General features: G+C 41.1%; 5 protein-coding genes, 1 long non-coding RNA gene and 3 other non-coding genes across 34 annotated transcripts; 7 read left to right on the forward strand and 2 right to left on the reverse strand.

Moving 5' to 3' along the window:
- Positions 1–1,785: 1,785 nt before the first annotated feature.
- Positions 1,786–22,955, reverse strand: ACER2 (alkaline ceramidase 2). 6 transcript variants are annotated; one of them, XM_056325122.1, is made up of 7 exons: positions 22,232–22,351; positions 21,480–21,604; positions 15,867–15,981; positions 14,867–15,008; positions 12,153–12,290; positions 5,682–5,819; positions 1,786–5,017 (listed from the first exon to the last, which is right to left on the reverse strand). In XM_056325122.1, the coding sequence occupies exons 2-7, from the start codon at positions 21,492–21,494 to the stop codon at positions 4,831–4,833; spliced, it is 735 nt and encodes a 244-aa protein (XP_056181097.1). In that variant the 5' UTR covers positions 21,495–21,604; positions 22,232–22,351; the 3' UTR covers positions 1,786–4,830. The 6 variants fall into 6 exon arrangements, with proteins under 6 accessions (XP_056181097.1, XP_056181095.1, XP_056181100.1 ...); XM_056325120.1 differs by lacking the exon at positions 21,480–21,604 and having other exon boundaries at positions 22,232–22,955; XM_056325125.1 differs by lacking the exons at positions 21,480–21,604; positions 22,232–22,351 and adding an exon at positions 22,045–22,116.
- A 1,147-nt stretch (positions 22,956–24,102) lies between these two features.
- Positions 24,103–28,997, forward strand: RPS6 (ribosomal protein S6). The gene is made up of 6 exons (XM_056325374.1): positions 24,103–24,220; positions 25,018–25,149; positions 26,250–26,460; positions 26,832–26,978; positions 28,162–28,319; positions 28,863–28,997. Exons 1-6 carry the CDS (start codon positions 24,215–24,217, stop codon positions 28,956–28,958), a joined length of 750 nt encoding a protein of 249 aa, XP_056181349.1. The 5' UTR covers positions 24,103–24,214; the 3' UTR covers positions 28,959–28,997.
- An 8,639-nt stretch (positions 28,998–37,636) lies between these two features.
- DENND4C (DENN domain containing 4C) lies at positions 37,637–117,719 on the reverse strand. Of its 6 annotated transcripts, none has more exons than XM_056325377.1 (33): positions 117,537–117,719; positions 90,040–90,367; positions 83,716–83,968; positions 82,740–82,809; positions 81,329–81,498; positions 79,483–79,724; positions 78,581–78,647; positions 77,854–77,912; positions 76,396–76,540; positions 75,876–76,051; positions 72,513–72,613; positions 70,859–71,077; positions 69,719–69,864; positions 68,579–68,614; positions 68,216–68,346; positions 67,243–67,375; positions 66,564–66,770; positions 65,750–65,878; positions 64,839–64,983; positions 64,360–64,506; positions 62,046–62,171; positions 60,540–60,680; positions 58,119–59,264; positions 56,532–56,708; positions 55,919–56,028; positions 52,467–52,642; positions 51,245–51,424; positions 49,523–49,712; positions 48,402–48,647; positions 46,283–46,400; positions 44,545–44,698; positions 43,394–43,458; positions 37,637–42,698 (listed from the first exon to the last, which is right to left on the reverse strand). In XM_056325377.1, the coding sequence occupies exons 2-33, from the start codon at positions 90,348–90,350 to the stop codon at positions 42,562–42,564; spliced, it is 5,853 nt and encodes a 1,950-aa protein (XP_056181352.1). In that variant the 5' UTR covers positions 90,351–90,367; positions 117,537–117,719; the 3' UTR covers positions 37,637–42,561. The 6 variants fall into 6 exon arrangements, with proteins under 6 accessions (XP_056181352.1, XP_056181354.1, XP_056181350.1 ...); XM_056325379.1 differs by having other exon boundaries at positions 56,532–56,712; positions 58,123–59,264; positions 64,459–64,506; positions 117,537–117,718; XM_056325375.1 differs by having other exon boundaries at positions 56,532–56,712; positions 58,123–59,264; positions 117,537–117,718.
- LOC130142909 (uncharacterized) lies at positions 71,084–98,677 on the forward strand. 2 transcript variants are annotated; one of them, XR_008819569.1, is made up of 3 exons: positions 71,084–71,225; positions 81,281–81,347; positions 98,266–98,677. It is a non-coding gene; the product is annotated as an uncharacterized LOC130142909 (long non-coding RNA). The 2 variants fall into 2 exon arrangements; XR_008819570.1 differs by lacking the exon at positions 98,266–98,677 and adding an exon at positions 95,026–95,177.
- A 41,060-nt stretch (positions 117,720–158,779) lies between the features above and the next one.
- On the forward strand, positions 158,780–172,849 carry PLIN2 (perilipin 2). 4 transcript variants are annotated; one of them, XM_056325726.1, is made up of 10 exons: positions 158,780–158,934; positions 161,194–161,250; positions 161,332–161,470; positions 161,501–161,527; positions 162,191–162,273; positions 162,788–163,073; positions 163,387–163,571; positions 164,303–164,437; positions 165,146–165,436; positions 171,904–172,849. In XM_056325726.1, exons 2-10 carry the CDS (start codon positions 161,221–161,223, stop codon positions 172,036–172,038), a joined length of 1,311 nt encoding a protein of 436 aa, XP_056181701.1. In that variant the 5' UTR covers positions 158,780–158,934; positions 161,194–161,220; the 3' UTR covers positions 172,039–172,849. The 4 variants fall into 4 exon arrangements, with proteins under 4 accessions (XP_056181701.1, XP_056181702.1, XP_056181703.1 ...); XM_056325725.1 differs by having other exon boundaries at positions 158,781–158,934; positions 161,332–161,527; XM_056325727.1 differs by lacking the exon at positions 164,303–164,437 and having other exon boundaries at positions 161,332–161,527.
- Positions 172,850–173,345: 496 nt separating this feature from the next.
- On the forward strand, positions 173,346–213,446 carry HAUS6 (HAUS augmin like complex subunit 6). 12 transcript variants are annotated; one of them, XM_056325716.1, is made up of 25 exons: positions 173,346–173,761; positions 174,247–174,339; positions 176,190–176,265; positions 177,243–177,375; positions 177,915–178,056; positions 189,724–189,789; positions 189,913–189,964; positions 190,167–190,346; positions 190,971–191,155; positions 191,752–191,881; positions 195,006–195,102; positions 197,570–197,660; positions 199,048–199,120; positions 199,774–199,959; positions 200,808–200,970; positions 201,355–202,335; positions 203,473–203,563; positions 204,950–205,022; positions 205,683–205,868; positions 206,717–206,879; positions 207,264–208,244; positions 209,374–209,464; positions 210,851–210,923; positions 212,430–212,479; positions 212,824–213,446. In XM_056325716.1, the coding sequence occupies exons 1-24, from the start codon at positions 173,667–173,669 to the stop codon at positions 212,475–212,477; spliced, it is 4,449 nt and encodes a 1,482-aa protein (XP_056181691.1). In that variant the 5' UTR covers positions 173,346–173,666; the 3' UTR covers positions 212,478–212,479; positions 212,824–213,446. The 12 variants fall into 12 exon arrangements, with proteins under 12 accessions (XP_056181691.1, XP_056181694.1, XP_056181696.1 ...); XM_056325713.1 differs by lacking the exon at positions 212,430–212,479 and adding an exon at positions 211,584–211,769 and having other exon boundaries at positions 173,347–173,761; XM_056325714.1 differs by lacking the exon at positions 212,430–212,479 and adding an exon at positions 211,584–211,769 and having other exon boundaries at positions 173,347–173,761; positions 206,744–206,879.
- On the forward strand, positions 198,845–198,974 carry LOC130143183 (small Cajal body-specific RNA 8). Its single transcript, XR_008819677.1, has one exon. It is a non-coding gene; the product is annotated as a small Cajal body-specific RNA 8 (non-coding RNA).
- Positions 204,747–204,876, forward strand: LOC130143185 (small Cajal body-specific RNA 8). Its single transcript, XR_008819678.1, has one exon. It is a non-coding gene; the product is annotated as a small Cajal body-specific RNA 8 (non-coding RNA).
- On the forward strand, positions 210,648–210,777 carry LOC130143186 (small Cajal body-specific RNA 8). Its single transcript, XR_008819679.1, has one exon. It is a non-coding gene; the product is annotated as a small Cajal body-specific RNA 8 (non-coding RNA).
- Positions 213,447–222,447: the final 9,001 nt, after the last annotated feature.

The following is a 222,447-nucleotide window of genomic DNA, read 5'->3' on the forward strand; positions in this document are numbered from 1 at the left end:
TACACTAACCCTTCTGTTCCTTGTACAATAAACTGCTCCTTTCTTTGTTATTCTGCATTTAGCACTGTCAATGTTGACTATAAATGCGTAATAACCTTGCTGTTACTCAATTTTGTTCCATTTTCTACAATTCAGCAAGCTACTTTGGGATTTTAGTTATTTAGTTATTTTTTCAAGGTACTTGTGAACCTGCCCAGACTTCAGCTCATTAATACCTTCCATGTGGACACTGCTGAGCAGCTAAATAGAAGGTGACCCAGCAGAGAGTCCCTGCCGAACTCCACCTGACACCTTCTGGTTTTACAGTGGACCACCTAGAACCGCTCAGGAGCAGCTATCCAATTTCACACTAATCCACAGAATCTTTACCAAACCCAGGTCTTCTAGCACTTTTCTAATAATTCCTGTCAGACAGCGCTAGATATCTTATCAGTGTCAAAATCTAACTATGCTGTTTCTTCCATAGCCATAGGGATAGAAAATACCCTATTGTACAAGAAAACTGAACTAGGTAGACACAGCTTGCTCTCAACAAACTCCTACTTGCCTCCTCATTATATGCTGGGAGTTTACAAACAGGTTTATATGGTTCGAGTTTGTGGGCACATAAGTCGCCTCCTTAAAACATCAGTCTTTCTCAGCTCGCACTGTGTTTAACTGACAGCCAGGTGTATGGCGATACCAGATTTCCAGCTGCCCCTCCAGGACAAGTTTCTGCCTCATAAGTTTGGAGAGAAAGGCAGGTTTGTGTGTGTTACAGCAAAGTAATTCCACCACCTCTGGAACACAAGCCAGTGGAACTCCTTCCACATGTAACTGGCTCCTCATGCTGCAGCTGGGGCAAGCTGCAATCAAAGCCCACCCAGAACATAAGCACTGCTTGGGTTTCCTTCCTGGGTAAATCCTCTGTTATTGTAACAACATGGTTCTTGAGACAGCTTATCTCTGAGGCCTGGCTGCTCTACCTGACCTTCTGTCTTGCACTTGTAGGAAATTATCTCTAAGGTTCTTGCCTCTGTCAGATTCTGTCAAAGTAAGTCAGGAGTTCTGAAGTTCCCACAGAAATGTAGTGGCACGATGATATTTCCCTTGTTTCCATGGGAAACCTTGTCAATAATCTCCAAATAGACCTGGCTGAGTGACAGGATGATATATGAGCCAACCCACCAGCTGTTTTTGACATCTCGCCAACTACAGACATTAACTCTGAGTGAGTAACACTCTTGAATTACAGCTACACTTTCACACAACAGTTATTTCAAGCCTGATCACACTGGCTTATGGGAACCCACAAATGTCTCAAAAAAGGTCTTTTATGTGGAGCAAGAGGACTGTAGCAAAAGGGAAGCAGGAGGGGAGGGGCAGGTGCAAGGCTACTACACCACCATCATCTCCCTCCCTAAGTTAGGAGCACAGTCTTGGGTAAGGAATGCTGAAGATTCATACTATGTTCTCTCAGATGTACTCACTCTGACTCAGTTTCCTGCATTTGTGGGAACACAGGCCACTCATTTTTGGCCATTTCTTGCTACTTGTCCTTGTAGGTTCAGGGGCTGTAGTTTTCCAAGTATTTGCTCTACTTGCAAAAAGATCAGTTTTTTCAGAAAAGTAATCTCTATTTCATTAATTAGTGTTCTTCTATATAATGCGGTCTCCCTCCTTCTCTAAGAGTCAGAACTGCTGTTAACCTGCATGAAAGAGAAGTTCCTCTTACTGTACTTCAAGGCATTACACTGATAGCTGCATCCTTCTCCACAAACACAAAGTATGAAAAGGCAAACAATATTTATTTTGAATGCAATTTAATGTTGCAAAGTATTACACACTTTCCACAAACATTCAGTACACAATCTCCAATAGAGATAGGAAAAAACCCCCAACCCAACATCACTCCTTAGCTACTACTTACTGAGTTCTTAGTGACTGTGAATTGGGCAAGTGTTTGCCATCACTGAGAGTTAAACATCCTCTCTTAAACAACCTAAGGATTAACACTCAAGGAATGATGGATATCACCTACCAACACACAGAATCTACATTATGCTCAACATATTATTGCATCCCACTAACTAAACTAAAATACCAATTGAACTTAAAAGACTAGGAACCCACTCACTTTCTGCCAGCAAGGGAAAAAAGCATTCTGGGGCTTTAAAACCTGAGGGCACATATACATCACTTTATACTCCAACAAAATCTAGCTACTTGTGCACATGTCTATTCATCAGCATGATCAGGGCAATGTACAGACCCTCAGTGTGTCAATCATACTTCTTTGGATACTAATGTTATCATGAACTGGAGCTTAGCCCAAAGTGCAATCTGTAAAGCTCTGAATCTGGTAAAAACTGTGTATTTTTTTTTCTTTTGAAATAACTGTAGTTTGTGTCAGAATATGCAAGTTAATTTAACATAAAGTGCAGTAGCTACACCTAAAAGTGATGGGCTGCTGTTATGGTGGAACACTCTTGACCAGTTCTACACTGGAGCTTTGTATATCAGGTAGTGATCTTTGTTCACAGAATTTCACGCAAAGAGTATGAAGGCTAGAGGTTAGGAAAAATACAGGATCTGATTCTTGCCCTGTACCTGCATCCATTCACCTCTGCAATAGCTGAATGTACTACTGCCATTTTTTAATTTATAACATTACTTCTCTGTGAGCAATCAAACTCTGAAGAGTGTAAGAAAGCAGTTGACAGCAGGTTGATTAGAGCCCTTTGAGTCAGAGGTTGCTTTTAAACAAAATATTAAGTAGGAAGGCTCAGTCATTTTGAATAGTACATTATGTCTGCAGTTACTAATTCCCCAAGCAATGCTGATAATAACTTATTTACCATAAAATAATAATTCAGCAAGCAATATCAAAAATTCTTACTCAAAGTAGGGCCACATCAGGCATCAGCAACCTTAGCTGATATTCTTAATACCCAATAAGTGTTTGAAACTGAGCATTTCATAACTGGGGAGAGAGGAAGGAAAAGGAAAAAGCAGCTGTGTTTCAAGGAGTAACAAACATGACTGTATGAATTTTTACAAAGAAGTTTCATACAAAAATTATAGGACCGTGTGCCCAAAAAGCACATTCCTCTCAGACAAATCTACTAGCAAGTACTATAAATCTTCATTGTTCCACTGGACAGATGTTGCTGCTTTTATGATCTGTCAGTTAATCTGACAGTAGGCTACTTACCACCCACTTTGAAGTTCTCAAGATGACAGTTACATCTAGCACCAACAACTTTAAGTGTAACAGCATACACCTTATCTCTTGTTTTACAATGCCTGAGAGATAAATAACCCCAAAGTTCTTGTTAAAATCCACTGTCTTAAAGATGATACTGTATACAGTACATTTTCAAATTGATAAAAAAATAGTACAACATGAGACATCTTAGCAAAGCACAGAGGAAATGGTATTTCCTGGTCTAGTATTAAAAAAGGAAATATCACATATTAATAAAAGTGCACATCCAAAGCCTTAACACACTTAGTTCTGATATTAGGTGGAACGCAGACAGACCCTATTTTCTCCAAGACTGCGGGTATTAGAAGCTACAGTTGCTAATACATGACAAACATGCCTGTACTTTGCATCATTTTTTAAACAGACCTAGCATGAATTGCTTGCAAGAACCATAGCCATTTCTGAACCTCAGCCCCGAATTATAACCTTAAAACTAAATGGATCTAGACATCCCTTATCTTTACAAAACAGGCTGTAAACAAACACGAAATTTGAATCTACTATTCTTTTGTAAGAATGCAAGACTCATTGTCACATCTCATTGCTCACTGAAATTTAAGTCTTCAGCTTGGTTTTTAAGCAGTTGATTTACTTTTTTCCTAAGTACTAGAGGAGCACTGGACTATTGTTCATGTCACTTTGCAATGCACTGGTGAGAAGTTACCCCTCAAATCAGACGTACAGCTAGGTACCTACGAGTTTTTATAGTTTGATCCCACTATTAATCCACGCTGACCTGAGCTCTTACTGAAGTGAAATATTCACACTTATGTGTGAAATTCAACGCCAAATTCAAGACCAAACGTGCCTGCAGAGGTAGAGAAGGATTTCTGTGACCTTTCTGTAAAAGGGACATATGCAGCATACAAATGTCCACAGGTCACTGGGGGGGCAATACAGAAACATTAAAAACCCTTGAACTCCTATTTAGTTTTAGGGACTGAATCTTCTGTCAGCTATTCCTGCATTTACACTGCCTAACTGCACTGGTCCAGTTACCCAGCTGCAATCACTTTGCACTGGTCTCCTGCTGCACTTGGTAAGCAGCCACATACTGTGATCCAGCGTGATGCCCAGCGCGACTGCCTGTGCTACACGCCAGGCTGGGAGGAGCACGTGCTTCGAGCACACTCTTGTGGCCAATGAACCACATCAAAATCAGAGACGGGCACAGGATGCATGTAGGCATCTTGGACTGGCTTCTTTTGCATGAAAGGCCTTAAGCCAGAAGTTACAAAAGAAGCACCAGAATCAAGCACCAGTGGTGACCTACTGCAGGAACATAATTCCTTGACCCTGGTATTTGGAAAGAGCTTTTACCGAGAGAAATGCTACATTGAAAACAGTGCAAAACAGAGCCAACCAGAAAAGTTAGTGGTTAAGAGTTTCAAGATCCTCCACCTTGCTGCTTCTTCTGTCCTCTCCAGAAAGAGGAAAGAACATACTTGCCTTCTCTTTCTGTGACACCTGAAGTTCTACATGTCTTAGAAAGAAGATAAAATACAACCCTATCCATTTATCATTATTAAATACTGTCTGTGCAGGAATGCAAGTTGAAACTCCATCCTGTTCCATGGCCAACTTCATGTGATCTTCACAGGTGATTTCTTGTGTGCGCAGAGGAGGGTGACATAGGGAACACCAATGAACGCCCATCTTTCACTGGGCCAGAACTTTATGACAGGGCCCTGCTCAGGGATCTCAGAGGCAGCATCGAAGTAAGCAAAGCAGACACAGCCCAGGTATGCCGCAAGGCAAATCAAAATGTGCCTGAGAACAGACAGCCCCCACCAAAAAAAAAAGAAAAAGATCAGTAACATGACTTCAGTAAAGCAATCAAATATATCACCATGCTTTAAAATCAGCCTATCCTTCACCTTCTTCCAAGCCCCCCACTGGGCTGCTGTCTGCCCTTTGCATGCAGGCAAAGAACACAGAGAATAAGGAAAACTACAAAACTGTAGCTTATCCTTGGTCTAAACTGGTTGCAGCTTTTTGGCCTCTCTGCACCTGATTTGTGTAGAAATGCTGAGATAATGGCATCTTGAATAAGAGAGCACAATTTGCTGGGTGGTAAAAGAAAAAAGGCATCAAAAGCCCTTCCCTGCTCCCCCACTTCACCCTCAGCTGTAACAGTGGAAGTTTAAGCTTTCACAGTCTGCTTCAGTGGAGAAGCGCTGTGGGATTTTTAGTAACCAGTAGGGCAAGGAATTCTATTACAATTAATGAACTTAGTGTCTGAAGAATCTGGTCAGGCCAAAGAGACTCTTAAATCCGCCACCTTCAATAGTGTGAAGCTTGCTCTGGGCTTATAATCTTACCAGCAATTCTATCTAGCACTAACCAGAAACAGCCACCAGGCAGCACAGAAAGGTGATGTGGTGAAGATGTATTACATTTGAATCAAACTGTACAGTTTATGCACAACACTTACCACACACAGTGCAAATAGGGGAAGTTAAATGAAGACCAGATCTCACAAAATGCTTTGTCACTGATCCAGCAGAAAAGTGCTAGCATCCACCAAAGTCCTGAAAAAAGACCCAGTTTGTACACACGCAGGTTTTCACACCTGAGGAGAGAAACACAAAGAAGTTGTTATAAAATAAGACAAAATTTGCTTTGTTATGGGAGCCTGATGCTTTTTGCCTCTATGTGTTTTAGGGTAGAATTCATAGTGCCAGGCCTGCATCTTTAAAATGTCTCCACCATAAATATCCTTGACAGAGGAATTTTAGTTACTTGCAAGGCAGTAGAGAAGTAACAAAACAAACCTTTTAATCAGTAAGCTGTGTTTTGGGTATTGTCTTAAACACCAATGTGCAAATGAGGGCAAACATCAAAGCATTCCCATATCTAGGGAAGGATATCTAGGACAACTTATACATGCTGTCTGGTAACAACCAGCCACACAGCAAGTGCTCAGATTTGTTCATATCTGTCACTATATAAAAACTGGTTTAAAAAAGGAACTGGGTAAGGGTTTTTTTTAATTGGTTAGTTAACTCTTCCCCCCTACAGGTTAGTGTTGTACAATGTAACAGTTACAGAGAACTTCTAAGGTAGTAAAGCCTCTGCCCAGTGGGCCCCAAGAAGCATGCTTTAGTAGACAGCACAGGCATCTACATCTCAGACAGAATTCCTCCTCCTGACTAAGCTACAGTTCTCTTCCTCCACAAGAAACCTGACTTGTTCGTATAAAGGTACACCAGAGAGAAAGAAAGCACAGAACATCTGCTGTGCTCACACGTGGTGTGGTCCACAGCTAACCATCACTGAATACAACTGCAGATGCCAGGACACTGGCATAGCATTACCCATGTTGCAGGTCTACTCAAAAGCTCACAATTTTATTTCCCTATATGATGCTTTGTTCAGAAGAGTAAAATCAGGAAAAGGGAAGCACTGATATAATCTTCAGGTCCCAAAATGCTATTAAAGTCAGTAATTTGCTGTCTACCTACACTTGCTATTTTGGGTTTAGGCCTCTTGGTGCCAGTAGATACAGCTCTGCTGTTACTGGTATCTATAAACTAAAGCTAGACCAGGACTTGACCAGCCCTGTGTGGCCAAGGGAAGGCACGGCTCAGCTTCCCTGCCTTCTGCAAGAACAAAGCTATGATTAGGGATTTTCCTTGCTGCCTTTTTTTATTCTTGCTGTTGTTAACTCTGTGAAACTCCCAGGGATCCAAGAACCGTTCAGTGCTCTTGCACAACTCTTGCTTCAATGAACTGCTCTTCTCAGGTTACTGATATAACCTCCCAAAGCACTCCCAAACCTACTAATAAGGTGAGAGAATCACCTCTTTAAAGTGCCTTGTTTGAGCTACATCTCAAAAGTAAGCTGATTAGGCACATCTCTAGCCAGTATAACAAGGAATACTCAGCTTTCATCAGGTTTAAAAGCCCCTGTCTTCTCCCTCCACATCCTAGGAAGAGAACAAGTCAATGCCAAGTGCCCCACAATCCCTTCCTCTATCTCAAAGTCTACAAGAGGAGCTCCTCTAATCCACACACATCTTCTGTGCCTTACATCTACGCCAAAAAGTTGTTGGGAATGTCTCCATGCCCCTTCTTCTCCAGTAGACTTGACGCTGAATCACCAGTCTTCCACACAATTCCTGAGCTCATTCACTGCATCTGGAAAGTAAGCAATGCCTAGCAAACAGGTCCTTTAAAGGGACACTTCACCTTGTGACACTCAGAAGCAATTAAAAATGTGTGTCCTTGGAGGAGGGAGCTAGAATAGGCAAACATGTATTTTACTATGTGCACTGCAGTAGTATTTATGGTCCTGATCCTCTTTATAAAAGACAGCCCTTGACAACTAACACAAAAAAAGTTAAAACCATATACATGGTGCTCTGCCAGGAACACTTATATGAATACATCCCAGAAGCAGCAGTATACCTGGCTCTGGTGTACTGCAAGCTGAAGAATTAATAACAGTTTTCCCTGCAGGATATTTTTTCACTCAAATGCTATTTCAGTTGACATTTTAACAGGCATCTGGGATTAAGAAACTCCTAAAGTGGAGCAGAAGGCACCTTTATAGCTACTGGATTAATGACAGGAAAGCTACCAACTGCCTAATCATGGTGACAGGATTTTCTTCAGTGTCCTTTGCATAAGTTGGTTTTAGAATCTGGCATTTCTTTTTTAAGCCATCTATAAATAATGTTGCATTCAAAATCATCACACCTATCTTTATGATTCAAAAAAGTGCTTCAGCTACTGGCTAAACTATAATCTCCTCCACAATTAAAATACAATAAAAATAGTTGTTTTTCAAAACAAACACACCTACATGACTGCCACAAAAATTAATACTCCACATAACATACAAACCAAAATGGCTCTTAGGTCTGAATCCTCCAATCCATTTAGCAAATCACCAAGACATAGAGGAGACAGGGCTTGCTCAAGATAGTTTCAATCTTTAGTGATTTAAATACTTTTTAAAAGGCTTGTTTCTCTGAAATTGCATCTTTACATTTAAAAAAGCTACAAGGGTCATGAAGAAAAGAAAGGGTAAGATTTCTGAGTTACCTATCAAGCTGCAGCGTGCAGCTACACAAATTCTTCTTTACACTCTTCTATGAGACACCCCATTAAGAAATACATCCCATGTTTGGCCCAGTTTTATCAGTACAATTAATACTGGTGAATCCTCCTAATTCTGGAGGATTCATGCCTCTATCAAATGGCTAGACAGCATGGACACCTTCATAAAGAAGAAGGAAAATTGGTACTGGTCAAAAAACACTGTTGTATTAAGCATACCATGCTTGAGTCTCCTATTAATGCCAAGGCAGATTTACAGTCTTCAGTGAGATGCATAACTGTTTGGAAGAGCAAGATGCTAAACCATGTACCTAAGTAGATACATGCCTGGATCAACCTTGTACATTTGACAGGTAAAACTGGACTGCTGCATGGGTACTTGTGCACCATGACAGAGGAAAGAGGGTGTGTACTGAGAACATGGAGGCTTTCCTGGACTTGTCTAAAGGACCTAAACATGCAACTGCATCCTATTTAAGGTGAGAGGCTTGGCCTCAAACATCCAGCTCCTTTCATTAGTGGCCATGCCTACCAGTATCTGACTGGTTTGAATACCAAGGAGAGAGGACAATTAACTCGCATGGTTCAAAGACTTCAAGACTGCAAAGCAAAACTGAAAACTTACTTGAAGAAATTTTTCCAGTTCAAGATCAGCCATAGAAATGGTACACATTATAATGACAGGTTTGCTCATCACCACCATTAGGTACTGCAACTTATTTTAGAAACTTACAACTAGACGCTGCAGGATGTACTGCAAAAGACTACTCTAAGCAGTCAAGCACAGTAAGAGCACAGCTTGCTGATCTGTGTAATACTCCCAAGTTTTCTGTGGTCACCCACCACAGCATCTTCAGTTCCTGCAGTGACTGTGCTTTGGATGGGCTGAGCACATGCTTGCTGAGGAGGCAGGGGACTGCAAAGCTTCCTACCTACCACTGCTTTTACCACAATGAGAAGATGTAACGGAAATAACACCTGGACACTGGCAAGAGACATGGACACAACCCGTTTCTTTTATTTCTCAATAGACGCAGGCAATGGTCATTCAAAGTACCACTGAAACAGAACCTGTTAGCTGAGGGTCTGAAAGAGCTGTTTGTGCTGTTGTGTGCAGACCTGTGACATGCTCCTTACCCTACTCTCGTCTGAAAGAAACTGGACCCCACAAAGCTCACATTTCCATTTGCACCTTTTGCCTACACAACACACAGTGTTCTGGGTTTAACACAAACAGCAGTTACCTGAACACCAGAGTTTCTGCAAACACTGATGTGCCCTAGCCATTTTGCTGTCTGAGGGACTGAGCTGGTACACACTTCCAGCAACTTTATCTTCCAGTGTCACGGCACCCCCAACAAAACATACCAGTTTTTCTTCAAACCAGTGCAAGTTGCTAGATGTTGATTAACTGCTTAATTTGTTTTGACACAGGTATAACCTTTTATACCCTAAGGAGTATTTTAAATTTTTAACTAGCTTAAACTTTTAGTCAAGGGAATAACGGAGCTGTGAGCAACCTGCAACAATGAAGCAGGGCTCCCTCACAGCCCAGTTTCTAGTCTGTTCATACTTGATTCCCCTACAGGCATGAAGCTAGGGTAAACCCTCACTGCTCAAGGCTCAGATATCAGCTAAGCAAGAACATTCTAGTATCTATCTGCACATGGAGATAGTAACATGCCTGATGATGACTCACTAAATCATACTAACTCAATGGTGTTGCAATTTCAATGATTATTTGGCTTGGACCAGCAAACCAAAGGACCCTCATCCATTTTATCCCTGATACCATCCCCTAGGAGTTTTGTTTTGGGTTTGGGTTTTTTTTCATAATGAACACATGAAGTGATTTCTTTGAACAGAATGAGAATAAAGTTTTAAATTTCTCTGTCTTTCAAGGACAAGTATGCATTTAACTACTCTTTGCTCTTTTGATCATCTCCCACCCACAATACAGTCCACCCTACCAGCTCCACATTTCAGAACATAATGCTTTTTTTGTGACATCATCTCCTCATCAAGGACAAACAAGAGACAGAAAATTCTCGTTTCAAAACACAGTGGCTCTGATTCACCAGCATTCTGTACAAAATTGACGGCAGCCTAGAACAGGAGCAACAATGGCGTTTTGGTCTAACAGGCCACAAACTTCAGCACAGAACAGAAGAAACTACTCTGAAGGCTCTTCTCCTTACTTCCCCAAATACCTGTTTCACGGATGAATTTCTGCTGCAGACTGCCAGGACTCAGATGTGTAGCCCTCTACTGACTGTGGTAGTAGAGAATGGGAAAATCGCAGACATTTTAAATAATGCTTAGATTATTTTTTATCCTGCAAAAAGGGATGAGATTACTCATCTCCTCTAGGTTTACAAGAATATATCTCATTTAAATCTCCTAGATATCAGCATAGCTTAAAATAAAACCTTTAATTATTTGCCTTTTACACTTAAGAATTCATAAAAAAGTATCATAGGTATTACATCATCTCAAAGAACAATTAAGAGGGCTACATGTCACTTTATGTCTCTTTTTAATCACCTATCCAAAAGAAAGTTTACCTGTGTCCTTAATTCTCTCTGAAAAAACAGACAGGGAAACTCCACACATTTTAGTAAGATATGACCTTTCAGAAGGAGGTCTAGAAAGCAAAATCTGTACACCAATCCTAGATGTGACGCAATAGTATTCAAACTTATGTGACACAAACTATTCATCCTTTTAAGCTTCTCAGGAGCTCACGCCTGGAAAATGCCTATGTAGACAGCTCACATGAGATACCACCATTCTTCACTGACTGACCTTCTTGTCTGCAACTAACTTGTGTGCTGTTTCCCAAGTTTCTTTGACGACAGAAATAAACGCTGCTCAGCACAATGTCTAATGAGAAAAGACTCAAGAACACCTTTACAAAACATTGTTAGCAGAGGCTTCCACTGTATGGAGAAGCAGCAGCAGAACAGGGTAAGATAGCAGACAGGAGAATCCCTGCTCTCAGAGGAGCAGTCAGAATGCTGCCGTAGGACATTTGGTCCTATTCTTGTTCCTTTTGATGCACATATGCAATATGTGAGAGCCAATGTAAGTTGTAAAATCCTTCTCAGACACCAGAGAAAGTTTGTATGCTGGTACTTGTCTGGTCCTTTTTACAGCGGGTGAAGAGATTAAAAAAAAAAAAAAAGCATCTGGACAGCTTCTGGTATCACTATCGTGGTAGGACCCTTTAAAATATTAAGATCAGTCTCAGGTTCTTCTCTATTTGCATTCTGGTTTTAGCGTTTCTAAGGCTCTGGCCGATAGCTATCCTCTACAACCTAGTGATTAGCCTTACCTTTGTCAGTCTGACTCCATCATATTCTCCATGTCAGAAGACAAATTGGTGTAAGACTCACAGTACAACTTTCAGAGTTGGAACATCTTCCACACATGCTTGGGCCTCGCTCCACATTCCATCTAGTACCCAGACTGTGACCAGGCAACCACCTCACCCTTGCAAAGACTATACAGCAGAAACACTGTCAGTGGAGTGAAACCCTTGCCCTGATTCCACAACAAACACATTTGAGTTAACCAGGTTGCAGCAACAGACGTGTCGCAGGAAAACAGACAATATCTGATCCAGTGTAATGGCCTAGGGGAAAAAAAATCCTTGCCAAAAATGTCTGAACTGGCAGACATTTGTCTGGTATCAACTGAAGTTTATACCAGATCTGCACTTGCATGTGGGAGAAGAGTTTCTGATCTGCTACCACAATCACTGAACCTAGATCCAGCATCACACGGTAGCCTAAGGATCTCAGAAGGCGACGCTGCATTCAGGAGAAAGGTACTCACTCACCTCTTCAGTTCAGCAATGAGCAAAGCTGTGCAGGGAACACCCAGAGTCATTAGCGAGATGTTGTTGATGGCAGGCTTAATGAAGGCAAGGCAGGTAGTAACACCAGACAGGACACCCACAGCAGCTTTAAATCGGCTCCTGAATAGGGTTTTGGGGGGGAGAAAAACTGCTTTCAATTCAAAACTTTTAATTACTAAAACCAGAAATCTGAAAATGTTTTTAATAATGTAACAAAATTGAGGTTTCTCTGGATGTGTCCATGAGGTGCAATAACAATGTGCATAAAATGGATGTGGATCTTGCACAAATTTGCATGTGCATGCAGAATTAATCATATACACATGCCTTGGCTAGACTGTGGTCTTCTGAAGCAGCCACGTGTACGTATACTTATGTGTGCACACACATAATAACCACTGGTTTCAAAATCCAAAGGTACACTACAATCTTCCTCCTCCCACAGTAAATCAGGAACAAGACCACCTCTGCACACGGCTCTGTACTTCCTCAAAGCAGTGCTGCGTCATCATTCTTCATGCTTTTAACGTGGATTTTTAGGATATTTTGTTACAGTTAATGTCTAGCTTCTGGAGCCATGTTACAGTCTGTTTTATTTTCCTTTATCACGCCTAAGCCTTAAAGATACTGAAAACTACAAGGTAAGTAAAAGCATTTCTTTTAATAAAATTCAATAGTAGGTGAGAGATTCCCACACTTTTTAAAGACTACAATTTTGTATATTCTTAGCATAAATTAAATCACAATTGGGCTCTATACAGACAGCCTGACAACCTTCAAATTAAACATATGACAACTGGTTTTTAAACTTCAAGTCTGGACTTTAACAAACCCATTTCCAGTCTGTGGCAGGACTATGGCAGACAGAGGATGATCACACTGCCCTTCAACTACTGACCCATAGCTTTATAAAACTAGTTGCTGTCCAAGCATGGCTCTTCCATCCTTATTTCTGTGCTTGAAGTAAGGTCTCAGTATACCTGTGCAGCACCATTCCCTGGCCACAAGTATCATCACCTTACCTAGCTCATTCCATCTGCCATTTGCTTTGAAGTTTTCGTTGCACTGGAAGCAACAACTTAATTAAGTAGGAAGTTCCAATCAGATGGGAATGCTTTAATGACTGGAGACACCACAAATTGGTCATGGTAGATAATAACATTTGCAGCACTGAAAACCCAGAGCATGGTGAGGATGAAGAAAGTGAAGATCAAAGCAGTGAGCACAGGATAGATGTAATATTGGAGCATTAGCTAGGTAAAGAAAAAAAAATACATATATATAACCAAATCTGTTCTGGGTTAAGGTTTTTTGCCCAGTATACTTTCCTCTGCACACTTCAGAAAGGAATCAAGACCTTAACATTTAACTGCCTTGGCAGATTCTCAGGAATAAGTGTTCTAAGGCATTTAGGATAGGGGACATCCTTCAACTCATCTCAATATTTTTATGAATCAGTTATAACCTGGGAGATGATTATTTATAGTTTTAACACCAAGTTCAATCAAAACAGGATTTCACCCAGAAAGTGTTAGCATTCCTTTCAAGAAGGATACAGTTTAACCTCTTGGCCCATACTATCAATATCAGATGATAGTGATAGATTACATATAATGATCTCCTTAGGCTTCTGAGGAGACATTTACATTAACAGAAATTCTTCAAAGCTCTGAACTATTCTTCACTCAAACTAAATGTCTAAAAGCCATGTCATTGACCAAAACACCCCAGTAAAATCTGTTTGCTTCTTAAGTTGATGGTGTCCTGTAATAGCACTGTGCTGCAATATGCAGAAGTACTAAACTTACACCGACATGGCAAAGCCATTAGACTGTATACACTGTACACGGTAATTCAAGATACACTTTCCTCAGTGCAAGCTATTTTAAAGAATGGTTAATCTAGCACCAGCCTCCTCTCCCCTTCCCCCCACAGCAACTTCTCATCAGGCATATGTCAAGGAAAACAAACCACAAAAAAACCCAGACAGCAACAGTATAAGAAGGCAAGAGGTAGCAGCCTTAGCAATCTTCAGAGAGAAGCACATTGGTGCTGCAGTTCAAACCCCTCCATTACCTCAACTTATTTACTGCATGAAAGGGCAACATGTACAAAGATTATAGCACACTTTTTTTAGGGGGGGACAAACCACAACTGGATTCTTTAAACTGGCTACAACACACTTTTTTTAATCCTGCAACAAAAAAGAAAAAAATCCTTTTATACCAACAATAGGCCTCTAAACAAACACTCAGCCTTTCAATAATTAAACACCATCCTTAACCACTGCCTTAAATATTCAGGTGAAAATTCAGCTGACTTCCATAGGTCCACTTGTATGTACACTTTAGGATATACGAAAGGTTTCTCTTACTTTATTTTAGCCACAACTTAACATACGCTACTCAGGTAAAGGTCTCCCTAGAATCAACAAGAACAGCCACTTCCAGAGGCAAGTCACCTCATCCCAAAATCTTAAGTTACAGGGCATAAACCTCACCATTAGCAACTGCAGACCCAGGAATTCTCAACAAAATGGTCTGAGATACAAGCACAGGAAGAGAACGGAGTGAGAAAAGATAGCGGTGGCAGTGATAAGGTTGGATGATAATTCAGTGCCAGTATGTGCAAGTTTAGGTGTTAGCGTAAGAAATTTCAAGAAACATGAAAGTGTACATGTATGATTTTATGATTACCTGTCATTCCGAAAAACTCTGGGCAGGTATCTCCTAGGAAACCACATAGCGAGAGCACACATCAGGACCCAGAGAATGGCCAGCTCATCCAGCATCTGGCCCAGGAAACTGAGGGTGGCGTGAAAGTAAACAGATCCAATTCCTGGAAGAATCAATGAAAAGGCAATATGAATAGCTGCAGTACTGCATAGACTGAAACACATGCTCATGTTCAGAATGTCATTGTGAAAGATGGATATCATTTGCTCTAGAGAAGGTTAAAAATGCAAAACAAAACAGAAAACAGACACCAGCTTTCCTAAGAAGGCAATCCAAATCATCAGCAGCTCATCAATTATGAAGCAAACACACAAGCAGCAGCTAAAGATGCCAGTTCCTACCAGAAAAGTAGATTTACATTAAGAAACATCAGCTGTCAAAGTTAAATGCAAAGCCAATTAAGGAATAAAAGCCAAATGCTGCTTCCGAATTTTCTCAATAGGACAAGAATGGGTAAGACAAAGATGAAAAGCAGCATCTCATGACACAGGTTTACAGGTGGAAAGTATCACACCGTCCCACAGAGCTCTGATTATCCCACAGCCTCAAGGAATGAAGAAGCTTAAGAAATCTCACAGCTACAAAATAGCTAAGCCTTTGGGCCCTCCAGTGCAAAACCTGTTACCCTCTTCAGTTGTGCTGGGCACTTTGAGCTCTCGTTTAAGCAACAACAGAGGAAGAAGGGCCAGCACCACTGCAGAGAACACACAAATAAAAGAAGTTACACAAAGCAAGGATAGGAAGGGAACAGAACTAAGGACAAAGTTCCTACCAGCCTCAAATTGCAAAAGGCATTTTCCTTTCAGAAACTATGGCTGCTTTAGCTTCAAGCAAGTACAAGCAAACTCCTCCATAGATGTCAGGATTGCTTTGTTTTGCAAAACAATCAAGCACAAGCGGGAAAAACTGATTTCCTCTCTCATTCATGCATGAGCAGGCTAACAGAGACTAACCAACTTACCAACCACAACTAGCAGAGTCCATATTAAATATATTCCACTGTTGAAGCAGGTTGCGTATTGACGGAACAAGCACATACATATGGGTGGTAAAACAAAAAACAAGACGTTGCTTATCTAGAGGGGAAAAAAAAACAGTATCACAAGGACAAAAAATAAACAAACCTTAAATATTCACAGACTGCCTAAGACATCCATAAAAGCATTGTGTCATCCAGTGAAGCCCCAGCTCAACAAATTACAGCCCTCAGCTTTTGCCAAAGCTGAGCTGTTTTGCAAAGCATCAACCCGTTTTGCTTAACATCATTAAGCTAATAACAGCATAAAAACTTTAAGGAATGTAAAATGTGGCTAGTTGCATCTTTAAATTACCTTTCAAGTCTGTTCCCAAAGGCAACTTATTGAGAGTCTACAGGTAGTCAAGACTTGCAATTCAGGAAGCCTACGAGAGCAAGCAGCTGAGGAACAGAATGTCATGACAAGTGACCTGCCCCCTCAATGGCTGTCAAGCCTAGGATAGAAAAAGCACTAGAAGTACTGGCACTAGACAGGGCTAGTCAAGCTTTGTGGAAGCCAACTCACTGTGCAATAACTACTGCCTGGAAGGTCTGAAATACAAAGCTAAGCTAAAAGAGTTAGAACTGGTTTTGTGCAGGGTAAAGAAAGACTGAAGCTGTAAATTCTTTCACACTTCATTTTTGCTCTTGGTTCTCCATTACAGACAATTTATTCTTTTACGTACAACTTAATACGATTGAAAACTAGTTATAGGAAGGTAAAAAGGCTGATCATTCAGACGGTTGCTAGGTTTTTTTAATTTACTATGTAAGAGTTGAACAAAGACATATTTTCTCTTGCTTACCAACAATGTTAAGCATGATTCTCTACTTAAAGGCTGAAAACACTTCACTGGCAATTAGCAGGAGCTGTCACTGCAGCAATCACTTGGTTCTTCCTGAAAGCAGTGGCCAGTGCTGAAGGCCAGTCATGGCACTTTAACTGAGCAGCTATGGAAAGACTGCTGCTGCTTCACGACGGGACAGGGGACAGGATGAGTTCCCAGCCTCAGCTTCCTTGTGTTTCCCTGCCTAGCCCAAGCACAAGAGAAAATAATCCCCAGCAACATTCTCCTAAAGGAGACACAGAAAACAATTCTGGGAAAAGAGCGCTCCTTTGGGACAGATCCCCTCTTTGCAGAGATTTACAAACTTTTTACTGAAAATCTAGTGGAAAAAGGATTTCAGAATGACATATGAAGACAGCATTTGTTCGTTCAGCTGCCACTGTCCACCACTCAACACCATCTGAGAACAGAGGTTACAATGATTAAAATGGACACATCTAACATTTGCAAGGCTCATCAGGACATACTCCTCGGCTGGCATTCAAAATGACAATAACCACAAAAAGCAGTTTCTTGGCACCATCTACTTCACACCTGACACGTTCCCTCATGCTAAAGGTACATCCTCACAGACAAGCCGTGTTTCCTTCCAAAATCTTGGCTTTTAGATTTCATCAGAATACTTAGAAAGAGCCACCACACACACAGCTTACAGCTGCAAATACTATGCTAATCTCTGCCAACAGCACCCTGGTAACAGTACACAGCCTGGGGAAAGACTTGCTAATGCAGAGGGCAGCACCAACAGTCACACCAGGGACATGTGCCAGACAGCCACCTCCTGCTGCACTGCCCTTTCTGAACTGATGCAAGAGTTCAATTCTTCTGCCAATGACCAGCTCCTACCGGTGTGTTTTGTCAAGTAGGAAGCCATCTTCATAAACCAGATGTGAAAAACCTCTGGGGGCCCCAACTGATGAACAGTGCCATAGAACAAGCACCTCTTCAGCAGGAATAAAAGGACTCTTCTTACAGAAATCCTTCACCCTACCAAGGTGGCAAATTTTGCCTTCATCATTCACAACTTAAGATGGTGGAAGGTTAACAACCCGGGCACCTGACAATGTCAGAGCGCAGGACGCTGCACAACCTTTGGGAGGCAAGGTAAAGACCAGAGAGTTATTTATAAAGTAATACCCCATTTTAGCAGATTTTATGGGCCAAATCAGTTTGCTTAATCCACGTAAAACAGACCACACATTTAAATTAACAGGGTCACTCAAGCATCTTCCATTCATAAAAAGAACACTTGCTCTACACAGTAGAGATTGTTAGCAACACTGGGAATACAGCCATGGACCAGGATCCCAGTGCATGATGTGCTGATGCAAGCGCAGAGCAAGAGGGCTCCACTCGCCCCAGAACAGGTAGGAAGCATACACAGTGACTGGCAGCCCAGATGACAGAACACAAACAAGTCCTCTGGGGACCTGGGAGTGCTCTAAGCATTTCAGGCTTTTAAGCACAGTTAGGCCAAAGCCACGTGTCAAGAGTTAAAAATAGAGGGTTATAAACAAAGTGGCTGGAAGAAAACCTTTCCACCTCTACAGCTACAATGGATCAATGAAGAAAATCAGGCAATCACAGTCGACAAAAATCTGACTAGAAAGTCCTTATTCTACCTGGGAACAAGATGACAAAGAAAACACACCTATTTGCCAGATCTGTAGCAATGCAAGTTTATACTAGTGATTAGACAACAAAGGAGTGGTTCTGCCCTACCGAAGCACTCTTCTTGGCACTGAAGCCCCCTGTTCATGCTCATGTCCTGCCTGCAAATGCAAGAAAGCCCTTGCAGCCTGGACCTTGGCTATGACTTGTTACTCTTTGCAATGGCCACCAGGAGGACTTCCTAACATTGCAGAAGCTGAAATTCTTTTTTAAGTTTACAAAAAATGTGATAATCATATATCTCTTTTATGCAATAGTTTAGTCCTGTTTCTCATGTTCTACAAACAGTATTTTCCACAAGTTATATTCAAATCAAGACTGTAGAACATTTTCTGAAACATGTTGCTTAAGTTCTCTTAGTTCCAAGTTCGGTGTCAACAAGATCAATATTAGAAGTGCCCAGCTGGTTTCCACTCTGGTATCAGCCTGGCTCCCTGAGAGGACCCCACCCTTAGACAGACTGCAGCTACCAACACCACCCTCTCCAAGCGAGGCACCTATCCATTTGGCTCTGGCTTCAGAAAGTATGTTGCATATGCAATTTCTTTATGTAATACACAGCTGGCCTGCATGGTTTGATGATATACAAATCAAATCCTTATGATTAGTGCAAAAATTAGTAACAGGAGTACAGAAAATTTCCTTTTTTACCTGCAAAATTACATACAATTAAAAGTTACAATCTGGAAAAAAGGTAAACAGCCCAAGAATAACAGTCCATCCTCTGGCTTCATACAACTCTGGACATTTAGTTTCAATTTCCAACTACTTAATTGTATGAAAGGATTATAGGGCAAAGGCCACCTAAGGAATGTGAAGGGCTTCCTCTTAACTTCACTCACATCTGCCATAGTCCTCACTCAGGATATTTCCCACAGGCCTACCAAATCTCTAGTATTCTTTACCTGGTACATTTCCCAGACAGCAGACATAGCATTCTACAACCACAGGAACACTAATTCTTTGTGAGGAGAAAGCAGAAATGAACTAAGTAGCTCTTGGTGAGTTCAGAGGGTTTGTACAATCTATATCCTGATCCATAAGCATGCCACTCGAGTACACTAGAGGACTTTTGTAGTGAAAAAGATGATGTAGAAAGAGTATGAGCATTCTCACACACTCTTAAGACTACTTGATAGCTTTTTAAAACTCTTTTCTACATGCCACTAGGGAACAAAATAAAAGTAATAAAAACATTGGCAATTCCCCCTTGAAATGGAAATTTCGCAAGAAATATGTATTACATGCACAACAAAATGCAACATGTGGAACTGCAAAGTACTGACTTTGCTAGCAACAGGAAAAAAAGTTACTGTTTTCAGGTGTTTAAAACATGAACAGCAGCTTTTCTTGTAAATACCTCTGCACAGGGTAGTGTTTTTAACCATGTGGAGGCATTTGTTTATGTTCTGGAGTAGAGTTACACTGCATCAGGACACATTATTCATTTCAGGGGGAACAAAAACCCCCAAAACCAAAGGAAAAGCTAGTTTTCCTGTAACTCTTCTTTCAATTTGAGTTACAAAGTGTTTTGTGGCCTCTTTATTGAAGAAGTGTAAGAACTGAACACAAAATCACATTAGTCTAGTTCACACGTTTTCAAAAATTAGTCTGATCAATTTGTACAAAACCGATGAACAGATACTCTCCTACTGATTTAATCCTGTTGAGCACTTTAGTTTGCTTTTTAACTAATCAAGTTAAATTTAGGCATAACAGATGAAGATTTGAGTCCAGGCAGAATAAATAAATGGTATTTTTTAAAAAAAGTTCCAGGTAAGCTGTTCCAGCTTTGTGCTTACATGGCTATTGCGTGAGACATCAACTACAATGCTGTTTCCAGCCATGACAGTTTAAAACATGGATTAGCAAAGTCTTAATCTACAGCACAAAGACGCAGATGCCAGATTCAGGTATGCTGAAGAGTCCTTGCTGAAACTTCAAGAGGGTTTGAGTCATAGTAAAAATTGAACCACCTTAGCAGGAATAAAATTTAGACTCCACTTAAGGTGCCTCTTAAAAGAAGGGCCAAACCTTCTCAGGTGTCCTGTGAGCATCTGGCTTTTTGGGGGACACAGTTGCACAACCCCATCAATCCATTGCAAGTCACTGTCTTAATTTTCAGAAGTTGCTAACACAGAAGTCAAATCCTTACAATGACTTGTTACTACTGAAGAGAGGCTAAACATGGTTATCCTCAACGCAGTCTCTTTTTTCCTCTCCTTTCGGTGTACAGGTCACTGATTTGTACACAGCTGCCGCGACATAGTGGGTTTCAGGGCAAACTTTTTGCTGTGTCTCTTTGTTAACCTGCCTCGAACCCTAGTTATTCACCTGGACATACCTGCACCTCCTAGCATTTTGCAAGCTTCTATACCGCTGCTAATCAGTAAATCCAGAAGGATACCCATCCCCCTGCATAGCTGACTCCAAAACACACTTGCTGTCTTCAAGAAACTTGTTTATCCTGACCTTTTCCTCCCTTTGTTTTTGGTTCATGCACAGCAACATCAGACACAAAGAAAGCAGACAGTTTCCCCACACACCCTGAAAGTTCTCCAATGGCACAGACCAGCCACCACCCAGATGACTTTGGCAGCAAAACTACAAGAAAAAACAACAGGTTAGCAATGTACAGCATGTGCCTTGGAATTATTTGCTCTGTCATGTGCAGCACCCACCATGATACACTCCAGTGAGTGAAGCCAGACACCTACTTCTTTCTTCCACTGGTTGTTAACCATCAGAGAAACATAGCTTGAAAGGGAAAGAGCTCAGGCAAGCATGGAATTTGGGAAAAAAACCTGAAAGACCATTTTAATGTACATAAGAGGCAAAGCAGAACGCCCAGCTCCTCATTTGTGCACACATCACCTGCTACAAAACAGAAAACAGATGGGGCATTTCCGAGGTTCGCTCCTGGACATGTGTTTTTCATGGAAAGGCAAACTACCAGAAAGCCTGATTCGCTGTCTCACTCTCGTGGATCTACTTGTCATTGCAATTCTTTACATCAATAGGACGTAACAGGCATTGCTACCCTTCCAAGATGCATGGTACAGGGCAGTTTGGCTCTGTTGCTGGGGCTGTGTCTCTACAAGTTGTCCCCAGCAGCTGAGCCGTATTGGGATGGCGCCAGAGGACTCCGGGGTGAACCACAGCTTACTAGAAGGAAGGAATAATTGCATTAGTGCTCTTCCCTCTCCTGCCTTTCTTCAACTACTTTCTCGGACAGACCGCTCTTCTCCTAAAAGTATATCGCTGACTTAAACCTGCAACCTCAAGACAAACCCTCTTGAAAGCTTTGCCTTCTTGGTACCAAACGTACCTGGATGAAACCCAATTTTGCCTCCAAACGCCGAAGTGTGTTTTTGTATTGATGCACCACCACCCTGCACGCCGTCAGGCGGCTGGAACCGTGCACACGGCAGCGGGCGCAGGCAGCCCGGCACCTGGAGCTTTGCCCTCGGCCGTCGCAAGGCTCGGCGCGGCGGGGGGGCCCCGCTGCACACCGTGCACCAACAGCTTGCCACGACCCTCTCTAAACCTGCCCCCTTCATACCTGCAAAATCAAACCGCTCACGTTGCTTTAATTGTACACGTACCAGGGTCGGGAGCAGGAACAAGTAGGCAGCGACAGAAGGGCGTTCGACAGGCCCATGAACACCCCCCGTACGAGACGGCCCCAAGGGCACCAGCGGCAGCCCCCGCCCACCCGCCGCTCCGCGACCGCGGCAGCCGCCGAGCACGGCTGGTACCCCCGCACGGCGAGCGCCCCGCCGAGCCACGCACCGTGTTGTAGAACTCGGCGATGGCGGGCACGATGGTGTAGTTATCCTCGCACCAGTCCACCTCCGAGCTGCCAGCCCGCAGCGGGTCCCACCACAGCAGCGCGCCCATGGCGCCCGCCCGGCCGCCGCTCCGGCCCCTGCGCAGCGCTGCGAGTCCCTCCGCCCCGTCCTTCCTTCCACCACCACCCCCCCCCCCCCCGCCGCGCCTCGGGCCTGCGGGAGGGGCGGTGCGGCCTGCTCGCTCCTGGGGCAGCCCCTGGCCTGGCTGAGCCGCCCGGCGATCGGAGCAGCAAGGGTGTCCGCGGGGGCCGGCGGGACCCCGCAAGCCGGGCGGGCTGAAGCGCTTCTTCCCTGTTCCCCCGGCGGCTTTGAGGAGTCGCCTTCCTCACGCAGGTGGCCAGCTGGCCCGCCTCCCTCCCTCCTTCTTTGTACGCCTTAAAAAAATAGTTGATCAAACAGTTTGATGGAAACAGGTGGCAGCTTCTCGCATTCTCCCGTATGGCAGGCGACACGGGAGGGGGAGCGCCGCCATCACCGGCACTGCGCCTGTGCGCCGGGGATGTTTTTATGCAGGCTGGGAGCAGATGGGCCGGCGAAGGCGGCAGCTGGGTGCTCGTGTGGCGCTCTGTGACATGCGGGAGACTAATGCTGCATTTTCTCTTTGCCAAGTACCAGGGCCCTCCTCCCCGGAGAACGGGCGCTCTTCGGTGCCCCGCGCCCTGCACCGGCCGGCCCAGCGCCTGGCACAGGCAGCCGGCCCCGCCGGGGGTGCGCGCCCCGCCCCGCCGCCCCCCGGCAAGCACACCCCCGGGGAGCCGCTCAGGCTGCGGGAACACCGGGTCTTCCCCGCAAATCCAGGGCGGACACGACACGCGTTGATGGCGTTTCCCATTCCAACTGTTGATACTTTCAGTTCTGGAGCAGATCCATGTCGTGGTTTAACGCCAGCCGGCAACTGAGTACCGCGCAGGGTAGAACTGGAGGGTTGAGAGTAATTTAATAACAGAAATACAATGGTGATGATGATGATGATGATGATGATAAGCATTAGGGAGAAGGGAAGAAGAACGAAATCCAAAGGGAAAGGAAGAAAGAAGGTGATGCACAACACAACCGCTCACCACCCGTGGACCGATGCCCAGCCAGTCCTGCAGCAGCAACTGACAGGCTCCAGCAACACCCCCACCACCCCCGTCACCCCCACTTTATATACTGAGCATGACACCCGTGGTGTCGAATATCCCTTTGGCCAGTTGGGGCCAGCTGTCCTGGCTGTGCCCCCTCCCCATTCCCCGTGCCCCTCCAGCCCTCCAGCTGGCAGGGCCTGAGAAACTGCAAAGTCCTTGACTTGGTACAAACATCACCCAGCAACAACTAGAAACATCCGTGTGCCATCAAAATGGTTCTCACACCAAATCCAAAACACAGCACAGCACCAGCTACTGAGAAGAAAATTTAACTCCATCCCAGCTGAAACCAGGAGAATCCACCAGCCCAGCCAGCCTCTGACTGGACTGCCCGTCCCTAAACCCGGGGCACTTCCTCACTGCGAGGGAAACCGGCAGGAACAGGAACATTTTTTCCTGCCAGAGGCCGCGCCCCGGCCTGCTCCTCAGCGCGGCCGCCTGAGGTAAAGCCCGGCCAGAGGGGCTTGTACGAGCACGGCAGGTGCCCGGAGCTTATCGCGGCCGCCAGCCCTGGCAGCAGGTGCTGCGCTGCCTGGGAGCGCGCCCCTTGCACTGCACAGCGGGTGACACGGACACCTCACCACCAGCCCGCCCGGCCGCAGCGACCCGCCGCCAAGCGGCAGCGCCGGCCCCGCCCCGCCCCGCCCCGCCCCGCCGCTGGCGCCGCCTCGCTCGCCATTGGGTAGCCCCGACCACGCGGGACACGGGTGACACCGCTCTCGCGAGAGTTGGCGGGTGTATGTGGGGGCGACGAGCGGAAGTGCGGCCTTTTCCTGTGGCGGCGCGGTTCGGCGAGGATGAAGGTAACCCTGCGTCGGGGCGCGGGGCTTTGCCCTCGAGTGTGCGGGTTCCCCCGGCACAGATGGCCTTGGCGTTGCGTGCGGGGCCTCTGGCGGGGGGCGGTGTTCCCTGATGGCGGGGCTGGAGTGCCGTTGTGGGGCGGATGGCAGCGGATTGTTGGTGGCGCGACATGGAGGCCGGGCGGGCCCCGTTCTCTTAGGGGGGCCCCTGCCGCCGCTAGGACCCGGATTCCTTTAGTGGTCGTTAGTCCGTTGAGAAGGGCTTTTGGGGGCACGGGGCGTAGTAGGGATGCATCGCGTGTGATAGAGCGCTCGGCCTGTGCTGTTACCAAGCCATACTCGAGCGAGAATTGACGGGAGGCGTCTCCGAGGCTCTGGGCTTTGTACCAGCCCCCAAGAAGCACAGGTAATCACCAGCGGCAAGTGTTGCTCCCCTTAAGTTGCTTACACAGTTTTCTGGTACAGCAACATGTGTTGTGACGGGTTTGCAAAAGAAGAGGGAACAAGTTTCAGCTGCCTTGACTTTCTTGATTGCGGCCTGTTTGAAGGTGATCTAGCTCCAGCTATGATAAAGCCTGTTTGCTGTGTAACTGAACGAATAATAGTCCAATGTGGCCAAGGACAGACCTGACTGCCTGTAAGCGTGGTAGTGACAAGCTATAGCTAGTAAGCATTCGTGTAATCAGATGGGGAGATTTCAGCTTTGAAATGTTGAGATGAAGCAAGCAGATAAATACTAATTTTCTTTTACAGTGCTTCATGAGAAGTAAACCAAATGTAACTTTTTTCATTATTGTTAGCTGAACATATCTTTCCCAGCTACTGGCTGCCAGAAGCTCATTGAAGTGGATGATGAGCGCAAGCTGAGAACATTCTATGAGAAACGGATGGCCACGGAGGTCGCAGCCGATTCTCTTGGTGAGGAGTGGAAGGTAAGAAGTGTAGAAGTGTGTCAGAGCTGTATTCAAGGAGTTTAAATTACAGAATTTCTTCAGTATGCAGTTGTCACACTAGAATGCTGTATGGCAGGGATCCTCAAACTACAGCCCCCGTCCCCCAGGATCCTCAGTCTGGTCCCTGGTATTTACAGAACCCCCCGCCAGGGGTCGGGGGGGGGAGACCAAGTAGCTGCAGATGACTTCCTGCCACTTAATCTGTGCGCCAGCCCCCTGTTTAAAAAGTTTGAGGACCCCTGCTCTGTGGTGTATATTTGGCAGGTATGTTGGAAGCTTCTCTTGCTATATGTACTGAATTTGGTGATGAGGCTAGTCTGTTCTGCTTTGTTTTGTCTGAATGTTTTGGGGGGTTTTAAGCCTTGTGTTTTGAGTTTCATACTGTTTTTTGCAGTAGTTGTTGTTTGAGAGCTGTCTTGTTTTTCAGGACAAGTTAAATCTGTACCGTAAAACTGCTGATCCCTTCTTTACTGAACAAATTCAAAATGGCCTTCATTGTGTTTAAATTGCTGTTAGTGCATGGGGAAAAGCATGTTGGGCCTGGTGTATGGGCTTGGAATACTTGAGTGTTAATATGGACAGTCCAGCTGAATTTGGGTAAATTTATCTTTTGTACTGCAGCCTCCACAAAGAAGGCAATAAAAGCTTTACTTTTCCTTCTTTCCCATGTATCTCTGCTCCTTTTGCTCTTGTGCTGTGTGCAGATTTCCAGTTTTTGATGATAACAGGCTTTGGTTAACTTTAGCATTAAAGTAAAGCTAGACAATAATGGAAAAAAATCTAGTCAGGTGTAGCTTAATTGAAACTTTGAATGGATAGAAATTTGATAAATTTTTTTGTATATTGGAGGGTAAGTAAAATAAATGTAAATTCTGGTGGTATCTAGAGCTATTTCTGTTAAGTAAAATTCCTGAACCATTGCAAGTGGCGGGGTTTGCAGTGGCAGTAATGGTGACTTTTCCAAAATCACAGACACCATGTTCCTGTTACTTGAACAGTATATTGTAATATCCACCACTTCTCCTTAAAGTAGTAGAGACCTGTGAGCAACTAAGAAGTGTATTTTTGTGTTTTCATAGGGCTATGTTGTCCGGATCAGTGGTGGAAATGACAAGCAAGGCTTCCCCATGAAGCAGGGTGTCCTGACTCATGGACGTGTCCGCCTTCTGCTCAGCAAAGGCCACTCCTGCTATCGCCCCAGAAGAACTGGAGAAAGAAAGCGCAAATCTGTCCGTGGTTGCATTGTTGATGCCAACTTGAGTGTTCTGAACTTGGTCATAGTGAAAAAGGGTAAGAGTTTAGATGAACCAAGCAATAGGTAGAAGTAGGCATCTGGAAAGACACTGCTTGCTAGTGGCTGAGAAGTTGTGTGGAATGCCAATGTCGTCCCAACCTCAGAGTGTGAATGTATCTTGAAATGCCCTCTAAGCGTTAAGTTCTTGTAACCAGAAATGGTTACTGAAACGCTTTCCGTGTTGCCAGCAGTCTGATCACATTAAATTAGCAAAGTAGCTAGCAGTGGCAGTGTTGGCAGGTGGACCCCAAGGATTGTCTATCGTGCATTTTTATGCATTTTAAAAACTAAAATTGAGTATCACCAACAAAGCAGGCATTCAGTAGATGATGAATTAATTGGCATGTTTAAACTTATGTTCTTAAAGGTGAAAAGGATATTCCTGGGCTGACAGACACAACTGTGCCCCGTCGTCTTGGGCCCAAGAGAGCTAGCCGAATCCGTAAGCTGTTCAACCTGTCGAAGGAGGATGATGTTCGCCAGTATGTTGTGAGGAAGCCTCTGAACAAAGAGGGTAGGAACTGAAATTTTACAACTCTGCTGATAATTCCATGAAACCAAAGTGTCCAGCTTACTGCAGTAGACTAAGTACACTGTAGTAGTAGATCCAGGAGTTGACTGTCACATGGTATTTAAGCTTTGTCAGCTGTAACTTAGAGATAAGAAGTGGGGGTTTCTTGGTTGCCCCTTTCTGGTACCCACCTCTTCCCTTATGGTCTACTGTAGCACAGTTGGTTTTAAAATGTTTGATAGAATCTGGAACAATATTTACTAGTGGTTGTAAGGATAATACAAAAATAATTATTAATAAAGGAGAGTTAAATACGAGGTGGAACGTTTCTAAAACACTTTTGAGAGGTGGAGGTAAAAAGCAGTATGATAAAGACACTTAAGATTTTTCACCATTGCTTATGGCAGTCTCCAAAATGAGCTTTTATTGGGACCGTGCTATTTTTTTTACTGCCTGTCTCTTGAAGTGTAAGGTTTCAGTTGTGGGGTTTTTTGCATTTGATCAGGGAATGGAAAGGGTGAGGATTTTTAGCAGACAGCGCATGATAGAGCTTGGTTGGGTGAAAGACTGTTATTTTCTGCATCATAGGAACTGTTCTGTCCATTGAAGAATGTGATTGTGGTGGACCTCAGGCTGTTTCTTTTGACTTCTGAAGTCAGGCAGTAATGAAAAGCAAAATTGTACAGATGTCTGTGGTGTTGTGTTTTGTTTACTCATTATGGGCTATGTAGACCTGTTTTTTGGATACATATGACAAGCCTGTATAGACTTGTACAAGAGAGCTTTTTTAACACTGAAAACATAAATGATTTGTTCCTAAAGCTAGGTGATGAGTTTCCATATTCCGTAAGTGTTTAAATCTAGGGGAAATTTATTCTGCAAAGAAGCTAGAACTTTCCACAAAAAATGCAGGGAGTTGGAGGTGTATTACTTGCTCTTAATTGCCGATAACAGATCATGAGCATTAAGACTATATTTTGTTAATGCTACATCTGACAGTTGTTGATCACTTTTCCTGCAAAACCTGTCGAGGTTGAACTCTTGTTAAGTTGCTATAATGCGTAGTACACTAAATAATGTTACCATAACAGTGAATGGAACTTGCTTTTAAGTTTGTCACATGAGGCGTGAGGTCTCTTTGGAAGGTAATCTGCCACTTAATGCTAATTCATAATACCTTTTTTAGGCAAGAAACCCAGAACCAAGGCTCCCAAGATCCAGCGACTTGTGACCCCACGAGTTCTGCAACATAAGCGCAGACGTATTGCTCTGAAGAAGCAGCGCACTCAGAAGAATAAGGAGGAAGCAGCAGAATACGCTAAGCTCTTGGCCAAGAGAATGAAGGTGTGTTTGCCGCTGTAACTCAGACATATCAAATACCTCATACCCCAGAATCAAGGGAATTGGTAAACTTGGCTGTACACTTACAGCTGCTGTGTACTTGCCTCATTTTGAGTAGCAGTGCCTGAGTGTAAGTATAAACATTGCCAGTCAAATACATGAGTTTGGTCTTCCACCTAAAACCACAGTGACTACTAAAGGAATACTGTTGGAATATTTGGCATAGTACTTGAGTGTTCCGTGACTTCTAGATGGAAACTGAGAGCAGATAGACCTCTACTATGTTGTAAACTTTGCATTAGTATTTTTGGGGATACAGTCCATATTGTTTAAAGACATGGGTCTGTACAGGTTATGATCCTTGTAGAATTCCTTCTGATCTGTGAAGGAGGAAACTGTATTTTGCTTTATTGACTGAAGGAATCCGTTCTTTCTGGTAGCTTCCTTGAAGTTGTATTTTCTCTAGTTTTTTACTTTGTAGATGTTCCAAAGTGCTTGATTATGTACAATATCTCCATACTCATTTCGTGCTGCTTTGCTTTTCAGGAAGCCAAAGAGAAGCGCCAGGAGCAGATTGCAAAGAGACGCCGGCTTTCTTCATTGAGGGCTTCTACATCTAAGTCTGAGTCAAGTCAGAAGTAAAGATGTACATGATACTAAAAATAAACCCTTTTTGTGGTTAACTTTCTGTGTGAGACTTACCAGTGCATATTTTTACTGGCTGTCTCTTAAAATAAATAGTAGTCTAGACTAACTGCATCATGCAGGCCAAACTGCAATCACAGAGTTAAGTCTCGATTGAGTTCTGTTTTGAGAACATGTAATAAATACTCGTGTCTCCAGTGAGAAGTTCTGATTTATAATAGCCTTGTGCAAGCATGTTAAATTTTCTACAAGTAGTAGTTACTTGTAACAGCAAAATCCTGTGGGATGGTTCAACAGTGTCCCCAAGAACTGAATGTAAGCTAATCTTCAGGAGCTCTGGGTAGAACTCACTTACTAAGTACTGTTCCGTGGTTTGTTTGGGCTTTGTTTAATCTTGAGTACAGGATAGTGTTTCCAGATGAGGAATCATGTCACTTGCTTTCACTCTTGATTGTAAGATTTGTAAAACAAAGCCTTGAGCCGATTGTTGGCAGAATGAAGTGCAGTTAAGTCAGTCAGGCTCCCAGTGAAGTGGTCATAGCACCAAGTCTGTCAAGAATTTGAGAGTCTGCATAACTGTGTCATATCATTTAGTTTAAGTAGCCCTGCAAGGAACAGGGAGTTGAACTTAATGATTTTTATGGGCCCATTACAACTTTAGATAATCTGTGGTGCTGTATTTTGGCATTCTGCTCTTGAAATTGGTGCTGAATAGTGAGCATGGGTAAGTCAGCAATTAAAAGGTTTGACTTCACTTAAGGACAGAAACGTTACAGTACCCTTTATGTATTCAAACTACTTTGTGCAGATCTAGTACCAGGTAAGGGTGATGGGAGTTCTGCTCTGACTTGAGAATGCATGTTAAGTGTTTCATGTTAGAATGATCTGCAGCTAGTCTTAGTTGTTCTTAGAATAGTAATTGGGATCCACCTCAGTTTTTGTCAAGATAGGTGCTTCTATTTCCAGTATAAACGCTTCAATACATTCAGCTTTATCACAGCCTAAGAAGTAAGGAAGCTTTTATTTTTACCTTCCTGTGTGCATGGCAAGGCTCTTCACGTCAGGCCCCCACCTGACTGGCTAGAAGCAATTTTTTAACACACTGAATGGAATTTGTGTTGCAGAACCATGAGAATTGCTGACAGTAGATGCTGGGCACAGAATGACCAAATTGCCATCCTTGGATTTTTGGTTTGTTAGGGTGATGGTATACAGATCTCTGACAAGGGTAGAATTTGCTATGAAGCATCTATGTGCAGTAGAAGCCTCAGACCAAGAGAATTGGCTGAAGCAGTTACTCCAGGCTTCCATTTTAAGTGGCCTTTCACAACATAGCTGTTCAGGTGGAATAATAATAGATTATTTTTGAGTGACAAATCAACTACATAATGAGAAAAGGCAAAGAGAGTCAGCAACAGTTCAGCATGAGTTAAATAAGAATGCTGGCTAGTTTTGTAAAATTTTAAGAAGATACCATTTTACAGGAAATGAACAAAATTTACCTCCAAAAAACCACACCAATGTATGGAGGCCATGTTAAAGACATACAGTTTCACTTTAAACATGAGGTTCTTCACTTCTAGTAGTGAAGATAGCTATATAGGCCCTGTTAAGCCTGAGGTTCACTTAACACAGGAAGTGTATCTTTCACAGATCCACTTAAAATGTAGTGCTAGTCTTTCAGCTGCAAAAATTGATGTGGAAAACAGATTAAATCTGTATTTCATCTGGCAGATATGCTTCATATGACAATCTTAACCCGTTCACTGAATAACTTGCCTACATTGCAAATCTTTACAGTAAAGAAGTCTTATCACCAGGCTCTGTTAAGCAAAAGGGAGTCACATCTAAGCATGAGATTAGCACTCGCTAAATTCACAATGATGGAAATTTTACAGGAACATGCAGGAGAGAAATGCACAACTCATTCCTTAACACAGCAGCCTTCTGTTTTGCATCCTAGTAAAAGGTACTTGGAATTAAGAGGCAGTTGCATTGGTCAAGGTCACCAAGCACTGAGGTAAGTGTCTAAAGAGACCTGTGTCCTAAAAAAGATGTCCTACTCTATGGGCTACTAATGAGTCTTTTTTAAAAGCAGTGCAACTGATACCCAGTTGTATTAGTGGGTAAGAAGAGCGGGTGAGCTGCTGGTTATTTTTGTTAAGCTGTGGGTGAGAGTGTGTGGCCTTGTTAGAGCCAGGAAGTAATACAGCCTAACCCCCAATAACAAAAACCTTGCTGTACTGCTTCCCATCGGTTGTTCTCTTGAATCTTCCTTTGTGGTTCCTGTGCTGCTTTGTTCTCCAGTCCTCAGTTTGCAAGTGCAAATTGGGTATACCATGTCTTGGAATTGTAGAAGGGTTGGAAGGGACCTTGAAAGACATCTGGTCCAACTTTGATGAGAAGGAGAGCCTAGATGACATTATCTGGTACCCTCTACAGTCATGTCTTGAAAACCTCTGGTGATGTGGAATCACCTGTGTCCCTGGGGAGGTTGTTCAGGTGATTGATCATTCTCACTGTAAAATTTCTTCCATTGAAATGACACCTCTCCTGGTCAACTTGTACCTGTTGCCCCTTGTCTTCTTTCTGTGGTTCCTTTCAAAGAGAGGGCTTCTGTCTGCTTTGAATATGGGATAACGTCTCCCCTGAGCTTTCTCCAGGGTGAAAAGACCCAAGTCTTTCAGTCTTTCCTCATGGGGCATTTTATCCTGCCCTTTGATCATCTTCATGGCTTCCTTTGGACCCTCTCCAGTCTGCATCTTGAATTGCGGGGCCCAGAACGGGAGCCAGTACTCCACGTGCAGCCAGAAAAGTGTTGAGTGGGATGATCACATCTCTATCTCTGCTAGCAATGCCCTTGAGGATGCAGCTCGGGATCCTGTTTGCCTTGGTTGCCGCAATGGCACTCTGCTGACTCCTGTTCAGCTTGTTTCCTCCAGAACCCCCAGGTCCCCCTCGGCAGTGCTGCTGCCCAGCCACAGCTCATGGCCGGTGCTGGGCTCTGTTGTCCCAGGTGCAGGACTCTGCACTTGCCTTTGCCGAACTTCACACAGTTCCTGCGAGCCCACCCTCCCAGCCTCTCCAGGGCTCTCTGAAAGATGGTTCTGCTTTCTGACACCTCCACCTTGCCACCCCGTTCAGTGACACCAGCAAACCCAGCGAGGATGCTCTCCCTGCCATTGTCCGGATCGTTTATGTTTAACACAGGGCCCCGTACTGGTCCCTGGGGGACCCCACTTGTGACAGGCTGCCAGCCTGAGTAAAAGCCATTGACCAGCACCCTGAGTGTGGCCTGTGGGACACCTGCCTGCCCATCTCACAGATCACCCACCCAGGCTGTACCCTGACAGTGTGTCCAGGGGGAGGCTGTGGGAAATGTGTCAAAGGCTTTGCTGAAGTCCAACAACCCAAAGAAACAGAACACACATAAGACCAATACAATCAGTTTTAAACTGGCACAGTCTGAATTCAGACGGTATGACACTACAGGAAAAAAGGAGGAAAAAAATGACTGTAGAGGGATTTTTAAAGGACTGAGGACATATGTTACCATTGTCTGGGTTGGACAACCCAGGCCTGTTAGTTGAAGCTGCTGAGCAACTTTTGTAGGACAAGGCCTCAATGACAAGAGTCCAAGTACTGATAGCCTGATGAATAGAGACTTGTTAGAACTTGTAGGGCACTAGCCCTGGGAACAAAGGAACAAGCTAACTGCAGACCCCTGAGCCGCTACAGTTGAGGAGGCAACCAGAAGGACAGAGAAACAAGTAGCCAGGTAAGGGAACGGATGGCGCCGATATGTAACTTTGTTAATCAAGAAAGCCGCGTAGAAAGAAATTCCCTTACTTTGGAATAGAAGCTGTTGCTATGTCAAGGTAAACTAGTAAGTTCCTATTGTTCTAACGGTGTGCCTTAAATATCAACCAATCAGTGTTTTTTACGCTTAAGATTTAACCAATCAGTGTGTAATATGTAGATGGTAGAAACGTATATAATTGTAAGAAAATCACTAATAAATGGACAACTTGCTTGCTGTGTCCCGTCTCTTCATTCGCCGCAAACTTTAAATTGTCCTTGGAACAAGCAGTGTGAGATAGAAAACCAGCTATGCCCGAACAAGAAACCAGGTGCAGGGCAAGTCCTGGGAACCGCGGAATCAACACACTCTGACCAGCACACTCTGACCAGGCGCCTGCAGCATGCTCACCCGTCAGCGACACGGACTCCCTGACCAGAAACTTTTATCCAATCACCTCTGTGTAAAGTCGGGTGAGCGGTCGGTTTGTTATAAATTTGACCTGTTTGCTTAATAGAGGGAGCACGGCATGTAGCCATATTGGTGTGAGTGTTGTGACTTGGCCGACTCTCCACGGGGACCCTCTTCGTCTGGCGCCCAAACAGGGACCCATTTGGTCACTTAAATGCTGTTTGCTTTTAAATGCAGCAGTCTCTGTGCATTGGACCCGAAGGGAAGTTGTCCGATTAGGGAGCTGGAGGTCGGAGGTGGGTGGAACCTGGAAGGCGAAAAGCAGAGTCCAGAGTTTGGTGTAGAGCTGCAGATCGCACCCCCGCCGGTGGTAAGACCCTGACGAATAAGACACGGCAGGGCTCTCCGCTGATACAATTAAACTCTTAACTAGTATCCTCTTTAAGAGAGGCGAGAGCAATAAAGAAACAGAAGTGGAGGCTTTAGTTCGCTGGGCACGAAAAAAGGGTAAGATTCCCGAGCCTGCATTATTGTTTAGTATTACAGAATGGAGAGAAGTGGGAAATTGCCTCAGGGATACTACGATTGAGGGAGGTAAAGAAGGAGAAGAAGCTAAAGCATTAGGAGCTACGTGGTGGTCTATAATTAACACTCTGGAAACTATGAAGGCAGAAAAAAAAAGTAGCGGCGGCAGCCATAGAAGCGTTGGGGAGAGATGTGTAGAAAAGCCGGTGGAGCAGAAGGGTGATTCACCGAAGCCTTCTCTCTTGGCTACACTTTTCGGAGTTGGGCATACTCGTCCTATCAAGGGTATGTCCGCCGCTGCGTTCAACTGTGCCGGAGCTTTTAGATAAGACAGCGGCCAAACCGAAAGCTCCCCCCCGGCAGCCGGCGGTGACCGAGCCGAACCCGGAAGAGGCGGCCGGGCCGCCCCAGGCGGGCGGGGCAGCGGGTCACGCGGCACCAGTCACGTCAGGGCGGGCCGCAGCGCCGTGCGGTGACGCACCCTCCTCTTCCTGAGCGTCGTCGGACGGGTCTGAGGGGGAAGGCGGGGAGGAGCCTTGTGGTAACAGTACGGAGAAACCTTTACAGGAGGTAACGGATAAATTAAGAAAACTGGAAAAGCGGGTTGAAGTGAACCTGCCTACTACTTCAATACCTGCAATTCCTCCAGTTAGCCCAGCTACCCCGCCGATGCTGAACTCGAGCAAAGATCCAGTGCTACAGCATTGGTCCAGTATTGTTCGTGATGCTGTTTTGGAGGGTGACTGGCAGGTGACCAGCTCGTTAGCTTGTCCGGTACTTCCAGTTATGTGCATAATCTTGATGCACATAACTGGCACATGATTTATGGAAGGTTAATGATCAGATTTTAGCGATGGGAGTGTTGCAACCTGCTCTTCCACCTTTTATGACGGTCCCTCAGATTTGGCAAATTGTTGTGATAGACTTGAAAGACTGTTCTGTCTTTTTCACGATTCCCTTACACCCTGATGACACACAAAGAGACTCACTAACGATGATTTGCAACCGTTCCGATCCTGGTTGCATGGCACCGAAGCCAACAGTCCTCGAACAGTTCATCTATTGTGAAACAGACATGGGTTGTCCAAAAAGAAAAAGGGGGATATGTAGAGGGATTTTTGAAGGACCGAGGACATATGTTACCATTGTCTGGGTTGGACAACCCAGGCCTGTTAGTGGAAGCTGCTGAGCAACTTTAAATTGTCCTTGGAACAAGCAGTGTGAGATAGAAAACCAGCTATGCCCGAACAAGAAGCCAGGTGCAGGGCAAGTCCTGGGAACCGCGGAATCAACACACTCTGACCAGCACACTCTGACCAGGCGCCTGCAGCATGCTCACCCGTCAGCGACACGGACTCCCTGACCAGAACCTTTTATCCAATCACCTCTGTGTAAAGTCGGGTGAGCGGTCGGTTTGTTATAAATATGACCTGTTTGCTTAATAGAGGGAGCACGGCATGTAGCCATATTGGTGTGATTGTTGTGACTTGGCCGACTCTCCACGGGGGACCCTCTTTGAATGCCAAAGGAAAACACCTTGAAACCTAAAAAAAAATGGTAGAACATGTCCCTCTAAACTACTCTGGTAACCATGCAAATCCGGCCTCTGCTCCTCCCAGCGGTTTCTGGCTGCCACTTGTCCCCACAGAGCCACTGAGACTGGTAGGCAACTCTGGAAGCCTGTAGTGCAAACCTAAAAAAAAATTCAGGTCTGTTTTTTCTAAAGGATTGAGACTCCACAACCTTCCAGGCAACCTGTTCAGTGTCTCACTACCCTCACAGTTAAATATTTCAGTATATTTTCCTGTGGTTCAAGTTCATGTCCATTGCCTCTTCTGGCACAGGGCACCACTGAGAAGAGCCCAGCTCTGCCTCCTCTACTCCCCACCCACCCCATCAGGAATGTGGACACATGGATGACATTCTCCTGAGCCCCTGCCCCAAGCTTTCTCCAGGCTGAACGGTGCCAGCTCTGTCAGCCCATCCTTGCAAGACAGGTGCTCCAAGCTCTTCATCACCTTTGTGGCCCTTCCCTGGAGTCATCCCAGAATGTTCAGGAATGGATAACTGGCTAGCTGAAAAGGGTCACATAGACATAGTCCAGCTGGCTGGACAAAAATGCACATCGCTCTCAGCTTACCTGAAGTAAAGCAAAAATACACTATCCTTGGCTGTTCTTGTTACACAGTAAAAGGAATATCGCGGTGGGAAAAGAATGTTGCAGGTGGGAACAGATAACTACAGAAGAGAAACTAGGGGTGGGCTTGGTATTTAGGCAACTAACCAATAATGAGCTTAACTTTTGTAATATGTATGAGCTAATTATAACAAGGCATAAAAGGTGACTGTAAGGCACAATAAACGAAGTCTGCTGATCAGTCATATTGAGTGACTGTGTCCCCTCCGTCGCGACAGTTCAGCTCTCTTGTACTAGTCAGCCCAGACTTGGACATAGTGCCCAGATATGCCTCTCCAGCACTGAGGGGTGAGACAACCTCCCTCCACCGGCTGGCAATGCTCTGCCTAGTTCACCCCAGGACACTGCTGGCTTGCTTTGCTGTGAAGGCACCCTGCTCACTCACAGTCAGGTGCTTGCCCACCAGGAACACTTCTCCTGCCCAAGCAGTTTCCAGCTAGTCTGCCCGCAGCCTGCACTGGTGCATGAGGTTATTCCTACTGAGAGACAGGACCTTTGTGTTTTCTTTTAGATCCCATCAGATTTTCTCCAGCTTGTCAAGTTAATGAGTCTTCTTTCACTCCTCTTTGTAAACAGTGGAAGTTTGTCTCTACAGAGTTAATGGGTATTCCTGATAGTAGCTCTGAACAAATGGAAGACCAGAGCTTCTTCCTCAAGCCAGCTCCTTCTGCTCTTGCCTTCTACCATCACATTCCCTCAAGTTTCCCACCTGGTTTTGGCACAGAAGACAGCAGTTCCCTCCTCCCTATAGCTTCAAATGCAAATCCTGGGTTCATGCTTTGGGGATTCCCCAAATGCAAGATTTTGTTCCTGTCTGTTACATCCTCCCTCAGCAGGTCACCTTAAAGGCAGCATATTAGGAAGGCAGTGTAGTATTTTTAGCAGGTATTAAAAAGACAGCAGTGAAGTGACAAAAGCAATCTGAGCAAAACAAGGAAAGGCATTGTGATGCTGACAAGATTATAAAAATCCAGAAGACTAACTGTTCCTGAGCTCTCTAACTAAAAACAGGCCTGAAAAGATAATTTTATCATGCATCTTCTCCACAAGCTACCAGTTTGTGCTCCAAGTATCAGTTTTTTCAAAGAGAAAAGTCTTTAGGGTCTGGCATTCTTATTTTTACTAACAGACTAATAATAAAATAAAAATCAGGAAACTGCATGTAAACCTGGAAGTATGTTATAAGGCAGGAGGTCCACCAGTATCTCTTGCAACCTAGGACGCATCACTGAAAGTACTACTCTGTGCCCCCTTCACAAAGCCATCGAGAAACCAGAACTCTTGGGGAAGTGTCCTGCCAAGTACAGCCACCTACCGATCTGTTCCCACCCACTGATCAATGCTTTTCCCGGTCAGCAGGAAAATACAGCAGCAGCTCTATTGTCAGGAAGCCATGGTCCAAGACTTTCCTGCAGACAAGATCTTAATGGATTCTGCCTCCCTCAGCCTGTTTCTCAGTTCTTCTTACCTCTGCTCATCCTCATGGCTTGCTTAAGGTGCCACAGAGACATCCTCTCTCGTGATCAAAATCCCTACAAGTGGATCCCATCTTTTCCTCTCCCCCTGCCCCAACTGCTCCTGCTCTTTCTCACCATTCAGAAGTCCCTGAGGTACTATGAAACAATTCCCCAAAAAGGTAGATGAAAGTCTCTGCTTTTGCCCAACTATAGGCTGAATTTATACTTAAGATTAAATTCTGTCAAAGAGGTAAGTTACAGTGGCAAAAAAGCTGAACAATTTAAATTTTTTACACAGGATGCATACATACTTTATTCGGGAAATACATTAAAAATTGTTTCTTAGACTAGGATGTCTATATAGAATTCAGAATATGCAGAGTGCCCTTTTAAACTCAAGAAATATTTGTCAAATGTACAAAAGCGTTACAGAGAAACACTTGTTAATCAAAGCACAGTAAATGGATGCCATTCTTCAACAGTTCAAATCCGTCTCTAAGCCAGTGCAAATTTTATTGCATTAAAGAAAGCTTCCCAACTCACTTAATAAATTCATTATTTATTCACACTACATCCTTTCCATCCTCATTACAATAGTTTATTTTAAACTCCTAGAAGTTTAATGTGCTTCTAAAAAACAGCAAACAATCCCTTTTATTTGCACCACTGATTGATGCAGACTGAAAGAACAAATAAGAACCCCATCCATTTCTCTCCTTGTATGCATCACAATATACAGCACTGTAGGATACAGAACTAGAGTCCAATTCAACCATTCAGTTTCAAGACTTAAAAGTTACAAGGTTGTGTGTTTGTTTTTTAAAAAGTTCCATAATGAGAAGCTGATATACAGAAGGCATTTTAAGATTTTTATTAGTTAAAAGAAAAAAACCCCTTTGTTGGAAATGTACAGTTATATGAATGTAATGACCTGCTTACCATTTAAATGACCTGCTTACCATTTATATATTTAATGGAATATTGTTAACTGCGTTGAAATAATTGTTGAATAAAGAGTTTCAAAAAGAGAAAATGACTAAGTGGATTCTTCAGTTACTTACATTTTAACAATTTGTTTTAAAAATATAATTTCAATGATCTAATGTAATATACATTTTTAAAATATCCCCTATGTTGCAGTTATTCAAGGAAAGCAGTAAACTCAATGAATGGTATATTCTTCTAGCTGCAGCAATATAAAAAGCCATTAATTCACAGTTAAAATGGAATAAAATTACTCATTCACAAGTGCAATGTAGCTTGAGCTTAACCATTGTGAAATTCCACTAGGAACAAGACTAAGTTACTAGCAAAACAAATGAATGTAGTTTGGAACACATATACTAAATTATTTTCCATTAAAATTGTATTGTCTAAACTCGAGTTATACAAAATGTGAAGACACGACTATAAGTAACATAACGTATAGATGCTTCTAGTAACATGTAAAAGCTGGTACCTATTACTGTGCCGATACTGCAGTCTCTATACCTATGGGGCTTTGAAAGTTCTTACGTCTTGGTAATGTGACAGAATATATTTATAATTCACAAAGAAAAACTTTGTCACTTAAGAATCCTGATTCTAAACTTTTAAGACACTATTTGTTGTTTCAATTCTACAAAAAATAGCTATTTTGATATGAACACACAAGCTATATGTAACTGCTTTACAGCTGGGTGAAAGGTGCAGAATGGTATCTTCTCACCATAACTTACTGCAGTTCAACATCCTTGGGGCAACGGTGCAAGGAAGCTTCTCTGTGATAACTGTTCTTCCTGCACAAACTTTCTAAGTTCTTGGGCTTACCTGAAATTCATTAACGGTTTGCATCCACGTATACAATCAGTTTGCTTTACACCCTCACTTTGTGCATGCATTGCAGGTTTTGAAATTAACACTGATCTGCAAGCATTTTCTTCACGTTTATAGATGAGAATTCCAAACACACAGAGAAGAGCCATCTCCTCCTGAACACTGGCTGTTGAGTTACTAGACAGAGTATTTGGAGGCAAGAGTTTTGCAAGTGAGCAAAATGCTACTTTTTCTGCTTACATGGAGAGGAAAACAGAACCAAGATCAAGCTTATTGACACCCCTCCTTCGCAACACTTCATCAAGCTCATTCATGCATTATGGATTCAGATAAATTTGGATTACTAGGAGTGGGGTGTCAAACACACTAAGACACATTTGTAGGTGACTAACACACTCCTAAGTAGCCCAAGAAGTTCATGCTGTTACTGACCTGCAGAGAAGAACTATGCCTTTAGCACCCAATTTTCAGAAAGACAAAAGTGTTCACAATGCACTCACAAAAAACTTTTGAAGTCCTTTCGCTGTTTATTTTTGGCCAAATTTTCAACCATACAAATACCGAACCATGCTATGCTATTTTATGCCATGCCCTTTTCTTACGCATGCTCACAGTTCTTTCAGTGTTCAGATTAGGGAAGCCTGCATCTCAGAAAGTTTGTGTAGGAAGAACTGCAGTCTCTACCTTTTTGTAGGAGGAGACCTGAAAGTCAATGGAAGAACAGGCAGTGCCATCATGCATTTGAAAGGAGAGAAAGCAGCTAGGAAAAACCCACTCAGTTCTTAATTCCTTTCAAATTTTTGTGATCTTTTTTCCTACCAAAAAAAAAAAAAAAAAAAAAAAAGAAGCACCTCCTTAGATGAAAACTTAATAAACAAATTGCTTTCACAGATCTGACTTTTCATTTGAACTATGGACTTCACTCAAGAACCAGATGATAAGTTAACTATTAAAAACTAGGCATTAAAAAATCCAAATTAAAAAAAGCAAGTGCTTACTTTTGTCACTCTGCATTAAAGAATTAGTATCAATAGGCTGATTCAAGATTTCAAGTAGTCACATGCAGGACTTCTACCACAGGAAGGCAGGAACAGAAGTTGATTTGTAGTGTACAGAAATGCCAATATGCAGCAGCAAACCAAAGCAAGTTCAGTCCTGCAGCTGTGCTCTTCTCCTCAGGCTTTAGGTTTTCTTTTTTTTGTTTAGTGTATATATACCCAGGGAAAGTCTAACATTTAGCACTAGATGCTGTGACACAATCTGCTTTGCTGTTTCTACAGCAAATGAATCTGGATTTTCAACAACAGATGAGAAGTTTGTTTTGAAAGAAGGTAAACTGCTTACAGAATTTATTTTATAGTAGTATTATTTACAATGGTTTGTCATTTGGATGTCACCAATTTACAACTGGATGTCACCAATTACCTAAAACAGCACTCACCAAACAGATTTTCTTTGTAATTTAATGGGCTGGGAGAATTTAAGGGTAACGAAAACTTGATTCCTTGCAAGTTGCATCACATAATCATATGGTTTGTCCATTTAACACTCAAAAATTATCTTTGTATAGCTGTATGTTTAAGATCAGTATAAAATTATACAGGAAAATTTGCCATTTTGATTTGTAGAACTATCAATTTGTTTGGACGAATGCTTCAGGCAGATTTTTACTTTAAAAGGATGGAACCGCACATGTCAACTATGTAATAGAAGAAGAGAGGAAAATACAAAGAATCAGGCTCCACCCTTCATTGTGATGTAGGTTAGGTATCTGCAAGCAAACATGCATAAACCCAAATAATAAAGAATGAAAAAAAAAGACAGTGTGTGCTCTCCTGCTTTTAATTGTTGAGAAAGCACAGTATTTTCATCAGGAGAGAATCTGTCCAGACAATATCCCCATATTTACTTAGAATCAGCACTTTTAGACAAAATACAAGGAATCAGTCTAGGATGCAAATGTATTTTGTCACAAATAGTGCAAATCCTATGTTTTAGCCTCATGAAAAAACAAAACTTGGGTTTTCTTTTTTCATGTAAAAGCTGTTCCAGACAGATCTTCATCCCTCATCATTTTCAAGAATGAAAATTTTTAAGAAAGAGAGTAGCATGAAGTAAATACATTCATACTTAAGATGTGATTATAGTTTTAGCTATGCTCCTTTAACATGATATAGATCTTACAGGTGGTTTTTTTTCCTAGGAATAATTCCATCAGAAAAGCTACACCATTAAATTTCAGAAAAAAACCTGGAATAAATCTTACGATATTCCTCAAGTAACAGAAACATTTAAACTGTTGAACGGTATACAGGCTCTTCTGGTCAAGACTACAACTACTGTAGTCAATTACGTATGTGAGGTGACAAATTGTCTTACCTACTAGAAGCAATCAAAAAGTTAGATTCATTTTTTCATGCATACACTCAAGCACTTTGTTTGTGATAATATACACCTTGAAGACCACATTTTAAAATATATTTAAATTGAAATATTGAATTTGGACTATCAGTGCAAAATAACTAACCCACAGGCTAGCATGAAACCATGGACAGGATGATAAAGAATTCCAGGAAAAGACACTTTTTAAGCATACATGTATACAATATAAAGCATTTTTTTTCCCACACAGTATCTGTTTAACAAACCTTGTATGTATCCTAATGCCATATAAGTTTCCCATCTAATTTTTAGACCACCACCTATTTCTGAGCTCTTAGTGTAGAATGCTATCATTCTTCTGGAGAAACCAGCAGTATGTTCATAAGATCCTGAATTTGTGATATTGAGAATACAGGAAAACTGAGTGTAAGCTTCTGTTTTTTACAACTATAGACATACATTATGAAAAGATCAATCAAAGATAATTTAGAACACTGACTGGGCAAGGGTCAGGAGAAGGGTAGCAATTTTAGGTACTATAATCTGACAAAAGCAAATGCATTGCAACTTCCAATCCCAGGACTCAAATATTTACATACAAGACTTAAGTATTCTGCTGCAACAAAGGTGTTTCATTGGAATACACAAATATTGCTGGCCCTTAAGAAAGTCACCAACTATAGGCTGCTGGTTAATTATCACCCTTTTGAACAACTTGGTATCATGGGGGAAAAGATTTGAGGGAGGAAAAGGAGAAGTATATACAGGGGGAAAAAAAGCAGGTCAATCACTGAAACCAATTCACCCTATTAATGCAGTCTGTAATCACTTTAATGTATTTCACACTGTGTCTCATGAGATGAAAGACAAGAATGTATGTTGTAGCTTAATGAAATTGCTTTGTCAAATTGCTCAATTATCACCTTTTGGGATTCAAAGTGTATATCACCATGCTCCTGGTTTGTTCACCTCTACTTCTGTCTCACTGAAGTATAGCATGTGTCTTCCTCATTTTTATATCAAAGGTGCTCCAAAGCACTTCCTACAACACTCAACCCTGCTGCTTGGTGGAGCATCTATTTTCTGCATCTTTTCAAGAACATCCTTTGGTAGATTTTTATGTGCAAGTCTGTATTCACTATCAAAGACCTCTGAAATAGAAAAAGAATGGTAGAAGTTATTAAAGAAAGAAACCCTGTACAGTGCATGCTACTGTTAATATTAAATACTTCTGGTCATTTTTATATAACAACAAAATAATTAACTTAATTAGCCACTGATTTATTTTTTTCAGAATGCATCCTCTCAGAGAACCTGAAAAGCATCTTCATGCTGGAGCATCACAGAGCACCACAGTAGGTGCCCATTACCTCTATCACAGTTTAGCTTGCCTGTTCCCAGGGTATTTCCCCTGCCACACCCCATAAGGGAGTCCCTTCACTTGCATACTACCAAACAGAAGTCAGTTTAGAGGAGATGAGGAAAGGGTGAGCAATCAGGTGGCTAGATGTCATAGGTCTAATATTTGGGTCGGAGAAAGATGGACCAGACTGGGAACAAGTTTTCAGACACGAGGAGTTAAAGCTTCAAGCTAATACATTTTGTTTAGATTAACCGATTACTGGTTTCAAACAAAGTCAGAATTAATGGCCTCATCTGAATTACATTTTCATAAAAGCAACACCTAATTGAAGAGTGACAGCCCTGTACTTTTCACTATAACAGCTATTAAAAAGTTAGCTGGAAAGTCATAGATGAAAAGTCAATTTTATACACTAGTCTTCATATAAAGTACTTATATATTTCATACACAGACACTATGCACTTCACAGTATTTTTCGCTTACCAATGTCAATGTTCTCTCTTCCAAGAGACACCAGAGACAGGAAAAGAATTTCTCTGTAAAAACTCCTAGGAAATATTTTAAAGGGCAAGTCAATGAAAGCACCAGCTATCTGAAGTTTAGAAAGTCAATGTTGAAGACACTAATCTTCCATTATGTAGTTTCTGCAACTGTTCCGTTAATCTTGCTTGTGAAGAAAGTGATCTATCTACATGATTACTAGCTTAAGGTTTTCTCATGCCTGAGTATTTTTCCTTAATGCATGCAGTTATGTTATCGCCAAATCCCAGCAGTTACATTTTCTATGAAAAATCTCTTTGATAAACATGCCATAAAAACTCCAGAAACCCAAGACATATAAAATTAAGCACCATTTATTAACTCATTCCTGCCTCATGGTGAAGTACAGGGAGCAGTCTTATTTTAGATCTCCCACACTTTTTGTTTTAGGATGTCACCATCTGTCTCAGAACTAGGTGTCACTGAACAATTTTTTTCTTGTGGAACTCAAAAGATTCTCCTCTAGGCAGATTAATTCTTGCTTCTTTTTAATAACTACAAACCACAGAAGCAAAGGTAACTTAGCATGACAGACTCCAAACACATCTTGTATCTGCTGTAATTTATTTCAAAAGCTATGCTTTTGTGGGAAGCCCTCTTTGAATTGTAGTGTAGATGGAAAAATGTACCGTACAAGTGTTATTTACATGTCTCCCTTTGTTTGTGGATCATGCAGTATCCACTTTTCTTAGCCAATTCTCCAGGCTGGTAGAATTTCTATAGATATAACTAGGTAGTTTGGAGAATACTCCAGACACTGCAACAGGATGCCACATGCTTGTATTCATCAATTTGCTAGATATGGAACAACATGAAAATCTGCATAATTGACATCTGTGTTTTTCTTACTCATTTGTAAAACGTCAGTTTTGATAACAGAATTGCATTTAACTATTTGGATGAATTATGCATCTAGCTACAGAATGCACCTGTGTGTAAACATGGGCATAAACAAATTCACACAGTGTTTAGTGGACACAAACGAAACTGAATATTCCCAAGAGGTCTTTATGGAATAATCATTATGAAGTGTATATGGTCTGATCTTGTTTAAGTTTGAATGGAGTCAAAGTAAGAACAAATCACCCCTTTACCTCTGTCGTTTCACATCTGGCTTAACTTTCTGTAGGAGGAGGTTGATTGGTTTAACAATGTCATTGTGTTGAATACTTAGTTTGATGTTCTCCAACAAAGTGTTTGTTGCCAGCTGATCTTCTGCCATTGTGGAGGGTCTCTTTTCAGAAGAATCTGGGAAATGTAACCATATAGATTACTAGAACAGTGAAGATATTTTTTTCCACTTTAATAACCAGAAGGTATTTCAGAAATTGAGATACATATACAGAACCTCTAATCAAACTACAGAACCATATTCAAGAGCTCCCACATGACAGAGAAATACAAGAGATTGAAGAGTATCCAGCATCAGATGTTGCCTGTAATGTTTTTTTAGCTCAGATTTATCGTTGTACTTCAGTTTCAAAAACTATGTTCAATCCAATAAAGTTATTTTTTACACAAAAAGAAATAAACCAAAAGAAAACACTGTCACATTTCTTATCAACGAAACTTCTCTTATCAAAGACCTTCCTAAAAGCCACCTAGAATTTATTGATAACTTTGGGCTACATGGTAATGCACAGTTGCGTCAAACAGGAAAGAAAATTATCAGGACATAAACCATCATGATTTTTTGCTTATATTACCATTTCCAGAAAAACATTGAACTATTATTCTTTGGAAAACAATGACTTATGAGGGAATGAGTCCATTTACTGGCAAAAAAAATAAGGCTACAAATTAGGCAGCAAGAACATGGCACAAATGAAATGTAGACTTAGACTGAAGCCAGTAATCAAAATCACACCAGCCTAAAGTTTTCATATAACTGACATATATGATGGCTTACAAATATAATTTCCTGTTTTCCATATAGTTTCTGACACTGCTGTAGACCCTATCTACAATACTATCACTTTTCTTCAACATGTAAACCAGGCCTTTTGCTCCTTTATTTACATAAGAAAAATATATTTCTGCATCTTCATTCACATCTGAATGCTTTAGGGATGCTTTTCATGTATTGTGCTCAAATCAATATGCTTTTGTAGAAACTAAAGGAAACATCACATCTTACCCTGTGCTCTTGTCTGTAATTTTCTGATCAGCCTGTTTATTTTTAGGACTGACTTCAAATACACCCTTTTTTCTTCCTTAGACCCAGAATATCCATGCTACGTATTTTTTAGCATAGTTTTAAAAATTAAATACAGGCTGAGAAGTTTAGGTTGATGAAGGGGGTTTTGCTGATCAGAAGTAATGAAATTCCGAAGTTCTCATAACCAGTCTGTCTGTCTTTTGTTCATTATGGCAGACGATGGCTTTCTTGGACCTTATTTTTTGACAGTCAAGTAGGCTGCCAAATGTTATTAATGGGGCTTGTATCTTTCATTCATCTATAGAAACACAAGATACTTTTCTGTAATACAGTCTTCTTTTTCATGCCTGCATAGATATAACCAGATAATGCACTGAAACACTCAGATCAGGTGAAGCTTATTTAGCACCATATCTAGAAAAAATCCTCCCACTCTGTTTTTAAGTGTATGACATATAAAGGATGAGTGACATACCTTTTCACACAGATCAGGAAGATATTTCCACAAATAATTTGACACTGAGACTAATGTTTACTACCTAAAGGAATGTGGATGCTTCACACACTAAAAAAGCTTTCCAACTTGATAGGCTGTGTACACTCCAGACACTACAAAACTCTTTCTTTCCACAGCTTCTGCTCCCTCTGCTTTCTGTAACATTTGTTTTACTTACTGAGATTTCTCCAAGATATATACAGGGGCTCCCCTGGCTCTTGGTGGAGGTTGATATTGTCCCACAGAAGATGGATGTATACTAGCTTGCTATCTTGAGCAAGAGATGTCAAAGGAAGCTAAAAAACATGAGGAAAGGGAAGAAGTTTTAAAAACAACAGGACAGTCTTACTGTTTAAAAAACCTGGTTTTTGACTCATTTTGGAAACAAAGAAGGTTTACTTTCTTTATCTTGAATCCAACAAACAGAAAAGTTGATATCTTCTAGAGGAAACTGCACTCAACCAGAGCAAAGTCACAAGAATCGCAACATTTAGTTCCCTTTTTTTAGTTTACACTAGTGTATGAAGACCATTCAGTCTTCTTCTACATCTATCTGAAGAAAATATTTATGGGTATTGTCCTGGCTGTGGCTGAGGTAAGAGTTCATTTTCACCTCAGTAGCTGGTGCTGTGCTGTGTCTTGGATTTGGTGTGAGAGCCATGTTGATGGCACATGGATGTTTCTAGTTGTTGCTGGGTGATGTTTGTACCAAGTCAAGGACTTTTCAGTTTCTCAGGCCCTGCCAGCCAGAGGGCTGGAGGGGCACAGGGAATGGGGAGGGGGCACAGCCAGGACAGCTGGCCCCAACTGGCCAAGAGGTATTCCATACCATAGAATATCATGCTGAGTATATGAACAGGGGGGAGTTGACCGGGGCCTGTCAGTTGCTGCTGGGGGACTGGTTGGGCAGCAGGCAGCAGGTGGCAAGCAACTGTATTGTTCATCACTAGGGTTTTTTTCTCGCTTCCCTTTGGATTTTATTCCTCTCCTCTACTCCTTCCTTTTCATTATAATTGCTATTACTATAATTATTGTTTTGGGTGGTTTCCTCCTATTTTATTTTAATTATAAAATTGTTCTTAATCTCACACCTTGGCTTTACATTCTGTTCCATTTCTTCTCCCCATCCCCTCAGGGGGCAGGGGGAGTGAGTGAGCAGCTGCATGGTACTTAGTTTCAGGCTGGGGTTAAACCATTACAAGCATATATCCAAAAATGTTTTTTGTGCACCAAACACGTTACTTAATTTGTACTGCTTATCATGCCCTGCCTTAGTATTTTCTGACCTGATTAAGACCTGGTATGCACGTCTATGTGTTGGTCTTCCCATCAAGAAGAAACAATCTGTATTTGCATACAAATATGAACCATTTCTTCCCATGAAAAATATATATCACTCAAAACCATAGTTCTGTAATCATTTTGTAATTATAAGTGCCTCTGGAATCATTAATACAACAAGAATTAGTGGACATGAAAACTGACCAATAGTGTGCTGATTTAGAGTATTAATTACAAGGTATTTATTATGTCCCACCTTGTGGTTTTCCCTGATACTACATTGTATTTTGCCAGTATGCTTTAACTTTCATTATTATTGGTCTTCAACTACATTTCCTGGAAGACTGTTCTTGGTTCTGCGTGGGTTTGTTAGTTGTTGGGTTTTTTTCAAATTGAGGGAGAGAATTTTAAAAGCAAAGTTCATACATGTAGATAGGAAAATACTACTTTTTTGCATGAATCATATACTTATTAAATTTGGTACTTACATACACAAATTATATAGGTTTCAGAAAAACACCTGCTCCTTAAATGGGAAAAGCAAAATACTAAAACCACAGCATCCATTCTGCGTTTTTGTGTTCTATTCATATAATAATGAAACTTGGTGGAGTATGAATAGTAAAAAATATTAGTTTAAAAGAATAAAAAATATTGACCAATAACTTAAAAGGTTTGTATACTGAAGTATGTAACCCACACTATGTGGATTAAAACGTATTGCAGTTTCTGAGTTCTCCACAGACACGTCTTGTTTCCTTCTATATATCAGGCCTCTCTTTAATGAATTCTAATGCCTGGCTTTTTAAAAAGAGAACAGCCTGACTAGAATTTGAATGCTATCTTCATTCATCTTTCTTCAAGATTCCTTGCAGAAAACAAACCTATCTGTATTACAAAAAAAAAGGAACCCAGATCCAAGCTACTCAGAAATTACTTACCCACTTTTTTTGAAGCAAACTCTCACATTTAGCTTACTCTAATATCTGCAGCTCTAATTTGAGGAAGCCACTTACCTGCACTCCATCATTACAGTGTTCGGATGTTAGAATGAGTCCAGGTAAGTTGCTAGGTAGATCCAACCGCCGGAAATACCAAACTAGGTTCCAGAAAATTATGGGGTGTTGATTGATGAATTTGGATGTATGAATTACTTGCTCTCCCTCATTTTCCAACAGTGATTCAAGCTCTTTATGCAGTACCAAAGGACTCAAGTAGGGCACAGATACAGGGAGAGGGTTAGGTCTTTTTATTAAAGGATCCTAAAAACAAAACAATACACACAAAATAAAATCAGTAATTTTTTACAAAATAAAAAAAAAATTCTTCCAGAAATATGCTTCAGTATTACTTGCCTAGAAAATCCCTGATTGCACAGTTTCTTTTGATATTTGTACTGAACACACAACAACTTTAGTAGCATCAGCAGGTTTGACTGTTGAGGTGTTTCTTAAAGAAGAAGAACTTAAGCTCTATTATGTGAAAAAGAGAAAACAGTAATTTGTTCTAAGGTGTTCCTGACTGTGCAGTTTCAAGCTGTCTCAGCTGGTACTAAGCCAGTGGTGATGGAGATTGCAGAAATATGTCAGTAATTACATCAGCTATGGAACTGAATCATGAGTTCACGTTAAGACAGCTTCTTGCCAATAAAAAGCACCAAGAGAGAGGAGAAACACTGTTTCACATGTAAGAATAATGCAATAGTCTCAATCCTGCCTCTTACCTTCTCCCATACACTCAGTGGGTGAGCCTACCAGAATACAGAGGAGTGCAAGTAAATAACGTCAAAAAGGAACAAAAACTTTCACTCTTGCAACAGTGTGTTGGTTGTACTACCGTGTTTAGTCTGCTGTAGAAGTTGTGTTATTTTTTAAAAGAACTTCCAGTTTCAGAAAGACAAAGGGTAGCTTCATTCTGCTAGGGAGAACATTTCAAATCAAGCAGCACTGTTTGTATAATGTACGGAAAAAGCAATTTTAGATTAACTGAACCAAGATTTTTTTTTGTCATATGAAAATATGCTTGGCCATTCCCATTCCCCAGATGGACAAGAATGCTAGTAGTAGAACATTATTAATTGTAAGTTTATTGTATTCAGTATTTTGCTGTCAACTGAATGTGCAGGTTCTAGACGTACCACAACTTCTTGCAAACTATTTGGAAGGCTAACTGTTGAAATGCCATGAGACGGTCTCTGGGAAAGATCAATGTTTTGCAGTGGACCTCCAACACTGTGGCTCCGAGTCAAGGACACTCCCCTTTTTGGTGGATTATTGGCAGATGTCTTCAAGGTTGTGGGATCTTTACTCTGTTCTTCTGTCACATCACTGTTTGGATTTTAGAAGAGAATATGGTAATATGAAACTATTCAGCATTCCTATGGCAACAGGAAGGACACAGAGAAAGGCTGCCAGGTAAGTTATCCCAAACCAAGTTTCTCGATTAATAATATTTGCCCAGTTAGCTCTACCATTGAGGGAAAACAAAACCAAATGCCTTTAAAAACAGTACAGCCATCCCTCCAGAAAAGCAGCTAGGTATAACCTAAGACATGAATCTGAAAGCAATTAAGTTCTGTATGGGTACTATTGCTCTGGTACAGTTTCACCTTGCTTAGAAAAATGGCAATGTACAGTTTTGTCAACACACAAAGATTATCTTGTTCTGACTATGCTCCTTTTTCCTTTCCCTTAAGTTTACTTCCTCTAAACGCCATAAGCAGAGAGCAAAAATATTATAGAAAACAATTTATAAGTTGCATGCTAAAATAGCTGAAAAACTAAAATTGGAAGTGTCAATGTCATCCTACAGGATAATTTAGGCAAACTCCTACTACAGGCTTGTCAAACTTAACCCAAGCAATCAAGCTGCTTGCAGATCTGGGAATATTTAATTTGTGCCTGTTATAACAGAAACAATGGATAAAACCAATCCAACTACAATACAGAAGAAAAAACATCAAGTGAAACAGAAGTGCCTGCTTCCAAATCTGCAAAGAGAGGGAAGAGATTAATGTAGAGGTGATCTTCACTCCTAAGTTTGACTTGAGTTAAAAATATCCTACATCAGAGTTAAGAGATTAACATAAGCAATACTACTTTTCATTTTTAGAGTATTAAGACTAAGTACTATCACGTTGATTGAAGTTTTAATAGTCTGACACAGGCATTAGCTCATTAGCTTACAGGTACTGATAAGAATTCCCAACTGAACAATGATTTTAAAAAAAAACTTTACAACAAAACGTCAAGAAAACCCTGCAAAAAGGTCACAGTTCAGAACAGCACTGTTTCAGTTCTTCATTCTACCAACATGACACCTTCTCCTTAATGCTTTTTTCTATAAACTGTTTCACAAGTGGTATTGTTTTTCTGAGTTTCAGTTTTACATCAGTGTTAATTTGTCACAGAATGCATGCTCAGTACCAGCATCGAGTGCTCCAAGACCTTTCCCTCAAAAAAGAGCATTCCAGCAAGTGAACTTCTTTTTCCCCATAATGCTGTGTTGTCCTTCTTGTTAAATTCTAAACTCAAGCAAAGGAGAAAGTTCTGTGTGACTTTAAAAGGTGAGTGCGTTCTAACAGTACCGAGTAGAAGTTTTACTTACTACTCAGTAGTGGATGGACCTGAAGGTTTATTTCTATAGTTTTATCTCTAAAACCTGCTCATTTAGTGGAACCAGCATTGCTAAAAGCATGCTTCAAACATGCAAAAAAACCAAGAGGAAACAGATGAACAAGTCACAATTGTAATTCTCCACTGTATTTGGTACATAAGTCAACCTTCACTTTTTAAGTAGAGGAAAAATACTGGAAGCATTAATACATTTCTGACAGAAATAACAAACCTGTTTTGCCTACCTCTGCTCAGCTGCAGAGCTAGTTTCTTCAGCTATGGTGTGGCTGGATTGTGGGTGTTCTGAAAAACTGATCAAGTCAGCAACAGCTGGACTGGACAACTTCTGCTCCAGGGGATCAGTGGTTAATGGAAGGGTACCACTCTGTAAACTATCTCCTGAGGTACTTTGCTTCAGGAAAAAGCTAAGTTACAACATGAATGGCAGAGGAGAGAAATAAAAAAGTTAAGATGTAAGTATAAAGTAATTTTAAGAGTTACTATTTTCTACATTTACTTTCAAAAAGTAGCAAAAATAAGGAAACACAACATTAAAAAGCTTGACAATGGGACACAAGCTTCATCCTGCTCTTTCCACTGTAACTTATACAGGCAGAGTAAATGAACAACACAGAGATTTGAACTGCAAAAGCAGAAATCCTAAAGTGTACATAAATCATTACAAGTCACCTTAGTTTGTCACAGCTCCCAAGCGGCAACAGCATACCAATAGCTGACACATCACTGAAAATGGTTGTTATTGTAATCTGACATTGTAAGACTAGAAGACCATACACCATTCTAGGCACAAGACAACAAGAACATGTTTTGCTTTGCTAAGGTTTTCTAAGTACACACCCTACAGATGTTCAGTTTCAGCATCAGAGAACACTAGCAGAAGCTCTGTTTCACGGCAATGACTACAGTGAGAATCCATTTTAAATTAACTTAAAGTAAGTTTCAGCCTTCAAAGTGCAATTGAAATCAGTAAAAATAGTAAGCAGAGAACCTTAAACTGGAGAGCTACTGAAGAAACTATAAGCTGGAGCATCTGTAACTAAAAGCTGTTAGCACACTTGATTTGGGATAAATTCTTTGCTGACAGATTTGAAAACTGCTTCATATGCTTTTAAAAAGTACATGATCCATTAGCTTTGTTTTAAAAGCTAAGAAAATGAAAATAGATTTATGCCTTCTAAATAGTTATGCTTACAAAGAAGACACAAAAAGAAAAAGTGGTAAAAAGGCAACCAGTTTTTTCCTTTTTGGCCATTTTACAATGAAACTCAATAGTTTTTATGACTTGGAATTTCCTTCAGTATGATCATGACCATTAAACGAACAGTGATGTTCTTATTAGCATCTAGACAAAAACATTGGGAGGTATAACTAAGAACCTTTTGTGAAAAAAATATAACCATTTACAGGCGGAAAGACAGAACAAGAGTATCTATAAAACACACTAACCTTGCAGTGCCACGTAGGTCCTTAAATTCAACATTAAGTAAAGGTAGGAAGGTACTTTTACAGAAAGGACAAGTAGTGTTCAAGTTTGAATCATCTGCTGTCCATCCAGCCATGATTTCTTCATCGTAAACCAAAGCACCACAAGCTCTACATTGAGAGCAGCTTGACATCAATACCTAGAACAGCAAAGAATGAATACTATCAGTCTTGTTTCAGGGCTGTTTTATAATTGGGTTTATAGGCTTAGTAATCACAGGATTTTAAACGGGTATCAGAATGCCAACTGGGAGGCATGAGTTCATCACTTCTTACCATGCTCACAGTTATCTTGTCTACATAACTTTTACCTATGAAATGCGAATACTAATAATTTATTTTTCTTAAGTATTTTGAGACCTGGAAGAAGCACTACCCTGAAATCTGAAATGCTACTAATTTAACATTTGCAATTGCTTGCTCCTATGAAGCCTTCATCATATATGAATTGTTTTGAATTGTGTAAGTAAACGCATGTCTACTTTTCGAAAAAAGAAAAAAACCCTCTAAACAGCCAAACACAAAAGAAACTGTTATAGTGGTATGGTGGGTTGGCCTTAGCTGGATGCCAGGTGCCCACCAAGCTGCCCTATCACTCCCTTCTCCTCAACTGGATAGGGAGAAAAATATGACAGAAGGCTCGTGGATCACGATAAGGACAAGGAGATCCCTCGGCAATTACTGTCAAGGGCAGAACAGATTCAACTTGGGGAAATTAATTTATTGCCAGCCAAAAGGCAGAGTAGGGTAATGAGAAATTAAAACCAAATCTTAAAACACCTTCTCACCACCCCTCTCTTCTTCATCAGCTCAACCTCACTCCTGACTTCTCCAGCTCATCCCCCTGAGCAGTGCAGGGGAACAAGAAATGGAGGTTTTGGTCAGTTCATCACACATTGTCTCTGCTGCTCCTTCCTCCTCACTCTCTTCCCCTGCCTCAGTGTGTGGACCATCCCACAGGAGATGGTTCTCCACCAACTTGCAGAACATGGGTTCTTCCCATGGGCTGCAGTTCTTCATGAACTGCTCCAGCCAGGGTCCTTTCCATATGTCCTTTCCACAGGGTGCACAGTGCTCCAGCATGGGCCCCCCATGGGGTCACAAGCCTGGCCAGCAAACCTGCTCCAGTCCAGGCTCCTCTCCACAGGTTCACAGGCCCTGCCAGGAGCCTGCTCCAGTATGGACTCCTCTCCATGGGGTGCCAGCTTCCTTCAGGAGCACCCATCTGCTCCCCGGCAGACCTCCACGGGCTGCAGGTGGACAGCCTGCCTCACCATGGTCTTTACCATGGGCTGTGGGGGAATCTGCTCTGGCACCTAGAGCACCTCCTGCCCTCCTTCTTTAATGACCTTGACGTCTGCAGGGCTGTTTCTCTCACATACTCTCACTTCTTTTCCAGCTGTGTTGCACAGCAGTTTTTTCTCCTCTTCTTAAATATGTTATCACAGAGGTGCTACCACAGTTTCTGAAAGGTTCACCTTTGGCCAGCAGTGGGTCTATCCTAGAGATGGCTGGAACTGGCTCTAATGTGACATGGGAGAAGGTTCTGGTACATTCACAGAAGCCATCCCTGCAGCCTCCCTGATACCAAAACCTTGCCATGCAAGCCAAATAAAAGTGGAAAAACCCCAGATGTTGGTGAAGATGTGATGCCCTACCAACTGCTCTGTTTCCCCAGATAAAAAAGGTAGGATGCTGTCAGAGGATGATCCAGAGCATCAACAGGTTCAAAGGGAATGGGAAGCTGACAGCACGTCCCTGTGTTCTTTCCTCCACAGAGCCAGCACCCTGACCATGGTAATGAGCTCCCCCCTTGCTGGGACTCCTTTCCATGGCATCAGCAGGAGACTTGCCTATGCAGAAGGACAGCTATGCAGCAGTTTCAGCATCAGAGAACACAGCCCCATGACAGGGGCTGGCATGGCCTCGCTGTCCCTCGTGAGAGGGTTCCTGCTGTCACTGAGCAGTGACTATCTCAGGGCTGCACTCCGGTGTCACAGCAGAAACCCTCTCAAAAATGCGTTGCTCTTTACCTAATAAAATTTGGTTTTACCTAATAAAAGTCTCATCACTAAACTAGAATGAGAACTGGAGAAAAGATGATAAAAGTTATCTTGTACTAGCAGAGTAATGTTCTATAAACTGTAAATTTTAGGCCTCCTCCTCATTGTTTCACTCTCACAGGAAACAAAACCAAAAAACCACCACCAAACACATCATGTAATATATTTTAGATCTAATATATTTTAGATTTGCCCAATAGCAACATTTTTCTTTTATTATGCTATGCCCCTTATATAACAAAGTGCCAAAGTCTGACAAGATCTCCAGAAAGTCAAACATAAAAGAGAATTACATAGGACCTAGCAAAATAACACTACAGCTGAAAGAAATGTGACCAGTGCAAACACAGTGACCATTATCGTCATAGCTGAAGTCTGAAAACAACTATAAATGACAACTGAAACAGAAAGGCATATTAAAGCTTTATTGTTCTAGGCGTGGCTGGGATAGAGTTAATTTTCTTCACAGCAGTCTTTATGGTACTGTGTTTTAGAGTGGTGACCAACTCTGTGTTGATAACACACCAATGTTTTAGCTATTGATGAACAGCGCCTTACACACCATCATGGCCTTTTCTGTCTCATTGTCCCCAACCCAGCAAAGGCTGGGGGCGAACAAGAGGTTGGGAGGGGAAATGCCCAGGACAGCTGACCGAAGGGATACTGTATAACGTCACACTTGGTGATAAAACTGGGGATGTGTGTGTAATTCCAAGGTAGCAGTTTCCTGGGGTGTCATGGTGCTGACTGATCACCTTTGCATCACTTTCTTCTTGTCCCCCCTCCTGTGTTCTTTTTCCCCAGTTCACTTATTAAACTGTCTTTATCTTAACTTGCTTTTTTTCTCACTTCTGCCCTTCTGAGTCTCTTCCCCATCCTGATGGGATAGGAGTAAGCAAGTACTTGGGTAACGGCCGAGCTGCTGGGTGTGGTCAACCCACCACAATTATTTAGTAATAACACATCATTTTCTTGAAGGAAGAGGGGATGGAGGGGGTAAGCTTGAAAGGGAAAAAAAACCCCATCAACTTTCCTCTCTAATTTCTCATTTCAAGTTTTGACCCTTACCTCAGTTGTCTCTTCTTTATATATATTTATATATATATATCTATGTATCTATCTCTCTATATATATATCTGAGAGATACTTTGAGAGATACTTAAAAGCATTTAACACATTTTTCTTTTTTAAAGGTACTCTCATACCTTGGGCTAAAAGTATTAAGCATTTTTGAAATAGAAATGTGGAAAAAATTGTTTTGAAAAATCTAACTGCATTCAACTAAACAGGTAATTAATGTATACAGTAATACTGAATAATTATATCTTTCATCTATGAGTTTATTAATCTTACCTCCATTGCATAGTTCTGGAAAATGCTGGATAAACTAGTATTATGTGAAGAGCTGTGCTCTGACTTCTCAGAATCTAGAACTTTCATACTTCTTGGGAATGAAACTTCACCTGTGCAGAAAGAGTTGTTTGTGTCTTGTATTCAAGGAAAAAATAATTCACCTATTCCCAAAGAAAATAACTTCTATTCAACCAAGGCAGAAAATTGTACCAGAAGATCTCCAGATATGTGTAGCTCTGTAACTTCATTAATAATATAATTAAAACATAGATAGTTATAATTTTTGTGTTATCATTTTGTGATATTATTTTTGTGAATAAGCAGGTATTCCTGGCTATACCTAGTTAGGAAGTATTTTTGCAGTTAAATCCCTGTATTTTGTATCAACTTTTTAAACATTCAACAAAGAGAGAATCATTAGCTATTTGCTACTGCAAGGTAAGAATATAGAATGGAAATACAAATTTCCTTGTACTTCTCTTAACGGCTTGAAATAATTTCAGATTACCATAGCTTCCACTGTTATGAATGATTTCACCATAATAGTTTTCCCTGTTTGTTGTATTATAAACAAGTTAGGAGAGGGAAACAAAAAAAACCCCAACAATCTCACCTGCACTGTAATGCTGTCTTCCTGCATCTCCACTGCTACTGCTACTGCCAAGACTTGTAGTGCTTTGTGCAAGCTCATTCGTAATCAGCCCTGGGACTCCAGTTCTTGATGACAGATTATCACCTAAAATATTATCTTCAAAACCAGCAGGGAAATTAAAGTCTGGTTGATTGTTCTCTTCCTTTAATACAAGAAGAAGAAAATTAGCATTTCTGAGTACTTCCAGATCCATTATTTGAGTTCCATCTTTATCCTGATAAATAAAAATTGAAGTAGCAGATTAAGACAAAATCCTGATGTAGGAATGACCAGAAAAAAAGGTCCAAGTTAAAGTCATATTTTCAGAACTTAAGACAGGAATGAAACATACCAGCTGAAATGATGCAGCAATAACACAGTCACTAAGACACAGGACATGACAAAGTATAGTAATTGGGACATTAAAAATGAAAGTTACAGAAATAAAAGAGGGGAGAATTAAAAGATCCCTGAAAGAAATTAAAATAAGTCACATTAAGGGAATTATGATGTGCCATTAAACAAAATTCTGTGGACTATGTCAGTATAATAGAAAGACACACAGGAAAACCTAGGTCCCAGGAAAAAAAAATATCAGGGAAGGCAGCCAACCAGTAAGTTTTCACTGTCACAGGCAATATCTGGGAAGGAAAAAAAAAATTTTTATATATAAAGAAAAATGTTTTATGTCATAGAAGAAGAACCCTATTAGTAACACCAGTTAAATCTGTTTCACATAGAAATAAAGCCAGACAGCTATCTTCCTCTCTCCCACCTTTTATGGAGGCTGGGGAAAAGGAGGAAGAATTTGAAAAACGTATCAAGAAGGTATCTTAACAGCCTGAAGAGGGGAGACAAAAGATCCTTAAAGCAAAACACGACATTGAGGGGTAAACTGGATCAAGCAGAAGCCTTCCAAGACAGAAAACTATGTTTGGAAGCACAACAAGAAGACATACATAGGAAGGAGGAAGTTGTAATATTCACCCCTCCATCTCCTCTTTCATTTGTGTCATTAGACTCTTAAATGTTTTACTCTGAAAAAGACTGTTAATTAAGTGTGTTCACACAAGTACAAGAACACTGCTTCCAAATCTCTGATTAAATTTACTAAATCTCATGCTGTCCCTCACTATTTGCAACTTTAATCCTCACCAACCTGACTTCTCAGGTTTGTGATTTGTTTTCACAACCTTTTATTTATTAAAATAAGACAGACAGTATGATATCATTTAAGATGACATAATTTTGTTCTTACAAGCGTTTCTTGGTGCAGTTTCTTTAAACATAAATAAAAAGATAAATAAATAAATAAACAAATAAATAAATAAATAAATGGGGAGGGGAATGTTGAGAACAAGAAGTCAAAGTATACTGCATCAAGACCTTTTAATTTGCTTTTGTCTGAAAAGTGGTTTTTAATGACAGGAAAACTGCATTATACGTTAAGTGCAATTTTCATTAGCTAACTGAAGTTGACACTTAATACAAAACACCATCTCACAAAGCAATCTAGTGGACACAAAAGTTACTCCTCTAAATTCCCAAATTTTTCATATTGAAAAACACTTGCCTCATCATCTGAGTAACTATATGCTGAAGTAACAACTCCCCACATCTTACTGGCCACATTGGCGGCCTGCTTCATGCCTGATTTCAGAACATCCATTTTTGGTCCAGACAGTATATTGTCTAACTTCAGATTTGATAAAGTTGTTACGACAGATCCTAATGAGCCATGTGGAGAACGACCCAGTCCTGTCAAAGATGAAGACCGCTCCTTTTGAACTTGAGGATGGGTTTGTTGCTTTGGTCGTCCAGTGAATGTTTTGGATCTGGAGACAGGACTTCTCCGATTTTCGTAAGACTTGGGGGACGGCAGGCCAGGATCCAAAGGCAGGCTCGACCTCCTTTCTTGGGAGTGACCAAGTGTACCAGAGGCTTCTGCTTCCCTGTCTGGTTTGTGAAGTTCCATGCTGGGAAACTTACTGCCCAATGGGTTCTTCAGATTCATATAGCTCTCTATTTCATCTGCCAAATTACGTGCTGCAACTGGTGACACCAACTTTTCCTCAGGTTCTGGATGCCTTGGTTGTGTGTTGTCAGTAGCCAGCAAAGATAAAGGGTCCAAGCCTACTTCAACATCTTCCCTTTCAACAGGCTTAACCACTCCATAAAAGCTATTCCTTTTAGTAGTTGCATCTTTGGATTCTGCTTTCTCATTTTTGGACTCAGCTGACTGTTCCAGGTTCATGTCTTCCACTGTGGTCATGTTTTCATCTCTTCCATTCTCAAGATGCTCCTGCCCTTCCCCAGGTTCTTCCAGCACTGGTGAAGACCTATGCTCCATTTCCCAGTCACTCTCAGTCACACAACCCCAGGTGCCACTTATTCCAGAAATCTGCTGGTCAACAACACTTTCAAAGCTGTGGGATTTATTCATATGACAGGGTGAAGTTTTGGCCCCAGATAGAGCTGCTGTGAGGATCTTGGCATCTGCTCCCATCATTATTGCTATTTCTTTAGAATTCAAGTCCAAGCTGCCTTTTTTCAGCAGCATTCCAGCTCTGCTTTCACTGCTGAAACTGCAGCTTCTCTCTGAAAACAGTTTCTGCCTCTTCTGTCTTTTTTCACTCGATTTCTTAAAAGAAACATCACCAAAGACTACATCTTCAACTGAATCCTCAGTAACGAATAGTGGGCTAGAACCAGTTTCTAAAAGAGAAAAGGCATTAATATGGTATCCATAGCCACCAAACATGTTTATTTCCTGAAATTACATGAAAACTCTACATCTCCTTACCTGTGAGGAGACTGGGAGCAAGTTACCCATTAGGAAATTACACTAGTATTAACAAGGGATTTTTACTGGCTGTAAAGGCATCGTACAGATCAAAAGTCATCTACTCTGACTCCTTGAAGTCAAAGCTTTTTACAGCTTCTACTTCCTTTCCCTATGCCAACACCCAGCAGACAATAGGTACTACATCCATGAACTAAAGCAAAGTATAATTAAAGATCGCACGTTTTTTGTTTTCCAGAGCTGTATTCACAGATCTATACATCAAACCCCATAGTTCACTCTGGTTCTGAAAAAAAAACTACTGTGTGTGTCTGCACAACACAGAAGCATTACTTCATTTATGATACAGGCGTATTTAGAAAACACTAATTAAATGTAGCATGTGAAGATGTAAACTAATCTTATAATCTTATTTCCTTGGGGGAATTGGGAGTATTTATTGTCTAGAAAGCTGTCTTAGCTAGGCAAAAACCTCCAGAAGTAAGGGAAATCTACTGTGTTAGGGTCACCAACAGAGGACCCAATGTATCATATCCACTGCTGGAGGATGTTTGAGTCTCACACTGATGCTGCTTCTTGACAAGTCATCCACATTCATAATTGCCAGAAACATTCTGGGCAACTTTTTGCCTGAGACTAAGTTCTTTGCTATCAAGTTATACTGAAGCTGGACTACACTGCTTCAGTATAGACAAGGACAAGCACAAAGGCAGAAAAAAAAATGGGCTCTAAGATCTGGCTTTTATGTCCATAAGTCTTCCTCATCATAAAGCTCCAGATATGTAAATAAATTTTGTATGGCACAAAGACAACATGTATTGCTCCTAGATTATACACTGGCAAAGTAAGCCACAGGAATGAAGAGATTTGTCCAAGCTTAGTGAGTTTAGGTGACAAAAGTCAAGAGCAGAGACCCTAGTTCTCTTGGCTTTCTAGTACACCACTGAAACAACTCTCAGTGTGGAACAGAGACAATCTTGATTTCAATTACTCAACAGTGATTTTCAACCTTAGAATCCACAAGTTCCTTCTAAGTCACCTGCAAAGGATAATGACAGAAAGCAAATGCATGAAGTATATGCACCTCAAATAGCAGCTGTGTTTCTTTCCATAGCATGGAAAAGATTGTAAAACACTACAGCACAAGATTAAGACTTCAGCAAGTTCTATTTCACCCAGTGACTCACCACCACTGCTCTTCCTTCCACTGCTATCAAAAATGCCAGATGGAACTTTCACAATACTGTTACCTCCAGCAGGCACGTCTGTTGGATTACGGGTTTCTATATTCAGCTGTTGTTTTTCATCAGATTTCTCAGTACCAACCTCTACAAGAAAAAGAATGTGAATTTTAGTTAATTTAACTAAATAGTTGCATTTGCACTATCATGGAAAATATAAACTCAAACACTTAGAACCTAAAGGATCAGTCCTACTATGTACTGAGCATTTCCTGGAAATAATATCCAGATGGATGTCACTAGGCAGCATTATGCAGAGTGCTTAGCTGTTCAGAAGGTTAGAACACATGCAAATTTCTTCCCTTGGTATTTTTTCAAACAAGCAAAGTACAGCAGGAACCACAGTTCTCATTATTTTCATGCAGACCTATTTGTCTAATGACAACTTTAGAAGCCCTAATTCACATTAAGGATCTGGTAACACAGGTATGAAACAGATGCAATAACGAGAAAGACAAAATACAGAAAAATTAAGGGCAAAATCTGGATAGAAGACAGGAGATGACTGTATTTTCTACAGCTGGGAAGAGTCAGTAGCAAAAAGTAATGCCTTTTATTAGGTCAACTTGTACAGCTAAAAAAAAGGTCAAATTTTCAAATACACAAGTGAGAAGAACATAATACAAAATACTGTGTGCCCCAGCACTTGTCCAATTTTTCCATCTATATTAAACTAGTCTAATAAAAGGTTATTTCTACCTATATGTATTCCACTGCTATTAGCCAGGCTACAGAAGTAGTCCATTAGATTTCACATAGTCATATTTTGACCTTGACAACATCGTGAATTCAATGCATTAAGTATTTGTGGGAGTTTAATGCATAAAGCAGATTGTGCTGGTTTTGGCTGTATTAAGAGTTAATTTTCTTCACAGTAGGTAGTATGGGGCTATGCATTTGTGCTGAAAACAGCACTGATAATACAGGGATGTTTTAGTCATTGCTAAACAGTGCTGATATAGCATCAGGGCCTTTTCTGCTTCTCACACCACACCCCACCAGTGAGAAGGCTGGGGGTGCACAAGAGGCTGGGAGGGGACACAGTCAGCACAACTGGCCTCAACTGACCAAAGCAGTATTCCATGTCATGTGATGTCATGCCCAGCATATAAAGGGGGGAATGTTCAGAATTATGTTTTGGCTTCCCAAGTAATGACTATCCATGATGGAGCCCTGCTTTCCTGAGGATGGCTGAACATCTGCTGGCTGATGGAAAGTAGCAAATGAATTCTTTATTTTGCTTTGCTTGTGTGTGCAGCTTCTGCTTTACCTGTTGAACTGTCTTTATCTCAACATATGAGTTTTCTTACTTTTACTCTTCTGATTCTCCACCCCATTCCACCAAGGGGGAGCCAGCAAGTGACTGTGTGGTTCTTTATTGACAGCTGAGGCTAAACCACGAAACAGATTTATTACAAAATGCCTTCATCAGTGTAAACATGCATACTTAACCTCCTATTAGCTTTTCAGCTTTAGAAGAAATATTCTTCTCTACTTGTGTTTCAGTTGCATGAAGACTATCACCATCATCTCTTAGAAGTTCATCCTTGGATCCATAGCCCTGGTCTGACTGACCACCTGTTTGAAGGAATACAAAGACATGCCTCAGATTTGTTTTACTTTCCTAACTTTTTTTTCAGTAAGAAAATAAAAGAACTTAAATTAATTAATTTCACATTTTGTTTCACCAGTAAAGTTCATAGTAAGATCACAGAAATGTCTAATCTGTGCACAGATCTACAGATGGTGACAGTAACAGCAGAGATAGTTAGGCCTTACAATCCAAATGTACTTTTTTCATTATTATATTAAACACAAGTTACTCGCCCAGGAACACTACAGTGACTAACTGCCTTTAATGCTCTGTATCTCCTTTTCATTCCTTTCCCTTCTCATCAGCATGAAATACTTCATTGCTGGACAAGATAAATTCTCAAATGCATCTACAAAAGAAAGTTAGACAAGCACGACAATAATTAAGCAAGCTTCTAACAGTGACTACATCCCTGAAAAGAACTTTGCCATCAATGGCCTACATCTTTGTGCTACAGTAGAAAGTATAAAATGTAATAGGAAAAAAGTAAAAATCTAAACATTTTTTAAAAGTCTGCTCCTCCACAATACCAGTTAAACTTGACAGCTGTAACTCATTCTTAAAAAAAAAAAAAAAAAAAAAAGTCCAAAAAGTCTGCCATAGGAAGCAATCCAGAAAGACACTCTTTTCTTTGTTGTTTTTACCTAAAGTGCTATTGCATGTGCAAAAATACAAAAATACTACATGGGACATATCCCACATCAAAATGCTCAACAGGATTGTTGATATGCCTTAAGAATACCTATTAGAATACATGACAGTATTTTAAAAGATCAACATGTAAGTAAGTTACTAAGTGTGAAAGGTATTAGGAAGCTCCATAAAACTTGACTGACAGACATAATTCATCTATAATACATATAACTACTGTTTATTTTGCCAACAAAGAGTAAACGTGTAAAAAAGAATTAAATGTCAAAATGTTAAAAACCTTTTAGATAGAAAAATAAGTTCTGACATTCTTCAGCCCTTATTTTCTCTCTATCACCATTTCAATAATGTTAGTATCTCTGCTTTGCACAGAAGTGAAAACACCCTATCAATAAATGGGTGAATTACCTGCAGAAGTAACATTCAAGGGTAGAAATAATGCACACGTGCATCCAAGGCTTCACACCATATAAGTCTGCACCCCACACCGTGATAGCCAAGGACAAATGCGGCACCCAAGAGACAGCAAAGAGCAAAAAGCAGAGCAACAAAGAGCAGAGAGAAGGGAAGTTCAGTAATCTAGGTAGGCATATCAGATGAAGCACAGGAATCAGACTCAAAGTTCTCTTTACAGAAGGTCTCAAGATATTAAAAACATGAAGACCGTGCAAGAACCACTTGTACATTAAGTTTTGAAATACACACAGAAAGGAAGTTTAGTTGACACTGCACAAGTAGGATGTAATCAGTACTAAAGCAGATATGAAGAACCATGAACTTTATCTTGCTATCTCAAGTGATCAACCTTCCATGCACGCTTTTACTCCAGTTTGTCTGGGAGAGTGCACACCACGTTTAAGGCAGAGTTTTTCTCCAGCTTATCACCTGTCTTTCCACTTCCAGGGTGTCTCAAAAAGACTGTATGACAATGTTCTGATAATTTCTGTATTTATTTCCAAGTTTAGCAACTACTATTAAGAAGTTTGAATATGGCCTTTAAAAGCATAAGTTTACTATAACCAAACATAACATACTAATTCCAGGAATGCTACTTAGGCCTTTCTGGATTACCATCAACAAGCAACATTTTAAAGTGTTAGCTTCTAATCACCTCAGCAACTTTCACTCCTTTAATGCAGAGAAAGGTTTTACTCACACAGACTATCATTTCTATAAATAAATCACATTTGCAAAAATCGAACAGATTCATATATCAGAGGCTTCATGCCTCTTCAGAAGATTAACACAAAAAGCAAGGTTCATGAGACCACAGCAAGACATTTATTTTAATGTAATGGTACTTCTGCTACAGATCACTCTAACCTAAAGCAGCTTGATCTGCGTTAAAAAGTAATACTCAACAGCAGTGTATTTATTTTTCTTTACATAGTTTAACTTCAGCTTCATTCTCTACAGCCTCAAGAGGGGAAGGATGTGGTTGTGGAGGGGAAATCAACCAGAGACTAGAAAATTTAGCCTTTTGGGGGACTGTTAGTAGTGAAACCCAGCAGAATCTAGTACCTGTGCTAGAGTGATTATCAATGGAATCAAGCCTGACTAAGTCACTGACGAAGAGAGTGTGCTCCCCACTGTTAGCATCATTAGAACTATCCACGCTACCATGGCTCACCATGTCCCCATCACTTCCACCCGTGGTACTCCGCAGAGCTAAAGACATGAACAAGAGCCGGTTAGTAAGACAGGATTTAACCGTTCAGATTTTTAAATATATCTAACCTCTTCAGACAACAGTAAATACTTTTGCTTGCACAAATAAAATAAAAATACGAAAATGTAGCAACAGAATTCAGGCAATTAATTCTTCAGTGTGCCAAAGACATTCTAAGACTGTTCCAAGCACTGAGTTGGCAATTATCAATTTTTATATACTTAGGGAAAGATTTTCCACTTGTAAAAGCCACAATGTTAGCTGCAATCCCTCAGAAAGCACGTCATGCTCTTGTTCAGCAGAAATAAATCCATTTCAACTAACTTATTACCTGATGTCACAGGTACTCGTGGGCTCTGCGTTGATTTCTTTAAGCACTGCCTAAATTGTGCTGTGCCATGAATTACATTTCGTACCTTTGTCCACAGGAATACGCCACTGCGGTTACTGCTAGGCCAGGGAGACTCTAAAACTGCCTACAGTAAGAGACATTGCAATAACAAAAACAGTAAGAAACTTACACTGAGAAACATGGTACAGTGACAAGCTTTTCTTCCCATATTCAAAAAAGGCATTTCCTGTGAACCATGTGAAGAAAGACAAATATTTGAATTTTTATGAGCTGTACCCTCTTATGAACTGTTCCCTTTTATCCCCCAGGTCTGAATACAATACCTGAGTAACAAGAAACAATGGATCAAGATTTGTTTAAGTACCCAAGGCGGGTTTGTTCTTACTTATAAACTTCAGCAGCAACAAAAGACCACAGTAGAACCTTTTTTCCTATCACTTTACACAGTTTACTTTACTAAGAAGTTTCATCAGCATGTTACAGGAACTTGGAAGCAAGGAAATGAGGGGGAGGCTACTTCTACTAGCCTAATTCCAGCCTTCATCCACCATGGATCCTGCTACCTTAAAGGATACACATAGGAACAGATGGTTTTGACATGGAAGCATTAGATGGGTTCCAAAACTTGGAAACGGAAACACTATAAATGTATTTCAACAGAATTTTTGGTTAGCCAAACACAGCACAGGAATGTAAACTTAACAGGATAAAACCATACGGTGCAGATCCAGTGAACCATAAGCACGACCAAAATGATAGCTTGCCCAATAAAATCAGCTAATCTAAGTGAAGAGCTGTAAGAAACCACCTCTAAATGTGCTACAGGACAAGGGGAGTGACAACAGCAAGAGAGACACTGGTACAACATCCTTCGTCAAGACTTGTCTTACCTTATTGTAATAGCCGTAGGTGATGGCATTTGGCTGTATTCCAGCATTTTTCATTTCAAAGAGGACTCTCACAGCCTGAACAGGCTGACCCCACAGTCCACAGAGCTGCATTACAACTCTGTAGCAGACCTGAAAAGACACAGAAATGCATAAATGGACTGATGACAAGGATTCTGAAACAGCTTAAGCTCTTTCCCGATTTCCAGCTTTTTACACATGTAAAAGGAAACGCCATGTGAGAGTAGCTGCTCAGTACATAATACTCAACAGCCAGAAGAGGGAGCAAAAATTAAATAGGAAATCACAGGACCTGAGATAACATCAGCAGTCACATCTTTAGAATGCTGAATTTTTTTCCACTCGGCTCTTCTGTTTGCAAAACAAGGTAGAGAAGGAAACACCCATACAAAAAGCAGGATAACTTGCTTCTGTGAGCCTGTGGATACTACTGCAAGAATGGTATGCTGCACACAAACCCATTATCCCTTCAGTTTAGTAAGGCTGCAAAGCATTAAATCAAAGTCCATTTTAAAATTAGGGCTATTCAAGAACTTAATTCTTGAAGAAATCTGGGAGAAGACTAGCAACACTAAGTTTGAGTACTTGACCCAGCTGACACTAAGCTGGTGATAAAGGAGATGAATTTTCAGTTGCTTTAGTTAAGCAGACTTCTTTGAGATCATTTCAAGGTGGCTTTGTAACAGGTCAAACTGTAAGTATGCTTAACCTGGTGGTGGCAGTGAAACACACTATCTTTGCACCTTTTCTTCTGTTCCGTATATATATATACTAACATTTTTCTATTCGCACTTGCCTCATCCAGTGGTTCCACATCCGTTTTCCTCATTTTAATTAGAACATCATATGCCTGCTGCAGTGCTTTGACCTTGGGATGTGCAACTCTGATGTAGGCTGGCAGACAAATAAACCATAGGCTGTAACTGTGACTGAAGAGACACTTAGCCCACTGTGGAGGGCTTACGTAGTACTTCTTTGCTAATTTGTGAGCTGTTTTTATCTCCTGTAAGGGTGAAACAAAACAAAAAAGCAGACAAAAGATGTAACATCCCAAATTTAAAAGCCATTACTAACTCAGCAGGATTCTTAAAAGTAAGCACTTAATAATAATGGACAAACATTCACTGAAGCTCCCTCCTCACCACTCTCTCATTAAGGCTCTATGCAAGTACAAGCTAGCATGAGAATTAATCCTCTTTTTCCTTCCCCATTCAAGCCTTAATTTTACTTTCCTTTTGGTTTAAGTTACAGTCTAAAGCTTAGAAATGTGTTTGACAGTGAACTGTGATCTCAGATGCTAATTTGTTTACTTGTTGCCTTCTATTTCTTTCTTTTGCAGGTGTTGATTCTCAATAGTTACAAAGACCTAACCTTTAACAACATTAACTTATAGTATAAATAGCTAGTGGCAATTTTACAAAAAAACTTCACATGTTTCAGTGTTCACACAGTGATTACAGTAAGACTCATCTGACCTGTTTTGTCCTCTTTGCCATGAGTGCCGGACTATTTGAAATGCTGCTTCCAGCTGGGTGTCTGCTGAAGGAGAGCTTGAGCTCCTGTGGCCTGTCAAAGAGCTTGAAATCTAGTCGTGGAAAGTTTTTATAGCTACAAAGATGATTAAAAAACAAACAACAGAAAAGAAAAGCTTTTTATATACCTGCTGATAGCAGGAAAGCCATTCAAAGACACCTTGCTTGCTAAGAACTGACAAACAGGAGAATAAACAACTGAGGTGGGGTGGGGAAGGAAAGAAGATAGGCAAGATCATTTTAGTCTTCATAAAGATATCACAAGAAGATGCCTGGGACACTAAATCTCCACAGATAATGGAAACAAGACCCAGACTGCCATCCATATCATGGAAGTCAGGGAAGCACAGATGATGATTAACAAGGACAACAGCTGGAAACAGAACCTTCATGACCTCCAAGAGAGACAGGAAGGAAAAAATCATACCCAGAGTGTCCGAAATGCCACTTCCTGCACAAGGCTGAAAAACACTGAATGAAAGAAGTCTGAAAAGCGGAATGGGTGTTTTGTTCCTTTGGTTCGACAGCTGCAGATCAGTAATACTGGGCAGATCCATTACCCACCCTCTGTCATTCCCACTGTGAAACAAACTGCACTGCAGTTGCTACAAAATACAAGTAAATGGCTCAAAGAGAAAGACAGACACTGAATACATGTAGAAAAATATTACTATAAAGTTGGCAAAAAGTTACTGAAAAATTAAAATCAAGATCCACATGCCCTGAAACATACACACGCACACAAAACATTGACTTCTAGAGCTTCAGAAACTTACAAGAAGGCAGGCAGTTACTATCTTTTTGAAGATTCTTCTGAACATTGTATTAAGGCAAGTTGTGCACCAAGGCGGAACATCTGCCCCGCTTGATGTCACAAGCATTCTGGTTTCACTACATGTCGCTGTTTAACTTGTACCTGTATTTTGGCACTCGGTCCTGTCCATCATCAGCAGGAGGTTCTGGTGGCATTATGAACACTGTGTGTTCACTTTTTTGTGACTCGTCAAGCTCAATCAACCGTGTATCTTCCACAGAATCTACATCAACCTAAAAACAGAGTTTGTACTCTAAGTACAGAGTTTGGCTTCAGGAGAAAATGTCCTTTTTAACATTAGTTATGCTAGCATATGTAAAAATACATGTAATATATACAGTATTTAATTATATACATAAAATAAATTATATTTGTTCTAATTACTCAAATATCAAGTCCACAGCTTTGTCTCTCCATTTTTATTTCAGGATCAGATATCCCTAAACATTTTGAAGGACAAAGTACCTTCTCTCCTTTTTCTGTTCCTTTATCTGGAAAAAGCTGGGAAAAGAGGAAAAAAATAACTAAAATTAAAAATCCTAAATAATTCTATCAAAGCTCTGTCATTATTAAATAGGAAACATTTTCATATTACTGTGGAACCAATTAATCTCTTTTTCAAATACTTCCTTTGCTGAAAGTAAGAGAATGCAGTAATCAGTACGCTTTCAATTTGTTGACATTATCTACTAAATACAAAATCCTGAATCTATCAAAAGACAATGCTTTCATTCAGTTTAGAAAGAAACTGCTGGTTTTGCAGATACTTTCAATATGACAATTTAAATATGCAAGACATAAACAATCTGCAATCATATCAAATTATTAACAATATTAAAAAAGTATACTCTAGATGCATGCTATTGATGCTTACCCCACACTCAGAAGAAAGAAAAATAAGGGCAAGGAAACATTTAAACACTTATTTTGTGGTCTGTTTACAAATGTTAATTTGATCGGAATCAAAGACTCATTCTGTAAGAACTTGGTATGAAAATGAAGGTTCTGTCCAGAAAGAATCACATATATACCCCTTAAGAACTTATCATTCTCTAGTCCCCAATTTTTATATTGTGAACTTGGTATTTTACAGATGAAACTAGAAACTCAATAACACACCTAGACCAGAACCATGCTGAAGAGACTTAATTTCGAAAAACAAGACTGGGTTAAAATACAGGCAATGAAAGGGGATCTTATCCACATAAATAATTGTTGACATTAAATGGGTTTAAGTTTAAATTGTGTGAAAAAGAGCAACAATGCAGATGTCCACTGGTAGATAATTCCACATTAGAGGGAGGGTGATCAACATTTAAAGGGAAGACATGGCATTGTGCTAAAGTGTCAGCTACTGATATTTCTCACATTATCCTACAGCTTGACATCCTACAGGGCTGTAATGAAAGCTTTCTGCATCAACACATAAAATGATGACTGTGAAAGATAACGAAGGAAGAAACTGACTCTGAAAAAAACACCAAGAATTCCAGTCCTTCAAAACACTTGCTGCAGAGGCTATCTACCTTTACAAATAAAAACAGGGACAGTAACACAAAATTAATAGAAGCATACAATTTAATAGTATTGCTACATGTTTTTCACCTTTTCTATGCAGTCATCAAAAAACGCCAAGCCAGTATCCTTGTCACTCACAAAACTGCACTCTTCAATAAAGCGGCTGAATATCTGTGTTTTGGTGAGATGCGTGTAGAACTTTGTATAGGCACGGTCTCTGCTTTTTAAAAATCCTGGTTATAAAAAGGAACAAACTAAATACCAGTTATGAGTACCCTTAGAAATTAACATATGAAGGGTCAATATAAAATACTTAAAGTGCTAATACATAAAGTATTTGCTTTATCAATAAAAACAACTACTTATCACTATTTACATTTGGAAGATTAAAATAACACTTTGGGTTTTTAATAATGCTTTTTTACCACAGTTAACAATACGTGGCAAGCAATCACCCCCATGCAATCTGCTCAATGTGTTTGTTGACTTTTTGTGCAAGAAAAAGGAGATGATGGCCTTGTACAAAAGCAGAAGTATCTAACAGTTAAAACAATACTAAATAATACTAAAACAAAAATTATGTTATCCTAAGAGGTCATAGGTGTGAAAATATTTAAGACTTCCCAAACCTTTGACTAAAAATCTCGCTTCTAGTAACTAAAAAAATAGACCAACAACCCCAAACAAAAAAAACCAAACAAAACAGCCTAACACCTCCATCACATAAAACCAAAAACAACTGTGTCATCTTATCTAGCAGTCAACACTAGAACAGATCTAAAAAGCTAATGTGCTAAGATCAGGAATATAAAATGACTTTTGCTGATCTGATCTCTGCCCGATTCTCTATTATCTTCCCATTTATATCAAGAACATTACTTTGTTCTTCATTAGTGAGCTTCTGGCATTTTTGGTCTGTACAAATTGAGAAACATTCTTTCATTCCCAAGAGCTGTCCTTATGGAATATGCCATGGAGAGAAGGCATCATGCTACTAAAAGACAGCTTTTCTAATACCTGAACTATTGCAGAATTGCAGTTCTATGTGCGTATATCCATGTTCGAATCAACTTTGAATACTTTAACTTCATAGAATTGCAATTGTAAATACTGCCAAGAATTGTACAACCGAAAAGAACTTTGACCTTTTAAAGTTAAGCAGCTCCTGAATACAAAAGTTGTAACACTGCCAGTTCACAAACAGCAGCTGATTTGCCTCACCCTCACCTTGATGATCAAACAAAGAGTCAGCAGCAGTTGCTTTATTTGAAGGTGCCTGCGTGATTGGCTTGAGGAATGTTCTGTAACCCTTTAAAATAGATGCCATGAAACGGAGAAAAGCTTCCTGGATCTCCATCTCAAGTTCTATCATCTTTTTCTGCCATGAGAAATCTGCTTCAATAGGAGTCATCTCCACTGCAGAGCCTTCTTGAGTCTTCCTGTGAACTAGCAATACGCAACACATACAATCCTATATTAAAAATTTGCAAGATGCTGAAGATGGATTTTTCTTTTTCCTACTTGCCCATATTCGGAAGTGACAAACACTAGAAATCCTGCGACTATTTTCCAGTCGACCTGGCTCATATAAAAGGTAAGTTATCTCAGAAGTTAATTATGTGGTTTTGTAGCTCACACAGCCCTCTAGGATATAAAACAAGGAGAAGGCTCTCAGCTGGGCTGATGTTATCACATACCCAACTGAATGTAGTCTTCCAGGAACATTTCAACACAAACACAAAGGACCATGTTTTCCCTGTTCTGAAGACTGCACATCGAGAAAGAAAGGGCCTAAACTATTTTTCTCATCAAAATTCTAACATTTTAGTCTACCAAAGGGTAGAACAAGTAGATGACATGCAGAGACCACTCTTGCACTCTTAAAAAAAACCAGTATCACATACTGCTGAAAATTATAGTTCCCTGTTTTTTATTATAACAGAAATACCAATTATCATAATATGAATATTTATGTAAGAATATACATAAATATTTTAACATAAATATTAGATAATTCTTCTATTTTGGCAATATTATATCAAAAAAAGAACACTGGTTCTGATCAAGTTTATATTAGGTAGCTTGCATGACATGCTACTGATTAAACCAAAAGAAAAGCCGAGGTCTTTTGACAGATGAAATAAACGCTATCTTAACAAAAAAAAAAAAAAAAAAAAAAAAGAAACCAGAGGCAAGACCATTTGTCTCTTAATTAATGTACTTGTCTCTTTCCGTAATTTACGAGCTTTTTGTATCTTATATACCTATGAGGCTATCATTGTCTCCTCCATAATGATGCAACCTAACATACTCTGAACCAGCTTACCTTAAAGTCAGAAAGAAGCAATACCTGAAAACTCTTCGGTTAGTGATAACTTTGCTTTTACCTGTCCCAAGTCATTAGGCTGAAGATGGTAATTTTTTCTTTTTCTTTTGACAAAATATATCAAAAATTAGCTACTTGATTATTTTTGTAGAAAAGTTATTACCTGAAATACTCAGCAGTATTTGCACAACAGCTGCAACATTATTTTACTCATATCCCCATTTGCTCTCTAATTTTTGATCAGAGCTGCGAATATTGGTTTAGGTTGAGATCCAAACAATTTTAGCTGAATCTTTGTTTGAATATAATCTAATCATGAGTAAAGTCTAAAAAAGTAGCTTATATATTAAGAAATCACAGCAAAGAAAATAAAATATTGAAAAAATAATTCACACCACACGTGACAGAAGGAAGTCCTTTACATTTATACACCAATAATTTAAGACTTGCAGGTGTGTATCAGAAAATTTACTAGTTTTCTTTGAGTATTGACTTTTCCTGCTTTAGGCAGTTTCTGTTCTTTCCCCTTCCCATTTTATTTTACATATATTTCACCTGCCGCAAGCTGTGGGTGCAGTTTCTTTAAGGTGCTGAGCAGACTTTTACAGGGCTTCTTAGGAAACTGCTTCCAGTTAGTGCTCTTCTTATCGTCTGATCTAAAGCACAGAGGAGGGGAAAAGGGATATATAAAATACAAGCCATTTAAAAAATAATAGCTTCCACAGCCCTAAGTCGCTTTATTTTCAGAACATAGTAAATTAAAAAAAAAAAGAAATTATTTTGAAAAGAAGTCTTGTCACTGTCCCTATTTGTCAAAAATAAAAAAACCAGGAGTGACACAATTCAGGACTTATTTTCCTCAGACACAGAACAGTATAAATCGAGTTAGAAGTAAAGTCTTCTCCAGCCTGTAAGGAGAATCTGCATTAAGATTTGGTTAGACTCTTTAGCTTAAATTTTACTTAGCTGATTTCCCTTTCAGAATTTTTATCAGTCTTGCTAATATAATTTAAGCACACTAATCTGTATGTGATTACTATGCGAAGTCTATACTACCATAAACCTGCTATACTGCTACAAATAAAGCCAGTCTGGAATACATGAACTTGTTACTGTAAAATGCTGGAAGACCAGTCTGGTGGCTTTATAGTCATATAGTACACTGTGACACCTCTACGGCAACCCAGTTTTTTCAGCTTAAGCCACAGGCTAGCAGGAACTAGGAAGACTGGGAGTTCAGTTCACAGTCTGAAAATGATGTGGTTGATTAAGCAGTGGGATAAATTGGCCTCAAGGGATGCTCATCTTTGTTAGGTACAATGCCAGACCTTGTTTAAGCAGTTGACATAAAGAGAGAGAGAGAGAGTAGGGAGTCAATCCTGAGAACTCCTATGCCTTTTTCTGGAAGACAGAAGGTGGGGAAGAACTGTTGTAACAAGGAATAAAACGAACCTTGCGGCTGCAAAGCCTTATCAGTTATTACTATCCAAGCTGATGCTGTCACTGCTTGTTCTGCACTTTGCAATTGGCATTGACACAGAACTGTCTTAAGAAGCAAGCCAAAGAATCAGGAGTTAAAGAAAAAATGCAGACTTATGGATGCCTTTGCCCATTTTTTCTCTACCATAATGGCATGCCTATAAACAATATAAGTGGTACTGTTCCAAATACGTAAGGGAAAAAAACCCTGCTATAAAAATAAAACAAACTCTCAAATCTTTGCCCTAAAAAGGATACCTTCCTTAAGCAGCTTTCAATGTTACTTTCACAGAGATAGTTTAAAACCTCCAAAAAAAGGCATTAAGGAAGATGCTGAATGAGTAAAAGGCCTTCAGTATTTTTTGGCAGCAAATAAAGCTTCAGTCTATGATAAGGAAGATAGCAGCAAATTTGCTCTAAAAAGACATTAGGCAGACTGATGTACTAGAAAATACTGAATTTTTCAAACATTATTCTTCTATTATGTAGTCTTCCAAAGTTAGCAACAGTGCTGTTAAATGCTTTTACACCTTTAAAAAAAAAAAAAAAGCAGCAGGTTTGCCACAGAAACAAAGAGGGGCAGAAACAGGCATGGATAAAATGAAATGGAACATTAATTTTTACTCACTAATAACACAGCATTTTAGAATTCTGTATGAGCTTACCACAAGTGCTTTATGGAGATTTAGTTTTGCCTACACATCTCCAAAACTGAAAAACATTCTCATTTCCTGGTTAAAAAAGTTTTATAACACAGGTACTAACACCTCACATTTACCCAAGTCAAATGTTACAGATGTCAAATTCCTCTGGAAGTCAATAAGTGGTACAGGTGAGATATATGCATAACATGCAGCAAAAAAGAAAAATGCCAGTTGACTACTGAAGGAGAAATGGACTTATAAGACAGTAAAAGAAAAGATGAAAAATATTTCCAGTTGAGTGTCTCGTAAGAGCTCAGCCACTGGTAGATTTTTAGTTCAGTAACCAATCCAGGTAAGGCTGGTACTTGTTCTTTCGAGCAGTCATCCCAACAGAATCTTGACATCCTTATCTGCCTGCTAAATCCCCTGTTTCTCTTTCATTTTTCTGCAACCCACTCTTCAACTTCCATTCTATTTATGACCAGGTATTTTTCACTGCAATTATCTCCACACAAACAAATTATCTTCCTTGAATTTCTTCAATACATTCTTCTTTCACAACACCTATTATGATTATTCTTTCGGTGGCATAATACTTCAACACACAGTGATAAAAAAATGGGTATTTTGCAATGTTTTTAATGGGGACCTAGGGGAAGGAGAAAAAACCAAATAAAAATAAACTTAACCTGCTCCATTGTTCAGCATTTCCTTTGATGCTACTAATAAAACAAAACATTTCAGTAATGTAAAGGAAACATTTGTTTCAGCAGAGGAAGGGTCCTTTTGACACAATGAAAATCAAGGATGCGTTCAACTGACCCATATATCAATTTACTAATTCCAACTCAAGTTAGTAAAAAAAATAAAGTTCGCGAGTTAAGAAGTGACACAAGATGAAGTAAAACTATATTGTCACAAACAAAAAGATGTGCACTTTATTTAGGGATGTTCACCTTCGTCTTCAACTAGCTCAGATGCCTCTTTCCATTTATGATCTAATTAATTAAAAATGGAAAGGTAATTAATAAAGTTACTACGTTAAATACCTGAAGTTTGTTCTCTCATTGAGATACATTACAGAAAAACAGAAGAGTTACTCTGACTTAGCCCCTCCTCAAGAAGGTGAGAGGAAACTTCATGCAATGCCTTAAATTTAAGAAAAGCATTAAACCCATGATAATTAAGTGAAAATGTTTTAGATTGAATGTAGTCAAGACACCAAATTTAGCTTGACTGATTTCACAAAAAATCTGGCCCTTGTAACTTGAGAAATATTTCTTTATTAACACTAACATGAAGTGCTCTGAGTGTAAGACAGCATCAAAAACTGACACAAAGGGTCCTGAAACACGTTCATACTAATAGTCACTGAACACAGGCAAACCAAATTCAAAAGCGGTAGGTCAAGATGGAAATGTAAGAAACGGTGGGGCACGAAAAAAAAACCCAAATCCCAAACACAAACCAGGAACAACTTCTCTTCCTCTGTCCTAGCTTTTATCCCCTTACCTTAATGAGCTATACTGGAAGTGGCAAAACAAAACAGAACACATTACCATTGTTACTAACTTCATAGCAACATCTGCATCACATTTTTAATGTCAGCACCAAGTGTCACCCCTTAACTTAGTAAATCTTAATTTGCTATGAAGCATTAGAAATAAGAAAAAGAACAGAGGACAGTGAGAAATTGACGATATCAGATGAAAGGGTATTTAAAAAAGTTTTATCTCCTGAGCATTTCAGCAATCTCTCCCTCTACAGATAAATGTAAAAACTCCACAGAACTTACATGTACACCATGTTTGTGTCTAAATCAATGCACACAATATCCTGTGGTGGATCGTACAGATCAAAGTATCGTGAATCAACTCCAACAATAAATGGAACAGGTGCACTGAGTACGGTGGCCAGAGACAAAGGACAGAGAGGGATATATGGACATTGCCACTGAAATGGAAATATCATCTGAAGGAAAAATTAAATGAAATCAACGCATTAAAACAAGACAACAGATACAGTACAATAAAAACCAAGAAGTTACATGCCTCAAGTCGAAATGACAGTTACACTGTCAGAAAAAATTCTTCAAGTCTGACCACTAACTTACAGCGTATCTCTTAGTAATCTATGCAAAAAACGTTGATGATTCTAACAGTTATAATAATAAGATATGCTAGAGCACTTTAAATGCTGTTTCTGGGAAAAATGATCATTTAGTGCATCAATCATTTTAACTTTAAAAAGCCTTGTAATAACTGTGGAGTTTGAACTGATTTCTCTCACTGCTGTACAGAACTCTTTGTACTTACAGCTACCACAGCTTCAGCAACTCCTGTCAACACAGCTGGTCTAAGAGAATGGAGGAGGATCTTGCCTTCTAGTAATACAAAGAGTAACAGAGTGGCACAGTTTTCCGGTCCAAGATTCATGAGCAGAGTGCTAAAGTTTGCTCCACTAAAGGGTGGATGGGAAGGGAGAAGAGAATAAGAATGTTACAGGATTTAAAAAAAAATAAAATAAAAAAATCACTACTGTCAAACTTCTGACAACTGTTTGGAACCAACTAATGTATATTACCATACATTAAATGTCTATCTACTTATCTAATACCTATCACCTCAGTATGAGACTTACACTGCCACAAATAAACATTAATTCAAATTCTATCACTAAAGAAACATACGTTATACCATGCTACTGGTGAGTTTGTGTTGCTTATGGCACTCTCTCTCATATATGCGCAGGCATCTTGTCTTTGTAACAGTAAAAGATCTAACTGGTTAACAAGTAATCCAAGCACAAATAACACTAGCAGTTTCATATGATGGGTTACCTCAGGCAAAAATAATGAACTAATTTGATCTTAGAATCACAGTATCAAATTCTAATACTAGTCAAGTAAAATCAATCCATGATTCTGATAGCAACATGCACTTCTATAGTTTATATTCCATTTCATCTGTTTGGACTGTACACATTTACAAGTTGTAATGGCATATGTAAGAGCACAGGGATGTAAAATATGTCTTTAGAAAAGCACTTGCATGCTACTTCGTGGTTTGGTGGCAGGCTGCAATTTTTCACTTAAGAGGCTGTGTAAGTTGATTAAACATGGGACTCTTCTGCATATAGAATATTGTATGATAATTTTTAAGGGAAGAAAAAATAAAAAAGGGAGAATATTTTGATTTTTAACTTAAAAACTACTCAGGCAAAACCCCATGTCATCATACCGAACTACAGCCCAGAAGATGCAGGCAGTACCCACAGAGATTGCATCAACCTTCAAGCACAAATACAAATTTTTAGGTATAATTACAAATTTCCAAAGTATCTGCATACTTGTGCATTGACTGATTTTACACATCTGCTTGATATAAATGTCTCTCTTGGATCCAAAAAGGGAAAAAACCAAGATAATAGTCTATGTTATTAAAAAAAAAGTTGCTTACTACACAGGTTTTGAAAAGACAAGATATTTAAATACATACATATTTTTTCCTTACAGCCTGCTGCTTCTTTCTGCATAGTTTCTACAATAATCTGGCAATTCATCTTTTTTTCGGGATAATTAGTGATGCTATTCTTCCACAAGGGACAGGTCTATGTCAGAAAGACACACCGTATAATATTATGAATGCATATTGAGGTTTCTGTTTATAAAATCTACTAATATTGCAGTAATGTTTGGCTTCCTTCTATGACTTAATTCCTATTTACCTCTGAATTTTTCAAGTACCATACATTTAAAGCATTAATAATGATACCTTAATGGCAATGGTGTAGAAACTGGCTGAGACAGTATTAATGCATCATGGGCAGAAAGCTGAAACACAAAGTAGTATGATTGATATGGGCAACTCCAAGGTTAATACAGTTTAATATTCCAACATAAACTTATATCCACAGTCTCATAAACTGCCTGGCAGACAGAGTCACAATGCCATGCGAGGGAAGCAAATCAGTGACAATCTTTGGACTTGTGTTCACTAGGTCAACACAGCATGTATTAGTCACTGAAACAATTCTCAGAAGTTACAGGAAATTGCCTGTGACTCAGTGTTGAACATGTCACTGCTGCTAGGTGATTAAACAGAGAAGCATAAGAGACAGGGCCCCAGGGGACTAACCTATGACCCACAGTAGTGGGTGGACAAGTGAGAGAAAGACAGAAAACAAATGGCCCCCACGGAGGTAATGCAAATGGTGCCTATAAAATGAATAGGTAATACGTGGCAGAAATTTCAAAGTGCGAGTAGGATGCTGCTACCACCTGCATCACCTTAAGTCCAAAACAGTTTGCTTTGCTAAGTTACCCGAGGTTTACACAAATAAAAGAGAAGGCGAGCCCATTCATCTCTTCCCATTTCCCTTCCTATAGATGGGTATTTAAAACTCGGAAAAAAAGCCTAAAGGAAGAAACCAGGCTTTCAAAAGCAAGAAAGATCGTTTGCTGTTACTGTAACTAAAAATGGAAACGAATGTTTTGCTTACCTGCACAAGAATTCTTGGCCTTTGTGGTGAAGGAAAAGGTATATTGTGCATAAAATGGGATATGTGCCTGCAAAGAAGACATGATGTTACAAAATCAGCACCGGGGAGTAATTAGGGACTGAAAACAGTGTTACTCGCATTTTGGAATTACTATGGTACCATGTTTTAGAAAGGCTGTTAGGATTTATTTACTGGTTTGATAAGTTTCAGAGCCTACCTATGCAAACTGAAACAAAGAAGCTCCATTCACTCACATTTCATGCATGAAAATTAATACTGGCAGCTTCAGATATGTATACAAAAGATAAGAACACACTGGCACTTAGGCAAGCCATTTAGAATCCCAGGTAGCCTAACCCCATGCTACAGAGTTTCCAACGAGGCTTAGCAAAGAGAAACTATACGCTTTACTGCCAGATGTCTAATACAGTTTTGAAGGTAACATTGTATATCAGCACACTTTTAGGACCACTAAAAGCATCCTCTACAGAGTTTACACCGACAGACAAACAAAACATCAGCAGCAGTTGCTGTGCCTGGAAACAGACACCGGTGTTTCCTCAGCTTGTATTTATTAACCTAAAATGCGGGACTGCAAAGGTTGGCATGTATCTTAAAGCTCAGCCATCTTCTGTGTTTGACACAGTTAAGACAAAGGTAAACAGGCTTGACATTCTCTAACAGAAAAGCCACGGTAAAATTCAGTTCACTTTCCTGGCACTGCAAGAGCCACTACTATTAAACAGAAGCAGCAATAATTTCTATCAATACAACATAAGCTACACAGTGCAAGCAAGAGGATGGAGCAAATATACCAACTAAGTGTGACATGTATAAATCACATGATTTCTTGAGCTGATACAGCTACCTTCCCACATTAACTTGAGAAAGGTTTTACTTACTTTTCAATGGGAAGAGGATGAGGTCCAGAAACAGACAGTTTGTAGATGAACATAAGAAATTTTCGAAAGGCTTCAAAGAAAGGCCAGTGTGAGAGAAGGCAGATGCATTTGTTGGAATTGATGGACTTGGAAGTAACTGCTTTCCTCTCCACAGCTGTCAGGAGACCCAGCTGCAATTGTTGTTTTTCTGTTAGCAGCTCCCGCGGATAAGGCTCATAAAACTGAATTGCAGCACCATAAACCTAAAAGATGAAGAAAACCAGCTGAGCATACCCAGTATTTAACAGCAGATTGGGTCAGAAATTTCGAAGCATCCGTAAGTGCCTGGTGTTCACACACATGCTATACTGCTTTTGCTGGTAGCTTGTGAAATGACCTTTTACATATGCAACATACACAAAGTACACTTATAAACTAAATTCTTTGGACTCTTGTGCCTCTCCGTCTCTCTCCTTGCACTATTCCTCAACAAAGTATTCATATTCAGTAAATTGAAAGGGAAGGATAAAAAACGATTGCTGTGACAAAACCTTATCCATTAACCATTACGGTAAAAAAACCCCCAAAGACCCCACAACAACAACAAACCAGAAAAACGTGATCAAAAATCCAAACAAACACAAAAATACCTCATGAAATGCTAGCATTCAGTACATTACCCTATCATTACCACACTAAACAATAAAATTATTTTAGCTTTGACTTCACTCATTTTATTAAGCTAAACAGCTATTGACCTTTTCTAATACTTCTTCCCCATTTGTCAGTTTCATAACTGACTGAATTATTCTGGCAAGCTTAGCAAAAGCAGAACAGGGAAAGATGGATACTACAGCATATATTCTCTTGGAGAAAAATACTGGCTGCTATTGCATTCCTCCTTGCAAAATAACTATTAATATATTGGAGAAAGACTTTTTTTGTTGATTGGAAATGGAGGAATATAAAATTTCCCTGATAGGGGACTGAGGCAGAGTGGAAGCTGAGCTGTTAACACTAATCAAGCTAAGTTGCTGTTTATTAGTCACAGAGAGCTAATCACACATTACATTCACTTATTCCTTCATGCAGTTCACACACAAACAGACACAGCTGGCAAGCTGAAGTAACAGCTGCGAGACCAACCTCAACCAAGGTCTCCCTTGCTTCATCAAGGTGTACCTATAATCCTGTCGTTCTGTTTGTGTATAGCAGACACTGACTTCTCACATGTGGGCTGAGTCACGCAACACACTTTTGGTGCCCATGTGTGCTAGTGGTCTTGTACGGATTCAGCAGACTACTGGTGTCTTGCGTCTATCACTTCATGTGAATTCAACACGATCACTGGTCTCAGGAGCTCATCAGTTCTTCAGAGCCTTTCAGATGCTACCTTTCAGCACATACTTTTCCTCCCCCTACCCTGTTGTTTTTCTGGTAATTATTTTCCTATTCACACACACAGATACTTACAGAGCCCAATTACACAAACTCACAGAGTGGCTTTTAAGTCAACCATAGGAAAACTGTTACCAACTTAAACATTGCCAATACATGTGGTACGTGAACATCTCTGTACCATGTAGGCTATGTTTCCATTCCCAGAAACTTCTTTCTTGAAAGAACAGGAAAATACATGCACTGTTATTTTGGTTTTGTTAAGTGTATGGTTCAGCTTACATGGAACTGAACAGCACATAGTCTTGCAGCTATTTCCTGTTTTGGTTTACTTCTGCCTTACACACAGGCTCAAGATTTAACAATTCATTTTGTAGTATTTCTCAAATACAGAAGAAACAATGCCTATTTATCTCCACAGCAGCCATCTGAACTAAAAGAAAAAACTAGACACAGCGTGGAGCCATACCTTTTCTGCAGAAGAGCAGGTCAGTACAAATGTTGAGAACACTGGTAGTGGATATTTGGTTTGAGGGTCCCAGCACTCTATAGTAGCCCCCATTGGAAGGCAGAAGAGTGGTACAGATTCCGACAGCGGGAATGACTCATAGTCCTCTTGAGGATATCTGAAAATCAAGCCTTCAGAATAAGAGAAGGAAAAATTAAGTACATTTGCTCTGTAAGCCCAAAATAATGTAAGCAATATATTTTCCACAATATACACCAAAGTCTCTTGGTTATCTGGACTTTATAGCTGAAGATTACATCTGCAGAACAAGAAAGTCTTTTATTTGACAGTAAGACTAAGTCATCCAAGTAACAATCATTTAAAAGTTGTTTATGAATACTGAAGCACTCCCTCTTGGTAACTGCTCAGAAAAGAGTACACAGCAAAAACTCATTAAAGATTTTAATTTAAACCAGTTTATCTGTGCTATTTAAATGTGCTGTTGGAATAGATTTTATTACAAAGAAATTCCTCTGAAGAAAGTAATAATTTCTCTACCGTAAAACCAGCAGCAATACCTCCATTGAAAATAGGATGAACTAGCTGACTGTCCACATTTTTTGCTCATCAGTCAATATGTTCAATTAAAACAAATTGTTCATTCAGTTTTCAGAAACATATCTAATCTTGCTGGTAGACAACAGGCACACAAGCATTGGTTTATTAATGGTGTTTATCTAGCTTATTTTATGATGCACTGACTTCACTATCTATGCTTTCCACTTTTACTTGTTAGTTTACTCTTTTCAAAGAGACTTTGTGCACTTAGTGCTCCACAGAAACTCTTCAGGAAGTTAAAATTCTTTTAAAAAAAAAAAATCTGTAATCTGTAGCAATGCACTAAAAACCTTAATAAAAGCCAGACTTAAAAGACAAGACTTTTTGTCTCTCCTCAAATAAGAAACAATTGAATAGCTGTGGAACTGAAGGAACACATTTTAATTTTCAAATTAAATGAAAGATGTTGCATTAGCTGTGAAAGATAAAAAGAAATATGAGTATGGTTGAACAGAATTTTTAATTACTACTCCTCCATCATCACCAACACAAGCAATATGAAGACTTCTGTTACAGCTGAAATGCTTGCTAAGCCTTCTGCTAAAGCTCCTAAGCTACCAAAGCTGTCATCATAAGAACAAAATTAATACAGAACAATGCTATTCCTATTAAGGTGCCCTTCCCCTCCCCCCGCCCCTGGATAGAGTTAGGAGAGCAAAGACAACATTATAGGAGTTGATTTCCAATGACATGCTCTAGGAACAGAATTCTGACAGACAGCACTTAAAAGTCTTTAAAGTATTATTTGACTTCAACAAGGCATTCAAATCCTTCTGTTAGCATGTTTAGACGGTCTGCTTCTAAAATTACTTACCAGCTTTATATGCTAAAGAGTTAGAAGCTGGCACAGACTTCTTGTAACAAAGGTATACACTGGAACCCCACTAGAAGACACAAGTTTTATCTTAGAACCAGCAAAGACAACAGGCAACAGAGAAATCAAGCATAAGCATTTGTATATACTCCCACTCATAAACAAAGCAGACATTTAAATAAAAAGTGTTATAGAATAAAATGACTGGTTGGCTGCTGAGTGCCCGTAAATCATGAAAACAAGAATTGACCCTTCTCACATTTCTTACAGGTTACAAGATTTATGTTAAATAGTCACACCACCACATTACTCTTTGACTTACAGTATAATAGGAAAAAGTGAAGGTGATACTTTGCAGCTTCATGTTTTCTTGGTCATTTAAAAGGAGACTCTTATTGGAACCTCATCAGCAGAAGTGAAATTCTAAACATCATCACTTGAAGCTTTTCCCATGCTTCCATAAACTGATTATTTACATAGTGTTTTTGCAGTTTGTCTAAATACACTCTACCATTCAAAAAAACTCCACTTATTTCAGCCCAAGTGAGCTAAATGCAAAACAGGCTAAATAAAAGCACATGAAGAAACTATAAGCAGTGGTTATCGTTCTTATGCGTCTTAGTAACATAGGCATTATTGCTAACTAGCAAAAAAGCATTTGTGATTCATCCTGAGTCCAGCATCACCGAAGAGGAGGGGATAATTAAGAATAGATATATAAATAAAAAAATCCATCACACAACTCCTAAATAGCACCTAGACATGAATATGTAACAAAGTAGTGAGTAATCAGTACAAACAAGTAATTCCTAACATGAAAGGAAATCACAGCTATAAAACTTACAAAACTGAACTGTGATAGAACGCAATGATAACAGTGCTAAGAGTTTAAGAGGCACTCCTATGGGTTTGTTTGAGGGTTATGGAAAAAAAAAAAAACAAACCCAAAAAGCAGAACTCATTTTTAAATACTCACCATACCACAATTTAAATTCTTATCAACTTTGCAGAAAGTATGAGGAGGGGTTTCTCCTTTGCTGGTAACAATTACGCAGATATCCGTCACTGCCAATGAATTTTGAGGTCGTATTGGAGAAGCCCTTCGATATGTGATAAAGATTCGTTGAGAAGAAGCTGAACTGTTGTTAACATTAGCACAACGACCATAAGGAGTAGCTTGAATCACCTCGCAGCCTGAAATGATGCGCTCCTTCCCTTCATATAGAACTCTGCAGACAGGAAGGAAACAAAATATTCTGTGCATTCAAGTATATATGAAATTACTTGAACAAATTCACAGAAATTGTCCATTTGTTAGCACCCAATGTCATCCTTGCAACATTCTAATGTGCATTTTATATACTTTCATCATGCACAATGAGGCAAAGAAACTGTTCAGAAATATTTAAATATAAGAAATCTCTGTGGGCACAAATCATAGTCTTTGTAGTAAACACAGGAAAACAAAATCAAGCCATAATGAAAGGGATTTAGCTACAGAATTAGTAGGAATGCTGCACTATCAATGAAAATTAAACACAAAGGAAGCTTTACACTGCTTGCATACATTTCCATCACTAAAATGTCTGGAAAGTAATTTCAAGCTTGACTTTTTCTTTTCTTTTTTTTTTTTTTTAAGGCATGCTGTTGCAAAAGAACCACAGAAGACAGAAGTGTGCTCCCTAGATGAATTTTTACAGACAAAAACCCCAAGCTCAGTAATGATTTACATCCATAGTTTGAATAACATTTAGGGGGACGACAACAACAACCACCACCTAGTACTCCATTCCACAGTAAAGGAAGACATAACTACAGTTAACTGTACTACTAGAAAGCACAACATATGGCCTTACAGCAACATTCACATGGTACCTGGATTTTCTAGCCAGATCACTAGTTTAGAACACCATACTCTTAGCAGGAAAAGAAAAATCCTTCATGGCTTCACAGCAGCTAAATGAACTAAAAAGTTCACACACCGTCTTTCCCAAACATAAGCTCTTAGGAAGCAACCATAAGAAGAAATGTGGAAGTCAAACTACGCATCACTGCATATTTTTGATGCACAGCTGCAATCACAGGGCAATATCTCCCATTGCACACCCCAATAAGCAATGGTTACATTTGCTTGATTCTCTGCAGTATGTACAGAGTACTAGCCACCCACATAGGTCTTCATCTTTACAATACACGGCAAGATTTAGGTTAAAGGTAACATATTACAACTTGCTACTTTGTGACCTGCAGCTTTCCACATGTCATGTATTACAACTTCAGTTTAAAACAAAAAATAACCATACAATGTATCTTTTACTGTCCCCAAAATACCCTTGGTTAAATGCTTAACACGCTATTAGTAAGTGCAAATTTGAAAACTTCAAAAAGTCATGTGCATAAGCTAAAAAAATCCAAACCAAAGCAAGCAACCAACAAAAAACCACAGCTTTTTCCAGATCAAATAATTCTCAGCATTTTCACAAAAAAATATATATACTATTAAAATTTCCAAATTACTTAAACATTACTGTCCATCTTCAAACTGGAATATGCAAATATTACTGTTTAGTCTAATTCCACAGAACAAATGTGTATCTTGTTACAGTATTGAGGATATACATAAACTACAGTCCTAGAATATTTCAATAAACCAAAGAAATCACATAATTTGGGAGTACGTTGATGTAGCTACTAGGCTGCCACATAAATTTATTCAGCTAGTTCATGGAGGACAATATTCTTGCCTTCGATAATTGTTTCACTTGTAAGAAGTCTTGATACTCAAACTACTATTACTTTTTAAACAATGTGTAACCTCAGGTTCAAAACCAGCCTAACACCAGTGTTTCCAAGTTGAAACAAGTTTTAGTATACTTGCTACAGTTTCAAGATATGTACAGAGAAAGTACAGGCTTCACATTACTTCTAAATTAACTCATCTTCTCAAAGAACATGTATTTTGCTTTTTTAATTGGGTTACCTACTTCATAAGTTTAAAAAAGCCCCAAAACTAAACTAAACAAACACAAACCCAACAACTACAATGGCAGCAGCTCTCAGGCCACCTTCACTGTGCATGGAGTTTACATGAAATCTTCACATCACTGCCTTACATTATTCAGAAGATAATATTAACAGAGCAGCCTCCAATAGAAATTTCAGTTCAGTTTTATTTTGATGTCATGTATTTTAAATAAAATCCACAAATTTAAAGTTATTCCAGAATCATTTGTCAGCTGACAGCTTTTGAGAAGGAAAGCCTTATTAATCAGACAATTCCAGCAGTCCAATTTAATAGGTTTACAAGTATTCTCAGAAAAATACTTAAAGACTGAAGAATATCTCAGTTGTGCAAACACTTCTAAGGGGTAAGGGGCTGAGCAGTGTTCAAGAAAACTGTAACAGTGGGTTCACCTCCCATCAAAAGCAAAAAGAAAATGAAAGCAACTTTCACCCCTACTTCAATACCAGCAGAAGTAGTATTAAACCCACACCATTTCCTGACCTAACACTCAGTACTGAATTTCAGAAAACAAGCAAACAGAGGAAAATCACCCCCCATGGATCACTCAAATTAAACAATTATTTTAATGATTCAGACAAATACATTCAGAAGTCATGCACGAAATATTTAACACGATACCCTGTACACACAAAGTCCTCCCTGAGAAAGTAAGTAAAACTTACTTGTTTAAACTTCCCCTTGTCTGCCTTTGAATAGTACTGAACAGGGTAAGACTGGTTTCCTTTTCCTATGAGCTTATACCTTGGCCTTCACCCTAAGTATACCTTATTTGCTACATTATTCTATCAACTTCAATAAAGTTTAATTTCAAGCAAAACTTTACCTACCATTTCCTTTAGTAGGTCCTTTTTTTGTAAGAAAGGCCAAAAAAAATCTTTTATCTTCATAAGGCCATTTCATATTGTACATGGAAGTTCTCTCATGACCAGTTTTACTTATTTAAAGGTATACTTCAATACATCAGACAAGAGTTCAGAAAAGATAAATACTACCTTCTTGCAGCTCTTAAAAACCTTAATCCACAGAAAATAATTTCAGAATAGTTGGACTGTTGGAATTGTACTGTGTGGGACTGCTCTCTGGCCTTGACTTCTCTATGTCCAACCACATTCCTGCCTCTCACAGCCCTTATGCAAAGTAAGTATTTATAATAACCTTTCCTGTCTCATTTAGGAGAAGGCAGTAAAGGAAATAAAATAAATATACTAGGCAGTAGAAGGGTCAGAGAAGCATTGGGTCAAGTAGGGAAAAGATTGACTTATCTTTTATTTCTACTGCCACTACTATTATTATTTGTCTAAACATACAAGTGATTAGTTTCATCATTACTATCCTAGGCTGTTCCTAACACCAACTACAGCTGTCACACTGGTGGGATTTAAGGAACAATGGAAGATGTTGGCTGTTAAGAACATATTCCAGTTTCTATTATGCTTCTTGAAATCTCAGTTCGCTTTCATTTTTTAAATACATCTCTTGTAAAGCAAGATACTCCTGCAGGTATTTTCAGAAACCAGATGCAGTAGGTGTTAGAAATTGCAAAACCACTTCCACTTGGAAAGCATTTTTCTGTCAGATTTTCTTCTGTTTAAGAAACAAGTGCTGGAGCTCCCCCATATTCCTAACTAAAGTGTAAAACAAAGAGAGGTGAGATCTTGTCTCACTGCACAAAACAAATCTCAGATCTCAGTTCTTGTCCATTTCTGGAACATTAGCAAAAATATTGGTTAGGAAAGCAACAGAATGACAAATAGCTGAATTACCCAAATGCAACACCCAGAAGCACAGCACATGACCTAACTATGTGCAAGTGAGCACCTGCAGCAGGGAGTCACTAGCAGCTTACAGATGCTTCAACTCAAGAATCAGTGGAAGAATAGGAAGGAAAGAGGATGGAGGAGGGTACAGAAATTGAGAACACAAGGACAATGGCAGAGAATCAGCAGAGCACGCTCCCATCTCCCCCTTTCTCAAAACAGTATTTGTTTCATTAGTTTCCCTAAAAATAGCCCTGAAAGAAATACAGAGACACACATTTACCAAGAATCATCTGAATGCTGGGGCTACAAGATAACTCAATTTCATACACACACACACATATAAACAACCTTGACAGAAGACTATGGACTTGACTCTTTCAAGGGATACATTCTTTCTCGAGCTATTAAGTCCACTCAGCCTGTCAGCTGACTTAATGGATATGTAAGGCTGAAAGATAAAATGCTCTTTCACACTTGGTTCTTTTTAATTAAAAGAGTATAGAACAGCATAAATTAGTCTTCAGAATGTACATACATCTCTTGCCCAAACTCCACTTTTATTTGAACACACTGAAATTCGTAACAACACAAAAAAGTTTGCTCTAACAATTTCTTGCACGTAGTTGCAAAACAGCAGGAACAGCAGGGGGAAAACACTCATATGCATCATTGCACAGAGAGAAAAGCCTGCCATGATTTGTTAGGTGTGACACTCTAACTAGAGCTGTGTAAAACAAAATATAGAATAAATACCAGTTGCCAAATACCACAGTTTTCCACCAATAGTTTTAAAAAGTGTCTCTTTTCAGGAAACCCTTAGTCAGCCAACTATTTGCCTATTTTGCTTATCAAATATTCCTTATGAAAGCTACCCAAGCATTCAAGCTCCTAAAGTTGAGGGAGACGTGAAAAAAAACATGCACTAGCAGAGTTGCTTCCATAAAGGCACATGCTGAAGACTGATGGTTTAGGAATCCATGTGAGGAACTCCTCAAAATTCTTCCTTCTGCTAGAACTTACTGAAGTTTGACATACCATTCAAAAAACAACTTCATACTGCAATTCCACACAGTCAAATCCCATTGTAACAGTTATCTCATCTTGTAGTGTCAGTCACACACATGGGAACACACTATTTTAAAAATCCACAGTTTCACTGAAGATTATTATAACAAAATTTAGATTATCAAAATGAACTGAAATTAGAATGTACCATGTTAATTATACAACTTGAAGAGCAAAGATCTTGCCATGTAACTCACTTCATTACTAAAATTTCACTATCGGTTTCTTCCTGACTGGACTCTACTTGCCAGTTAGCACTCAAACTGCAGGTCAAAAGCAGGATATGTAGACATTGTGCCTAATGTGCTTAAACTTATACATTAAATCTACTAAACTTATTACAGCTTACATATAAATGCATAGGGGTTTTTCCTTTACTCTTTGCTATTTATTTAATAAATAAATAAATAAGGAAACACACATACACTCCTTATTCTGCCATCATTGTAACCGTTCCCCTCACTCATGTTCCATTTTCTTTCTCATTACATCCCCAGTAATTCTACAACATCATTATCCAAACCAGAAAAGTGCTATATAGAGCAATTTAGGCAATACTGTAGAGCTGCATGAGTTATTACAGATTGAGGACGGACTATAATATCCACCAGCTCAAGATCTTGGGGGATTTTGTGGGTTTGGTCCTGAATATTTACATTAAACTCAGGATCCTATAAGCAACAAAATTAGTTCAGAGTTTCCCTGCCAGGTTGCCCCCTGCATTTATTAAGCACTGAACTTAAAGCATTGACTATATCTAAAGCTCTCAAACACAGTACTAGTATCTCTTTAGGAACTTACACCTCAGACATAAAAAACCCCTGGGTTTGAAATACAAGAATGATTAGAGTTACCAAGAGACTACATAATCCAGTGTTTGCAGCCAACCATGTTGTGTAAGCAACCTCACAAATACTGTGATCTGACAGTAAGGCAGGCTACAAGATTCTAGGTAGGTGGCTAGGTAGGTGGATAATTTTAAGATCTGTGTTTCAGTGTCCTATGATTTTTAAGTGATATCTTTTAAGCATTAAAGTGAATCCCACTAAGTGGTAATTTTTGTCTCCTGAAGTCAGAGCTTTCAGATTAAACACGTTATATTTTTGGCTTTGCACTATACCATTTCAATTTTGTACTATTCTTTCACTTTTCATAAAACTGCAGCAGAGAACTTCTTTTCTCACATTTAATTTGCGCCATCTCTCTATATATCTCCTGTCTGTTTAAGTAAAATATTATCATTCACTCTAAAAAGACAAGTTCACTAGAAGACTGACACTTTCTTCAGCTTATTTCAGAAAGAAAATACAACACAGATACACACAATAAGCGATATAGATTCAAAGACAATCTGTTTTTAAGTTTTCTCACATCTGTTTTCATCATCATCTATGCGGAATAAGATTTTATTATTACTGAAGGAGGAATGGAATTCTTATAGAAATCTCACCCAATGTCAGTAAGAGGTGGTTTGTCCCGGCCTCTCTTGTAGCAAAGAAAAAGTTCAGGACTCTTTAGACTTCCATAGTTTAAGTTGGCTTGAAGGGCTGTAGGGGTGGCTTCAACACAGGTGTATCCCTCTGGGACAGTTTCACCAGCTGATTTAATTATCACAGCAATGTCAGTAATTGGAGCCTTTGGACCAGTTGACTTTGTTTCATGTCTGCTTATTTCTTGGTCCAGAAGAGTTGCAGTATCTGTATCAGTGAGCCCTGCCACTACAAAGTAGTCAGCCACCCGTGGACCTTTGTCTTCTATCATGGTTATGTCAGTACTTCCTGGGGAAAATAAAGAGAAAGAAGTCAAACACTCTGTTTTCAAGCTAAACCCCTTCCCTCAACAAGTAGGAGAATTTAAAATCTTTAAAGAAACTTTTGCAAATAAAAAATTTCCTACATAAAGATTTCATGAAAATTCTAGGGAAACTCCAAAGCAAACTTTGATTTCTGCTGTTCAAAGAAATAGTATTGTTGGTAACTGGATTTCAGTTCTAGCACTGAAACAGTCACGTTTTAGTACAAGAAAGTTTAAGTGAGATAAAAAACTCAAACCTCCTAACACAGCAGCTACACAGAAAATTGCCTGGCATTAGCTATTAGACCATTCAAGTTCTTCACAAGCTATAAATTAATGCAGCTATGCCTAACTTAAAGCATCTGTATTTTTCATCCATTGCTTAGTGAGTAACTTGACTACAGAATCATGCTGCTTTTTCTTTTTCTTTTCTTTTTTTTTTTAATTTCATTTTTGAGGCAACAATTCCAAGTATAGGCTCACTACCTTTGGCACATTTCCTCCATTTTGTTTCATAATCTAGACCTAACAGTGCAGTCTTGAGACATTCAGCTGGCAACTGCAACATCTGGAAGTCGTTTACAAAAAAATCACACATCCAAACCCACATTTCATCAGCTGATCAGGCTGTACACACAATTGCTTAGCTGCACATTACAGATCTAGAAAGAGTTGTTCTCACAATGCTGGTGATGTTCACTAAGCATATGATTTTAAACCTGTGAAATGCAAGTTTCTGTTAAGAGCAGACAGACTATGCTCAAATATCCCAAGTACAATTTCAAGTATCCAGTCTCATGAAATACCTAAAAGCTGAATGAGAAATACTTAAACAGTAGTGGCCAAGCAATAAAACTGAATACTATTACACCCCTTCAGGGAGCAAGGAACCACCTTCTTTTAGATCTCCATGTTTCTATCACATTTCTGGGGATCCCTTCTAGAAAACTAACCAAGAATGGAAGCTTGGTTCCCAACTTAGAAAACAAGACCACCACAGTTGCCAAGGTACCACACACCAAGAAGTGGCGGTCCATGGGTATTACCAGCTAACAAGTGCACCAAAATTGGAAGTCTTCTTGTATTTAGAATGTCCTAGTCTGATAATTGCAGGAACACCGGCCTCTGCCAACAGAAAGGTGGTGTGGTGGAGATAGCATAATCCTGTTCCCTGCAATGTGGTTTCTCCTCCTGTTCTTATCCTGCTCTTTCTTACCGAAATTACACTGAAAAGATATGTCACATCTTCACACTTTTATAAGACTACTAAAGATTGTTCCCAAAAGTGTTCTGTGTACTCAGCTAAAGGAAAAATCAGTTATGCATTCTGCATGCTTACTAAGAAAACTTAGCATAAGATGATGAAATTTACGCACCAACCACTATTTTGCAAGGTACTGTAGCATGAGATGGAAGTAGGGAGGGGAAGGAAAATAACTTCATGCAAATTTGTGATACTTCTGTACTCCAACTAACCCCACTTTTTATTTTCTAACACTGAAATGACAACTTTTCAAATCCTTTCAAACTTGAAAGAAGAGTACCGACACCCTTTAAAAGACTCTTCTCCTCTGCAATATTTTTCCACAATGCTTTTCATAACATCACTTCAGTGTTCTCTAAACACTTTGGCTAACAGCTTTTATAGGGCAATCCATAAACAGAGATCCTAGGAAGAGACACAGAACTGTTTGACTTCCCTGAAAAGGGGAAAGCCATTGCACAGTTCCTCACATGACTGCATTTTCAGACCTAAAAATATAGGGATGCTGTATCAACAGGAGATATGAAAGGCTCATTCGATTTGTCAGGTGTTCAGTGCCTAAGTCTCCAAAAAAACCAAGAAAATTACTCCAAATCCACAGCAACTTGTGGAAACTTCTGAATCACCTTCAGCTACAGAACTTGCAGAAGTTTACCCTTTTTACTGTCGTAAACAACATGAAATTAGTGATAAAGCCCTTTACAGGTAAGTGAGTCAGCATAAAATGCAGGGGTAATGGCTTCAACTTGATCTCATACAAATTGGTCCTTCCATTAAAAGGTCCCTCCCCATACTGCCACTGCTCATTCCCACCTTCCCTTTTGTCCAGAACTATAGTTTGTGCAATCACGTAACGCTCAGACTGAATGCTAACCTGCCAGAGACTGTTTAGTATTCAAGCAGAGCAGTTCTCCAATGATGCACTGTGTTAGCCCAAAAGCAGCAGCGGTATGCCCCTTTCAGTAGCAGCACTGACTTGCACTGGGTTAATCATTAAACAGTGGAGTCTAAGATGTTTCAGTCTGCCTCGTAAGATGCTTGGACTTGTTCACAGAATTACAAAAATAAATAAACTAACAAACCTCTCCCTGTTCCCCTTAAAAGAATAGAAAGTCATGAACCAGAATATCTTGTAATCTGGAAAGTACTGCTCACACTTGACATATGTGAAACCAAATTACTGGAACAAGCTGCTAAAAATAGCAATATAGTTGGCATCATATAAAGTTAAAAAAACCAAAACAAACAAAAAAACCCCTAAAACAAACAAACAAACCCCAAAACCCACCTTTGTTAAATAATCCAGACTTTTATTACCTGCTACACGTTCACACAGCTTGGTATCACGTTTTCTCAATGCAACATTAAAATTGTCACCCATGCTTAGGTTTACCACACAGCAGGAAATAAACCAGTAACACTAACAGTGTACGTCAAAAATCTCACAACAGTTTCTATTTTTAATCACAGCTATAGCCCCTGGACTTGCGTTAATATTATCCTTTAATGTGTTTTAAAGTGAAAATTTAGCTTTCCTAAATGGTAAATGGAGGGAGAAAAAATTTAAGGACCTGAAAAATTAAATACTAAGATTTGGAAATTTAGAACACAAATGAAGAGAATCCATTCCCACATTTTTACCAGTAAGGATCAATAGAACTGTAGTAACTCGTTGCTAAGGAGCATACCCTTACATCTATGATTTTATATTTTTCTCTTAGCCAAGTCTATGATTTACTTCACAGAAACTCTGTGTAATATATGGCATGCAGAAGTCAAAGTCACCAGACAATTCAGCTGAAAAACCTGGCACACAAGCACCATATGTCAGCACAACATTTAGCAAGTTTGTCAAAATGTTCCGAGTCTCTCAAAACAGCTCCCTTCCTTTTCCACGACAATAAGAGAAGCAAGGTTTCAAGTAAGCAGTGCAACTCAGCTCTTCATGAATTTATTCTCCAAATTCAGAAAGATTTAAAGTAACACAATCTCTCAAAAGAGAACTTAAAGTAATAGCTCTTATTAAGCCATGGATATCATCCTTAATGCAATAGCTTTACAAGTACAGATAGACACTAGCAGGTAGCCACCAAAACAAATAGAAACAGGAGAATTCAGTTAGTCTATAGGCATACTTTGCCTTCTGAACTGCAGGAAAAAATAAACATATAATCTGTGTGGGAACAAGATGAATCCACTGTCATTTTCCACTATTTTTTTTTCCTCACATAAGTACATACACTGCTCCTTTTAATAGACAAGTGAAAAAACGTTCTTTGTTTGGTTGGTCAAGAGACCTATCTTAAGTTTTATCATGGCAACTTTTCCCCAGCATAATTTCAAGGGATACTGGCCTCTGTTAGTTTTCAATGAGACATCACAAGACTAACAGGAAAACTCAACATTTAGAAAATAATATTGGGATTTTTATTCTAACACCCCATTCCCTTGTAGGGCAAAATTCAAATACAAAAAAAATCTAAAAATAAAAACTGTTACCTTGGTGTTGGATGATGAAAACACTAGCTATATTGAAAAAAAAGTCAACATAAAAGTCCCAAGTAGGAATTTATTTTTTTTTTAAGTCTACTTCAGTTCCTGTCAAACTCAAACAAAACCTGGGAATTCTGTTTTAAGAGTGTGAACAGTACTGTCTGAGGAATTACAAACTTCCAAGTCCACACAGATCCACAAGTGCTACGGAGAAATTATTGAAGTTAGTTTTCCAATTCACTCATAGGCCACCAATAGGGAAGTTTGCTACCAGCAGTTTACAAACAAAATTATTTTTTAATAAAAGGAGAAAAGATAGGAAGTCTTCAGATAAGAGATGTTCTTTTAAATTCCCCTTGCGCTTCTAAAGGGAATTCCTATTGGAAGTAATTAGTTTTGTAGATGAAAAACAAAACCAACCTGCACTGACTGCACTTAAAGGCGGTTAGTACAACTAGTCTAAGTCAAGAGATCCATTTAGCACAAATATATAGGAGTGAAAAAACCCCAACTTCTTTTCACTGTAAAACACCAGAATATGGCAAAATGTTCTCTCCTACAGTCCATTTAAGTTTGACCTCTCTAAAAAGACAGTCTTTCTTACAACAAAAATGGAATTTTAAAATTCTTCCACAATGTTCTATCAAAAATACAGTAACTCAACTATTAGTGTCATATGGACCATAGCCCTTTCGTGAGGAGACATTTTATCATGAAATTGCCTTGGGGAAAAGGTTTCCATTCTTAGGATCACTTTTATGAATTCTGGACACTTTTGAAAAAAAACACATTATAAGAAATTACTTGTTTATTGACTGCTGTCTAAAAACACCAGTTAGTTTTTTTCTTTCAATGCAGCTAGACTGCATTTTCCTCTATTTACAGTTAGCTGAAATACAACAAGGAGCTGTTCATGCAAAGATAAAAAAATTTGTGAGAGCATGAGAGAAAGTTACAAACAGCCACCATGAAGTAAAGATGACAATGTAAGTATTGTATCTGTATTTCAGTTCATAGCTATGTTGCTTTTATCACGTAGTAACAAGCTTTTCAATTCCAAAATGGAGATTACTGATTTAAAGCTGTTGGTCTTCATTTACAGATATTGCCATAACCGAGGACTCCTGTTCTTTAGACATAACAAAAAGTTTTCTTCTGCATTATCTGCAACACAGAAAAAAGAGACTTCTCTAACATACACATTTGTGGAAGTCTGTTTCAGCTACCTGTCATATTCTTGAGTGACAGTAAATAATCATCTTAACATTACTGTATCCACAACTATTGTCCCAGAACTCCTCCATTTAAATCCATTAATGAACATCATTTGCTTTACTACTGCACTGGCTATTTGCAGTGAAGTAACATTTGCTTAGAATTCTCCGTAAGCACAGTACTTCATTTCTCAAGTATGCAATTACAGGAAAGTGCTTGTCTGCTTATCTGAAGTACAGATAAAGTGCAGCAGAAGAGAGTACTAGCAAAATTAGTACACTAAAACTTTCATATCCTAAGAATTTTCATTTATTTTCTAATACTATTAAACGTTAGAAAGTTCCTAGAAAACATGCATGACATGCAATTTTTATCTTTTTAGAAAGTCTGAGAGTACGATTTCAGCCTTTCATTTCAGTTTTTTATTTTAAGATAGTATTCATTGGAATAAAAATCTGTTCTGAAAATAGCATGTGAGGTGCAAAACCCATTAACCTCATCAAATGTTTAGGCCACATTCTTCATTTTTGAAAAAGGCTCTTGGAAATGATGCTAGGAGGGTGATCTGGCAGGCAGCATGTATAGTCTTAGAAGCTTTCAAGTATTTCAGAAAGCGTTTTGAACAAACTTTGGACATCAGTGATAGCAAATGATTAGTAACATTGAATGTATTGTTAGTAGTTTGACTTTAAGAGAATTAGAACACATCAGTTGTTCAGGGCGAATTCATGTTCCAAGGGCTGTGCCTGTCCTGCTGAGCGCATCGTGAAGCACCGGCAAATCCTTCTGTTCAGGAACAGCAGCTCCCCAAGGGGAGCCCCTCCAGTGGGTGGATGGGCTGGCAGGGAGCTCACATGGGCAAGGAGCTCAGCAAAGCCAGGGGAAAGGTAACTCCGGCAGAGACAGATCGCAACCACCCACTCACTGACCACCGACTCGGGAAACCCCCCAGGCCCAAAAGAAGTTGAGACTGAGCATGTGAACAAACTGAGAAGTGAGAGGATTATTTGACAAATGGGAAATGGAGTAATGAAGGAGCTGGGTAACTGGTAACCAGCGAGGGGTGATGTCTTTGTATGCTTTTAAACTGTGCAAACAGTGTGGCGGTTTGACAGGCGGAGACCCGGACATTTGTGGGTTGGCACCCAGCTCCCCGCTTCGTGCAAACCAGAATAAGGACGTAAGGAATGTCGCACCTCAGTGTGCGACCTGGTGCTGCGCGCCCACGGGGCAACATCGGCATAACTACTATGCCAAATAATGTTGTGCAGAGCACCTACAGCACCAACTCAGACGCCACGAGCAATGTGGCCATATAAGTCTAACTATGGTACCCTTCCTGGCCTATCAACAGAACTTTTGCAGCTATTTTATTTTCAGGACCACACAGCAGTGTGGTCCCACCACCATGCGGGCCTCCCATGCTGAACCAAAGAAACTTGGGCACGTCTGAACCAACCTCTAACACAGTTTAGATTCAGTCAAAAAAACCCCAGGCTAATACAGAAAATAAAACATTGTCCTCCACTTCCCAGGAAGTTTCACGCCAGTAGAGACAAGAGGCCATTTCTGCAGAAAAGCTTTTCATTAATTAGAAGTCTTTCATTCCTAAAAATTCATGGCATAAGTTACACTATGTCCCTTTGAACCCATGATAAAACGATGGAAGTCTAGAATTCTAAGTACAGGTCTGTCCTAATCCTAAAAATGCATTGAACGTTGAGTTAGCCTTTAAAATTAGACTGGAAAGCCAGTGTAAGTCTAGAAACAAATGGTACAGGTAAATGTGGTTTTTGGCAAGTGGACTTAAAGAAATGGAAACAGAAGCTTTATAAAACTGCATGCCGCGGAAAAGGAAACGGTTTGCCATAAATTCTAATCTGATAATTTACATACAAATGCCTTATTTGTATCTGACACTACTAAGGAGAAGGTATTCCAGGAAACCTGTGTACACACTTAGTCCAGAGTAAGAATAACCACCCATAGCATGGGTTCAGAGGTCGTTTTTTTTAAAGCTTATGTGCAGGTAAATCCTTGAGTAATTACTTCTTCCTTTCAGCTACTGGAAAGAAGTGGCACAGACGCTGGTATCTCTGTGAATAAATAAAATAAATTTGTCAAGCATGTGTGTGGATACCAAAGGTTTTTTCAGTTCACTCCTAACTGGAGTACTGATCTTGCATTTTCTTAAAAACCCAAACAAACAACAAACAAACAACAAAAAAACCCAACAAACAGTTGCACAGGGTCCTGGAAAAATCAACTTGGTCTTAAAAGCCTCTTATTTCTTCATCTGTGACCACTCTACTACCTACAAAGAAAACTCACTGCATACTATACACAAATTGAATTTAAGAAGTTCTCTTTTTTACACAGCAAGTCTATGAAATAGAGTTGACTTCACTTATACAAATCTCAGTAGCTTCAAATTCTGCTTTAAGCAAATGTCCCCTAGAAATACATGAAACCAGATCAGTACAAGCCTAATATCAGAGAGATGGCAGCCAGTTTCATAGACAAAACACAATCTTCCTGCAACTGAAGACACTGCAGTAAGTAGCAGTAAAGTAACCATATTATCTTATACAATGCTCCCTTGAAGCAGATGCCTTTTTAATACTTTATGAGAAAGACCAACTCTTTCTTATAATCAGTGACCTTTCCCTTCACTACTCACGTGAAGACTCAGAACTGAGATATTCTTGACCCTAAATCACAAATAAAACTAAAGCCATGAAGACCTTTTTCAACCTATTTTCAATATAATCCAAGTCCATACACCTCTTTAACCGAAAATACAGGTGAACTGATGGTCAAAGAAGTGAAATTATAACGGCATTTTTGCAAGTGATTGATGGCTAACATACAATTTTGCAGTTTATTAAACTAATTTGTATCTTCTTTCAGATACTGACAGTGACCAAAAACTACAATGTGTGGAAACTACTGCTTAGGAAGAAGTGTTTGCTGTGTGAAAGCCTACAGTATGCATACATAGACGACCGAAGAACTTAGACAAGATGGGATACTTTCCTCATAACCAAATAACATTTTTAGAAGCAGACTGCATAGGAAATACATTTTAATCCAGACTGAAGAATAACTTCAGCAATTTGTGTGCAATGTGGCTGAAATATTTATTTTGTAAACAGCCTGGACAGTTCAGATTTTTAAGCAAGGTAGATGTTAAGCACAACTTGGAACTTCTACACAAATGCAAGCGAATTATACCCAGCTATTGGCAGTAAAGAAGTTGCAAGAAAAATGTATATGCATTCTGCTCTGAGATTTACTCTTAAATAAACTGGCCTAAAGATCATAGATCTGCTAAACTAAAAGACAAATACTCTACTGGATGGATACAAGACAGTGTGTCGGGAAGTCATTGTAACATTTGGAAAATCTATGGGCTACAATCTAAGTAAAAGGGAAGCACTACTATGTTTTCCAAACACTGTGCTAGGCAAATCTGCATAGACAACACAAGGACTACCACAGGCACCTCACTCCCCAATACAGAACTTAATAAGCTACATGAACCAAGTCTTTATACATGCAACTTCTCTATTATTTCCAGTGAACAAATCAGAAGAGAGAAGTGGCAGGCAAACTTTGTTTACCTTTCCAAAAACTCAGAAAGGAACTTCCTTTGCTGTGGTAGAGAAGGGAAAGATCTGTTTCTTTATTCACACAGACCATTCTTTTAACTTGTGTGAAGATTAAATAACATTATTGGTGAAGGGGTGGGAAAAATAATTTTTTCTCATTTGTAAAAAAGAATCTTCACTGAATCTTGTTAAATCTTAATTTTATACCACAGCAACCACTGCAGAATTTCTTTTAATCAGTGACTTCAGAAACGTTCCTTGTTCACATTAAAAGCATTACATAATATGCATAGACAGTTAAAATAAGCAACCAGCAAGACAGCATACTTCTTGAGGTAAAGCAGCATCAGCTCTTCATTAAAACTGAAAATGGAAAGAAATTAAAAGAAGATTTGTAAATTACTTTAAAAACATGTTTGAAGAAGCTAAATCACTGTCATACATGGCAAAGAGATACTGACAGATTACATCAACCCTTCAGCTTGCCCCCCACCCCACCCCCCTTTCTGCACACATTTCAAGTACCTTTATAGATTATCTAATCCAACCCCCCTGCCACGGGCAGGGACACCTTCCACTAGACCAGGTTGCTCAAAGCCCCATCCAACCTGGCATTGAATGTTGCAGGGATGGGGCAGCCACAGCTTCTCTGGGCAGCCTGTTCCAGTGTCTTACCACCTGCATCATCATAAATGTCTTATGTCCAACCTAAACCTACCCTCTTTCAGTTTAAAACTGTTGCCCCCCTTACCCTGTCACTGCAGGCCTTGTTTAAAAAAAAAAAAAAAAAAAAAAAAAAAAAAGCAGCAGTTATATCACAACAGTGGTAAAAATAAAGGCATGACAAAGTTGGTGTGAAAAACTGACAACACTGATTAAAAAAAGACTTTTGCAGAAAAAGTGATCTTAAATCACAGCAACAAAGTTTAGTCCCCTGGGACTGGAGAAAGTAGAACCTGAAGGCCTGAACTCAGCAAGTTTGACCAAAAGTGAGGACTTGATCACTTAAAGAGTTTTGTCTCTAGGACTGCTTCTAATAATCAAATCTTAAATACAAATGCTAAAGGACTGAAACTACAATTGGATATAATAATTAGTATTAATACTATGAATAATATTTTTCAAAACTGCCTATTGGTGGAAATGCATCAACAATAGCACTTTCTTCTGTTGGTTTTTTTCTTATTCCAACTATTTCCTACTTGTAATTCACAGCAACAGAAAGAATACAGTGAAGGTCAGAATGATTGCTTTTGTTCTAACTGCCTCAGAATTTGTCCTTGTTTCAAGACATGGAAGCTAATATTGAAGTTACTTTGAAAAGCACTAAGTAATGCAATCATGGACTATCCTTGGCTATTGAAACTTCAGACTTTTTTAAAAAACGTAAAATACAGGTATGATTCTAGCACATATGTATACTCACGCAGGCTTAAATGTTCTCAGCATATGCAAAGACAGTCACTAATATTACCACTTAACAACCAGAACATAACTGGAGTATACACGCAGCGTTCCTAAAAAGCTTGCACTCCATGGCTTGCCCATTCCAGCTTGTCTTCACACTGCTACCGCTCACATCAGTATGCTTGCCCATACTATAGTCACTTCTAAGCAAGCCCATTTCTACTCAGATAAGAGTGCAACTCCAGCTGATGGGTTTCAGTTTGGTGCATGTGGGACAGCAGAAATCAGACCTTGTGTATCCATCACAGATGACTGAAAATTATTACAGGATGGAACATTATAAACCAGACTACTCAACAATGCTAAAAGAATTCAGGTGAACTATGAGGGTTATCAAACATTATCATAATCATATCATTAGCAACACATAGGGAAGTTACATGGACATGTCTATATATGAGTTCTACGAAGCATATTTTATTATGTGTAAGAATATAGATTAATATATACAGACACATATATACATACACCACAACAAAAGACAAGACATTACTTCACAAGTACCGTTAGCACTGAACAGGATTAAAACAGAGGGAAAAAACAGTTGTCCACAGATTATTAGTTACAGACAGACGGTAACAAGAGTAAAAGAACTCCTGGACATGCATTTATAGTCTTTCTTTTTTGGAATGCATATCACATTGTTGTAAATTATGAAATAAAGTAACAGTTACAGTCACTTGACTGTAAATCAAACAGTATTAGAAAAACTAGAATTACAAAAATAACTTCACAGATGTGCAATGCCCACCTTCTACCTGTCTTACACACAGCCAGCTCTGGAACAACCCCAGTCACCCACGCTTGGGTCTGAACATGCACATATGCTAATACAGGACAATTCCTTCTAGCAGTTTACAAGTAAACATTTGAGAATGTAGTGGTTTCACAATGGAAATAAGTTACAAGCTACAAGCTCATTATCTTACAGAGGTCTGTAACATTGTGAAAAATAAACTTAACGACAAGGTGAAAGATAAAAAGCCTGCCAATTACATTTAATGAAGTATTTCTATAGGATTGCTTTTATCGGTTAATTGAAAACTTCATCCAGAAAAAAAGTTGTATCAAGGTCTGGTACTGCAAATAATCAAACTGGTTTTTTGTGTCAGATAGCTAAATTGTTGCAAATCTACACATATTCAAAGAAAAAAATGTTGACTCCTATACTACCTTTTTGCGTACCAGACCTTTTTCTGACAGCAGCCAAACAAAAATCAGGCATAAAATGAATGTAATCAGCTTTGTTGGTAAAAGTATTCTAAAACATTCCAAATAGATCAGGGCATGAGAGTTGGAAAGGAGCAGAAATAGAACATCAAATCACCTCAGGTAAGAAATCCCTACAGAACCAAAGGCACCACACCTAGAAACAGCTCAGTGAAACAGTTCCCTTTTTTTCTTTCTCCACCTGTACAAAAAGCAGTTCTTAGAGCACAAGGGTTCTGCAAACCGTGAATGAATGAGAACAAAATCACTTCTGTTTTAAGCTCCTAAAATGTCAAACACAGCTCTACAGTTATGCTGAAAAATAAAACCTCTATTTTATAAATTGATTAAATCAAAAATTCTTAACATCAAATTAGCAGACACACCAAAGACAAAAGGCTAAAACACCACAGGTGGTAAATGAAAATATCTTTTTCACACTTCAATTTCTACAATGGCTGAAGACATCCATAGTTCTTTATAGCCTAAGCAAGACATGTATTCGCTCTCTCTTTGGTTATTTGTTACTGACATTTTCGTAAGAGCCACTAGCAAGTACACCATTCATATAAAGGGAAACGGGTCTGTGTACTCTTCCAGTGTAGTTTTTCTTTTCTATTTCAAACCATAGCCTTTGAAATGATGCAATAGTGTGCTTCATATGAAGAAAGGCTGGTGAAGTGAACTGACTTTTGCAAATCCAGTATTGTAATAAGTGATAATCATATGGCGTACTTCTTTAGTTTTGTAAGGCATATACACCTTCATATAATCACAGCATCATTTAGATTGGAAAAGACCTTCGAGGTCATCAAATTCAACCATTAACTTAATACTGCCAAGTCCACCACTAAGCCATGCCCTAAGCATCGCATCTACATGGCTTTTAAACACTTGTAGGGATGGTGATTGCTCCAACTCCCGGGGCAGCCTGTTCAAACGTTTGATCACCCTTTTGGTGAAGAATTTTTTCCTTATTAACCAATCTAAATGTCCCCTGACACAACTTGAGGCTGTTTCCTCTTGTCCCATCACTTGTTATCTGGGAGAAGAGACCAACACCCACCTCACTACAGCCTCTTTTCAAGTAGTTGTAGAGGACAATAAGATCCTTCCTCAGCCTCCTCCTCCTCAGGCTAAACAGCCCCAGCTCCCTCAGCTGCTCCGCATAAGCCTTGTGCTCCAGACCCTTCACCAGCTCCATTGCCCTTCTCTGGCCACGCTCCAGCACCTCCATCTCCCTCTTGCAGTGAGGGGCCCAAACCTGAACACAGCGTTCGAGGTGCGGCCTCACCAGTGCCCAGGACAGGGGGACCATCGCTGCCCTGGTCCTGCTGGCCACACTGTGTCTGGTACCAGCCAGGATGCTGCTGGCCGCCTTGGCCACCTGGGCACGCTGCTGGCTCACGCTCAGCCAGCTGTGGACCAGCACCCCCAGGCCCTTTCCCACCAGGCCCTTTCCAGCCGCTCTGCCCCAGCCTGTAGCGCCGTGTGGGGCTGCTGTGACCCAAGGGCAGGACCCGGCACTGAGCCCTGTTGAACCTCACAGGAATGGCCTCGGCCCATCGCTCCAGCCTGCCCAGGTCCCTCTGCACAGCCTGCCTGCCCTAAGGACAGCAACACTCCCCCCAGCCTGGTGTCACCTGCAAACTTACTGAGGGTGCACTCAGTCCCCTCACCCAGACTGTTGATAAAGACATTAAAGGACTGGCTGTGTGGATACGCAAGCTCTGATTTCTGCTCTCCCACATGCAACAGGACTGGCCCCAATACTGAGCCCTGGGGAACACCACTTGTGACTGGTTACCAGCTGGATGTAACTGTTTACTACCACCCTTTGGGCTCAGCTATCCAGCTAGATTTTAATCCAGCACAGAGTATGCACACCCAAGCCATGAGCAGCCAGTTTCTCCAGGAGAATGCTGTGGGAGACGGCATCAAAGGTTTTACTAAGGTCCACGTAGACAACACGCACAGCCTTTCCCTAATAGGTGGGTTCACCTTGTCGTAGAAGGAAATCAAGTTCATCAGGCAGGACCTGCCTTTCATAAACCCATGCTGGCTCGGCCTCATCCCCTGATTGTCTTCGCACGTGCTCTAGGATGGTGCTCAGGTTTGTTGGCTCCATAACCTTACCCAACACTGAGGACAGCCTGAATGGCCTGTCGTTTCCCAGATCTGTCCTGCCCTTCTTGTAGATGGGTGTCACACTGGCTAACCTCCAGTCTTCTGGGACCTCCCCAGTTAGCCAGGACTGTTGATAACTGATGGACAGTGGCTGGGCCAGCTCCTCCACCGGCTCCCTCACTAACCCTCAGGTGGATCCCATCCAGCACCATAGACTTGTGTGTGTCCAAGTGGAGCCGCAGGTCGCTGACTGTTTCCTCCTGGACTATGGGAACTTCGTTCTGCTCCTCGTCCCCACCTTCCAGCTCAGGGGCTGAGTACGCTGAGGGTAACTGGCCTTACTATTAAAGGCTGAGGCAAAGAAAACATTAAGTACCTCAGCCTTTGTGGCAATGCTCCCTTCCCCACATCCAATAAAGGATGCAGATCACTTTTGACCGTCCTTTTGTTTCTAATGCATGTGTAAGAACATTTTTTGTTGTCTTTTACAGCAGTGGCCAGCCTGAGTTTTAGCTGGACTTTTGCCTCTTTAATAATCACCCTGCATAACCTCACAACATCCTTATAGTCCTCCAGAGTTGCCTGCCCCTTCTTCCCCAGGCAGTAACCTCTCCTTTTTTCCCTGAGTTTCAGGCAAAGCTCTCTGGTTCAGCCACGCCGGTCTTCTTCCCCACCAGCTTGTCTTTCAGGACATGGGGATGCCTTCCTGAAGAATTTCCAGCCTTCCAGGAACCCTTGGCCCTCCAGGACTGTCTCCCAAGGGACTCTATTGACTTTTAACAGGACAAAGTTTTCCTCTGGAAATCCAAGGAAATGGTTCTGCTGAGCCCCCGCTGCTTACTTCTTTGAGAATTGAAAACTATCATTTCATGATCGCTGTGCCCAAGATATCCTTCCCAGGATTCCCAGCAGTCCTTCCTGGTTTGTTAACAGCAGGTCCAGTGGAGCATTAGCCCTGGTTTGCTCGCTGACCAGCTGTGTCAGGAAGTTATCTTCCACACACTCCAGGAGCCTCCTAGACTGCTTCTTTTCTGCTGTGTTTGTCACTTAAGGATCAATTTTGTCGGTGCTAAGTCTTGCAGCTTTTCAGACCCATTTTAGAAGCAAATGGAGAACATTTTGCCCTTAAAGAAAATATATTATTGTTCTCCTTTACCCCGAATTTTCTTTGCAATTTCTATGTATTCCTGTTCTGTATATGAGTCCTTGGATTGCTAGAGCAAAAGTCAAAGGAAAGGAGGAAACTAGTCAAAAATTTTCAGCTTTATATTTAATACATCAGAATTATTCAGAAAAGACACAAAAGCATACTACTAACAATTTAAGATTTTGTCTTCAGAAGCAGAACTGAGCATTTTTCTGACTAAAATCAGACTAAAAGCAATGTGGAGGGGGAAAAAAAAAAAAGAAGAAAAAAAAATCATCAAACCACCCCAACTCCAGCTACTTCTACCTCACTCAAAAGCTGAAGTTTTCCTATTGTACAGTAATTTCAAGTTGTCCAATAGTATAAAAATTGGCATGGTTACAGACATGTGAGGCCAAAAAACAAACTCCAAAGCGACCTGCAGACTCTAGAGTAGAAACAGCTGGAATCAATGAAGGCAAATTTGGTACCAGTAAATGAAGTTCTTTTGCCAAGGACAGAAAACAGAAATGGAAAAGATGTGAGAAAGGAAGAATGACAATCATCAAGCAGTCCAGATACACTCATTTAATAAACCAGTTTAATCTTGTTCCATCATTGTTGTACCCAAACTGTCCTTTCACGTAACAGGAGATGGCAACTGCTCCAGAGGCTGCAAAGAAAATAAGTCCAAGAAAGAAATCAAATAATAATAGTTCTCAGAGCAAGGGAAGTACTTTATAAAATGCACTTACTGCCCCAGTTGCAAGCTTTAAAGGTTAGCCATGCTCAGTATTATGTAATGAGTGAAACATCTGCGGCCCTGGAAACATTCTTTGTTAGAGAACTCTTTCTGTAATTGGAAACTCCGTTGGAATAAAGCCAAATATAGTAGCCTGAAACAAAAATAAAACAGTGAAGAAAAAGTCAAGGCACAATAGTGCGGTGGTTAAGTGCCTTTGGGGAGCCCAAGTCTCCTAGATTGCTTGTTGTAGGTTTTTTGGTGCCCTTTTTTTGTTAGGGTGATGCTGGACTATGGTTTGGTTTTGGGAGGTCACAGGAGAGATGTTCTGTTTCAAATACACCTAAGATGTTACTTGAAGTACGCTACATACTCTCTTTCTAGTAAGAATTGAAATAATTAAGTATTAGCATTGAAATTATTTTGCCAGAATCTCCAGTGACAGAGATTGCCAGATCACTGAATCATGCTTTGATTTCATTTTTGTTAGCTGCCTACAATACAATCAGCCATATGCTTGTTGAAATTGTCTCCTAAGGGCTCCACAAATCCACAGTGGAAAACCCATTCAGTAGTTTTTGAGGAGTATGTTTTTCCTCATTATTATCTTTTGGGGAAAAAAAAAAAAATCAGACTGCAGGAAGATGTCATTCTTCTCTGTAGGTATTTCCATTGGCAGCTTTATCACATCAAACACAGGCTGGTTCACTGACATTTTGAGAGCTTCACAACCTGTGCCCACCCCACTGAACACCTTTCCTGGCAATCAAGATGACTACTCCCATTTTTGGTTGGCCTATGACACCAGCCTCAAATCACTTGGTTTCATGTCAGCATTTTCATTCTTTCTCAGCTGCTTTTCAAGCTTGGCAGGAGCTTATTAACACCCCACAAGCCTGTCTTTTAATCCTCTTGCCAACTCCTCATTAAGAAACTTGTCTTTTGCCAAGATGGCTTAAAAAAGTCCAAACCGCATGCTTGACAGCAGTTAGAATATTCATGGTTTTGGTCTTACGTTGCAGCAGCGAGAACCTTACAGGAGGAACTGTCTCTTTGCTCTTTATGCTGCACGGAGCATACCATGATCTTGATCTTTTTTGCACATTTTTGCAGTGAGGGTTTGCATTAGCACATCTGTAGCAAATGCAGAAAGAGTGCAAGTTAGGTCTCCAAGTGATCCCTCTACATCACTTACGTTGCAGGTCATCTTGCAATGAAGTTACCACAAACAAAAATCACACATAAAAAGCTTAGGCAGGAGTATGGTTCCTGAAAACTTAAGCCCTCAGTTTTCATAAGTATCTTCTGTATTGTCAGATGTTTTAGTGAAACTCTTTCAAAGACAAGATCTTTGTTTAGTATCTAAGCTACTCTTCCCATTCCTAGATAAAGGCTAATAGAGAAATGGATCAAGGCAATGTAAGAAAGTGCAGTAACTGTCATTGATTGCCTCTCATGTCTCTTCTGATTTATTTTAAAGAATGTCCATGAGAGGACCCATGCAACCACACTCCAGTCCAGTCACAACTCCAAAAGCCAGAATAAAATGGACCAAAGCCACCTAAAGGATAGTAAAGCCATCTTAAAATTATGGAAATGGAAAGGCATTCACAAATAAAAGTCATCAAGTGGATGGTGCATCTGTGAAACCACACATGTAAAATGAATCAAAAATTTTCATGATGACTACAACTTTTGCTCCAGAATAAACAAAAATATTGCTTAAGTTTGTACCGACAAAGTTAATTTCTATCCACAGAAAATAAAGTTTTGTCATTCTGTGGAAAATCTGACTTGTATTTTCCTTTTATGTTAAAATTTTCAGTCACTTTTGAGACAACCAGAACACCTGCTTTTTACACAAAAACTCATCACAAAATTTTTTTGCCTTTGAATTCTGCGGTATGTGTAACTTATGCTTCCACCTCTTAAAAGCCCTTGGTTATCAATCCTTGCTTCTCGCTGTGCTCACTTAATATTCCTGAATAAATATATTCAGAACTATCTGAATCTATTCAAGCCCACATTTCAGTCTTCTGAATAGTCTAATGATCTCAAATTAGATGTATATTAAAGATTTGTATTATATGAACTTCTGAAGAAAATAATCATGAAAGATAACACATTAGAAAGGTACTACTTAGACAAATATTTTCCTCAAACACTAAAAAAACCTGTCAAACAGAATAGCAAGCCCATGATTGTCATGAAACCTGACCACTCACCAGATGGCAAATAAATGTAAAGTTTGACATTACATCTATTTATATTGTTTGCATAATATTATCACCTAACACTAAAATATCTATACTGTATTAGTCAACACACTGGTGGAGACAAAACACTTACAGGAAACTTGATTTTCTGGAATGAGCTATATAGATTCTGAACACGAAAATAAGTACCTTAAGTCAGAACATTGCTAGGAGTATACCTGCTTAGTTACAATACAAACAGAGAGAAAGGAAGAAAAGGTTATATTTTTTTAAAATTTCCACCAACATTACTAGCAGCCTCCAACATACTTGCCTAACAATCTGGAGAACTATCCATTCAGAGAGCATAAAACTTACCTATGGGTAGGATTCTGAAAGCAAATTCAAAGATTAAGTCACATTCTCTCTTTTGCAAAGAGAAAAAAGGCAACATTGATTTACTGGTTTATATTGTTGTGCTGTTCATGTTTACCCTTTATTCTTTGCAACACCCATTTCTGTCATAATTTAACACATGCACTTGTCTTCCTATTTAAAACACTATTTATGCATGGTTTTATGCATTTTTTGTTATATATCAAAACATTATGTAATGCTTATATTGATATAGTAATACACTAGAAATGAAAAATCTGGTTTCCTAAAGCAGGCTATGACTACTGTGGGCATAACTCACAGTTGTTTAGCATTCCTACTTCCAATTTAACCATCTAGGAATGGATTAATCCAATTTACTTAGATCACTGATTTCAGCTTTTTCTAAATTGTCTGGAAATTCAAACAGACATCCTTCCCCAAGGTTTGTTCCCACACACCTTACATAACCGCACAGTCCCGTCAAGTCTACCCAGTGCTCAGTTGCTGCGGCATGCAAAAAAACATTTGAGACCCCTACATTCATTTTCCTGCACAGTGTGGAGTGGAATGCACAATTTCTCCTTTGGTGGGGGAATGGAGGTGGGGGAGGTGGCGGGGAAGTATGCCAGCCCTTACTATCTGCTCCAAGTATACAGTAGTGGAACACCCTCATTCTCCTCCACTGATACTGCTCCACTGCACACTTTACTGGCTCTAGGAAGAGGCAAGTGGGACAACAGTCACATGGTCAGAAGATTTACCTGAGAGGTAGGCTACGAGCATTTCAGTTTCTACTCAAAAAAAAAAAAAAAAGGGCATCACACAGCCCTCTATAACAACACAGTTTTAATCCTGTAAACTCTTCCCCTCCCCACCTTCATTCTTCCTCTGTCTTTTTTTAATAGGTCTAGGGCAGCATCAATACTCCATACAGACAAAAGGAGAAGGAATACAAATGGAGTGATACAAGATAATTTGCACATACCAATGTGGACAACTCAAATGCTTTCAACTCAAGATGTTCAATGCAGCAAGCATACCAATTAAGGATGAAATTTTTACAAAGGTACAAGAAGAGGCGTTTACACACTAGAGGCTCACAGCAGATTCCCTTCTCATACTTGTGCCTCATCTGGCTGTTAATATAGCTAGGAAACCAGCTTAAAGTTAGAGGAGTGACATATTTAATAAGATATATTTTTTTTCCCTACAGAATTAGTTAGATCAAAGACACTAAGAATAAGAGGTTTTGAGATGAACTGTGCATACACTGTACATCTGAATCACACAGAAGAAAAGCTGTAAATGTCTTTGTGCAGGATTTGTTCTGTTTTCTTTAAAATAAACTGAAATGTCACATTAGTCATTACATTCATGGTGAATGAGTCATCATAACCCAAAGGAACTTAAAACTTTCATATATAATTATCTTACAAGATGATGCCTACAAAAAAAAGTTCAAAGCACAAATGCAGCAAAGTATACACATCAGAGTTCAAAATGACACTCCCTTTTTAAGAAAGCGTGGGTCACATACTGTGCCTTTTTTCAAAGGTAAACTTTCTACTTGGTCTACCAAATCCTGAACAACATATTCCTTGTTTTATGCATAATGTAGATTTGGTTTATTCCTAGAACTGTACCTGCACAGCCAGGAGTGCACAGAAGAATCCTGCTCTTCAGAGACATACAGGTATTCTGGTATAAGCCCCTGTGTAAATACATCACTACCAGCAAAACCAACCTTTCATTTGAAGACTGTTCTGTTTATGACTTGTGATCTTCTTACACCAACACAACTGGTTTATTAGTACTGGAAAAATTCAGTGGTATGCTTATACTTTATTCAAGTAACAAAACACAAACAGTCTTACACAGGGAGAATTACTACTTAAAGCCTAAGGCATAACTGAAAGAAGAAAATAACAAGTAAGGATGCATCCCCAAGGTTATGCAAGAATTTAGTGTCAGAAAAAATTTAAGTCTTTCACTGGTGATTCTAACTGGTGATTTGAGTCAAGTAAGCAATTCATAGGAGATATAGACTTGCTTTTTCTGGTTTCATCACAACTTTGAGTAAACAGTAACATGTTCAGGCAGTGTGGAAGTTTTCTTTTCTGTCCTGCTTAGCCTTTAATACTCAGAACTGAAAACAAACCTGGATGTGACCAATAAAAGGCATACAACCCATTCATTAACAAACCAGATCTACACATCACAGTGGTTCATGACTTAGAAAGCTTACAAGAAAATTACTTGTACTCTTCCTCCTCCTGCCAATTCCAAATTTTATTTGTAGATATTTGTGGGACCTATTGGGAAAACTAAACTTAACTTCACATGGTTAGCTTTCCTAGGTTCCTTCTACAAGAAGTGTAAGTGGAGCTTCAAATGATAACTGAAGGCATCTGAAGTCAGGCTTTCATTGGGAATTACCCCCTAAAAAGTGGTGGTAACAGAGGAAGAAGGGAGCCAAGAAAGATGGGTCTCCCTAGGCTAAAACTAACTTGTCAATATCCCTCTTCAGTCACATCTTTGGTCATTTCAGAAGCTTAACAGGTATAAGACACGTATGTTTTATGTACATAAAACATTTCTCAGGCTCTCCAGATCCTTGAAATTATTTCCTCTGCAAAAACACATTTTTTGTGATTTAAGGAAACCTGCAAAATATATTGCTCATGCCTTAAAAAAACAAACAAACAAACCCCCCTCAGTGTACGTAAGTTCAGATTAACCTCAAACACAACAATTTTCTGCCACTTAAACCTAGATAACCAACAGTTTATATTCTCATTAGGATCACTCATTGCTTAAAAAGTTACTGGGAGAAATTAAGCATCAAGAAAACAATGAAGGCATAGGTATAAATGACTCCATAGACGAGGCTAGCGGTTGCTGTTACTCCCAAGGATGGATGGCTGATCAACTGTTGAGAACTGGCCACACTGGTTTTAATATTTTGCAATAGTCCCATTCAATGATTAGAGTAACTGACTGGATGATCTGTTGCTGTGACTCAGCAGTGTGTTTTTCCTTTAATTTTTTCTTAGACAAAGTATGGATATCCTATAGAAGTTTCAGGGCTTAACTATATAGCTATAGATGCCTTGATTTCTAACACTAGTTAAGCGCTTGAACTACTTTTTCTTCATACGTTGCTCCTAGGTAGCTGCTTTCTAGTTGTGGTTGTCTTTCTCCCAACTTCATCTGCACTTTTATCCTTTCTCAAAGAAGAAAGATATAGTTTACACATTATATAGATATAGATATGCCTGGCGGATATCTTACTTGCAAGACTTCTACCTATGTCAGGTTTCTTATCTCAGTGAGAGTATAGTTTCTTCCCCAGAGAATAACAAAGAAGGCTGGAGCCATGTTATGTGACACCAGGAATAGCAGCACTGGGTAGCCCAACAGGGGAAAGAAAGAAAGCAAAAAAAAAGTAAAAAAACCCCCACCAAACAACACTTGCTTTCACCAGTCACACAATGCCTCAACGTCAAAGATTTGGAGGGTATAACAGGGAAGAGGAGCACTGAAGAATGCACCAGTGACTAGACTTCAGCTCAAGCATTACTGATCAAAGGCTGTAATTAATTATAAAGGCAAAAGCTATTGCTGAAATGTGTAGGTTCAGAAAGAAAGCAAGAACATGGGGTTCCTTGCCTCTGATGAAAAATGGCTACATTTTGTAGTAGAGCTACAATTTGTTCACAACTGGAAAACACTTTCAAGAGGAAGAAAGCTTCTGCTACTTCGGAGACTGGTAATTGTAAACTCCGCTTTTGCTGCCAGAACTGAACAACTTAATTTGCAAGTCAATCCCCGATTTATTCTTAACATCTTTTAGACAGAAAAACACAGGCTCTTGGTTGATGCTTTAAAAACATCAAGTCTCTTTAGAAAGGTTTTGAGACTAAAGGAAAGGAACTCAAGTGTCACAAAATGTGAAGATGAAAGCAGAATAAGGCAAAACTGGCTCACTGCATTTAACTGAAACAAAGCAAATGGAATGTTTAATGACAGGCAAGCCAACCTTTAGGCAAGAAATCATGAGTACGTTTTTACTGTTCCCTGTATCAACAATCTCGAGTTCGCTGCTCTTAAAAAAAAAAAAAAGTCACATACATAAACTCAGAATTTCATTATAATCTTTGTTATTCTGAAAACTGTTTCCAAGTTTCCTATCTGCCAAAGCAAACAGTAAACATCAGGACCACATTTATATCCTCGAAGAGCCTGTAAGCAGAAACAAAGGACTAGAGTGAGATACTAACCAAGACAAAATTTTCTGCTCTGTTCCACCTCGGAATGCAGAGCAGTGTAACTGTATTCCTGGAACCTTAGAATAAATAAGTCTGTATGTGCACATTGTGTGACAGATGCAGTCATAAGAATAATTGAACGTGAAACAGTCACACTCCACCAGAACCCATGTTGTAGACCAGAAACAGTCTTGAACTAACTCACTTTCAACAACACAGAGGTCTGAATTGTGAGCCTTCAGCTCCACAAATCTGCAGAAAGCAGGCATTCTCATGATCATCGTTGGGGTGGAGTATTCCCAGCAACACCACCTTTTTATCCAACAAGAAAGAAGCAGCATCACATTTCTGCGTAACCGAGGGCTACGATTTTGAGAGAGGGATGATTTTTGTAGCAAGATGTAAGCTCAAAAGTACATCTAAAAATCCAAAGACTTCAGTTTACAGTTTGAAGCACTATAGGAGGAAAGCAGGCCTCGTACTGCACAGTGCAGCAAACTGATTCTCATTTTCAGATTGAAATAAGTAGTAATGGACAACTATCTGGCAACTCACATGGGGAGCAATTTAGTAACTATGACAATGATCCCTATGAACTATTTCAGAGGTCACCTACACCATGATCTTCAGCATCCTGAACATTATTCAAGAAAGTGGCGATATAAGAATTATTTAAAGAAGGAAAAGAGAGGGGGAAAAAAAAGTAAATATCTATATATACAAATATCTATAGTGAAAAACAAAAATGAATTTGAAAAACAGAGCACGTTAGTTAAATCCTTATGAACAGTTAACAAAACATGGCCTCGGGAGAAGGGATAGACATCATAAATACCTCAAGACCGGGTGCAACTGGATAAGCTCGAGGAGAACCAAATGGTTAATAAGACTAAGCAGATAATTACTGGAACTACTTGTAAACTATCCTAATTTGCATACTAAAAGATCCACCCTGGAGCAAAGAGAACCCCCTAATAACATAAGCCCCCTCCCCACAGAACATGCACGGTGAAAAAACGAACACTGTACCTTTAAATGGAGAGGAGACTTGTAAGAACCAGTGAGAAGCAAGTGTGGCTAAACGTATTTGTAAGCAATTGTTCAAAGCGTATAAAAAGTTTTGCTACGTGTTAAGGGGTGTGCTAGCTTTGTGGATTTAACACCCAGCACCTGCTGCTGTGCAGACAGGCAATGAACAAGTATCTCCACTCTGTGTGTGGACCGGCTCCTGCACACCGGGTGAAGAACCCAGATTTGGGTAACAGGAGGGAGTGATCCATGCCTTGGGATGACTAGCAAGCACGGGGAGGGGGGGGGGGGGGGAAAGTTCTACCAGAAAGATTCTTACAGTGCAAGGTACCTCTAAACAAAAAGATGCCAGATTTAGAGGTTACAGGTGCTTTTTGTTGTTATTTCAGTCAGAAGGCTATGCAAGCCAACAAAGGAAGCACTGCTACATGAAAACATTAAGATCACCAAACATTATCACTCTTTAGCATACTGCTCTGCGCCTATGGCTGCCATTGACATTTATCTGAAAGCTTAATAAGAGATCTGATCTTACATAACAGTTGAAAGACTACATTACCTTCCTCTTACAACTTTGGAAATATACCTTGCCTACCGCATTCTACTGAGACTTTTTTCCTGTTGTACTTTTAAGCAAACCCAGATGCATGCATCAAGGCTAACACAGGAACTTTTTTGTCCTTAAAGCAAACCAAGGTTGAATTTGAAATTCAATTTTCCACTGGTCAGAGACAGACCTAAGAAAGAACCAAGCTTAAAAAGATACCATTTCAAGCACTGTATTTCAACAATACATCGCACTGCTACTCCAAACGAGAATTCACACATTTTAAATCAGAGGGATGCTATCCGTATCACCATTTGGATATCCCAATTTTGCTCAAGTTTGATGGCTTTCATTCAAAAAAATAGAAAAGTTGATTGGAAAGTAATCACACACCATCTTCAAACAAGAAAACAAACAGTAAAACTTGGTCCAAAATCTCGTTAGGTTCACTCTGGGCTACACAGTGCCCAACCTTAACCTAAAAAGTAACAACCAAACGTAACATACTTATAAATTAAGATAGGGATTTTCTTAAATACTTAAATACTTAAATAATTTAAAAAAATAATACCCAATTTTTTAGATTTTAGCAGTACTAAGTGTCTATGTGTGCCACTAAGCGTTTTAACATAGAAGTCAGAAGTCATGTCCGCAAGCCAATATTTACATTTCTGGTTTCTGCTGAACTCTTTCATTGCGCTCCCCAAAACAGAACGCATAATTAGCATTTCATATCCACTGGAATGGCAAAAAGCAGCTTGTCAGCCAAGTATTAAAAAAAAATTGTTAAAAAATACTTACAGTCACATTGACACTAAAAGCATTCTCAAGCTATCTAACAGTTTTGACTATTTTTAGTTTGTATCCTTTGTTTCAAACATTTGAAATACAGATGCTAGTCTGGTTAGTAAGTCTGGTTAATCACTAGAGTTTGGTCATGACTGCTTTGCATAAAAAAATATAAATAAAACCCCTTTCATTTTCCAAACAGTTATGAAGTGATTTACATTCCATCATTATTTTTCTCCCCAAGAACGCAGAGAACATTCAGTGCTGTATTCTAACATGCTACCTTAAGAAGTGATGCAGTAACTTTTACTAACTTTGTGTTTAGTCTACACAAGAAAACAGCCAACAAAAGTAACTAAAAATAAATAATTTTATTTTTACTAATGTGTCCATGTACAGGCTCAATTTAGCTTGGTTAAAAACATCACAATAAGACAAGACATACTACAGAAGTCACACTAACAGAGCTTACAGAAAAAAAGATCAAATGTCTTGTTTGTTTACAAGCTAAAAGCTCAGGAGATCTAAAAGTTTAGCCACAGGCATTAAGTTTGAAATCAGCACAACAGTCCATGTTTGTAACATGCTCAACCGTAACAGCCAAAAGAGAAAATGGCATTAAAAAGACAGTTACAAAACAGGCATTTAATTTATATTTAATACAACTTCTTTCAGTTTTTGCACCCTTTCTAAGATTGTGGCATCACGATATATTAAGCTGTACTGGGGCGCTTTGGAAGATCATGTTTGGCATTAACAGCAGAGTTAATCAGCTTACATCACATTTAAAGCTTCTGACAGCTTCTGCAACTATTTTTCCCTATCTGACATACGAAGGCCCTAGCATATCACCAGATCCAGTTGCTACAGAGGTTATCTGGTCACGCAGCAAAGACACATCACATATCCTCGGATGATAGTAGAGGCTGATGAAGAGTTACGGCCCTAGCTTTTCCTTTTTTTCAATCGGCAGAACTAAACTAAGTTTTACAACATCTTACCAATACGATCAGCTTCCAAAACACAGCACGACTATTGGAAATGGTGCCTCTGCCACCGGCTAGCAGAGCGCGGAGGGAAGGGACGACCCCTGCTATTCAAACACCCTTCCAACAGCCCCGACGCCGCTACTTCGCCATCTCCGTGCGGGCGCGGACCAAGGCCCGAGCGCCCGCAAGGGCCAACGTTCCGCCGCGGGCCCCGCTGCCGCTCGCCTCGCCTCCGACCCCGCAAGGGTTAAAGCGGCTGACGCCGCAGCCTAGGGGAGGAGCCGAAGAGGGAAAGAGAGAGAAAAATGGAGAAATAAAGGAGGGAGCAGCCCGCGGACTCACCTGCAGCGCCTGCCACCTGCGCCGTGCCCCGCTGCCGCTCCTCCGCCGGCGGCCGCGGCGGGCCCACCGCTGCCCGAAGGGCCTGGCGCTCCCGAGGGACGGCCGCGGCGGACGGGGGCAGGGAACTCAACAATAATCATGATAATAAGATTAAAAAGCTCAGAAAGCGCCTTCGCCCTCCCGGCCCCGCGCTGTGCGGGGTAAGGGCTGGCCCCAGCGCAGAGGCTCTACCAGGGCAGGGCAGAAGCCCTTCCCAGGGACGGACTCAGCGTCAGGGAAACACCCCAAACTTCCCTCCCTCTCTGGCGAGGAAGGAAGTTTCCTCCGGAGGTGGGAGAGGGAATGGGCCAGCGAGCCGGGAGGCGCGGGGGGGCTCCCCACGCCCAAGTGCCGGCTTCCCGCCGCTCCCCGAGGAGGGGGCGGCCGAAAGTCGACAAGGCGCCAGGTCCAGCGCCCGCTCCCCGCCTGTCAGGCCCCCTGCCTCCCTGCCTGCCTGCCTCCCTGCCTGCCTGCCTCCCTGCCTGCCTGCCTCCCTGCCTGCCTGCCTCCCTGCCTGCCTGCCTCCCTGCCTGCCTGCCTCCCTGCCTGCCTGCCTCCCTGCCTGCCTGCCTCCCTGCCTGCCTGCCTCCCTGCCTGCCTGCCTCCCTGCCTGCCTCCCTCCCTGCCTGCCTCCCTCCCTGCCTGCCTCCCTCCCTGCCTGCCTCCCTCCCTGCCTGCCTCCCTCCCTGCCTGCCTCCCTCCCTGCCTGCCTCCCTCCCTGCCTGCCTCCCTGCCTGCCTGCCTCCCTGCCTGCCTGCCTCCCTGCCTGCCTGCCTCCCTGCCTGCCTGCCTCCCTGCCTGCCTGCCTCCCTGCCTGCCTGCCTCCCTGCCTGCCTGCCTCCCTGCCTGCCTCCCTGCCTGCCTCCCTGCCTGCCTCCCTGCCTGCCTGCCTGCCTCCCTGCCTGCCTCCCTGCCTGCCTCCCTGCCTGCCTCCCTGCCTGCCTCCCTGCCTGCCTCCCTGCCTCCCTGCCTGCCTCCCTGCCTCCCTGCCTGCCTCCCTGCCTGCCTCCCTGCCTGCCTCCCTGCCTGCCTGCCTGCCTCCCTGCCTGCCTCCCTGCCTGCCTGCCTCCCTGCCTGCCTCCCTGCCTGCCTGCCTCCCTGCCTGCCTGCCTCCCTCCCTGCCTGCCTCCCTCCCTGCCTGCCTCCCTCCCTGCCTGCCTGCCTCCCTCCCTGCCTGCCTCCCTCCCTGCCTGCCTCCCTCCCTCCCTGCCTGCCTCCCTCCCTGCCTGCCTCCCTCCCTCCCTGCCTGCCTCCCTCCCTGCCTCCCTGCCTCCCTGCCTCCCTGCCTCCCTGCCTCCCTGCCTGCCTCCCGCGGCCGCTCACCTGCCGCCGGCCGGCCCGCCGACAGCCGCCACCGGGCGCCCCTCGCACGCCCCAGCGGTCGCGGTGCTCCCGGCCCGGAGCTGCTCCGCGCGCCCGCCTCCTCCTCAGGAACCGCCGACCCCACCGCCGCTCCTGTTTGGGGAGGAAGCGGCCACCATGTTATTCTCTCCCCCTCAAACGCCTACAGGCGGGTCTAGGCCCGCCCCGAAAGGAGGCGGTGGCGGCGGGGCCGGGGAGCGGGCGCGCAGCGCGGCCGGGGTGGCTGTTGCGGGCAGGGGGCGCCCGCGGGCGGCAGCCGTCGGCCAGGCTGCGCCGGGGAGGCCCGGCAGCGCGCGGCAGCCTCGGCCGGCCGGGTCCCGCGGCCCGGGCACCTGCGTGGCGGTCTGCGCCCCGCGGCGGGGAGGCGGGGGGCGGGGTGGCCCGGGGGGCCTGCCGGGCAGGCAGCGAGGTGAAGGGTAGGCTTCTGTGAGGTGCCAGCCCCGGCTGGTGCTGGCCTGCGCCCCGGCTTCCGTAAGATATTTGTTTGTACGAGAAGACCTACCAGAAAGTTGACTCTTCAGGTCATTACAGCCATCTGCCCAGAAAAGGCCGCATGCTCCCTGTGTGATTCTCCTTACCCGCCTGGTACTCGGCGCTTTTTCTGAAAGGAGAAGCTTAGTGGGATAGACGAGCTGTGGCACATGCCTGGGCCCCCACAGGCAAGGGGTGCATGTCATTAAAGTCACAAGAGATCAGCTATATGTTTGCAAGTCCATGGGGCCTGGTGGGATTCATCCCAGAGTACTGAAGGTGCTAACAGGTGTTACAGCAAGAACCTTCTTGATCACCTGCCAAAGGTCTTGGGAGCCTGGGGAGGTCCCTGCTGACTGGGAGCTAGCCAACGTTATTCCAGTTTACCAGAAGAGCACCAGGGGAGAACTGGGAAACTACAGACCTGTTAGTCTAACCTCAGTTCCTGGAAAAATTACGGAGAAGATTGTACTGGGTGCCTCTGAAAGCCATTTAAGGGACAGTGCAGTCATCAGGCACAGTCAACACGGGTTCACAAAGTAAAAGTCCTGTTTAGCTAATTTCATATCCTTCGATGATAAGGTCACCCACCCAGTGGGTGAAGGGAAAGTGGTGGATGTAGTTTTTCTGGATTTTAGTGAGGCTTTTCATGCTGTCCCTCATAGCACCCTCTGGACAAGCTGTCCCACTGTGAGATGAGCAGGTTCACGGTGCACTGGTTGAGGAACTGGCTGAATGCCAGGGCTCAGAGGGCTGCAGTGGATGGGGCTCCGTCTGGCTGGTGACCGGTCACTGGTGCTGTTCCTCAGGGTTCCGTTCTAGGGATTGAACAGTTCTGTTCAATACATGTATCAACTGTCTGGATCCAGGAGTTGAACGCACCATTAGTAAATTTGTCAATGATAGTCAGCTGGGAAGTGCTGCTGACTCTCTTGAGGGACAAGAGACCTTGCAGAGGGATCTGAATAGACTGGAACATTGAGCAAGGATTAATGGCATGAAATTTCACAAATGCAAGTGCTGGATTCTGCATGTGGGATGGAGTAATGCCAGGCACAAGCACAGGCTGGGAGAGGAGTGGCTGGAGAGCAGCCCTGCAGCAAGGGGACCGGGGGTGCTGGTGGGCATTAAGCTCACTTGGGTCAGCAGCGTGCCCTGGCAGCCAGGAGGGCAAACCGCGTCCTGGGGGGCACCAAACACGCCGTAACCAGCCGGTCAGAAGGGGGGATTATCCCGCTGCATTCAGCGCTGGTGCAGCCTGACCTTGGGTACTGTGTGCAGTTCTGGGCCCCGCAATTTAGGAAGGATGTCAAGGTCCTTGAATGCACCCAGAGGAGGGCAACAGAGCTGGAGGGAAGGGCTGCAAGGAGTGTCCTATGAGGAGCGTCTGAGGACTTTGGGCTGGTCTGGTTTGGGGAGAAGGAGGCTGAGAGGTGACCTCATTGCTCCCTGAAACTTTCTGGGGAGGGTAAGTGCAGAGGGAGGTGCTGATCTCACTGGGATCTAGTGACAGGACATGTGGGAACGGCTCAAAGCTGTGACAGAGGAGGTTTAGACTGGAGATTAGGAACCATTTCGTTACTTGGTTGATGCTCCAAGTCTGTCAGTGTCTTTAGTGTGCCTAAAGAGGCATTTGGACAATCCTCTCAGTAATAGGCTTTAACTTTTGGTCAGCCCTGGAGTGGTCAGGCAGTCAGACTAGATAATTGTTGTAGGCCCCTTCCAACTGTAACTGTTCTGTTCTGTTCTATTCTATTTTGTTCTATTATTTTCTAAATAAGGACTGTGTCTTCCCTTCTGGCTGCAGATTTCCGTCACCTCGCAGCAGCTCTGACAATCATCAGAAGTTCCATTAAGCCAGTTCAATTCTCTAACCCACTAGGAAACTCAAGACGTGTTTTAAAGTGTTCATTTTTTTTCCCCGAATTTGTGAGTTGAACAAGACACCCCAAAAAGTCACTGCCATAAAATACGAGATGACCATCCTTTTGGTAGCACTTAGTCACTGTATTGCTCATGCTATCATTAAATTTCACCTATCCAAAGGAGAGAGAGAGGCCACATGAAAGGCAGCTAATTTATGTCTTTCTGTACCACTTTGGCCTAGACAGGTTAGCTCTGATCCTTGCACCTAAAATAATTTTTTGTTCTGGAATAACATGGGTCTCTTGATCTACCCTGCCCTTATTACCTTTTAACAGGAGCAGATAATGGAAGCATCAATGTGGGTTTTTTTGTTCAAAAATAATACTCAATAGCACACATGTGCCAGGCAGCTTGTGACTGATGCTAAAAACCTGTAATTTAAGAATTTTATGTTATAGCAAATAATTTCATTTAAGTTCGATCAGAGTAGCAAAAAAAAAAAAACCCTTCAAGGTAGGTTCAGGTAGTTTTCAGGAATTGCCTTGATTTTCATTTGTTGCCAATTGCCAAATCTACATTTCCAGGAAGACCTGATCCTTTAGCCTCATCGCAGTAAATAATTTATTAACTTTGGGTGCTTCTGACATGAATAGGTGTGGATTTATGTTGATTCAGTCTGTGATAAGCTTATTTTGAGCCCTTGGGAATAAAAATTCCTTCCCTTGACATATTCCTGACTGAGCACTTGATAATTTCTTCATAACCACTGTAAAATTTCATTCCTTAATCCTGTAGTTGCCTCCACAGTCATACAAACTATGGACATGACATCAGAGACCACTTTGGCTTCTCTGGCTTTTGGAATTGACATATGGAGTACAAGTTTTGTCCAGAAAGCAGATAATGAAAATTAACAAAGGGATGGTTGGTTGCCTACTGTCCCAAGGAGTTCTGCTAATTGTGATCTGTTAAAAATTGCTTGAAGCAATGCTGTCACTGTAGTATGTGAAAGATCCTGATCACTGCTTACTTTTGAATAGCTGTATAAGACAGAAACCTCTGAGCCTAAATACTTCATCTTGTACAGCTGGTATGATTTCACAGTTTATTCAGTCAGGCTGTATGATATAGGGTAGAAACTGAAGATGCACAAGCTCATTCTGGCTTTAATCATTTAATCAGTGACATACAGAGACAGGGTAAACATACAGATAAACGTAACTTCAGCTTAAAAGATGTATCTGGTTCACTTTAATTAAAAATGTACTTGTAATTGACAACTCTATTTCAGCAAACCCATGTATCTGAAAACCACCATTTTGTCTGAAAGTGTCAGAATTTCAATCCAATCTTGTAAGTTTTCTCTAGTTGTCACAGTCGTCTGTCAAGTCAGACAGGCTGTTCTTGCTGAAAAGGTCTTCATAAATACCAGCAGGGGAGCAGAAAGATTCTTTTCTTTATACAGACTTTTTAAAAAAATTAACATATGCTGCTTTAAATATTGGCCTAAATTCAGGAATACTTTGAAATTATTCATTTCAGAAATCAAGTTATCGTGACCCTCTCTCCTTAAAATGTGGTAGGATTTTTTTGAAACATTTATCTTCCTAAGGCTTTTTCTGTTTATTTTTCTGGAAACATTATGTTCCCTTTCCCTCTAAAAGCTTTCAGTTGCAGAAGATAATGGGTCTTAGAACTGTTTTCAAAATGTTTATGATTTCCGCAAGTATTGTTTCTTGTATGAGTCCCCAGCAGTTGAAAAAGAGATGTTACTCCTGCTAAAAATAATTAAGCATTGTACCTCTTGGTTTTGGCAGCCCATAGAATGGGGAGTTTTAAATAACACAAGTTTCTTCCAATGTCTGCTTCTGCTACAACTCTCGGTTGTCTGGTCTTCACTGTTAGCTTTTGCTCTGTTTTTTTTAGCAGGTTCCTGGGTTTGCTGTTACACAACAGCCACTTCTGTCTACTCAGCTGAATGTTCTGTTTGCTGTTGACCTGACTGGTCAGCCTGTGCGAGCAAAAATGTACAAAAGACAGTTATTTTGTAAGTATGCTCAGATTTGTGATTTATGTGTTTTTTGATCTACCTGTAATTGATGAGATAATTGACCCTAGCCCAATAGGAATATCTCTGAACATAAATTTTGTTTCAAAGTTCAGGTCAGTTTATGCTGACTCATTCTGTCCCTTGCCTATCAAACCCAACTTACAACCTGTAGGTACTTACTTAGGTATTATTGGCTGTGTTTAGTAACATAACATAATTTTTAATTTCCTTTCCAAGAAAACTGATTTCTTGTAGCCAGTTCAGTACCATAGACCCTGAAATTCTCAGTATCTTAAGTCTTCACTGTTTTTGTTATTAATAGTCATCATGGATAACTATTTTTGTTCCATTTTGACTTTTGCAATACAATGATGGCAAAGTGACTCTGAACTCGATCTGGTTTCTCTTCTCTTGTAATCTGTTTATGTTATCTGTTACACACATTATATAATGTGTGTAACAGATACATAAAGTAACAGTCAAGGTAAGGAGAATATCCTAGTGATTCATATTAAACAGAAGCTGTTGGTAGTCTGAGGCAGAAATGGTTATCAGTCCTTGGGGAATATTGTGTGGCCAAGGTACTTATTGGTATTTTGTACTGAAAAGGGCAGTCTTAGAGAAAACAGATATATAGTTTAGTTTAGAGATGCTATGATATCAGCTGAATATATTGAAAATGCCTGGAGGAGATGTTTTACAAAGAGACTAAAGGATTGTAACTTTCTCAGTTTATCAAAAGATAGGGGTTGACTTGATTAGCATAAATAATACCTTCACAAAGAGCAAACAGCAATTTTTAATTTAGACATTTAGCTCATTTATTTTAAAAAATAAAGCCTACCCCACTAGCCTTTGATTGGTCCTGTGAGGAGGACTGATTGGAAGTGTGTAACACTGAGCAAAATTAATTTATTTTATTTGCCCTTAACAGAAAGATAAAAGGTAGATGCGGAAAACTTTGTCAGTATTAATAGTAATTCCTTGAATTCCTTGTTAAGTCTGACAGATACAGTAGGAAATAGGCATGCTCCTAGAAAGCTGAACAAAACAGAAAAGGAAATGAAGGCAAGTAAACGTAGATCATTATATTGCCATTTCTATTCAAGAATTAAAGGAACAACAATCCTTACACTAGGGAAGTGCAAATGCTTCCTGAAAAGGGAGTGGTGATGTAGCTGGGGACTAGAGGTATTGTGAGGGTCTTTGAGTATGAACCCAGGTGTCTGGGAGCTGCATGGCATCAGTTACTCCTCACTAGGGGGGGTTCTCCCTGAGAGTTAGCCACAGGCTTCTGCTGCTTGACTGTAGCTTTCTCACTACTTTTCTGTCCTCTGACTCTACCGCTCCTCTTCTTCCCTGTTAACTCCCAGTTATCTAATCTCAGTGACAGCCATGTGTCCTCAGCCATCCCACTCTGTGAGGATATATATGAGGGGAAAAGCTTCCTGGTAAGCAGTTTTAGTGGTAGGATCTTTGGCTACATACTAATGAAGACTAGGTTTAGTATGTCTGCAGAGACAGATGTCTTAATGCAATCTGAGACCCTTTAACTTAGGTTATGATTACACAAACACTCAGGCCAATTGAGGAAGCCTCCATCACATCCCAGTGCCTAGTTCTTAGTTCTCTTCTTAACTCTTTTATGTCGGCAAGACAGTTCATGTTCTTGTGGAGTGAATAAGACAGACAGCTAACATATTTAAAAAAAAAAAAAACCCAAACAAAACCCCACAGGTTTAGTTTTCTTGTGGCTTCACAAATGCTTTTGCTAGTGAAAGAAAGGCAGCAAAGGCGTTCCTTTCCCAAGCTAGTCAGTCAGCTTAAGGAATCCTTCAGAAAGTACTTCTGAAAAGCAATTACATGCTCATAGCAGGTCGAGTTACTGTGGAAGCAGGTAAGTACTGCTGGAGGTGTGGGACAGCAGGTAGAGCTGCCGCATCCAGATACTCCAGGCTTCTACAAAAAAACTTCACAGTTTGAATTCGGGGTAAATGAAGTTAAGCAGACTTAGAAGCTAAATCCACTGTTATGCTTTTAATCCTGGAAGCACCTACCTGAGACCCTTCCCTCAAAGGGAAAAATAATCAATCAGTGCAAATAATGGAGTTTGGTCCTATGTTCCAGACCGTATGTAAATATAGCAAATGGGTGTGTATGTGTTTGGGTGTTTTTCCTTTCACAGTTCCTTTTTCATTTATTAAGTACTTTACAGGGAAAAGGGTGGGAAGTCAGGTGTGAGAACACACTGAGTACTGAGATTGGTGTGTATGTAGAAACAGAATATTTGATCCTGTTGGAGAGTACAGAAGTGATTCTTTTTCAGGGCGTCATAGGTGAACAGTTAACTAGATGAATGCCACTTAGCCCTTTTATTTTCTCAGCTAATGGTGTTTTCATTTGAACACAAAAAGACTGCAGCATTCCCAGAGGCCTCTCTGTTCAAGTTTTCTACCTCCTGCTTGAAAAAGCTGGGGGGAATGACCTTGTGACATATTTCTGGCATCAGATGAGTGAGGAATGAGGTAGGATATCTCCCTACCCAAGGTTTATGTCATTGGCTCAATGACTCAGCCTTTCATCTCTCTAAAGTAAATAGAGTTCTCTGCAGTTTACCATGGGTGGTGGTTTCAGTCATGACCTTAGAAGTTTGTGTTCTCTTTGCCCCATGTATTTCTCTGCTCTTTTCAGAAGAGTAACTGCTCACTGTGCTTTTCCGCTGAATCTTTGCTGCAGCTTTCCACTTCTTTCCCAGTTTTGTTACCTACCACATAACTAAGAGACAGCATTAGGTATATGATCTATTCAGTGCTCTTTGGCAGTGAAATGTGCAGGTATGTTCCAGATTCATGTTGTTCATTTATACGTTTTCAGGAAACAGCAAAATCTAGTAGGCAGAGCATATCATAAAGGCACAAGAAATACATACAGCTACTATATTTCTACTTCCTCCCCTGGGCTTTTAAACTAGCTTGAATAAATTCCTTAATCCCTCTATGCTAATCATGATATTGTATAAATAATATTTTCCATAACTTTGTGACATATCAGGATAAAAGCACACCAAAAGTGTGAAGTACTGTTGTAATTTTACATTACTATTGACTAACTAGAAAACTTAGGACTCAAATAGAAAAATACTTCTCTGCTAAAACTGGTTTCAGACTTCATGTAACTTATGTGGGTTTATACATGAAACATTGCAAACCCCTGTAAAGTCTTTGTTTTAATCTGAGACAATCCAAAAGCAAATGTTATTTTACAAATAAAGTAAGTAATAGCAAGAATAAATGTATGGTTGGCACTGGGTGAAACACAATGATATGCATTAGTTCAGAAATAGTTGCCTGGTAAGGTAGTCAGCCTTGCTTATGTGTTGCCCAAGCACAACAGACTTAGACTATCTAGATTTGACTGAGAGCATGGACTGATGTCACATGCTTTATGACATTCTGTGGATATACAACTTCTAAGGTACTTATTTGCAGTACAGTGATATTTGTGTATTCTTTTTAATGGAGGTACGATAAGAGCTCAAACTTTTCATAAATCTAGTGTTCTTTGGCACTTCCAAAACATGAAAGGTATAAACCATTAGTTTATATACATTTATTTTTTTTATTTTGAGTATATTTCAAATGGAGTGATTAATATTTGATAAAGAGCTTTATACATTCATAGTGGGATACTATTGTACACCAGCAGAAGTTGTTCCTTTAGCATTTTATATTATGAGCATACAGTTTAATACCTGTACAGTAATCTTAATCAAATTCAGAATAGCTTTGTACTGTAGCTTGAAGTCTATACTTACTTACTTGTACACTAAAATATGTACATTTCCAAAATAGTAAGTTTTCCTATTTGCAAAACTCTAGAAATAGAAAGGTTCCTTGCATTGTTAACAAGGACATTAAGGAGCTTTAGTGTGATTAGAATCTGGATCACTAAGTATCCTAATGAGAAACTGGTACTGTATATTTCATACTTTCATGTATTTCCATTAATAGTTAACTGGTTTTATTTTGAACACCTACAAAATTTTGCAGAACAGCCTATCTGTAAAGTGATGTTAATGACAGTGCAGTCTAACAAAAACTTAGTTGGAGTAGCTATGGTTTAGGTACAGCAAGCTTTCTTCTCAGTTCTAAACAAACTAAGACTGTTTAAAACATTATATATATTTTTGTGGCTTATTAAAAATATTTATGTTGGCACATGTTAATCTATTTCTAGGGTCTTCTTGTTGCTCTTTTCTATCTTCTTTAAAAGAAGGATAACAGAGCCCTGGGAGCAGCAGTAAGGAACACTGGAGCAGAGGTGATTTTTTCAACAATTCTCCGGGTTAAAGGGAAGGAGTTAAAAAGGGCTGGTCAAATCTGGTGAATCAACAAATGCTTACAGGAGTGGTGCCACAGCCAATGGTTCACCTACTTAGACCGTGGGACCCACTTTGAGAAATGTGGTCTACTAGGGGCTGATGGGATCCATCTGACAAGAATGGGAAGAGCATCTTTGGTCATAGGCTTGTGTGGGAAAATCGCCTTGAGGGGGGGAATTAGAGAAAATTGGGTCCTAATAGAAGAATAGTATTACAGAAAGCTTTTTAGGGTAAAAGACAGCTATTGCTTTCAGGATGGTTGGCATGCACGGAATCTACATCACCTCTGTTCCCTAAGCAACACATCCTGCCAGCTCAGCACATGCTGATAGGAGTGATGGAGGATGGACCAGATTAGAGACACCCAGGTCATGCTCTGTTAGGAATGGAACTTGATGGCATCACACAGCTGATAAGCTGCATACCAGTTGTTGCATGAAGAATCCATGAGATGTCCGTGGTTTAGTCAACCATTGTAGCAAAATGGCTCTCCACAAATGAAATAATCTCATTGTAATACTAACGCACACCTCCATCTCAAAGTTACCTGCCTCCAAAGTACTACTACACCTCACTGGGCACAATATACCAGTTAGTAACCACAGTCTGTATGACTGGAGTCACTCAAGCTTGACCTGAATGTGATGGAAATGGACTAATCCTGGACTTAAATAAGTGCAGAGTTGGGGGGAATTGTAAACTTCCAAATTACCCAACTCTAATTCAGTTTCACAAAGCTAGGTCAATCTGACTCACTCTAAAGTGAAGGGACTTCTGATCAGGGTAGTCAGCCTTGGGGAGGATGAGAAACAAAGAACAGATGGTGAAAAGAACGCTGTTATCTAAGTCATGCAGAAAGAACCCTTCAAATGAGGAAAGCTCTGGCTTTTTTGAAAAAAAAAAATCAAAAAAATTCAAAAATTCCCATATGAGTGGAAACAGGATGATAAGGTGTTGCAATTCACTGACATCAACAGAAAAGCAGTTGAAAGTAAGATAAAGATAATTGTGGTGGTGGGAGATCACAATCTCCAACTCAAATAGCCCCCTCCAAAAGAGGGCAAAACCCTGCCTGAGAAGTATGTGTAGCAAGTAAAAAACTTCAGCAGTGCTATCTGAAGATGTGTACTAATTTGCATTAAAAGCAAGAAACTTGCAACCAGTCCTGTGTATGATGAATGAATACGCAATGTACTATGAGGTATGAAAGGTGAACAGCTGAGGGGAGAAGCTGGGGAAGACTCCACTGTAACCTCTGGGATCAGTTGATGGGCTGAACCTGTCTTCTCCCCCACAGGGATGCCTGTTGGGTGAGAACCTTTTTCCTATGACTAACGTATGTTAGCTGTTATTACATATATTGTTTAAAGCTTGCTTTGCAGTCAGTGTATTTACCTCCAGCAATCTTTGAACCTTATTCTGTCACAATTTGATACTAATAAAGAGTGTTATTCCATAAACTGTTAGTGTTAGTCCTTTGTGGTGCTAGCAGTCTCTGATGTGGATAACGTATTTTAATAAAGTGGGAAGACCCACTGAGGGGTCCCCCTTATGCTGTTGGGTGTTTCCCTGAACAAGTCAGTTGAATTGCCCTCTGATCCAGCGGGAGTGTCCGGTGAAGGGTCCCTATAAGGGGAGCTGACAGACTGGTTGGGGACAAGAGTCTCAATTTCCCTGGGGTGCTGATAGAGATCAAACATTAGGGATCAAGAAACACTCTCACCCACAGCCCACATCCCCTTTTCACGTGACAGCTTGTCAAGCTGGTGAAGAGGAGAGGGCTTTAAAGTTGCTGGGGGAAGGGAACCTCAATCCATCCTGCTCCTACCAGTTTGATGCCAGTGCCAGCAAGAGATGCCATAGCTTGAAGTTCAGCAGGAGACTACCTGAAGAGCAGCACAAAGGAATTCCAGCCACTTCAGCCAGTAAGCCAGATTTACTGGGGGCCCAACTTAAATGCCTCTACACAAACCCACATAGCATGGGGAATAAACAAGAGGAGCTAGAGATGTGCACACACCTGCAGGGCTATGATCTTATTGGCATCTCAGAGATGTGGTGGGATGGCTCCTATGACTGGAGTGTTTGAATGGAAGGATACAGGGTCTTTAGGAAGGACAGGCAGGGGAGATAAGGAAGAGGTGTCATCCTTTTTTTTCAATAACCAGCTGGAGTGCACGGAGCTCCACCTGGGGATGGATGAGGAGATGACCAAGGGCTTATGGGTCAGGATTAAAGGGAGGGCAGGGACAGGTGATTTTACAGTGGGGATCTGCTACAGGCTGCATGCCAGGAAGATCAAGCAGATGAGGCCCTCTATAAACAGACAGGAGCAGCCTCACATTCACAAGCCCTAGTCCTCATGGGGGACTTCAGCCATCCCGGTATCTGTTGAAGGGACAACACAGCAGGGCACAGGCAATTGAGGAGGTTCCTGGAATGCATTAATGATTAACTTCATTCTCCAGGTGACAGAGGAGCCAACGAGGAGAGGTGGAGAGGTGTTATGCTGGACCTTGTTCTCACCAGCAAGGAGGGGCTGGTGAGCAATGTGAAACTCAAGTGCAGCCTTGGCTGCAGTGACCATGAAAGGATGGACTTCAAGATCCTTAGGGCAGCAAGAAGGGCGCACAGCAGGCTCACTACCCTGAACTTCAGGATTGCTGACTTCTGTTTCTTCAGGGATCTGCTTCGTAGAGTACCATGGGATAAAGCCCTGGAGGGGCCCAAGAAATCTGGTTGATGTTCAAGGATCGTCTCCTCCATGCTCACAAGTGGTGCATCCCAACAAAGAAGAAGTCGGGCAAAAGTACCAGGAAGCCTGCATGGATGAACAAGAAGCTCCTGGACAAACTCAAGCACAGAAAGGAAGCCTACAGAGGGTGGAAGCAAGGACAGGTAGCCTGGGATGAATACAGAGACATTGTCTGAGCCGCCAGGGACCAAGGTAGGAAAGCTAAAACCCTGATAGAATTAAATCTGGCCAGGGATGAAAGAGGCAAGAAGAAAAGCTTCTATAGGCTGATATGTCGGTGATAAAACAAAATTAAAAATGTGGGTTGTCTCTGGAAGGAAACAGGAGACCTGGTTGCCTGGGGTATGGAGAAGGCTCAGGTACTCAGTGACTTTTTTGCCTGTCTTCACCAGCAAGTGCTTCAGCCACACCATCTAGGTTGCAGAAAGCTAAGGCAGGGACTGGGAGAATGAAGAACTGCCCACTATAGAAGATCAGCCCTGAGAACATCTAAGGAACCTGAAGATGCACAGTCCATGGGACCTGGTGAGATGCATCTATGTGTCCTGAGGGAACTGGCGGATGAAGTGGCTAAGCCTCTATCCATTGTATTTGAGAAGTCATGGCAGACTGGTGAAGTTCCCATGGACTGGAAAAGGGGAAACATAACCCCATTTTTAAAAAGGGAAATAACAAAGACCCAGGAAACTCCAGGATGGTCAGTCTCACCTCTGTACCTAGCAAGATCATGGAGCAGATCCTCTCAGAAGCTATGCTAAGGCATTGGCAAGTGAATGGTGGCTTCCAACACGGCTTCACTAAGGGAAAATTGTGCCTGACAAATTAGGTGACCTTCTATGACGCAGTTACAGTATTGGTGGATGAAAAAAGAGAATCTGACATCATCTATCTGGACTTTTGAAAAGCACTGGACACTGTCCTGCAAGACATCCTTCTCTCTAAACTGCAGAGACACGGATTTGATGGAGGGACCACTTGGTGGATAAGGAATTGTCTGGATGGTCACACTCAAAGAGTTGTGGTCAACAGCTCAGTGTCCAAGTGGACACCAGTGATGGGTGGTGCTCCTCAGGGGTTGGTATCAGGATGAGGATTATTTAACATGTCTGTCAGAGACATGGGTAGTGGCATTGATTGCACCCTCAGCAAGTTTGCTGATGACACCAAGCTGTGTGGTGAGGTTGACACACTGGAGAGAAGGGATGCCATCCAGAGGGACCCTGACAGGCTGGAGCGGTGGGCCTGGGCAAACCTCATGAAGTTCAGCAAGGCCAAGGCCAAGGCCCTGCACCTGGGTTGGAGCAATCCCAAGCACAAATACCGGCTGGGCACTGAGTGGATTGAGAGCGGCCCTGCGGGGAAGGGCTTGGGGGCGTTGGTGGATGCGACACTCAGTATGAGTGGGCCACGTGCGCTTGCAGCCCTGAAAGACAACCGTATCCTGGGCTGCATCAAAAGAAGTGTGGCCCGCAGGCGGAGGGAACTCTCCCCCTCTACTCTGCTCTGATCAGACCCCACCTGGAGTGCTGCCTTCAGCTCTGGGGTCCCCAGCATAAGAAGCATGTGGACCTGTTGGAGCGAGTCCAGAGGAGGGTCACAAAGATGACCAGAGGGCTGGAGCACCTCTCCTGTGAAGACAGGCTGAGAGAGTTGGGGTTGTTCAGCCTGGAGAAGAGAAGGCTCCAGGGAGACCTTATAGCGGCCTTCCAGCACCTAAAGGGGGGCTACAAGAAAGCTGGAGAGGGACCTCTCACAAGGGCATGTAGTGACAGGACATGGGGTAATGGCTTTAAACTGAACAAGGGTAGATTTACATTAGATATGAGGAAGAAATTCTTTACTGTGAGGGTGGTGAGACACTGGAACAGGCTGCCCAGAGAAGCTGTGGCTGCCCCATCCCTGCAATATTCAATGCCAGGTTGGATGGGGCTTTGAGCAACCTGGTCTAGTGGAATGTGTCCCTGCCCGTGGCAGGGGGGTTGGAACTCGATGATGTTTAAAGGTCCCTTCCAACCCAAGCCATTCTATGATCCCATGATTCTATCTGATGATGGTTTTGTCCTCTTGGGTTTTTTTGTGTTTTTAAATAGAAAGTGCACATAAATTCCCAAGGAAGGATAGTGGTATTTGCAGAATGAACATTAAGCTACAATCCTATTTAACAGAACAGGGTATAAAATGCTTTTTGAAGTTTCTTGTGGTATGTTATTAGTTGTTCTTGGTATTTTCTTATTAGATAGCAGTGCAAGCGTCATCTTAGAAGTTGTCACCTGTGTATACCTCCCATCAAATTACTAAGCAGGGAAACACAGAGAGGTTACATGCTTCTGCATACAGTCTGGGACAGAATTACCCCTCCCTGAAGCTAATGACTACACAAGTCAGATCACATTTCAGCTGTATTTAGGTCCTTCATAAAAAATTTGTAACTAAGCCCAAATCTGCCCACTCTTGGTGACTTAGTGTCTAGAGCCAGAGGCACATTTCGAGATGGAAGCTACTGTGATACTGAAAGATTTTCCATGGAGATCTACCACTACTAAAAATACACTGCATACAAATTCAGATGTTATAGATGTGAGAACAGCATTAGTTTTTGGAAAACAACAAAGTGTTTAAAATCTTCCTTAGTAATTTATGGCACTTCGGGAGAATATTTTTAGTTTATATATTTCAGTGTTCACATGAATATTCAAACTGAATTACTTACTATAAGAATCTAGTTTATGCAACCCCAGGTACCTTCCCATTATTTTTCTCAAAACTTACAAGAAAGATGTTTTATGTGCATTAAGGTAAATACAGAATTTGTGCATATGAACATAAAAAAAATCCACAACATGTCACTGACTTGGCCTGATGGTCTATACTTCTAAGTTGATGCCTGGTGGGACAAAAAACTCCTGCAGGTTTCTAATAAATGAGTACATTCATCTTTGAGTGGCATGTGTGAAGGACTTTGTTTTTATCTAGAGAATGCACTTTACACAAGTAACTGGTACAATATGGAACAAAGCTTCAGCAAATAAAGCAGAACATAATGACCAGATCTCCACTGATATAAGTTCATGTAGTTCCCTCAAGCGCTATCAATCTTTGTGCACTAAGGATCTTTCCTATTATTTAATATACAAATGCAGTAAAAGTCAGCATGCCCTGTTCTTTGGAAACTGCTGTGCTAAATAAACATTGATCCAGCTCCAAGGACAGCATGTGTCCATTAGCTTTTAATTGTATGAGGTAAAGTTGTTGAGATAATGTTTTAATGTAACCAATAAAAGTTATTGTTGCTGTAAAGTCCTACTCATAATGTTATTTTGTTATAATGATATCTATTGCTTGGATGCACCCTATTCAATTGTGTCTTCAGATAATGATTACATAGCAAATAGGTGGACAGAAAAATCTTTTCCTTTCTGACCATTAGGTGGAGCTAAAAATCCTTTAAATGGAAGAGTTGATTTAATTTCCTACCATCAGGTTATCCCCAGTTCTATTTGATTTTGATGTGCTTTCAGTTTTCCCTGATACAATGTGGCCTTTTTATATAAACTGCTCTCAGAAAACTTCAGACACTGAAATTGGTTTCTGTGTTACCTAAAAAGCTGAAAATGTTTTCAGAAGTTCAGCAATAAAATCGTAAGAGTGAAGGCTTCTCTAATTATGGATGTTGTCAAGCTGTATTTTCCACAGAACATAAAATTGGGATCATAGTGTTTTAATACTTTGTGCTAATCCTTAGTAAATCCGTATGACCACAATGTTTTGTAAAAGGAGTCTAACACAGGAGCAGAGAGGATTTAAGTATGTCCGTATAGTAGTGAAATCCCCCAATCAATGTGTGTACCTATATTATTTAAATTAAATGAATGTTTAAGCACTTAACCGAATTGGATCTTATGAATTCCTCATATGACTGGATAAAATAAATATCTGTTGAGATAAACCTCATTATCACATGGACCTTAATACCTATCTACATACCTACCTTTCTGATGTAGATTTTTAAATTGTGAAAACAGGCTAAAATTGATGGTCTGGGAGGTCCTGACATTTCAGATGAATTCAAATGTATTGTGTCCCATTGATGCTGCATTGGCTTTGTGTAGCCAGAGTGTTACTGCACAGAGATGCAGTTACAATAGCAGGCTGTAATTTGAAATGCAAATGTTCTAGTTTTATTTGTAATTCACAGCACATACAACTGTACTGAAGCAGGGGAGGAAGGGGATGGTTTCTGGTTTATGATTTATTCCTTCATGTGGTGGTGGGAGGAAGCATAACAGGTTCTAAATGTCTTAGCAATAGTGTAATTTTTGTAGACAAAGGGAAAATATTTCAAATTATAGCTATTGCTTCCAAAACTCTGTAAATAGGTTTGTGGTTATTATACATAAACAAAGCTGCTGTTTAAGTTTCTATTTTGTTCATAATCCATGGAGATAGTTTGAAGAATTCTGGGCTGTTCCCTCCTACTGTCCTTCATACTATAGCCTTTTGTAAAGATTCTGCAATTTTTTTAGTGATGTGTGCGGCATTCATAGGAAGGTATTTAAAATTTTGTTTGTCTAAATTTTCCTTTCTACTGTGACACATGCTTCTTTCCATATGTAACATACAAATGTAGAAGCCAGCATTCTTTTAATATGTTTAATTCATGTCTTTTGTTTAAAAAAGCCTGTAAACTGGCACCCGTAAAATATTGTTGAATTGCCTAGTTGACACCTGCAAAGCAGAAGTAAATGTTCCAACTAGTTTTATTGAGAAGAAAACTGTACTTTAGGAAAAAATAGTATTTCTGTCAAACAACTTATTGTTCTGTGATATTTGAAGGACAGAAATTATAAACCATCATTTGCTCTAGTAGTGCCTAATACTTTTTCACTGAGATGATTATTACTACCTCTACTGGTTGTCACTGTTTTGGAGTCTGATTCAGAGATTACTTTCTCCTGAAGTGAAGCTGTCCTGGTTAGTTGTCTCAGTCCGTTGAAGGCTCTTGACCTCTAGAAAAGAGCCTCTTCCTGCCCCTTGGCACAGGGAAATCTAGTCTGTTTGAGGAGTCTTGGAAAGTCAGGCAGAATTTCATGCGGTTTGAGTTGACATTGCTTGCCCTGTAAGAATGGGGTGTCACTAACCATGTGAGTAGAGCTGGCCATCCCTCAGTATTTTGTAGGAGTAACAAAGATTCTAAGAAGAGAACAAGTAAATAGGCACCCAGGGAACAACAGAAGTTGTTTAGAATTAGTGTGGTTCTGCTCAGCATATTCATATCAGCATTAATGTAACAGGAATTGGCTTTTTCCTTCAATGATTATTTCTGTGCTGAACTGGCCAACACTTTTGTAATGCTAGTACAGTTACAGTTTTCATGTCTTATGCAACATGGTATGCTTACTGTGGTGAATTCTGAATAATTTCTTCTGAACCATTGTTTCACTCTTGCACAGATAATTTTTATGCTGATGTACGTCGAATTGCATAACAGAACTGTTACTACCGTACGAAACTTTGATCAGGCTTGTGATACTGTCAGGTTTTATGCTGTGTATGTTCTGTAGACTTTAATCAAAGCATAATGTACTAGAATTACTGGTTATGCCAGCTGTGTCACAGTGAAACACCAGGACAGGTCTAGGAAAGCATTATTCAATCAAAAATTCCCTTAGAATCACAATTACAGACAGACAGGAACACATACCTCTTATTAGAAAAATGTAAAGAATACCACCACAACCATGTGGATTCTGTATTATTTACTTAGTCTGCAAAGGAATTTTAAAGCACTGATGACTGCAACAGCATTCTTTCTAGGATTTTGAAGGCAAAACTGACTCTTCAGTTATAGTTTGTTTCATTAGTTTTCGATGGGACATTCAATAATTTTTGAATACAGTAGCTTAAATGAGCATAAACATAATAGCTACCCAAATACGATCCAGCAGTGTGCCCAGGTGACCAAGAAGGCCAACAGCATCCTGGCTTGTACCAGACACAGTGTGGCCAGCAGGACCAGGGCAGCGATGGTCCCCCTGTACCGGGCACTGGTGAGGCTGCACCTCGAACGCTGTGTTCAGGTTTGGGCCCCTCACTGCAAGAGGGAGATGGAGGTGCTGGAGCGTGGCCAGAGAAGGGCAATGGAGCTGGTGAAGGGTCTGGAGCACAAGTCTTATGCAGCAACTCAGCAGCAGCAACTGAGGAAACTGGGGCTGGTTAGCCTGGAGAAGGGGAGGCTGAGGGGGGGGACGTTACTGCTGTCTACAGCCACCTGAGGTGAGTGTTGAACTTTTCTCCCAGATAACAAGTGATAGGACAAGAGGAAACAGCTTCAGGTTGTGCCAGAGGACATTTAAATTGGTTAATAAGGAAAAAATTCTTCACCAAAAGGGTGGTCAAGCATTGGAACAGGTTTCCCAGGAAGGTGGTTGAGTGGTCGTCCCTGGAAAGTATTTAAAAGTTGTACAGACATGACACTTAGGGCCATGGTTTAGTGGTGGCCTTGGCATTGTTAAGTTAATGGTTGGACTCAATTGTAGAGGAATGAAGGCAGTGGATTGATTAGCATTGATAACATGCAGCTTGTGGCCTTGCCTCATAGGCAGTGTGTTGATTGACGTGGATGATGTGTGGCTGTAGCTTGTTCCTGCTAAGTAGTTAAATAGCCCTGAAGATTGGGGGAGAGGGTGTTGGATGGAGGAGGAGCAGTGTGGCCTGGCCCGGCCTGGCCTGGCCTGGCCTCGCCTCTGGAGTGGAGAAACGAGAAACAGCATGGACAGTAGAATCTGACTGATGGTAAAAGCCTTGTTGCAGCCTATTAGTTTGTTTGTGCTGCAACACTCAATGATCTTAGGAGTCTTTTCCAACCTCGGTGATTCTATGAATTTTATTTTGCAAGGAAGGTTCAGGATCAGCTAGGTACAAGACCAGGCAGAACACGCTTACATCATGCTTTGATTAGGTAAGGATCAAAAGCAAGAAACTGGGTTTAAATCCAGTTTTTTAGTGAATGGGCAGATGGTGAGCGGGTGCAGGCCTCAGACGATGCTTCTTAACAGCTCTTTCTTCCAATAGCTGTTCTCGCAATAGTCTCATCCAAGGTTGCACAGCTGCATTGATAGACCAGATTTTGGACAAAGGCAGCTGAACCCCTAGTTCACTGGGTAAAGAGTTTTTAGAAGAAAAACACAGAATGATTGTTACAGGGCTGGTAGTCTGATTAAAGCCTGCTATTGTGCTCAGGCTCCTCATGTATATTTCATACACATATATACCAGTCTTGCTGCTAATCAACAAATAATTGCAGTGTACTGAAATCATTGCCCCTGTTACATAACCCTGTGTACAGTACTGAGATTCTTCTTGTGTGTAATGTGTCTTTTTTTTTTTTTGTAGACCTAAATATTGCATTTGATTTGATGCAATTATGCTGCTGACTCCCTAGAAGCTAAGTTCATAAGACTTGTCTTTTGAAAGAGGGATGTGAAAGTGACAGTGAAATTTAAGATATTCTACAAAAGCAAATACAGTACTGTGAGGCTGTTTCACCTGGGGGAACAAAGCCTTTGCATAAAAAGTATTAAATCACATGTACTTTCATGGTTTAAAATGGTGTCTCAGCTTATGAATACCAGCCATTTTACAGCACAGTGCTTTATTTCTATGTTTTTATTCAGATCTAAATGAACCATTATCTGCCAATAACATAAAAAAATACATTTTTCCTTAGAATAACTGTCATAAAAGCATGGCCTCTAAATCCTGAGAGATTTATGCAATAGCCATTTGAATCTTTGCCTGCTCCTTGAGGGATGTTAAACAGATCACTTGGCGTGTAATCCAAAATTGAGTGAAGTTAAGAATTTTGTCAACAAGTTTTTAATATATTTTTTAAGTCTAAGAATTAGGACTGTCAGAAGTGGAGTGGCTGTTAAAGAAAAAATGTTCTTCCACTCCCAATTAGGTATTTATATCCTTTATCAATTATCAGTGCAAAATCATTGAGTATAGTTATTACTTAGTGTTACTAGCATAACGTCCATGAAGATGTTTGGTGCTCCAAATAGTGTATACTACATTTTGAGAAGATCCTTACAGTTTTGGAAAGTTAATATTTTTTCTTCAGTATGGCATTTAGAGATATCGCTGTTCATGGTTCCAAACTTTAAAATTTTTTATGAAACAATAGCACAGAGCTGGGTTTTTTTGCTTTGCTTTTCTTATTTGTAGCTGTTCTGAGAAACATTACATGCCTGTAAAGGAAGGAAGCCATGATGTTTGTTTCCTGGTAGAAGCTCCATGATCTTCCAGTTTTATCATAAAGAGAGCTTATAAGTAGGTCCCACTGAAGGGATTTAGCAAAAAATGAGGTGCTGACATTAATTATTTAGTGCATAAATTCTTGTATTTCTGCTACCTGAATAGTTCTGCACCTAGTATTTGTGTATAGTTATTGATCTATAAGGGCTGATCAAGTGTAAAAGGACACAGGAGCAGATACCCTAATTTGTGAATCTGTTTCCTTTCCTTATTTTTCAAATCAAGGGTGTTGACTTTGATACAAAAGACCAGGAAAGTACAAAAAGAAAGAAGAGAAATTAGGAGAAAGGTCAAAGATTAAGTATGAGGTAGTCCTGGTAAATATATATAGTAATCTGGCAACGTTTGTCTGACACATCCTACCCTGTTACAGAATAGGGGGGAAATAGGGTCTGCTGACTTCACTCAGGAAGCTTGCTGTCTGCTGACTCACTGACTCACTATTATATCACATCCAGAAAAAGTGGTTCCACAGAAGAAGACTTCAGAATTAGCTGAATAGTTCTGAAGAAAATTAAGGAAAAAAACCCTGGGTTTTTAAGTGTAAGCAGTAGTAAAGGAATGACTTTTAACTTTACATTATAGGCTTTCTGTTTTTTTAATGGCAGTTTAGCTAGAACAGGAAAATATTGACTGCAACAAAACCTGATTGTGACAAAAATAAGAATAGTTAGGGAAGCCCAGGCTTTCAATAGGGGTCAGGAAGAAAGACTAGTGATATTCTTATAAGTAATGGTTGCAGTAGGTTCTACCTGCTTAAGCTGCTAAGGGGAAGTGACTCCCAGATAATATTTTGCATATGTTCAGAAAATGGGTCTTCAGAAAGTAAGCCCTCTGGAATCCTCCCCTCACTGGGGTGGGAAGGACATGGATGTTCAAATGGGTCTGTGTGCACCTGTGGGCTCAGTGCTTGCTTGCTGGCATTTGGGTGAAAAGTCACTTGCAGAGGATTCTGAGTCTTTGTTCTTATGTGATTTTATCAGCAATTTCAATTAAATAACTGTTACTGGACATCTGTCTTAATTCTTCTTTGAAATACAGTCACAGCCTTAAAGCTATTTACTTTCCAAGCAGTTAAAACTGGGTTGAATTTCTGAATCTATTGGCCTAACTTCTTTAAGGAACAGACATACTGTTACCTCTTTTTAGCTAGCCTGTGGTAACTTAGGGCATTCCCTTCTGCTTCCCTTTTGTATCATCCTTCTGTTTTTAAGCTTAAGTGTAGAAACCTTAAGTATCTGGCAAATGAAAAAAGGAGCCAAAGAAGGCCGGATGGAGCAAGAAGTTGGTTTGACAGAGCATGAGAAGGGTTCTCAAGTCTTGAGTGAGTTTTTTTTCTCCACTCAGCAGCTGTTAATTAATGGAGCTATTAAATATACCTGCTTTAAGGGCTCCCTTCTCCTGGAGCTTTGGCTGACTGTGCTTAGGGCCAATTTAGTACAGTTGAGGACTGTCCCCTCCCTCTGGTGACCTTGGAGGGACCCCTCCTAGAGACATCCCTTCCAAACCACACTGCAAGAAGTCCTCAGGTTACTGTGGGAACTGATCTAAGGTTCTAGGCTCTAGTGCTTGGATCCCACCTGAACTATAGATGCCACTGCATTGCAAAAGCCTGCCTATTCCTGACCATTGGCCCACTGATCTGGGCCCAGATCGTGACCCACAGGATGATGTCCCAACCTGGCCTTGGACCTTCCTCATCACTATGGGTCTCTGAGTTGCTGACTTGCATTCCTGGCTTCCCCTTTACCCTGTCTCATCACCTTGAACTTGCCTGGTATTCTGGGCTCTGTGTTACTCGCAGCAGTTTTTGGTGTTGTGGTTAACCCTACCAAGAAGCTCAGCCCCACACTGCTGTTTGCTTATACCCCTCCAGTGACATGAGGGAGAGAATCAGAAGAGTAAAAGTGAGAAAACTCATGGCCTGAGATAAAGACAGCTTAAAGCAAAAGCTGCACATGAAAGCAAAGCAAAAATATGGAAGTAATTCATTACTTCCTATGGGCAGACAGCCATCTCCGAGAAAGGAGGGCTGCATCATATGTAATGGTTACTTGGGAAGACAAACACTGTAACTCCTAAAGTTCCCCCTTCCTCTTTCTTCCCCTAGCTTTTATTGCTGACCATGATGTCATATGGTCTGGGATATCCAGCTGGCCAGTTGGGGTCAGCTGTCCTGGCTGTGTCACCTCCCAGTTTCTTGCCCACCTCCAGACTCCTGGCTGGTGGGGTGATGTGAGAAGCAGAAAAGGCCTTGGTGCTGTATCATCACTGCTCAGCAATAACTAAAACCTTGGTGTGCCATCAATGCTGTTTTCATCAAAAATCCAAGACATAGCACCATAGAACTACTATGAAGAAAATTAACTCTATCCCAGCCAAAGCCAGTACACTTGAACAGGTCCTACTCATCTTGCCCAGAAGATGTGAGACAGGTTTGTGGGTGGCAAGCTCTTGGGGTCTCTCCCAGCTCCCCTCCTTTCAGGAGTAGCCAGCCTGTGTTTCACGGTGACAGTTTTGGCATTCTTGAGTCCTCGGCCCAGACAACCAAACTCTGGGAGGAGGGATGCACTCACAGTACTTACATTTACTAAAGTATAATACTTTTCTGCTATCTGGTTTTACAGGATAAAGAACTAAACAGAGTTCTTGCTGATTTTGTATATATTAAATGTACACATACATGCATAAAGGTTTGCCATTTATTTTAGTGTTTGAAGCAGTCATACTGCTAGATATCCTGGAAGAAAACTGTGCTTGTGAGCATGCCTAACAGAACAATGAACAGTGACTGTCAAGACACAGGAAATTAGGAACTTAGAAACCAGAATTAAGTCTGCTTATAGAAAACTGCTGAACAAAATGCAGCACTACACCAGTCTGTAACAGGTACACATGAAACGTATGCCTTCCAGGAGTATATCTGAAGGAAATCTAGAAACAAAATGCCATTGTAGCTTCAGCTGGTGTCGATGCACTCCCCAAAAGAGACTGATGGCCTTGACCATTCCATTAATCTTCCCCTTCTGTATTCAAGCTGCTGTGTTCCTTACATGATCCACTGTGTGGATGGAATATGCAGTTCCAAAAGATAAGCTTTGTTGTTGTTCTGCACATGTAATTAGAGTTGGTTTTACCTTTGACCTGAAACCTCTTACAAGCACAGTTTCACTGACTTCCTGTAGAGATTTTCATAGGCTCAACATCTATAGTTTTTTTGGGTACAGAGCAGGGCTTTACATATAGAATACCTGCGTACTACACCAAGCCCTCACTCAAACTGTTTCAAAGTGAAATCCTAGGAAAGACCACTGACATATGAAATTTTACTTTGGTGAGAATGTAATTCCACCAAGTTTTGTTCTGTGATGCTCTTACTGCATGATTATACAGTGTTATACAGGGAGACACAACTTCTTTTAATTTCACTAATGCTGATGGAACAGTCATTCTTTACTAAGGGTTACCAGAGTTTCTAGCAGTTGAGCTGCTTGTGTGAATATTCATTTATTAAACCACGTGAGGTAATGTGAGATGAGTTAACAGTGTTATCTAAACTATATGAAATAGCCAAGTTTACTTAGATGGACATGGGTTGGGGAGTATTATGGAGTTGACTCATTTGGTGGATCTGACAGTGTGCTGACATCTCACGTGACACAGATCAGTAGAGCGGGGAACAGGTTAGGGTAGTAATCTCTTCTATGTTTCTTTGTATCATTTTGTCTTTGCATTTATTCAGTTGCAGGGGTAGCAGCGAAATTTGCAGGGGTAGCAGCGAAATAGGAACTTGCTGATTTTGCTAAGTAAAACGTCTTTCCAGTCCTCTTCTGTGAACCTGTACAAACAGGTTTCAGAATACTGGGTCATAATATCCTGAAACAAATGTGGTTCCTCCTCTCTGTAACAAATAGGGGATTAATATAGTTAATGCATTAATTATGTGTGAATTTGAGACACATGGATACATTGAGAGGGTAATTACTGAGCTATCAAAACCAATTGTGAACCAGTTGGTTCATGACCAATGGAATCCTTCCCTGGTAATACAGACTGCTTAGATGGTGGAAGAACAGCGAGGTGTGTGAGAAAGGAGAGCAGTTTCTTTAAGCCTTCAGATCACACTTAAAATATAGCATAACAGCTGAACTCCTTCTGCTTTCAGAAATTCAACTAAGTTTGTGGAGATACTATCTTTTATTCTGTTGTAAATGCATTTTCTTCTTCTGGCTCCATTTCAGTTGCTGTTATAGGCTTGGACTGTCATGATCTTGATGATGTCTGTACTTCTGTTGCTTTTAGTGGAAACAGGACCTGGCAAGGAACAACCTTCAATGTCTGTCTCTTTTACTAGCTTTCCTTGAACTTCAGGGGGCAGAACATTGAGAAACATCCTCCCACAGCCTAAAGCAAGTTGCTTGTTGTCTGCCTTGAACCTGTCTGAACCAGCTTAAGCCAGCAAGCTTAGCTGATCTTGCCAGAAGTAAATTAAGAAACACTCCCAGGAAGTCCCTTGCCAATAAATCTAAGGAAAAAGTAACTTCATAAAGCAAAAGGAAGACAAGCAGCTTGGGAAAATAACCTCTTCCACTTGCAAAGCTGAACCTGGAAGAGAAGATGCTGGCTAAACTAACTTAGCCTTCTCTTAAAAAAAAAATCAGTTCTTCAGTTAGCCTACTGAATGTACAGTCAGTGAAGGTATAGGCTTCACAAACTAACAGATTAGGTACCAGGCTTCCCACACTCTTCCACTGATATGAAAACTTCAAATACATTTCCTTCATTAGGATTAATTTTTATTTAGCTAGTTCAGATGAAGAATACTTTCTTGATCAGATTAAGAAAAATTTTCCCCCTCTTGCAGCAAACACCAGGCTACAAGAATGTTAGATTATATACAGACACCTTTAAACTAGAAGCTTTTCCACTGATTTCAGTCGGCTTAGATTCAACTTCTAAGCATGGAGTTATTCAGATGCTTGCTGTGGATGAAATAAGGCCTCTTGTGAAGTGTTAAGAAACACAAATGTAAACTCAGGAATTACCAATATGTCAAAAATCAATTTTACGGGCAAAGCTCTGTAACTCACCACGCACCAAGATAGAAGTCCTTTATAACAGAAACAATATGGTTCTAACACATAGAATAGCAACACTTCAGAGCATATACAGGTACTGTTAAGCCTGCCTGAAGGCTACCCGTGGGTATCTTTGCACATGGAAGCTTTGTCTGTGATAGAATGACTGTGGCAGCATCATTCATGAGCATTTTGAAGTACTTAGAAGTTGAACAGTACATTATTCAAGCCCAGAGATGAAAGAGCCCCTCCAAAGCAGCTCTTCTGCAATTCACTGGCCCTTGTCAACCCCACAAGAGCACAGCAGATGTTTGGATTGTATTCTGTGGGCAAGACTTCAAACAAAGAGAAATTTAGGACTTGGGGACTATTAAATCCTGGATTAAAATATCGAAGTGGAATTTAAAATTATTGCCAAAACAGCTGTTGTTTGCTGTCCCTTAGCAAACCAGACGACCTGAGAAAACACATTTTTAATAAGCAGATTACAGGAAACCCAGTATTCCTACAACAGACATTTCAGGCAGCCCTAATTTTGTACTCCAGCTGCACTGTTACATCCCTTGGCAGCCTGTGTGCTCTGTCCTTTATGTAGACCTATTACTCCTAATGCACATAGCCAGGACATTCCATGCAAGAAAAGGGAATCAACATGGTTGAGCCTCATGGTGCTTAAACAGATCGGTTTACCATAAATGTGAGTCAGTCTTAGATGAATCCTTTTTCTCCAGTCAGGAGAACTGATTAACAAGTTGCCTGTGGTTGGTAAGTCTAAGGTTCAGTGAAGAGGGTTCCAAATTGGAGAGTCAGCCGAGTAATGACAATCACACCAATGTGTCTACATGTTGTCCTACTTTATTCAGCAACTTAGTCATATTTATACTCCTAATACACTGTTCACATGGTAAAAATCATTGGTTAGTTGATTGCAATTATGTCTTCAGGTTACTTGTTGATTGGACTACAATTACGTATTCAGGTTAGTTGTTGATTGGTTGTTAATTATGTATTCATGTTGCAAGTGCCTAATAAGGATGTGCTAGTTTAGCAGTTTTCATATCTTGCTTGGCATCCGTCTTTGCTCTTGTACAATGTTCATTATTCTTTATTCTGCCTATTCAAGGACAGTACAAGATCTTCAAAGTAACTTTGTAATCTGCAGGCCAGGGTTGTCCAACTCCTGCAGGGGTAGAGTATGCCCTTGTTTTGTCAGGAATTCCCCTACAGTTCAGCCCTGTTGCCTCTCAGTTGTCCAGTTGCCCCTTATTCCTCCTCCTCTTTTCCATCCATTCCTGTTCCATGTGATATGCTATCAAAGACAAGAATCTTTGACTTGATGTTCCCGAGCTTCCACTATGAATTTGTTGGACAGACTGTAGATGAAAACTTTCCCAGGCACTGAAGGTCACTGAGTGTATCTTATATTTATTTCTTTAACAACAACGTGAACTCAATATTTTTATTTTACAGTTCAGAAAAATAAAGCACTAAGAGCTAGAACTCAGCTTCTAAGGCAGCCTGATACTAGATGTCAGACTTCAAAACATGCTCTTGTGCAAAGTCATGTCAGCTACATGCCCAGGCTTGCCAATTTGAAGAATGACAACACTACGTTATAAAGCACAGTAGATACTCATCTAAAAACTGTGACATTAGCATTACATATAAATATATAAATTTGACTTTATTGCTGACTTTCAGCACTGTGGGTGAGGGGCTCTGTTTCTGGATATGAATCATAGAATCACAGAATTCATAGAATCACAGACTAATTTTGCTTGGAAAAGACCCTTAAGATCATCAAATCCAACCATTAGTCTAACACTGCCAAGTCCACCACTAAGCCATTTCCCTAAGCACTGCATCTACATGGTTTTCAAACACTTGCAGGGATGATGATTCTACCACCGCCTTGGGCAATCTGTTCCAGTGTTTGACCACCCTTTTGGTGAAGAATTTTTCCCTTATTAACCAATCTAAATGTCCCCTGACACAACTTGAGGCTGTTTCCTCTTGTCCCATCACTTGTTATCTGGGAGAAGAGACCAACACCCACCTCACTACAGCCTCTTTTCAAGTAGTTGTAGAGGACAATAAGATCCTTCCTCAGCCTCCTCCTCCTCAGGCTAAACAGCCCCAGCTCCCTCAGCTGCTCCGCATAAGCCTTGTGCTCCAGACCCTTCACCGGCTCCGTTGCCCTTCTCTGGCCACGCTCCAGCACCTCCATCTCCCTCTTGCAGTGAGGGGCCCAAACCTGAACACAGCGTTCGAGGTGCGGCCTCACCAGTGCCCAGGACAGGGGGACCATCGCTGCCCTGGTCCTGCTGGCCACACTGTGTCTGGTACCAGCCAGGGTGCTGCTGGCCGCCTTGGCCACCTGGGCACACTGCTGGCTCACGCTCAGCCGGCTGTGGACCAGCACCCCCAGGCCCTTTCCCACCAGGCCCTTTCCAGCCGCTCTGCCCCAGCCTGTAGCGCTGTGTGGGGCTGCTGTGACCCAAGGCAGGACCCGGCACTGAGCCCTGTTGAACCTCACAGGAATGGCCTCGGCCCATCGCTCCAGCCTGCCCAGGTCCCTCTGCACAGCCTGCCTGCCCTAAGGACAGCAACACTCCCCCCAGCCTGGTGTCACCTGCAAACTTACTGAGGGTGCACTCAGTCCCCTCACCCAGACTGTTGATAAAGACATTAAAGGACTGGCTGTGTGGATACGCAAGCTCTGATTTCTGCTCTCCCACATGCAACAGGACTGGCCCCAATACTGAGCCCTGGGGAACACCACTTGTGACTGGTTACCAGCTGGATGTAACTGTTTACTACCACCCTTTGGGCTCAGCTATCCAGCTAGATTTTAATCCAGCACAGAGTATGCACACCCAAGCCATGAGCAGCCAGTTTCTCCAGGAGAATGCTGTGGGAGACGGCATCAAAGGTTTTACTAAGGTCCACGTAGACAACACGCACAGCCTTTCCCTAATAGGTGGGTTCACCTTGTCGTAGAAGGAAATCAAGTTCATCAGGCAGGACCTGCCTTTCATAAACCCATGCTGGCTCGGCCTCATCCCCTGATTGTCTTCGCACGTGCTCTAGGATGGTGCTCAGGTTTGTTGGCTCCATAACCTTACCCAACACTGAGGACAGCCTGAATGGCCTGTCGTTTCCCAGATCTGTCCTGCCCTTCTTGTAGATGGGTGTCACACTGGCTAACCTCCAGTCTTCTGGGACCTCCCCAGTTAGCCAGGACTGTTGATAACTGATGGACAGTGGCTGGGCCAGCTCCTCCACCGGCTCCCTCACTAACCCTCAGGTGGATCCCATCCAGCACCATAGACTTGTGTGTGTCCAAGTGGAGCCGCAGGTCGCTGACTGTTTCCTCCTGGACTATGGGAACTTCGTTCTGCTCCTCGTCCCCACCTTCCAGCTCAGGGGCTGAGTACGCTGAGGGTAACTGGCCTTACTATTAAAGGCTGAGGCAAAGAAAACATTAAGTACCTCAGCCTTTGTGGCAATGCTCCCTTCCCCACATCCAATAAAGGATGCAGATCACTTTTGACCGTCCTTTTGTTTCTAATGCATGTGTAAGAACATTTTTTGTTGTCTTTTACAGCAGTGGCCAGCCTGAGTTTTAGCTGGACTTTTGCCTCTTTAATAATCACCCTGCATAACCTCACAACATCCTTATAGTCCTCCAGAGTTGCCTGCCCCTTCTTCCCCAGGCAGTAACTTCTCCTTTTTTCCCTGAGTTTCAGGCAAAGCTCTCTGGTTCAGCCACACCGGTCTTCTTCCCCACCAGCATGTCTTTCAGGACATGGGGATGCCTTCCTGAAGAATTTCCAGCCTTCCAGGAACCCTTGGCCCTCCAGGACTGTCTCCCAAGGGACTCTATTGACTTTTAACAGGACAAAGTTTTCCTCTGGAAATCCAAGGAAATGGTTCTGCTGAGCCCCCGCTGCTTACTTCTTTGAGAATTGAAAACTATCATTTCATGATCGCTGTGCCCAAGATATCCTTCCCAGGATTCCCAGCAGTCCTTCCTGGTTTGTTAACAGCAGGTCCAGTGGAGCATCAGCCCTGGTTTGCTCACTGACCAGCTGTGTCAGGAAGTTATCTTCCACACACTCCAGGAGCCTCCTAGACTGCTTCTTTTCTGCTGTGTTGCACTTCCATTGGACATCTGGTAGACTGAAGTCCCCCACAAGAAGTCAGGCTAGTGACCATGAGACTTCTCCCAGCTGCTTGTTGAATATTCCATATGCCTCTTTATCCAGGTTGTGTGGTCTGTAATAGACTCCAACCAGATATCTGCCTTGTTTGCCTTCCCCTGGTCCTTACCCACAAATATTTGACCTTGTTGGCATCATTAAGGCCTAGGTAGTCAAAACATTCCCTGACGAACAGAGCTACCTCACTGCCTCTCCTTCCTTGCGTATCCCTTCTGAAGAGTTTGTAGCCATCTACATGATAAAAGCATTCAGAGGTAAACAAAGAGTTAAACCCCGCAGCATCCCTGCAAAGCATTTTTAGAGAAGATAGGGAGAAATTAAGTAACTAGTTTGAAATTCTGTAAGTTAAGGTAGGTCAGCACAGATGGACTCCAGTTCCACAGCCTTACACTCCAGTCTGATGAGTAGACAGGCATCTGCACTCTGGAGGTCATGTAACATTGTCAGTGAAATGGGATGCCTAAGCTCTGCCTCTCAGTGCTCTGCCTCTCAATGAAGCTGATGACTTTGAGAGGAATGGCATGCTAACATAGTGATAAAAAACTTATGGATCATGTTTTGTGTTTAGCCAGTATGAAGTCTAAGGGAGGCCCTCTACATTACCACTGGATTTGAACCTTGATCTGCTGAATCTCACTTCCTTGCATCACTGACCAGAATACATCATCTTGTGTACACGTGGAATAATTCTGGCATCTTATGCAGCACAGTTCAGCAAGCATCTAATAGCCTGTTTTAATAGTAGTGTTTGATTTAGAAGGTTGGTGAACTCTGTACTACAGTAAAAGATGAGTCATTTTCATAGATTGTGGCAAAGCAGCCAAGTGGAATTTAACCAGGGTTTGTTAGCATGTCCATGCCCTAGTTGCACACCAGTAGATCATATGCAAAGCCAATGTCTTGTCAAAAGGACACTGGTTCAGTACTCCCCAGGGACACTAAAATGCTTTGAAGAGAAATCCATTTAGCCTTGTTTAAGAAAGAAACCACAAAGGTGGGGAGCTTGTGGAAACCTCAGACTAGCAAGGAAGGACATATATAAAGAAGTAAGAGCAAGGCTACAGTGGAAGACTCTTTGGATTCCAAAAGAATGTCTCCAACATTGTCAGACCTGAGACTTGATTCTGTCTCCAAAGGCTCTTGCAGCAAGACCTTCTGCAGCTAAGTCAGCACATAACCCCTGAAGTCAGTAATGCTAAAAGATTTACAGTATCTGTCTTGTCTGGCCTTGATTTTCTCTATCAAGTAAAAGGAAAAGTAAGTAGGGAAAGCATGAATGTTTTGTAGTGCACACCTCTTAGATTTCTATGTAATGTATAAGCCTAAATACCCTTCCAGTAAGGACCCTCTTTGAGCTTAACAAAGGAAATTCTCAGACCCAGATGGAAAATCAGTAGTTAGTTTCTTATAAGCAGCTGGTTTCTAAAAGGAAAATAAATAATAATGTTGTTTAGGTGGAGAATTACAGGAGGTGTCTCAGCTTTTGTGGTGGAAAAGTCTTATATAATAGCCTGTGGGAGAAGAGGGAAAAGTACTGCTCTAAATGGGAATGCTCTGGTAAAGGAGTTACCTTTATCTTTGAGGAAGAATGGCTGATTTGGTTTCAGTGGAACACCTTTCTCCTAGGATCCTGAGATATTGTTTAAGCTCTTCCTTAAAATTACCATCTTTGGCCAGTTAATGTTTTATTTAGGATTTAATCCTTTATGTATTAGAGACCTCTGGCAATTTTCTTCTGTCATAAGGAAAACAGGATATAATTATTCTTCATTATTGAGAGAAAACAAAAAACTGTGAAAAGAAAATACTGTTCACATATGGTAATGGTATCAGCCATAAATTAATCCATCTTTCCTTATAGGTCTTCCTTTTGCAAGTGCATAGGGCTTGCAAGTTCATTGTGACTGAATCCCGTCTATGGCAATATCAAGACAGACTACCTAATCTTGCTTCATTGTTTGCTTTGGAATCCACAGTCAGGATGCAGTATAGCAATAATGGGACCTGGATCTGACTATAACAAAAGGTTTTCATCATAACTTAAAAACCAGACTGTACAATGGTGATAAGTAAGGAAAAAAACAAATTAAAAGGACAGGGTCTCCTATGCTACAGCCAAAGAGATTGACTTAACTTTTTTAGAATTGCCTGTGATAACCTTATTTATGCTGTATTCTTATGGGCTGCATGGTGTAGATGCATTCTAGAAAGCTAAGTAAATACGCTGCACTTATATAGACTATACTTTTTGTGGTCAAATTTAGTATTTCCCTAAAAAAAAGTGAACAGAAATGCTCTCTGAAAAATGAAAACTTCTAATAACAGGTAATATCAACTCCGAAGTGCAGTAGAGAGGGCTAAATTGATGAAGAGATTCTCCTTAAATGTGTTCAGTCCTTTATTGAACTTGAGGAGATTGTAAATAAGGCACAGAAGGCACAGAGACAAAGACCTTCCTATTATTTTTCATTTTCAAGATAGCTGACTCTTTGGTATGATTTTGATATCCATTAGTTAATGAAATTGAATGTTGGTGGTGGTTTGACTTTGAGACAGTTGCAGCGAACGAGTTGTTCAGGGCGAATTCATGTTCCAAGGGCTGTGCCTGTCCTGCTGAGTGCATCGTGAAGCACCGGCAAATCCTTCTGTTCAGGAACAGCAGCTCCCCAAGGGGAGCCCCTCCAGTGGGTGGATGGGCTGGCAGGGAGCTCACATGGGCAAGGAGCTCAGCAAAGCCAGGGGAAAGGTAACTCCGGCAGAGACAGATCGCAACCACCCACTCACTGACCACCGACTCGGGAAACACCCCAGGCCCAAAAGAAGTTGAGACTGAGCATGTGAACTAACTGAGAAGTGAGAGGATTATTTGACAAATGGGAAATGGAGTAATGAAGGAGCTGGGTAACTGGTAACCAGCGAGGGGTGATGTCTTTGTATGCTTTTAAACTGTGCAAACAGTGTGGCGGTTTGACAGGCGGAGACCCGGGCATTTGTGGGTTGGCACCCAGCTCCCCGCTTCGTGCAACCTGGTGCTGCGTGTTGGGTAATGAACCGGCCTATGGGGCAACATTTCAAACTATGGAAGTGCTTGTCAGGAGGACACCAGTAGATGTTTTACTGCTCAGTGAAGCAATGGGGGTTTTGGTGGAGTTCAGTTCTCATTTCAGTATTGCCAGTCATCTGCTATATGACTTCAAATAAGTCATTCTACTTTTGTATTGCTTGTAAATGGTAACAGCAACCTCCTTCATTCTTGCATTCTGCTAACTGTCTGTGGATTGCAGAGATTTGCACCTTGTTAAGCACTGTGGTCCTAGAGAACAGTTAGGTACCTGCAGTGCTACTGAACAACAAAAGAGGTTTATTTTCTTTTAAGAAATAGAGTAGATAATGTACTGAGTCATCTCAGTCACACCTTATCATATTGCAAAGGTCAGGAGTTATATGATTAATAGTAACAGGTCTTACGGAAAACCCCAGTAACTCATTGCACACTTATGAAGGGCATCTGAATGTTACTCTGAAGCATTATGTTACATTAACAGTTGTCCTCTTGAAACGTACTCCACTATAAATAACTTGAAATATGAAGGAAAGCATCAGATTTCAAAATTAACTTGGCTTATTTGAGATACTGAAGATGTGGTCTAAATAAAAAGATGGGGTGAAATTTACTAAAGTTTAATGCAGGATGTTGTCTAATACTGAAATAATCTCCATAGGCACTGGACAATTAACAATTTGTCAGGCAGGTGTTCTTCAGGGGAGACTGAGAATTATAACAGATTGCAGGCTATCTCAATGTGGTCAACATTGCTTTATTACTAGGACAGAGATCAATATCGTACTGAGATTTTGGTGATATGAATTGACTAGGAGGGTTTCAGTTTGAGCACAGTGCTTCCTTCTGCCTGAGAATGAGCTGAGACAATTGGGAAGAATAAGTATCATCAGGCTAACAAATGAAACCAAAGAAGGAGGACTGGATGAACTAAGTTCTTTAACCCAAAGAGGAATACTTGGTCTCTATCTTTGCAGAGGACAGAAGGCCCCCCAGTGTGCTTGAAAGGCACTGGTAAAGTCTCAGTATAAACATTAAGGATACCTTATAAATGCTAAGACACAGTTTGCCTGTGTGTGATGTGAAACTTTAATTGTCAGAGGGTCTTAAAAATAAGTTGAACAGATTTCTGTCAGAAATGACAGATACTATTGCTTTTCCTTTCAGGGAAGTGAAATAATGATCTATTAATGTGTCTTCTAGCCCTTTCTTTCTGTGATAACTGCCATCCCATCAGATGATCTAGAGTCATTATCATCTAGAAAGTGTGTGGAGGAAAATATACACATCACTGCATCCACAGGAGTTCTTAAGGGTGCAAATTGTGACTTTTTGTCATGGCCATGAGTGCATTTACAAGCCTTAATTGCCTTAACTGGTCTCATTGGGAACCATCACCCATGCACCCTCTGTCGTGGCCCAGGAGTCCCATTTAAGTCCAGGCCTAAGCATCCATCCCATCCTGTCCTGAGCTGTGTTATACATGTACCTTTCTCCATTCCTGTTTTCTATCATTCTTGAATTGTTTGGGTTTCCTGACTTCACCCAGAACCTGATTCATTACTTTGCCTTAGCTGATGATTACTACACTGTTGATGGGACCTGTTATTATCACCAACCCGAACTTGACCCTGCTTGGTTCAGACAGACTCTGTGGGACCGTACTGTGTCATCACTGAGGGCACTGCCTGTGCTGGGGTCACCCTTGACCCTTGGGTGTCTTTTTTTTTCCTTAAAGAGCAGTCTGACTCTTTTTCATCCCTGACACTTAAAGCCATTGCCTTCAGAGATATCCTAGTTCTCCATCAAAGTAGTTTCTACCAATACCAAAATGAAATTGGATAGACCACCAACCTCAGTTAAAAACTATTGCTCTGATTTATTAAAATTTCTCAGTGTTACTTTGTAGATAATACAGGCTTCACCAACAAGAGAGGCTTTGTGCAACTTTTTGAGTGAACATGAAGGTTGTTGAAAGCTACTTGTGTTCCAGCATTACACCATTTTTTTGTCAGACCACCAGTTCAAAAGTAAACCACTGTACAGAAATAGATTTTTCATATCTGTCTGTTGTCTAGAATGTACTAAACTTTAATATGAGAACACATGTCTAGCAGAGCAATTGCCAATATTAAAAGATTCTTCAACTCCTTATCCTTCCCAAACTCACAGAAATGTCTACTGAAATGGCAGCACACTCTTAAAAATAATGATAGAATAAAAAAATAAAAATAGAATGCCTTGAAAACAACCAATAGAGTGTTCTCTGGTTATGTTATAAATTCTGAATAAGATCACCTTACATATATGCCGTGATGGTATTCATGGGCATAGCATGCTGTGTAAAACGAAGGCATTATGGTAAAGTGGAAATGAGTGAAGGTATTGGAGTAGCTTAATAGGCCGATAACGTTGTCATAGCACAATCCATTTAATGTGTTGTACCCAGTGTTCTCATTGCACCAGTCAAACGCAAATGATAACTATTGTTCTATGCAGCTTAATAAATATACCACAATTTTATTGTGTAGGAAGGAGTCTGTGGTTTAGGTCTACTGTTATAATTTAAAAATCCCTGACTAAATTATCTGAAAATCAAATCGTACGAAAGTCACTAAGCTAATACTGAAAGGAATGTCTCCAAGGGACTCTTTGTAAGCATAACATTGAGAATTCTTGAATGTCAGTGTAACCACTGATGATAACTATGAACTGCTAAAGCACCAACTAACACTGATTGAACAGCATTGCATTCTCAAACAGAAATAAGCCGTAACTTCATATAAAAACACAGAAACATTTTTTGAGTGCTGATTTCTTAAGAAAAGTGCAAAGCAGCCTGAAAACTGACAGCTGGGATTTTTTCAGTAGCACAGTACTAACAATAATTCTTTTGCTCTATGCCCTACTCTTAGCACTTGTGCTACATGTGAAGAAGACGTGTCCTTGTCAAAAGTGCTTAAGAACAAAATTCTCTGCCCTCTGCTTAGTAGAATGGTTTCTGCTGCAGCTTTTAGGCAACTGTAAGTTATTACTTCAGATATATCTCCTCGACACCTCAGCTGGTGGCTTACAGTTACATGTCCACTCTCAGTTGCACTGAGTATGATATTGCCATAGTTTAAATCCTTGTAATTTGCTGTCCTTTATCCAACTAGCAATAATAGATCTATTCCTTAGTTCTAGAACAGGCCCTGGATATTTTTGTCCTGTGTATGTGTGGTATCTATCATAACAAAATCCTCATCTATAACTGCGTCTTCTGGATGTTAATGCAATGCAATTAAACAATTAAGAAATTGATATAAGAATTATTTGCTTTGAAAAGAACAACAGAGGGAAAAGCAAAAAAGTAAATATCTATAGTGAAAAAGAAGAATTTGAAAAATAGAGCATGTTCGTTAAATCCTTATGAACAGTTAACAAAACATGGCCTCGGGAGAAGGGATAGACATCATAAATACCTCAAGATGGAGCACAACCAGATAAACTCAAGAAGAACCAAATGGTTAATGAGACTAAACAGAAAATTACTGGAACTACTTGTAAACTATCCTAATTCGCATACTAAAAGATCCACCCTGGAGCAAAGAGAACCCCCTAATAACATAAGCCCCCTCCCCACAGAACATGCACGGTGAAAAAACGAACACTGTACCTTTAAATGGAGAGGAGACCTGTAAGAACCAGTGAGAAGCAAGTGTGGCTAAACGTATTTGTAAGCAATTGTTCAAAGCGTATAAAAAGTTTTGCTATGTGTTAAGGGGTGTGCTAGCTTTGTGGATTTAACACCCAGCACCTGCTGCTGTGCAGACAGGCAATGAACAAGTATCTCCACTCTGTGTGTGGACCGGCTCCTGCACACCGGGTGAAGAACCCAGATTTGGGTAACAGGATTATGTTAACATCAATACAAACCCTCCTGTATTGTTTAACTGATGATACCTAGATAAATCCATGCTACATGGGTAATAGTACCTGTCTGCCTGCAACATAGCACCGTTGCTTGCCTTTGCCTTTCTTCAAGTGTTCGGAGAGCTACTTTTTACCCAGTTCCTCTCTTTTGAGTCAAATGTCAGGTTAACTCAGTTACAACTGAAGAAGTAAACAGTAATGAACCTCAGAGAGCTAACAAAAGAAAAGACACGTTAAGTACATTCCAGAGGAGATGGAGTATGCCTTAGAGAAAATGTGCAGATCTTGCTGCTCAGAAACAAAAGGTGGGAGTGCTTCATTTTTGGGCAGGGCAGCATACGGATGCTACTTTTTGTAAAGACAATTAGTGTGGACTCACAAAAGGAGGACCATGTCTCCCAAATCTGATATCCTCTCCTGGAGAGGGAAAATCCAAGTGAGTCACAGGAGGGGAACTGCTGGTGTGATTAACCAAGAGGAGGGGAACGCTTTTCGTACAGGAACATACAAAATGCTTAACGCATAACCAAAGAGTAAGGTAGATAGGCAGCTTAGTGGGTAAGGAGTTAATTGCAAGTCCAAAGACAGAATGGTGCAAGGCAGTAATACAAAGCCTGGAAATGGATTCTCGTGGGATTACAAAGAAAGAGGAAAACTGAGAGAGCTGAGGGAAGACAGTCTTGACAGTTGTGTTATTTCACAGGTAACAAGTGTCCAGGTAACACGTTGATTCCCAGTTCATTAGAATCACTTGCATCTCACATGACAAAGCAAGATTTATAAACATGGAAAAGAAAAATGTGCTCTGAATATTAGAAACCCTTAAGGCCAGAGGTACCATTATAATCAATTGACTTGATTATTTATATTATGGACCCTGAATTATGTATCTTTCACAGCTCTGAACACCTCCTTTCTCTTTGTGTCCCTACGGCAATCCTGACTGTAGTGCTGGTGCTACCGGTAAGACCCCGGGGCCGCCAGCTCCTGCTCCCGCGACCTGCGGCAGGGCCGGGCTCAGCTCCCCTCAGCCCTGCCGGGCGCTGGGCCGAGGTCCCAGCCCGGGTCCCCAATCCCCGCGGCGGGGCTGGCCCCCCCCGGCTGCCCACCCCGTCCCAGCAGCCCGGCGGCCAGCTAGGGGTGCTGCCTCGCCGGCGGGGTTCGGTGCCTCCCCCGGGGGCGCGGGGCCGGGCGCCGCTGGCGCACCTCTGCGCGGAGGCGGCTGCTGGTGGCAAACCCACAGCTCTAGCGCGGCGCTTGACACATGGTAAAACACTTGTTAACGTTTTGAACACTTGTTTACTGTTACGTTTAGCCACACTTGTTTCTCACTGAGTCCTACAAGTCTCGTCTCCATTTAAAGGTACAGTGTTCGTTTTTTCACCGTGCATGTTCTGTGGGGAGGGGGCTTTGTTATTAGGGGGTTCTCTTTGCTCCAGGGTGGATCTTTTAGTATGCGAATTAGGATAGTTTACAAGTAGTTCCAGTAATTATCTGTTTAGTGTCATTACCTACTTGGTTCTTCTTGAGTGTATCTAGGTGTGCCCCACCTTGAGGTATTTATGGAGCTTATCGCTTCTCCCGAGGACATGTCCCACCAGCTGTCTGTAACATCCGCTGTCTTTCAGACTCTCTCCTGTTCTTCACTATAGATATTCACATATTTTGGCAAAATTTCAAGTTGAATAACACACTCGCCTTCTATTTATCTTGTATCTGCAAGCCAGTCAGCGGCCGGGCGACTGGACAAAGGCTCAGCCCTGCTGCCCCACCGGGAGCTGCCCAGGCTGGGCCCTCACGTCGACACTACAGCAGGAGCTCCTATCGCTGTGCTAGGGTTGTGAGGAAAGCTGGAGGACCTGAATTCTGTCTGTTGCCGCTGTCTCTGGCAGAGAGGTGTTACAAAGCTAGTGAGGCTGAAACCTGAGGTAGTCCCTGTCAGAGAGGATGTTATCATGAGTTTAAAATAGATGCACCAGAGGACAGACATTTTTATTGTCTGATCCATCATTTTGTACCGATTTTTTCTGAAGTTGAGGATAGGTAGGTTGACTTCTGCTCTAAAGTGTTAATTAAATGGACTTGAATGGGTGAACGTGCAATGTGTTACTCAGATTGAAAGAATGAAAACGCTTTCATTAGATGCATTACATGACTTTAAACATCTGCCTTTGCCCCGTGGAAGAGAAGGCTGGGTTGTACTATTACTGCCTTCCTCTTTGAGCTCACTTTTGTGTTACTTGTTACTACTTCTTCACTTGATGCTGTCCTTCCTTCCTCTTCTTCAGTCTTAACTGGGACCACACCTATCTCTCATTTAAGACATTTGAGGAATTTGGTCCATCCAAGTGCTAACACCCTTCCCCTCTTCCACCCCCCCCCCCCACTTTGTTACCAAGACAAGGTTCTCAGGGGCATGTTCCTAGTTTTTCAGATTTTTGGGCAAGCCCCTCTGAGTTCATAGAACTCAGTTCATAGTTGCAAGGAAAACCATTTCCAGAACCTGAATTCTTAGCCTGCCAAGGACTGTTGAGGGGTTGATACTATCTCCAATTACTGCATTCTGGCAGAGTGTGTCACTGGGCTGCATGAGTCACAGGTGTTCTGTAGGACAAATAATGGTGATATATGTTAGTAACTAGAATCCTTGGAATAGTCTAGAATTCCCAGTACAGACGTCCCTGACAAAAGGGGTTAATTAATTTTGTGGTTGTCATGGGTGCATTGAATGTTTCAGACCTGAGAAGCCAGGTGAGACTGTGGACAAGAAAGAACTGGAGGTTTCAGATGACAGCCATGTAAGGAAAAAGTGGAGTGTCTGTAAAGTGTTTGGTATGTCCTAACAGAGGCCTAATAAAACAGTTCAGAGAAGTGAAAATTTCTGGTTTATTCCAGATTAGTATTCTATCTGTTCTGCTGTGGAACATGAAGACAAAAGTGATATCTTTGCAGACACAAACTAAGCGACCATTGTGGGAAGGTATTCTTGAAATAGGCTGGAAAAAAAAGATGCCTCTTCTCCACCCCAGGAGTGTTCTGAGGGAGCAAAGGTCAGAATGTCTCAAGCAGTAAGCAAAGGACATTTTATAATACCATAACATGTAAGTATACGTAATAAATAATAAGAATAGATGGCTTGTATATTTTGCTACCAAGGCTTTGCAAGAAGTCTTCTCTTCTTTATAGGCAGACCTCAGACTCTTTTGGTGGTAAGTCCAACGAGGAAGAGGAAGGTGCTTTCTTCCCCTGTCCTGGTCAGATAATGATATTCTTACGGTACTGCTCTGTATTGGTATCATTCTGTCACATTATTGAGCATGATACTGTAAAGTTGTTCACAAAGAAAAACCCTCTAAGACTTGATTTGAGGGCAGGCATTCTTTATTACAGCACTGGGAGCACTGGGGAATGTCTCCACTGAGTATGCTCAGCGATTACTTGAGGGTACACATTATATAGAGTACTGACCCATTCATAGTAGATTACATATTCATTTTCATTCATGTACAGAATTGGTTAGAAGTTTCTCTTTTCTAATGCAAACTAGTAAGCATGCTCCCCAAGCCCTCTCTCAACAGGGCTGTTTGAGTCTGAGGTCATGGTCTCCCACTGTCACAATTACCTTTGTCCTACTGTCAACCAGCTTTCTGTGAATTGCAACACTTTGCCAACTTGTCTCCTCTTGCAGACAGAACTTCCTTACTTGGAGGCTTCTTTCTGCATAATTTAAGATAACAGTGTTCTTTTCACCATCCATTCTTTGTTTCCCATTCTTCCCAAGGCTGACAGCCTTGATTAGAAGTCCCTTGTTTGTCACTTTTAATAACTTTAGAGTCAGCTTGGCCTAACCTTTGTGCACAGATTCGTTTAACATATAGCTACACACTAAATCAGTTTGGTAATTCGGGAGTTTAGACATCTTGTCCCTTATATGGCAAAAGTATTTCAACATAATCCTGAAAGAGCGAAAGGTTAAAGCCTTTTGGTGAGCCAGCAATTTTCTCTTAACAGAATACGCTGACATAAATGTATATACAGTGGTATCTATAAAGTGGCATCAAGCAGAAAAAAGAGGTCTGTTTGTTTTAAGCAGTGTAAATTAAAGCAGAATCTGTATGGCCCACTTTTGTTTAGGGAGCAGAAACAGCATAAAGGAGTCTTTGTACTGTGAGGCTTAGGGATAAAGTGATTTGTTGTCAATTTTAACCATTGAAACAAATTAAGTTTTCTGGGAAGCCAGTTTAAATTTCCTTGAGGAAAAATACTTATGCAAAAATTACTGGCCCAAGCAGAAGTTGTTTGTACAGGTTTGTAGCACATGATTACCCTTAAGGCATGAATCTTTGTGAAGCAGTTCTTTCCAGACACCCTCACTGCAACGGCACGCTGAATACAACTTGAATTATAAATATGTATTTGGACCTTTGCCCACAACCGTTTTTCCCTTCTGCTTTGATATGTCTAACTGTGATGCGTATCTTATTTGTTTATAGGTTAAAAGTGAAGTGCACCTTTGGAGTTAAAAAAGTTAAGAACACCAAACAAACGTGGGTTTAAATCTGTGGAGGTGATTATCTGTGAGTGTGCTGAACTGAACTCATAGCGCTGGAGAAGACCGGAGGCTCATCTGCCTTTCCCAGCTGGTCGACCCCCGTTTCAGTACACCCTGTGTTCCAGCCCCACCTGGGACAGTCCTGCTTAAGAAGTCTGGGTAAAGGAAGAGGTGTGATTAATTTATGACCAGCACAGCCTAACCTCCTGCTTCGTTCTTTTGCCCATTTGGAAGAGCTGAAAGAATTCTGAGTGAAGAGAGCAAGCATTTTGTCTGTAACCTCTGCTCCTGGCCAGGCAACTTGTGGGCCTACACACCTCGGTCTGAAAGCCTGGACCTTTCCGGCCCCTTTCTGGGCCTTGTGTTCGCACTGAGGTACTACGAACGGCTCTGCTGAAAGAGCAGTTCAACAAGCGTTTCCTTTATTACGATTTCTTTTTCTGGGTGCGCCCCTGCCCTCCCGCTCTGATGCTTGACCGGCATGGGTGAACGCCCGGCCACGTCCTCGCCCCGGCCCCGCCCCGCCCCCGCTGACGCGCGGCGGCAGTGACGCGTCCTCCTCTCGCGAGAGGTCGGGTGGCGCGCGGCCGGCGGCGGCCGCTCCCCATAAATAGCGGGGCGAGGCCGGGCCTGGGCAGGCCGTGGCGGTGCGCGAGCTGCGGTTGGCTGTGCCCCTCCAGGCTTTTCCCGGGTGAGTACTGCCGGTAGCGGCGCTCCGGCTCGCCTGTCGTCGGCCCTGCGGGGCTGGCTCCGCAGTATGGTGGAGCCTACCGGCGGAGCGGGCGGGGGCTGCTGCTCGGGCTGCGGCCCGCCGCGGGCCCGCCCCCGCTGTCTCCGTCGCCTCCGTCATTGCGCCTGCGGGGCCCTCTGCCCCACATCCCGGTGTTTTGCGGTAGGCTGCCTAAGGCGCTCGCGGGCCCTGGAGGGCCCGGGATGCCCGTTCGCCCCCGGGGGAGGCATTGGGCAGCTCCGTCCCTGAAGAGGCCTGTGGCGGCTCCTGGAGCTGGGGCGCCGGCCTGCCCTGGCTGCCGCGGCTGGCCGGGGCGAGTGCCTGGGCTCCTCGGCGGGGTTGTCAGCCAGCTGCCTTTTGGCCTTTAGCCTCTTGTCATAGCGGGGGAGGGAAGGTAGAAATGAAAGCTGTAACTTAATTTATTTATTTTCCTGTTCAGCATCTTTTGCTGTTTCCGAAATATGCTTTTGTTTCCTGGGGGCTTTGATTCGGGCAGCTCACTCACCTGCTCCAATGAAGGGGATCCAACTTCTAGCGGTGCTGAAACAGTGCGAGGAATTCTTAAAACTGTGCAAGAGCATAGCTGTCACTGATGTCTTTAAGAGCAGGGATAACTTCACATACTAACTAGTTGACTAAAATTTACATCCATGCTGTGTTTGGCTCAATCTCTTTGGACATACTATAGATACTGAGTAATCCTTAAAGTAAGGGCCTTTCCTCTTTCAGTGGCCAGATTCTGCTCTGTTAGCCTCTTCTCGTCTTCTACAGTGTGCTTTACAGCCCAAAATGAAATTCAGCTGTACTCTGAGTAATCAGACTTGTAATGCTATGTAAGAAACATAATATGTTCCTGGGGGTATTTCAATATTTAATAGATGGAAGGAAAACAACCCTTTTACTGCTGTAACCTTTGTTGGCTACCTGCTTGTATGTCCCATGTACAGTGGGTAATCTCATTACAGGCATTACCTTATGGCACATGTGTTAATATGTGCAAATATGTCTACAATGTAAACAGCATGCCTTTGTCCTTGTTCCCTGTTATGTAATGGGGAAAAGTTTTACTTGTTCCCAGGCAGGATTTTAACACACTCCTTTTGATACTGTCATACCTATGAGGAAGAAAACTGCTGGTGTCTCTTTGACAAACTTAGCAGAAAGTCTTGAAAACCACAGTCCTTTTGAGGACTGACTTTTCAGCTTGCCTTTCTGTTGCCTTTATTTATGCAGATGCGTAGGGAACTTAAGTGTCATATGAAAACATCAATGCAAAAAGTGGTTCCAGCAAATTATGTTCAGCCTGTATGTGCACATTGCATGACGGTGCACTTCTATATTGTGCTCCTTATGTGGTACTGCAATACCCCTCTTTTCTTACAGGGTTCATATGGGTGGTAGAGCTGCTAGAGTTTTCTTCATGGGAATAGGTGTTGGAAGATAACTGAGTAGCATGGGCTTGTTGGATGACTGCCTGTTTCAGTGTGGGATAGGTAATAATTAAGTCTAAATTAACATAAAGGAGAGATTTTCTGCAGTGGGAAAGTCCTATACCTTGTGTGTTACAGGAATGCTAACTTTTGAGCAAGCTGAGCAGGGGAGTCCTGCATGGGTATTGGGCATGCCACTAGAGAGAATGAACTCCTTGAGTTTAGTGGAATGACTTCTGGGAATTGAGCTGAGGTTACTGAAATAAGTACTCCCCTTCAATCTTCCATGTGTTGTCAAGATTTGGGCAGCAGTGATGACTCAAATGTCAAACTTGACTCCCTTATGTTAACAGAAGATCTGATGTGATTAAAGACCTCGATGGTGGAGGCTTCATCTGATTTAGACATCCTAAACTAGAATTCTGGTGATTTGTCGGCTGGTGTTTCTTTGGCCTGGCTCAACAGATAAGCCCAAGTGTGTGTGTCTTCTAGAAAAATAGATTGATCAACTGACTGGTAACTCTGAGGTACAGTACTTCACTGAAGAATTACCAAAAAGCCTGTCTCTTGCATGTGACCTACTTCTGTTGCCTAAACCAAAGTAATTGGGAAACAAAGTTTTGGATTTCTAAGTTTCTACAATAAAATGTAATTCCTGTATGCAAGAATTTGGACATGCCAGTCACCTTGATCAATGGAGTTGATAACAAAAGGGTTGTTGGTTTCAAAGTCTGGTGATTAGATGGAGTGAATATGAGAATGCTGTAACTCAAATATGCTTCTTTCACAGGCTGCGTGAGATTCAAGACCTGAAAAAATGGCATTGGCAGCAATTGATCCACAGCAGGTAGGTCTTACATAGCCCCATAGCTCTTTATGCCTAGTTCAGAAACATGAGTCAACTAACATTTTTCTTTTTTTTAAACAGAACATTGTATCGAGGGTTGCTAACCTTCCCTTGGTGAGCTCCACCTATGATATGGTGTCCACAGCTTACATCACCACAAAGGATAACCATCCTTATCTGAAATCAGTATGTGAGATAGCAGAGAAAGGAGTGAAGACGATTACTTCAGTAGCCGTGACAAGTGCTATGCCTATCATCCAGAAACTGGAACCGCAAAGTAAGGCAACAATGGAACTGTTGATAACTTAATTAAACTGATTGCTTTATATATCCAGATGTACTTACAGTTTAACATGGTCATGCCAGTCTGGAGTGCCGTTTCAGGTAGCTGACTGAACCTGTTGCATGGCTTGTTAAGTAACTGATTACAGCTGGGTATGATTGAGCAAAAAAACCCCAAACCGTCTAGAGCCAAAGCAGGTTCCAGCTTTTGTAATCCTAAACTGACTGATTCCTCTTGATATGCCAGATGGTTATGTAGTCTGTTGCTCAACACCTTCATTACCTTTCACCTGGTTTCAAATGCTACTCCTGTACTTTCTCTTGCTGAGAACAACTGATTAAATTTGGCAACTGTGTCACAAGACTGTTGTAACCAGTAACCTGGTTTCATGAAGTGGCAGGCAGCCAGGTGCTTCTATCTTGTTCTAACAGTTGCTTGTAAAGTGTCAAATGGATTTAAGTGAGCTTTTTTCCTGTTGCTGTAAACCTGTGTTGTTTCTGGGCTTTCCTGCCTCAAATTTCACTGAAAAAGGGAGGAGACTACTTTAAGAGTGTTTTAGCTGAGCTCTGTTTCAAGAGGAATTCTCAACTGGATTTATTTATACTAAGGGAAAACAAACTCCAAATTTTAAACCAGCTATTGTAATTTCTTTTATAGTTGTAGTTGCCAACAACTATGCGTGCATAGGTCTGGACAAAATTGAAGAGAGACTACCTATTTTGAATCAACCCACTGACAAGGTAAGTTCTTTCATGTACCTATGTGAAGCAGAAGAACTGTACACCCTTCCTCTTTCCTATTACTAAAAATGCAGTGAGACAGATTTCAATAAGCTGTGCTTGAAGCACAGCTTAGAAGCAGTAAGGAGGTAAAAGGCTTTTCTGTAGAATTTTGTTGCCTTTGGGATGCCATTGAGCTGCTTTTTTTTGATTTTAGAACTTGCCCAACATTTGACACATCTTAGACATCTAGGATCTGTTCACTGATGGGCATTTTTTTTTTTAAAAAAATTTGAGTCCTTGTCTCTTTCCTGCTCAGTGTGAAGCAAATAGTACTGGAATTACATCACTGAAGTGTTTCGAGCTGAAGGCTGCATGGAAGTCATATTTTGTTTTGTCTTGTACATATGTTTTCAGGACATAATTTCTCCTAGATAATTGATAATTTTACAAGCTTTAGCATAAATCTGTATTTCCTGGATTATGTATCTCCTTAGGAAATAGTTTTAGTGAATTGGCCTGTTTCTTATGGCAGGTTGTTGCTAATGCCAAGGATGTAGTTGTGGGAGCTAGAGAAGCTGTAACAACCACTGTGACTGGTGCCAAGGAAACTGTTGCTCACACGATCACTGGAGTTGTGGGCAAGACTAAAGAAGCGATGCAAGACAGCGTAGAAATGACCAAGTCAGTTGTCAATGGCAGCATTAACACTGTCCTGGGAAGTCGTGTGGTGCAGATGGTGAGCAGTGGAATGGACAGTGCTCTCACTAAATCGGAGACCCTTGTTGACCAGTATCTCCCACTTACAGAAGCAGAACTAGGTAAGACCAATTAAAGGTTTGATTTTGTTGGAATGCTGGTATTGGAGAGAAGCAAGCAATCATCCATTTATTACTTGTAATGGGGAGAAGGCATGTGCTTCCCATGCTGCCTTTGTCTTGCTGTTTGTAGTAGCATCTTCACAGGGAAGCAGAGTGAAAAATAAAGACTTCCACATGTGGTAGTCTTATTAACTTACTATGGTACTAAAGGGCTACTAAACAGGTCCAGTATTCAGCTGTTAGAGGTCTGAGGCAGTTACATTTGCTTAAGTTTTCTTCCAGTGGTCAATTTGCTTCCTTTCTACATATCTAGAGAAAGAAGCTGCAAAAGTTGAAGGTTTTGAAGTTGGAGTTCGAAAGCCAAGCTACTACATTAGACTAGGATCCTTGTCTTCAAAGGTTCGCACACGTGCCTACCATCAAGCCTTAAACAAAGTTAGAGATGCTAAACAGAAAAGCCAGGAGGCAATCTCTCAGCTCCACCACACTGTTAGTTTGGTAAGTTTAAGCTTTCACTTGAGTTATGAAAAGCAAACACTGTTTGAGTGCAGAAAATAACCAAAAAGAGGCATAGGAAAACTGGAATTGCTTTCTCATACTAAGTGTGTTTTATGAGTATAAAGGATTTCCCATTTGGAGCTTTTCACCACTATTCAGGAGAGATCTTAAATCAGGCTAAGCTGTAAATGAGCCAGGAACTGCTTGTAATTTTGAGCATTGCAGGAATAGAAGTGACATTTAAAGTGATATTTCTGTTCTGAAGTGTTGAGTTTAACACAGACTTCATTCAGTGAAGTAAATGTCTTGCAACTCAACACTCCAGTCCTTTATATTAAGAAAATGGTCAGGTTCTTTGTGGGCTTGCATATCTTGCTGTGGGTATCTGAGCATTCCTGGGTACTTCAGTAGTCTTATCCTACAACGTACCTTTATGTACAGGATAAACTGTGCATAAAGAGTCATGGCCTTCTATACACTTTCAAATCCTTGTGTAGGATGTGAATGGGGGAGGGAGAAATAGTTGAGGAAGAGGTATATGCTATATAACATCTTAAAACTGCATTCTGTCTCTGCTTTGAAGAGAAGGAATGCATGCTTATATTACCCAAAATTTTATATTGAACTTTTAAAGTATTTAAAAAGGAGCTTACAAAGCAGGTAAGTTAAGGTAGTCCTAATGGAACTTTTATAGACTCTTTGCTTTACTTCCTTATTTGGCTGTATTTCAGATCGAGTATGCCAGAAAGAACATGAATAGTGCCAATCAGAAACTTCTTGATGCTCAGGAAAAGCTTTATCAATCCTGGGTAGAATGGAAGAAAAATACAGGCCAAAATGATGGTGATGACTCACATAGCACTGAGGTAAAGAGATGTAAATGTAAACCAGAAAAAAATGGATTGTATACTGTCAAGGTAATGGCAAACCAACAGTCCTCAAAGTGCACAGCATCTTAACAGCACAGAAGCTTATGTGCAAATTGGAATTTGAATACTGAAGTGCAGGGCAGCTGACTAGCGACTGCTATGGAAAGTAGGGGACACGCAAACTCTTCAGTGAGCCTACTTGCTGCAAACACTCTGGGGTTCATTCTCCTTTCAAGAGAATGGTCATCCTGTTTAAGCATATGAACTTGGGTTGGGATGTCTGTATTTAGATCAGCTAGGAGTCACATACCTGATATGGCCAAATGACAAATAACCGTTTGTCATCATAAAATGGTCTTAGTCACAGCCTCACTGTGTTTTACATGTAAGCAGCTACATGCAAATTATTTATTAGAATATACTTACCTACTGTGACTTCTTATCCAGATTGGAAACAAGAGCTTGCTTATCTGTTGACTGGGTAGAAGCTAGCAGTATTTCTGTTCCACAAAGTACTTGAGATTTGAAGAAATATCAAGTACTTTCAAGTCTCTTACTCTTCAGGCTTAAGACCTGTTTTATTATCTGCTGTAGCTTTATTTTACTTGCATCCTGTTTACTTTGCTTCTTGATATATCTTGAGCAACATGAAGCTGCTACAGTCATAAAAAGATATTGACGTGCTGTTAAACTTTTTGTTTCCAGTACATTGAGTCAAGAACTCTAGCTATTGCCCGGACCCTCACTCAGCAGCTTCAGACCACCTGCCTCACACTGGTTTCAAGCCTACAGGGGCTGCCACAGAATGTGCAGGATCAGGTTTACAATGTTGGGTCAATGGCAGGTGATGTCTACCAGAGCTTTCGGTCAGCATCCTCCTTCCAGGAGTTATCAGACAGCTTTCTCACAACTAGCAAAGGACAGCTGAAGAAAATGAAGGAGTCTCTGGATGATGTGATGGATTATCTTGTTAACAACACACCGCTCAACTGGCTGGTAGGTCCCTTTTACCCACAACTGCCTGGCCTTCAGCATGCTGAGAGCAAAGGTGAAGGGGAGAAAAATTCCAGCCAGAAAGACAAACAGCCTGAACACGCTATTGAATAAACTGCATGGCATGTGTGTACTCTGCTGACTGACCAAACAAGTAGCCTTAGCAAGTGTAGCTGTCAAAAGCCTTGGAGAAAAATCCATAAACATACAAGTGGAATAAGCATAGAGGAAAAAGGACACTCACGCATGACCTGCATTGTCCTTTGTAGTTAAGCCACTCTTAACTTAAACTGTCTTGAGTGCCAAAATACTGGCAGCTTACAGTTGTCAAGATGCTTGTTTGTCAAGTTAAGAAACCTCACCATGCTTATTAATGGTATTAATACCATTAGTCTAAATAAAATGTGCCATAGGTAAAAGCATTTGATTTGTTGCTTAATCTGTACCAGAATGATATAAAAACCTTGCATACTATGAAATGCATTTAAAAGCCCTGCAGTCTAGCTAGATGTGTGATCCACAGCAAATATGGAATTCAGACATTTGATGATTATGGATTTGACTGTCTCAAATTCTGCTGCTACACAGTTCATGACAAAAGGTCTGTGAGTACAGAATGCCAAAGCTGAAAGTGGGGTTTCTGAATGAGTCAGCTGGAGTTACTTAAATGCTGTGACAGTGTTAACATTAACTATTAACTATCTAAACTTAACTATTGTATAACATAGTAACCTGACCACAGAATTCTGGAGTATCTAAACTTGTAAGGGGACCCATAAGGATCATGGAGTCCAACTCCCTGCTCCTTGCAGGACTACCTAATACTAAACCATATGACTCAGTGTTGTCTGCATGCTCCTTGAACTCTTGACAGGCTTGGTGCCATGACTGCTTCCCTGGTGAGCCTGTTGCAGTAACAGACCAAATCATTATCAACATGTTTTTCTAATATACAGTATAAAGACAAGATTCATGCTGTTTGTACCCAGGTGCCTGATGTTGTGTGGGTTGTTGGTTTTTTTGTAGCCATCTTTTTGTAATTCATTTTGTATATTAGCAATAAATGCTTTAGTAGCCAAAGTCTGTCTCCATTTCAGTGGTGTTTAAAACAAATGTAACTTGCTGTTCTGTGACTCCTTCAAACTGAGTCCAGCAGAAAGCAAGCCTGAAATGCAAATGAAGTAGACATGCATTGAAAATATATGTGTGTGCGTATGTACAGATAGGTAAGAGATTGCTGCAGCATGTCCTTCCTTCCTTTGAGTTCCTGTGCATCCTTCCATTCAGTCTTAGCTTAGCTTTACTGCTGCTTTTTTGGTGTTTTCTGTTGCTTGCCTTTAATGATGACCTAACCTGTGAGCTGATGGATATATTGAGAAGAGAAGGATACAGACAAAAAAAATGCCCTGTCCTAACTTTGCAGTAGGTATTCTGTGTGCATGGGACTGCTGGCCAGCTGCTTTGGCAGCTGGCTCCCTATAAACAGTATATACTTGGCTGCAAAGACCAGTTTTAACCTGTTTAACTTTATTTACCCTCTTCTGAACTTGAGTGACTAGCATATATTAACACTCAGCTACTTGGGTGCAATCATTCCTCAGTAGATTCTGTGAATCCCTCTCCTGGAAGAGAATTACAGTCACTGAGAAATAGGCTTTCTTGGTTTAGGGCTGTCCAGGTAAGTTGTGTCTCTGTTCTTAATGCATGCTGCCCTGTGCAAATTTGAGTTTTGTGTAGCAATGCTGACCACCATTTTCAGAGGTCACCAAGGAAGTGTAAAGGAAAATAAAGAGTTCAGAGGAAGCTTGCCACCTGGTGGCATGTTGCTACATGGAGCAATACCTCTCTACTGCTGGTACAACGTGGGCACTAAAGCAAATGACATGTACTGTAGCCTACTGTGAGAGGGCTTGCATCAAGACTGTTTTAAGCACAGTATTAAAAAAAGAAAGAACAGAGGATTACAGATAAAGATTCTGTAACTTCCAGGTATAAATACTTGGGTTTTGTAAGGGGGCTGTTTAACAAGAAATTGACATGAGATAGTGAGACTTCTTTCCAGCTAGGGCCTGTGTGAAGGCTTCTGGAATTCTTTCAGCAATTCATTCTGTTTACTTCAAGTATTGAATGAGTCAACCAGAGAATATTCTTTTTAATCTCTGTTTGTAATAACTTGTAAAGTGTATCTACTGTTGTGGAGGTGCTGAGGAACAGAATGGGACTAATCTGGTCTGGGAGCAGCTGGTAGTTCAAAGAAGGGAATTCCCATTCTTACATGTATTTTAAAATCTGATGCCTGTGAGCTTTTGTTCTGAGGTGATCCATCAAGTTAGATATTCAAAGTGCTCACTGTCTTTTGGGGACTGAGGAATAAGCAGCACCTCCTAGTACTAATGCAAAAGCAATACCTCTCTCTGTTCTGCCTTAAGTTGGACTACTGATTTGGACTCTCTTAGATGCCTGTCCAGCCTTGCTAAATGTCAGCGAGCAGATGAAGTAAAAAACAAGGGAAAATATTACCAGCCTAGACGTCCAAATTATTTTGCCCTCACTGTGGACTGTGGGTGGATTCTGTGCAAAAGTTCCTTTGACTTCTGACAGCTGGCCCACAACTGATGGCCATGAATGGAGAAATGCCTGGTTAATTGCTTACCTAATGGTAACAGGTAAAGCCTGTTACACCAAAATGCTGTACGCAAGTTCCTGTGTCATGCTCTTCTGGGGTGTGATTCTTCTGTTGGCTCCTGGAGCCCCCCTGCCAAGAGTGTGTAAGCTTCTGTCCACCCTCCCAGTAGAACTAGGTACCCTTCCTTGGGGGGAAAAGAGGGCTGAATAGCAGCAGTTCAGTATATTTCTGGCTTATGTTGAACACGTCTCTGGGCTGAAATTATGACTCCCATCGTAATGACAGCACTGAACTGCAACTGTAGCTTGCCAGGCTATCTTCTTGTTGGTAGTTTAGTACAGCATATCCTTAGGTTCTAGACTTGTAATTAGAATACAGACAAAACTGGGTATTTTTTTCTAGTGGAGTTAGGGTGACTATTAAAATGTCTGCTGGAGGCAAGAACTATGTGGACCTCTTTGGCTTTTTTTTCCCCACAGTGGACTGAATCTGAAGTACATGCTGATAATTGCTGAAAACTCTCAAACAGGAGGAGGAAAACCTAAGATATTGACAGAGCAGAGTCTACTCATAAATTTTTCCTGTTAGCTTAGCTGTTTCTCTGTAATTGCATGTATGAAGCAGCTTAGCTACGCTGCATAGAAATTTGCCTGCTCTTAGTCCAAAACCACTTTTGAGGATATAGCTTGGGCTAGAAAGCTGTGAAATCTTTGGAGCCTTTTAAAATAGGTAAGATTAGGTACGTTGAAAATTATAGGAAATAGTTGATCCTATTTGCAGCAAGGCAGAAAAACTAGATGAAATGGAAAAGTGTGTCAAAGGTTGCTAGTCGTGCAAAAAACTAGGATGGCAACAGAGTGCTAATGAAGTAATCACTGATAAGATTATTTATGGTTTATGTAGCGTTCAGAAAATAATTGTTTCTGTTCAAGAGATAATAAAAAAATCATTCATGCTAGTTGGAACTTCCACCTTCCGGGTGTACTTAACAGACAGCTACTCTATCATTGCTGATAATACTTAGCTACAAAAGTTTTAAATACAAACATTTGTAAATAGCTCCATATGATATGAAAGTTTAACAAACATCATATTCATAGCAGCATATGCATTGGTCAAATCCAAATTAGAGGATTTTTGTAAGAGCTGGAGTTGCAGGGATAAAGCTATTTGCCTTAAACTGAAGAAAGATGGAAAGCTTTTAAAATGTCTCACATACCTTAAGATGTCTTTTTTTATTTTTTTTCCAAACTGCAACTTACAGTAATACTATATAGCCAGTAAAGTAGGTGAAAGTATTTGGAAACAACTGATGAATTACTTTATTAAAAAAAACCCCTAAACCCAAACAACAATAAACGACCCAAAAACTTACCTAAGCCATCTAACTAAAAAGAGGAAACAGCATGTAACTAATTTTTTAAGCATGATCTGTTGGTCATTTGCGTGATCAGAAAGTCTTACATGAAACAGCTTGCTAGAGGTTTTGTGCACAGTTATGATAAATGTATTTCTCTTCATACTAAGATGGGAATTTTCTTTTGGGTAATACAGTCTCTGTGACTAAAAATAAGTGCTTGTTCTGAAAGTGCACAAATAAGAACCATCTCAAATTGCTAGTGGTTGAGTTCTGAAAACCCATTAAGAAAAAATGGATTAATTTAAAGTTAGTATTGACATTTGCAATTTTCATATACAAATGTTAAACACTGAAGTATGTTTTGCACTATTCCATGCAAGGATTTTGCAAGTTTTGCACTGTTCTGTGTAAATGATCCAATTGCATCCTATGGAGAACTGTCACCAGGAGGAGTCATATCTGGCCTTATTCTTTGTTGCAAGAATTGACTTACTGTTGTGTTTCAACTTCCTGTCAAGTGTGAAAAGTGGTAATGGAGGTCAAGGTCCTTTACCTAAGCAAGCCTGTAACACCAAGGGCTTTGCATTGTTTTGGTTAGACTGGTGCAGGTGTCAGAATACACTGTCCTAATGTAATTTAGCATGTTCCAGAACAGATAAATCATACTGACATAAGCCCTGCTTTATTCTGATGCTGACAGATACACTCCAATCTGAAATTCTTTCATGGCTGTGAACGTCTTACTAGTATGCTAAAGGAGTCAGTTGCTTATAATGTGTGCATTAAGGAGATTAAGAAAGCATGGTATCAAATTTCAGTGCTTATCCTATTGTCAGCAAGAATGGCGTGGTTATAAAAGTGTCTTAAATTTAGGATGTGGTGAAAATTGTCACTTGACAGACACAACTAACATGGTCATGTGCCCTGCTCAGTGTAAGTATAGAATAAAACCACTTGTTTAAGCCATCTGTTTGGGCACATTTTAAAACAAGTTTGCATATGGACTACTTGGCCTAAGTGTTGTTAAGACATCCCCATTTGTACTGCAATATGAAATACAGGGTCATGTGCTGATAATGGGCTAGCTTAGTGATTTCTGTAAGTGCAGTAATTAGTAAAATTACTAAAAGGTAAACTACCATAAGCAGAAAGATGCAAGATAATTCCGGCTGGTAGAAAGATGTGTCTCCTCAGTTACTAGTGCCTTTTGGTTTTTTGGGAGACAAAGATCACTGATTTCATTTTAGTTTCTCAAAGTGGTTACATGTTTCATTGTATTCACGTTAGTGCCTAATAAGTGACATGCTGCTTAAATTCTTCTGAAGCTTAGTTTTAGTTCATACTTCAATTACTAGTCGTAAGTCCCTGGTGCCTTAGGGTTTATGAGTTCTCTTAAGGAACTGATTTGTGTTCCCTGCTTTAATGTTGTCTACAACCTGGTAGCTGAAACAGTAATCCTTTTATCCTTTGATGTGTTTTCTTTTTTCCAATGTCTTCCATAGCAAGCAAAGCACACATTTATCTTGCACACTGTCTGTCATGAAAGCAAGTCGTAAGCAAGGTGTTTTGCAGTTAAGGAATGGATTAAAACTGCTTCTCCAGACAGCACTGAGTTTAAGTTACACAAATGCCTGGAAGCCTTTCCAAGTTGCTGCTTCTTGTATGTGCAGAACCAAAGTCCTGTCAGCATGCAGCCATCGTTCTGTGCTGATACTGTATGTTGCTCCAAGTATGTCACATCACCTGCGTTAAAATGGTTACCATTAATGAAACTATAGATACAAATATTTTTCACTTGGGGCAAAAATCTTGTGGTTATGACGAAATTGCTTAATTATATCCCATTTTTCAGAAGTGCCTAAGTAGTCTAAGTCCTCCTAAGGGGGCTTAAGGGTTGGGATTTAAGCTCCTAAGTGTCTTAGCCAACATTTTTAGAAGTGTGTAACATCCATGCATCCACTAATGTCTCTGGCAATTCCTGAAACCTGGTGGTGCTTAACAGTGCAGAATACTCTACATGCAGTTAAAACGGAAGCCAAAGTGGGATTGCAGTTCCAGATACTTTGGTTCTTGGGAAAGGCTTGATGTGGTAGGCAGGCAGAGCAGTACAGGGCAATCCGTATCAAGCTCCTCAGGGCAGGTTCCTTTGTATAGCCCATTGCTCCCAAGGAAAGAATAAAGGCAAAATATGTTTAAAAACTTCCTTTTTTTAATTTTCTGGTAACCAATTTCACTAAATACACTCCACTAAGTTTAGCTCTGTTCCATCTCTAAAGCCCTGTGTGCTAAGCAATGGGTCTGCATCTTGTGTAGTATTTGGTCTGTCTTAATGTTGTGTTTCATGTGTGACTGGGCATATTTCACTTTGTATTTGGTATTTTGCGTGTGATTTCTAGAGGTGCTGAACGTCTTTGACTTCAGTGATTACTGCAGAAATTTGTTTGGGTTTACTTTTAAATTCATTGAAATTTCATTCCTACACAGGTTCCTGATTTCACTATTACAGACCTGTCTTCAGAGTCGGACGATATCCCAGACATTTTGGATTTGGATGAAGATGATCAACAAGACTTTTCACGCACAAATGGCCCTTACAGTACAGGGCAGAGAGCTGAATAGAGGCATAACAATGTCTTCTTGACACAATGTATTTTTGCCATGTTTAACTTAGATTTCTTCTTTTAAGTGAACCTGCCTAGCTTAGGGATTTTGGGGATATTTTTTAAATCACTGTTTCACTTAGCTGCATCAAAATTCTGATTTTTTTTCTATCTAAGGAATGCATGCTACATTAATTCATTAGCATGGCTGTCAAACTCCCATTCTACAAGCCAGGTATAGCCTAACCAGTGTATCCAACTGATCTCAACTTTGCTAATGATTTGTTCTGCTGGCAGCAGCCATGAGAACACTCCGGTGCTTTGCATAAAGGGCTGCCAACAAAAGGAGTTTTTGATGAGGATTTGCCCACAAATTTTCCCCTTTCAGTCTACATGAAAAGCACTTCTGCATCTACCTCTTTGCTGCTGGAAGGGGTAAGAGACTTTGCCTCGGATTCTCTCAGGTTCTTTTTGTAAGGCTCTGTACCTACAGAGCTTAGAGCTTCCCTTTGGCAAGACTGCTTTATGCACAAAAAGACTCCCTTTCTCTCTACATGCCTTCTGTGTGCAAAAATTTTGGCCACCCTGATGCTGTCAGTTGTGGGGCCTGAGACTAGAAGATGGTAAATGCTTAAATGGTAAAGTTTTCCAGGAATGAGGATGACGGTTAAAAAAGAAAGGGGGAGAGACTGTAAAAAGTAAGGACAATGATACAAATGGATGTAGGGCAAAAGAATTGAAAAAACAAAAAACAAAAGAGAAGGTGGGGATACCTCTGGTGACGGCGATGAGCTTTTTATGTTTAAATAAACACTTCAGGTATTTGCTAAGGAATGTCGAATCCACATTTGGTTGCGCACAGCGACTTCTGTGGGAGTCGGGGTGAATGGGAGCGGGGCTGGGGGCAGGCTCCTCACGCCTCTTTCCGAGGACCGGGGGGCTCCTCCCGCAGAGATCCGGGGTGGCAGCAGCAAGGCTGGGGATGCTGCACGGTGCTGCTTCTGTGCGGCCGGGGAACACGGCGCGGCGGCTGGCACATGGCACCTCTGCTCTCGTGTCGCCTAGCGCTTGGCTCTTGTGGAAGCTGTGAATCCTAGTCACTGAAATGCCTTGGAATAAACGTTTGAACGACACAGCCTGCTGCCGGTGTGAGTTTCACTCGTTCCTCGTATTAAATTTTGTAAATCGGTTACAAAACAATCTAAACCGTCTGCAGTTCGCCTGGCCCAAGCGCCGCCCGGGGCTTCTCGCCCCCTACGGTCGGCTCAGGCTGCTCGGCGCGGGCTCCCAGCGACGGGCCGCCGCTCTCCGCCCCCTACTGGGGCCCGGCCTCTTCCGGGGCCGCCCGGCGTGGTCGTGGTCGTGCTGGCGGCGGCGGGGTGACGTCCTGCGGCTCACCCGGCGCCGCTTCCGTCACAGCGGCGGGAGGCGCCCGCCCGTGCGTAACGGTGGCACGATGTAGCGGCGTGCCGCGCCATTCCCTCCTCCGTTTCCAGGCAACGAGGGCCGGGCGGAAGTTTCGCGGGAGATTTTGGCGGGGCCCGCGCGCGGGAGATTTTGGCGGGCCCGGGAAGATCTTGGCGGCCGTGAGGCGGCTGCGCTGCTGCATGCATCGGCGGGGGGGTGCTCCGCCAGTGGCTGGGCGCTATGGGAAGCAGGTGGGAGATGGAAGACTTCTGGCTGTACGTGGGGGCCCTGGGCTTTGACCCGGGCGCTGGCAATGCCAGCTCGGGTCTCGGAGGGTAAGTACGAGGGAGAAGCGGGGCGGAGGCGGCGGCGGACGGGACCCCTTCTGCAGGTCAAGACGAGGGGGTCTGGCTACGGCCGCCGAGGGGTTCGGTGCCAGTGGCGATGGTGACAGAGGAAGCGCCTGAACTGCTGTAGTGACCTGTGTTAGCTATGAAGAAGTGAAACCCAGAAATCATAGTAACTCCTGTTCTCCCCTTGACGCATCCCGCACAGTGGTATGGAAAAAGTGAACTGGCAGGCGCCATACCTCTTGGTTTGAAAACGTCTTTGAGAGTAAAACGCTCTTCCCGAAATTATTTAAGCTTTGTTAAATAGGCTGGAGAATGTGTGTTTTTAACTATGCAGAAAATAAGGTAATCGATACATCACTTGCAACACTTTATAATATAATATAATGCAGTATTTTGTAACCTTAAGCGGCCGGTAAAAATGCGGTGTTAATTCAGCATCCTAACTGCTTCTGATGTTTGTCTGTTAGGGTGGCGTTTGATGCATCGTACACCCAGTTTCTCGCCATTGCCCACTTCATCTTTACTAAGCTGGATCAGAACCTTGCAGAGGAAAGTTTAAAGTAAGTACTTGGCTTGTGAGGTTGCTGCTGTGCATATAATCAAGGGTATGGTTTATGCAGTTGCTGGAGGGTGGGGGTGGGGAAGTGGCTTCATGGGGAACGCTGTGAAAGTCAGAAAATTGGTTTTGTTTTGATCACAACTCTGTAATGTATCAGAAACCATCCTGTAATAAGTAACTAAGGGTAATTTGCTGATCAAAGGGGTTTTTAACAAAAGGAATGATCTTGCTGTAACAGATCTGAGAATGTTTTGTCTGGTGAGAAAAGAGATAACTGTTAACCATGAGGTTGGAGATGTACCTCCTCAAGACCAGTGTTAAACTGTTATAGATTTGCTAATAAGTTAAGATTGATTGACTTTATTTGATTGATTATTTGATTTTATAAAAATAATTTCATAAAATAGAAGTATAGAAGGATAAGAAATATATTTTAATGAAACTTACAGTTGCACAGTAAAAGCTGCTATGAGATCTTCTGTACATCCCGTACCAAGGCTAGAAGAATGGGCTAGTACCATTGTTAAAACTTAGGTAATAAATTTAGGGTTTGAAAGGTTTATTTGTATTTGACTAGTCTTCTGTATGTAGAAGGTGTATTGAAATGTCAGAATATAAGATTAATGGAAACCGGGGAGAGTTGACTGGAACAGGTTGTAATTACCTGCCAAGAAATCATGAACTTTAGTAAAAGGTAATTCCGGCAGGGGGGATCGCAACCACCGACTCATATACCACCTCCCTAAATCGTACCCCAGACCCATTTCTAGACCTTTCTAAGCTCTACTGCGCAGAATCAGATATAGGAGGAGAATATGTTAATGATTTACGGGAAATATTATGATTATGCATGAATACTTAATGAATATGTATGAATAAGTTCTATATATGGTGTCTGATTTTGAGACTTGGTGTGCGTTGATCGTGAGAGGACTCGCTCACGCACCAGGCCGTCAATAAAGAAGTGTCTGCTTATCTACATCACATTGGTGTCGATAAGTTCTTCATTCTGAGATTTCGGTAACAAAACCATAATCTCAAGTTACTATGACAACTTTGTCTTCGTCTAGACTTTACTGTAAAAATAGTTTGTAATGTACAGCTTCTTGCTACGGGACTGAGAGCATAACTGTTTGCTTAAACTGGCCTTGAAGCTGAGATTAAAAGGGCTGTGTTACTTGTTGGAATTTGGGAGCCTGGATGGAGCTGTGACTCCCCGGCCGCCCAGCACGCTGTTTTTGCTTTCCTGCCTTAATAAATACTTAGTGAATTTATTTCAGACTTTAGCTATTTCAATTCAACTATAACAATCCTTTACTTAAAGTTGTTTCTGATAGGTTCTGTAACTTGGCAAGTTTGGTAAAAACTTTCCTAGCCGCAAAGTAATCTACCTTTCCTATTCCTTTCCCAGACCAAAGAGCAAGTAACATTTCCCAGTTAAGGACTGCAGCCAGGATCTTCCATGTGGGAAGAAGTCTCCATTTTCTTGAATGCTTTTTCTTACATGGCTGAGCTATTGGAGCTTACGCATTAAAGAAATGCCTGGAGAAAGATCAATGATACAAAAATTTCCTTCTTCCCTTCTCCTGAGTTAAAAAGAGTTGCAAACAAATCTGTCTCTGAAGTCTGCATTTAGCTTATTATGGCAAGAAAACCTTGTAACTGGATAAATATCATTTAGCTATTCTTGACCAAGGTTAAATGCTGGCTCCTCCAGCAGGCATCGCTAAGAAATCTTTGTCTTAGTATTGCTTATGTAGTGGTTGATTAGATAACTGAGTATTTGAACATGTTTTGATACTGCTTTTTTTTTTTTTTTTTCCTTCTTTTTCCCATCCTTTTTAAATGCAGAAACTGTGGCTATTCATTATTCTTTGCAGTGCCTCAGTTTTGGAAGAATTACTGTAGACGGCTAAAAGATGTGGCAGTGAGTATTATGAGGAGTGGAAATTGGTGCTCTTCGGGTTTCTGTGACTGCATTCATTTTTGAGAGAATATGTAGTGCTTTTAAATAAGAGTTTTAAATCAGGTTGTTTTACTAAAGAATTCAGTTTTACCTTGTGTCTTATTTCACATGGTTTATCTTAAGACTTGTTTGAGGAAAAGATTGTGGCATGGTGGAATTTAGATGAATGACAGAGACTTAATCTTTGGTCTTAAAACTGCTGTGTCTTGCTTCAGGATAATGGTATTTGATTAAACAGAGGTGTGGAGGGTTCCTCGGCTCTGGGTGAGAATAATTTTCTTCAACTTGAGACATGTTTGCTTAGGTTGCCTGGGAAGGTGTTCATTATTGTGAAAGCGGTTTCAGACTAAAGTTTAAAGTGAACTTTCTGTAGCAAAAGAGACAGACAAGCACTGATTGCTTAAGGTATCACTGGTTATTACGTTATCTTCTTATGCTGCCTTTTCTTTTAATGACAGTTCTAGAAATCAGGTCTTTATGTACTGGAATGCTTATTTTTCCGTAGCAGTGGACAAGGTGAAAGCCAACAATGCAGTACCTTTGAGTAAGATAAAACCAGAAGAAAGTACACTGATTAAGGACTTCAGTAGAAAATATGAAAGAAAACTTGAGTGTTTTTTCAAAAGTAGGGATTACCTGTGAGGAGTTAGGAGGATGGAGATTTCTAATGTTTACCCAACACTGATTTCAGTCTTTGTGTTGAAACTGTCTTTTGCATGCAAAATTAGGGATGGTGGGGGAACATGGAAAAAGTTCTAGTCTCTTTTGCTGACTGGAGTTAAAATATCAGCTGTGGTGGCAAAGTAGTTTAGCTTTGCGTCAGGCTTGATAGCGAATAAGCTGCAGTATTTTGGTACTCAGCTAAATGTTTGATAGCTGTTGTTTAGGCTTTATTTCTTAGGTTAGTTTTATGTTTAAAACTGATGTAACTTTTCTAGGATGAAGATGAAGGCTGTGTTCTACAAATTCCAGCTTCTGTATTTAGTTTTCCTCTTGGTCCTAAGCTCATTCATATGTTCTATCAGTTGGCAAGACGTGTAGTGATTAAGGAGCTGAAAAATGACTCTGTAGGTAAGCCGTAATGAAACAATAAAAATGCATAATTTGTTGTGTTTGACAGTGCATCCATCAAGTCTTTAATATATGCCAAGAGCACTAAGTAGTTCTGAGTTGACTGCTCAGTTCAAAATCTTTTACAGGGTTCTGTGTGCTTGCACAGAGCTACTACTGATAGAATGATACAGATTGGTTTGCTTTGTATTGCATTATGGGTCTCGCTTCAAGATTCATCTGAGTAATGCTGTACGCTGTTACCCATACAAGCAATGGTTTGGTCCAAAAGTACTGGATCACTATACTATATTCTTACAACTTGGGGAATTCTGAAGATCAGAACTGTCCATTCTAGTCATCTTGTATTGTTTTGGTAACATAAAGAATAGGTAAAGGGTGTGAGAGTGAGGGAATGAAAATATATACAACAGAAAGAACTGTCAAAAAAGACAGTGGGCTTCTTGATTTGTGAATCTATGTAAACTAGGTAGGTTAGGAAGCTGTCTATTTGCTAAAAGCAAATGATGTAATTAATCCAAACATTAATTTCCATTTAGGGACTGATGTACCTTTTGCTGTAGAGTTGAGCCCTGAGTATATGTACATGGCAGATGTAAGACACAGAGTTGCATACAATAAACTTCTGACAGTTTTTCAAAGGGAAGATTTTGTTCTTCAGGAATATGAGGAGAAAGCACAGTAAGTAATGCATTTAAAGAAATGGAGTCTTTTCATAAAAGCTGACTTTTGTGTGTGTGTTTTTAAAAGGGTTTGAGGAGGCTGCATCTGCTTTACATCATGAATTCTGTTGAGCTTCTCCCCATTTTTTCCTCCTTTACTTCCCTTAATTGACTGTTCTGCTGTGTATAGGGACTTTGTGAAGCATAGTAGTCTAAATAAATTAGTTCTTCACTTAGGAGATGCTGGATTTTGGAAGATGTGGTTACTTGGGCATTAAAAATGATCAGGGAGCTCTGCATGTATAGTACTGATTTCTTAACATTTGAAGGGTCACATCTTAGAATATAACTGTCTCAAGATGAAACATTTAGTCTTTGCTTAACCACTGTGGGACACATTTTATTTACATCATTGTCCTGGGTTTGGCTGAGATAACTTAATATTCTTGGTAACTGGTGTAGCTGATGCCGTACTGTGTTTTGGATTTGCTGTGAGAATAATTGTTGATAATATACTGATGTTTTTAGTTGTTGCTAAATGGTGTTTGTATACTAAGTCAGAGACTTTTCTGTTTCTCAGGCCTTGCTAGCAAGAAGGCTGGAGGAACACAAGAAACTGGGAAGGGACACAGCCAGGACAGTTGACCTGAATTGGTCAAGGGGATATTCCATACCATAGAACATCATACTGAGTATATAAGCTGAGGGAAGAAGGAAAGGGGGAATGTTTGGAGTGATGGCATTTGTCTTTGCAAGTAACCATTATGTGTGATGGAGCTCTGCTTTCCTGGAGATGGCTGAACACCTACGTGTTGAGCTTTCCCTATTAAACTGTCTTTTATCTCAGCCAACAGATTTTCTCACTTTTACCTTTCTGATTCTCCTTGATCCCACTGCGGCGGGAGGGAGCGAGTGACTTCTTAGTTGCTAGCTGGGATTGAACCATGATGATAATCCTTAGCTACTTTACCAAAATTGTGCTATTTTCATTCTTGTTTGAGAAAAGGAATAACGAGAACTTCCTGTGCAGACACAGGGTTATATATCAGTGGAATTTACAGAACTTGAGTGGGATTGTTTACAGGACTGGATGGTCTAACCCCAGTCAGCAGCTAAGAACCATGCAGCTGGTCGCTCACTTCCCCACTTGCCTGTTGGGATAGGGAGGAGAATGGGGTATAAAGGTAATGCTCATGGGTCAAGATAAGAACAATTTAATAATTGAAATAAAAATAAATATAATCATAGTACCACCACCACTTGTAATGAAAATGAAAGAAGGGGAGAGAGGAATAAAATGCAAAACTAGAAAAAACCCAAGTGATGCACAGTACAGTTGCTGACCTCCCACTGACCAATACCCAGTCAGTCCTTGAGCAGCAGTTGGCAGGCCCTGGCCAGATCCCCCCCGGGACAATATCCACCCCTTATTCCATACCATTTATGTCAGGCTAGACTTTCCAACACTGTCACCTTCCCTGTGCTTTGATATAAGGATGGACAATCCCTCTAAAAGTCCATTGAATTAATTTGGTCCATGATACTGGGCTCGTTCTGTCGTAACAGTTGAAATTTCAAGGCAGGAGAGATGGTGTGAGGTGTTGGGATTGTTGCATGTTAAAGCCAGTTCTGATTCTATCACCACGGTGCTGGTCTGGTTTCATCAAAATTCATTCCTGGTTAATATGGCAGTTGGAAGGAAGTCAGCTTCAGATGTTCAAATCCGGAATGGCAGAGGTGGACGCCTTAAGTATATGGAAGTGTCAATATACAGTGTTTTGTAACAATTAACATAACACAGTTTGAATGTTTTCACCCAAAATCAAATTACCTTGAAGCACACATTGAAGTTCCCCATCCTCTTACATTACCCACCAAGTACATCCAGGTCCTTGAGCAAAACCAATCCTGCAGATGGGTTTGCTTTTGCCTGAGGTAGGAGTAACCCAGACTGCTTTCTCCGGCATATTTTTAAGGTGCACTACAGGAACTTTATCCCCATCTACAGTAGGTAAAAGCTTTGACTGGGCAGGGCCAGCTTGGCTGGCAGTTCCTCTAGCATTGACTAACCAGGTGGCTTTTGCTAAATGTGTATACCAGCGTATGAAGGTCCCACCACCTGTTGCTCTCGGTGTAGTCTTTTAACAATCTGTTGTATCATTTGATTTTCCCAGAGGCTGCTGCATGATAGGGGATGTGATATACCCACTCAATGCCATGCCCTTTGGCCCAGGTGTCTGTGAGGTTGTTTTGGGAATGAGTCCTGTTGTCTGACTTGATTCTTTCTGCGGTGTCATGGCACCATAAGACTCGCTTTTCAAGGCCCAGAACAGTGTTTCAGGCAGTGTCATGGGGCACAGGATAGTATCCAGCCATCTGGTGGTTGCTTCCATCATTTTAAGCACATGGCGCTTGCCTTGGCACGTTTGTGGGAGTGTGATACAGTCAGTCTGCCAGGCCTCCCCATATTTCAGCTGTTGCCCCTCGTATCAGAGACTAACTGCTTGGCTTGCTTAATTGCAGTGCAGGTTTCACATTCATAGGTAACTGCGGCGAATGAAGAGACGGGACGTAGCTTGATGCAAGCAAGATGTCGATTTATTGTACGCAATCACAAGTTTATATATGTTTTCAGAAGCTGCGTGCTTTAAACAGATTGGTTCTTTAAGCTAAGCATTACATACTAGGCAATCCCTGACTGGTTAGCTACAAACAAAGGACACTTTAAGTGTTTACAGTCATCAATTAACAGCCACATGTTACTTCTCCTTGGCAACATCTGTTCCTCATTCCCTTATCTTTTCTTGGCATGACTCATCCTGTTGATTGTTATCTATTCACATTCCTTGTCCTCCCAGGGTTTGTGGCCTACAAGTTCAAGCACATTCCTTTCAGCTAACTGATTGTTACTTATGGTCCTGATTTCCAGGCCCCCTCCTGCAGGTAACCTGTGTGGTCCTGTCCATGGTCAAGTCCACCCCTTGATCCCAAGCCCATCTATATGTCAGATCTTTTCCTTGATGGTTCCAAGTATCATGGGCCCACTGAGCTATAAATAATTCACCTTTATGTTGCCAATCCAGATCTACCTAAGCTACTTCAGTCTTAGCAGCCTGATCTACCTGCTGGTTGTTTTGATGTTCTTCAGTGGCCTGACACTTGGGTGTGTGAGCATCTATTTGGTGTACCTTCACAACCAGGTTCTCCACCCCGGCAGCGGTATCTTGCCACAATTGATTTAAAGAACATAGTCAAAATTTCTTCATGACTAAGTATCCTTTATTGGCAGCACTGGATGCACGGGGGATCCTTCCGCCTAACGTGCATGTCCAAAGTAACTAACTATCTTATATTTATACCATAAACCAATGACTATTCAATTAACGCCTATACATAGTCATTACCTAAACCCGCCTACTCTCGCTTCGTACGTTAATTAGCTTATCAGTCTTTTGTGCTTGTGCAAATTCTTCCATGAATTGTGGGGAGGGGTCCTCGGGACGTGGGCGGTGGTCTTTGGGAGGAAGGCCGTAGGTCTTCCTCAAGGTGTACTTTTCACCTTTTGCCAGAAAATGCTGAGCTGGCTGTTTTCAATCAGCTCTTGCTATCTGTCTTTCCTCCTTGGGTGTTAAGATGCCAACAGGTAACAGGATGTCCACAGCCTCACAAGGTGTCAGCAGACACAACACACAGGGGATGGATGCCGACAGATAACAGGATGTCGACAGCCTCACAAGGTGCCGGCGGATAACAGGATAGCATTACAAGATGTTGACAAACACAATACACATTGAGGTTGTCATTATTCTATCCTACAGTGAATTCATACAATATCACAATGCAGCAGCCCAGATGGGTTTACCTTTGTGCTGCCAGTTGCTCTGCCTACATTATTGCAACCACCCTCACAGGGCATCTGCCACCATCCATGAGTCAGTCTAAGAGGTGAATCGATTTGAAGAATCAGTCAGCAATATTCAGGCGAGCGGAGGTTATCTTTATTCGGCAGCGCCAGATGCATGGGGGATCGCTCCACCAGAGTCATGCATACTGAGGGAACCGTTCAGCCCCCTCTTTATACAAGTCACTTATGTCTATTCATTAACTTTCCGGGAACTTATTGACATATCTTACACCTGGACTATTAGCACATTCCATTCAAGGACCTAGTATATCTTCAAGTTAACAACATTAATATATCTGTGCCTGGACAATGTCCTTGAGGAGTTGTCTCTATGCAGACTCTATTCCTTAGTGGTCATGTTTAAAGTCTCCATCTTCGCCACGTTGCATGTACAATAGGAATATAAGACAAAATGTCCCTTCTAAAGATAACCAACCCAAGGACTTAGCAGTCTGTGCATCCGTCATGTTGCAGTAAGGGTCTTTGGACATCCCCCGACTTTAACTAAACATAGGTGCGTCATCCTTTAGATAAGTGGTACAGCTTTCACTATTCAGAAGTTTTGGCCACCTTTCTTGTTCAGCAATGTCTAACCTCTGCAAACTGACTCAATTCATCTTCTTCAGCAGTTTCTTGTAGAGGACTCCATAGCAGCTCCATTCCCCTGATGCTTTCCTACAACATGGCAGGACTCATCAGTAAACTAAGCATACTGCTTCTCATTTTCTGGTAATTTATTATACGATGGGACCTCTTTAGCACATCACCTCCTCCTCTGGTGATATTCTGAAATCTTTGCTTTCTGGCCAGTCCATGATCACTTCCAAGATTCCTGAATGACAGGGATTTTCTGTTTGAGCTTGTGTGATCAGTATGACCCACTTGACGTAACATCAGTTGTGTGATGTGTAGAGCAGACTCTCCCTTTGAACGTCCAGGCCAGCACAGGCAACAGGTGCGAGGAGGAGCTGCGCTTCAATAGTGATCGCTTCCGAAGCAGTCTGAATCCCTTTGTAAGTGGCCATATCTCTTTCTCAGTTGGAGTGTAGCGAGCCTTAGATCCTTTGTATCCCCAGCTCCAAAAGCCTAACGGTCGACCTCAAGTCTCCCCTGATGCTTTCTGTCAGAGGCTCCAGGTAGGGCCATTCTCCCAACCTGCGGTGCAGAGCACATTCTGTACATATTGCCCTGTCTGGACTGGCCCAAGACCTACTGCTTAAACCGTCTCCTGTTTAATTTGTTCAAAGGCTTGTTGTTGCTCAGGGCCCAGTTAAAATCATTCTTCTTCCGGGTCACATGATAAAGAGTGCTTACTATCGTACTGTAATTTGGAATGTGCGTTCTGCAAAAACCCGTCACAGCTAAGAAAGCTTGTGTTTCTTATTAGTTGGTGGAGACATTGCTTTTATTTTGTTGATCACATCCATTGGGATGTCATGGTGTCCATCTTGCCATTTTATTCCCAAAACTGGATCTCCTGTGCGGGTACCTTGACCTTACTTTGTTTTATGGCAGAGCCAGCTTTTAGAAGGATTTGGACTATTTTCTTCCCTTTCTCAAAAACTTCTTCAGCTGTATTACCCGATATGATGATGTCTTCAGTATATTGCAGGTGTTAGGGAGCTTCACGCTGTTTCAGTGCAGCTTGGATCCGTTCATGGCAGATGGCGGGGCTGTGTTTCCACTCCTGGGGTAGTCAGTTCCAGGTGTATTAAGATGCCCCTCCAGCTGAAAGTGAATTGTGGCCTGTACTCTGTAGCCAAAGGGACTGAGAAAAAAGCATTTGTGTTATCAGTCAGTGGTGGCATACAACTTGGCTGCCTTTAACTTCAGTTCGTATTGGAGTTCTAGCATGTCTGGCAGAGCAGTATTCGGTGGTGTTGTGACTTCATTCAGGCCACGATAGCCTACTGTTAGCGTCCGCTTTCCGTTAGACTTCTGCATTGGCCATATGGGGCTATTAAAGGGTGAGCCGGGTCCTGCTGATGCCTCCATGGCTCTTCAGTCGGTGAATCAGCTTATGAATGGGGATCAGGGAGTCTTGGTGCAATATTGCACAATTGTGGTAGTGATTGGCACCTGTTGTTCTTTGACTTTCAGCAGCCCCACAACAGAAGGGTCCTCCAAGAGACCAGGCAAGGTAGACAGCTGCTTAGTTTCCTCCGTCTCCAAGGCAGCTATACATAAAGCCCACTGGTACCCTTCTGGGTCCTTGAAATACCCTCTACTGAGATAGTCTCTGCCAAGGATGCACAGAGCCTCTGGGCCAGTCACAGTGGAGTACTTTTGCCCTCACTCCCAGCTGGGCTTGTTTCAGCCTCTAATACAATTAGCTGTTGGGATCCCCTGTCATTCCAGAAACAGTAACAGATTCTGCCTCTTCATAGCTTGATGGCATTAGGGTACACTGTGCACTGGTATCTGCTAAAGCCTTATACTCCTATGGGCCTGATGTGCCATGCCATCAGAGCCACATCCGGTAAACCTGGCTGTTCCATCCACCTGGCTGGAGGCAGGGCCCCTCTAGTCTTGGTCACAGGATTCTCCACTTACTTGTAAAAGTGGATTAGAATTCCTTTCCCTATGATCAGGAGTAAGATCAGTTCTTCTACTCTGTGGGAAACTGCCCACTGGAGACTGGAGCAGCAACCTTCCTGCAAGAACCCTTATTTTTGATTTTTCCTTGCAATTCATGTACCCATGCCTTCGGGGTTGAGGTGGGTTTTCCATTCTGCTTCCTCATGTCCTGTCCATGGTCCCACAGGGAAAACCACAGCGTACTCTGTGGTGTGTACTTCCTATGTTCTCCCTTTCAAGCAGAAGGGCACTTACTATTAGTAGGTGAGGTGTGGATCTGTACAGGTGGGGAGTAGGATCGATCCTTTTTGAATTGCTAGACCAGTTCCTGGATAGCTGAGACAAGGGAGGTCGAGATGTTCCCTTCATATTCCCAGAGCTGGTGAGCCACTTCATTTGTTGTCAGTGGTGCTTCATCTTTCCAGGTTATTACTGCCAATGAGTTGGCATATGGTGATGGTGTGCTCCATACAAATTTCCGCCCATGGGTTGCGTGCATGGGACTTAGTTGGGGTCTGTGGGTAACTGCGCATTGTCCTGGTCATAATAAATTATCTCTTTCATGGCTGACTCCCTCAGGTACTGGATACCTCTCTATTGCAGTCCACTTGCCTGGGCAACATGTAATGTCCTCCTTGAAGAGATACCTTCACACTTGACACTCCAGAGGCTGAGGACTTGTGTCCCTCTTCGAATTGCCTTGTCAATGCCCCCTTCTCTAGAAAGTGACCTCAGCTACTTGGCTTCCCTACCCTCTAATTCCAAACTATTAGACCCCATTATCCCCGCATCGAAGTAGCCAGGTGATAACTTGCTCAGCTGGATCATGGCTAAAATCTTTGTATATCCTGCAGCTCATTCAGGGATAGAGATCAAGTGGTTACCTCTTGTTCTGCCTCTTCCTCCTGTTCCTGCGATGGCCCTGCTTTGTCCTCCTTTGCTAAACAAGCTGACACTTCTGTCCATTTCTTCTTGTGTATAGGGGCAACTGATAGCAGCATGGGTTGGTTCTCTGGTTCAGCTGCAGTGTCTGCTGTGGGGGTTCGCGTAGCTGCAGTGCCTGTCACTTTACCGTCAGATCCAGAGACTTTCTGTTGCCCTTGAGGGTGCTGAATAGCATTCAACAGGACTTGGTAGGCATGGTCTAGGCCCCAGCACGTTGCAGTATTTTGTGCCTCTCTGGAACTGCCAGGGTGGTAACATACTTCCAAATATTTTGTTAGTTTTCCCCGATTCTGCACTTGTTCAGGGGTGAAGTTCTGAAACACTGGAGATGCCCACTGTCCTAGGTACTTGCCCATAATGTCCCACACGCCTTTCCACTCATAACTATCCAACTTGACAACAGATCTCTGTGTGGTATTCTTAATAGTTGTTTAACCTAAGACCAGGAACACATTTAGCATTCCTAGCAATAGGGTCATGCTGGTTTCAGCATCCCAAGAATATTAAAAATTTTCAGTGTTCTCAAAGCTACTGTAATTAACGTGGCGGGAAGGGCAAGATGTGGAAGGGTGTCTCTTTCCTCCACGGGAGACAAGGCAAAAGGTGTATTTACTAATAATAGTTCCCGCTGGATGAGTCCCAAAGTACAAAGGGGATGGTAACTGAGTACACAGACCAAATTTCATAACCAGCAAGTCCTGTTGTATCAGAACCCCGCACTATATAGTACAACACAATGATAATTTTTGTCCAGGCTCCAAGGACAATAAACAGCACAACAGGGACCACATTCTGCAAGTAAAGTACGTAACACAACCCTGAGATCATGGGCAGCAACTTCTAGAGCAAAGAAATCAACATTGTGGTGAGTGATTATTCAACAAATATAGATACTTATGAGAAATTTGTTTTAACACACTAGTCAAATCTGTCGTTACCTCAACCCTTCGTGCCCCATGTTGAGCATCAACCACAAAGTTGTTTAACACCAGCTGGCAACTAAGAACCATGCAGCTGCTCACTTGCTTCCCCACTCCTCTGTTGGGATCGGGAGGAGAATTGGAGAAAAAGTTAAAACTCGTGGGTTAAGAACAATTTAATAATAAAATGAAATACAATAGTAAGAATTATAACAACAACAATTGCAATGAAAAGTAGAGAAGGCGAGAGAGGAACAAAATCCAAAAGGACAAAGCCAAGTGATGCACAACATTTTTGCTGGCCATTACACATTAGCTGCTGACTAATGCCCAGCCAGTCCCTCAGCAGTGCTCGGCTGGCCCTGGCCAACTCCCCCCAGTTTATATACTCAGCATGACCTTTTAGGTATGGAATATGCCCTTGGCTAGTTCAGGTCAGCTGTCCTGGCAGTGTCCCCTCCCCATTTCTTGTACCCATCCAGCCCTCTTACTGGCAGAGCCTGAGAAACTGAGAAGTCCTTGTCTTGGTGTAAACATGATTTAGCAACAGCTAAAAACATCAGTGTGTTATCAACATTATTCTCACCACACCAAATCCAAACCACAGCTACTAAGAAGAAGATTAACTAGCCCAGCTGAAACCAGGACAGGAGGGCTTCAGTTTACCCTGGTGTTTGCTGGGAAGGCAATGCAGTGGTGCCTTAGCAATCTGGGGAAACAGGATTGCATCATGGATGGCTTTGTAATGCAATCAGTGGGTGTGCTGAGTAGGAGTGGTGCTCTTTTGAATTTGCTGGGGACAGGTAAGAGAAATTTCCAGAGATGTAATTGCCAACAGGAGCCTTATGGTCACTGCAATCAAGGCTATAGTACTTAAGATCCTAAGAAGCATGAGAAAGTCAAGTGGAAGAATAATGGCACTGGACTTAAAAGAACAAATTTCCACTTGTCCCGGAAACTGCTAGGAGGTACCTTGTGGAAAGCAGAAGGGCTGAATATACCCTAGCAGGGGTGCTAGGGTATATTCAGAAATCCTTGCTGAAGCTCAAGTGTGGTCCATTGCCTTAAGTGGAAAAAAACCAACCTGGTTAAAACAGTTAGCTAGTGATAAAGCTCAGAAACCAAAGCAGCAGCATATTTAATATGGAGAAGGAGGTTGACTTCCAGACATAAACAGAGAAATATTTTTCAGGGGTGCAGTGGTGTAGTTATGAAGGTCAAAGTTTAGCTAAATCTCCAAGAGCCTGAAAAAAGTCTTCCATAGATATGTTATTAGGAAGTGGAAGTTCATAGAGGATTTATGGCTGCTTCTGACAGAAATGGTAAGTTAAGTTACAAGTGTCACAGGCTGAAATACCCAATCCTTCTTTCCCTCAGTGTTCATGGATGAGGTCAGTAGCCCAGTCTCTGTGCCAAGAAGCAACAGTGAAAGAAGCAACAAACCTCTGATAGAGGGTAAAGCAGAGGTTCATGTGTCCAAACTTCACATACAGAAACCTTTGCTACCTAAGGGAATGCATCCAAGGATGCAGAGATACTTACCTGGCATCATTTCAGAACTGCTCTGTCATCTTTGGAAAGACAGAAACCTAGCTGAAGGGGTGAGCTGAAAGTTTTGTAATGCCTTGAAGTCTTTAACTGGTGGCAGACCCTAAGTGGGTTTCCTCTGGGGTTGATACTGGGTCTATACTATTCCATGTCTTCATAAGGAATATGGATGATGGAATTGAACGCAAACCCACCAAGCTTCCAAATGATGCCAAACTGTGAGGAAAGGTAGGTATACTAGAATGGGGAGCCATTATACAGAGAGACCTTGCTGGGCTTAAAGACTTGCCCAACAAGAATTGTGTGAGGTTTAACAAAGATTAGTGTAAAGTCTTGCACCTGGGATGGAATAATCCCAACAGCAGCCCAGGCTTGCGGGAGATTGGCTGGGGTCACGGGTCAGCAGTGTGCCCTGGTAGACAAGAAGATCAACAGTTTCCTAAGCTGTATGAAAAGGAGCACAGCCAGCAGATCAAGAGGTGTATTTCATTCTACCTGACAATTCTAAGGCCATACCTGGAATGCTGTATTCAGTTTTGGTTCTCCTAGTTGAGAAGAGAGATTGAAAGATAGCAGAGGTTCTAGAAGAGGACCACAATGATCACAGAGTTGGAGAACTTGACACGTATGGGTAAAAGCTGTAGAAACTGGTTTTTTTTAGCCTGAGGAAGACAGAGCTCAGGGGATTTAATCACAATGTTCTAAAAAGTGGTTGTAGAGAAGATGGAGGTACTGTCTTCATAAAGATGTATGGGGACAGGACAAGAGGCAACAGGCCCAAGGTGCTTAAGGGAAAACTCCATCTGGATTAAAAACAAAAAATCTCTTGTGAGAACAATTGAACACTGGAATAGGTTGCCCAGAAAAGTGGTGGAATCTGCTTTGCTGCAGACATTCAAGACTTGGCTTGAGAGGACCACGAGTAACTTAATTGAAGGCTTTGCTTTCAGTGGAAGGCTCAACAATATAATTTCCAGAGGTTGAAGTATCCTAAGCATCTGTGATTTCTAATTCTGAATCTCCTCTCACCCTGCTTCAGAACTGTTACTGCTCTTGCTTACCTCGTGAGTGGTTCCCTTTAAAAAACATAGTTCTGTGTATTTTTTTCATTCTCAACAAGGCATCAGAACTCTGCAGATCCTTTAGAATTCAGCATGATTCAGGCACCCAGTGTTTCTGAAAATCGGCCCACTGTGGTTTTACATGCTTAAAAATTTAACAAGAGCACTGTGGCTTTGGCAGAAGACCTTTGGTGGTCCAGCTGCTTGTACCCCAGTATTCTGTTCTCTGATTTTTTGAAACTGAGGGATTTGGGTACTGTACAATTGCTGAATATATTTGGAGGTTTGTATTGTTAATGTACGTTTCTAGTACACTGTTGTTCTTGGGTCTAATAAAAGCTCTTCCTATGCAATAGAGTAAGTGACAGCTTGATTGCTTAATTTGCAAGTATCTTCGCGGCTTTCCTGTCTGTCTTTCTGCACAAAGTCATGGTGAATGAAATCAAGGATAATAAGTTTTAGGTTGGTTTTGAGTTTTTCCCGGTTTGTTTTTTTTTTTTCCCCATTTTTTTTCTTTTTTTTCTCTGTGTGTTCTGTGTGTGTGTGGGTTTTTTGTTTGCTTTGGTTTGTTTGTTTTGTTTTTTTCCCCCCATTGTTCCAAACCTACCTCAGTACACAGATTTTGAAAGAATGAGCGTGATTGTTTAGTGATTTTAAGGAATTCAGAGAATAGCAGAGTAGAAACTTGGGATTTTGTAAAAATCTATGGTATCTGTTAACATTTTTCCTAGAATTTTAATTAAAGAAAGAAAGCGGATAGAGTCTGAATATGCAGTCCTGAAGATGCAGTTTTGCAAGTAAGTGTTTTTCCGTGTAACTAAGTTAGCATATATAAGATTGATTTCTTATTCAATTTTATGAAATATGAACTATAGTTTTGTTGTAGACCACTTGAACTTCTGTTTTACGTGTGCTTGTAGGACAGAACAACATGACCAAAACAAAACTGATAGAACTGAGAAAATAAAGAAGGTGAGCATTTTTCTTGTCCTATGGCAACATACTGTATTTCTTCTTACATTTCTGCAACATTTATTCTTAGATATTGTTATTTCCACTTGTCTATGTCTGATTACGCTAGACCCTTCTTCTGCTTTCGTGCAGTTTTGATACTAATGATAAGTATTATGGTAAACATTTTAATGTAACGTTTTTGTCCTTCTTGCCTATTAAGGTCCGCAGTATGTGGACACTTGTAATAGAAATGCTTGCATCTCTGAAAAAAGAAAAGGAAGAAGTGGATTCTGTACTTGATGTGCTTGAAGATTGTGCTGGTCAGTGCGTTTTAGATGGAGCTAATGTTTTCAGTGTTCCCAGGCTGCTGTGTGACAGAGTCAAGAGTGATGGATGCCAAGTAAGTAATTTTTGTCCTTCTTTTTAAACTGTTTGTTTGTTTTTTTTAGTCCCCAGGGGTGTAATTAGATACCTTTAAGAAAAGAAAACTTCACAGATGATAAGAGATGATTTAAGGATGGATAAAATATGTGATGTGTATGTAAAAGTTTGTTATGATTATGGTGCTATTTGGCATTGGTTATGTTTCAGCCATTAATCTCTTAAGTTCAGTAACTGCATCATTAGGTTTGTCTCAGTATTTGATTTTTTGTTGTTTAGATGTTAAAGCTAGGTTGATCAGTTTAACTATTGCTTTAACTAATGAGCTTTTATTTCCATTGTGTAGTATATGGTGCTGTTTAGGCTGGCCACATCTTTTGGAACACTAGTTAAACAGAATACCTCATTGATTGAAGTTTTCTTAGTTCATATTTCTTTACAGGCTCCTTTCAAACAGCTGATTCTAGAAAACAAACCGGAGGCTTAAATGTACAGTGCATTTTTTGAAAAATTAAGCAATCAGGGACCGAATCAAAATTGCAAAGTGGAACTTGGTATCCCTGCTCTGACTACAGAAGACTTAACTTTCTGATGTTGATGCTGTTCACTCATTCTTTTTTTTTCTTGCTTGCTGTACTTCAAGCATTGCACAGGAAATATATATGAAGCTGAAAACCTGAATTTCTTAACAGTCATTAAGTTATTAAATGAAGCCCAGAGGGCACTGAGAGATGAACATTGTCAGTGTGATTTAAGTCAGCTGCTTCAGTTCACTGAGAACAGTATTATGCTCTGCAATGAACTACTACAGAATTTGGAAGCGAACAGGTAATTGTCTGGAAATTTTCGGTGGTTCCCTGTTCTTTAGTCTAATGATCATGTCTTTCTACCTTTGAGTCTTTTCTTAAATAATATAATTTATACTGAGAACATATTGGTTCAATATTTTTCCTTTCACTCGGGGAAATACAGTTGTCTTGATTGTCTGTGTAATGTTTAACTGAGATTTTTCTCTATGTAACTTCAGCTTTTTGTCCTTGCTTCATTAATATTTTTGGCTTTGTTCCTGGGGACTTTGTTTGCTAGGTGGTCTGACTTTGTTTTTTTTTTTCTTGTTATGTTAGTCAGTTCTGGGATTTTGAAACTTTTATCTGAAACTGGCTTAGGGGAACTTTAAGTGTGTATCTGATTGTGTATATGTATTTTAGTATAGTTCTTCCAGTTCCACTGTAAGAAACATGAAGACTACCTAGCAGCTGCTTTTTAGGTTGTGAATTTCAGTTAGTTCTTAGTGCAGGCACAAACTGATACATAGCAAAGATTTTGCAGGGTAAGTGGAACATGTAATACTTTCCATCTTCATGCAGCATTGTTTTCTCCACTAACAGATGTGTTATTTCATTTTCTGTGCTTATATGTTATAGGGTGAAAATAGAGCAACAGGATCTTTTGTCAACAAGAGGATCTATTTCTAGAAAACAGGAGGACTGGAAAGTGATGTGGGAAAACTTTCTTGGCCAGTGTCCTTTTAATTTAATCTTAGATCAGAGTCCTGTAAGTAGCATTCAATTTATCTGATTTCAGGGAAGAGAAAGGATGAAAGTGAGAGAGGATGTACATCTAAGCTGGTGTGTTCCGTTGCAACACTTAAGCTTTATATGTAAGGTTAGGGAATTAGAAAGCACAATATACCAGAAATCGCTTTATGAAGTAGTCTTTCTTAAAAATGCGTTTGTCTTAATGACAGCTGGTTCTTCATTTGAGATGGAGGATGGAACCATCTTGTCAAGACAGTAGATCAGCATAAGAGCAAGCTGATTAGTTTTGGTTTTGTCCATGTCCATTCCCCATGGAAACTGAGTTTTTGTATAGCATCAGTCTGAACTGTGTGAGAAGCAAGCGGAATGTAGTGAGCTTTTCCTAGGGGGATGGATGCAAAATGAGTTGAGGGCTTATGGGTAAAGATTGAGGGGCGGGTCAACATGTGGGACACTGTTGTGGCTGTTTGCTACAGGCCACCTGATCGGGAAAAAGAAGTTGATGAGGTCTACAGATGATTGGAGGTAGCCTTACTATCACAGGCCCTGGTTCTTGTGGGGGACTTCAACCTCCCTGGTATCTGCTGAAAAGACAACACAGCTAGTCTCATGCAGTCCAGGAGGTTCCTGCAGAGCGTTGATGATAATTTTCTGGCTCAGTTGGTGGAGGAGCCAACACGATGAGGTGTGCACTTAGACCATGTCTTCACAAAGAAAGAAGGACTATTTGGGGATATGAAGATTGTGGCAGCCTTGGTTGCAGTGACTTGGTTGAGGTGGAGTTCAAGGATCCTGCATGGAGGAAGAAGGGCAGTAAAGCAGCATTACAACCCTGAACTTCAGGAGAGCTAACTTTGGCCTTTTCAAGGACCTGCTTGGAGAGATCCCATGGGTTAGGGCTCTGAAAGTCAGGTGAGGTCCAAGAGAGCTGGCTAATATTCAAGCATCTCTTCCTCCAAGCTGAAGACTGGTGCATCCCCATGAGCCGGAAATCGAGCAAAGGGGGCAGGAGACCTGCATGGATAAGTAAGGAGCTTCTGGCAAACCTCAGACAGAAGAAGGAACTTTTCAGAATGTGGAAGAAGGGATAGACCACTTGGGAGGAATATAGGGATGTAGTACAACATGGAGGAAGGTGATGAGGAAGGCTAAGGTACATTTGGAATTAAATCTGGTGGGGACAGTCAAGGACAACAAGAAGAGCTTCAGATGACTAGGGAAAATGTGGGTCCACTGCTGAATGAGGTGAGTGCCCTGGTGACGGACACAGAGAAGGCAGAGTTACTGAATGCCTTGCTTCAGTCTTTACTGCCAAGGCCGGTCCTCTGGTTTCCCAGACCCCAGAGGGAAGAGAAGTCTGGAGAAAGGAAGACTTTCCCTTGGTTGAGGAAGATTATGTTAGAGATTATGCAAATCCATGGGCCCCGATGGGATGCATCTCTGAGTACTGAGGGAGCTGGCAGATGCTATTGTCAAGCCACTCCATCATCTTTGAAAGGTCATAGAGAACAGGAGGGGTGCCTGACGACTGGAGGAAAGCCAGTGGCACTCCAGTCTTCAAAAAGGGCAGAAAGGAGGACCCAGTAAACTACAAGCTGGTCAGCCTCACCTCCATCCCTGGAAAGGTAATGGAACAGGTCATCCTGGAGCCTGTGGAGGAAAAGAATGTCATCAGAAACAATCACCTTGGATTCACCAAGTGGAAATCATGCCTGATTAACCTGATAGCCTTCTATGTTGGAAAGATGCTGGGTAGATGAGGGGAGAGCAGTGGATGTTGCCTGCCTTGACTTCAGAAAGGCTTTTGATACTGTCTTCAATAACATCCTCATAGGTAAGATGAGGAAGTGTGGGCTAGATGGGTGGACAGTGAGGTGGATGGAGAACTGGCTGAATGGCAGAGCTCAGACGGCTGTGGCACAGAGTCTAGCTGGAAGCCTGCAGCTAGTGGTGTCCCCCAGCGGTCAGCACTGGGTCCAGTCGTCTTGTTCAATTTATTCATCAGTGCCCTGGATGAAGGGACAGACTGTCCCCTCAGCACATTTGCTGATGATACAGAACTAGGAGGGCGGCTGATACCCCGGGGGCTGCGCTGCCGTTCGGCGGGGCCCGGGCAGGCTGGGCAGTGGGGCAGGGGGGGCGTAATGAAGCTCAGCAAAGGCAGGGGTAGGGTCCTGCGCCGGGGGGGAGTGACCCCACGCACCAGCACAGGCTGGGGCTGACCTGCTGGCAGGCAGCTCTGCGGGGAAGGGCCTGGGAGGCCTGGAGGACACCGAGTGGCCCGTGGGCCAGCAGTGTGCCCTGGTGGGCAAGAAGGCCGCTGCCAGCGTGGGCTGCATCAGGAGGAGCGTGGCCAGCGGGTGCGGGGGGTGTCCTGCCCCTCTGCTCTGCCCTGCTGAGGCCGCACCTGGAGTGCTGTGCCCAGCGCTGGGCTCCCCAGTTCAGGAGAGACAGGGAGCGACTGGAGAGGGGCCAGCGGAGGGCTGCAAAGATCATTAAGGGACTGGAGCATCTCCCTTATGACCAGCTGAGAGAACTGTGCCTGTTTGGCCTGGAGAAGAGAAGTCTACAAATACCTTCAAGGCAAGTGTCAGGATGATGGGGCCAGGCTCTTTTCATGGTGCCCAGTGAGAGGACATGGGGCAGCAGGCACAAACTGCAACACAGGAATTTTCATGTGAATGTGGGGAAAACCTTGTTTGCTTTAAGTGTGACAGAGCAGTAGAACAAGCTGCCCAGAGAGGTTGTGAAATCTTCTCCGGAGATGTTCAAAACCCTCCTGGATGTGATTCTGTGCAGCCTGCTGTAGGTAAACCTGCTTTAGCAGTGGGTTGGACTAGGTGATCTCCATAGGTCCCTGCCAACCCTGACCATTCTGTGATTCAGTGAACATCTGCTAAGTTTTGTTTTTACTTTTTAAAGTGATCTGTTTGATGAATGAACAGTAATTTCCATTCTGACACTCACGATGATAGAGGGATCTGAGATAATACCTAACCTAGCTACTCAGTAGAGAGAGAGAGAAGTTTCATGTTGAATCTGGTTTGCAGAAAAGCTTTTGTAAATAGTTGTCTGTTAATTGATGTCGATATGTGGATTTTTTTCAGCCGCTTTGTGTTAATTTTTTTTTCTTTTGAAAGGTACTTGGTTTATTAAGAGCTTTGCCACCCTGTTCTGATGTTGCAGAAGAAGAAGATGAGGATATCGACTTTAGTCCACATCTGTTTTCAGTTTCAGGTGGGTGAGCAGGGGAAGCTTCTTTTTGTTCATCCTGTCTCGCATCACAGTTGTTAAAAATTACTTGGAGTTGAAAAGACTGCTTGCTTTTGCAAGTATCTTTGATAGTCTCTGATAATTTGGTTCTGAATGACTTCTTGCCACAATTGCCTTGCATTTTTCAACCTTGTCTTATCTCAGAGATTCTCTGAGGTTTTTGATACGGCAAAAGAACAATGCTGGAGTTGTTTGGTGTTTTGTTTTCTTGCATGAGAGATGTTGACAGAGATTTCCATGTACAAAGGTTCATTCATGGGTTCTAGGGAGTACCTTAACAGTAACAGTTGCTTCAGATTGGAGGGGTAGCAAGAAAGAGACAAAGATAAAACGTTTCTCATTGTCCAGCTGGGAAAAGAAATTTAAGGTGTCCTCCCAGGTAAGCATCTTTCCTTGGTGCATTCTGAAATACTTGTTCCACAGTTATTGTGCCGTTTGATCTGTGTTGATTGCTTTCAGTCTTTAGGTTAACAGTGCTGATCAGAGCTCACTTTGATGAGAAGAAATTATTACTGTTATAACAATGCATGGCATTGATTAAAATATTTTAACGGTGAAAATTTTTAAGTAGCTGTAATTCCAAGTTTTTATTTTTGTATAGGGAAGTTATCTGTTCTGTGCTTTTATTTACTTATTTCTATTATGAAAATTACTTGAATTGTCTTTAGTGAAGATTCTTCAGTATTTTTGTTGCAAGGTTAAGATTTTATAAGCAATGTGATTTATTTTAATTGATTTGCCAGTATAAAGAGGAGCATAACTAATAGGGGCTGGTGACTATGCCTGAGGGTACAGAAACTAAGAGAATGTTATGTGAAACGCTTTAATCTGAGACATCATTCACCTGTTCTTTCTTGAAAACAATCCCAGGAGGGGGTACATAAGACTAATTATAAAGGATACGTGTTAATTAGAAATGAGACATCTGCTTGAGTCTATGTCATTAATGAATGGCACTCTATATTCTGCTGCTAAAATATTTTGTGGCTAAGAAAGCATGTAGCTTATGTGTTGGTGGGGCTGTTACAAGGCCACTAAGGGAAGGTGAGGGCCAGCAACAGAGCAGCTTTCGGTTTTGGCACCTACTGTGTCAGAGCGGTAGCTGGACATTTTCAGTTTTGGGGCTGGGCTCTGCGAGACATGGATATTGCACATTCTAATCAGCTGATGAGCTGATTGTATTTTACTGGGTAGTGCTTATTGACCAAGTGCTGACTGTCCCTAGTGTAGAGTTACAAATTACAAGCTGCAAAGCAACGGTGGAAAAAGGAGGGGGAGGCGACTTGAATCATGTCTCATTTGCAATCCCTTTTAGGAAAAATGGCATAGTAGACAAATGTGTTGGAATTTCAAGGTGCAGAGCAAGATGGAGAAGATCCTTTTGGTTAAAAAGCTGAAAGCACTGCTCCAGCAGTCTGAGAGTATATAAGTATAGGGCTAGAAGCTGCAAAGGAAAGGCTACAGAATTACAAATGGAAGGTCATTTGCCTTAAAAATGTCAAAGATAAAAGCACTGTGAGTAATGCTGTGAGCTTCTGGTAATATCAGAAAGCTTGAGACAAATTGGTGTCTGTGGCATTCTCTACGTTATTGTTAAGATGCTTGATCTGAGAATTGAGCCACTAAGAAAACTAACGTTCTGCCTGTTAACGTGGTGAGCTTTAAAAAAAAAATGAGCTTTAACCTCACCTAACTTCTTGAAGTGAGTTTGGAATTTAGAGGTGGTGTTGAGGTAAATACAAAAGGAAATGCCTTTTATTTTTGCAGAAGCTGAAACTTAGGGTTAGTATAGAACTGCTGAGGTTAAACTTTGGCTCTTTATCCCAGTGATGTGCCAAAATTGGTATTGATTGTTCCAGAGCCCTGAGCCGAGCTATGTATACCTGTGATAATGCGAAAAGCATTTCCTTACAGTGTGCTTTGCCTTGCCTGTACTGAGGCAGCGCTGGTCAGAGAGATGAGTATATCTGCAGAGGTATTTATTGATAAATGCAGATGAAGATGGTGGGATAATGTAGGTAGAATTTTCCATTGTGGAATTGATGCACCACACAAGTGATGTGTATGTGAAGAGGAGGGGATGATGATGACACGTGGCTGGGATTGTAGTTGCGAGGAGAGGGGAACACATTTTTGTTTCATGATTGATTGATAGATGCAGAGCAGCAGATAGGATCATGCCTTTCAAACATGCGTTTAGGAGCAACAGAAATAGGTGCTGGCTGCTGGTAGCCTCTGTGGCTGCAGGTGGTACCTGCGCAAAAGGATTGATTACACTGTCCTGCTAGGTATTAATTTCTTTTTCTTGAAGTTATTTGTAAAGTCCATCCTGTGAATAGTCTACAAAAGTGGTCTGAGTCGCTTGTGTCACCTGGTAAGCCGCAGCAAAAAAAGTGGAAGCAGTAGTAACACTCTTGACTTGCTTTTCTAGATGTTTGTGACTCTGTTGCTGAAAGACGTTCTGAGAAGGGTGACGGGGCATTGGGAACTACGATAGATGAGTCAGCAGCACCAGCAACATGGTATGACGTTAATGAGAAATTGATGAAAAAGCAGTGGGAAAAATTAGAAATATACTTGGTGGAGTTGAATATATTGCACCTCTTGATCCTTAGTGGAATATTTCAGTAGCCCACTCCTTACATGTCACATCCACCTGATTTAGCAAGATGGTTCTAAAGTAACCGTCGCTTTCTGCAGCTGTTGACTGATTGATCAGCTGGTGCTGAACAGGATGTGCAGCAGCCACATTGCAAGGTTTTTGTCTCACTTTTAACTACATTCTTTCTAGCTTTAAGAGGTGGGTGGAGAAAACAGAATTCTGTTTCTCAGATTGGATCGAGGTAGGCATATATGTTCAGGATAACCTGAGAATAAAAGGACAGACGTTGACAAGAGCCCTTCTTTTGTGTTTAAAAAACCCCAAAGAACTAAACCCAAACTGAGACGAATAAATGTGACTTGCAAGCAGAACTATGGTGCTAAACCTTTGCAACAATGCTTTTCGCATGAATCTTCTAAAATAACTTTGTTCTGTAATTTCTTTTACTGCAGTTCCAGCAAAGAACAGAATGCAACCCAATGGTATTATTAAAACCTTTTGGCTTGTTTGTCATTTACTTAGGCCAGGAAGGTTTCATGACTTCTCGAATAACATTGCATACCATAATAAGACTCCTACAGATACTTGAAAGTTGCCTACTAGGAGAGAAAAGGAGTTAGCAAAGGAAAGCTGTCCTGTAATAGAACATCAGTAGGTGTAGTTGCATGTGAGTCTCAACAGTTGTCGAAGGGGTTAACAATGAAAGCCTGGATTTCTCCAGTGACTTAATACAGCATGGATTTTTGTGTGCTTTTGATTCTAAAGACGGGTAGCAGCAAATATTAACGTTCTATCCTACAGGTGCGGGCTGCATCTTACATTTTGGAGAGCTATACAATTATCACTATGCTCCTCAGAAGTGGTAAGGCTGAGGTTTTTGGTAGCCAGGTTAAATATCAGTGAGTTCATGTAGGAACAGATCTGTGGATGCCAGAGGCCATTCAATGGAAGGGTATCTAGGGAAAAGAACATTATCAAATCTGCAGAAGACTTTTCACTTACCTTTGATTGCAGAATACAGAAGAGGTGTTTAAAAAATGTGTCACAAAATCCCATCTTTTTCTGTTGGATAATCAAGGAAAAAGTTTCAGAATTCATTCATTTTGGGAGGCTGATACACAGCTAGGGCTAAATCTGCTCTAATTGTCACATGTTCTCCCTATAGTAAAATTGCCTTCTGATGACCGGGATGAATTGAGACAAATCGTAACGGACAGATACGGGGCGCACAATATGTAATGGCCTTCTACTAAGACTTGCATGCTACTTGTTTACTTTGTGTCTAAATTTTTTTTCCACTCCCCCAGCCGCCCAGGGATCTCTTCAGTGCCTTTGGAGTTGTCAGAAGCATCTGAAAACAGAGACCTGTTAATTGGAAAGGTTACTCTTCAGTAATTTCCTACCTGTCAAGGAAGTTAAACTTAGATTTGCATTTTACACTGATTGAAGCCTAGACTTAGTATTTGGAGGGGGAGGCGTGTGGTTGGTTGGTTTGTTTGTTTTATAAAGTACTATTTGTATGCATCTGGGTCAGTCCTGTAAAACTGCAAAAGCTAACTGTCAGGGACTTTATTAAGCTTTAGGAAAGGACAGTAGGAAGTAGGTGCACTTGCACCTGATTTCCAGTACAGCATACAGTGTCTCGCTGATTCCCTGCTTGCTGAAACAGTCTTTTTGTTGAGCAGTGATCAGAATTTGATGTTTCTTTAAGTTGTATGTGAACTTAAGGGCTATAGCATGGCCTAATAGCAGCTTGGAGATACAGTTGTCCATTGCACAGTTGTTCACTGTAGCGTAGCGTGTGCAAGGTAGTTGCAGATGAGTCACCTGTGCAACACACTGTTGTAGCCACTACTTATGTGCTACTTAAAATAGGATTGTAAAAATATTTTGTGTTTAGTTAGAGTTCAAGACTGAAATACTTTTATTAACTAGTTGGGCCATTGCTGTTCAGAATTTGTACAGCGGTGTATTCATGCCGCTATTCTGACACTTGAGTTTAAAATTTCTAAGAATTGCTGTGATTCCTCCAGAACTTGCATACTGAAACTCTGAAGGGGAAGGAAGAGCCTGTGCCTCCAGAGATCTTAAAAGATGAAAGGGATGAATCTGCCATTTCAGAAACATGGCAGAATGCAGATGATCGTGTTATCCAGAGAGAATCTCCTGTCAAAAAAGAAGACCCTCTTAAGAAATTCACAGAAGAACTGGCAGAAGAGGTTAGGGAAAACTATTTTAAAGTTTTTTGTGTATTTTTAAATAAATGGTCATTAAGTTCAGAGAACAGTTTACCAATTATATCATAAAATTCTCCTTGTAATCTACGTATGTCAAAAGCTATTTTTTTCTGCTAGATAGTAATCAGTGGCACTAAGTTTTAGCAGTGACTGCCCAATGAAGTACACCCTGAAAGCATGGAACTTGTGCAGTTATTATACTTAGAAATCATGGTGAAGTGAGTAATACTTTCAGCAGAATCGTGGTGTGATTTTATCACCTCTCATACTTTAATCCATGAACTGCTGCATATATGAAGAATTCAGCAGTCCTTTTAGTTTCTGAAGTTACGCAGGTTAAATATTTAACAGGGGCTGGGAAATTTTAAACAGGAATCTAAGTATTTTGTCATTTAGGTATTTTATTTAAGATATAACTGAAGAATTTCTTGGCAAGGGTTACTGTAAAATGTGCCACAGCTTGATTTGGAAGGTAAATTGCCTTTTTCGCTGAAATGGTGGAGTTATTTTTCATATCCTAATACGTGTTACTTACGTAAATACAGCTCTAGTCTTCGTGCTTATTCAGTTCTTGACTAGTGTCTTAGAATATATTCTATATGAGGACGTTTTCTCATTTTAAAGATGATAAGAGAACTTGGAATTGAAGTCTTGTTTCAGTCCCCAGTCATCATTTTGTGTTTGTAGGACACTGTGGTCATTGTGAGCCTAGGTAGTAAATGATAGAAGAAGAGTCAGGAAATTCCAGACTCTTCAGATCATTTGGAGAATGGGATTTATTTCAAGCCATAACTGTCAGAAATAAAGAGGTTATAATTTTGCTTTCTCAGGAGTTGCCCTTCTCTAACATCCTGCAGGTTGCAAAAGCAGTGGTATCTGAGTCGCCTCAGAGTGGTGAAGAAAAAGGAATGACAATGGAAGATCTCATTAGCCTACTGGCACGGAACCCATTTTTAACAAGGAAAGAAATTCCCCGAACTCCAGAAAATCTATGTAAGTTCTACAACTTTGTTTTTGCAATACTCATTAATTAGAAGTGTGATTAGTTCATTGACATTGTACACACCACACAAGACAAGGTCGTCATTTCAGTGAAGCTGGAGGTTATCCTAATGGCTCTCTCTGTAACACAGCATAGAAGGCCTAATAAGATGTAGGCCTAATAAGATGTGAATACTGTGAATTTGATTTAACGTTGATGTTATTTCCTGTGTAGTAGTATCCCCTTTGTGTTGAGGAAGAAAATAAAGCGTAAACCATATAAAGCAGCTCTACATTTTTCTTCTTGGATTACTTATGTTACTGAAGGGACAGAAGAAAAACAGATTGATTTGAGAGTATGAAAGTACTAAAATTTTACCTTGGTTTTCCGTTTAGTTAATGAAATTAGAAGCTCATGGAGAAAAGCTACTGAGACTGAGGGCTCATCAGACGTAGAGCTGGCCGAAACTGAAGTAATGATAGAAGTGCCAGTGGATGCTAGACTTACAATGCAGAAGGCAACAGACTCTAGATTTGTGTGCTCTGTCCCTGCATCTCCTGTACCTGACTTCGATCCTCCCTTGTCAGAAAGCAAGTCCCCATTAAGTTCTATGGAATGCAGACCTTACAAGCAGGTGAGCGGAGATCACGTTGAATCTCCAGTTTCAGAAACATCGGGAATGCAAGAGAGTGGTGAGAGAACTGAAGCACAAGAATTAAAATGTACTGTTTTGAACAAAAGTTCTGTAGAAGATCCAAAGGAACATACTTCTCAATATATAAAGAGGAGCATGAATACTGAAGATACTGGTTCAGAACACAACAGCAGAACAAATGTTCTACTTTCAGACCACTGCCAGAGTTCCTCAGTGCGTGTGATGCACACTAAACCCTTTTTAGTTTCTATGAGTTGTGAATCTGCCCACATGGGAATACTTGAGGAGACGCTTCCAGAACTTTATAGTGCAGGTCTCAACCTAAGTGCAAGCTCACAGTCTGATTTTGGTATAACAGACAGCACATACATAACAGGTGGTTCAGAAAATCATGGAAATGCTGAAACACCGAAGCTAGATCTACAGTCCGTGTCCAGCATCTATGAAGTGCTGGAAGAGACTCCATCTGGAAGTGAAGAGAAGCTGCACCAAACACATAATGGAGGTGAAACTGTAATTCTTGCAACAGAAAACAGATATGAATCGTGCGGCTCTCCAAAACACTTTTGTTTGGATGAAGAATTTACCAAGACTCCATCACCAGAATCTCTTAATGAAAAAAAAAATTCTCTGTCATCTTTACTGGTATCCTGTCAACGTCTGGAGGAAATGGCATCAATGGTACACAAAATCCCATCAGACGTAGTACGTAGATGGAAGGGTAAGTGTCCCCGTACTTGAGCAACAAGATTTTGTCTATTCTGCCACTGGGTATACATATATAAATATATAAATATAAATATAAATATATATATATAAAAATAAAAATAAATAACCTGCTCTGCATAGCTGAAGCCTGCTGTGGAAGTGTAGGGAGACAGATTATTTGTATGCTTATTCCTTATGCAAGATGAGACGATGAGACATAAAACCAACAGAAACGTGAGTAATGCTGTGAGCTTCTGGTAATATCAGAAAGCTTGAGACAAATTGGTGTCTGTGGCATTCTCTACGTTATTGTTAAGATGCTTGATCTGAGAATTGAGCCACTAAGAAAACTAACGTTCTGCCTGTTAACGTGGTGAGCTTTAAAAAAAAAATGAGCTTTAACCTCACCTAACTTCTTGAAGTGAGTTTGGAATTTAGAGGTGGTGTTGAGGTAAATACAAAAGGAAATGCCTTTTATTTTTGCAGAAGCTGAAACTTAGGGTTAGTATAGAACTGCTGAGGTTAAACTTTGGCTCTTTATCCCAGTGATGTGCCAAAATTGGTATTGATTGTTCCAGAGCCCTGAGCCGAGCTATGTATACCTGTGATAATGCGAAAAGCATTTCCTTACAGTGTGCTTTGCCTTGCCTGTACTGAGGCAGCGCTGGTCAGAGAGATGAGTATATCTGCAGAGGTATTTATTGATAAATGCAGATGAAGATGGTGGGATAATGTAGGTAGAATTTTCCATTGTGGAATTGATGCACCACACAAGTGATGTGTATGTGAAGAGGAGGGGATGATGATGACACGTGGCTGGGATTGTAGTTGCGAGGAGAGGGGAACACATTTTTGTTTCATGATTGATTGATAGATGCAGAGCAGCAGATAGGATCATGCCTTTCAAACATGCGTTTAGGAGCAACAGAAATAGGTGCTGGCTGCTGGTAGCCTCTGTGGCTGCAGGTGGTACCTGCGCAAAAGGATTGATTACACTGTCCTGCTAGGTATTAATTTCTTTTTCTTGAAGTTATTTGTAAAGTCCATCCTGTGAATAGTCTACAAAAGTGGTCTGAGTCGCTTGTGTCACCTGGTAAGCCGCAGCAAAAAAAGTGGAAGCAGTAGTAACACTCTTGACTTGCTTTTCTAGATGTTTGTGACTCTGTTGCTGAAAGACGTTCTGAGAAGGGTGACGGGGCATTGGGAACTACGATAGATGAGTCAGCAGCACCAGCAACATGGTATGACGTTAATGAGAAATTGATGAAAAAGCAGTGGGAAAAATTAGAAATATACTTGGTGGAGTTGAATATATTGCACCTCTTGATCCTTAGTGGAATATTTCAGTAGCCCACTCCTTACATGTCACATCCACCTGATTTAGCAAGATGGTTCTAAAGTAACCGTCGCTTTCTGCAGCTGTTGACTGATTGATCAGCTGGTGCTGAACAGGATGTGCAGCAGCCACATTGCAAGGTTTTTGTCTCACTTTTAACTACATTCTTTCTAGCTTTAAGAGGTGGGTGGAGAAAACAGAATTCTGTTTCTCAGATTGGATCGAGGTAGGCATATATGTTCAGGATAACCTGAGAATAAAAGGACAGACGTTGACAAGAGCCCTTCTTTTGTGTTTAAAAAACCCCAAAGAACTAAACCCAAACTGAGACGAATAAATGTGACTTGCAAGCAGAACTACGGTGCTAAACCTTTGCAACAATGCTTTTCGCATGAATCTTCTAAAATAACTTTGTTCTGTAATTTCTTTTACTGCAGTTCCAGCAAAGAACAGAATGCAACCCAATGGTATTTTAAAACCTTTTGGCTTGTTTGTCATTTACTTAGGCCAGGAAGGTTTCATGACTTCTCGAATAACATTGCATACCATAATAAGACTCCTACAGATACTTGAAAGTTGCCTACTAGGAGAGAAAAGGAGTTAGCAAAGGAAAGCTGTCCTGTAATAGAACATCAGTAGGTGTAGTTGCATGTGAGTCTCAACAGTTGTCGAAGGGGTTAACAATGAAAGCCTGGATTTCTCCAGTGACTTAATACAGCATGGATTTTTGTGTGCTTTTGATTCTAAAGACGGGTAGCAGCAAATATTAACGTTCTATCCTACAGGTGCGGGCTGCATCTTACATTTTGGAGAGCTATACAATTATCACTATGCTCCTCAGAAGTGGTAAGGCTGAGGTTTTTGGTAGCCAGGTTAAATATCAGTGAGTTCATGTAGGAACAGATCTGTGGATGCCAGAGGCCATTCAATGGAAGGGTATCTAGGGAAAAGAACATTATCAAATCTGCAGAAGACTTTTCACTTACCTTTGATTGCAGAATACAGAAGAGGTGTTTAAAAAATGTGTCACAAAATCCCATCTTTTTCTGTTGGATAATCAAGGAAAAAGTTTCAGAATTCATTCATTTTGGGAGGCTGATACACAGCTAGGGCTAAATCTGCTCTAATTGTCACATGTTCTCCCTATAGTAAAATTGCCTTCTGATGACCGGGATGAATTGAGACAAATCGTAACGGACAGATACGGGGCGCACAATATGTAATGGCCTTCTACTAAGACTTGCATGCTACTTGTTTACTTTGTGTCTAAATTTTTTTTCCACTCCCCCAGCCGCCCAGGGATCTCTTCAGTGCCTTTGGAGTTGTCAGAAGCATCTGAAAACAGAGACCTGTTAATTGGAAAGGTTACTCTTCAGTAATTTCCTACCTGTCAAGGAAGTTAAACTTAGATTTGCATTTTACACTGATTGAAGCCTAGACTTAGTATTTGGAGGGGGAGGCGTGTGGTTGGTTGGTTTGTTTGTTTTATAAAGTACTATTTGTATGCATCTGGGTCAGTCCTGTAAAACTGCAAAAGCTAACTGTCAGGGACTTTATTAAGCTTTAGGAAAGGACAGTAGGAAGTAGGTGCACTTGCACCTGATTTCCAGTACAGCATACAGTGTCTCGCTGATTCCCTGCTTGCTGAAACAGTCTTTTTGTTGAGCAGTGATCAGAATTTGATGTTTCTTTAAGTTGTATGTGAACTTAAGGGCTATAGCATGGCCTAATAGCAGCTTGGAGATACAGTTGTCCATTGCACAGTTGTTCACTGTAGCGTAGCGTGTGCAAGGTAGTTGCAGATGAGTCACCTGTTTTCTGTGCAACACACTGTTGTAGCCACTACTTATGTGCTACTTAAAATAGGATTGTAAAAATATTTTGTGTTTAGTTAGAGTTCAAGACTGAAATATTTTTATTAACTAGTCAGGCCATTGCTGTTCAGAATTTGTACAGCGGTGTATTCATGCCGCTATTCTGACACTTGAGTTTGAAATTTCTAAGAATTGCTGTGATTCCTCCAGAACTTGCATACTGAAACTCTGAAGGGGAAGGAAGAGCCTGTGCCTCCAGAGATCTTAAAAGATGAAAGGGATGAATCTGCCATTTCAGAAACATGGCAGAATGCAGATGATCGTGTTACCCAGAGAGAATCTCCTGTCAAAAAAGAAGACCCTCTTAAGAAATTCACAGAAGAACTGGCAGAAGAGGTTAGGGAAAACTATTTTAAAGTTTTTTGTGTATTTTTAAATAAATGGTCATTAAGTTCAGAGAACAGTTTACCAATTATATCATAAAATTCTCCTTGTAATCTACGTATGTCAAAAGCTATTTTTTTCTGCTAGATAGTAATCAGTGGCACTAAGTTTTAGCAGTGACTGCCCAATGAGGTACACCCTGAAAGCATGGAACTTGTGCAGTTATTATACTTAGAAATCATGGTGAAGTGAGTAATACTTTCAGTAGAATCGTGGTGTGATTTTATCACCTCTCATACTTTAATCCATGAACTGCTGCATATATGAAGAATTCAGCAGTCCTTTTAGTTTCTGAAGTTACGCAGGTTAAATATTTAACAGGGGCTGGGAAATTTTAAACAGGAATCTAAGTATTTTGTCATTTAGGTATTTTATTTAAGATATAACTGAAGAATTTCTTGGCAAGGGTTACTGTAAAATGTGCCACAGCTTGATTTGGAAGGTAAATTGCCTTTTTCGCTGAAATGGTGGAGTTATTTTTCATATCCTAATACGTGTTACTTACGTAAATACAGCTCTAGTCTTCGTGCTTATTCAGTTCTTGACTAGTGTCTTAGAATATATTCTATATGAGGACGTTTTCTCATTTTAAAGATGATAAGAGAACTTGGAATTGAAGTCTTGTTTCAGTCCCCAGTCATCATTTTGTGTTTGTAGGACACTGTGGTCATTGTGAGCCTAGGTAGTAAATGATAGAAGAAGAGTCAGGAAATTCCAGACTCTTCAGATCATTTGGAGAATGGGATTTATTTCAAGCCATAACTGTCAGAAATAAAGAGGTTATAATTTTGCTTTCTCAGGAGTTGCCCTTCTCTAACATCCTGCAGGTTGCAAAAGCAGTGGTATCTGAGTCGCCTCAGAGTGGTGAAGAAAAAGGAATGACAATGGAAGATCTCATTAGCCTACTGGCATGGAACCCATTTTTAACAAGGAAAGAAATTCCCCGAACTCCAGAAAATCTATGTAAGTTCTACAACTTTGTTTTTGCAATACTCATTAATTAGAAGTGTGATTAGTTCATTGACATTGTACACACCACACAAGACAAGGTCGTCATTTCAGTGAAGCTGGAGGTTATCCTAATGGCTCTCTCTGTAACACAGCATAGAAGGCCTAATAAGATGTAGGCCTAATAAGATGTGAATACTGTGAATTTGATTTAACGTTGATGTTATTTCCTGTGTAGTAGTATCCCCTTTGTGTTGAGGAAGAAAATAAAGCGTAAACCATATAAAGCAGCTCTACATTTTTCTTCTTGGATTACTTATGTTACTGAAGGGACAGAAGAAAAACAGATTGATTTGAGAGTATGAAAGTACTAAAATTTTACCTTGGTTTTCCGTTTAGTTAATGAAATTAGAAGCTCATGGAGAAAAGCTACTGAGACTGAGGGCTCATCAGACGTAGAGCTGGCCGAAACTGAAGTAATGATAGAAGTGCCAGTGGATGCTAGACTTACAATGCAGAAGGCAACAGACTCTAGATTTGTGTGCTCTGTCCCTGCATCTCCTGTACCTGACTTCGATCCTCCCTTGTCAGAAAGCAAGTCCCCATTAAGTTCTATGGAATGCAGACCTTACAAGCAGGTGAGCGGAGATCACGTTGAATCTCCAGTTTCAGAAACATCGGGAATGCAAGAGAGTGGTGAGAGAACTGAAGCACAAGAATTAAAATGTACTGTTTTGAACAAAAGTTCTGTAGAAGATCCAAAGGAACATACTTCTCAATATATAAAGAGGAGCATGAATACTGAAGATACTGGTTCAGAACACAACAGCAGAACAAATGTTCTACTTTCAGACCACTGCCAGAGTTCCTCAGTGCGTGTGATGCACACTAAACCCTTTTTAGTTTCTATGAGTTGTGAATCTGCCCACATGGGAATACTTGAGGAGACGCTTCCAGAACTTTATAGTGCAGGTCTCAACCTAAGTGCAAGCTCACAGTCTGATTTTGGTATAACAGACAGCACATACATAACAGGTGGTTCAGAAAATCATGGAAATGCTGAAACACCGAAGCTAGATCTACAGTCCGTGTCCAGCATCTATGAAGTGCTGGAAGAGACTCCATCTGGAAGTGAAGAGAAGCTGCACCAAACACATAATGGAGGTGAAACTGTAATTCTTGCAACAGAAAACAGATATGAATCGTGCGGCTCTCCAAAACACTTTTGTTTGGATGAAGAATTTACCAAGACTCCATCACCAGAATCTCTTAATGAAAAAAAAAATTCTCTGTCATCTTTACTGGTATCCTGTCAACGTCTGGAGGAAATGGCATCAATGGTACACAAAATCCCATCAGACGTAGTACGTAGATGGAAGGGTAAGTGTCCCCGTACTTGAGCAACAAGATTTTGTCTATTCTGCCACTGGGTATACATATATAAATATATAAATATAAATATATATATAAAAATAAAAATAAATAACCTGCTCTGCATAGCTGAAGCCTGCTGTGGAAGTGTAGGGAGACAGATTATTTGTATGCTTATTCCTTATGCAAGATGAGACGATGAGACATAAAACCAACAGAAACATGTGAGTAATGCTGTGAGCTTCTGGTAATATCAGAAAGCTTGAGACAAATTGGTGTCTGTGGCATTCTCTACGTTATTGTTAAGATGCTTGATCTGAGAATTGAGCCACTAAGAAAACTAACGTTCTGCCTGTTAACGTGGTGAGCTTTAAAAAAAATGAGCTTTAACCTCACCTAACTTCTTGAAGTGAGTTTGGAATTTAGAGGTGGTGTTGAGGTAAATACAAAAGGAAATGCCTTTTATTTTTGCAGAAGCTGAAACTTAGGGTTAGTATGGAACTGCTGAGGTTAAACTTTGGCTCTTTATCCCAGTGATGTGCCAAAATTGGTATTGATTGTTCTAGAGCCCTGAGCCAAGCTATGTATACCTGTGATAATGCGAAAAGCATTTCCTTACAGTGTGCTTTGCCTTGCCTGTACTGAGGCAGCGCTGGTCAGAGAGATGAGTATATCTGCAGAGGTATTTATTGATAAATGCAGATGAAGATGGTGGGATAATGTAGGTAGAATTTTCCATTGTGGAATTGATGCACCACACAAGTGATGTATATGTGAAGAGGAGGGGATGATGATGACACGTGGCTGGGATTGTAGTTGCGAGGAGAGGGGAACACATTTTTGTTTCATGATTGATTGATAGATGCAGAGCAGCAGATAGGATCATGCCTTTCAAACATGCGTTTAGGAGCAACAGAAATAGGTGCTGGCTGCTGGTAGCCTCTGTGGCTGCAGGTGGTACCTGCGCAAAAGGATTGATTACACTGTCCTGCTAGGTATTAATTTCTTTTTCTTGAAGTTATTTGTAAAGTCCATCCTGTGAATAGTCTACAAAAGTGGTCTGAGTCGCTTGTGTCACCTGGTAAGCCGCAGCAAAAAAAGTGGAAGCAGTAGTAACACTCTTGACTTGCTTTTCTAGATGTTTGTGACTCTGTTGCTGAAAGACGTTCTGAGAAGGATGACGGGGCATTGGGAACTACGATAGATGAGTCAGCAGCACCAGCAACATGGTATGACGTTAATGAGAAATTGATGAAAAAGCAGTGGGAAAAATTAGAAATATACTTGGTGGAGTTGAATATATTGCACCTCTTGATCCTTAGTGGAATATTTCAGTAGCCCACTCCTTACATGTCACATCCACCTGATTTAGCAAGATGGTTCTAAAGTAACCGTCGCTTTCTGCAGCTGTTGACTGATTGATCAGCTGGTGCTGAACAGGATGTGCAGCAGCCACATTGCAAGGTTTTTGTCTCACTTTTAACTACATTCTTTCTAGCTTTAAGAGGTGGGTGGAGAAAACAGAATTCTGTTTCTCAGATTGGATCGAGGTAGGCATATATGTTCAGGATAACCTGAGAATAAAAGGACAGACGTTGACAAGAGCCCTTCTTTTGTGTTTAAAAAACCCCAAAGAACTAAACCCAAACTGAGACGAATAAATGTGACTTGCAAGCAGAACTACGGTGCTAAACCTTTGCAACAATGCTTTTCGCATGAATCTTCTAAAATAACTTTGTTCTGTAATTTCTTTTACTGCAGTTCCAGCAAAGAACAGAATGCAACCCAATGGTATTTTAAAACCTTTTGGCTTGTTTGTCATTTACTTAGGCCAGGAAGGTTTCATGACTTCTCGAATAACATTGCATACCATAATAAGACTCCTACAGATACTTGAAAGTTGCCTACTAGGAGAGAAAAGGAGTTAGCAAAGGAAAGCTGTCCTGTAATAGAACATCAGTAGGTGTAGTTGCATGTGAGTCTCAACAGTTGTCGAAGGGGTTAACAATGAAAGCCTGGATTTCTCCAGTGACTTAATACAGCATGGATTTTTGTGTGCTTTTGATTCTAAAGACGGGTAGCAGCAAATATTAACGTTCTATCCTACAGGTGCGGGCTGCATCTTACATTTTGGAGAGCTATACAATTATCACTATGCTCCTCAGAAGTGGTAAGGCTGAGGTTTTTGGTAGCCAGGTTAAATATCAGTGAGTTCATGTAGGAACAGATCTGTGGATGCCAGAGGCCATTCAATGGAAGGGTATCTAGGGAAAAGAACATTATCAAATCTGCAGAAGACTTTTCACTTACCTTTGATTGCAGAATACAGAAGAGGTGTTTAAAAAATGTGTCACAAAATCCCATCTTTTTCTGTTGGATAATCAAGGAAAAAGTTTCAGAATTCATTCATTTTGGGAGGCTGATACACAGCTAGGGCTAAATCTGCTCTAATTGTCACATGTTCTCCCTATAGTAAAATTGCCTTCTGATGACCGGGATGAATTGAGACAAATCGTAACGGACAGATACGGGGCGCACAATATGTAATGGCCTTCTACTAAGACTTGCATGCTACTTGTTTACTTTGTGTCTAAATTTTTTTTCCACTCCCCCAGCCGCCCAGGGATCTCTTCAGTGCCTTTGGAGTTGTCAGAAGCATCTGAAAACAGAGACCTGTTAATTGGAAAGGTTACTCTTCAGTAATTTCCTACCTGTCAAGGAAGTTAAACTTAGATTTGCATTTTACACTGATTGAAGCCTAGACTTAGTATTTGGAGGGGGAGGCGTGTGGTTGGTTGGTTTGTTTGTTTTATAAAGTACTATTTGTATGCATCTGGGTCAGTCCTGTAAAACTGCAAAAGCTAACTGTCAGGGACTTTATTAAGCTTTAGGAAAGGACAGTAGGAAGTAGGTGCACTTGCACCTGATTTCCAGTACAGCATACAGTGTCTCGCTGATTCCCTGCTTGCTGAAACAGTCTTTTTGTTGAGCAGTGATCAGAATTTGATGTTTCTTTAAGTTGTATGTGAACTTAAGGGCTATAGCATGGCCTAATAGCAGCTTGGAGATACAGTTGTCCATTGCACAGTTGTTCACTGTAGCGTAGCGTGTGCAAGGTAGTTGCAGATGAGTCACCTGTTTTCTGTGCAACACACTGTTGTAGCCACTACTTATGTGCTACTTAAAATAGGATTGTAAAAATATTTTGTGTTTAGTTAGAGTTCAAGACTGAAATATTTTTATTAACTAGTCAGGCCATTGCTGTTCAGAATTTGTACAGCGGTGTATTCATGCCGCTATTCTGACACTTGAGTTTGAAATTTCTAAGAATTCCTGTGATTCCTCCAGAACTTGCATACTGAAACTCTGAAGGGGAAGGAAGAGCCTGTGCCTCCAGAGATCTTAAAAGATGAAAGGGATGAATCTGCCATTTCAGAAACATGGCAGAATGCAGATGATCGTGTTACCCAGAGAGAATCTCCTGTCAAAAAAGAAGACCCTCTTAAGAAATTCACAGAAGAACTGGCAGAAGAGGTTAGGGAAAACTATTTTAAAGTTTTTTGTGTATTTTTAAATAAATGGTCATTAAGTTCAGAGAACAGTTTACCAATTATATCATAAAATTCTCCTTGTAATCTACGTATGTCAAAAGCTATTTTTTTCTGCTAGATAGTAATCAGTGGCACTAAGTTTTAGCAGTGACTGCCCAATGAGGTACACCCTGAAAGCATGGAACTTGTGCAGTTATTATACTTAGAAATCATGGTGAAGTGAGTAATACTTTCAGTAGAATCGTGGTGTGATTTTATCACCTCTCATAACTTTAATCCTCATACTCATTTAAAGATGAGAGGATGAGACATAAAAAGAACAGAAACATGCTTCCTTTAGTTGTGTCCGCATTTTGAAAGCAGGAAGATGCTTATCTGACTTTTTGCAGATAATCTGCAGCTATGTAAAAAAAAAAGCCTTAAGGTGGTTAGTAATGGAGTAATCTGAATTTAAGTTTTGAGATTTCAGAAAGTTAGTTTGAAGTAATGTGTTTACTCTGAACAATGTTGGGTATTTAGAAATGTGTTGTTGGTAGTTGGCGTTCTATCAGGTGTTAATAGTCTGTAATATTTTATTAATAAGCCTTTTAGTATGAAGTACCCTGCAGTCTGGCCTGCCTGCCCCCTCACCCCATCTCCACAGAAGTGTCAACTTGAAGCTGTAGTGAGTGAAGTGTTTAGTTACATGTGAAGGTCAGTTTTTGAAATGTATTAATAAAAATTAGCCAGTGATGGTTATATGGAAGACTTCACCAAAACAGATGGTATTTAGTTAGCACAACAAGCTAGTCTGAAGGACTAGTGAGATTTTTGCATTGTGACAAGGCTTGCCACAGTTTAGCTTTTTCTGAATTTGAAATTTGAAACGGTACTGATAGCGGATGATTTTACCTTACTTGAAATAGTTAGGAAGATTGGAAGTACTGTTTCTTACATGCTTTTCTTAACATACATCAGACACTTTTGAAGCAGTATTTCAGTCAATTAATTGAGTATTACTCAGTGCTAACTAACATACTTTTTTTTTTTTTTTTCAGATAAAGAGCAGTTGAATGGGAAGCTGAGCATGGAGGAACCATCATCAGAATAGAATTTGTGTGGCAGAGGCTTAACTGTAATAGCACAATTACGGTTCACTTGAGTGTGTAGCATATTCACCAAGGACTGCCTAGATGGAGAGGCTGCACTTCTTTTTATTTTTTGCGGAGACTGTATTCCAGTTTCTTTAACAGTGTCAGTTGGTTACTCTGTTTCTTCCAATTTCATGTCATCCATAGTAACATTTTATGCACAGTCCATCATTTATGTACAGAACTATACTTGATAAGTATATTTTCTAAAATAGCAGATGTTGAGTAGGTGACATATTCCTAGAAACTGGGAAAAAGTGGCTCAAATGAGAAATAGTGAAGTCTTCAGTGTCTATCTTGCCCCTAATTCCCTCTCCTGTGAAAAAGAAAAACAACCAAAACCCAAAAAAACCACAAAAACCCCAAAAGACAAAACGTGAATAAATCAAATTTTACTTGGTGCTCTACATTCATTAGCTTCTTCTCTTATTGAGACTTCTGATGAATATTGACATAATTTCTACTTGTTGATAGAGGCTGCTTTCTTTCTGAAGTGCTGTGTAAGGACAGAAAATAAAATTGTCTCAACATCACTGTTTCACGTCCGTTATTTTCCTGTTGCCGAGCAGAAGGGACTTTGTTTACCTACTTTGTGACCACAGCATCCTGTTGTTGGCGAGAAAGAGCCTCAGATGGGATGGCTGCCACCGGAGACACGCAGCCGGCAGAACCGGCGCTGGGGAGCCAGCACAGTAACACCTGGGTGTGTGGGCGAAAATGGTGCGAGCTAAACTATTTCAGAGAACTGGGCGGTGTTTCGGGGAAATGGTGTGGACTGAAACCTATAACTGCTGGGGCTCCGCTCGCTCCTGTGCTCGGCTGTGGATAACTGGCTAGCTGAAAAGGGTCACATAGACATAGTCCAGCTGGCTGGACAAAAATGCACATCGCTCTCAGCTTACCTGAAGTAAAGCAAAAATACACTATCCTTGGCTGTTCTTGTTACACAGTAACAGGAAGGTTGCGGTGGGAAAAGAATGTTGCAGGTGGGAACAGATAACTACAGAAGAGATACTAGGGGCGGGCTTGGTATTTAGGCAACTAACCAATAATGAGCTTAACTTTTGTAAAATGTATGAGCTAATTATAACAAGGCATAAAAGGTGACTGTAAGGCACAATAAACGAAGTCTGCTGATCACTCGTATTGAGTGACTGTGTCCCCTCCGTCGTGACACTCAGCGACTTGGAGGACTCCACGGGCTTCGCTGACTCCACCTGCTCCACCCGCTCGCTCACTCACCTCCACGGAGTCTGGGACTTGGACAATCGCGCCGAGACAAAACATCGCTGGAGTCCTGTGGTGACGCAAGTCAAGGTGGACTTAAACACTATGTCTGCGTGGCTGGGTTCGGACAAAAAATGGCCTTTATTGTTTATACAAACTATTTATATGTCTTAGACGGTGCAGGTGTTAGACCCTGATAAGTTTTTGTGTCCTTCTTGCTTGTTATTTGCTGTTGCTGTAGGTGCCTGTATGCTGCGGTTCTAAGTTCCGATTCTTCACATTCTGTTTACATACCTGACAATCTGTGGCTGTCTTAAAGGCACATGGCTAAGTCTTTGAGGTCAACTAACTTATCTGCAGACCCGCTGCAGACCCCAACAGAGTCCTATTGGTGGTGGATAGATGCGCCTCTCCTGTTCTCTCGCTTACGGATTTTGACTTTCTCTTCCTCTCTGTCCTATTGCAAGTATCAGTTGTTGTACATCATCTGGCCTCGTTTGTGCCTTAATCTCGCCCTTGGGATTGTTTAAGAACTGTCCCCGATATCAACTTCCAATGTTGGATCGGGACATGTGCCTATTTCTTGAGCCTTATTACTGAATACATTTTACACTAAAATTTTATGATTTTACAACTTGTGGTAATGTTAATGCCACTTTATTTCAACATATTAGTATACATCTATGACATTGTGATGTAACTAACTGATAATACAGCTTGCGGTGGGGTGGGAATGTAAAAATTGAGGTTCCAGCAGATAAACTTCATATTGTAAAAGTATTGGCCCTTAACCTGATGTGCTTACAGAATTTTAGAAGCACTGCTGTGTAAAGTTGTTTTTCTGTTCTTGAGTATCTTCCTCCTTCCTTCCAAAACAGTTGCAAATAGGTTTTAAGAAGGGCCTCTGCCTGTATTTGACGTATTCCTTATAAAGGAGAATTCGACAAGCTTTGTGAGAAGAGATTTATGTGGCTGGTTGTGGAAGCTATAATGTGGCTGCTAACATGTTAACAGCTAAGAGGGAAGTGCTTCTTAGTAGGCCATTTACATGTTGATCTAATCATGGTCAAACAGCTAGAGCATTGCAAGGTCTGCCCTTAGCTACCATCTGTCTGGAGCAGGCCCAGCCATGTTCCTTGCAGACTTGTGCTCTAGAGCTTGGTGCTGGTGACATCACAAAGGTTTCCCAGGTGACTGTCAGGGCTTTCATGCCCTGGTCAGAAGAAGCTTAAAAGCAGGGCTGCAGAGCTCTGATTGAGATGCCACCAGAGGAACCTGGGCATCCTGCCCCAGGGAAGGAGCCAGCTTGTTGGGATGGTTAATGCCAACAGTATCAGTGTTGTGTGCACTGTCACTGCTTCTGGAAGTTCCTAGGTCTTTTGACATAATTGACTCCAGAGGCTGCTTCTGAAGAATTTTTTTTAGGTTTTGGGTTTTTTTTTAGTTTAGTTTTTTTTTTTTTTTCTCTAGAGCGTCTGCTGGGAAAGAGCAGAACCATAACATTTTCTTACCGAACATGTCTCCGGTATCGCCTGTGCCTTTGCAAGTAATTCCATCCTTGAAGAAGTGCATTTGTCTCCCGTGGGTATGTAAAAGAGGCTAGGGCAAGCAGCTTGGAGTTACTTGGCTAGAAGGCTGCACTGCTCTTTAGGGCTGCAGTTGCTCACATAAGTTGTATATGAAAAATTACAGAGCATTTAAGAAGCTTTAAAACAGGAAGCATTTTTCCCTCATTCTGCCTATTTGACCATGTACTACTTGTTTTAGTCATATGAATAAACGATTGGCAGGGAGGCTTCTGATTTTTTGTATGTAGGTTTATTACATCTCTAAGAGGAGAGCTTTTTCCTTTTTGGATTGATTTAAAGAACGAAGTCAAAATTTCTTTGTGACTAAGTATCCTTTATTGGCAGTGCTGGATGCAGGGGGGATCCTTTTGCCTAATGTGCGTGTCCAAAGTAACTGTCTTATATTTATACCATAAACCAATGACTATTCAATTAACGCCTACCCTCGCTTCGTACGTTAATTAGCTTATCAGTCTTTTGTGCTTGTGCAAATTCTTCCATGAATTGTGGGGAGGGGTCCTCGGGACGTGGGCGGTGGTCTTTGGGAGGAAGGCCGTAGGTCTTCCTCAAGGTGTACTTTTCACCTTTTGCCAGAAAATGCTGAGCTGGCTGTTTTCAATCAGCTCTTGCTATCTGTCTTTCCTCCTTGGGTGTTAAGATGCCAACAGGTAACAGGATGTCCACAGCCTCACAAGGTGTCAGCAGACACAACACACAGGGGATGGATGCCGACAGATAACAGGATGTCGACAGCCTCACAAGGTGCCGGCGGATAACAGGATAGCATTACAAGATGTTGACAAACACAATACACATTGAGGTTGTCATTATTCTATCCTACAGTGAATTCATACAATATCATTCCCCCCTTTTCTAGGTACATGCAAATTCCTTTGCATCATATATATCTACTTGCATTCAAACACCAAAGCATGCATCTAAATAATACACATACAAATATTCCAAATATTATAGAAATGATTAATACAACAAAAATCTGTTTTAACCATTGAAGGTTAGGTAACCAAGAAGTCAACTTGTTCCATATTTCTTCAAATCCCCAAGAAAGATCATCTTTTGTAATCTCGTGTAGTACTCTGGTTTGTTTCCAAATTTCCTCCAAGTCTAAAGGTATTCTCTGGTCATTGTCCATATATGTGCAACAACTTGCATTTATTATTGTGCACACTCCTCCTTCTTTGCTAAACAACATATCAAGTGCCAGCCTATTTTGTAGAGTTATTTTTGAAATGCTTTTGATTTCGTCTTGTTGTGCCTGTATGGCATCAATAGTATAATTCATGGCAATTTCCATGGTAGCAGAGAGGTTCACTAATGCTTTTTCTAACTCATTTACTCCTAACCATGGTAAAAACCAACGGGCAAAGCTATGAAACCCCGTGGGTCTTTCCACAATAGGGTTGGTCCGTCGTTTGAATCTTTTCATATATGATCTAATGAGTCCTTGTGTCAAATTGTAAGTTATAGAGATGTGTGGAAAAGCAGGTCCCACGGCACACTCACCTTGCCAACACAGTGGTAGAGCTTTTCGAGCCTTTTCTCCACATAACCAGTACCATCCCATTCCCACCTTTAGGGGTGACTTTATTTGTTCTCCTGGTTTGATTTATATTCCAAAGATTTGCACCTCCATGCTTCCAGTAGGAGGTACAATTAGGGTACCTTCCTATGAAAATTGTTTTCCCACACCTTTTTATCAGCCGCATTCCCTCCTGTTTCAGGTTCGGTGCTATTCAGGGGGCATCTCTGGACACAAGGAACACCTGTACTAGAGTTTAAAGGACTTTCAATATCTAATGACCAAACCAAATCCTTAATTTTCAGTTGGGTATATTCTGAAATATCCATATTCGAGAAAGCTGTATGTATTTTGGATTCATTTGGGAAAGCACTACCTATTAGGGGAAATCCTTGACCAGCATTTTCAGGCATTTGGGCACAAATCCAACAAGAGGTCAAATTAAAATTTTGTACAATTCTCCCTGTTAATTGCAAACATACATTCTGGTCCCATGCTTTGACATTTCCCAGCCATAGTCCTGTTACCGCAGCTATCACTGCCCATCTCCTCGACAGAGTTGTAATCTTAGGGGTCCCGTCGGTGTGGCTTCCCATTGTGTTTTCGGGGCTTTCTTCACTCTTGAATAATGGATCCAAGCGACTTGTTCTCTAATCTTGATAGCAGTGTGAGTCGTCAGCAACACCCGATATGGTCCATTCCATTTCTCCTCTAGGGGTTGTCCTGAAAAAGTCCTTACATATACATAATCTTCAGATTTAAAAGGATGGATTGGTTGATCCAATCCTCTAGCCCTGGTTCCTAGCACAAATTTATGTATTTTATTTAATTGTTTCTGAAGTTCAGTTATATAAGTATATAAATATTCTGATCCTAACTGTGTTAAATCCTGTCCACTAAATAGAAATTGGTATGGTCTTCCATATAAAATTTCAAAGGGACTCAAATTTTCTTTTATTCTAGGTTTGACTCTAATTCTGAGTAATGCTAGAGGGAGGGATTGAGGCCATGACAAATTAGTTTTTTGTCCGATTTTAGCTATCACAGTCACAAAGTCTTTATCTTCTGGTATTAGTTTCTGGTTCAGCACTGAATAAGAGGCTCCTGTATCTATTAAAAATTCCATTTCCTGTTCCAATTTCCCTAGCTTAATTTTAACCAGTGGATCCGCTAGGGTGGATTCCCCCGGACCACTTCATTGGTCAGGAGAAATGTTAGCTATCACGGGTCGGGTCCCACTCAATTTCGGACACTCTACTTTCCAATGACCTATCTCCCTACAACAGGCACACTGATCTGATCTTAAGGACTGTTGAGGCCCTCCTCGTCTCCCAGCTCCCCACCCCTAACCCGAAGGGGTTCTTCTTGTTTCCTCAATGCAGCTACAGTAGCTGCGGCAATAGTTTGCCCTAATTTCTGTCTTTCATCCCCTTCCCGATTTCTAAACACCCTCCAAGCCTCTTCCACCAGTCTTTCCAGATCTCTCAAATCTGGTCCTTTCTGTCTTATACCTGAAGTTTCCGTCTTATACCCTCGGCGGATTGTCCTAGAAATAGGGAAACCAGCTGTGATTTACCCTCCTCAGATGAGGGATCTAAGGTAGTGTATTTTTGCATGGCTGTTCTTAAATGGTCAAGAAATTCCGTGGGGGTCTCAGATTGTCCCTGTTTTATAGTATATAATCTTGACCAATTAACCGATTTTGGTACCGCATTTTCCAAAGCAATTCTTACCCATTCTTGGTATCTTTTTAACAATTGGTAATCATTATCATTATAGTCTCAATTAGGGTCCGTTCTAGGCACGTGAACTTCCACCATGCCTGAGAAAGCTCCCGTTACTGTTTGAATCTGTACTTGTGTCCGAGCAGTTTTAATTACTAATTGTTTTTCTGTCTCAGACAACGCAGCCAGCGTTATTTCTATATCCTTCCAATCCGGATCCAGGTTTTTTACAATTAGCTCAAATCTTTTAGCGACTGTCTCTGGATCATCTCGGTATACCCTTTTACTGCTTCTTTCCAGGAATCTAACTCATTTGTGGTAAAGGGCACCTTTATCCTGGCAGGCCCGTTAGATCCCATAGCTTGCCGCCAAGGGACTTGAATTACCGGCCCCGCTTTACTCCTTGTACGGGCAGTTATCGGAGTAGATTTCTTTTGATCTAAAACATCTCTCGTTCCTTCAGCTCCCGTTTCCTTTCCTACGCTGCCATCTATCTGCACAGGAGGTAGAGGCGAAACAAAATCTTCTATTCTTTCCTCTGATCCGCTTAATTTTAAACATCTTTGTCCAATACTACATGTTGAACGACACCTCTTCAATTTCCCAGCCCCATCCTTCCTCATATCCTTTTCCATTGCCAATATTAAGGGATCTTGTGGTGCTAGGTTAATTCCACACCCCTTTTGCCACTCTGGGTGATTCATCAGAGGGAAAAACATATCGACGTACAATACTTCATCCCATTTTGCTTCTCTCCGTAGGAACAGCATTAACTGTAATGAAGTAGTATAGTCTATAGTACCGTTAAAAGGCCATTTTTCTTCACATTCCAGCTTATATAGCGGCCACCATTGATTACAATATTTTATTAATGTTTTCTTATTCACATTCCCACCAGCAGATCCTCCAATATCCTTCCAATGACTTAAGACACATCCTAAAGGGCTTTTCTTTAAAATCCCACCACTTTGTTTTCCTCCCATTTTCCCGCTTCACACTAGCAGAGTACACTTAACACTTACAAAATGCAGCACGCAGGTACCTTTCTACAGCAACATCAAAACCCCACTATTATTACCAAGAGTATAGCCAAAATCACAATAACAATAATTGGAGTCAAATTTCACATCCAATACGTCAGGAAACCGTAAAAAGCAAGATTACCAAGAATATAGCCAAAATCACAATAATGATAATCGGAGTCAAATGTCCACACTGAATAAGTCAGAAACCCGTAATAAGCGAGACCGTACCAAACGAGCCCTATAGGTGAACTTGCCAGGCTCCAAACGGCAATTGAATGCCAACCAAACGTATACTTAAGGTGCTAGCCACAAAAGTATACACCACCCTGCAGAAGTTCAACTTTTGACTTACGGGCAGTTCCAAATGTTATAAACGATAACAATTAAAACAAATTTATTTTGGGTTCAATCAATTTAGGTTGAGAAACAATAAGCAAAAACAGCTCTGGGTGCGCAGAGAACTCAATTAGTTCCACCACACGCACACCTGAGTCCTAAAAGCAGCGTCTTTTATCCCTGGATCTTGACCAATCTCCTCTCGCCGGATGTTCGCCCCGCTCTTTCCCCATCGGGCCGTTAGGGTACGCCTTCTCCTCCTACTGGCTTTCCTTTGGCGCGCTTTTTTCAAATCTCAAGGTCTTTGTCTCCTTCGGTGGGCCTTCTCTGGCATGGTTTTGCTTTCTTTGTCTCCTTTGGCAGGCTTTTCCAGGCAGCGATTGCCTCAGGGGAAGGGGAAGCCATCACATTGTCTTAAAGGAGAACCACACGTGCCCACTCACCACAACTGTGATACAGGTCCCAGATTTACACAGGGTACAACAATTACACTGATCACAGTACATTCTGGTTTTGACATGAATCATGACTGCGTTTATCACAAGAAGAAGGATAGTTTTAATTCAAATAGGACTGGTGGTGTGTATGCTGTAGCTGCTATAGAAAATACGCATGTGAAGAGAAATGGAGAACAGGACAGAACTGGCACCTGTTCCAAGTCGAGAAGATGGCAAGTAAGATAGCCTGTGGGAAAGAAAGGGAGTAGTAAGACGTGTGCTGCTAATGTGGTTCATCAGAATATAAGAGAAAACAGTATGTGTGTGCAGGAACAGTGCTGCACAGATCATCAAAGGCCATGACATAAACTGTGTGAGAAATGTCTGATTCTCTTGTCCTTGGAACAGTTTTACTGCAGCTATTCTGCTTCCTTCTTATGCAGTGCTGCTATCACATTCCATGCTGTCCTGCAGGGTGGAAGGTGTGTTTGACTCACAGGCAGTTCAGGGCCATCGAAAGACCAAATGACCAAGATTCTTGATAGTAATTTTTATCAAAGGTGCTTGATTTGAATTTTGGAGTATGTACAATCTCAGAGAAAGGTTCACCCAGTACAGGATTCACCACTGTTGTCTGTATTCGTAACACACAGGGTTCTGATACCCAATATTCCTACCTTTGAATTTTTGGGAAGTTCTTTTATTTCTTGTCATTGGGGCTGAAAGTTTTGTCAGTGCCTGCAGGAGCGGGCATGGAAATTAGGACCATGCCTGGCGATCAGTTAGCTGAGGGGAACGTGCTCGAGCTTGTAGGTCACGAACCCTGGGAGGACAAGGAGTGTGAATAGACACAACAATTAACATGATGAGTCATCCTGAGAGAGCATAGGGGAGTGGGGGACGGATGATGCCAAGGAAAGGTAAGGTAACACTTTGCTGTTAATTGATGACTCTAAACACTTACTTAAAGTGTCCTTTGTTTGTAGCTAACCAGTCAGGGATTGCCTAGTATGTAATGCTTAGCTTAAAGAACCAATCTGTTTAAGGCACGCAGCTTCTGAAAACATATATAAACTCGTGATTGCATACAATAAATCGACATCTTGCCTGCATCAAACAGTGTCCTGTCATCCTGTCATCGCTGCAAGTGGCAGTTTACTATTTTAAAAGATCAGATATTTTATAAGTATGTATAGGAAACAGTTGGGAGCATAGTCTTGGGCGCTGCTTAAAAGCTACATCCATTATGTAGCATGGGGATTTTATTAAGGAGGGCGGGGTGGGGGAGCGAGGAAGTGAACAGACTGAATACATATTTGATTATGTCATTTTGCATTTTCTGCAGGAGGAGGAACAATCTCTGTGGTAATACTGGCCAGGAGAGTCAGCTTTACTCAACGCTGATCTCTAAGGCCTTTCCCTGCTGCTTAATAGGTTTAGATTTGGAAGTCAGGCTTAATGATCAGTTAATATTTATTGCAGTCATTGTTTCTCAAATAGTGAGGAGTGCTAGTGTTGGAAAATCCTGATTTTATTGAGGACTTACAGTTTAATGCTTTAGTAGTGTTTTTGTGCCTTATTGCATAGGTAGGAGTGCAAAATGTAGTATTTTTTTTTAACCTTAATTCGAAACTTCTATTTACTGAATTGTAATGCAAGTGGATTGAAAAAAGA

The sequence above is a fragment of the Falco biarmicus genome, chromosome Z, assembly GCF_023638135.1.
Source record: "Falco biarmicus isolate bFalBia1 chromosome Z, bFalBia1.pri, whole genome shotgun sequence".
NCBI lineage: Eukaryota > Metazoa > Chordata > Aves > Falconiformes > Falconidae > Falco > Falco biarmicus.

Excerpts from the sequence above, each read along its gene's own strand:
- ACER2 (XM_056325120.1), bottom strand. The coding sequence starts at position 22,339 with ATGGGCGCGCTGCTGTGGTGGGACCCGCTGCGGGCTGGCAGCTCGGAG. Across the intron at positions 12,291-14,866 it reads AGAGTTTTTCGGAATGACAG|GAGCCGATTTAAAGCTGCTG; the intron begins GTAATCATAAAA and ends AACCCTATTCAG. Across the intron at positions 5,820-12,152 it reads CTCATTGCTGAACTGAAGAG|GTGTGAAAACCTGCGTGTGT; the intron begins GTGAGTGAGTAC and ends TTCTCTCCTCAG.
- RPS6 (XM_056325374.1), top strand. Across the intron at positions 25,150-26,249 it reads CTCTTGGTGAGGAGTGGAAG|GGCTATGTTGTCCGGATCAG; the intron begins GTAAGAAGTGTA and ends GTGTTTTCATAG. Across the intron at positions 26,461-26,831 it reads CTTGGTCATAGTGAAAAAGG|GTGAAAAGGATATTCCTGGG; the intron begins GTAAGAGTTTAG and ends ATGTTCTTAAAG.
- DENND4C (XM_056325377.1), bottom strand. The coding sequence starts at position 90,350 with ATGATAGAAGACAAAGGTCCACGGGTGGCTGACTACTTTGTAGTGGCA. Across the intron at positions 69,865-70,858 it reads CTCTTTGTTTGATCATCAAG|GATTTTTAAAAAGCAGAGAC; the intron begins GTGAGGGTGAGG and ends TTTTATAACCAG. Across the intron at positions 51,425-52,466 it reads GACCTACGTGGCACTGCAAG|CTTTTTCCTGAAGCAAAGTA; the intron begins GTTAGTGTGTTT and ends GTTGTAACTTAG.
- PLIN2 (XM_056325725.1), top strand. The coding sequence starts at position 161,221 with ATGGCATTGGCAGCAATTGATCCACAGCAG. Across the intron at positions 163,074-163,386 it reads ACTTACAGAAGCAGAACTAG|AGAAAGAAGCTGCAAAAGTT; the intron begins GTAAGACCAATT and ends CTACATATCTAG. Across the intron at positions 164,438-165,145 it reads ATGACTCACATAGCACTGAG|TACATTGAGTCAAGAACTCT; the intron begins GTAAAGAGATGT and ends TTTTGTTTCCAG.
- HAUS6 (XM_056325713.1), top strand. The coding sequence starts at position 173,667 with ATGGGAAGCAGGTGGGAGATGGAAGACTTCTGGCTGTACGTGGGGGCC. Across the intron at positions 191,156-191,751 it reads CAGAATTTGGAAGCGAACAG|GGTGAAAATAGAGCAACAGG; the intron begins GTAATTGTCTGG and ends TATATGTTATAG. Across the intron at positions 205,023-205,682 it reads GAGACCTGTTAATTGGAAAG|AACTTGCATACTGAAACTCT; the intron begins GTTACTCTTCAG and ends TGATTCCTCCAG.